Genomic DNA, 288,358 nt, shown 5'->3' with positions numbered 1-288,358 from the left:
AATCCAGTCCCTCATTCTCAACCCCATCTCAGTAGCAAAAGAGCTGCTGTGGCTTCATCCTCTTCTTTGATCCCATCTCCAGCTGATCTAGCAGATCTTTTCTTTCCACCTTCCTCCCACTCATCCTGTTATCCCAGCTCCCAAATTGAGCAAGCATCCTTTGGGAATCCAACAGTGAAGCCTGCCAGAAAAGAAAGCAGGCAGAAAAGCCCATATGCTGGCTTTAGATCTTCCCTCTCCAAGCTCTCCTCCAAGTCCAGTCCCCAGTCACATCCCCAGTGTGTAGCAAACTGCCTGCTGTGCTCTCTCTTCCTGCTCTTCACTCATCTCCAGGGGACTAATCTGGTGGAACACCCTGCTTTTGTCCCTCCCTTGAACCCACTCAGTTCCCTCCTCATAGCTGATCCCAGTTCCTAAGCATTAGTTCTCAATACCTGAAAACACATTTTATCAGGAACCTCAGTGAACATACCTATCAAGGTCCAAGAGAAAATGCCTCCCAGGAAATATGCCTCCCACCACATATATGACAGTTACTCTATTATTACACATTCTATTCATTTATAGACCAGAATCTATTTTTTTCTATTTATCAGTGAAATGTAAAAACGTATTTTAAAAGACAACCTGGTACTGTAGGAATCTTGTGTTCCTACACACAATGATAAAGTATTTCCTACATATAAATTGTTCAATGTCATGAGAGTAACAAAGAACAAAATACTAGAATGTAGCCCTGGATAATGAACAGTGTATACAACAGTTAACTGAAGGAGAAAGAAGGATTAAGAACAGAAAATACTTTACAGAGACAGTAATGCTTGTGGTTATTAGCAGCTAAGTAAAGACAGAAAAAGCACATTCACAGGCTTATGGATGGAGCAGCATGCATAAAGACAAAGAAAGAGAGCCAATCACCAGTAGCCACTCCCACAGACTGATGTCTTGAAGGCTCTGTTCAGTAGTAATGGTACTGTACTTGAGATGCTGGAGACTGTAATTGGTAGGACATGGCTGGAGAAACAAGGTCTCCAGTATCTTGTCATCAGCTCAATTGTCTTTCTGCATCTTGGCCACTATATAGTAAGACATTTGTTCCCTCTGTATTGAACTGTTCTATTTTGTTTCACATCAGCCCAGAAATATCAAACAGCCAAAATTGGTGTGCAACTTCTAAAATCATAAGCCAAAATAAATCCACATTTATTTACTTTTTATTTCAGTGCTGAAAAGCCTATCACAAAAATAATTTCCACTAATTCTTGTCATTAAAATTGTGTTTTGTATAATTGCAATATACAATGATATAAGGTTAAGAATTTTCTTAAGTTCAATGCCCAGGACCCTTGTTTCTTATTTCAAGTAATCACAGCCAAATTACCATAGGCAAATTATCTGAGGGAAAACTGTTCCCATCCTTCAGTCAATACAGGTTTTAATTACATACCACTTATTGTGTGTTCTTTTCCCTATAAATCATGCCCCGTGTTGGGGTCCAGCCTAGATGGGGTTGTACATTCCAGAGGGGCATGTAGATCAGAAATGTTAGACAAAACAGAGATACAAAAAAGAACAGAGGCACAGAATAGAGTCAGGAGGGCAACCCAGTGAATACTGAATTCAACCATGTTTATTTTCCATATGCTTTATATACTCCAATCCAAAAGTGAGGAAGAAGGCAAAAGATTGCTTTACCATGATGCAAAGAACAAACAGAGTAATTACCTCTTCAATATCTGAAACGTCACATTTCACACACTGAGTTAAGTATTCTGTTGTTTAGGTAGGACATGCAGTGACCACACCATAGGCCAAGGATTCTTTAGGCAACCATACCCTGGGTTAAACATCCTGTCATGACTTTGAAGAAGTAAGAAGAGGCCTAAACACTCTGACCTTTGGTCAAGATGGAATGAATCCATTTCTTTAGGCTCTGACAGCCTAGACTATATATAACAAGACTCACGGAGGAGAAAGTTCAAACATATTTAACATAACAACTATATAATTCCATACGTGTAATGTAGAGGAAGGAGTGTGGGAGAAATGAATACTTTTAAGTGGTTGATATCCATATCAACTTATCGTTATACTCCAAAGGTTGGGTGATTTCTTCAGCTCATTGGACAGTATATGGAAACTTGACCTTGTAGCTTATTCTATGTGATTGATAGCTAAGGCTTCTTCTATTTGGTTACTCTGAATGATTAGACATAACACATTATCAGAAATTTGCATCACTAAATATGTGTGTAGTAATATGAGCAGCGGGGCTGCGTCCCCGGCACCCCGGCCGCCCACATGGCTAGCTTTAGCTTATGCCCCGAAATAATTACATGGACACTGTATTCTTTTAAACACTGCTTGGTCCTTTAGCTCTAGCCCTTACTGGCTAATTCTGATATCCCGATCAACCCATCTCTAATAATCTGTAAGCACCAGTCTTACCGGGAAAGATTCACCATGTCTAATCTGGTGGCTTGCTTCATCGCGTGCATCTGCCCAGGAGCCAGGAGCATGGCGTCTCTCTGAGGCGTCTGCTCCCCAGAGGAGAGCTGTCGAGTCTGAGCTCACTTCCTCTTCCTCCCAGCGTTCTGTTCTGTTTACTCCTCCCACCTATCTTCTAACCAATAAAATGGGCCAAGGCAGTTCCTTTATTAGCCAATGACCTTCCTCCATCATATGTGGAATATGAAGGCTGGGACAGGGTATAAGAAAGAAGAGATGGTTATCAACAGGACAGTGAGCTTAGGGACTTGTGGCCTTAATGGCCACAGACTCCATGCTTTGGAATGTATTTACAGAAAAGTCACACAAAGGAACATTAATGGCAGTAAGCAATAAGGACAGAACAATGTACCCACTCTCAGCAGCAATGGAAAGATGTAAATTGGAAACAAATTTACGGTGCAGTTTTGTTGGGAGCCATGCAGCCTAGTTACAGATCAGCATATGACTACCTGTCCAATGGGTTTCCTCAGGGCAAGACACCTCTGGAAATTGACACTCTTTCACATTTTTTTTTTTTTTTGATTTTCGAGACAGGGTTTCTCCTTAGCTTTTGGTTCCTGTCCTGGAACTAGCTCTTGTAGACCAGGCTGGCCTCGAACTCACAGAGATCCGCTTGCCTCTGCCTCCCGAGTGCTGGGATTATAGGCGTGCGCCACCACCGGCCTGCAATTGACACTCTTGTAGCAAGGACTTGTCCAAAGAACAGCATAAGAATTTGCAAAATTTGTGCAGCATGCAGGCTCTTTTCTCTCTCCTTATACTGGTGATCCTTTGGGTGGTTTTTTGTTTTACGTTGTCAGTCACACATGGAATAGCTGTAATTTTCCCTGGAAATCCTTCTTTCTCTAATATTTTCCCCTAAGATTCAACAAGGGACTAATGCTTCTTAAATCTCTTATCCGGAGTTATTAACTACAACTCCTAATCCTGGGAACTTTTCTGGCTAAATAGAGACAGGTCCATATGAGAAAGCAACACCATGTCTCACAGCTCGGAAAGGAGAATATAGCATGCATACACAGACTAGGGGAAACCTCAGGAACACACATAGTGTTAAGTGTTGAGAGTATGTTCCCTGGACACCAAGCATAGAATCATTAGCAGGATCTGGTTTACACCAAGAGATAAAGCTACAATGTAAACTATGGGAATGATAGATCCATCTTTATCATACACAGGAGCTTATATTGGTGGGAGAAGTATGGAATAGTGGGATGGGAAAAGAGTGCCTTATTAAAGTCTGCCTTTACAGAAAGATTGAGTCATGGAGCCCTCTTGTAGAAAAAAAGAACCGAATAAAAATATATCTTGCAGACATGAAAGAAATGTCTGGGTTTCAATATTGTTGTCCTTAAAGCGTTGTAGCCATATCTATTACTTTTTAACTTTGTAACCTCAAGCAGCTGGCAGCTGACATAAGTCCTGTGAGAGCAGAATGTGTCTTGCTCAATATTTAGTTAGGCCTGCAGAAATGCTGAACTCTATGTCTAGAATAAGGTTAGGCAGGGGGTGGGAAGGTGTTTTTGGGGAAGCATAAAGGGGAACAATGAGGACTTTCATATTGATATATTTTTTAAATTGTGACTTCTTATTTCTTAAAGTCACAAATAGAAGTCAATAATAAAATTGTTTATGTAACCCAGTTAAGAAAAACTTTAAGTATGAAAAAAGACAGCCTGAGCTATTTGGGGCCACTTGAGTGCAATCCCCTAGGTGGTCAGAAGATCTCCTTATGCCAATACCCCTTCCCTACCTCAGGACCTGAATGTTAAGTTTTTTTCTGACTGACAAACCTCTCCACTAACACAATAATCCCAATCAGACCGAATTAAAAGATGCCCAGGTTTAATGGCTGACAGCACTCCTGGGTGTCCCCCTGGGAAAACATGGAGAGGGCATAAGGAGAACCAGAACGACCATGGAAAACCAGGAGGCATGTATTCATTCTCTGGGGGGCAGTAGTCTTGATCCTCTCTGGGGAGGGGGGTCACCATTTGGTGAGCTTTCTCAGAGGTGGAGTTTGGACTGAGGCAACTCCCAGGGAAGGTGGCACAAAATGGATGCCAGCGTGCTGAGGTGAAGCCCCCAACTAAACATTTCAGACTCTTTATATAAAGGGATGTTAGGGAGCTAAGGTGAAGCTTTTAACCAAACATTTTAGACTCTTTTGGATAAAGGGCACCGGCTCTAGTCTGACTACTTCCTGCAGGCATGGGTGACATGGGAGAGGGGGAGAGTGGGGCGATGAGAGCTCAGAGTTGGTGGGCTCACACTCAGCAATAGGTGTGACTGCAAAGGAATCTGGTTTACTGCCATCCTGGAGGCCAAAGGCAGTTGTTCCTTGAGAAAGATGAGAGGGCAGGTGGCTAAGAGCAAAAATAAATAGTTTTTATTGGCCCTATGAATGGGGCTAGTCATGGAAAGTGTCGTTAACTACCAGAAAGAAAGGGGAAAGGAAGTACCCTGGTTGTAAAAGAGAGGCATGGGTGAATAAGTGAGACATGAGAGCAGATATGTTCTTTAAAACCAGATTTTAGTTGATTGGTGTCCAGGGGAGTTGGTACCAATGGTGAAGTCCCAGGAGTTGGTGCAGACATTGGCATTGTCTGGAGGGCCCTTTGTAAGTTGGTCTTGGTCCAGATAGCAGAAGTCACCTGTAAAATCTCCTTAATAGGTGGGGTTAAAATAGACTCTGGAGACTATTGGTTTTTATCAGACTAGATGCTTTGATAAAGCAGCAGAACTTTTTAGGAATCTGTAGGTATCTGTAAGACAACTGGAACAGGAACATTTTAGAAGACAACTAAAGGGAATTGAGAACTCTGGATATCAATTAAGATACATCTGAAACCTGTTAATCCTGGACTATGAAGCCTGTGAAAGAGGCACACCTATATAAATTTTTAGCAGGAAACTTAACAAATGAGATAATGAACTACCAGTACCTTAAGTCATCAAATGCCATTAGACAGAGCTGGGAGGGATTAATGAGCAGAAATGAGACAGCTATTTTTTTTTAGCTATGCAGGCAATCCCAAGTTTCTCCTTAGTCTTTGGAGAACACCAGTTTTAGAAGCAGTGCTTTCCATTAACTGCTGAGTCTAAGAGGCCCAAAGACTTTGCTGTGGGTGGAAGAATTTAGTCTACCTGTTTTGGCTGGATGAGAAGAAGATCAATTCCCTGGTGTAGTATCCAGGAAGTTGATGAGGTGAAAGTCTCTCTCTCTCTCTCTCTCTCTCTCTCTCTCTCTCTCTCTCTCACACACACACACACACACACACACACACACACACACACACACAAACGTGGTCCTACCTAACCAACTGCAAACAATAAATGTAGGTCACAGGCTATAGTACACACACCTTGCTCTACTTGCTTCTGACTATCTGCTAATGAGTAAATTTAGACTATAATAAAGGTATTTACAAAGTGTGACCTTTTCATATCACCTGTGACATTCTCATAAAAATTCACCAAAATATAGGCCAAAGCTTATGATTTCACTAAACATACTTTAAAAATAAATACATGACTGACTTTTAAGTTGATTGCATCTTAAGAAGTGTTTGCTGTACACTAAGAATATCCTCAGAAACAAACAAAAAAAAAAACAAGCAACAAAGATTAAAGAAAACTAGAAATCAATGTACTTTTTAAAGTTTATGTAATGAGACAATTTAACTTTTTGGTCCAGGGTAATAATTCCAAAGTCTGTATGTGGAGAATAAGACCATATTCTTTTGGCTATTCTACACAACCTTTTTGATGATTCTACATGGTTACTTTCATGATTGACTGTATCTACATGGCAAATAGCTGTAATGTCGTAGGTGGTATAGGTGGAAGTTATTTTAATCAAATTAATTTGGTGGCTCAAATAGGCAAAATAGGACTTAATAGCAATGATATGTTTTTGCACCTTTTGCTTTACAGGCACATAGAGAGACAGATATTCAATGAATACAAATTTTTCTTATTAATAACAGCTTTTCATAACATAACTGACCCATCATATTAAAGATGGGACAATGTATATAGAAGACTGAGACAGTGAGGTAGCACGTTGGGCACTGAGCACAGAATCAACACTTGGCAGCTAAGAAATAAGTCTGAAAATACTTTCCATGTTTTCTGGAGAATATTTCATGCTTCACCAGTTTACCTATGTGTTGGACTTTTTGGTGACTCATTTTTAAAATCAAGATGGTGATTTTGTCCCGGTCAGAACAAAAGCTTTAGGAAACAGAATGTCTCTGAGTTAATGATTTACACCCCATCGTGCTTTCTGAGAAGCTTTGTGACTAGAGATCAAAGACGAGTATCAACTCTCTGGTGGACACAGTGCCTGATACAAGCCTGGCCCAGCAATTTTGAGAAATGCCTCTGGCCAAACTCCAAGCAGGAGTTGAATGTCACTTCATAACAAGAATCTTTTAAATAGCTTAAATACAGCATTAAAAATTCAAAGTAATATTTATTCGTGGTTGTTACATAGATTTGAAAGACTAAAGATTTGGGGTAGAGTTAATGAGCTCCACTTATCTTCCTCCTGAAAGCCAGCTTTAATGCCTTGCTATCTCTCAGACCTGTATGCCATACTCGATTTATTTACAATTCTGTGGGTGCTGTACAGTTCTCCATGTGTCAGTGTCTTCTCCAGCATCCCCTTTCGCTGGACAAATATTTCCTTGGTATGCATATTAGGTCTCATTCCATCTCGTTTCAATCCATTAAATCTTCTAAGGGCCTAACTGTGGTGGTATTTAACCAGGACAATAGGACTAAACAAAGAAATATGCAAATTCTTTCCAAGTATAAGGTCTTATCTCTATGTTTTTTTTAAACTCTGTAACAAGAGAAACCATGCATCCATTTATCTTTTTTTTCATGCAAATTCATACTGCTGTTCAGCTTTTCATCTTTCTATGCAGCTTACCTTACTTCTTAGCTTCACACAGCTGTGGAGTGGCTCATGCCAGGTTGCCCAATGTTTCTGTGTCATAATTTCTTTTCTAAGCAAAACTTATAGAAATGCATACTGCTGCTGGAAAACATCTGAAGTATTGAAGAAAAAGCAGATGCAAATTCTTAAAACAAATATCAAAAGCTTCTTACCCAAGAAAAGATATCATATAATGCTTTATGATAGACAAAAATGGCCCATGCATTCTTAGAACAGAATGCTTTCTGCTGGAAATAATTTAAAAAGCAATAGAGAAACCAGTCTAAATAATCCAGGTAACATATTACTCATGTAACTAAAGGCCCAGGACAGCAACATTAAGCATAATTTTACCAAAGATAATACTCTATTTATTTATAATTTTGTGGGTCTTATATAGATCTTCCTGCATCAGCTTCATCCTCAGCATCCTTTTCACCTTGACAAATATATCTATGCTATGGATAAACTGTTTCATTCATACTGAAGGCAAAGTAATAACAGGACAAGCTGGATGATGCTCTGTTTGTATTGTCTTGGTACTCGTTTAGTATGAGCCCCTCAAACATCACCTAGCTCTTATTATAAGAGACTGTGTTGTAACAGGCACCTACATACAAACAGGGAATAATACCAATGTTTAAAATGGTATTTTCTGTAACTTCCTCCTCCTGTCCTTGTTGTGTCCAGATCTGATGAAGATGAGTTCATGTCTTCTTTCTCATGTGAGGTGGCACACAACTAGTTATAACCCCAAATCCAGGAGATCTCACACCCTCTTATAGCCTCCATGGGTATCTACACACGTGACACACACACAAACACACACAGACACACAAATGAGTAAATAAATACATAAATAAATCTTTAATAGAAAATGTTTTAAATCTCTATGAAAGAGGTACAAAATATTAAAAATAACCATCCTAATGTATTAGATTAAACTCTGTTACCTGGATTTACATCTCATTTCTATTCCCTGCCCTCTCTGTTACCTGCAGCAAGTTTCTTAAATCTCTTTGAATTTGTTTTGTGAGTAATCAATTCCCCTCTGATTGGGTATGAGCGTTCTCTTCAGGAGATGGAAAGGCAGGGTCAGGAATATTTGGCAATGAAAGTCAAGCTAACAAGCCAGGACTGGGGAGGTCATAGACCCAGGCAAGAATCATATTACTAACATGTAACTAAATTGGCAAAAAACCAGTCTTCTAGTAGCGTCTCCCAAAGCAGATTCCAGGCATAATCAGAACAACCTCTCTGCAGAAAGAAGGGTGGCAGCCGGGCCGTGGTGGCACACTCCTTTAATCCCAGCACTCGGGAGGCAGAGGCAGAGGCAGGCGGATCTCTGTGAGTTTGAGACCAGCGTGGTCTACAAGAGCTAGTTCCAGGATAGGCTCCAAAACCACAGAGAAACCCTTTCTCGAAAAAACAAAACAAAACAAAAAAAAAAAAGGTGGCTTATGCAGAGACTGGTGACTGTCCAAGATGCAGAGTATCAGTATTTATTAGTCTGAGCCCAAAATAAAATCCCTCCAAAGCTCAGGAGATATTTCAGAAGAGGTGGTGAGAATTATTTAATAGACATTAAGGCAAGTCGTTTATGAAATGTAATTCTCTACATTCTGCATAACTGCTGCAGTGATTAACTCAGTACATCTATTATTTACTTGCTTGGCCCACACAAAACCAGTCCTGTCAATAATAAGTCGAGGAAGGATTGGGTATGAGGCCCCCTCCTCTGCTTCTGAGCTACAGGCCAGAGATAGTATCCTGGAGAGGGAGATTCACTGTCTTTGGTTTCCTACCCACTGCTGAGCACACCAGACTCCAATGTACAACTCCAAGCCCATAGTCACAAAGTCAGCCCTGGGTAATATTGATGGGCCACAAAAAACATAATCATGGAACGGGAAAAGGAGATTGTGGGAACAAGAGAGGTCGTCTGGAGCAGTGGGGAGGAGAAAGTGGTCCTTATGTGTTTGTACAGGTATAAAGTTATCTGAAAATAAATCTAGCCAACAAATACTCACAGGTTGATAAGATGGGTCAGCAGGTAAGTGCACTTGCTGCTCTTTTAGATCACCCAAACTTGGTTCCCAGAACTCATGGTGGCAAACAAATGTCTGCTATGATAGTTTAAGAAGCACTGAAGCCCAAGTCCTCTTCTGGCCTCCGTGGTATCACGCATAAAAGTTCTCCTCATATATACATACAAAAAATTGATACACAAAATAAATCTTTTAAAACAAATAAATGTAAGTAAAATGCACTCATGTTCAGTTTTGTCTGATCATCCATGGGTCATATTTTAAAAGCACAAACTTGTAGGCTCCAATAAGCCATAAACTTTCTGTACTTGCCATTGACAGAGTTAAGGAGAGCACAGGACCTGAGTGTCTAAAGAAGCTTGTTAAAGTCCTTCAGTAGAGACTCATCATCCACTGTGACGTAAGGCAATCCGAACCTGGAAACTGTAAAAAAGACACAGAAAAGGGTCAAGTCAACTCAGTGCATGTGAAATCACTACAGGGTTTCTCCTGATGGATCACATTAAAATCCACAGGAGTCCATTTGGGTGGGCTTCAAATGCTTGCCTATGCCATTGACAAAAAAAAAAAAATCCTTTTTGTTTTTGCTCAATGAAAATATGCAAGTCAAAACTCCATTTAGGTAACAACATGATCTATTTAATATTGCATTAAATAATACTAATTTAATTGGCACAGAAATTGTAAACTAAACACACATAAAAATTGCCAGTTTGAGTACCAAGTTCCTACAAGAGCTCAAGTTTTATCTGATTCGGATGGAGATGATAACAGTCCACGCTGGAATGCCCCATTCAAAATCAGTTTTCCATGGCAGCTGTTTCATTGAAAGCTTTATTTGTGCTGATAATGTAATTTAGCTTTGGAATACATGGCAAACACCACAGTACAAGAGGTCAAACTAAGTTTCAATTTCTGTTTTGAAATGAGTCAATAGAGGATCTGAAAGGTTCTGTTTTTCAGGGCCTATTTAAGTTTATTTTCAAAAAACCATGGAAACTTTTTGTTAAAAAATACTATAGACAGCAAGTTCAAATTATCTTAAAAGCAAGAAATTAGTAGACGTCGTATTTTTTAAAAATTCACAGAAGCCGTATATAAGATATAATCTCATATTATTATGAACATCATTATGTATACCATGTACATACATTGTATGTCTCTATCTTGAGTTTTCATATATAAAAATATGGTGTTATTTGTGATATAAGTAATATTGATGTTAAATGAATGTATATTTGTATACTTAATTTGAAAGTTGAAACTTACTGATAAAAATATTTTGTCATCCTAACTGAAGTTGAACTGATGATAAACTGACAAAAATAATGTTCTTAAAAGATCACCAAGGAATAGGCAAATTTGAGGTTTTAAAAACCATCCCCACTGAATAGAAATTAATTTTCCTTATACTTCTCTACTACTTTAATGGCTACTAAAGATGCTAAGTTGTGGAGTGGAGAGTTGAGTGAGAGGTGAAGAACACATTGCTTTTGCAGAGAACCTGGGCTCAGTTGCCAGCCCGTAGCTCTGGTGACTGAGAACTGCCTATAACTCCAATTCCAGGGGGTCTAACATGCTCTTCTAGACTCCGAGGGCAAAGACACTTATGTACACACACACACACACACACACACACACACACACACTTATAGAAAATAAAGTAAATCTTTAAACACGATGTCAAGGTGTAACCAACAGGGCTGTTGAAACGGCTCACCTGGTAAATTGTGCGCAAACATGAGAACCTGAGAATGTGGATCCTCGGTATCTATATAGAAAGCCAGGCACAGTAACACTAATCTGACATCCTATTGCTGGGGATACAGAGATAGGAGTATTGCTTGAGCTCTAGGCCTGCTACCTTGCCAAATCAGTGAGTCCATCATCCAGTGAGAGAACTGTTTAAATAAATAAGTCAGTAGAGAGAGATAAGACACCTGCCAACAACCTCTGACTTCCAACACACATACCCGCTTATACATGTGTACAAACACACAATGCAGCCAATAATATAATCCGTTATATTACTTCTTCTAGCCAGTCCCTTACTTCTTCCAGCCAATTGTGGGGTTAGAATCTCAGCATGTAAAGAAAACACAGATTTTATATTATGTCAGGCTTTCTGTACCTTTCCTAGAACTTGGCTTTGATTATATTTCCTTTTTACACATACACTGAACTCCTATGCTGAACTAACTAGTATCCTGTACCACAAAACCACAGAGTTCAGAGTCCACCACTGCCGTGTTTTCATTTCCACAGTGGTCAATTACTGTATTTACCTATGACCCACCACTAGGGAAACTGTCTGAATGTTGAAATTGGAAACAGGAAATAGAAATGTCCTGAAGTGCCCCTTGCTCTTTTCCAATTTTTGTTCAAAGCATTTACTAAAGAAAACATAAGCACCCCCACTAGTCGCTGCCCCAGGAGGTGGTCAGTAGGCAACTCTTCTGTGGCCAGGTTTCACTACCGTCCTGAGCTGCATCAGAGGGCCCTGGAGGCACAACCCCACCTTTACCCACAGGGACTGGAAGAAGAGGAGAGTGACTGCTGTCCAGGTAGTCTGGGGGTACTTCCTGTGCCTCTCCCCCACCCATTCCTGCCCCAGCAGCCAGTCAGCAGGCAAGTCTCTGTGGCCAGGCTACTCCACCAACATCCCCAGATGCATCCAAGGCCCCTGGAGGCACAACCCTCACCTGCAGCATTTGGAAAAAGAGTCCCACAGTTGATCAGCAGGCAGGACTACTGAAGTCAGACCACTCCAGCCTTAGCCACAGGAGCATCAGAGGCCACCTGAGGCAAAGACTCCACCTTCACCCATTCGAAAAAAAAGGGTTCTCTGAGGCACAGACACTAACTGCAACAATTGCAGAAAGAAACCTCTAATTACCCCAATCCCATATTGAATAAAAGGCAGCATAAGAATACATTCGACAAAATAAAGAGCAAATATGGCACCACTAGAACCTAGTGGTTCTATAAGACCTGAACTTCCCAACATAGATGATGAAGAAAAAGACAACCTTAAAGATAACTTTGTGAAGATAATAGAGGCCCTTAAAGAGACAATGAAAAATTTGCTTAAAGAAAGGGAGGAAAACACAAACAAAAAATGGGAAGAAATCAATAAATCCCATTTTGAAAGCCAAGAAAAAACAACCTAACAGGTGAAGAAAACAGTTCAAGACTTCGAAATTGAAATAGAGGCAAAAAAAAAAAAAATAAAACCTACAAACAAGGAATTCTGGAAATGGAAAATCTGGGTAAATGTACAGGAACCACAGATGCAAGCATAAGCAACAGAATACAAGAGATTGAAGAGAGAATTTCAGGCATTGAAGTACAATAGAGGAAATAGATACATCAGTCAAAGAAAATATCAAATCCAACAAATTTGAACTAACCACAAATCCAGCTTGTTATGAATATTTCTAAAAATGAGCCTCTCTGCTGATGAAAATAATTCCAATCAGACCAAATCATACCAAATTAAAAGATATTCATGTTTAATTGGATATCTGAGTTCTTGGGTGGCCCCATGAGGAAAAGAGAAAGCCTACAGAACCACCGAATACAAACAGGGAAGACCAGGGGTTATTCTCTAGGAGGCAGCTTAACTAGCCTATGGGAGTGATCTTGACCTTTCCTGGGAAGGGATCAAGGTTTGGGCTGAGGCTCAGACAAGGGGCTTCCAAAGATGGGTGCTGGGGGCTAGGATGAGGTCCCCAACGTAATGTTACACAACCCTACAGAAGAAGTAGAAGAAAAATTCCAACTCAAGGAAGTTAGCTACACCCACAAAAATATAGGCAATAGATAAACTCACACCTGCAATTCTCAAAGAAAATAAACACATACACACTGCCACAAAAATAAAATAATAGGAAATAATAATCACTGGTCAATAATATCTCTTAATATCAAAGGACTCAATTTGCCTATAAGAAGTCACAGGCCAACAGAATGGATACAAAAATAGGAGCCAACCTGCTGCACACAAGAAACACACCTCAATTTCAAAGGCAGGCATTACTTTAGATTAAAAGGTTAAGAAAAGACTTTCCAATCAAATAGACCTAAGAAACAAGCTTGTGTAGCTATCCTAATACCAAACAAAAGAAACTTCAAACTAAAATTAATCATAAAAGATAGAGAAGGATATTTAATATTTATCACATGAAAGAATCCATCAAGATAAAGTCTTAATTCTGAACAGTTATGCCCAAAATACAAGGGCACACACATTTATAAAAAAAAAGTTACTAAAGATTAAAACCCACAACAAGCCGCACATAAAAATAGTAGTAGGAGATTTCAACATCCCACTCTCAGCAATGAACAGGTCTTCCAGAAAGAATATTAACAGAGAAATAAGAGAACTAAGAGATACTATGACTGAAATGTACTTAACAGACATATATAGAACATTTCATGCAAACACAAAAGAATATACCTTCTCGGTACCACAGAAAACTTTTTCTAAAATTGACAACATATATGGTCACAAAGCAAATCTCAACAGATACAAAAAAAATTGGAATAACCTCCTGTATCTTATGAAATCAATATAACTTAAAGTTAGAATTCAACAGCGATATGATATACAGAAAGCATACAAATTTATGGAAAGTGAATAATGTTCAACTGAATAACCACTGCGTCAAGGAAGAAATACAGAAAGAAATTAAAGATTTCCTACAAGTCAATGAAAATGAAGGCACAGCATACCCAACTTATGGGACACTAGAAAAGCAGGGCTAAGAGGAAAGTTCATAGCACTAAGTGCCCACATAAAGAATTTGGGGAAATCTCACACCAGCCACTTAACAGCACACCTGAAAGCTCTTGAACAAAAGGAAGCAAACACACTCAGAAGGAGTAGATAATAGGAAATAATCAAACTGAGAGCTAAAATCAATAAAATAGAAACAAAGAAAATAATACAAAGAATCATTGAAACAAAGAGCTGATTCTTTGAGAAAATCAACAAGGTAGACAAACCCTTATCTGAACTAACCAGAAAGCAAAAAGAGAATATGTACATTAACAAAATCAGAAATGAAAAGGGAAATGTAACAACAGATACTGAGGAAATCCAGGGAATCATTAGGTTATACATCAAAAAACTGTACCCCACAAAATTGGAAAATCTAAAAGAAATGAACAATTTTCTGGACAGGTATGACTGAACAAAATAAGATCAAGACCAGATAAACAGTTTAAATAAACCAATAACCCCTAAGGAAATAGAAGCAGTCATTAAAATCTCTCTCAAAAAAAGCCAAGGGCCAGTGCAGAATTCTATCAGAATTTCAAAGAACTAAAACCAATACTCCTAAAATTGTTCTACACAATAGAAACAGAAGGAACATTTCTACACTCTTTTTATGAGACCACAGTCACCTTGTGTAGTGGCACTTCATTTATATTTTATTAAATAAAGCTTGACTGAGGATCAGAAAATTAAAACAAACACCTTGACCAAATTTACAGACTAAGCAGCAAGACACATATCTTTAATCCTAGTAGTCCTACTAGTTTGTCATAGAAACCAGGCAGTAGTGGTGCTTGACCTCAATCCCAGACCTAGAGAGGATTAGAAATGGGAGGAGACAGCTCTCAGTCACAGCCTTATTATGAGATTCCTAGAGGCAGGATCACCATTTTAGACTGAGGTAGAAGTAAGAGCCAATGACTGGCTATTTTGCTTTTCTGACCTTCAGGTTGAACCCCAATTTTTGTCTCTGAGTTTTTACTAATCACACTTCAACCCTGAGTCTCAAACCACAAAAGATGCAACAAAAAAAGAGAATTACAGACCAGTCTCCCTCATGAATTTTGATGCAAAAATAAGCAATAAAATATTGGCAAACTAAATCCAAAAACACATCAAAAAAGCACCCATCAGAGATGCAAGAATGAAGAAAATACAAAAATTTATCAATGTAATTCAACATATAAACAAACTGAAAGAAAAAATATCACATGATCATCTCATTAGATGTTGAAAAAGTCTTCCACAAAAATTTAACACCACTTCATGATAAAGGTCTTCAATAATTCAGGAATACAAGGAACATGTCTAGACATAATAAAGGCAATATAAAACAAGCTGACAGCCAACATCAAACTAAATGGAGAGAAACTCAAAGCAATTCCACTAAAATCAGGAACAAGTCAAGGCTGTCCACTCTTTCCATATCTACTCAAAATAGTACTCAAAGTTCTTGCTAGAACAATGAGACAGCAGAAGGAGATCAACGGAATACAATTTGGAAAAGAAGAAGTAAAACTTTTGCTATATATAGACGATATGATAATATACATAAGTGACCCCAAAATTCTACCAGGAAACTCCTACAACTGATAACTATCTTCCGCAATGATGTGGCAGGATACAAGATTAACTCAAAGGAATTAGTAGCCCTCTTATACATAAATGATAAATGAAAAGTTTTGTGGCCCTATAAATCTCTCCACCTACACAGTAATGGAAATCAGACCAAATCAAACCATTAGAAAATAACTAGGTTTAATGAATGCCAGCACTCCCTGGTGGCCTCCCAGACCCTCAGAGAGGAGATAGATAAGAAGCCTGGGAGACCATGGGTTTGTTGTCTGGAGGGCAGTTTAAATACCCTGTGGGAGTGGTCTTGAGCACCTTTGGGAAGGGGTCACTGTTCAGTGGACTTTTTCAGAGGTGGATTCCTGAGGCAACTCCCAGGGGAGGGGTTTTGGAATGGAACTTTCCACCCAAACAATCCAGATTCTTTGGAAATAGGTGTGCCAGGGGTTGGGGTGCCACTTTCACCCAAACATTCCAGACTCTTTAGGTGTATGGATGCCAGGAGCTGGGCTGACACTTAGAACCAAACATCCTAGATTCTTTGGGTGTAGGGGTACACAGGGCTGAAGTGACATTTCCAACCAAGCATCCCAGACTCTTTGGGTATTCGAGAGCTGGCTCAAGTCTGGCTACTTCCTGTGGGCATGGAGCATTATGGGAGAGGGCAGAGTTGGGAGTTATTTGGCTTATGCTCAACAGGATGTGTGGCTGGAGAGACATCCAGTTAACTGTCATTTTGGAGACCTCAGGCATCTGTTACCTGAGGGAGATGAGAAGGGAGGTGGCTAGGAGAAAAAAGTAAATTGTTGTTATCAGTGCTATGAAGGGAGCTAGCCATGGTAAGGGTCATTAACTGTCAGAAAGAATGGGAGAGAGAAGTGCCCTGGTTGTACAGGAGAGGCAAGGGTGAATAAATGAGACAAGAGAGCAGATATGCCCTTTAAAACCAGATTTCAGTTGTTGGGTAGGTGTCTATTTGAGCCAGGAGAGGTGGTCCCAATGGTGAACTTCCAGGAGCTGGTGCAGGTTCTGGCATTTTCTGAAAGGCCCTCTGTAAGTTTGTCATGGCTCAGACAGCAGGAGTGTTCCGTAAAATATGCTTGAAAATGGGTGGGGTTTAAATAGGCTCTGGAGACTGTTTTTACCAGATTAGATAAAAGAAATTGGAAACTCTGAACCTCTGAAGATACACCTGAAACTACTTAATCTTGGGCTATGAAGTCTGTGAAAGAGGCACACCTGCCTGTATTTTAGCAAGAAACTTAACAAATGAAGTAATGAACTACCACTACCTTAAGTCATCCAATGCCATTAGACAGATCTGAGAGGGATAAATGAGCAGAAATGAGACAGCTATTTTTTGCTACACAGGTAATCCTGAGTCTCTCCGTAGTCTTTGATGAACAACAGTCTAAGAAAGGATACTTGCCTTTAGCTGCTGAGTCCAAGAGGTCCAAAGATTTTCTTGTGAGGGGAGGGTGTAGTCTACTTGTCTTGGCAGGATGAGTAGATCCATCACTCCGTATAATGTCCAGGAAGCTGATGAGGTAGAAGACCACTTTTTGCTGTGTGGATGGCTTTGTCATACCTAAAAGCAAGCCTCCAGGCAGAAGATCGTCTGCAACCATGTGTCTTCTTGGAGGAACTAAAGGATGCTGCAGGAGCTGGCATGTCTCTGTTATAAGGAGCTTTTTTGTTTAATGCATTGCTTTCTGATCTGTGAAGGTACTTGAGAATAAGGGTACCATTGCCTGTCAGGTATATTTAAATTAGATATATAAGTTAAATTTAGACATATAGTTTACCCAGTCAGTTATAGCTTACCAATGCAAGTAGAGGCAAGAAGATTAGAAAGAATAGTTTAGTAAGCTAAAGAATATTGGCGGCAGAATATCTCCTTGGTAGGTCCAGTATATGTGGGTACTATTACCAAAGATGGCACTGAGGTCAAAATGGCAGCTATCCACTTGTTTGCATTTTTCTAGAGCTGTTGTAATCTGGAGTTACAAGTTTTACATATCTTAAAACAAGAACACATATATATACACACAGACATAAAACAAGCATACAATGACCATATTATTTACACATATAAATTAACAGACAGACAAACAAAAGTTTTTAAGAAAGTGTATCAGATGACCAACTTAAGATTCTTATGTACACTGCAGAAGGCAGGCAAGCACACAGGTGTTCCCATTAAGGACCAGACTAGCAGATGCTGTAAGGGAGAAGAGAAACATGAGAGCCCAACATCTATGCAGCTTAGAGCGAGAGGACGGAGGACTGGTTCCTTTGTAGAGAGAATCCCAGTGTGACCAGATTATATGCCAGGGAAGATGTAACAAACAGCAAACAGGTAGAGAAATGGGGAGGGGGCCTGGGAAGGGAGAGCAGGCACACTGCATCCTGAAACCATGGACATATGGGAGGGGATTGTTTAGGTAGTGACAAAAAATTTTAGGTATTAAGGGTTATAAGGTTTTGGACAGCCCTAATTTAAAAGATTTTTTTTTAATGTAGCCCAAGGACATTTGAATATCAGGCCTGGAACTGAAGTGTTTCATTTTTTTTTTTTTTAAATCCATGGCAGGACTCAGGACTCAAACCAGAGCACAATGTGTCCACTGTGATAGAGTTTTGACTCAAAAAACCAGAAGGGTATGGGAAATTCATTGAAAGGACATCTCCTGATAAAGGAACCCCACAGGGGTAAGGCAGGTCTTTGTCCCCACTAAACAAGGCAGGTCCTTGTACTGGTCAGGTCGGGTGCCTGGCATGCCTGTGCCTTTTGCAGATGGCCCGAAAATCACATAAGACCCTGGGCCTCTGAGGAAATGACTTGGAACTCAGAACTTACCCCGACAAAGTCGCTCTGCTGATGCAATAATCCAAATCAGACCAAATCAAATCAAATTAGAAAAAAAAAACCCTGAGGTTTAATGGATGCCAGTGCTCCTAAGTGTCCTTCCAGGCCCTTAGAGAGGAGATTGGGTAGGAAGACCAGGAAACCATGTGTTTGTTCTCTCAGGGGCAGTTTAAATATCCTGTGGGCGTGGTCTTGATTATCTCTGGGTAGGGGGTCACTGTTTGGTGGGCGTTTTTGGAGGTGGAGTCTGGACTGAAGCATCTCACAGGGGAGGGGTCTTGGAATGGAACTTTCCACCCAAACAATCTAGATTCTTTGGATATAGGTGTGCCAGGGGTTGGGGTGACCCTTTCACCCAAACATTCCAGACTCTTTGGGTATATGGATGCCAGGGGCTGGGTGACACTTCCAACCAAACAATAAGCAGGATGAAAAAGAAATCAGCAAAACATTGCTTAGAGCTACAAATAACAAAGTATCTTTGGGGTAACTCTAAACAAGCAAGCGAAAGAACTGTATGACAAAACTTTAAATCTCTGATGAACTAAATTCAAGAAGATATCAGGAAATGGAAATATCTCCTATGCTCTTTTATAGGTAAGATTAACATAGTAAAAATAGCAAGCTTACCAAATCCAATGCAACCCCCATCAAAATCCCAATTCTTCACAGACCTCAAAATAACAATAATCATCTTCATGTAGCAAAACAAAAAACTGAGGATAGCCATAACAATCTTTCACAACATAGAAACCTGTGAAAGCATCACCATCCCTGACTGCAAGCTATACTATCGAACTATAGTTAAAAAAAAAAAGAAGACTGGTATTGACCTAAAACAGACATGTGAATCAATGAAATCAAATCAAAGACTCTGACATTAATCCACATGCTTATGAACACCTGATTTTTGACAAAGGAGCCAAAATTGTACAATGGAAAAAGAAAGACCTTCAACAAATGGTGTTATCATAACTGAATGTCAACATCTAGAAGATTGCAAATAGATCAATATCTATTGCCATGCACAAAACTGAAGTTCAAGTGGGTTGAAGACCTCAACATAAATCCAGTTACACTGAACCTGATAGAAGAGAAAGTTGGGAGTAGCTTTGACTGCAATGCCACAGGACACTAAGACCTAAATATGACACCAGCAGCATAGACACTGAGAGCAACAATTAATAAATGGGACCTACAGAAACCGAGAAGCTTCTGTATGGCAAGGGACACAATCAATAAGACAAAACAGCAGCATATAGAACAGGAAATATTTTTTACCAACCCCACATCTGACAGAGGGCTGATCTCTAAAATATATATAAAGAACTCATGATACAAGACATTAAAATATCAGATAATCCAATTAAAATTGTTTAAAAGATCTAAACAGAGAATTCTCAATAGAAGAACCTCAAATGGCCAAAATAAGTTTAAGAAATTGCTCAACATCTTTCGGCACCAGGAAAATGCAAATCATAATGATCCAGGGATACCATCTTATACCTGTCAGCATGGTTAAGATCAGAACATTGATGACAGCTTATTCTGGAGAGGATATACACCAAGGGGAATACTCCTTCATTGCTGATGGGAATGTAAACTTGTACAGTCACTTTGGAAATCAGTATGACAGTTTCTCAGAAAACTGGGAATCAATTTACCTCATGACCCATCACTACCACTCTTGGGCATACATCCAAAGGATGCACATTCATACTACAAAGTCATTTGCTCAACTATGTTCATAATGGCTAGTATTCATAATAGCCAGAACCTGGAAACAACCTAGAGGTGCCTCAACCAAAGAATGGATAAAGAAAATGTGGTACATTTACACAATAGAGTAATACTTAGTGATAAAAAAAAAACAGTGACATTTTTATATTTGCAGACAAATGGATGAAATTAGAAAAGAATATTTTGAGTGAGGTAACCCAGAAAGACAAACACAGTATGTACTCACTCATAGGTGGATATTAGATCTAAAGAAAAGGATAACCAGGATAAATCTACAACCCCTGAGAAGTTAGGTAACAAGGAGAACCCTAACAAAGACATGTATGAATGCTCCTTGTAAGGGGAAATAGATAACGTTGTCTGAGTAAATTGGGACTTTTTGGGGGAAGGGGGAAGGGGTGAAAAGGAGGAGAACATGAGGGAATGGGATGGCTAAATTGTAGAAGGGACTGAGAAGGAGAACAAAGAAAGAGATATCTTGATAAAGTGAGCCATTGTGGCATTCTGAAGAAACCTAAATTCCTGGGAATTCACAAGGATGACCCTAACTAAAACTCTTAGAAATAGTGGAAAGGGTGCCTGAACTGGCCTTCCTTTATAATCAGATTAGTGACTACCCTAATTGTCATCATAGAACCTACCTCCAGTAACTAAAGGAACTGTTGCAGAGACCCACAACCAAACACTGGGCCTAGCTCTGTGTGTCCAGTTGAAGAGAGGGAGAAGGGATTATATGAACAAAAGATCATGATGGAAAAACCCACAGAGACAGTTGACCCAAGATAGTAGAAGCTCACTGACTCTGAACTGACAGCTGGGGAACCTGCATAGTACCAAACTTGGCCTCTGAATGTGGGTGATAGCTCTGTGCTTTGGGTATTCTGTAGGGCCACTGGTAGTGGGACCAGGATTTATGCCTAGTGCATTAACCTCACTTTTGAAACTCATTCCCTGTGGATAAATACCTTTCTCAGTCCAGATACATTGGGAACAGCAAGAATTATAGTTACAATATTTAGTACATTTACATCTGGCAAATTAAGGAAAATACTATCTAACTTTTATCACAACTAAGGAAAACTATAATTATAACTATCTATGTTTCAACTTCATCAAAGACTTCAGAAGGATATAATATTACCTAAGTTAACAGGACATGCATTGTAAGCAACTTCTAAAACTCTAGAATTGACAGAGTAAACCTTAAAAAAAGAGTAATAGTATAAGAAAAATAATCCACATAAAGATGGAATATACACAGAGAGACTGGATTATGTATATTATTGGGTTTTCTTTGAAGTTTTGACTGTGAATGAGCTAAGCACAGAGAGATATTTCATTGTATGGACTGCTAAACTAAACCAACATATATCTTTTAAAGGTAACTTGACTTCAAAGTTTGGATCTAAGGATTTGTTGCTGTAGAAGAGAGGTTCTTTTGTTTCCACAGAGGATGAGAACCTCTGAACTTCAGACTAATGTGGTTCGATGGACCAAGAAAGGTCACTGTGAACACCCTCCAAAATTACTTCACCCAACAAAAAGCAGGAAGCAGTTTGAAAAGAACTATGCCCAAATTCTCAAATATTGTGATTATTTCAATTCAGGGCAGTTGGGAAACACACGAACAGCCTGCCCCATCAATAAGTATAGCTTATTTTTATGTGCATATCAGTTATAATTAAATATTGCATGATATTCTAAGAGTATCATAAATTATTACAGGTTTTATTAGTATATGTATTTGTTTAGTTACTTCAGATGAATAACCAGAGGTCAAACAGAATTGAAATTTTTATATCCATACATTGTCGGAGTCACATAATTCCATCCTTCAATTACAGGCTATTACAACCAATGAGATTTCTAAAAGATAGGCAGAGTTTCTTGATGTTCCAAATTGAGAGCAACTTGATTGTAGAATTGAGAAACTAGAACACACAGAGGAGAAGAATGGCTTAAGCCTGTCTTTCTCATTCTATTTCTGATTCTAAGCTTACTTCCTTTCTAGAGTAGGGTTCACAGTCAAAAATAAATTGCTCAGTCACTTAATGTCCGAAATGCCAGCCTATCTTAGATAGCAATCCAGCCTTTTATTTCTGTATACATCCCTAACAAAACAGTAATATTCATATTTTCAGAGATGTTAGGAATTTAAGATAATAATTGATGTGATCTTCTTCTATCTATATTACAAAAAGCTTTTGTGACATGCATAATAACTTATGCCACACAAATCACGAGCTAGTGAGTATGGAAACTATATAAAGAGAAAACAAATTACCCCCAAAAGTAACCATTTGTGAGCAATTGCTCCATGGATAAAATTTTTTGTGTTTTTGGATTCCAGTAATTTCTAACTTGTGAAATAACAGCTCTAATAGTATTTTTTTTAAAAAAAATTATATATATTCTTATATGAGTGTTCTGTCTACATGTATGCCTACATGCCAGAAAAGGGCATCAGATCTCACTGTAGATGGTTGTGAGCAACCATGTGGTTGCTGAGAATTGAACTCAGGACCTCTGGAAGAGCAGCCAGTGCTCTTTAACTGCTGAGCCATATCTCCAGCCTCCCAGCTCTAGTAGTCTTTTTTTTCCAGGTTGGCCTCGAACTCACAGTGATCCACCTGCCTCTGCCTCCTGAGTGCTGGGATTAAAAGAATGTGCCATCACTGCCCTATTCTAAAAAAAAAAAATATGGAAAGAATATGGAAAATGACCTGAAGTGGTTTGGATGCAGGAAAAATGCTCTATAGATTTACTGATTATGCCATAGTTTTACTACTAGCATAGATTCAGATATATTGACAACCCAATTGAATAATCACCAACACAAATTTTAGTTCTGTATCCTTGGTCTTTTACCATCTCCAAGTCAACAGTGAAACAAAGCAAAACTCCCCAGAAACTGTGATTCATAAATATTCCTTATTGTAGAAAGGAAACTAAAGCATAAATCTAAATGTGTATTGGCATTTGTTCATATTCTAAGTCTGTCATATCTCTCTATATAGATATAGATATATTTCTATTATAAAGCATTTTATTCTATACTACTTCCCGTTCTTGCTTAAAGAACTATCCTGATGTTGTGTAAAGAATTGTCTTTAATGCTGTTCCTCTTCTCCAGTTTGTAGTGGTACTTAAATCACATTCCTGCATGTGAGGAGGTGAGAAGTGCTTTCTGGACACCATTCCCCCAGGAGTAGTTCTTTTAGTATGCTCTATTTCCTGTTACTCCCTTAATGGATAGTGACTTTTGTCAACTGTCAAACCAAAACACGACTTACCCAACCCTGGTAAAATATGCTGGTGCTCTGTGACTTAAAATCAAGTCCCAGAACACCAAACATTATCTAATTCAATAACTTTGATCTTGTTCTTCAATGTCCCAAGACACTATGAGATGATGCTAGAACACGTGGGACAGACATAGCTTAGTCATAAAACACAAGTTGTACATCAGGCTGGTCCTAATCAAAATTCTTCTTTCTTATCTTCTCTTCAATAAATTCTTACAGCATCTTGGGCAATGTCCTTTGTCATGTGAGAAAGTAAAGCTATATCTAGAAAATTCCATACTGAGTGAATAAAATATTACTGTGTTCTAAATTATTATTTTCCATTATAAACTCACTTAGATTTCTGGGACTCCAGACTGCAGGATTTATTTCAATGAAGGACTGCTGAAACTATTTTTCTCCATTTTGTACTTTCCCCCTAAAATTCATGTTTGCATTCTTTTTCCCACCAACAATTTTTCAGATTTTAATAATTTCTTGTAGTTTATATGGAGCATTCAGCTTATTTTCAAAATGTTGTGAATTGTTCTATGTACACGCGGGGACACAAAACCACAAGAAAACTTCAGCTTGCCCAAATCCGCCAAGTCCCGCGAAAGCTGACAAGGTGACCAACTGCGTCCCATATGTAAAAGCAAAAGCCTTTATTTATGCAAGTTTGCAAACTCAGTCTCCCCGCATGTCCAAAGTATTGGAATAAACGGAGAGCCCTGAGCTCAGTTAGAGTTGGGTTTTTATAGTAGTAAAGGTGGGGGTGAGGGGTTTCTGAGATTCAAGACCCTTGATTTGTCTAGGGTTGTCCAGGTGAGTGTGTAGGCAGGTGATCCTATCTACAGTAGTTGGAATGTTAGGTATTTCTTTTGGATGGTCTGTTCTTGGTTGGTCCTAAGGTAATCTCAGTTTGTGGTTCAATCAGGGTAAGCTACTGAGACTCAGGCCTCTATTAAGCTTATCAATGGGTGAGTCCTACTCTGGCAGGTGATAATGGTTGGAAGAACTTCCTTTGGGAGATCTGTTCATATTTAGCTTATCATGGCTGGCTCCTACAGGAGCTAGGAGATGAGATTTTTTTGTTTGTTTTAATTTTAAGTAGTTTTTTTTTTTGGGGGGGGGGTTCTTTGGGCGGAATGCTGCAGGGATAAGGGGAGTATATAGAGGACTGGGAAGTGAATGCGAATTAGGTGCACAATGCTAAATTTCCAAAGAATCAATAAATAATTATGTGATATAAAAAAAAATTAGTTAAGTTACTCCCTGTTCACAAAATAAATAAATGGCTACAGTTCCTAGAAAAAAAATTCATGATCTGATATACGATGTTAACAATACTTTAACATTTTGTTTGTTCATTCATTTAGTGTGTGAGTGTGTGTGTGTGTGTGTGTGTGTGTGTGTGTGTGTACCTTAAAAAGGGCATGTGGGCCTGGAGATAAAAATCAGTTCGTTAGGCTTGGCAGTGAGTGCCTTTACCTTCTGAGCTGACTTACTGACACGTGTTGATGAGTGTTGGTATTAATTATTTATAGTGTTTGCCACATCCAAAGGAAACTCCAATTCACCCAAACTCCAATATCCAGAAATGAGTTCAACCTAAATTGTAGGAAGATTCCTGGTAGTTAGATGAAGGTCAGCATTCTTCAGGAACTTGGGAAGCCACCTCTCCTGTATGAAGAGAGTCATTTCCTTTATCTGTGGCAGAAGGGGGAGATATATGTCTACCTGTGGTGCCTCCAGGCACCATTCTTATCCCAAGTACCTCTTACACATTCTAAAGTCCATGGTAGCTTTATCGTCCTTCTCACCTCTTCCCCTAACCTAACTCCCTCCTGCTCACAGGCACCACCCCCATCCCTGGCTACTTTTTTTTCTGTTAACACAGTTATTCTTGCTATGTTTTCTCTTTGCTCTGCTCTGCTCCTGCTTCTCTCACTATGATTTCTCTATTCTCTCCCCTGCGATCTATCCTCCCCTCTCTCACAGATAGCCCTGGCCATGTACAGGTTGCTTCTCTCTCTGCCCTGGACTCTTCCAGGTACCTTTGTCTGTTCTCTCTCACATCTGCAATAAAAAAGTATTTTTATCCCCATAACTACAGCATGGATCAATCAGTCATATCTTCTGTTCATACAGGATTGATCTTGAATATTTTTTGAGGAGACAGGACCCTAGGCTCATCTTTAGAGGGATCCCTAGATTACTTTAGCCTCAGTGTGTGCCATTGAAGAAACATATAGATTAGGATTTTATAGTTTGGGTTTATATAGTATTGTTATATGAGGGATTATATGGATTTTGCTTATCTTGAATAACCTTTTAAATGGGACGACCTGGCCACTGTGGGCTGCAGCATTCTAAGGACTATGTTTTATAATGAATAAAAAGAACAAAGTAAGCTGAGCATCAGCATTCCCCTCTTCCTGCTTCTTGACCAAGGATGTGAAACGAGCAGCTGCCTCACTTTCCTGATGGTGCGTTTTCTTCTATGGTGGAGTATACTATCCAGGTGCAAGCCAAAAATTTGTCTCCGTTACAAGTAGAATAGATAATATATAAGGTTTGGGGCAACTGCAAGTTTTGAATTCTGAGAAAGACGTGCTGAAATATATTGTGGTTAAAATGTCACTTTTTGTATTTGAAATGCTGTCACTCATTCCATTTAGCAATGCTATACTGCTGAGCGTGATATTAAACTAAAAGTCGGGAAAATTGAGATGCATGTTTTCATTAGCATATACAAAATATTCATTAAATGCAGAAATCAGAGTATACATAATCATACATTAGGCAGTTTTTCTGAATTCTGCTTATTTTAACCTACATGTTTTCATTAACACATACACAATATTCAATGAGTGTAGAAATTAGAATATAAATGCAATAGTTAAGTAGTTTTACTGAATTCTGCTGATTTTAATCTACACATGAACTATATAATATTTATTTTATACTTTTCAACTTTCACCTTGTACTTTTAGGTTTTCAAAAATAAACAAGTCCTATTTTTGTAATAAGAATAGAACTAAAATAATAATTAGATTAGTATTTTACATTTTTTCCATTTTATTTGTTATGTACATTGGTGTTTTGCCTGCATCCATATCTATGTGAGAATGTCAGATCTCCTGGAAATGCAGTTGCCATGTGGGTGGTAGAAATTGAACCCTTGTCTTTTGGAAGAATAGTCATTTCTCCAGCCTTCTAGTTGAAGATTTATTGAACTTCACTTTTGATTTGACATGATGATGCTGTCTAGCAATGCCAATTTGATCACACTAATAATTACAACTGACAAAGAAGCCTTGACTTAATAACTTTCTTTCCTTCATGAAGAAAAACCTTGAGAATTTACCTTAGCATTAATAGAAAGGGTGATCTCCATCATACACACATAAAACTGATACACCATTGATATATTTGTATTAGCATCAGAAATAATGCACATCAAGCATTTTTAACAAGCTTAATACCTCTTTAAAATGGTAAGATTTCACATAAATTATAAGTAATGTGGATACAGGCTTTAAAAATTAACACCTAACATCCATTTGTTGTCTTCCTCTTCCTTTGCAACACAGGATAAAGAATTTCAACAAATTTTATAGTCTGAAAACAAGTCCCAACATTTATGTGGAATTTCTAATGGTGAAAAACAAAAGTCCCACGGGTCCATAACTAATTATTGCCTGAAAAATGCATTGTGAAAGTCATAAAACTGAGAATAGAACCTGAGTTAGTTTTGAACTCAGTGTCAAAGGTAAAGGCCCACAGTAGTGAAAATGATAAGAACAAGTTTTAGCCAGCAGTAACTATGGCAACAGCAACAGAAGTCCAGAGTGAAGGGATTTCCAACTTGTATGGGGATGCACAAATATTTTAAAGCAGTAGTGAGCCAAAGAAGTAGGTAAGGGGCAAGGGTAAGGTAGAATCAAAAAAAGAAAACCATGGTCTGTTACTCAGACTTAGGGGAGCCCCATCCGCAAACAGATGATCTTTAAATTATCTCCCCACAGAAGCAGGCTAACTAGATGCCATATATGCAAAATTGGCTGGAATAAATGGTAAACCTTTTTATTAAATAAGAGTTTACTATATAAGTAACTATAGAACAGTATCTAAGGTAAGCTAATTGGATAAAGAAAAGAGATACTACAGTTTCCGAGATTAGAGGATGTGCCACTGGTAGGGCTTAGTTTCAGTGCTGAGTTTCTTGCTGGCAGATTTCAGACATAACACTGGACAATATATATATAGCAAGAGATAGGATTCACAAGTGTCTGTATCTGGTTTGTGCCCTTTTCCTTATGAAGCCACCAGACTTAATGATGGGGTATTTCACCTCACCTAGTAGTTCTCTAAAAGATCCCATCTCTAAAATCCACCACAGTTGAATTGAATTTCCACCATTGACTTTGTTACTGTGTGACTCTGGTGGCTCACCTGTGCAAGTTCAGGGCTAAGTCAGTTAAACCACAATGGCAGCCTGGAGATTCTCAGGCAGCTCCTTTAAAAAGAGAAAGGTGACTTTCTTGGGATGTGGCCTTGAGCTAACAGACACTATGCCAGGGTTGTTTTTAAGTCTTTACAGATCAAGGTTGCTGCCTATTCAAGAAGAGGGCTTATAAGAGACTGCTGAGCTTCACCGTGCTAAGCAAACAGAATGAAAAGAAAGACCTCTCAAATTTCAATAATGCTGCCCCTTGTACAGGATGCTTGCTTGAAAAATCTAGAGGGAGCCGCTTCACTAAGGGGACCTGTAGCAAACAGCAGAAAGGAAATACTTTGCCCATGGCCAGCACTGCTCTGGCTGCTTAGTCATGTTTTCCATTGTCCAGACTTTGAACATGTGTTGTCTTGGAATGGAGTTTCTCAAGAGCACTGGAAGTAAATGAAGCAAGAGATTCTCTGTGGAGGGCTGCCAGGAGCCAAGGGCAATCATAAGAGGGTCAGCAGGGATGTAGATCATTCACCAAAGGAACTTAAGAAACAACTCACCAGACTGTCTCAGAAATAATCAGTACTTGCTATCTGCTACCCCAGAGGGTTCCACCTGGTCACGCTACTCATTCAGTGTGAAGTATTGTGTCTCAGCATTCGTTGGCTCAATGCTGACTTCCTCACGCACCCAACTATGAAAGGGTCAGAGGTTACAAAGTAAGGGCAGAAAAGTAGAAGCTAGGGACGGGGAAGTACCCCCCCCCCAAAAAAAACAAAACAAAACAAAAAAAAAACCCAGTATACTCCCTTGGATAAGCATTTTTTGCAACATAACTGAACTGAAGGAAAAAAAATAAAAGATTTAAATCTGTTGAGATTTTGACAGTTTTATATGAAGCTGCAGTTCCTCTAAAAACTGACACCATTCACTAATTCATGAGAATGGCTGGAAAACTGCAACATCTTTGCCCAGGGAGAGAACAACTCGATGGAACACGTCCAAAGGGGCATTTAGAAGGAAAGAATAAAGGTGCTTCAAGGTTATTCCCATTCAAATTTCACTTGTGCAATAAACTGGCCACATAAGCACCCGCTATAAAGAGTAATAAAAGCATTTCAAGTTAAGAAAATGACAAGGAAAAGGAGTTTATCTAGTAAACGATTAGGCTGAAATTATCCCCAAAACTTTTTTTTTTTTGACAAAGGCAATGGAAAATTTTACATGAAAAAACATATTATTTGGGAAAAATACACTGTTATTTACTGATAATACCAGTGTAAGTGGAGAATGCTCATTTATTTGTTCCCTGTTACCCAGACCCAAAATAATCACACAGAAACTATATTAATTGTAACACTGCTGGCCTATTAGCTCAGGCTTTTTATTGACTAATGCTTACATCTTAAATCAACCCATTTCTATTAATCTGTATATCGACATGAGGCTGTGGCTTACTGGGTAATGTTCTGGTATCTGTCTCCTTCGACAGCTACATTGGCATCTCATGACTCTGCCTACTTTCTCTTTCTATCTCTGTTTGGATTTCCTGCCTCAGTTTGTCCTGCCCTGCCATAGATCTAAAGCGTCTTCTTTATTAACCAGTGGTAATAAAACATATTCGCAGACTTCAGAGGGGACTCCCACATCATACCAGTTTTAGTGAACTTATACCTATGTAGCTGTGATGGAAGACAAAGATCATCTATTAAAAATAAAGGCTTTTTTTTACAAGAAGACTACACTTTTCCATGTAAATTAGCCACGACTATATCTGATTTACAAATTCCAGAGGAACTTTATAATAGATGAATAAATATACATATTGTTACTTATTTTCATCTGTAGTTTAAAAGGTGAATTAAGAACAACAAAATTCTTAAAACCTGGGGTATAATTTTGAATTTGGAAGAACATTTCTTCACCTGCCCAAACTGAGATCACATGTTTTCTGAGGTTAAGATGGAGCCTGTGCCTCTGAGGACTCTTCCGTGAAAAGGACAACACACCTAAACTCGAGAGCAGCGAGATGAGTAAACACTTGTCTCTGAAGAGCAGCCTTGGGTCCCATCTGAAAGTCAGGATGGGTGTCTCTGAGTCCTTCCAAGAGAAAAGTGGGTCTGCATTTGAATATGAAACGTGAATAGACTCTCTAGGTAAGACATATAATGCTGACAGCAATAGCAGTGGTAGTAACAAACATTAAATACCTTATTATACACATTCACTTCTCTCAATAGTCTTAAGGGAGATGGGCAGTGTCTCCACTAAATAGATTAGGAACCCATGACTTTGGGAGTATTGCTGTGTGGAAAATTTCAAGTGTTACATGATTATGAATCGAGAAAACATGGACTACGGTTCCTTCCTTCCTTCCTTCCTTCCTTCCTTCCTTCCTTCTTTCCTCCCTCCCTCCCTTCCTTTCTTTGTCTGTCTTACTGTTTTTCTTCTCAGTGCTAGAGAATTGCACTTACAGTCTTACACATGCCCGGCAATCTCTCTACTAGTGACTCATATTATTCCCAGCCCACACTCCTTCTTGCACCACAATTTATATAGATGAATATAAATATTTGTGTGTGTGTATGTGTGTGTGCATGTGTCCATGCATGTGCATCCTTGTTTATGATGATACAAATGCATTCACAGTCATGTGGTAGTCAGAGGATAATTCTTTAGGACTGTCCATCTTGTTTTTTTTTAATTTTTATTTTTTAATTGCTTTTTTTTTTTTTTTTGTCAAACAGGATTTCTCTGTTGCCTATAACTTTCCAAGCAGACTAAACTGAATGAGCAGCAGGACCCATGATCCACCTGGACAAGGAGTATGAGTGTGTGCCACAATGCCCAGATTTTTCATATTGGGTCTGGGAACTGAGCACAGGAAGATCCTCATTCTGGGAAGGCATGTGCTTTACTAACAGAAGCCCCTCTCCCCATGCATGTTGTTTGTACGTTGTGTTAATTACTGCTGCATTCATTCATTTTTTTTATTTAACAAATAAATGCATTAAACATATATAATTTTGTGTGAGTATATCTGTCAGAGAGGGATCAGAAGGAGAATATCTGAGAAAAATAAAATCATAATATAGAATTTTGAACTACACTATTTTATATAGATTCTTAGGAAGGATTCAAAAGGAACTTAAAAACTCCCTGACTTAAAAACTACTTCCTTGTGGTTTAGGTTATTCTAACTTGCACCTATACCACTCCTCAAATGTGCCTTCATAGGATCTCATTCTGCAGTATTTCTTTCTTACGTGGTTCAGAGTGCTTTGGTTTCACCATGGGATTCAGAGAAGCTGCTCAAAGATCATCACTGTAAGACATTTCTCTAGAAAATGGGTGTATGTGGTGATGCTGTGACCCACTAATTTAGGAGTGGTCTGATAAACAGAGCTGGAAGGCAGAGGACGAGGAACAGGGAGTTGCATATTTTGAAAGTCCATGTCGTCTTAAAGCAGAGACAGTAACTGTATACTTGATATAACCAAACCATACTAGGCTCTCTCTAGGTTATCAGTGTTATTCTCAACTTCATAATAAATCGAGGCTTAAAAGGTAAGTTGTTTAGGTTCAACTGATTGGTAAATCAAGGAGCCTGTGTACAAAACCAAGATATTGTCATTATGAAATATTCTATTATGTGAAAGAACACACCTTCCAATTGATTTGTATGGAAGCTTGCCATGCAGAAAGGATCACAGAGAAGATATAAAATTAAGACTCTATTCCTACATTCAAAAATCAACATGGAGTCTAGGAAACATCACAAAAAGGTCAAAAAAGGTCTCCAACCACACAAGGTCCAGTGACACAAACCGAGAACAATGATACATCACATTGTTACTATTACAATTCTTATGGTGTGTGCTAATTATGTATAAAGCTTTATCTCAACAGTAACATCTTGTTTCCTTGTTTTGAGATAGACAGGATCCAAGGTTATGTAGCTGGATAATAATGTTATTTACCTATACTATGCTGCTTTTAGTTTTCTCTGAATCTTCTAAAAATAGAAACAGAGCAGACCAAAAAAACAGAATTCTAAGGCAGCATATGCAGGCAGAGTCTAGTGGGTTCTCAGTGTTCACATCCATGAATCAAAAAGTTGATGACATAATAAACAGGAAACATTTCTTAGATGGTATTGGGGATCAAAGTAGGGTTTTGTGAATGCAAGGCCACCACTCTACTTACTGAACCATAGTCCTAGCTTCAAACAAAATTTTTCATTGATGCATATTGTGCAAAAAATACCTGAATTGAAATAGAGCAAGAAGATTTTTCCAAAATGAATTCTCCCATGAAGGCAACACTCAAGTCAAGAAATTTCAATCAAAACTTCAACTTGGCCTCCTAGTTACGTTATTCTTCATTCATGGCTTCTAACATTGCAGATGAATTGTCCATCTTCAAATGTCTAATTTTGTGTCTGGCTTTTTCCCACTAAGCATTAATTTTTAGAGTATTATCATTACATTGAATCTAGCAACAGTGTACTCTTTTATTGATATTTTATATTTCATTCTTTAATTATACCAAAATTTACCTGGTAATTACAATATAAAGGGTCACCCAGGTTTGTTTGTTTATTTTTTGACAGTATAAACACAAAAGGCACTGCAGCATTCATTCTCCTGTGTGTTTTTAGGGACATTCCTTGAAGAAGATTTGCTGTGTTCTACGATTTTACACATTCAGCTTTAATGGGTCTTTCCAAACAGTTCTCCGAAGTGGACTTGAATCAAGTCCCATGCTGTCAAGATGTGGTTAAAAATTTCAGTTGTCTCACATTGCTACCAATGCTTGAATTTGTTAGCAATTTAAATTTTAACTCTTCTGGTAAGTGTTTCCAGATAAATGCAGTGTGCCTATTTACTTATGAAGTACTAGCGATAAATCTGACGTTCAAAACCAGTATATGTGGCATACCACAAATGAGTCACACTGGTGACACTTTTCTATAGATGGAGGCATTCCACTCTGATTTTAATCTAAATGAACACAATGATTAGTGCTTTGGGGATATTTTTCATAATTATTTGGGCCACTCAAATATCAAATTCTGTGATGTCTTTTTATTTTCTACTTTTCTATGAGGGACCCAGGTTTTCCTTGCTGATTTCTAGAAGTTCTTCAAAATTTTTTATTTATATTCTTTATAAGTTGCAAATGCCTTTCCATAGTCTATCTATTGCTTGTTCAATATTATGATGAGACTGTTTAATGAATAATAATTGTGATATTAGTATTTCTCATAGATAAATGCTTTAACTCTTTTTAAACAGGAACCTCTCACTCCTAGGAACAGAACTTTCTAATCTGAGATGGATTGGATGTTACAGAAGGGTACCTACACAGAGAAGGAAATAAAGACAAAACTTGACTTATTTGACCTTTTTGTAAATTCTTTGACAAGTGCTTGTCAAATAGTTAGAGTCCTTTGGAAATCATTACCTATTGGCATGCTCACAACTAGGCAGCAGAGGAAGAGAGCAAAGTCTACGGTATATACACTGCATGAGAGTGGGGGTTAGCATCAAGAATTATATAGGTAGTCTAATATAATATAATATTTTCTCTCTCTGTCTCTGCCTCTGTACATGATACGTTCACAGCAAAATTAAGTAACCATAGTAGTATAATACATATGAATATAAAAGAGAAAATGTTTTAGACTATTTAAAATATTTGACAATATGCTCCTCTGGGGAATAGACGTGCGTGTAGAGAGCACCATGGGGGAGAAGCCTGCACATGTGCTACTCTGGATAATATAGCTTATCATTTAAGTTAGACCATAGTTAATCTCTGCAAAGCCCTTCATATTTGAGAAAGCTAAAAGATAAATATAATCTTACTCTCTGTTTTTTGCTTAAATGATATCTCAGGGATCAAAGCAGGCTCAGTTGGATTACAAAAAGATTTTACTTTCTAGATAAAATAAGGGCCTGCTTTAGCTTTTCACTACATAAAACAATGCCTGAAATATTCATTTGATAAAGAGAAGAGTTATTTGTAGAACTTCTGGATTTAGAGATTATACTCAAGGCCGAAGGCAACTCAGAACTTTTATACACCTGTATGGGATGTCAGATGGTAATGGCAGGGAGAATATGCACAGACAAAAATGTCTCATCATATGACTGCAAAATTAGAAGAGGAGGAAAGGGTCCTACAAGTCCCTTCAAGAATAAACGCCTTCTAATCTAGAGACCTTTTTTACAGACCCCACCTCTTAAGAGTCTCACCCCTTCCAACAACACCAATATGAGAATCAAGCTTTTGATGAATGGTCTTTTGGGTAACAGTCAACCTTTAAAGTATATAAAGAATCTTACTAGCTCCATGATCTTGGACTTTCTAGCTTCCAGAACTGTGAATCTCAAAGTCTTTGTTCTTTATATATTATCTAGTGATATGGGAGGGTCTTCTGTTTTGTGTTGATTTTATTGCTTAATAAAGAAACTGCCTTGGCCATTTGATAGGCCAGCCCTTAGGTGGGTGGAGTAGACAGAACAGAATGCTAGGGAAGTGATTCAGACCGCCATGGAGCCAGCCACCAGGTCAGACATGCTGAATCTTTTCCAGTAAGCCACCACCTCATGGTGCTACAGAGATTATTAGAAATGGGTTAATCAAGATGTGAGAATTAGCCATTAAGGGGCTGGAACTAATGGGCCAGGCAGTGTCTAAAAGAATACAATTTGCATGTTGTTATTTTGGGTGTAAAGCTAACCATGCGGGAACCGGGTGGGATGAAAAGCAGGCCTGCTCACCTCATCACTACAATCTAGTCTTTGGTATTCTCCTGTAGTGGCACAGACTAAGACAAATGCATAGCATTATGCAAAACCAAAATTTAACAGGAACAAACTGAAAAATTAGAGCGGCAATTGAGGACTTTACTTATTATGACATAGTTAAATATTTTTAATTTAAATGTTAAGAGGGAAAAACAAATGACCTATTGAGATCAAAGGATAAAACTGAATTGGAGGCAGAAAAAGGTCTCTAATCTTTGCTTTCAGTAATTTGGCACAACTGCTTATTCCAGCATTTCTCAAATCATGTTAAAGATATTGTTCATTGTTCTTCAAAGTACACTTGAAAACAAACTCATATAAAATGTGTTTTGATATTATAAAAGCATAAGGGCAATATAAATCAAATTTTCTTTATTCAATGCCAAGTAGTGCTTTGTGGCCTAAGGAGCTATTTCCCTTATCATTGGCTCACACACGTATTGGTTGATTTGGCTTGGTTTCTAGAATTCCTTGGGTTTTATGTGAGGCGCCACAAATCTATTTCCATTAATTGAGCCATACCCCCTTGATCTCCATGAAGCAAAATGTCGTCAGTGGTCAGTTCGGTTAGCTAGAGTTCAAAAAAAATTACAGCTAGTGAAATGCCCAACCAGAAGAGAAAACATTAAGATATGATCAAATTTACAACAGACATCCAAGAGTATTACAAATGTCCTAACTCGATCCAACAGCAAAAATTCTGTAAACAGAAGTGGGGACACGCAGTTCACAGAAGCTTATTGGAACAATTCCTGACTGACCTGTGTTTCTTTGGCCCAAATGCCCCTTGTATTCTCAGCTATAGAGATATAGCACATGTGGGTTACCTTATCCCAGGTATTTGATCCAAAATCTATTTGGCTTACATGTTCCCATCTCTGCCCATCACTAAGGGAAGTCAGGGGAGGAACTAAAGCAGAGACCATGTAGGCAGACTACTTACTGACTTGCTTTCTGTGGTTTGCTCAGCTACAGTCTTCTATTGCTGTGAAGAGACAGCTTGCTGGGGACATCCCCTTGGATACCTGGGAACCCCTCTAGAGCCAAGTCTCTTGACAACCTTAAAATGGCTCCCTTAGTTAAAATATCTTCTTCCCTGCTCCTATGTCCACCCTTCCTCCATCTCAACCATCCCATTCCCCCAATATCTCTTCAATCCTCCCCTTCTCCCATCTCTCTCCTCCTCTCCCTTTCCCCCCATCCCACCCCACCCCCATGCTCCCAACCTTTGCTTAACGATCTTGTCTACTTCCAATTTCCAGGAGCATAAATATATGTTTTTCTTTGGGTTCACCTTATTATTTAGCTTCTCTATGATCATGAACTATAGGCTCAATGTCTTTTGTTTATGGCTAGAATCCACTAATGAGTGAGTACATACCATATTCATCTTTTTGGGTCTGGGTTATCTCACTCAGTAAAGTGTTTTCTATTTCCATCCATTTCCATGCAAAATTCAAGATGTCATTGTTTTTTTACCGCTGAGTAGAACTAGGTCCTTGGGCGGCAGAGGAGAGGGTACCTGAACTGGCCTTCTCCCATAGCCACACTGATGAATATCTTGAATTTCACCATAGAACCTTCATCTGGCGATGGATGGAGATAGAGACAGAGACCCACACTGGAGCACTGGACTGAGCTCCCAAGGTCCAGATGAAGAGAAGAAGGAGGGAGAAGATGAGCAAGGAAATTAGGACTGCGAGGGGCGTGTCCACCTACTGAGACGGTGTGATTGATCTAATGGGAGCTCACCAAGGCCAGCTGGACTTGGACTGAATGAGCATGTGATCAAACTAGACTCTCTGAATGTGGCTGACAATGGGGGCTGACTGAGAAGCCAATGATAATGGCACTGGGATTTGATTCTACTGCAGGCACTGACTTTTTGGGAGACTAGTCTGTTTGGATGCACAGCTTCCTAGACCTGGATGGAGCGGGGAGGGCCTTCAACCTCCCACAGGGCAGGGAACCCTGACTTCTCTTAGGACTGGAGAGGGAGGGAGAGTGGGAGGGAAATGGGAGGAGGGGAGGAGGTGGAAATTTCAAATAAATAAATAAATAAATAAATAAATAAATAAATAAATAAGAGACAGCTTGACCACAGCAACTCTTATAAAGGAAAATATTTAACTGGGGCTGGCTTACAGTTCAGAGGTTTAGTCCATTATCATTATGGAGGGAAGCATGGTGTCATGGAAGCAGATATAGTGCTGAAGATGTAGCTGAGATTTCTACATCTGGTTCCCCAGGCAGTAGGAGGAGACAAGCCACTAGGCCTGATTTGAGCTTCCTAGACCTCAAAGCCCACCCCCTAGTGACACACTTCCTCCAACAAAGCTACACCTACTCCCAAAGGCCACAACTCCTAATAGTGCCTATGGGGTGCATTTTCTTTCAAACCACTACGGCTACCTCTTTTGTACAATCCAGAACTATCTGCTGAAGGGTAGCACCTCCAACAGAGGACTATGCCCTACATCAATCATCAATCAAGAAAATGCACCCTAACCCCCAAAGATGTGTCTACAGACCAATATGACGGAGGTTCCTTCAATTGTGACTCCTTCCTCTCAGGTGACTCTAGTTTGTGTCATGTTGACAGTAGCTAATCGGTACAAGCTGCTTCAAGGTGTTCTTTCACATCCACATATGAGCCGTTGCACGTCATTCCCTTCACACACATATACACAATCTCACAAAATAAACGAAAGCATAATAAAATCATCTTTAAGAATGTTTAAGACGTTCAAGAAAGTTAATGTTTACAAAGAGATTCGGAACTGGGCCTGAAAGTTCTCATTGCTCTATTAAAAGTGAATTTACACAGCGGTATAGTTTTAAGTCACTCAAAAAATAGATGAACTATTTAAGAACAGACACGCCCTTTCATTTTCTTTAAGCAATACTGACTTGATGGTGGAATAAATGTGTTTGTTTCAAGGTTATCCAAGAAACCGCTCAGCCAAAAAAAAAAAAAAAAGATTTCTGGGTTGAAGAGAAAGTTAATGAATAAGCAAACTAAGGAATAAGGAAGAAGTGGTTAATTAGAAAAAATAATGTTCTTAGAAACTATACAAATTAACTTCAAATCATACAAAGATAGAAAGAAATACAACTAGCAACTGAGAAAACTTTGGAAGCCTTGACTCAGTTGTTAACTCACTTTTTAACTCATTGTTAACAAACTCGTGTGAAATATGGGTATTTACTAAAATGTATGTTGCTGCACAAATAGTTTTATTTGAGGGGAAACATAGAAATTACAGCCATTAAAATGCCCACTTTCCATGGTCTCTTAGATTGACCTAAGGGTGGTAAAGGGCCCAAATCAACTTAAAGAACAGAATGTGTAGACCTTTAGAACAGAAGGACTAAGGGGAAAAAAGGTTTTGACTGAGTTCTATGAAGGTTACTGATGAGACAATACAATAGAATCCATCTTACATGTTGAGAAATAGGATATTGCAGAAAGTTAACATGAGTGGTGTGGTTCTCTTGGGCTAATTTCAGCTGGTCCAAATGAATGCACAAAGGAAGCTGTATGTGGACATTAAAATTATAGCATCAAGAAAAGAGAACACAATGAAATATGTTGTGTAATGATAAACAAATAGATGGAATATGTCAAAAAACTAAATTCATAAAATATATGTATAATATTAGAATTGTATGTTGGGGTTAAACTTGTTCCCCAGAGACTATATGAAAGACAGTTTTCATAACATTAAATGACATATATTTAAAGCAACCAACCCTACTCATACAGTTATACAAAGTGTATACAAAAATTGAAACTCAGTCCTATTTTATGAAGGTTAATGTACACATAGGTTTAAATTGTTTAAAGAAATTGTTCAATTGTCAATGATATTTTAAACTTATGTTATTCTTCAGACATTTCAGTGATTCAGTGTTCATAGGAGAGACCAGTTGCCTTCAACAGTCCAAGGGCCATTTGGAGATTGAAAGAGCCTACCACTGTTAAAAAAAAATAATCATGCCAAAATAGCATATTTGGGAGTGTAATACTGTGATCCTTTTGGTGGCAGTAATAACATGAAAAATGCAAATTAAAATCAGAATGATATACTAATACATACCTATTAGACTGGCTAGCATAAATAAACTAATATATAAATAAGCAATATGACTTTCTCATGTGCTGGACACAATACCATGTACCAGTAGGAATTTAAAGTGATGCCACCACTCCAAAAAATTAGGTTTCTGGTTCACTAAGAAGTTAAACGTGCTGACTACTATACAAACCAGCAACTTCTAGATATTTGCCCAAGAGAAAAAAAAGTATAAGTCTCCCCAATATTGATTTTCTTGTGTCCATAATAGCTTTGTTTGTAACAGTTCAAGTGGAATCTAACAAAAATGACCATAGGTCAATGCATTATTAATTGGCGTACAAAGAAATACATGTCACTTGGTAATGAAGAAGTCCCAATTCTGTGTGTGATAACATGAACATATCTCAAAATAAGCATGGTAAATACAGAGGCAAACGTGAAAGGGTGCCCAGAGAATGAATTTTGTTACTATAGCACTAAAACTGAAGCTAATTCATAGTGACAGCCAGCAGGACGGGGTGTGCCTGTTGAGAAACGAGGTAGTACACCAAGGGACTAGGGGAAGGAGAACTCTCCGTGCGTGAAGGACGAGCTTTCTGTCCCGGTCCTGATAATCATTTCACAGGTTTATATACATGTCAAAAATTTATACTGTAACTTTAAACAGTGCAGCAGATTTGTGATACAAGTTGACTAAATCTCAACTGCCAGAAAAAAAAAAAATGGGTAGGATTTCAGGATAGCTCTCCAGATTCTTCTAGGGAGAGGAAACCATTCATTGTGAAATAGTCCCTTTTCTCTAATCCAGAATGTGGAAAAGAAGAAAATACAAACTGAAAATAAAGAGATTTGTATGAGAAATGTCAGTGCATGCCCGTAACCCCAGCTCAAGGCTAATCCAGGGGACTCATGAGTTTAAGGCCAGCCTGGACCACACAATGAATCAGAAGCCCACCAAGGCCATATAGCAGATTCAACCAAACACACACACACACACAAACCCCCAAAAATACATGGGGGAAAGATATTGTGTGGCTAAACACCCAATACATAAATCTTTATCATGACCAAACAAGTCTCTGCTAGTCTCAGAACTCAGAAATTATTGCCTTCGGGATTTAAGAGCTATTGAATTTCAAACAAACTCCAGCGGGCAATTTGTTCCAATTGGCAATGAGAGGTTTATTCTCTCCAGAGAAAAGCCAACTCAGGGAGCCTTTCCAACTCCCAGGCCGAAATCAGGAGGAGCCACATGAGACAAAAGCTGTGCTGACGTCCTCTAAGAAATGAGAACACAGAGGCTATTGGTTTCATGTCTTGGAGCAATAGGGAATGAAGCTCCTTTCTGGGTCTTCAGTGTGAAGTGCATCACACTCTGGATTAATCCTTACCCAATATACAAAAGCTTCTTTCTGTCTCTATTATCTAGGAAAAAGTATTCCATCCTAAAAGAAGATTTCTGTCTTTAATTATGTTTTACTAGTATTAGAGGTATTCATTCATTTCAGTTCGAATTTTAAATTTTAATTAGAATAAAAGCCAATATAGTCCTTATCTAGGATTTTGTCTCCTCAGATGTTATAAAAGAAATTACTATTGTAGGGTTTCCCAGAAGACCATAACCACCAGAGAGTGTATCTATTTATGAAAGGGTAGTAGTGATTATTCAAGCCATTGACACCATTGATGGATATAGATCATGGGTCTATGATCAGACATAAATAGCTCTTATCCACTTAGTGTTGCTCATGTGTATGTGTTTAAGGCTGATCACTTGGGATTGGATAACCTATCAGAGAGCTTGTCTCTGGAAAAGTCTGATCTACTGCACACAACAACCATTAATTTGCCTATAGTTCTTTTTCTATAAGAAATATCTCAGGGTTACACCTCTAGCTGTTTCCATTACCTTTAAAAGTTTCTGTACTAAGTGATCTGTCATGTTGTTTATCAGCTTCTGAGCCCACTCAAAGGAAGCAAGTAATGTTCAAATATAGAAAACTCACCTACGTCTCTTCAAACCAAAATAAAAATGTTTTTAACATTTCCTTAAGTTGTTTTCCTACTCAATGGTAGTGCCATTTATCAGAACTTGACATGTTTTAGAGGAACACCAAAAACGTATAGCTGATCTGCAAAGGCTATGACAGGATGCGTGGCTCCAGTTCTGACATTTTCCAGAAGTCAAACTACAGGAGCTGTAGAGAGAGAGGAAAGCAGGAGAAACACTCAGGATGCAGCTCCACATATCTGAACATGCATGTAAACCAACAATGGTCCTCACACTACACTTCAGGAGTTAATGAAGTCTGACTGCAGGCACATAAATTGTAACAATACATAACAATGGTGCAGACCATTGACAGTAGGCGGAGGGTTTGGGTGGGAAAAGACATAGCAATATTCTCTGTACTCTTGGCCCAGTTTTGCTATGAAACTAGTCTAAATGAATGCGACACTACAAACACTAGAGTTAGAAATTAAAGGACTTAACAATAATGTCATCTCACCATGTAAAACTTCCTTCACCCTTTCCAAGGGCACTTGTTGATTTCCTCTGCACTTACTGTCTGTGAAACCTTTTTAGCAGCTTGTTATCCAACAAGAGTTTCCATTTCCTCACCTGTAACTCATCATGACTTTACCGGGAGGATTATATAGATAGCCTGTAAGTATTTTGACCGGTACTCAGGTGGCTGCTGTTGACTTTGTAATCATCTACTCAAAGATCCATAGGTTGGCAATACCTCAGCAGTAATGCTCATGTCTGGTAATTTTATCCAGTGAGTTAATCGTGGCTTCTTTCGTTCTATATATCCGGACAACCACAGGCTTTTATGAGAAATAAGAGGGTTATAAAAATGCTAACATTTTTTTAAACACAAAGCCTTATTTACATAAAGGTGGGAGGAAAGAAAGTATAACAGAGAAAGACAAGAAGTACCATGAGAAAGAGGAGAAATATTGGGGAAAAAGCTAAAAGTCACATGTCAGATTTGGGGGGGTTGAAAATAAGAAAGGTGTTCTCTGCATTAGTGAATATGGCCTACAGCACAGAAGCATAAATGAAGTTGCCAGTAATTAATTCAGCTCATCTGCAAGCATTTAAGGCCGATTTATTGTCACTGAATCTGAAAGCTGAGAAAGACCTAGAAAATACAATAAAGAATACAAATATAAAACACCAATAACTAAAAGGAAGGATATAGTAATCCATATTAGAATTGTAAATAAAAATTATTTCCAGATCCAATGAAGAGTTATAGTAACATTGAAACATAAACCAATTTATCAACTCCTGACTTCGGAAAGGGAACAACTTCTCACCCCTGTCTCTTGTGGTCTTAATGGTGATTATATTGGCGTGAAAACCAAATGAATTACAGTACCACCGAAGCAGAGCTGAGTCCTTCACTTTTTCTAATTCACTGTAATGCTTACCTTAAGAATATACTGCTTTGTTCATATACAGTCTAACCCTTCCTCAAGTTTTCTTTTTTAGTTTTTTTGGGTTTGCACTTTCCAGTGTAGCTGAACTATTTCTATTTGACGTTTTCATACTTAGCATCAGGTTCACAAGCTACTTAAAGTATTCTCAATAAGGTTCATTGTGGGTGCGTTTTCCCCTTTAATGTTGTATTAGGATTCTCTGGAGGAATAGAGCTGCTAGGATGAATGCAGACTCATTAAAAAGGATTTTTCCAGATTGGCTTACAGATGGTGGTGCAGCTCATGAAACAATGGCTGTCTTCTCAGACGATGGTGCAGCTCATCCAACAACGGCTGTCTCCTCATGAAAAGGCCAAGGATCCAGATATTGTTCAGCCCAGTTTCATTGGTTTCATTGATGTTTCATTGGTTCCTGAGTCTATGCTGGACCCGAAAGAAGAAGTTTATAATTCTTCTGAAGTAATGCTTTGGCAACAGGAGAGATGGATTTGCCAGTGAGAATGAGAACAGTCAGGGAAAGAATAGGCTTCTTCCTCTTATGTGGATTCTCACCATAAGGTATAGGTTAGATTTAGGGTGAGTATTCTCACCTAAAATTATTGAATCAAGATAACTGATAACTGCACTGATATACCCAAATGCTTGGATTATAATTGATTCCAGATGTAGTCAAGATGACAGTCAAGATTTATTATCACATATTCTAAAAGCAGATCACAACATCTACTTAAAATGGCTGATGTTTCCTAATAAAGAAGAAATAAGGGATGTCTACTGTGGTCTAAACTCAGTGTCTGCAGCATAGTGATGTTAAACATTACTCAAGATCCACTGGGAGGAGGTTTGCTAAGAAAATTCCCAACCCAGTCTTGAGAGCAACAGATTAGCTCTGTGGTTCAGATATTCGTGACAATCAAGATCTGACCTGACCTGTGTAGGGGTAATTAAATAACTCAATTTTACTTGTATTCTAATTATTGATTACAGGGTTAAGTGGAGATTTACTAACATAACAATTGCCTTGATAACTCAGGTCTATCTCCTATGTCATCTGACAGCAAATGAGCTCAACAATATACAGTTAGTTATCTGCAGGGGTCGAGGAGCAACTGATTGACTCAAGGACCTTTCACAGATACCAAAATCTGAAGATGATCAAGGTTCTCATATAAAACATAATATTTTTGCTTATCTACTCATGTTTTTCTGAGTATTTTAGTTATATTTAGTTATTTAAAACCAATTCAATATAAATATTTGGCTCATACTTGCTACTGAGTACTGTTAGAGGTGAACAACATGATAGAGTATACTTTACTCAGAAAAAGCACAACCATCATTGTTATAATTGAATTTTCTTTGTTTGTTTTTATTTAAATTTTCATACAATATTTCAGTCATATTCTTTTCTTTGCTACAACACCACCCTAGAACCTCTACACCTCCAAACCCATCCAACATCATGTTCTCTCTCCCTCTCTAAAGATTAAAAATCTAAAATGAAAACAAACAAAACACAAAAATACCACGATAAAACAAAACTAAAAAAATAAATTCCCACAAAAGATAAAAACAAAACAGATCCAAAAAGTCCATTTTGTCCTATCAAAATGTTAGCCAGCATTGAGAATGGGATATGCTTGGTGTGTGGTTGATAAACTCAATGCTGTTTTATTGGAGAAAACTAATTTTCCCTTATCCAGTAGGCATCAGCTGCATATAGCTGCCTGGTTAGGCACTGTGTCTCTCCCTCTCAGTGCTGAATTTAGTCTGGTTTGAATCTGTGTAGGTCCTGTGTGTTAATATGTGTATTGATTCTATTCGGTATGGAAGAATGGTTTTCTTGGAGTCATCTGCCACCTCTAAGACTCTTTCATATAAAGTCCGTAGCATTGAGGAGGTTGGCTTGATACAGACATCTCACTTAAAACAGAGGGCTCCAAAGTCTATCACCCTCTACCATTGTTCAATTGAGGATGTCTGTGTAATTATCATCCACCGAAAGAAGCAGCTTCTCTAATAAAGGCTGAGCAATATACTGATGTATGTGTATAGCCGTATGTCTTTAGGAGTCATTGTATTGATATGGTCATTTAGAGTAATAACAATAGTAAGTTTTTCCCTAGAAACTAAGACTTATCTAGTCACAGATTATTGGCCCCTTTACAGAATCATCTTTGGATTCCAGCTCATGGTGTGGACCTTAAATCCTATCAAAAAGAGGTTGTTTATTCCCATAACATTGATATTACATAATGCTGCATCCATATAAATTACAGGTGGGTGTTTGGGTGGAAGTTTCACCTCAATCCCTGACATCCATATATACAAAGAATTTGGGGTGTTTGGGTGGAAGCTTCATCTCAGTCCCGGTATCCATATATCCAAAGAGTCTGGAATGTTTGGATGGAAGTTCCATCCCAAGTCTCCTACCCTGGGAGTTACCTCAGTCCAGACTCCACCTCAGAGAAAGCCCACCAAACGGTGAGCCCTCCCCAGAGATGCTCAAGAACACTCCCACAAGATATTAAAACTGCACCCGAGAGAATCAACACGTGGTTTTCTGGTCTTCCTTCTTAGTCTCATCTTTGGGTGACTGGAAGGCCACCCAGGAGGGTGGGTATCCATTAAACCTGTTTTTTTTTTCCTAATATGGTTTGATTTGGTCTGATTTGGATTATTGCATCATCGAAGAGGTTTATGGGGTGCAAAAACTGTCCAGTGGGCTATGACTGTAGGTCACAGGACTTGTAGTTAGTTGATTCTGATGATTCCTATTTTCCTCTGGTAGTGTGCAGAGTACTTTCCAGCACTGGGGATGCAAGTCAGTAGGGGAGAATCTTCTAATTGGGCATCAGCTCGATTTCTCAGTGTTTGATGACATAAGTCAGTGGTGTCTTCAGCAATAGAGGATTGCTGTCAGATTGTGGAAGGTAATCAATAGCCTTGACAATGGCCTGCAATTTTTGGGGAGGGGTGCTATAGAATCTCTTTTACTAATGACTCAACAATTTATAACCCATTCCTGGCACTGGAGATTTTACTTGATGACGTAAAATATCTAGTTGGAGCACTGTCATATGGAGACTGGATTTAAATTTCTTTCATAGATACCTACAATTTAGGAAACTTTGACAGTAGTACATTTGCATTAGCTTTTCGAAAGACCATTATTGTATTGTTAGTTTCCTACCCTATATAATCTTTTTACGCTGCCTTTTCACCCCCTCCACATTTAATTCTCCTGTTCTACTTTTCCCTTTATCTCTTTACAACACAATGTCCAGTTTTGAAAGTCCCCTCAGCTGATCTGCCACTGGCTAGATAACCTTATCTTACCTCTGTCAAAATGGCAAGGTCAATGAAAAAAAATGGCAGCACATGCTTACATGGATGCGGGGATAGAGGAACACTTATTCATTACTTGGAGGAGTGTGAATGTGTACAGACACTGTAAAATCCAGTGAAATTTCCACAAAAATGGAAAATTACATACCTCAAGATCCTACCACATATGTGTCCCTGGGCACACACCAAAAGGACTCTACATATTACTACAGATATACTTGCTTATGCATGCTCGTTGCTGCTTTACTCGCAATACCAGAAACTGAAACTAGCCTAGATGTCTATAAACTGATGTGTGGATGATTAAAATACAGCACATCTACACAGTGAAACACCGTTCATCTGTTAAGAAAAAGAAATTTGCAGGTGAGTGGGCGGAGCTAGAGCAATCATCCTGAATGAAATAACCCAGAACCAAAAATATCAAATATTGCATGTTTTCTCTTATATTTGGATTTTAGTTCCCAAGCTTTAGAGGTATGTGTTTCAATCCTTCTAATTAAATCCAGTCATCTTGGGTTGGTTTTATCCAAAGCTGTGGATCTTCTAGATATTTACTTTCTTTTATAGCATCTTATAAAAAGAAATATACACATAAAAGTAAAAAAAAAAGCAAGTAGAAAGAGAAAAGAAAATAACCCAATAAAAATTAGAACAATAGGAAAAATAGTTCAAAGGTTTCATAAAAGTCATTATGAAGACAGGAATAGCAGCTGATTGGGTATTGGTGTTTTCTGCTACTATCTCTGACAACCTAAATCCCCATGACTCACCTGAGAAGAAGTGAACTAACTCTAACAAGTTATCTTCTGACCCTATGTGACACATGGCACATTCACTTCTGTACACCCCCCCACACTAAATATGGAAATTCTTTTGAGATGGCCATACTTTTTTTTAATTCAAACATTTTATTTTATTTTTTTGCTTTATAAATAATACCATTCAAAAATTCCCTCTCCTCCCCTCCTCCAATTTCCCTCCCACTCCCCTACTCACCCTCTTCCTCCCCTAAGAGAGGGCAGAATACCCTGCCCTGTGGGAAGTCCAAGGCCCTCCCCCCTCCATCCAGGTCTAGGAAGTTATGCATCCAAACAGACTAGAATTCCAAAAAGCCAGTACATGCAGTAGAATCAAATCCCAGTGCCATTATCAACAGTTTCTCAGTCAGCCCCCATTGTCAGCCACATTTAGAGAGTCCAGTTTGATTACACGCTTGTTCAGTCCCAGTCCAACTGGCCTTGGTGAGTTCCCCTTAGATTAGTATACCATCTCAGTGGGTGGACAAACCCCTTGAGGTCCTGACTTCCTTGTTGATCTTCTTCCTCTTTCTGCTCTTCAACTGGACCTTGGGAGCTCAGTCCAGTGCTCTGATGTGGGTCTCTGTCTCTATCTCCATCCATCGCCCAATGGAGGTTCTATGGTGATATTCAAGATATTCATCAGTGTGGCTATGGGACAAGGCCAGATCAGGCACCCTCTCCTCTACTGCCCAAGGACCTAGCTGGGGACATCCCCTTGGACACCTGGGAGTCCCTGTAGAGCCAAGTCTCTTGCCAAACCTAAAATGGCTTCCTTAATTAAGATATCTTCTTTCCTGTTCCCATATCCACCCTTTCTCCATCTCAACCATCCCACTTCCCCAAGCTCTCCCCAATCCCCCTTCTCCCTTCTCTCTCCTCCTCTTTCCTGCCCCCACCCCACCCCCATCCCCATTCTCCCAACTTTTGCCCAGTGATTTTGCCTGCTTCCTATTTCTTTTTTTTTTTTCCCTTTGGGTTCACCTTATTATTTAGCTTCTCTAGGATCATGAGCTATACGTTCAATGTCTTTTATTTATGGTTATAATTCACTAACTTTGAATCAAATCAACTAAGCCAGTGATAATTAGCCATCATATCTGAAAGCCGGGGAGGACTCTGAACCAGAACTAAAGGAAATCTTTATGTGCTGAAAGAGAACGGAGGGTATGTGTTTAGGAACTGTGATTACACGTTAACAAGAAGAAAGAGAAAAGAGCCATAACTTGTCCCAAGAACTATCTGTCAGGAACAGGGTTAAGGGCAATGGCATGCAAATGTGAGACTAGGAGAGAAGAATCTCTATCTTGATTGACAGCAGCAAAGGCAGACAAGGTAATAGGAAGGATGCTGGCCTGCCAGTCCAGGTGAGGAAAATGAGAATGATTGCAGGAGAAGTACCTAAACCCCTTCTGTTAGCTCTTTTATACAGTCAGACTTTCTTTCCCTTCAAGTTTTAAAACTGTAATTATGCCTACAGGGGCATAGACGCTTCCAGAGGCATGATTCTGTGATGACATGTGTTACATAAGATAGCACAGTTAATAGGCTTTCAAGGTATGCTTGAGGTGAACACAAAGAAAACTAAGTCTGTCCAACATTCATTCAGTATTTATTTCCTTTCAACTAAGCTTTTATCAGGTTTGGCACAAGCCAACTTCCTTTACCTTTCAGAGCACTAAGATTTTGAGTCACTTCAAACTATGATTCTTCTGGAAACAGTGTCCAGAATTCTAAATAAAAAGAATGGAAGTAATTAATGTATTCCACTTCTAAAGAGCACTAATGTGACTCAGAACAAGAAAGGTGTGCACCATGCAAAACAATCCCAAAGGTCACATGTCAAGTGCTAGAAGCTCTGAAACTCGGCAAGCTGTATTATTGCAGAGGAAACATGATGTTTCCTTCACAATTACACTGAATGCTGTCATCTCTCTCTGTAAGCAAGGTCCTCTACATTTACAGATACTATGCTTTAAAGAGCAAGGGCACAAAATTCTCTTTTAGAACTAATTATGTTGGGTTAGCAAAATTTTTGTGAAGGGTGTATGTCATTAATTAACATGGAAACATTTGACATAAAAATTTGTGCATTGGGTTGGAGAGTTGACACAGAAGCTGAGGTCACTTGTGTTCTCTTGCAGAGGACATGGGTTAGGTTCCTAGCACTCACATAGGGGTTCAGAGCTGTCTCTCGCTCTCATCACATAGCGTAAATACATACATGTATGCAAAACACTGAGACATATAAAATAATGAAATAAATAAATCTAAAGTAATTGTAATTATTAGTAAGAATTCCCTTCACAGCATGGACATTTCCTAATATAATTCCAGCCTTGATTGTGTAGTAACTCCAGCCAGCACTCATATAGGTTACCACTATACCATTCTGTATTTATAAAAATTCCAATGTAACATATAATTATTCAATGAAAACGTGAGATCAAATCACATTAATTTCTGCCATAACATTAAATTGAGTTGCAGTCAGCTATAATACTAAACATATCATTTAAATGGCCTTGATGATACTACTCTAGCACTGAGGCATTAGATGATAACCATATTGCTAAATCATACTGTTTTTTAGTTTTTGAAAATTTTATAAATGTATACAATGTGTCTTTGACCATATATACTCTTCACTCTATACCTCCAATTGGCCACAAGACTCTCCAATACATCTCTTCTGACTTTATGTCTTCTTTTGAATTTATTTATTAATTTATTTTAAAATTTTTAACTCACCATATCTAATTAGTGCCACTATCTACACAGGCCTGGCACTGTTAACAGGAGCATAGGTACCCACCAGTGGCCATAACTCTAAATAAGAAGGGCTCTCCTTCCAGCAGCATCAACTACAAATAGCCCCTCAGCTAGGGCTGAGGCCTCATCCTTACCATTGGGATTTTTTTAAAATACCCTTGAGAATTTTTTTAAGATTTTTTTTATTGAAAAAAAATTTCTGCCTCCTCCCAGCCTCCCATTTCCCTCCCCCTCTTTCCACTCCTCTCCCTCTCCCCCTACTCCTCTCCCCCTCCCTCTCCAGTCCAAAGAGCAGTCATGGTTCCCTGCCCTGTGGAAAGTCCAAGGTCCTCCCCCCTCCATCCAGGTCTAGGAAGGTGAACATACAAACTGGCTAGGCTCCCACAAAGCCAGAACATGAAGTAGGATCAAAACCCCGTGCCATTCATTGTCCTTGGCTTCTCATCAGCCCTCATTGTCTGCCATGTTCAGAGAGTCCGGTTTTATCCCATGCTTTTTCAGTCACAGTCCAGCTGGTCTTGGTGAGCTCCCAATAGATCAGCCCCACTGTCTCAGTGGGTGAGTGCACCCCTCGTGGTCCTGACTTCCTTGCTTATGTTCTCCCTCCTTCTGCTCCTCCTTGGGACCTTGGGAGCTCAGTCCGGTGCTCCAGAGTGGGTCTCTGTCTCTATCTCCATCCATCGCCAGATGAAGGTTCTATGGTGATATGCAAGATATTCATCAGTATGGCTATAGGATAGGGTCATTTCAGGTTCCCTATCCTCAGCTGCCCAAGGAACTAACTGGGGACATCTACCTGGACACCTGGGAGCCACTCTAGGTTCAAGTCTCTTGTCAACCCTAAGATGGCTCCCTTAATTAAGATATGTGCTTCCCTGCTCCCCTATCCAACCTTCCTTTATCCCAATCATCCCGTTTCCCCAAGTTTCCCCGATCCTCCCCTTCTCACTTTTCTCTCCCTATTTCCCCTTACCCCCATCCCACCCCACCCCCAAGGTCCCAAATTTTTGCACGGCAATCTTGTCTACTTCCCATATCAAGGAAGATAACTATTTGTTTCTCTTTGGGTTCACCTTATTATTTAGCTTCTTTAGGATCACAAATTATAAACTCAGTGACCTTTATTTATAGCTAGAAACCAATTATGAGTGAGTACATCCCATGTTCATCTTTTTGGGTCTGGCTTACCTCATTAAGGATAGTGTTTTCTATTTCCATCCATTTGCATGCAAAATTTGAGAAGTCTTTGCTGTTTACCGCAGAGTAGTACTCTAATGTGTATATATTCCACACTTTCTTCATCCATTCTTCCATGGAAGGACATCTAGGTTGTTTCCAGGTTCTGGCTATTACAAATAATGCTGCTATGAACATAGTGGAACAAATGCTTTTGTCATATGTTAGGGCATCTCTTGGGTATATTCCAAAGAGTGGTATTGCTGGGTCCAGGGGTAGGTTGATCTCGAATTTTATGAGAAACTGACACACTGTTTTCCAAAGTGGTTGCACAAGTGTGCATTCCCACCAGCAATGGATGAGGGTACCCCTTCCTCCACAACCTCTCCAGTAAAGGCTATCATTGGTGTTTTTGATTTTAGCCGTTCTGACAGGTATAAGATGATATCTCAAAGTTGTTTTGATTTGCATTTCCCTGATCGCTAAGGAGGTTGAGCATGACCTTAAGTATCTTTTGGCCATTTGAACTTCTTCTATTGAGAATTCTCTGTTCAGTTCAGTGCCCCATTTTTTTAATTGGATTAATTAGCATTTTAAAGTCTAGTTTTTTGAGTTCTTTATATATTTTGGAGATCAGACATTTGTCTGTTGCGGGGTTGGTGAAGATCTTCTCCCAGTCAGTAGGTTGCCTTTTTGTCTTAGTGACAGTGTCCTTTGCTTTACAGAAGCTCCTCAGTTTCAGTAGGTCCCATTTATTCAATGTTGCCCTTAATGTCTGTACTGCTGGGGTTATACATAGGAAGCGATCTTTTGTGCCCATATGTTGTAGGGTACCTCCCATTTTCTCTTTTATCAGGTTCAGTGTGTTCAGATTGATATGGAGGTCTTTGTTCCATTTGGACTTGAGTTTTGTGCATGATGATAGATATGGGTCTATTTTCATTCTTATACAGGTTGACATCCAGTTGGGCCAGCACCATTTGTTGAAGATGCTTTCTTTCTTCCATTGTATGCTTTTAGCTCCTTTATCAAAAATGAGGTGCACATAGGTTTGGTGGTTAAAAACCGGGTCTTCTATACAATTCCATTGGTCGACTTTTCTATATTTATGCCAATACCACGCTGTTTTCATTACTGTAGCTCTGTAATAGAGTTTGAAGTCAGGGATGGTAATGCCTCCAGAAGTTCCTTTATTGTATAAGATTGTTTTGGCTATCCTGGTTTTTTTGATTTTCCATATAAAGTTGATTATTGTCCTCTCAAGATCTGTGAAGAATTTTGATGGGACCTTGATGGGGATTGCATTGAATCTATAAATTGCCTTTGGTAGAATTGCCATTTTTACTATGTTGATCCTCCCAATCCAAGAGCAAGGGAGATCCTTCCATTTTCTGGTATCCTCTTCAATTTCTTTCTTCAATGCCTTAAAGTTCTTGTCAAATAGATCTTTCACTTCCTTGGTCAGAGTTACCCCAAGATATTTTATGCTGTTTGTGGCTGTTGTGAAAGGTGATGCTTCTCTGATTCCCCTTTCTGTTTCTTTATCCTTTGTGAATAGGAGGGCGACTGATTTTTTTGGAGTTGGTCTTGTATCCTGCCACATTACTAAAGGTGTTTATCAGCTGTAGGAGTTCTTTGGTGGAGTTTTTGGGTTTGCTTATGTACACTATCATATCATCTGCAAATAACGAAAGTTAAACTTCTTCCTTTCCAATTCGAATCCCCTTGATCCCCTTATGTTGTCTTATTGCTATTGCTAAAACTTCAAGCACTATATTGAAGAGGTATGGAGATAGAGGACAGCCTTGTCGTATTCCTGATTTTAGTGGGATGGCTTTGAGTTTCTCTCTGTTTAATTTGATGTTGTCTGTCAGCTTGCTGTAAATAACTTTTATTATATTTAGGTATGACCCTTGTATCCCTAATCTCTCCAAGACTTTTATCATAAAGGGATGTTGAATTCTGTCAAATGCTTTTTCAGCATCTAATGAAATGATCATATGGTTTTTTTTCTTTCAGTTTATTTATATGATGGATTACATTGATAGATTTTCATATGTTGAACCAACCCTGCATCTCTGGGATGAAGCCTACTTGATCATAATGGATAATTTTTCTAATGTGTTCTTGGATTCGGTTTGCCAGTATTTTGTTGAGGATTTTTGCGTCGATGTTCATGAGTGAGATTGGCCTGTGATTTTCTTTCTTGGTTGAGTCCTTGTATGGTTTTGGTATCAGAGTAACTGTAGCTTCATAAAAGGAATTTGGCAATGACTCTTCTGTTTATATATTGTGAAATACATTAAGGAGTATAGGTATTAGGTCTTCTTGGAAGTTCTGGTAGAATTCTGCATTGAAACTATCTGGTCCTGGGCTTTTTTTGGTAGGGAGGTTTTTGATAACAGCTTCTAATTCTTTGTGACTAACAGGTCTATTTAGATTGTTCACCTGGTCCTGGTTTAACTTTGGTAAATGGTATTTATCTAAAAAAGCGTCCATTTCTTTTACATTTTCCAGTTTTGTGGCATACAGGCTTGTAGTAAGATCTAATGATTCTCTGAATTTCCTCTGTGTCTGTGGTTATGTCCCCCTTTTCATTTCTGATGTTATTAATTTGCATATTCTCTCTCTGCCGTTTGATTAGTTTGGATAGCGGTTTATCAATCTTGTTGATTTTCTCTAGGAACCAGCTTTTTGTTTCATTGATTCTTTGGATTGTTTTCTGTGTTTCTATTTTGTTGATTTCAGCCCTCAGTTTGATTATTTCCAATCTTCTACTCCTCCTAGGTGAGTCTGCTTCTTTTTTTTCTAGAGCTTTCAGGTGGGCTGTTAAGTCTCCAATGTGAGCTTTCTTTGTTTTCTTTAAGTGGACACTTAGTGCTATGAAATTTCCTCTCAGGACTGCTTTCATAGTGTCCCATAAGTTTGAATATGTTGTTTTTTTATTTTCATTAAATTCAAGGAAGACTTTAATTTCTTTCTTTATTTCTTCCTTAATCCAGGTATGGTTCAGTAGTTGACTGTTCAGTTTCCATGAGTTTATAGGCTTTCTGGGGGTAGCATTGTTGTTGAATTCTAACTTTAATCCATGGTGATCTGATAAGACACAGGTGGTTACTTATACTTTTTTGTAACTATGGAAGTTTGCTTTGTTACCGAGTATGTGGTCAATTTTCGAGAAGGTTCCATGAGCTGCAGAGAAGAAGGTATATTCTTTCCTATTTGGGTGGAACGTTCTATAGATGTCTGTTAAGTCCACTTGATTCATTACCTCCATTAATTCTCCTATTTCTCTGTTAGGTTTCTTTCCGATTGACCTGTCCATTGGTGAGAGAGAAGTGGTGAAGCCTACTACTATTAGTGTGTGCGGTTTGATGGCTGCCTTGAGTTTTAGTAATGTTTCTTTTACGTATGTGGGTGCTTTTATATTAGGGGCATAGATATTCAGGATTGAGACTTCCTCCTGATGAATTGTTCCTGTTATTAGTATAAAATGTCCTTCTCCATCTTTTCTAATTGATTTAAGTTTGAAGTCAACTTTGTAAGAGATTAGTATGGCCACACCTGCTTGTTTCTTAGGTCCATTTGCTTGATAAGCCTTTTCCTAGCCCTTTACTCTGAGTAGGTGCCTGTCTTTGTGGTTGAGGTGTGTTTCTGGTAAACGGCAGAATGTTGGATCCTGTTCTCGTGTCCAATCTCTTAGCCTGTGCCTTTTTATAGGTGAGTTGATTCCATTGACATTAAGTGATATTAATGACCAGTGGTTGTTAACTCCGGTCACTTTTTTAGTAGTAGAGTTTGTGTGTTTCCCTTCTTTGAGTTGCGCTGGTGAAGGGTCTCTAGATGTCTGAGTTATTGTGGGCATTGTTGGACTCCTTGGTTAGTGATTTTCCTTCTATAATTTTCTGTAAGGCTGGATTTGTGGCTACGTATTGTTTAAATTTGTTTTTATCCTGGAAAATTTTGTTTTCTCCATGTATAGTGAACGAAAGCTTGGCTGGGTATAGTAACCTGGGCTTGCATCCATGGTTTCTTAGTTTTTGCAGCACATCTATCCAGGACTTTCTGGCTTTCATGGTTTCCATAGAGAAGTCAGGTGTAAGTCTGATAGGTTTACCTTTTAAGTAACTTGGCCTTTTTCCTTTGCAGCTCTTAATATTCTTTCTTTATTCTGTATGCTTTGTGTTTTGATTATTATATGGCGAGGGGATTTTTTTTTGATCCAGTCTACTCGGTGTTCTGTATGCTTTTTGCACCTTCATAGGTATATTTTTCTTAAGGTTGGGAAAGTTTTCTTCTATAATTTTATTAAATATATTTTCTGGACCATTGAGCTGCACTTCTTCTCCTTCTTCTGCTCCTATTATTCTTAGGTTTGGTCTTTTTATTGCGTCCCATATTTCCTGAATGTTTTGTGATGAGAGTTTGTTGGACTTGCTGTTTTCTTTGATCAGTGCGTTCATTTTCTCTATGCTATCTTTAGAATCTGAGATTCTTTCCTCTATCTCTTGTAATCTGTTGGTTATGTTTGTTTCTGTAGTCTCTATTAGTTTACCTAGATTTTCCATGTCCAGTTGACCCTCTGTTTGTGTTTTCTTCTTTCCCTCCATTTCAGTTTTCAAGTCTTGAACAGTTTCCCTTATCTGTTTGATTGTTTTTCTTTGGTTTCCTAGGGTATCATTCACTGATTTATTCAATTCTTCAAACTTTCTGTTATACTTGTCATCCATTTCTATAAGGACACTTTTTACATGCTGTTTAAGGGCATCAATCACTTTCATAAAGTCAATTTTTTCTACTTCTTCTTGATTAAGGTGTCCATGACCTACTGTTTTGAGGTCGCTGGTTTCTGGTGGTTTCATGTTGTTTTTCAGATTGTTGGGTGAATTCTTGCATTGGCACCTGCCCATCTCTTCCTCTGAATGCTCCCCTATGGATCTTCTTTTACAGGATCAGGTCTCCTTGCCCACTGATGTACCTTCCCAGTGATGGCACTCCCCGGTGATGGCTCTCCTGGTGCTCCAGTGATGGCTCTCCTGGTGCCGAGATCAGATCTCCATGCTGGTTGGGTAGCTCATAAACAAAGTGTCTACCTTGCTTTCTGCGGGCAGGCTATTGAACCAAAGGTACTCCTGTCTGCCCGGTTGCCCTCAGGATTCAGCCATAGCACCCAGACAGGCTGAGCTGGGTGATGTTATGTGCTCAAAGAGAGGAGGGAGGCAGAAGGGGGGGAGGGTTCTGGATACAAGCTGGGTGGGATAGGAAGAGAGAGGCAGTATGCGGGGAGTATAGGCCCTGCAGGAAGACCATGAAGTATAGGGGGGATGATGAACGTCTGAGTTCTGTGTCCCGGGCTGCTGCCATGGGTCAGAAACTCACTCACCCCAATCTCTCTTGGTCCCCCTTGAGAATTTTTTTAATATTTATTTATTTATTTATTATGTATACAATATTCTTCCTGCGTGTATGACTGAAGGCCAGAAGAGGGCACCAGATCTCATAAAAGATGGTTGTGAGCCACCATGTGGTTGCTGGGAATTGAACTCAGGACCTTTGGGAAAAAAAGGCAATTCTCTTAACCACTGAACCATCTCTCCATCTCCCGAGAATTTTTAACTGCAAATTAAAAGATGTCACTGTTAAATTTGCAAACAAGTGGAAGCAACTAGAAAAAAAGCATTCTGAGTGAGATAACCTAGACTCAGAAAGACAAATATAGTATGTACTCCCTCATAAGTGGATAACAGACATAAAGCAAATGATAGCATGCCTGCAATCCCAGAGAAGTTAGAATGCTATTCCAGAAACAAATGGAGACCGATACAGAGATCCACAACTAACAACTAGGCCAAGTTCCAGGTGAAGAGAGGGAAGAGTGATAATATGAACAATGGGGTAAAGACCACGATGGGAAACCCACAGAATTAGCTGACCCAAACTTGAGAATGTTACTTGCTCCTGATTGACAACAGCAGAACTTGCATAGGACCAAATTAGGTCCCCAATATAGGTGACAGGAGTGTGTCTTGGACAGTATATGGGGCCACTGGCAGTGGGACCAGGATCTAACTCAAATGCATGAACTGACTTTGTAGAACCCATTCTCTATGTAGAGATTCCTTGCTCAGCAGAGGCATGTGGGATGGGGACCTTGGTCCTGCCTCAATAGGGGATGGGACAGTCATAGTTGACTTCCCTGGGGAGGCCTTTATAAGTGGATGGGAAGTGGTGTGGCAGGAAGGGGAAAGTGGGAGGAGAGGAGGAAGGGGAAACTTGGATTGGCATGTAAAATAAGTAAATAAATCAATGAATAAAAGAATTTTTAACTGGTTGGCTCTCATGCAGATATTGTTAACCCAGCCAGAGATAATTAGCCTTCAAATTTTACAGCTGTGGAGGACTCTTCAGCAGATATGCTGTGCTTAGAAGAAAGTTTCACAACACCCATTCCCATCTTCCAGATTCATAGTCTTTCCAGTTCTTGTTTCATGATGCTCTCTGAGCCTTGGAAAGGGAGTGTTGAGAGATGCCCATCTCCTGCAGAGCATTCTGTCACCTCTACTGTCCTGTTTGGATTTGAGGCCTGTTCCACAAATTCCATCTCAGACTACGACACCCAGAAAGCCTCTTCTCACAATGCACAGGTAAAGAAAAACATTCCACACTAAAACCAATTTAAGCAGATTTTCCACCAATCAAGGTCTTGGTGGTGTCTTGTGACCACATGGCTGCCAGAATCCTTCCCACCTGAGTGAACATTTTTTTCCACCCAGAGCCAGGATGTCCTCGGCCAGGATGCTGCCAAGAACCATGTCTGGGTCCGTGGTCCAGCCGCAGCTGGTGGTCTTTATTGATGTCTGTGGCCAGTGTCACCTCAGGAAGCTTTAGGAACTATGTGAGATGAAATTAGAGGGCTATGCCATACCGATCTCACCCTTCATTGCCCTGGGAAAGTTGGCCTTGCCTCTGCTGGCCACTACAGCAAGAGATCTGGCCCATGTCCTTGGTAGAGAGGGCCCCCACCTTTCACCATCTACTCTGAGGGCATGGATGTATGGGAGCTGACCCTGCCACTGTACCCAAGGCGGGTGGCTTAAGTGGCTCGTTCTGACCTGCATGGCTAACACCCAGGCCCAAAACTTGGCCTTGGGTTGACCCACCCTAGCATCTATCCGACCTTCTGGACCTACTGGATCTTGTGAAGAGACTGGTCCTATGGAACGATACGGGTAAGATCTTTAAGACTGTGGGCAGCTACAGAATACCCTAGAGGAGCTCTGGTGATCACCCAGTGTTATTGTTTTTGCTTTTGTCTGTTTACTTACCTTGTTTTGTTTTCTTTCATGAAGGGATACAGCAGGGATGATGGGAGGATATGAGGGGACCCAGAGGTGAACAGAATTAGGGTCCATGATGTGAAACCTCCAAAGATTCAATAAAGAAGTTAAAAATAAAAAAGTTGGAGGTGGGGAAGGGACAAGAAAGAACTAGGCAGCTGTCAGAGAAGTAGTGGGTGGTAGTTAGTTCAGGGACACAGTATTATTTAAAGCTTTGGGGGAAAGCTTATTGAATAATTTTAAAGCCAGTTCTCATTTCTATTTCTTGTCTTTGAATCCGTCTCTCCTGGAGCTGAGGCTGAGTCCAAATTCCTAATGTATCCAGGTTGACTCAGAACTTCTGATGTTCTAGCTTCCACTTCCCTAGGGCTAATGTGAACTCACACCTAGTTTGTGTGCTTTGGAGACTGAACTCAGCTTGGTTTATGGTAGGAAGGCATTCAAAGAGCTGAACCACAGCACATGCCTCTAGACATCATTCTCTAAGGACTAAATTGCATCCTCTGATTTAGGCCTCACTGTTCCTCTTTCTCTACCACAGTGCCTCAGAGTTACGTATATGTTAGCAACTGTAAATAAATGCACATTATAAGTAACTCTAGGGATTTTGTGTAATGATCTAACACTCAACTTATATGCTTATTATAAATGGAATCTATCAGCAGTACATGTAGATATTTTTAGTGAAGTAGAAAATGTCAATAATTAATACTTACTTTGCAACTTCTTGTTAATTGAGGATCTTAAAAAATTTCCTTCTTGTATAGAGTTATAGCAGGAATTATTGATACTAATTATTACTTACTATTAAATTATTTCTATTAAAATAATATTATTAATGTTCTAAGAGAAACCAAAATAAATCTGGTTAAAATGATCCTTTACATAGTTTTTCATTGTAACATTTACAATAATTTCACACTTAGTATTTGCCTTGTGGATTAACTATTAAAAAGTTAAAATCCAAACCCAAATTGAAACTTGTTACTCAGAAAAAAACCCATGCTCTGAAATAACAAATAATTTCAGTATTCTATGCCAAGAGTAATTTTCAGCTTATACTGATGGACTGGATTTGATTATGCAGACTTGTGAAATCTGCAAGTATTTCCTTATAATGAACATGAAAGAGAAATTAGGAATGCTTATTATAGCTTTTCATTCGTATTGCTTGTGTTATCAATTACAGAACCATGGTTCAAACTGTCATCAGCTGTGATTAAAGGTGGTCTAAAGCTCCCACATCAGACAGAGGACTAATCTCCAAACTATACAAAGAACTCAAGATATTCAACAGCAAAATTCCACTTAATCCAATTTTTAAAAAATGGGGTACAGAATGCGACAGAGAATTCTCAACAGAAGAATCTCAAATGGCCTAAAAACACTTAAGGAAATGTTCAATATCCTTAGCCATTAGCAAAATGCAAACCAAAACAACTCTGAGATACCATTTTACATCAGTCAGAATGGCTAAGATCAAAAGCACCAATGACAGCTTATGTTGAGAGAATGTGGAGGAGTAAGGGGAACATTTCTCCATTCCTGGTGGGAATGCAAACTTTTACAACTCTGAAAATCAAAATGGTGGCTTCTCAGAAAACTGGGAATTAACCTACCTCAGAACCAAGCAACTACTCTTGGGCATATACCCACAGGATGTTCAATTATTCTAAAGGACATTTGTTCAACTATGTTCATCGCAGCATTATTTGTAATAGCTAGAACCTGGAAACAGCTTAGATATTTCTCACCTGAAGAATGGATAAAAAATGCGATAAAGTTACACAGTGGAGTACTACCCTGTTGAAGGAGGCAACTTGTTGGTCCACAGATGCTCAGACCCAAAATAATCACACAGAAACTATATTATTTAAATCACTGCTTGGCTCATTAGCTCTAGCTTCCTCTTGGCTAACTCTCACATATTAATTTAACCCATCTTCATTAATCTGTGTATTGCCACATGGCAGTGACTTACCGGGTAAAGTTCCAGGGTCTGTCTCCTGGACATGGCTACATGACTTGTCCCTGACTCAACCTCCTTTTTCCCAGCATGCCATTTAGTTTCCCCTGCCTACCTAAATTCTGCCTATCAACAGGCCAAGGAAGTTTCTTTATTAACCAATGGTATTCGCAGCATACAGACGGGAATCCCACATCACTACTCAATGATAAAAAACAATGGCATTTTGGAATTTGCATGCAAATAGGTGAAACTAGAAAAAAAAACATATTGAGTGAGTTAACCCAGACCCAGAAAAATGAACATGAACTTTCTTGCAGCAATTGATGGAAACAGAGGCAGAGATCTGCAGCAGAGCACTGGACTGAGCTCTCAAAGTCCAGTTGAAGAGTGAGAGGAGTGAGAGTATGAGCAAAGAGGTCAAGACCATGATGGGGACACCCACTGAAACAGTTTATCTGAGCTAATGGGAGCTCACCAACTCCAACCAGACAGAGAAAGAAACAGCATAGGATCAAACTAGACCCTCTTAATGTGAGTGACAGCTATGTGACTGGGACAGACTGTGGAACCACTGGCAGTTGTACCAGGATTTATCCCCACTGCCTGTACTGGCTGTTTGGAAATCCATTAGGCTGTGGGAAAATGGTTTGTACCCTGTCAATTGAATTTTATTAAAACGCTGATTGACCAGTGGCCAGGCAGAAAGTAGAGGCAGGGTGATAAGAACAGGAGAATTCTGGGAAGAGGAAAGCTTGGTTCGGAGTCATGACCCAGCCACAGAAGAAGTAAGATGTGACTGCCTCACTGAATAAGGTACCGAGCCATGTGGCTAGCATAGACAAGAATAATAGGCTAATATAAGTTATAAGAGTTAATAAGAAGCCTGAGCTAATGGGCCAATCAGTTTATAACTAATTAGACCTCTGCGTGATTTCTTTGGGACTTAACCATTGTGGGAGCCAGGCAGGACAGAACCCCCCCGACAACACCATTCTCTTTGGTTGGATACCTTGCTCAGCCTAGATATAGTAGGGAGGGTCTTAGAACTTCCCCAAAGCAATGTGTCTTTCCCTCTCTGAGGAATGGATGGGGGGTGGTGTGGGGGAGAAGGTGGAGGGAATGAGAGGAGGAGAGGGAGTGGGAACTGGAATTGGTATGTAAAATGAAAAAAGATAGTTTGTCTTCTTTTTGAAAAAATAAAATAAATGAAAAGAAACAGCCTTGCATATAGAAGAAAGTTAAAGAAGAATAAAGGTGATCCTGCTGAAAAACATGTATGTACTTCCAAGCAAATAGACTTCTCTTCCAACTTTTTAATTAAGTAAACAGCTGGGCTGGGAAAGCCACACGTCTTAGAGATTGCGGATATAGCACTTTCTCTCCGTGGAGCTCTAGAGGCAACAGGAAATGGAAATGAATGGAAGCAAGAATTAACTTCAGCAGGAAAGCGATGCATCCGGATTTTGAGCTGTATGAGTGACAGAGACTGAACAAACATCATTTCAGAGAAGCAGTTTTTTCTTTTTTCTTCTTCTTCTTTTTTCGTTTTTTACTGAAAACAATGCATTATTTTACATCTTTAGTGGTTTAAACAGAAGAGCTGGAAACTCCAAATAAGCTTATTTTGCTCAAAGAAGATTGACTTAGCCTTTAATCACCAGATTGGTATATTTCTGGGAGCTAAGTACCATTTATCCTTCAGAACTGTTATCACATCAAGAAGAGATAAGTTGGTTGACAAATTTTTCTGTGTCTTTTTAAAATGTTCCCATCACTTACAACATTTATGTATATTTTCTTCATCATGTTGGCGGAATCAAGCACATTTGGTTATTATTAATTGTGAAACTTATCATTTCAAAAAAAAAAAAAAGGAAAGCACCCTTCTGAAATTCGAGTTGCAGCTGAACTGCCGCAATAGCAGTAGCAGGTGGTGAAGCCTGGTGGTGGTGGTTTGGCCAGAAGTGTTCTGTCTTTTCCAGTTGCTGAATGTCTTAATTCAAGTAGTGAGTCCTCACCACTGCAATGGACTCCCAAAAAAATCAAGGCATTCAGGACACCTTATTTTGTCTTGAGTACGCTTTTCTATTCTTGTACTATATTACGACTCATCAAGTTTGCTTTCAGATACCAACAGCATTCCTTCGGACTTCCCATCTTCAAGAACTGTGTGCCCAATAAATCTATTTTTGATAAGTTTCAGAGTCTCGGATATCATGCGATGGAGACACCAAGTGAATTCCAGTCAAATCCAAGGAGAGAAGCATCTCAAAAGACTGTGAAGGCAGGTAAGTTTCCCAGAAGAGAATTCTGAGAGCCAGAAGTATTCGTGCATTGCTATGTTGTAGCAAGAAGTAGATTTTAAGGAATAAATAATAAAATTCCAAAATGAAGTAAAAAAATAAACTCTCCAAATATTTCAACAGAGAAAATAGAACAAGAGGAAGTATCTAGAAAAATAAAAACCCTCTCTTCAACTGTAGTGATAGGATCTGTCATACCGCTCATTACTCCACCAGGTACATAGTAGAATTTTGTGTTCAGATCTGACACATTATTTACAGCAAAACAAATCCTGAGGAAGAAATGGCAAAGACAGTAAAGAGATGTGAAACCTTGTGATGGAGATTTTGTCAATATCTGGGCTGAAAAACAAGGCTTTGGGAAAATGCTTCTAAATATTCAAGAAAACACGAGGAAAAGGAACTGTTGTGTGTGTGTGTGTGTGTGTGTGTGTGTGTGTGTGTGTGTGTGTCATCTCAGGGGATAGGATTAGAACAATAGGCATTTTTTTTCTATGTAGGAAATGTTTTATTGTTCAATACCAAGCCTTCATTACATTTGCTTCATGTAACTATGGAGATTTATGTCATGAAAGGATCCAAGGAATCCTAGCTTGCAGTTAGGATGAATGCTGACCAAGGGACCCAAACACAGGCTGACTATAAAATGCCAGCATTAGTGTCATGATGATACTGAGACTCTATCACTCTGCAGACTTAACTACAGCTAGATTTTACTCGCTTTAATTACACAAAAAAAAGTAAATGGGGAAAGGGTTGACTTTGAAGCTTGCATTGCATACTGAATTAGCAAACAGATTAGGTTCTTTACAATCTCCCAAACATAAGTTCTCATGGAGGAATTTGTTTAAAATCTGATCGGAGCATTTTAGTCATCTCAAATAGGTTCTATTATTTATTTTCAGATTTTAAAACAACTTAGCTTGGAAGAGTCAAGATGCAACTTTGTTAATATATTGATTTTTTTTGTCTCTTTGCTATTTTATGAAAAACAGAAGCCGGGATGACTTTGTGCTGGCCTGCACATCTAAAAAGTCATTACTCTGTGTCTGGTTCCCAGTGACCAGGACAGTGGAATCTGAGTTGGTTTACAGCATTTGAATAGTAAGATCAGCTCTGTGATGAATGGTGTGGAATAACTCACAGTAACAAGGACTTTTGTGTGCTCCATAATTTATAGGAGAATTCAAATTGTCTTAATGCCGAAACGATTGTGACTTGCTACTTTATAATGCACTTAAAAAGAATTAGATGTTGTTGCATTGTATGGGTGTGACAATTTATCAAACCAGTAATTTGTAATTATTCCCTTTTCTATTTTGTTAACCTTAATGAAAATTATCTTCTAATTGACATTTCCTAGCTCCTTGGCACTTAGAACGTAACCTAACTGACAACTCGCTGTTCTCTCTCTTCCTGAGCCTCTATCATTTCTTAGCTTCTCCAATAGGATTTTGTTATGTACTTTAGACATAGAAATCATATACAGATTTAGAAATGTCTACACTCTACCTCTGCCACCAGCATTGTGCTGGCCCTTTGTCTGGTACCTTTCCATAAATAACAAATGTAATTTTATTATTTGGGATCGATTTAATCACCAGATTTCTTCTTCATCTTCTCTTTTTGCTTTCTTTCTTTTGCTTCTTCCTCTAGAAGCATCGTTTCATTCTCTTGAAATAGGCTGACCTGGAATGGATTCTCCCTCTGCCTTTGTGTGCTGAGCATAAAGGCTTATACCACTCTACCTATCTTTCTCTGCAGATTCTAATGAGTGTCTACAACAAAACTCCCACTCAAAAACCTTATTTGTCTACATGATCTCATTCTTGAAGATTCAGACTTTATCTATTTTTTTCTTATGTGAGAAAAATCATCAGAAAATGTAGACACATAGAGACTTTCCCTGAATTTCTGAGAGCAATTTACTTTCTCTTTAATAAATTGTGATGGCTTTGTATCTTGACTTTTTCTTTTTCTTCCCTCTCAGTCTATAAACTCCTTGAGAGCATGGCTATCTTTCTGTACTTTATATCCCTAGCACAGAACAGTAGTTGACAGGTAATAATTTGGTAGATGTTTGTCAAACAAATGAGGGAGGAAAAATAAGGTATTCTACAAAATGATGTGCCCATCTGGAGTACAGGCAGATGGCTTATGGCGTTAGATAATTTATACGGTGCTCTTTTAGGTATCCCCACTTTAATAATGTCTTACTGAAGTAATAAATCTCATTGTAGAAAAATTATAAAACATTCAAACAATTAAATTGTTAGACTATGTTATTGAACTAATGAATCTTTTTTTTTTTTTGTTTTTGTTTTTTTGTTTTTTGAGACAGGGTTTCTCTGTGGTTTTGGAGCCTGTCCTGGAACTAGCTCTTGTAGACCAGGCTGGTCTCGAACTCACAGAAATCCGCCTGCCTCTGCCTCCCGAGTGCTGGGATTAAAGGCGTGCGCCACCACCGCACGGCCTGAACTAATGAATCTTATAGAAAATATTAGAACAACAAGAAAGTAAAAATCACTACAGGCTAAGAACATCACTGAGCCCACTGCATTTTGTACCCATTTGTCTTATAAGAAGCATCATTATATATTAATTATAAGTAGTCATCTCTCATCTAGACACAGATAGGATACCTCTCCCTCAGACTCAGATTGGCTGAATGAAGAGCAGTAATGGAAATATACTGTCACTTTTCAGAATAACTCCAGAAAACCAAATTATTGTACACATAAAGTATAATAAATATAAATAATGAGATGTTATGTGTTATATTGTGCCCTCCCTTCCACATACAAATATGTTGAGGACTTTATTTAGAAATACAACTTTACTGAGATGTCAGTTATGCTTAGATCAGTTCATACTCGAGTCAGGTGGGCTCTTGGCTCATCAGTACAGTTGTTTCTGTAAGAAGAGAGCAATAGAAGATAAAACAAGGAAAATGCTGCATGATCAAGATAGTACTGTCTAAGACACAACAGTTGTAAGGCCAGACATGAAAAGGGCTTCCAGCAAAACACCAGAAATCAGATGGAGGCGATCAAGGGATCCATACTGTATTTTAGAACAAATGTGGTCCAACAAACATTTTTGGTTTAGACTCATAACTGACAAAAACGTGAAGCAACAAATTTGGGTGTGATGTATCAACCATTTTATGGACCGTAGTTGCTGTAGCTTTAGCAAATGCATAAAACTGTTACATGTTTTTTACTTAGATCTTGGAAACAAAGGCAGGATTTTTATCAGTCTAAGTGTGTCATATAAGGGATGGAATCAATCAAAACCCTTTACTTTGGCATTCTCCTTTCTTTCTGTGGTTGCTCCAACTCTAGAAGTGCTAACTGTGAACCACAGAAAGTTATGAGTGAGACAACACTTTCATTTATTAACATCTCAACTAAGAAGCCACTTTAAAGGGGAATGAGAAAGAAATTGACCAAGGGATGTTACATTTACTTATTTGTTTATTTATTGCATATTTATAAGTGCAATACTTTGAATATTTGTGATTACCCACACTACTTCTCCTTGAAATAGAAAATTAAGTATCTAGAGAATTTAATACCATGGTCTGGTCTTTCTTGCTTATGTTGGAGCAGAGATGATTTGGAAGGCTTTGGCAGAACATCTGACAGTGGAAACACTTTGTACAAGTTCTATGTCCTCTCTTCTATAACAATGGTTGTTCTGAACATTTACTACAGTATTGGCAAATGTTTCCTGTAATGAGCTGAAAATAGAGAGATTATCCAGATAAAGGGGATTTTATATTCATTATTTCACATAACCATCAGAGCCATAAACAAAGCATGAGTATTTAAACAAGGGCCAGGTGGTTGACGTATCAATAGCATAGAATCAATAGAAACAGGGGCTTGAGCCTCATAGAGAGATTTGGCAGTAGGTTATGCATGGGGGAGGATGACTTACCAAAAACAAAGTTGTCTAATTGTATAGTTCAACTATCTCTGGAAATCTTTAATATCTACTTCCTGAAGAACAAATAAAAGTCGACCTAACATAGGTGATGCCCTCCATTGTTTTCATCAGTGGTTGTTAATCTTTCTGTGTTAATGAGTTTCTGAGATGCTATAGTAGTTTGAATGTAATTGGTCCCCATATCTCATAAGGAGTGGCAATCGTAGAAGGTGTGGGCTTGTTGAAGTAGGTGTGGCCTTTGGTGTGGTGGGATTGGAGGTATATATTGCTCAAGATTTGTTCAGTATGACAGTTTACTTCCTGTTGCTTTCTGATCAAGATGTTACCAGTCTTGTGTCTGTTGCACGCCACTATGCTCCCTGCCATAATAATGGACCAAATTACTGAACTATAATCCTCCACCTCAATTAAATGTTCTCCTTTATCAGAGCTGCCATAATCATAGTGTCTCTTCCCAGCAACAGAAACCCTGATTGAGACAGATATCTACAGGGGAGGCATTAAGGCAGATGTGTTTCTTTTGAAAGAAGTGTTCTTAAATAAGAGAACCATCAAAAGCCTATGACACTCATTTTTTTTTCTGTGATCAACGTGAGAGAGGATGGATTTATTTTGGATCATGGCTTCAGAGGGTTTGTTTCATGGTCAGTCTGAACCCCAAAACTTTGGGTCATTGTCAACTCAAAGTGAAGTTAATATGTGATACGGCAGAGCTTCTTAATCTCAAAGCAGCCAGGAAATAAAGTCAGGAAGAGAGAGAAGTCTGACAAAACAAGACCCAATGACACTCCTCCACTGACCAGTTTAATTAAGCCAGCCTCCTCAAATTCCCATAACCTTCAAGTAATGACTTGGTAGCCATTCTTGTTGCAAGAACAAAGGATGATTAAGAAACAAAGATGCCAAAGAAAGTCAGGCATGCTTTTGATGCTAAGACAGACTCTCTAGCCTAGCACCTCATCAATTCATACATTCTCCCTCCTAGGCCTTCAGATTGGGACGTCTCTCAACCTGCCTAAGGGAAGTTTCTGCTGGCAGTATGTGATGATTACCACAGAGGCCCACGACTGGCCAAGATACAAAGAATGAGACACCATAGGATAATACACAGTTCTAAACAGAAGATGCATATCATGTCTTTCAAAGACACAGGGATCTTAGTATGTGAAGTTCTAACCCTAGCCTAAAGTTACTAGAGATGTTTAGCTGCTGGAGAGCAAAGGTAAGTAGTCTCTAAATGTGTAGCCATTCATGTGTCTTCCAAACCCCAGTGGAACACACACATCCAAGAATATTTGGGTACTACAAATTGGCCTTGGTCAACTAAAGGGAAAAAGGCAGAGTGGGAAGAGATAGAGGAGTGAACCTGGGAAGAGTTGAAGAAGAAGGGTAAATATTATTAAAACCCATTTATGAAATTATTGAAGAACTAACAAATAAAATATGAAGTCATATTGAAGATAAAGCCATATGCTCTTTGTGCATAGAACTGACAGTGTGAGGCAATTAGTAAGACCTAAATAGGACATTGATGTTGCAAGGATCAGAGTAAGGCCTTTCACAGTTCTTGTCTTATTGCTTCTGTTACATTAACTTGAAAAGTCCTCATATACATTTCTTATGTGTTTTTAAAGTATGTCATTTTGGCTTTCAAATAGTAAGTAAAATTTTATTCTGGATCCTCAAATAAAGCAATAGATTACTATATTGTTTTCTAAGCAACAACACCACTATTTACATGAAAACAAAAATGTATTTAATAAATATATTAATAAATAAATATAAGTAAATGTATTTTATATATATGTCATCTATATGTGAAAAAGAATCTTACAGTTTCCATAGGCTCTAAACCAATTAGCCATGTGTGAAATAGTTTTCAGTGAATCTTTAAAACTTGGAATCAATCAACTTAGGAAGAATTAGAATAGCCTCTTAATGGATTAGATTAGCATCCTTCAAAGTCCCATGTGATAAATGCATAAATACTAACGTGAATATGTTGAAAGATTGTGGAAAATTGGGCAAACAGGGACACTGGTAAGTCATTAGGCTACTGAAGGAATGCCCTTAGAAAGGATTGCTATATCCTAGTCTCTTTCCTCCTATACCTCTCCCTCATAAGGCATGACGTTTGCTCAGCTGCACACTCTAGTCATGAAGTGCTGCTTTGCCAGAGACCAGCATGTGAGGCTCCTTCACTATGGACTAGAACTTCCAAACTAGTGAGTGAAAGAAAATCTTTCACTTTTAGGAACTTAATTATCTCAGACATTTCTTTAGAGAAACAAGGCATTGACTAACAAATAGTATCTGAAAGAAAACAAGATTTTTCTCAAAGGACAGTACAAACACCACCATCCTTTCTACATTAGTCGATTTTCTGTTGTTGTGGTAAGCCACCATGACCAAGGCAGCTTATAGAAGAAAGAATTTATATTGGGCTTATGGTTCTAGGCAGTTGCAGTCCAAAAGAGTATGGACGGTAGGTGGCAGATATGGAGTCAGGAGCTGGAAGCTGAGAGCTGAGAACTTGACCACATACTTGGTATTGTAAATCTCTTTAGAAAACCTGTGTTTAGGAAGCTGATAGGCCCCAAGGGTCGGTCTACTGCTATTATTTTCCTAAATAGACATCTAACCTTTAGTTTCATATCTCTGTACCCATAGATTCATATAGCTTTCAGAACTCACCAGAGCAATTTGTTTGTGTAGTGGACAGCAGTAAATGCAGAAATTCACAACTGTTCAAAGTGCACAGAACTAGGACTCCTCTGTGTGCTCAGCCGCATATGGGACATCTGAGTCACACTTCTGCTACGGTGATTGAGAATTATTGGGGAAACCAGGGCAGAAAGATTGCAAGAGCCAAGAAGTCAGAGAGGACAACAGTGAAGCAAGTGTTTTCTAGAGAAGAATGGAGGGCTGCACTCATGGGTTCATAGCCGCTGTGCTTGCCTGTACAAGATCAAGCTAGCGAACATTCTAGCATGGGTGCTGAAGGACTTTTGCTGCAACCCTGAGAAACTATTAACAACTAATATTTGTGGGAGATATGGTGAGATATGGCTCCTGAGAGATCAACCACTCCGTAGTAGATAACCCCTGCTCCCTCACACTTATGAGTGAGTATTCGGACAGCACAAGTTAAAGTTATTGTGTGCAACATAAATAGGACTTAGTGGGCTATAAAGAAAAACAAACAAAGCAAAACAAAATAATCCAAACAAAGAGAGGACATGAAGTTGGGAGGAGTTAGGTGGAACAATTGAATATAGATACAATATATCATATCTATAAGCATGAAATTCTCAAGATTATGAACAAAATTTTTGTGTGAAACAGAAAATGGCACAATGAAACCATCAGTTAGTATAATTGCCATGTTAATGAAAGATAAGATGCTACAGTGCAGCTCCTTCTTCTCAAAAGAATTTGCTCTCTTGAGCTATTGAATGGCACCCAGTATTATTTTCATGTGACAAGGGTTATTCTTAATCCTTCTATTTTTTTTTCCTTCCTGGATTCATTGAAAAATGTCGCTTAGCTAGACTTTTTTTTTTGTTTGTTTGTTTGTTTTATGACACGACTTACAAGTATAGGAGCCAAACTTTGCCATCTTACTTCTAAAGAGCACTTAATTTGCGAACTTCCATTTAGGTTTCTGAACTTAAGTAATGATTTTGTATCCTTAGAGACCCACTTCAAACTAAGCTGAATGTAATTTAAAACCTATTTACAGGATAACACACACACACACACACACACACACACACACACTTTCTCTTTGTCTCCCTCCTTCTTTCTCTCTCATACATACACACACAGCCTGACTAGATTTCTGCAGAAATTATTATTTTTTAACTTGTGAACATTTTCAAGATACAGATCTAATTGTTTTCTTGATTTTGTTGTTGATGCTCTGTCTTTAAGTGATATTATTTTGAAAGCATATTGGTGATTAACCTTGCACTACATATCTGAATAAAGTACATAGAAACATTAGCTCTATTCTTCATTGCTTTCCATGCATTCAAAGTACAAAACCTTGTATAAAACCTATTTTAGAAAATACTGCTTCCATGTGTTCCTGAGAGTAAGACAAAAAAGTGTGCAAATTCTGTACCTCACAACATAGAACTAAATCGAGCTGCACAATATGTTTAATTATATGCAAAGGCACACCATTTTTGTATTTTCCCCTTTTTAGCCATGGATAGTGTCTATCGATTGCACAAGGTTTCCCACATGGGTAATGTATTTGAAAAAGCCACAAGACTAAAAATAGGGACTGACTTACAAGATAATAAAATCCTCATTGCAAACATTTGAAAAATAAATGGCACAGACATAATAAAAAGACGATAAAAACAATCCCACGCACTGTGTGACTTTTATTCCCAATTTAATGGCTTACAGTTATAATTACAAGGTCCTACATTCATTCATTGCAGATCACAGTCCCTGTGAAAGGTAGCTTTGTCTAGATCTTTGACCTGTTCTTTTAAAGTTTAACTGTATGCACTTATGATCTGACTTTGTTACCATGCAGGGGAAATTGAAATTGGTTTCTTTAAGACATGCTCATTAATGATTTACTGGGAGACTTAATCAGGGAAGAGCAAACACAGAGGCAGCAGAACAATAAAAACACACTCATGAAAATGACATTTGAATTAAGCTTCCTGTGCAAATGGCCTTACCATGAAACAGAGACTCCGGGAATATTCATTACATAAATTAAATTTGTATTGTGAAAAATACCATACACTCTCACACAGAAAGAAATAAATTGCTTTTCCTACTTATGGATATAATGCAGGGTTCTTATCAGATGAGAGAAACCTGTATAGCCAAGCTTTTAATTCAGAATAGCATCTAATGCTACCTGAACGTTGAAACTTAATGTCTCAGAACTGTCATTTACAGCCATTTTAATCCGCATGGTTTACAAAGACATTCGTCTGAAAATGTATTTTGAAAAGCTCCACTACTACCAAGAGACTGTTTTCACAGCAGGAATCCTAAGAAAAATACCCCAACTTCTTCATGCAAGAAGACCCTGACTGATGAGCTTCCTATTGGGGAATTAATGACAATCTTTTTGCATATTTAAGCCTGAGACCCAGGGATGTGTACCCACTGGCTACATGTAATGATTTTTGTAAGAGAGGGACTAATGACGAAAATATGTAAAATACCTGACGAGTTCTCCTTTACAACTCTGAAGGTCATTAGAAAAGAGAGGCTCACAGGCTGTCCCAGCCACAAGCTAATGAGACATGACAGCTGAAAGTGCTGTAGTAACTTTGATGGGATCTCGGAACAGAAAAAGAACATTATGTAAAACCTAAAATGTCTGAATAACGTATGGGCTTTATTAAAATAATATGTCAATACTGGGACATTAATTCTAATGTATTATCCTAACATAAGCTATAAACAGCAGGCGATAATGGGTGAAGAATATACGGAAAAATCTCTGTACTGTGGCAGTCTTTCTGTACTTCTAAAATAATTTTATAAATTAATTTTTCCTTTTATTGAAAATAGAATTTTTTCTTACATCATAAATCCTGGTTCCAGTATCTTCTCTGTATTCCTTCCAGCTCCTCCTTACCTCCCATTCCTCTAAATCTGCTGCCTTTCTATCTTTCATTATTTCATTGTCTTTAGTAATGAGATGGCCAACCTATAGTCTTGGCAACAGTCCAGATTATTTAGGAACCACCCCGTGGGACCCCTTTGGCCAACCACTTAATTCAATATAAACCAGTACTGCTACAGGAAGCTGCATTTGGTGACAAGAGATTTATAATTGGGGTTCTATATAATCCATTATCTGGCAATCTCAGTTACATTGCCTTCACATATATATATATATATATATATATATATATATATGTGTGTGTGTGTGTGTGTGTGTGTGTGTGTGTGTGTGTGTGTGTGCGCGCACGCGCACACACACGCACACAAATGCACACAACCTACTGTGTATGTAAGGGAAACCCACATCTATGCATATGTATATGAAGGCAATCTAAATGAGATAAGTGTGTGTAAGGTTCTAATGTATTTGGCTTCCATATGACCCCTCAAATACCCTTTAATTTTAGCTGTCTCTTCCCATATTACCTCCCTTTCCCCCTCTTTTCTTACTAGCCCCACTTAACCTTCATATTACCATCTGCCCATAACTATCTTTTCCCCTTTCCTATGGAGATGTATCTGTCATCCCCTAGTTTCTTACTCTACACTTAACGTCTGTGGTTATATTGCATACAGCTTGGTTATCATTGACTTAACAGCTAGTGTCCACATGTTAAGTAGATACATGACCCATTGGCCTGGGTTACCTCACTCAGAATTTTTTCTAGTTCTATCCATTTTCCTGTGAATTTCATTTTTTAACAGCTGGGTAATATTCCATTGTGCAAATACACCTCATTTTCGTTTCCCATTCTTCTATCGAGGGCCATCTATGTTGTTTCCAACATACATGGCTATTATGAATAGAGCAGCAATGAACACTGGTAAGCAAGTACCTCTGTGGGAGGATGAAGTGCCCTTTGGGTACACGCCCATGAGTGGTATTGCTGGGGCTTTAGATTGATTCCTATCTTCCTGACAAACAGCCACACTGACTTCCATAGTGGCTGTATATGCTTGCACTCCCATGAGCAATAGATGTGGGTTTCCCATACATCCTCACTATCCTAAGTTGTCACTTATTTCATTGATCTTAGCCATCCTGACAGGTGTAAGATAAAAATCTCAAAATACTTTTGATTTTCACTTCTTTGATGGCTAAGGATGTTGAATGTTTTCTGAAGCGTTTCTCAGCTATTTGAATTTCCTCTTAGGAGAATTTTGTTTAGGTCTCTACTCCATTTTTAGTTGGGTTATTTGTTTTCTTGATAGTAATTTATGAATTCTTTCTATATTTTGGAAAATAGCCCTCTATCTGATGTAGAGTTTATAAAAAAAAAAAAATCTTTTCCCGTTCAGTAGACTACAGCTTTGTCCAGATGATGGTGACTTTTGCCACTAGAAGCTTTTCATTTCTGTAAAGTTACAATAATTAATTGTTGATCTTAGTGCTTGTGCTAATGGTTTTATTTTAAAAAAATATCTTTTCCTATGGCAATGAGTTCAAAGCTATTTTCTACTTTCTCCTCCATTAGATTCAGTGTTTTGTGTTGAGGTTTTTGATTCATTTGGAGTTGAGTTTTGTGCAGGGTGATAATCCTATTTGGATTATTTATTTATTTATTTATTTTAGTTTTTTGAGACACAGTTTCTTTGTAGCTTTGGAGCCTGTCTTGGAACTAGCTCTTGTAGATCAGGCTTGCCTCGAACTCACGGAGATCCACCCTCTGCCTCCGGAGTGCTGGGATTAAAAGCTTACACCACCACTGCCTGGCACTATTTGATTTTTTTTTTAACCTGAAGTTATCAGTTTGTAACAGCCTAAATTGTTGAAAATGTTATCTTTTTTTCGCAGTATTCTTTTCCTGGAATCTTTATCAGTAATCTGGTGTCATTGGCTGTGTGAATTTATATCTGAATCTTCAATTTGTATCTATTAATCAATCTGTTTGTTTTGTGCCAAAACCATCTTGTTTTTAATCACTAAGACTCTGTAAAATAATTTGACGTCTGGTATAGCGATTCCTCTAACAACTGTTTTATCACTCAGAATTGTTTTAGCTATCCTGTTTTTTGTTATTGATGGTTTGTTTTTCTGTGTGTGTCTTCCCGTGTATGTTTCCATATTACGCTAAAAATTGTCCTTTCAAGATCTTTGAAGAATTTTGTGGGAATTTAAAAAGGATTGGGTTAAATCTGTAGTTTGCCTTTGGTAGGATAGCCATTTTTGATACATTAATCCTGCGAATCCATGAGCATGGAAAATCTTTTCATGTATCGATATCCTCTTCAATTTCTTTCTTCAGCCTTTTAAAGTTTTCTTCATACATATGTTCCACTTGTTTGGTTAGGTTTACCTTGAAATAGTATATATTATTGGAGGCTATTTTGAAAGGTCTTATTTCCTTGATTTTTTTTCTCAGTCTACTTGTCGTTTATATATAGGAGGCCTACTTGTGTCTGTGAGTTAATATTGCATCTGGCTACTTGCTGAAAGTGTTTATCAGCTGTAGGGGTTTTCTGGTGGAATGTTTAGGGTCACATCATCTGCAAAGAGAGATACTATGCTTTCTCTGGTTCCTGGTGATGTTGGGTACTGAGATAAAATGTGTGTGTGTTGTGGGGAGCAAATTAGAAGAAGAAGATCTGCGTGATCTCTTGGAGATGGAGGCAGAGAAAAGAGGATATACCATGTGATTTGCTACAGAGCAGGGCATTAGACGTGGTGGTTCTGAGGGAGAGGTAAAGATCTGTAGCCAGCCTCTCAGCTTTTCTGGCTGGAGCCAGATTGATGACGTTTTAAATTGGTGATCCTAGTTAAGATGTTGGTAAACACAGATATTTCTAGACATTCATTGATGATGGGAGGATAACCTGACATAGCATTTCTGTTGAATAAGCTGACAGTACTTCAAAACAAAAGTTTGTTTTTATGCAGTAATCCCATTATTAGCAACTTCCCTCTTCCACCTATGTTTCACCACACAGAATTCTTTTAGCTCTGAGCATTACACCTAGGATTTTATGTATGTTAGGCAAGAACTCTGTTAACTTAATTACATTTTCAGTGCCCCCTATCTCCCTTTGGCCCCCAATACTTCCTACTCTGGCTTTGAACTCACAACAATCTTCTGCCTCAACTTTCTCAGTGTCAAAATTATAGGCATGAATAAGCATGAACTACTTAACTTCTTAAGTCCAAGTAAAGAATATATATATTTAGTAGGGTGAATGTTTGTATAAGGATGCTACCAGCTGGGACTGGTGAGATCACTCAGTGGGTAAGGGGCTCATCATCAACCCTAACAACCTGAACTAGATTTTCTGAATTCATACGGTAGAGAGAACTGATGCTTGCTAGTACTCTCTGACTGTGACACACACACACACACACACACACACACACACACACTAAAAAATAACTAAAAATAAATAAGTAAGTAAATATTAAAACTTTATCACCTGGTGAGTATTTATCATTCTTAATTGCTACTCTTTTGGTGCAATCTTTGTAATAATTATTATAGGTTTGGTGGGCGGTGTTTTGTTTCAACTGGGGTTCTTGGATATCTTTTATCACTTTCTCTGAGAGCTGAGAGTTCCTTTATGAGACTTGTCCAGGCCTATGGAAGCTAGTGTGTCAACAGACTAATAAAAGATCTTCCCAGAAGGTTTTCATCTCCTGACCTTCTAGCAAGCAGCTGTTTAGTGACTATTGGGCATGAAAGTTTAAATCCCTGGCTTCCTCACATGGCTGCCATGCCCCCGAGGCGTACTTTTCAGTTCCTTGGTTGCATCAAGTCCAAGGCTGCCTATGGGGAACTCATGCTTGTGACCACGTTTGCTCTTGACTTCCTCCTTTCTCTCTGACTTGCTCTTTCCATTTCTCTACCTACCCTCTCTAAGATTTTTTTCTTGGATAATTTACTCGTTGTCATTTCCACCTCATCGGCTGCTTCTGGGGAACCAGACCTTATCCTCACCTCCTGTGCTATTACCACTCATGTGCTCTTTATTGTTACACTGCTGCTCTTAAAAGACATCACACAAGAAAATAAAAATTTGTCAGCTTACAGGAGTCAGTATACATGGATCTTTATAATAATGTATAAGTTTTATTACCTGGTACAACAAGTTACAGAATTTGACTTTGACTTTGTCAAAAGTAATGCCAAATTCTCATAAATGATGACATGGTAGGACTATTCAAACTAGGATATTGGCTTCTTTTCTCCATTCACTTAGGCAGTGTGCCCAAGGCCAAATCCATGGGGATTTTCCTTGTCTTTTTTGCAGTTCCTTGCCAGATATCATTTGTTTTATATGCCATTGTTCATTCAAACAAGTTTAAAACATTCAGTACCAACAAGTACCAACCAAACCCAACAGATGATAGTGTTCTAGGCTGAGTCCCAGACACTCCCATTTCCTGTCTGTAGGAGATGTTTAAATAACAGGAATCAATTCTGTGAATGACTTTTAAACTGCTTCTGATTCCTCAGTTCCAGTAATTATAACCTGAAAATATGAGATGAGATTAGATCTTAGAGAAGACACTGGTCTATAGCAAGTTTGGTGAACTCAGCTGATGTTGGTTTACCTATTCCAACCAGCTTTGTCATAATGATAGAATGCATGCTAGCACAAGAATGTGCTGCTCATAAAATATGTTTGACACTAGGTCAAATGCATAGTTAATGTATTTCTAGTCCACAGGAAATTTGCCTTCCTTAGAATTTTATTTTTGATGTTTTGTAGTTATGGTACAAACTGACACATGCACAAGTCATACACCATATAATTTATTGATAACTCCTACTTGTTTATTCAAAAGAAATATTTGGAAAATGTAAAACCATTGAAGGTTTACGACTTTTAATAAATCTACAATTACCCTATGAGGAATTAGTCCTGAACATCACCCTTCAACCATGACACTCTTCCTAAGGGCATTCCTCTTCCCAGTTAGAGACAGTGAATATTATGACCTTTACGCACAGATGTTCCTCTATAGAACTGTGTATCAATGGATTCATTTACTACAATATTGTTTTAAGTCTAGCTTTTCCTTAACTTTAATGCTTGGGGGATTCTTCTATGCTATTGAGTGCAACAGAAATTCATTTCTTTTTACTGTTGATGAGTTGTCCAGTGAAATAATATACCAACATTTATTTATGAAATGCCAACGTTCATAAGCATTTGAGTTGTCTATGGGTTTTGGTTCTTGTAAATAAAGCTGATACAAACATTCTTGGGCAAGGGATCATAGATGTATGTTTTCATTTCTCTTGGGCAAGTACGTAGGGGTGCAATTGCTAGGTCATAATGTAAGGGTATGCTTAACTTCATTAGAACTGCCAAATCTTTTAACAAGTGGTTTGTACCGATTTACATTTCAGCCAGCAGTGTGGGAGGCTTTTGATTGCTCTCCAGCGTAAGATTCTGTCTGACATTTGATTTTAGCAACTTTCATCCTTGCATTCACTGTGGTTTTCATTTGCATTTCATTGATAACAAATGAAGCCAAATAAAATGCTTTTTAGCCATGCATATTTTACTTTTGGAATGCAAGTTGTGCATCCCTAATCTGAGAACTCATAATTTAATTTACATAGCAATGTCTGCAGGACAGGAAAGCTGGAAGCAACATATGGTGCATATGTGTGTATTTGACAGCCACTGGATTAATGCAGGGGTGAAAGGACAAATGAACAGCCACACTACAGTTCTTGTAGGGATCCTATTGCGAGGTATACCATTTTCCAGCTTTGGCCTGAAAAGGACATCTCTCTCCAAAAATATCCTTTTCTTGCTTGTAGGAAAATACAGGCCAAATGGTGCTTTCTGAAGTTCTAGTTTCTCGTGTGTCTTCAGATTTAAGTAAGCATTATCCCACTTTGGAACATTTTAGGATGGCACGTCCTTATCACCTTCAAAACCAAACGCCAGATGCAGTCTGCCATGCTGCTTCTGCAGACCCCGTCTCTTCTCTATAAACAAAACCTGCATGTGTGTAGAAGAAGCATTCAAAACCATCTTCTGTCGAAAACCCCATCTTGTTCTGAAGTCCTTGTGTTTCTTTAGCTTTTGATACATTTATTTCATCTAAGATTTTTCTTTAACATGTCAGTAAGTGCCAGTTAATGAATACAAATTGTCTCATAGTATTCACTTTGACCTTCCTGTATATGTGTGGGGGGGGGGGGGGGGGAGGGAAACTCTGTTCCAGCCTTCTTCCATTCACCTTCCCTACTCATCTTCCCTTAAAGTGCTCAGCCAACTGCAGACTTTGGAGTTGGGCTGACTTGGCACTGGGCTCCTTCCTTCTTATCATTGAGTCACACTTTCACTAACTTTTGCTAGTGCCTGTCTTTGTTTCTTGATAACAACTTAGATAACTTGTGGGGAACAATTTACCTTATTTATATTTAAGGGAATTTTTTGCTGGGTGAGGCCACTTGCTCCTTTCCCAAACATGGAGACTACCAAAATAATCACACAGAAATTTGTATCAATTGCAATACTGTTTGTCCAATAGCTTAAGCATATTTCTGGCTAACTCTTACATCCTAAACTAACCCATCTCCATTAATCTGTGTATCGCCATGTGGCTGTGGCTTATCTGGTATAGGGGCCGAGAAATGCAGGCCCATATTCCACATTGCTTGGCGGTCAGAGAATTGGAGCAACTTACAGGCACAATTTGCCCCTTCCACACAGGAGGAGGTCGCCTGGCTCTTTTAAAGTAAAACAAACTTGGTGCCATCCTGAGGTGCCAGGATATGCTAATGTAATTCTGTTCCTTCTATTGGAACTATGAGGACCTTTTGGAAAGAGGTATTTTCAGTCTACGTGACCAAGTGGAAGTAAAATGTTACTTGTGTCACCTCAGCTACCTAGGCAACTTGTTAACAAAGCTTTCTGTTACATTTTCCCCCAGTTTACATTGATATAAAACTGTTTAAAAAAATAAGCATGTGTAATTTGGGAATCTAAATAATCCCTAAAACTCCCTCCTGATATTGTGGTGTAAATTGTGTCTTTATTTTTCCCATGCCTCTACACAGGTAAAAAGGTTTTTTTTGGGGGGGTGGGGCTGATCTCCAACAGCTAGGTAAAATACTGTCCCAGGCACATTTGACTCTTGGTGACTACATGGCTTTTCTTCGACTCTGTCTTCTTTCTCCCAGAAAGCTCTATTCTGCCTTGCACATGTCCAAAACAGCTTCTTTATTAACTAATAAAACATATTTATAGAATACAGAGGGGAATTCCACATCAACTCCCCTTTTCTGTCTAAATAAAAAGAAAGGCTTTAATTTTAACATAGTAAAATTATATATAACAAAACAGCCAACAAGCAAGAATTATTATTACTGTATTTATATCTACTTTATGTTTTATCATAACTAAGGAAAACTGTAACTCTAACTATATATTTTTCAACTCTATTAAAGACTCCATAAGAATGTAATATTACCTAAGAAAACAGGAAGTGCATTATAAACAACTCCCAAAACTCTAGAATTGACAGAGACATCTCACTGTCTGAACAGTCATCCAAAGTTCTTCCATAACGTTGCAGGCACCCATCTTTAGCCTATTGGCCTATAGTATCTGGCAGACTTTTCCATGAAGCAGGAATTTCAAAGACAGTTTCACTTCACCTTTACTAGCAGTTTGTCAGTCATTTTCTTCTGTGTTCTGCATAATGTCTGGCAGACTTTTTCATGGAGTAGGAACCATGAAAGATTATATCACCTTCTTTAGGCAACTTTAGCAGTAATTTGTCTAGGGTTGTGCATATCCATTTCATGCAGCATAGCATCAATCAGTCCAGGAAAAAAAAGCAATTTTTCCAAAATGGCTAACCAATTCCATAAAGAGTCTCTTTGGTGCCCTTCATCCTATTAAAAAAGATTGGTGCTGCCAGGAGCAGATGTGTTTCATTGTCATAAAAAGTCCTAAGTTCTTAAAACATTTTAAATGCCTTATTCTGTTAGTCTTTGAGAGTTTTGAAAAATAACTATTCATCTGAAATGTATCTCTGTACATCTAGAAAACCAACTAACACACACACACACACACACACACACATATATATATATACACACAAATAACAATTTAGCTTAAATTTTTGTCAGTAAACAAAAATCCATACCAGTGTAAAGTATTGATCTTTATATCATATCCCCCTTCAAATGTAACCAAACATTTGTAAACAATATTTGGGAATGTAGGCATAGTTCTCTTCAAACTGCTTCCTGATCTTTGTTGGGCCAAACAAATTTTGGGGGTATTCATGATGACCTTTCAGGGGGTCATGGTTTATCAAACCACATTAGTCTGGAAGGAATCTACAGGTTCTCGTCCTCTTTGGAAACAAAAGAAGAACCTCTTTTTAAAAACAACATATACTTAGACCTAAATTTTGAAGTCAAGATACCTTTAAAATATGGATTAGTTTAGCAGCCCATACAATGAAATGTCTCTCTGTAGCTAGCTCATTCACAGTCAAAAACTTCAAAGGAAACACAATAATAAACATAATCCAGACTTTCTGTGTATTTTCCATCTTTATGTGGCTTATTTTCTTTATTCCTTTAATCTATGATTATCTGTACTCTGTCTCTTAAAAGACTTTATTTTTAAACTATTTACTTCTTTTTATAACTATCTATATATTTTTCTCTCTCTCCCAAGGTTGCGTAGGTTTATTCAATACCATGACCCATTTAGAGGCCTTATTAATCTCTTTATTTTGTATCTGTAATCCTTTACTGACCAGGCCCACTTTTTTTTTTTAATGCTTAATTGGCATGACTAGAAATAACTCTGCAGTCCTGCTTCTTGTTCTTTCTAGTCCAACATGTTGGAGACATGTTCACTGTCACTGAGAGCCATGAACATTGCCCCATTTTAGGCAAACTGTGGGTCTATGTTGCCATTAAGCAATTGTAGCACTCTACTCACAAACCCCATTTAAATACTCTGTAGTTGGACTTCCCAAAAGAGTCAAAGCCATTTGAGCTTGCAATCTAAGTTAATACCGTTTTTGAAGAACTCATGCAGCTTTTATTGCACCTCTCTTAAAGGAGCCACAAGAGCCCACCCCCCAAAAAGTTGTGACTACCAAGAAACTGCTCTAAACTCTGTTTATTTTGTGTCTAGAATTTCTTTTCAAGCTCTCTTCAGTTTTTAAGTGTATTTAGTTGGTCACATTGGAGCCAATTTGTAGGATGAGGCTGCTTGTTCATTTCCTGGCTGCATAGACTCCTGAAATAATCACACAATAATCTGTATCAATTGCAATACTGTTTGGCCAATAGTTTAACCGTATTTCTGGCTTACTCTTATATCCTAAACTAACCTATCTTCTTTAATCTGTATATTACCATGTGGCTTGACTTACTGGGTAAAGTTCTGTCCCTGGCATGTCTGTCTCTAATGGGTGGCTGCATGACTTCTCTTTGACTCCGCTTTTTTTCTCCCAGCATTCAGTTTAGTTTTCCTTGCCTAGATCTATTCTGCCTTGTACAGGCCCAAAGCAGCTTCTTTATTAAACCAATGGTAATAAAACATATTCACAGCAAACAGAGGGGAATCCCACATCAATCTATGAGATCAATTTTAAAGATCTTTGCAAATCTGAAGCACCCGTGGTTAACATAGCTTGAAATGTGGCGTTCTGTTTAGTCAATACCAGTACAATTAAACTTTTAGTTGCCCAGCATTCTGAACAAATGCCTGTAAAGATGCTTTCTGTTCTAGTTAGTAATAACCAGGATTACCAGCAGATTTATTTCATACTAAGTTTTCTATATAACTTTATGTTCTATAAATATTTCTCATTTCTTTAAGGTCTGTTGCTTTGGAATTTCCAATATCCAGGGCATTTGTTATTGTTACAGATCACCTAGATGATTGCTTTGTCTATAGAATTACTTCTAAAGGTAATAAACTTGGAGCAATTTTGACAACACAAACATATTCACTTCTCAGTTTATTTTATTTGATTTTTTTTTGAGAATTTCATGTTTGAGTTCTGTATTTTAATCATTTCTACATCCTCTATTTTGCCTCTCCAACTTCTTTAAAACCTGGCTTCTACAAACTATCTCTACAAATTAATTCAGTTTCAGAATAAGATGTTCTAAGAGCAGAGATACAAATACTGACAAAAATGAAGATATTAATTTTAACCCAAAAAGATCAAGGAAAAGAGCTTATATTTAACCTATGATGTAAAGGAGAGCCAACATTTAAGTCCCAAGTTCAGGAAAAAATAAAATAAAAAAGTAAAATTTTTTTTGTACATTTTCACAGGACACCATGGTTGCTGCTGTCTCTTGTTTTCAGAGTGTGTAGAAATATAGCAAAAGGAAGCATGATTAGGTTATAGTTTATGGAGAGCCCTGACCAAGACTTGTTCATAAGTTAAGATGCTATGCTGTTGTCTTCAGAGAATCAACAGATATCCAGAGGAAAACAAGATTAGTTCTCACTTTTCAGATTACAGTTTTTAAGGGATAAAATTCTATCCTGTTTTCTCAGAATTTTTAGATAGGCCTGAATATTAATTGAGTATAAATAAGATTAATAGAAGAGAGGTGCATAGGTTGTTAAGTGTGTGTGGGAGCTCCACAGGAAGTGAAGTTCTAGAGAAATAATTAGAGTCAAATAGTAATATTTTAATGTGAACTAAGAGCCAGTTCTGAACAAGCAACTGCAATGTTTGGGCAGTCTAATAATAGCATGCTTATTTTCAACTTCACTGGAAATATTCTCAGCCTTGATTCCCTTCCCCACATCTGGTTGAAGAAGTGTTTTTATCTCCTGGTATAGGAAGGATGACACATGAGAGTTTACGGAAGAATTTAATCACCTTCTATTAGTGAAAAAAGGAGGAGGTTTAATTGCCCTTGTATTTCTAACTGTTATTTCATTGTCTTTTGTTCAAAATCATCCTAGCAACAAGTGGCTGTCGAATATCGTGGCCTTTTCTTTTGCCCTGTGATGTTTTCACACGACTTACATTCACAGTTTTTATTTTATTATTCTTAATTTTTTTTTTCAAATCTTAAAAATTTATAGTAAAAGACTCCGTTTTGTGTTTCATAGTGGGTTGTAAAACACTTAAAACCACCCTTAAAATTTTTATTATAAAATGGTACATAGAGTCAAATTTATTTTGGCTATCATGTGTAATGTCAAATCAGAGGAATATTCTGATATTTGAAATGTATTCTTCAACTCTGTACAAGAAAAATCCTTAAGAAAGAGTATTGCTTCGAAGTTTTCAATGACAAAACAAATCCAATTACTGTCAGTAATCATAAATATAAATTATCCTATGATGAAGTCGATATAAGACTTTATCTTTTGCACCAAAAACTTATTTAAATATTAGGGAAATTTTCTTAAAAATCAAATTTGTTAATTAGACTTCCACAATTTTTTTTTAAATCTGGAGTATATGTGTGTGTGTGTGTGTGTGTGTGTGTGTGTGTGTGTGTGTATGTGTGGCATATGTATGTGTGTGGTGTGTTTGTGTTGGTTGTATGTGTGTTGGTTGTGTATGTGTGTGGTGTGTGTATGTATGTGTGTGTAACTGTCAGTGGGATGGCTATCTTGGTCTCTGGGTTTCATCACACCCTGATATTATTTTAGAAACGCTATTTTTGGAGAAACAACATGTGTGGTAAAGATAAGAAATGCTCAAATTTGCCGGGCGGTGGTGGTGCATGCCTTTAATCCCAGCACTTGGGTGGCAGAGGCAGGCGGATCTCTGGGAGTTCGAGGCCAGCCTGGTCTACAAGAACTAGGCACCAAGGCTACAGAGAAACCCTGTCTCAAAAAAAAACAAAAAAAAATGAAAGAAAGAAATTTAACTTTTGCAGTAGAAAGATTAAAATTGTTATTTTAGAAATATTTAACCAACTGTGAAGGGAAATGTAGAACAGGATATTCCAGGTATTCAAGTATGATCCACTGTTTATTCTATCTGCAACAGAAAAATTCATCCAAGAAATTATAAGAAAAAGAAGTCACATGAAGAGATGCCCAAGGTCCCATGAAATTGCCCTTCCAATCAGTGTGATGTTTCTTAAGTACAACTAGATCAGGGAGGGGTAAGGCAGCAAAACAGGTTTTCAATAGTGAGGATGAATAAAGTTTAAAAGGTTTTGCATTGAGATTAAATTAAAACCTGTCTATAAGGAAAACAGATACCTGGAATTACAATAAGATCATCTCTAAGTTATTATTTGAAGACACTGCCTTAGTTAGGATTACTCTTGCTTTGTTGAAACACCATGACCAAAGCAACTTAGGGAAGAAAGGGTTAAGTTGGCTTACACTTCCCTATCACTATTCATTATCAAAGGAAAGCAGGACAGGAAATCAAACAAGGCAGGAACCTGGAGGTAGGAGCTGATGCAGAGGCCATGGAGGTACGCTTTTCATTAACGTGCTTTCCATGAAAGTTCAGCCTGCTTTCTTATAGAACTAGGACCACCTGCACAGGAATGGTACCATCTACAATGGTCTGGGTACTCCCACCTCAATCTTCAATTAATAAAATATTACACAGACTTGTCTACAGCTTTGTTGTAGGGAAGCATATCCTCAATTGAGGCGTCCTCTTATCTGATGACTCTAGTTAGTGTCAAGTTGACATAAAACGAGCCAGGATGATAACATTCCTGAACATTTACAGAGCTGTAAATGTGTAAACCATATGTATGAAGTTTATGTAACTGTAAACACAAATTTGATAATCACAATCTTTTAAATTTTTGCTCTAAAAATTATCACGCTTTATCAAAAGCTAAACATTTAAGACACATTTTCCCCCTTCAACAAAGTTCACCCAATTTGTCATGTGACTTGCTTATCTACTTTTCTGTCTTCTATTTTCTTCCTTCATGGATGTTTTAGTATTAGTTGTATGCTAGAAACTATTTCAAAGGCTATTCCTGTAAAGCGTGGTGATATGAAGATAATTCTAATAAACACATAATCAAATCAGTGTTAAAGGAGGCTGGGGAGATGGCTCGATGGGGAAGAGTGGTTGTTGTGCAAGCATGAAGGCATGAGTTCAAGTCCCCAGCAGTCATAAAATAAAACAGACATAGCTCCATGTGCACAAGAATCTTCATATACTGTGTGTTAGCAAGGGAATGTGGGGACAGGAGAATTCCTGAAGCTTGCTGGTTAATGAGGGACCCTGAGTCAAGAGACTAAGACAGGATGATGAAGCAAGTCTCCTGACCTCTTCCTCTGGTCTTCACATACTCCTACATGGGAATACATATTTTCATACACACAAGTGCTCACATTCCACACCTAAACATACCATGCAAATACATCATACACAATTTAAATTTTATTAAAGGTAAAACAAAACAAAGAGCAGTAGCAAATATTAATAGTATAGAGAAACAATTAAACTCTTGCCTTAAGGGAGATATCTACTATAGATAGGCAAGAAGACCTAATGCCCCGCTATAAACACTAGGAAGAATAATTACAACAGCTGTAGGAATTTGGGGAACTTGTAAAAGAGAAATTTATTCTCTAAAAACAGGCTGCCCTGATTGAGCTGTGTTACATTTGACATTTGGAAAAAGGTGCCCCCACTTGAGCTGAAAGAATTAGATCACACAGACCAACTGAGAGAGGGAGTGAGTTTTCATGAAAGCATACAAATGTAAGGTGACATGATTATGTCAACATCAAACACTGTCAGCATGACTTGATACAGGATGCTGATGGATTATCAGAGTGGAGTTTAGGGAGTCTGAAGGGGAATATAGTAAAGTCACTGCTTCCTGCTGAAACACAGTTTGCTGATTTCTCGTCACACTCAGTGTCCCCATTTCCCAATGTGGCATCTACACATTACAAGTTGTTTTTTAACCATTCTCTGCCTGCCACTGAGATGCCTCTTACTCCCTAGAGCTACCACCTGGTTTCAACCTTCCTGTCTGACTCTTATGCAGTCTACATAATTTTAATATTCTATGGATGTCGAAGGCCACATGTAATAAATTCCTTTTATTTTGTCTTTTTGTTTCTTCATGCTATAATTTCAGTTTTACTTATCTGTGAAGCCCTTTGCATGCATGGGATCATAGTACACAGCACACAACTATATCGTTGACAATTTTCCATGGGTCTTGAGACACAAAACCTGTTTCCAGCTTCCCGCATAACCTGCAGACCCTGAATGAGAATTCACCATAGCAGAGGCATGCCGTTCTCACTAGTCTATTCTGATCTCATTTCCTCATGACACTTCCACAGTTCCCTAGGGGAGAGAAGGGCAGGTTTTCTCTTGTTTCTTACAGCAAAGATTTACTTCAGTAAGATGTCGTAGGAGGGTCGAAACTTCACCTTGATTTTTTGAGGGAAGCAAATGGACTAGGGAATTATGTTGACCAAAGACAAGTAGACAACAAAGCATACAAATTTTATTTAAGTTTGTGTTACACAACTTTTTTCAATAGAGAGGGAAATACCAAAGATGTGACAAAACCCTTAAGGCTTTGTTTTCGAGAGGACAAAGAAGAGCAACTGTGGGAAAACTGATTGCAGAGAGACCAAAGAGTTTGGGATTATTTTAATAAGCTCTGTGGAGAAGTTTCTTCCTGAGACTTTGTTGAGGAGTCTTTCTCTTCCCCTGATACAGGAAAAACATGTTTCACAGGGGAAGCTCTATCTGCCTCTCACAGGGCGAACAAGTGAGATTAAAAAGCCGCTCTTGCATTTGCTACTTTTTAAGTTCCTTCAGCTCAAATTAATCCTTAAACTTGAGTGGTAAGATTGGGGGTGCGGAAGCACATTCTGTCACTTTTTGTGGGTGTTTTTATTTAGCCCTGGATTAGGTGAATCTTAACAGTCAATTTGACCAGATTTGGCCTTTTTTGATTTGGGGAAGTTTAAAGTATTTACAAAATCCTTCTTTTAGTAAAGCCTTTTTTTATCTAAATCTGTAATCTGATTGTAGTATAAAAACATTATCCTATGCTTTAATATGCGGATATTGAGCCTTTCTTTACTTTTATCTTCTTCTGCTCCAGTCCTGACGCAACTCAAGACTAAAGAACACATTTAATAGAAAAGGGACAGGTTTAGAAAAATGAACTACAAAGAAGAAAGCAAGAGTCATGTTGTTCTCACAGTGTCAGCCTGCTGTGCGGACAAGGCTGCAATGAGGGAAGGAATGAAGCTAGGCTTCGGGGTCTTGATCTTGTGACAGCGGAGCTAGAAGTTAGCAGGGAAGGCTGGCATAGCGCTTTAGCAGGGGTCCTGTCAAGACGGGCAAAAGTATGAGTATTACTACTGCAAAATAGAACAAAAAAAAGTCAGTTTCAAAAGGAAACACTGAAGATAACAAAGAGAGCAGTGTAAGGTTACAATATATATATATACTATAGCATGCCAAGGACCAACCTCAAGGCAGCATTTATATGCTGACTTGGCCCCTGCCCGTTTACCCCTCTTTGTTTCTTCTGAGAAATAGGACGCAGGATAGAATTATTAAAAGGAATGGCATTCCTTAACTACATACAGTCGTGTGAAAGGTATGCTTTGGTAACTTGGAGTTCTATTTGTGTGTTTTTTCTTCCGTGAAGAATACATATTTACAAGTTTTAGGTTAGATTTAGACCATACCAAAATAATCACAGAGAATGAGAACAGATCATATACATTTGGAGCTTTTGAGTCTAAAATCCCTCGCAGTTTATCAATGTCAAAAAAATATTAAAGATTCATGTAGAGAAGGTCCAATGATGATCACTAGGTAATGAAACACTGAATTTGATTGTAAGCAGGGCACTTAGGGGATTTTGTTCACATGGAGATTTGTATGTATGTCGATTCTGAATCAGTAGCTGCCCAGGTTATGTTTAATAGCTTGTCTATATATTGTATTTTAACATAGACAGTTATTCATCTTGGCCATTATAGTGGCCATATTTGTTGTTTTTACAAATTTTGTTATTTATCATTTGTTTTAATTCTCCCATATATTGTCATGGGACCCCAGTGTATCATTGACTTTTGCTTTTAGTTCTGTTGGACTTTGTTTGCTGTCCTTTCTCAATGTTACATGGTAGGTAGTTCCTAAAACTTAGGCATTTATTTAGTATCTCGGGAAATTTTCTCAGGCCATCTTCTCTGCCGGATGTCTCTGTTTGCTTACATTATGCATATAACTGTTAGAAACATATTGGAATGCACAGGTCAGCTCCTGGAAGAACTAAGAATTGCAGATTTACACACAGAAGTTTATTAGGTATGTCAGAGCCCAGTCAAGTGAAAAGGCTAGAAACAAAGAGGCAAATATTATCAAAAGTCTAGACTCATGCCGAGAATCTCAGGACAAACAAAACAAAAAGAAAACTGGGTTCAAATGTTCCGGTCTGTTTCTTAGAACAGGTTTTGTGGGATAGTCCTCCCTTTTGTGCATAAGCCACCGTGGGTGTAAGGGGGCATTAGGAGAGATAGTCATCCATCTCAGTAGGAACCGAGAGGAATGAGTCAGGCTGAAGCAGACAGAAAGCTATCTCAATGTTACCAGAGAGAATTCTGCGATTCTTGCGATTTCTTTTCTCTCATTTCTGTCTTTTTGGATGCGTTAATTATTTTACTGCACAACAGGTGCATGTTGGATCAGCCAGGGACCAATGTGATTTCACACTGTCTTCTCCTCTACTGTCCATTTGCACCATTGTCTCTGTTTCTCTTCACTTTTCCTTTTTCTATCTGTTTATCCACGTGCTTTTCTGTTCAGCCTATCCTTAGGTGCTAATTTCAAGTTGTAAAATTTATCCAAGTACAAATTCATCTCCTCCCTTGTGGAACTGGGATAGGTCCATCGTATTCACACCTTGTAGTTAGATCTCAAGGAGAGCAGTGGTCCTCGCTTTGTGGGTATGGTTTCCACCATTTTAATTACCTACGGCGAACCACCAGACATAGAGAATTGAAAAGTTTTAGATATTTCCCTGGTTTTGCTTTTTCATAGCACAACTCACTCTAGGCACAGCAAGATTAGATCTTAGATTCTACTTCAAATTACATGCCATCAGAATCACTCTGTGTCCACCACATCCATGTTGCATGTGCTATGCATCTGTTAGTTACTTATAGACACTTTTGTGGGGTTGACTATTGTGTGCAGTATCACAGCGTTTCTCTTCACGAACTCTTTTATGGTAATTGTAACATCACTGAAGCACACTAATTGTGACAACAGTGATTTGGATTGCCAAGGGGTACAGTAAAGGACCCCCGTTTAAGTGAAAAGGTGGCTGTTCTTCAACTAGCAAAAGAAAAGAATGTAATCTGTTCAAGTTTTTGTATTGTCTGTCATTGAACTTCTAGTAGAGGTCTTGAAACACTCCTTATCTATAAGGGGGACTGCTATATGCATTAATATATTCAAAACCCTACATTTCACTTGAAGTGTTTTTATGAATCTTTTTCATTTGAAGTATTTTATGATTTTTATGAAAGAAAACTATCTTATGCCTAAACCCCAAACATCTAAAGGTCAAAGTTATAGTACTTGAACAACATTTTTTTTATAGTACTGAGCATAAACTTTAATCTTATTTAATTTTAACTTTAATAAATATAATGCATATATATATATATGAACTATTGCTTTCATGAGACTTCTCATGCTGTACAAAATATATCAACTTAAATTTTATTCAGAATCACAATTAATTATACAATACTTTGCCAGCATATATTTTAGATAGTTAACCTTGAAAGCTTGCAGCTCATTGAACACATCTTAATAACAGAATGTCTCATGAAAGTGGAGCAAACATGTATCGCTCGCGGTTGGGTATTGTGAACATAGCATGGCTGACTGATTTCCTAGTTCAGGATGCTGTAACTTACTTCGCATTTGGTCTTAATTCTGTTAGAAAGTTAAACAAAGCTATTTTTGTATTTGTAGCCTCGTTAATACTGAATAAAATTGAAGATGAAAGCGTATGTTAGCAACATGGAAATTTCATTCTCTTCTCTGTGTCCATAGAATGGATTCTGTAATACTGACTGTAAGGTTGAGTTTGGCATTTCATCCTATGTTTTCACCATTTCTCAGGATTGTCAGGGTCTTTCTCTAATATGTTTACTACTTCATCTATTAAATTATTTGCTGAATCTTTACTCACTTTTATATGTTATTTATATGGTTATAAATTTTCAAAACTACAATGGTTTGATTTCATAAGCTCTGTAGTAAATTTGGGGAAATAGTCAAGAGAATAAATAACTGTATGACAGCAACTATAGAAATCTTTTACAAGGGACATTTTGGAAATCAGAAACAAACCGGAGTGAAAAGCTTTGAAACAATCAGTATGTTTTTATTATGTATTACAGTATTTTCTGAAGGGAATAGAGTACTATAGATGGTAACACAGTGTTAGCCACACAAAGTAGGCAGAGAAAACGCGGTGTATAAAGGTCCCCTTGACATATGATAATGTCTGAAAAACTGTAAGTAATGTGGCTCATCTGGATTACGTGTGCCTTTCATGTGAGTCCTCTGACTAGTGCGTCAGTTCCAGATGATGAAAGGCCTAAGGATTTTTTAAACAATGACACTGGATGTTGTTCTCCAAAGATGCATTGTCTGGGGCTAGGCCCTAGGCCTGTACTTAAAACCTGAGATAGGGAAAACAGTTTGGAATCCACGTGTGAAAAGTTGAGTGCTGAGTAGCAGAAATACCAGGAGAGGAACACGCACGATCAATGGAATTCAGCAGCTGATGGAAAAAGTGAGAAGTTTCAAACAGTTGAAAACTACAGCCTTTTCTGGTGTTTTGTCTGACAGAAAAGAAATGTGGAAAATTATGGTTTTAATTATGGCAACTGATTTTAGAAAGGATTTTTCTGTATTTATAAGGGAGCTATGAGGAATTTGGAACATATGTGAATTGGAGTCTTAATACCTAGTGGAAATTTGTTAGAACATGAATAATTGTCAAAGGTTTTGAGAGGGTGAAATTTTCTGACAATAACACATGAAAGAAAGCTAAAATTGAATACAACTGCCATAGAAAGAACCATAAAATTCAAAGCACAGCAATGTCTACTAGGTTTGGCTGTATAACACTTCCTTTGGGAGGTAAGAAGGGAAGTTTAAGGACAAAAATGTTCTGTATAATGATATTATATTGTTTCAAGAACATCATACAAAACCTTTGGTAATTAAATTTTGATCCAAACCTACTTTAAGAAATTAGCAAATTACATGAGAGTAATATGAAAGCAGTATTATTTATTATCATTTTCCATAGTTTTATTATTGTAGTTGGTTTTCTTAAATTTAGCGTGAGTTCATAAGAATTAAGTGTTTAACTTTGGTACCACTAGACTTCCATGTTTACTACTGCTATCAAGAGTTAAGTTCAGTTTGCTTTGTAGTATTTAAATCTTCTATTTTCAAGTATTGTCAGATTCTTACTCTATTATCCATATTTGAAGAGAAAAGTAAAGTACAACCTTTGACAGTTTTCTAAAGTTTTTATACTAAATTTTAAAAGTATAAAAACAAAACTACCATTCTCCAGTAATATACTGTGATTGAATTTTAAAATGTTGCATTTATAATGTTTACATACCAAATTATGAAGTAATGTTAAGACATGATAATTTCAATTTTAAATTGTAGTTATTTGTGGATTTCCATGTTCATATGTCTGAAAATGTTTATGAATATGTGTGTTTATGTGTTTGGAGGCCAGTGCATGACTCTGAGTATTGCAGCTGGCGAGTGAGCTACCTACTTCCATTTTTGAGAATTGGAACTGTGAAGTCTAGGGACTATAACTGGGAAAGCCATGGCAAGTGTCTAAGTGTCTTAGTAATGAAACCATGTACAGAGGCATGAGAATGTGATCATAGTTAGTTACTGCCAGTGTTTGCTGTAAGTCTTGAATGACTTCCCAGTTTCTAGAAAGACCAGCTCTGCAATGAATGCTCTGTTCGCTACTTATCCCATGATGGCTTCTCAAGTGACTGTCGGTCAATGCATATTTGTTGAAGAGGATAAGCTAATGAACCATGGATTTCTCACATTCCTGAAGCTTACACTCTGAAAGCCAAGATCATTTATAATTTTGTCCATATCTTTACAGTAAGCATCACCTTAACTAATCCAAGTGATCCTTTGATCCTGGCAGTCTGAGTGTGGAGTAAAATGTTCTTTTTATTTCATTTTAATAGGCATCATTTTCAGATACTGATGTGGTAAATTTTTTGCAAATACTTATAAAGCCACCTTTCTATTTATTTATTTTTTTGGGAACTGAAAGCCAGTGGTAAAAGATTTCTGAAACAATGGCTGAATAATATTATTATTAGATGTCTTCCATGTATTTCACTTTCTCCAACCTCAGCTCTTTGATTTAGGTGGTGAAGTTTTGAAACTGATGTTCTCAGCATCTTCTCTGGACTACTCTTTGCAACAACAGCCATGGCGAATCCACTTTTCGTTTCTAGTGGTCACATTTATAAGCCCAGGACTCTCTAAGCTACTACTTGTCTTTCACCTCTTCAATAGGACTCCAATGTTCATCATTACAGCAGCATACAGACAAAGAACTGGCTTTGTTACACCTTCGGTTTAACTTCTGCTTGCCTGTGATGCTGGTTGCCGCAGAGTGGAATGATTGGTAGGACAATTACTCCACAGCAATGAGATGTTTGTAGAATTGCATAATGTAGCAGCATATGCTAACCTCATGGTGAGTCATGGTGACTTTCAGAGGAATATGCACATTAACAGGTCTTATTTATGTCATGAGTTATGAGTCATAGGGCTGAATTGATGTCACACATATAGCCTTGGGCCCAAGAGAGATTCTTCTAAAAGAGTACTTATATTGTTATATAATACGGTTGAGAAACTCTTCTATATTACTTTGCCTTTGCCACGCAGTAAATACTGTTCAAGGTAACATTTTTCTATTTTCAGTTGACTGTTTATGTGAAGATTTATTATGTTGTTGAAACTATATACATATTTAGAATCCACATATAATGTTTATCACAGTAGCCACATTGATGCAATATTTGTTATAAGTTTGTTATATATGTCCCATTAAGATGCACTATTATAAAAAGAATTGTAACGTGCAAAATGCGAATGTTGGTAAAGCTTCTTTTGTACATGTCTCACAAATTAAAGAAACTCCAGGGTGACAGAATTAGGAGGAATTGGTATAAACAATTTCAGCCTTGTCATGGCAGCAGTATTTGCAAATTTGAATTTTGACAACAATATGAGCACATTTAGAAGTCAGTTAAAGTCTGCCTTACTATATTTCTTGTCATAAATTAATTTTTATATTTTAGTAATCTTTTAAACCATATTAAATGTTTACTATTTTATTTTGATTTATAGTTTCTTTTCCTCTAAATTTCCCTTTTTAAAGACATGTGTTGGGCTATAACTCTTGAATTTTGAGAGGTATTTGTTATGCACTAATGATTGTCTTCATCTATTAACAATAATAGTGCAACACTCTCTAACATGGAATGTTTTGGGGATCAGGAAATTTAACATGCCACAAACTAGCTTGGTTTTATATTAAGGAAAAAATATTTATAGTTAGTTTAAAACAATGACTAAGAAAGGTAAGCTAAGATCAGCCTGGCATTGTCTCTGTTTTCATAATCACCAGCAATTATTAGCTGAGTAGAGTCCATTGATTTATTTACAAAATGACAATAATTCTTAGTGTTCAAGTTTGAAGAATAATTAATGGTTCTATTAAATAATAAATAGCCCTCCAATGAGAAATGCAGTTTTAATGACTGTATAATGAAAATAAAGAAAATATGTACTGTCATACTAAAAATATAGATAATAGTGAATATGTGAGTTTTCAATTGATCCTGATCTTTGTTCTGAAACCTTTTAATTTCTCCATTGATGGAGACTGTGAAAACCATTAGTCTTTAGCATCCAAGAAATACACATTTTTTTTGCAACTTCTAAATTTTTTTTCCCATTAGAGAAGACTGGGAGAACCAACCTTGTTTAGAGTTGACTAGAGATACTCCCTGAGTTTACATTGCTTTCTGCAGACTCATTGTCTCATTTAGCATGGGATTTTTCTTTGCTTTGCATTTTTGTTGTTCTAGTAGATGTCTCTGGATCAGGGTTCTTGGACCTGATTAGTGTCATCTAAATTTTAAAACCTCGAGATGACAAGGGGGGCAATAAATGTGGAAGGGGCAAAGGAGTAGAACACATTTGGCTGAGCTTTAATTGAACTCTTGTCTTGCTAAATTTATAATAATTCCTAACTTGTCAGGAGCCACGTAAAGACATTTCTGTTCTAAAACTTACACGGCATATTGTAACCATCTCTGTCATTTTGGCTTTTGTGTTTGCTTTTCAGGTTTTGAAAATGACGCCATTTATAAGTTGCAGCAATATTTTAGTAATATTTTGTTAGTAAATATACTTAAACTGAAATTAAAATGGTTTCAACACTGACACTAAATATCAAATAGGCCATAAAATTAATTGCCAGCCTCTTAATGAATAAATGTGTGTTTAAGGAAATACATACATGTTAAAGGGGAACAACTCTAAAATGCTCAAATTAATTTTTAAACACCATTTTATTTAAAATAATTTTCTGACCCTTCTCTTTTTCCAGTAGATGCACCTTAATAAACTAAACATGGATTTTCATGGCTGATGTCAATCCCTATGTTTTCCTATTACGATGATGTTTGAAGGTTATTTATACTTTTTTAAACAACATTTTATGGGATTGAAGAGAAAGCTAAATGGTTAAGAGTACTTGTTAATCTTTCAAAGGACCGGAATTCAATCCCTGGTACCCAGGTCTGGCGACTCACAGTCACTTGTGCTAATAACTCAGGATCTGACACTCTCTTCTGGCCTCTGTGGCAAACTGTACACATGTACACCCACACAAACACACAATGTATACACATACTTGGAACTCTCTACGTAAACCCTGCTGGTCTTGAGTTCATAGAGATCTGCCTGTCTTTGCCTCCTGTGTGTTGGGATTAATTGTGTATGCTACTGCACCTGGCACTTAAGTTTAAGATATTTATGACTTTGAGATGAACATTATATGTGTGGGGAATGTGCATACGTGTTCATGTGCATGAACAAATACATGGAGGCCAGATGTTGATATTGAACGTCATTCTTAATTGTTCTTTGCCTTAGTTTTTGAGACAAAGCCTCCCTTGGAAACTGGATGTCATCAGTTCATCTAGACTGGCTGGCCACCAGGTCATGGAGATTCTTCTGTCTGTTTCCCCATAGCAGTGATTATAAGCACTCACAGCTATGGCTGAGTTTTTAAACAGGTGTCGGGGATCTAAATTCAGTTTTCTATGTATGTGTGAAACTCTTTTATAACTGAGCAATCTCTTTAGCCTTTGGTGGAAGAGATTTTTAAACCATATAACAAAATAAAGCAGATAATATTACAAAGTTAAAATTAATTATTTGATAACATATATTAATATATATATAATTACTTATCAAACATATTTTAGAAACTTGGGTTGCATCTTCTGTAAGATTAGTAGTGAGTTAACTTGTTCAAAGAAATTAGACCAATTAAGTTAATATTTTAAAATGGAAACTTCTAGAACTGGAATGTTGAAGAAACTACACATGAATTATCTTGGTTTATTTTAGTTCTCTTTGTAAATTAAATTAACTAAATCTAACATTTCCAATGTTTTGGCATCATTCAACTTTAGAAAACCATAAACCACAGAGATGTGGAACATGGTTCAATGTTAGGTTACACAAGGTGATAAGATCTTTGCACATTTTGTTGACCATATTATTTACCACACACACACACACACACACACACACACACACACACACACACAGAGAGAGAGAGAGACCTCTACTGTGGCTGGGCTGAAGAGATCAATGTTGTGCCTAGTGCTGATTAAACATTAATTAACACTTAAGGGAACTGAAAACAGAAGCAAAATCAATGGCTTGGCACATTTTCCACTGTACCATTGAGATTTCTTTTCTTTTATAATTTATATTTCTCTGAGCTTTATATTTTTCAATTCATATTTTCTTAGACTTTATTGTAAACCAGTCTCTACAGTTAAATATCAATGTTTTTATTACTTTGTAAAATCTAATTCTTCTTACTACAATGTGAACATCAAGAATACATATTGGCATTAATAGCTAATAACTACTAATATTAATCAAAATTGTTTCATTTCTTTAGGTTTCATGTTGTTATTTGTAAAACAAGATCTATAATTTGTTTACTTCCCAAAACTTGTGGTATTGTTAATATATCAAATTATCTGACTCATTGCATATGTTTATTGCTTTTTTTTTACTTTAATATAGCCCATTATGACAAACCACTGCCATCAATCATCAGTAAAATTGACTTGTTTTTTTTTGAGTGGCGTTTAGAGTTCTCATACCAATGGAAGGGAGCCATCTTGTGGTTTAGGTTCTGTGTAAATTTGCAAGATATTAAAACAGTGTTGTATATTTTTAAATATAGGAACTTTAGGCATATTGTACATGTGATCTAAAATTTCATATTTCAGATCAAAAGTCTATTCCAGATGTGAATAATTGCTTTTCATACACTTTGAATGACTTGCTTGAAGCTAAAGGTGTGAAGGTGTCAGAAAAGCTTATTGTCACCTGCAATCATTGGCTGATGTACTAAATACCTTTCAGTAGGAACCAAGTTGGTCACTGCAATTCTCAGATAAAATGGTGCAGGAGTTATAGCAACTTCTTTTAGGGAGCAGCATATTGGGTAGGTGATGACAATAGAAAACAAAATACCAGCTCTTATTCTTCTTATAGCTCTGAATGATGAGGATCAAATACTTTGATAACATAGGAACTTAAACATGCAATGACAGTATGTGAGATAATAATATTTTATTATGGAAAGAACATAAAATTTACATGGGATGTCCTCTGTATATGTGTTGCTTTTATTGGTTGATGAATAAAGTTGTTTTGATGAATGGCTTAGCAGAGTAGTGAGGCAAGAACTCTGAACAGAGATAAAGTTATAGAGAGTAGACAGAGTCAAACAGATGCCATGTAGCTGTCAAAGGAGAAAGTGTCAGAGCATTACTGGTAAGCCACAGCCTCGTGGAAATACATAGATTGATAGAAATGGGTTAACTTAAGATATAAGAGGTAGCTAAGAATACACCTGAACCATTGGCCAAAAAGTGTTGTAATTAATATAGTTTCTGTGTGATTATTCAGGTCTGGGTGACTGGGAAACAAAAGCACAATCTCTCTTTACAGAAATTGGCTGATAATTGGCTCAGCAAGTAAAGATACTTTCCCCACAAGACTAAGATTATGGATTTAAGACTTGGAAACCATTATGGAAAGAGATACCTAATCCTAAATGTAGAAGTCCGAACATTCATGGTCTATCATATTTCCCCATGCTCTTAAGTGTGTATACACACACATGCACACATACATATACCAATAATAAATTTAATTTAATTAATAGGAACATCGAATACAGTGCATTGAAAAGCATATGTGATTGGTAATAATAGAGCAATTAGCAAAACTATATTAACAACATTAAATATAACCACATGATTAGTGTAACTTTATATTTGATTTCAGAATGTATTGCAATTCTGTTAGGTTAGTTATTTCAATATGATGTTTTTATGCATATTTTTATCACTTAAAATAGCAGCACCTTCATGGATTATTCTAACCTTTCACTATTTAACTTTCACAAAGTAAACAAGCTATCAGTAAGTGAAGAAAAATTTTACTTATACTCAGTTACAGAGACCCTTCTACCACCTCTTACTTCATGCCGTTTTTCTTTGCCTCTGAAAGAAAGAAACACAAATCTAATACTGGACTGGCTTTAGTCAAGGCATCAATTTAAATACCATCATTTTGTAAAGCAATTGGGTCTTGATTAGAGGTTATTGATTACTTGTAAAAAGCACAAGTAGAAAAAGCATATAAAACAAACCTTTGGCTTTTTGTCTTGTTTTTCTGTGTTCTGCAGTTCCTTGAAATGTTATTTTCTTCACCGTGTTGCTCTGAAAGGGGGAGTGGCCTTCCTGTTTCATTGTGGTTTGCGTGGACTAAAGCAATATATATATTATATATATAATATATATATTTATTGTATATATATTATATATTATAAAACATTGAATAAGAAGACAAAGAGGTACCAAGGGATGAAAATAATCTTATCGGTTATGCTTTTAACATTGACCCTGCTATTTATGAAATAAAGTATAACTGAATACAGTTACTTCATTCAGGGGATTTCATCTATTTTTAAGGATCTTTTGACATGTAAAACTTAGGTTTTGAGCTCTTATTTTTGTCTTTGTTAAAAAGTTCGACAATATGAAGACTGTCAGTTTGTTTGGTATTTATCTTTTATCCCATGTTCTTTGATTCTTAATCCCAGAAGGGACATGTTACCATTTTAAGCAACAACTCCCACAGAATATAGATTTCAAGTTAGGTCAATTTGAAAATGAAGAAATATCTCACTCTCTCTGCTTCTCTACTTTGTCTTGCTCTCTTGCCTCTGTGTTATCTATGTGTATAGACATATGTATCTGCATTTGCATTACGTATTTGTTTCTCTGAAATAAAAATGAGATGAAGCCACACAAATAAATTATTAGGTATGGATGAGTATATCTGAGTCAATAATATGCTACCCATTCATTTTGTAGCATGTTATTTGGAATAATTTTATGTTTCTCTCCTTCTAAATAGAAAATCAGCATGCCATTGACATAGAAAATCAATTTATGATGAATGGTTTGAAACAGATTGTGTTTACAAGAGCAAGGCTGCTCATTGGTGGGTATATGATATTTAAGGTTTAGCAGCCCATTATGTGGATAACATTGTTTCAGAGAGATCCCTCATACATATATAATGATCTGATATAAGTTCATTGAAGGACACAAAACTCCTTCCTTGACCAAAGTTTGGTCATTTTCTTCTCTGATCCCTTAGTGAGTACTCCCTAACTTGTTATCTGTCTTTGGACTACATAGTTCAGTCTTAATAAGGATTCTGGCAGGTTACTTATTTTTTAAACCCAAACCACCTTTGATATCTGGTCAAACTTCTTATCCTCACCTATCACATCTTTACCTTCACCTTGCTTTCATCAGGAATGTTGCTGAGTCAGTTTGGCTAGAATCCCTCTGATTCTCACGATATTTTTTTAAGGAATGTTCTACTCACTGACCCATGCCTGTGCAGTGGATCCCCAACTGTCCTTTTCATACTGACGAGTGTTTATTCCCGTTGTAAATCTTCTAGGGTAAAGTTTGCCCTCACTGCTCTAGCTTGCACGTAGGGCTGGTTTTCTCAACAGAACCCTAGCTTAGTTTATTTCAGTGACTTTTCAGATGGTAGTAGAGGAGTTGATAAGCAGCAGCTGGGCAATGCAGCATGCGGTTTCAGACGGAAGACAACACTATAAACTAAACAGGTAAATATTTCTAGCATATCACAGTTCTACAACTCTACTTTCCTTCTAATTTTAGATGCTGTGAATGAGTAATTGGTCACTCCAATTTATATAACATAACGGAGAGGAAACAGATTTCAAAGGTCATTTGATTAAGGAAGGAAGCAGTTGTTGACAGAAGTAAATTGAGAAAAATTATGTGGAGCAAACTAAACATTTGGTGATATTGAAAATGATAAATATAGTCAAAATAATGATGGTAATTTTAAATTATAGTAATAAAATTGATTTGAAAGCTCCTAGTTCTCCAATAAATTTCTCTAAATTGTTAGTATAGTCACAATTAATTTCAATATTTTATTTGCATATTTTGTTGATGCCTCTAGCCCTTATTTTTTGAAATGATTTTATTTAATGCCCTGTTTCAGTCAAGAGATTTTACTGATAGTAAAATGAGAACCATTAAAACAGTTAACAAAGGCCAGCTAATTGGGGAAATATGTAACAATTTAGCAAGGAATTTTCAATCTACAAATTTTACTGAACCTTGTGCAGTAAATCTTTAAGGTTATAGAAAAGGTTGTCACAAATAAATTTACAGTCCTGCAACAATAAAAGACATGTTATAATCCTGTGCCCTGCAATAATAGTTTTAAATTATTTTAAATGTTAAAATTTCTACCATTTATTTTCTACTGCACTACAGGTATATTCAGACTTCATTGTGTGGAGAACAAGATAAGTTTGAAGACTAAAGAAATAAAAACTTAACCAAAAACCCTATCTAGAAATAGTGTCTGTGAAAAAATCAACTAAAAGTCAAATGAACAACTGTTAAGAAATAGGCTCTCGAGCCAAAGTCTCTAGCTGCAAGGTCTATATTCTGTGTTAGTATAAAAGGAAGTACCCTGACAGATATCAATCTTTTTGGGCTTTAAAATCCCAGATGTGCTCCTCATTTGGACCTTCGGAGATCAGTCCAGTGCTCCAATGTGGGTCTCTGTCTCTATCTCCATCCATCGCTAGATGAAGGTTCTATGGTGATATGCAAGATATTCATCAGTATGGCTATAGGATAGGGTCATTTAAGGCTCCCTCTCCTCAGCTGTCCAAGAAACTAGCTGAGGACATCTCCATGGACCCCTGGGAACCCCTCTAGAGTCAAGTCCCTTGCTAACCCTAAAATGGCTCCCTTAATTAAGATATATGCTTCCCTGCTCCCATATCCAACCTTCCATTATCCCAACCATCCCATTCCCCCAAGCTCTTCCCATCCTCCCTTTCTTACTTGTCTCTCCCCTTCTCCCCTTACCCCCATCCTATCCCCACCCCCAAGTTCCCAATTTTTGTCCTGCAATCTTATCTACTTCCAATATCCAGGAGGATAACTATATGTTTTTCTTTGGGTTCACCTTCTTATTTAGCTTCTCTAGGATCACGAATTATAGGCTCAATGTCCTTTATTTATGGCCAGAAACCACTTAAAAGTGGGTACATACCATGTTCATCTTTTTGGGTCTGGGTTACCTCACTCAGGATAATGTTTTCTATTTCCATCCATTTGCACACAAAATTCAAGATGTCATTATTTTTTATTTTATTTTATTATTTTTTTTTACCACTGAGTAGTACTTTAATATGTATATATTCCACACTTTCTTTATCCATTCTTCCATTGAAGGGCATCTAGGTTGTTTTCAGGTTCTGGCTATTACAAATAATGCTGCTATGAACATAGTTGAACAAATGCTTTTGTAGTATGATAGGGCATCTCTTGGGTATATTCCCCAGAGTGGTATTGCTGGATCCTGGGGTAGGTTGCAAGGAAGTCAGGACCGGGAGAGGTGCGCCCACCCACTGAGACGGTGGGGCTGGTGTAATTGGAGCTCACCAATGCCAGCTGGACTGGGACTGAAAAAACACGGGATCAAACTGGACTCTCTGAACGTGGCGGACAATGAGGGCTGCTGCGAAGCCAAGGACTATGGCACTGGGTTTTGATCCTTCTGCATGTACTGGCTTTATGGGAGCCTAGTCTGTTTGCATGCACACCTTTCTAGACCTGGATGGAGCGGGGAGGACCTTGGACTTCCCACAGGGCAGGGAACCCTGACTGTTCTTTGGACTGGAGAGGGAGGGGAAGGGAGATGAAGGGAGGGGGAGGGAAATGGGAGGTGGGGAAGAGGCGGAAATTTTTAATTAAAAAAAATCCCAGATGTGATAGTTTCTAATGGGAGAAGTGGAGTATGATTTTTAAAATAAGATAATGTAATTCTTTGATAAAGTTTCTCTATAAATAATTAGACAAAAAGAGAATCACCATCTTGAAAAAAAATTAATTTTTATTCTATTTCTGATTAAATTATCTGCGGTTACACGAGGAAGACCATATATTATTCACAAGTTAATGATTATTAGAGAATCTGCTAGCTGTAAAATTAAACTAACGGTAATATAACAAACAGCAATTTGATAAAATCGTGCATATCATTTTAATACATTTAAAGCATAATGTTTTGGAAACTGTGACATAAATCTGGACAGAATAAAGTACTCAAATATGCCACTCAGAAAGACACACCTCAGATGTACAGAAAAATAATTAGCATAATAAAATAGCAATACTTTTCTGTGGTATAGTTTTATAGATCATCTTTTCTCATGAATATGAAGTCGCGACACATCATGTAAAGCGATTTCATCGAAAAATATATGACATGGTTTCTTTTTATTTTGGTTCCCACAGTATATTACATAACACCCCCAAAATGTCAAGATGCTTCACTATATTTTCCAAAGTATCATCACTCCTCATACATTTAAGTGTAAGCTTAAAAAAAAGCTTTTGCATAATTCATAAAGATGAAACAGTAAAGAAATGCTAAATTATTCAAACAAGTCCAAGTACAGTTTTTACTTTTGGCATTTAATTCAGAGTTCCTTACTCCTCCAGTATGTTAACAGCTTGGCTAGACACTGTGTGTAGAACTCAAATTCTCTGATGATGTCTTTCCTTAAACACTTTAGAGAAAAATCAAGTATTAAAATAAAACCTAATTAGGACATTATATTTGAATTACACTATTATTCTAAATAAAAAGCATTATGTTTATTTCAGTTTTTTAATTTGTATTTCTTTAAAGATTTTATCTATCTTTATATCTGAAATGCATTTAAAAATATTTAGCTTAAAATAATTGCTGAGTTATAGGAAGAAACTAAGTTATTGTAAATAGTTTACATAGAACTTTTACTAATTCACTTTAATAAATAAACAGTTTTATATTTAACTATTTTGTAAGACTGAATACATCTTAATATTTGACAAAGTGCCCAGTGAATTTCCTAAGTAAATAAAATAATAATAAGGATATTGAATGGTCCAAATAGTGGCAGTGTAGGTAGTGTACAATGAACTCTAAGTGGGACAAAGTGAAATTTCCTTTTTAGGGATCAAACATCCCTTTTGGATAACAGCTAACCTTGGCTTATACAGATCCTCTGTCTCTATATGAGAGCTAGGAGACAGTCTAAACAGTGTATTATTATAGTCAGTAGTGTTGGATTGAACCCTGGGTCTTCTTTGTGCCAGGCAAGCTCTCTCTCCCTTGAGCTGCATTCCTGTAGTTAGTATGTAGTGTTATGGATAGAATTATAAGCCCCCAAAGAAAACACAGCAATGAATTCTGATGGCATCATGGAGAATATGAGTCACTTGCTATATTAAAAATATAAGTATTTTATAGAATTCTAATTTTTGTGGCAGTACTTCATTTTATTTATTATTCACATAAGTTCAACTAAGATTTTCTTGTTAAAATTATTTGAAAGACATTGTGCTTGGGAACTTATTTAGATATTTTGGTGCAGACTAGATAATCTTGGATTCAGTTTTGTAGGACTTGAATTTAGGCATTTAAAATATTGTGCAGTTCTGATGACTAAATTCTTTTCCAAAATGCACAAAATCAGCCATTTACCTCAAGTCTGCAATCTCTTGAAGTCACAGAACTAAAAGGATTAATGCTTCAATAACAGTTCATTGCTCAACTTTGAAGTTAATCGTAGGCAATACAATCAGAATTATCTTGTTAAAAATGAGTACAAGTTAACAGGACAGGAATGTCAGTATTATAACTGTGCTTGGTTGGTAAGCATTAATTAAAGGAGCCTTGCAGTTTCAAAGATGAGATAAAAGATCTTTCAATCACTATTTTAAGAATCTTCCCACTGAAGTAAAGCACGTCCTGTGTTTATGGGTTGTACTTTTGTTGATTATAATTGTCTTTGGTAGATTGTCAAATTAAATTGCTGCATGGTTAGAAATAATTCTAATATGTCCCTAATATCCTGATCACGATTTTTATTGTCGTATAGTCTCTGCCTTTTTAGTATCAGTGAATCCTGACCAATTTGTCTGAGAATACAGAGCATATGATGCTATTTTTAAAGAGTCTGGGATGTTGTTTACACAGTAAAATATGTGAAATTTATTTGGAGTGAATTGAATTGGAGTGCTTCCATTTTCCAACTTTTACTATTCAACATATTTCATATTTTACTTTTCTTACCTCTCATTTTCTCATAGATCAATTCCCTGGAGTGCACACTTTATAAACAAAAGGAAATTTAGTTGCTAACACAATAATCCATTTTTCCCAAGTAACTAGCAGATTAAGGTATATCATGATGAGAAGACTATACTTGCAATAAATGAGACAAAAGTAATTTTAAAACAATCTGAAAGATATGGATAATTATATCCAAATAGTCTATTCAGTTACAAAAATATTAGAGTAGCTAAGAAATCATTATCTTCTGTTAAACACATATTTTTTTCATAATTTTTATTATAACTTCCACTATCTTAAATAGATACTGGACAGTCATAAAATCAATGCATGTGATCATGTATTTATGGGTTATCATGCATTTATAATTGAAAATTTTAAATTAAGTTTATTAGAATATATCCATACAATAAGAATTTATTATGGAATAAGGTTAGAATTCATGATACTCTCTCTATGTTGCAGAGCTGGGAGCTGGATTAGCTTTTGGGGTATGTGTTATGGGAAAACTAAAGAGAATATAGATGGTATTTAAACATTTGTTTCCCATTTCTCCAGTGGTTTTAACATATACTGTAAGTCATAAAGAAAGCTATAACCTTTGCAGTGATTGGGAAATTGTCAGGAGCCATGCAACCTAGTCTCCATCCGTGTATAAATGCCTGTCCATTGGATCTCCACAAGGCAAGACTCGTGGAGATGGTCTCTCAGTTGGCAGGAACCAGGGGGCCACAGACTAGCAGAGGACTTTGCTGACTTTTTGCAGCTTGCAGGCTCTTTTTTCTCTTATATTTTTTATTACTTTGGCAGTTTTTGGTTTTACTTTGTCAGTCACGCATACAAAAGCATTAATTTCTCCTGGAAATTGTGGGTTTTTAAAAAATGTATATTTTCTTTAGAATCAGCAGGGAGCTAAAGCTTTACATTTTTTTTTTAAATCTGGAATTACTAACTACAGCTCCTAATTCTGGGAATTTCTTTGACTTAAAAATTAATGGGTCTTGTTTTTAAAATTTTTTCTAAGTAAAAGGTTGATAAAACTACCTTGTGAGAAAGAGGCTCACAGACCTGTAGTGGCAGGAAGTAATGGGTACATATGAAAAAACAACACTTGGAACATGAACCATGTCTCCCAGCGCTGGAGAGGAGAGTACGGCATGCATACACAGGATTAGGAAAAGGCCTCAGGAATACGCATCGTGCCAACTGTTGAGAGTAAGTTCTCTGGATACCAATCAATGATAACAAATATAATGTAAATTATGGAATGGATAGATCCAACAGGACCTTATATTGGTGGAAGAACTATAGTGCTATGGGATGGAAAAGGGGTACTTTATCAAAGTCTACCTTTTACGGAGAGATTGAGACATGGGACCCTCTTATAGAAAAGGAAACTGTATAAAAACGTATCTTGCAGGCATAAAAGAATTGTTTGGGTTTGAATATTCTTGTCCTTAAAGCAATGTACTGATATCTACTACTCTTTAACTTGGAGCAGCAAGTTTCTGCCAGCTGCCATAAGTGCTGCAAGAGCAGGATGTGTCTGGTCCAATTTTTAGTACACCTGCCAAAGTGCTAGGTAAAGGTTGTGTAGGGGATGGAAAAATGGATTCGGGGAAGCATGAAGGAGAAAAATGGGGCTTTTATAATGATTATGATGCATTCCTAAAATATAGTGTATTTCTTAAAAGTCAAAAATAAAACCTGGGTGGTGGTGGCGCATGCCTTTAATCCCAGCACTCGGGAGGCAGAGGCAGGTGGATCTCGGTGAGTTTGAGGCCAGTCTGGTCTATAAGAGCTAGTTCCAGGACAGGCACCAAAGCTACAGGGAAATCTTGTCTCAAAAAAAGAAAGGAAGAAAGGAAGGAAGGAAGGAAGGAAGGAAGAAAGAAAGACAAAAACAAAAATAGAAACCAATAGTAAAGCTGTTACCCTGGTAAGAAAAACTCTGTTTACATACAAAGATAGCTGGAGCTATTCAGGACCACTAGAGTGCAATCTACTTGGTGGTCAGAATTCTTCTTGTGCTGATGCCCTTTCCCAACCTGGGCCCCGACAGGAAAGAAAGAGAAAGTTGTGCACATCTATACTAATGAGAAAACAGACTACCTAGAAATGCATGTACTGTGGAAACAATATTTCAAGTTAAGATAAATAAATTTTAAAATTAAGTGAAACAAACATCATGCACCCCTCTCCATTGTTTTCCTCATGGCTAATTTAGAATACTCTGGAGCTTTTGCACTGGAACAATAGTTGGTGCAGATGCATATTTAAGTTATATCTTACCATTGATATTTTTCTGATTTTCATTTAAAAGATTCTGATTTTGCCCTCGGGTTGTGGCTTAGCAAGCTTTCCCCTAAAGTTTAGCAGACTCTGGTTCCTATCTCCAGAACTAAGAAAGAAAATCTCATTTGACACAGTTCTATTGAGTCAAATACATAGGATGTTGTTACTATTCCAGTCTTAAAGGTTCTGTAATATCTCATTGGTTCATTAGAGGGTACACATTTCTTTAAGTGCCTTTGATTCAGCTGTGTTTACCTTCTAATGGTTGCCTCAAAAAAAAAAGGCTATTTATACTTTTCGTGTTGAAGGACAGGGTAAGTATAATAGAAAGCAGAATTATTTATAAGGAAAGATAAAGAAAAATGTACTTTTGAGATAGCAACATTTTCATAGAACTAATGTCATTCTTGACAAATTTTGTCAAGGCTCATATATTTCCTTTCAGCTTCAGAGATTAAAAAAACCAGACATGTAATGACCTCAAATATGAAAGCTAGTCACACCTGTGATTTTCTTTAGGGCAGATCTGTGCTTGTGATCGTTGTATTTCTTTTGTTTGCTTCAGGCAGAATTTATTCAATTTAAGTAATGTCAGAATACTTTTGAAATAAGACAAATAAAGTAGAGACAATGTATGCAAGCATTTTGCCAACATTGAAGGGGTGTAGTTCATCATTACTTTAAACCCTCTGGCTAACTCTCAGCATAAACAACATATCTTGTTCTTATATTTAATACATGAATATATTTCGATGGTTTTGGCTCACAGATAACAAAGAATGACACATATGTTTAACCTTTAGGTGTGTACTTTTTCAGCAAAGAAAGCATGCAGTAACAAGTTATTTCACTTGTCGGCTGCATATAATCACAAACACAATGCTCTTATCTTGTAAAAGTAAATTACTCATAAAAGCGATTACTTTGCCTTTTATTAGCAAGCACTGCTTAGCATGGGTTACTTTTTCAAAACTTAGCTTTAAAGTCTATGATTGGGTTTCCCAAACTACAGAAATATTGAAAAGTTTTTCATTTTAAATGGCAGTTTCTGCTTTGACTTTTGAGAGCAGTTAAAGGTCAGAAAATAGTACCATTTGGTTAAAAAACAGTTAATCTTTCTACAACACATTTGAGAGATTTTTAAAATTTTTGATGCTTTCACTTTATATAATCTTAGAATAATCAATAATTAAAACATCTAAAATCACTTTAAATGCTTTTCAAATATAATATTAATGGCAGTAATAGTTAAGAAAAAGAATAGCTGAGTCAGAGCTTGGTTTAATTTTTACCAAGAATTCTATTATAAACCTTGCACTCGTAGCTGCTGTATGACTGAACCGAGACAACTCCACGTCAGTTAAAATAATAGCATGGGCCAAGGATACATCCCAATTAAAATTGTTTTTAAATGCTCACAACTTGTGAATGACTACATTTTGAATATATTAACTTATAAAGATTAAAACAATCTCCATTGATTCATTCTCCTGCTATTTGGAGGTATTTTGGGCTTATGTAACTTAGATGAGAAAATGATTCTTATTAAAAAGAATCCATCTTCCATGAATCCATTTATATTTTTCCTTGAATTTTTATATCAAAATGTAAGTACTTTAGTATATTAATATTTAAATTCTCATTCTAAACTAAGTATAAAAATCTAATTGAATTTGTTTAATTACATAAATCACCAAACATTCAGACAAGCTGCTACTAAATTTAACAATTACTAATGAGCTGATTTTTTTCAGTGTTTGGTACTAATTAAAAATAAATGTAACACTTATTTAAGAACAAAGACTCCCACAACATCTTTATCTTTATTCTTAGAGATTTAAAGATGAATAGATATTTTACAAAGCATGATTGCTTAAGCTGTTGATTTTAAATTTCCACAGAGAGATATTTAATATCCTACATGATGGCCTTTGTTTTGTCTATCGAATTTGATAATTTGTTCCTGTATATGTTGGTTCTACAATGTTCCAATGGTCAGTGTTCTAACTGAAATGAAGTTGCCACTGAACAATCTTGTCACTTTCCTTTTAAAATATACTTTACATCTCAAACTATTACCTTTATTAGTCTCAATATTTTATTATACTTGTTTCATGAATCTTACTGTGCTAGTCTTGATTCCACCTTATTTACTTTAATTGAATTAAAAAAGTCAAGAAACCCCAAAGTGGTTATAATGTCTACTGTATGTGCTAGTATAACATATATAACACCCATTGACACTATGAAGGAAACAGACCATCTTGCAGTAATATGAAACAGGACCTCACAATATGCATTTTGTATCCCTTAAAGGAACAAATCTGTCTCGTTATTTTACAGGGAACATAAAAGTAAATTCTTTCCCGGTACTCTCTTTAATGCATTGACTGTCATTTGCATACCACACGCACATACACACACTCTGATGGAAAGGAAACTTTTTCTGACTGCAGTGTTTTTGTGTGCCTTCAGAGGCTTAATCTTGCTGCTGATGGATGTCTTCATGCCTAAGAATCTTATAGATAACCCAGTAGAAAATGTTAAAAATCAAAAACGCCAGAGGAAAGCAGGCTCGGGAGATGGTGTCAATCTTCTTGGCCCTGTCGATGAAGACCTTCCTCATTTCCTCGGGGCTCTTTGGCATTACCTGGACAGCATGGTTGGGGCCCTTTGGGAGCACGCCATCCTTTGCTTGCAGACATGGCCCCATTCCATAAGTGGTGAAGCTGAACCGACTCTCCCTCACCTCATCTTCCTGTTTATAGAAAACACCAGGAGATGTTTTAGTAAGGAAGCAAGGCATGCCGTGCAGGATTTCAGAATTATGGCTTAACCTTTATCATGACGTATGCTCGCTTTAATATGAAGAACAGATAGCAGAAGCGCATGATGATGAGTTGATGTGAGGTTTTCCTTGCTTTGCTACCTCCTAGAGATATTCTGATCAATATGACACTCCCAATGAGTTATAATGGAGAGATAAAAGTTCTAGGGTGTTTACATGCCACAAAGTAAGTGAGAGAAAGAAAAAAAAGCTGTTGAGAGATTTATTATAAATATGTGTATCTTAGAAGCTTTTGGTTACAAGTTTAAACATACAAATAACTGACAAAAGGGAAATCAACACCAGAATCATTGGCTGAATTTTTATTTCTTGTGGAGACAACCTTTTAATACTCATTTCTTCCAATTCTAGTTACTTCCTTGGAAAGCACAGCTTATTAGAAAATGCTGCTTGCTTTGTGTTACCTATTATGCTGTTTCTCTATTTTATACCATCTTGTTTGTAAGAGTTACAAGATAATAACATGATCTAATTTGTGTATGGCTACTTCACAGATACTGTGGGTTGGTAAATTATGAATATAATTTGAAGGGCTTATTTCAACTGTAAGTAATAAACTTATTATAAGTTAAAATTCATAAATAATGTTTGAAATTATACTATTACTTCTAAATAAAGAGAAATTCCCATCTATTTACATAAACAACTAAAACTGGGGCTTGACAAATGGCTTGGTAGTTAAGAGTTCTTATTGCTCTTGAAGATCTGAGTTTGGATCCCAGCACCCACACAGTGGCTCATAACTGCATAAATCTCTGGCCCTAGGGGATTCACTGCCTTCTTCTGGCTTCTATAGACACTGCAAGCACACAGTACAAATGCACAGACACACATATATGCACATAAAAAGCTTAATTAAAACCTATAAAATTGAATGTAAAATTTATAAATGAAATATCCTCATGATAGAGAAATTTGCTATTAACTAATATATAGTAAAATCGATGAATACATGAAAATGTGAGTTAAATCATTACTGATAACAAGGGTCATTTTTTGCTAGTAAAACCGCAAGTTTCAAGATACATTTTATCAGTATAAAACTGCTATGATAGTTCTTTTTTATATTAGTTTAAGAGATAAAATAATCATTTGGTCCAACTTGAAAACTGCATTAGGTCTATGAATGTAGCTGCTCAATAAACTACATATCATAAAATATGAAAGTTGAAAAATAGGAATAATTATGGATTCTAAAAGTGAGAAAATGAGCAACATTGATTCAATAATGTATTAAGTAGTTTTATAGAATCATGAAGGTGAGGTAATTCCACCTGAAAGACAAAAGCATATAATTACTGGAAACATTTGAACTGTAAGATTCATTAAGCAATTGGATTTGAGTGGAAGCAATTAAAATACAACAATTAAAATCACCTTAAAATAAAGCTTCCATCCAAGTTACCTGTGACTACTGTAATACTGTATTGTAATGTTTCAGAACAAGAAAATGGAAACCATTTTGCTCAGGACTCTTGTAAATGTGATCATTCGTGTGGCCATGTTTTGACTTCCCAAAGCAATTTTATGATAAACATAGTGTATGATTTAAAATTGTCTTTTAAAAAATATATGTGAATTTAATTGTTATTATGTAAATGGTATATTATCATCTTTAAGATTTAACAAATTATGTGGCTTCTTGCATTCCTGAATGGAAACGTAAATTATTTCAGTAATTTTAATTATATATTCAGATCATTTAATTTTGAAATATAATATAATATTTAAATTACACCAACCCACATATTTAAAATACAGCACTGAAAAGGAGAAAATAGCTTTTTCGATGAACATTTGCATGTATTGGTGTATTAGTTGAATTGGAAAGTTCATTATCAAAATACTAATATTTCATGATTTTACAATATACATTTAACAAACCAATTCATTTACTTCTTTTCATCTATTCTGGACTACTTATTTTAAAATCTTTGAGACCACAGCTACTCTTCTCAAGTAGTTTTTCATGGAAAATTAAACATGGAATAAATGAACAATCAACTTTTTTTCTGTTTGCCTTTTATATAACTGACTGTGTGTAGGAGAGTGACATAAGTTCTGAGCTATTGTGACACTCTGAAGATGACCCATGGTTTCTAAGGTATCATTTTCTTGAAAACATAGAATTAAGCTAAATGGGGAATGGAGCCAGCTCCACTTTCTGTAGATAGCTGCACCAGCATGAGAGGTTGAAGAGGACTGTGCACGGGTCTGTTCATCCTCAGCCAGTGTGACTGGCAGTATAAACAACCGCCTTAGAATGAGCTCTTTGACTTCTGTGTGCGAAGGTAATCACATACCCCTTGACTTTTGTGTATGCAGGGGCAATGAAGCGCTGTCCTAGAGAAACAACTCAGATTCCTGTAGGATGATGGTGGGGCTAAACTTAGTTTGAAAGATTGTCTTTGTTTAGAGAGTGTAAGTGACAATTCAATCTGAACTTCAGCAGTGGACACAGAAGACATATTATAGCATAGCTTTTCCTCAATATGCCTAGAAAGTTTTGTTATGCTCTGAGGAGCATTTGGTGCTGATCTGCTCTAGGGTTAACAAGGCCATGTGCAGAAAATTATTGGGTCTGAGTCTTACTACTGTAATATGTATGGCACAGACGTACCCCCCAGGGAAGAAATATGTCGAAGAGCAATGAGATAGAAATTGAAGAGGATGTGCCTCAGGATCCAGTGATGTTTTCTTAATTGACCATCCTCGAGAAGTTGGGGTCAAATGGTAGTAAGGGGAGAAGCACGTGAAGAAAGCAGTTGGTTTTCTGAGATGGCTCAAGGTGAAAACGTGAAAGAGTATTTTGTTTTGTCTTGATTACATCTATAATCCCTTGCAGGCAACACTTCAAAAATAGTATTTATAGTATAATGTGCCCACATATTAAAATATCTGAGCCACATGTTAGCAAGTTACAGGAGGTGGGTAGTTAATTTTAATTAAGAAGCTTGAATTCAGTATGCCCATAGTTTTATTTCACTTGTGCAACATATAAATTGAAAAATTTAACCTTCTTAATACTCTCTCTTTGTGATCTGATGTCTAATTTGTATTTATTTCATCTATAAAGTCAGACTTCATTTCTAGTGTTTGGTAGTAATACATTGTCAGGAGCTACCAAATAGATAATAGTAATTGCAGTATAACCATTTGGATTAATCTTGTGTAGAGTTAGCAGAGCTCTGTGTGGTCCACGCTTTCATGAATCTCTAAGTTAATCAATGTAGGAGGGAATGTTAGACTTTCAGATGATGCAGCATAAAAATGTTTGGTAGAAATGCTGAATTCCAACTTGTAGTGTTCTTATTCATCAATTTCTGGCCTTTGTGATTAAATCACACTCATCTAAACTCTGAAGTACAACCATGGGTAGGGAGGATTTCCTTTACAGAAAGTGGGAGGACTTGTAGATTTGTGGGCACATTTATTCCTACAAAGACCATGCTGAGGTCACTGGTGGGAAGAAAATCTCTCTTGACTATTTAAAATAAAGATCATTAGCACTTCACACATGTCTATTAAGAAACTAAAAGATAATAGTGAAAAATGGTAGGATTCCTATGAGTGACTTCCACGCTGGAAAGACTGGAAATAGGCTTAGTTTTAGAAGTTACCACTCTTAAGGAAGTCTACTAGGTTTATTTACATCAAACATTAGAAGCAATGATGATAGTGGAAAATGGAGATAAAGACACAGATATAAGTTTTTTAAATTTATTTCATCCGTTCAGATAGATCTAATTGGACAAATGAAGTTAAGGCTGTTGACACAAAAAAACTATCTTGAAGGTCAGGATTTTCTTACACAACTCTGAATAGGAATTTAAGATAAAACAATATTTTAAATGGGATGCTGAAGGATGCTGAAAACAGATATTTTAGATACTGAAAATCAGTGGATAATGTATGATACTATTACAAAGGAGCAAGGACGCAGTAAGTTGACAAAAAGAAGCTGGTGGGGCAGTAGAGAGGGAGGCTAGGTGACTGGCTATGGTTGTAGGAATCGGTAGTCAAGAAGATTCTAGGTAGGAAGAAAGAGAGTACAGAAGGTTCTTTGACTCCATGTGCAATTGAAAGAATAGAACACATATTGTTATTTCTGGTCTGAGCCTAATCTTGATTAGCCATTTTTAAGTATAGTTTTAACTGGATGTATTAGAATGGGACCTGTAACAACTATCCAAATCTTCATCTGAAGTAAATACCAAACACTATCAGTTGAATGATGACACTTGGCATTCTCAGCTCTGATTGAGTGAGTGGAGGCAGGGGTGCTAGTTCTAATAAGTGTTGCTAGAGCAGTCTGTCTGGCCTCTGAAAAAAAAAATAGATGGATCTTGGCAGACTGGCTGTTATATGAGTTCAGTAAAGAATTCCTACACTCATCTTCATGTGCTGGATAATGTGAAACTTCTAGAAAGCTTTGTCAGGACAAAGGAAGTAGTTACGATTTGACTGATGATTTGATATTTTCTTTTTAATCTCAGTCTAATAAAAAAGTCAAACACAGTATACATATATGTGGGAGAGATACAGTTATGGTCTCCTTTCCTCTCAGAGAAACTATGTTCTCCAACTTATTGCAGAAAACTGATGAATATTTAATGGAGATCACAGGTAAAGTTAATCAGTTAATGATGAATGATAACTTTTCTCTTCAAGGGAAAGATCAGGAAGGTTTGGAAACTTTGGTAGCACATGTGATAGGACAATAGAAACCAATTCATCCAGACTCCAGGTTTAACATCATTGGTCTCCCTCTAGGATTTACTGAGTCTAAAGCCAATAAATACAATTCACAAGCACTGAAGGAAAAATTGCCATCTCTTCTGGACTCTACTATGAGAGGACCAACATAGAATACTTCTGAACTCTGCTGAGTCTGTTTTGTACTTTTATTGCCCCCTCTGTGTAATGTAACTAGAAGATGAATTGTATTTTAAATGAAAAAGGACAAACTGAGAGATCTGAGGCTCACGGCCTTACGTCTGTGGTTGTGGAGGTATCTATCTAGTATGAAAATGAAGGTAGACTCCAGTTTCTGGGAAATTACAAATAGTGGAATTTCAGAGAGACTGCCAGCGTGTAGAGAAATCAAACTCTCGGTACTGTGAGCAGAGATGATGCATTTAAATGATCTATGGGTGTTCTCATGAACTTTGATAAAAATAGCCACCAAGACATGAAGAACATTGGTTCATAGTTTGTTCTCAGATATTTGTATAATGGGCCATATGAAAAGGGAATTTCAATCAATAGTCCCTTATAAAATAAATACCCTATATTTAGAAGAAATGTTTACTCAGGAATATTCAAAAAGGTAACTTCTTGGGTCGTATGTATCAAATTCATATACAGGCAGTTTATCAGACAATGAGCCCCAAATGGAATCTCCTTCTAACCTGTCAAATGTCTGCTGAACTTTACAGTTTTGTTCCTCTGAGACAGGACAAATTACCTGCTTAATTAGTGGGAAGTTATAGTCTATAAAACATTTCCCAAGAGTTGTCCCATGAATTTTCTAGTACCATAAAATAGTCAAGTGAATCTCTTAAGTGATTTCTTGCAAATTTTCTGAAAAGCTGATCCTAAATAATAAAACAGTGGTGAATCTTCCTTAAAAGGCTACTATCTATTATTAGGTTACTGAATTAGAATATGATGTGATACATTATCTTATCATGAAATCAATTTTAGTTTTGAATAGTTGAAACATAAAATTAGTGTTTGTAAATGGTCAGGTTGGTATTGAAAGTCCTTATTCCAATCACCTCTCAAATATTTATTGAATATAATTTACAATTTGAAATATCTTCAGTGTATATTCTAATGAACTCCATGTCACAAAGGCAAGTAATTAAAAAGCATATGTATATTTGACTGAAAAGTTCTCTATATATTTTCTAATATCTAGTGATCATAAAATTAAGGCATGTTATGACTTTTAAATACAGATTATATAGAATAAAGATTGCAAAGGATGGACTAAAAATAAGCTACAAAACATAACTGCTTAGAAAAGAAAAATTAAAACATTAGTTTAATTTACTTGGAGATAACCCCCCTTATTATTCTTTAAGCCAGCTTCAAAGGAAAACAATGAAAAATTTAAAATGCCACTTAGTTGTATAATTTCCTAATAAGGCTTTAAAAGACATTTTAAATTGGGAACAGAGAAAAATATTTTAGTAGTTATTCTTCAGACCTGCACTGTGAAAATTGAAGTCCTTTTTTTTACAGTGTTTAAAGTATCCTATTGAAGTACTACTCATATGTCTGCCTACTGCAGATTGAAATAGTAGAGGTAGGCTGAAGGTGGTAGACCAGATGTAGTCCTTCAGTGAAATCTCCTCATTCTGTCCTCACAATAATATATCATCATATCCATGAGGTCAGAACAATCAGAATTAACTTTTGGTCTCATTCTAGGTCTTTAGAAAGAGGAATCAAAAATATGAAGTTGGAATATGAATTTGATAAAGGCAGGAAAATTGTCACCGAATGGTCACAAAACACTGAGCATCTAAGACCCCAGGAAGTTGATTATATGAATTATAGTAAGATACAGAAAAATATGGTAAGTTTATAGTTATATCATATATATAATTTCCAGTGCAATGCTTCTATCTTAGTAGATACCTTTTAAAGGTTCTTTATACAGTTTAGATAATGAATAGATAAATGTAAATGCATACTTGCTTCAATAACTTTTACAATTTATTGTCAAATGTTTTTGTGTTGTTTCAAAAAATAAAATGTAAGAAAATACAAGTAGGGTCAATCAAACTGTTTCATAGTTGAAAGTCAAACGTTGATATGAAATTCTTCAAACACCACTTGAAGGAAAGCTTTGCATTGACTAGAGATGACTTAGAGTTCAGTGTATGTTTGATGCATTCAGTGTTGATTCCAAAAATAATTAGGGGCAAACAAGTGGCAAATTTTAAGTTTCTAAAGATGAATGTTCAATATCTAGATGAATTGTGAAAATGGGATATAGATATTTTAAGGGAAAGATAAGATGTCCATAGAATGTTTTTTAAAATGTACCCCATCTTCTGGTGTAGTATACTAAATTCTTTCAGTGAATAGAATTGGGGGTGTGTGGAAAAGCCACATGTTTATTTTAGTTAACTTTGAGATAGAGGCAATTATCACATTTTAATTTCAAATAAGAAGGCCTTATATTACTGATGGGGAAGCTCAGCCAATCACATTTGGCTAGGGTGTGGCCGCCTGGGGCCAGGAAAGAAAACCTGGGTATCCAGGTGCTCTCACTCTCTTCTCTGCCCCGTGTTTGCCAGACCCATTTCGGATATCGGAACTTTTACCCCGGTCGTGTGAGTTTCCCCATTTTCGATTATTAAATTATATCTGTTGTTTTTAGCTGGTCCGGTTAATTCTAGCATACCGGTCGAATATGCCGTCATATTTCTTTGTTTCTTTCCTTTTAATTGCTTATTTGCCTACCAGTTCTGTGTGTTTGTGCATGTGTATGTCAGTGTGCATGTGCCATAGGATGGCATGGGTGTGGAGATTAGAGAACAGTTTGGGGGAATCAGTTTTCTCCTTCCTACCTTGGTTCTGAGATAAGAGCTCGGGTCAGATCCTCATCCATTTTCATAGAAAGTGTCCTTACATACAGAACCTTCTTGCCAGCCCTACATTTCTTTACAGAATATTACTTTTTATGAATAGTATTAAAGCTATATTTACTTGAAAGGAATAATTTGTTTAACATAAATTCTAAATACTTGTTTTCAGAAAACAATCAAAATCTTATCTTTATTTTACTTGAGAAAGTTTCAATGTCTCATAAAAGCGAATCTTTAGAAGATAGTTCTTTTGGTTTTTGAATTATTGAACAACCACTTTTGAAAGGTATACGTAAACATTGTAAGTCTAACCTATTTAAGGAATATGTTCATTCTAGAGTATACCATAAATAAATCTAGATTGGAACACATTAAATGACTTCATGTATGTGGGTACCATATAGTTTCAGCCATGAGGTTTCCCCCTTTCAATCAACACATTGTACATAATTTTTTTATTTGCTTTAAGACTGTAGAACTACAGAATACAAGACAGAAAAATAGTTTACACATCAATCTTAAAAGTTATATTCAGCTCTTCTAAAGTATGACAATAAATACATTTACAACACAAGTCATTTTAATGTATTATACCAATTTTCAAAATGCAGCGAATTGTATCTTCTTTTGTAAAGAAAGCTGTTGGCCTAGCTAAACACACATTTTGGTCATAATTTATTTTATTTGTATATGCGGATGATAGTTAGAAGACATGTTCTAGAATGTTCTCTTAGCAAAGCATTGCATAGTTACTGGAATGTGGAGGAAGCTACATGAAATGCATTGAAGCAGTCCAATGTCACTCAAAGCTCTCAACAGACAATGCATGTTTGGAAACACTAGGGCGTCCTTGTATCTCTCCATACACGACAACAGTGACCTCTAACGAAAATATTTTTATATCATGCATACACCCATACACATTCAGCACTGGAGATAGCATCTATGACGTGGTGCAGTGGGAGTCAGCATACAGCAGGGTTTAACAGTGTGGGGTGGGGAAATTTGTGTACGAGAGCAAAGTTTTACTCTTCTGAATGGACAAAGCATTCTTTTGTACCTCTAATAGAGCAGACGTGAATTTCAAAGATTATGTATCAAGTTCAAGTCAATACTATACTAAATTATAAAAACAACATTTCGAAGAATTTCATCTGCACTGCTGTTAGATCTCTTCTTGCAACAAACTCTCTATAAATTTTCTTTACTTTGACTATCCTTCCTAATTAGCGTATGAAGGAAACTCATGAAAACTGTTGCTCGTGAAAAGAGACACGCTCTATCATTTGGTCTATTGTGATTAAGTGGATTTTAAGACTTAGATTGCTCAGAGCATTATAAAGCAGAACATGCAGTTAAAGAGGATAAAGAATTCGGACAGTCCAGACAGTTTTGAGTTTGAGAAAAATGCCTTACAAAAGTCAAAGTTACCATTTCCAGAATTGTACAATGCTTATCCTACTTGTTAAAAACAGAAAAATCTAACTTTTCTAAAAAAATGTTTACATTACTATACATTTTTCTGTTCAAAATAATTGATTGTGAGATAAGCATAAGATTTCATCAGAAATCTTTATAAAGACATAATTAATAGAATGTGCAATTTTCATTAGTTTCTGAAAACTTTTTAGTTACTAATGATAATTAATAGTTTAGTTTTTAGAGAGAAATTTTACATATACATATATTATTTATTATTATATATGGCATGTATATGAATCCATATTGAACTTACTACATCTTATTCAGATTTCATAAAATGAAAATATTGCTAATTGGATAGTTATAGTTGTTAAATCATATAACATTTTTCATAGATAAAGTCAAGAAATATTAGGATTGGAAAATAACATAGTAAACTGATTAAGTGATTGTAGATTCTAGAACATAATAAGTACTTGCCTTAGTTAGGGTTTCTATTGCTGTAATGAAGCACCATGACCAAAACAAGTTGGGGAGGAAAGAGTTTATTTGGTTTATACTTCCACATCATAGTCTACTGAAGGAAATAAGTACAGAAACTCAGACAGAGCAGGAACCTGGAGGCAGGAGCTAATACAGAGGTCAAGGAGGGATACTGCTTACTGGCTTGTTCCTCATGACTTGCTCAGCCTGCTTCCTTATAGAATTCAGGACAGCCAGTTCAGTGATAGCACTATCCACAATGGGCTTGGCCCTCCTCCATTGATCACTAATTAACAAAATTCCCTAGAACTGGATCTTACGAAGGCATTTTCTCAGTTGAGATTATCTACTTTCGGATGACTCTAGTTTGTGTCAAGTTGACATAAAACAAGTCAGTACAGTGCTTTAGAGTAGTACTGGTTAAAGATAATATGCAATAAAGTTGAGATGGTAAAAATGTTCATTTAATATTATTTTTTCGATAGATTATTAATTGGGGAATGTTAAAAATGAACAGCAGAACGCATCTTGGGAGATACATAAAAATATAATTTACCCCCAAATTTCAGGTTAGTAAACTAGACTATTTGTAATGCAATCTTGAGAATCCAATTCTGGGTTTATACATTTATAAGTCACCCATGGATGAATACTCTACATTTTCCTCCTGGATGCTTATGCGTCATTCACGGATGTGCATCTTTGTGATATCTTTATATATTCTTATTTATAAAATTGAAAATATGAGCTCATTAAAACAGAATTTTTGATTTTTATACATAATCTTTCAATGAACAGTGTCAAAAAATACATAGCTGACACAAAAGCATTTTGAACCTCATTTTTTGGTTGCTTTTACAGCTGCTCTTAGAATTGTGTATATAAATAGTTTCCTATTTATTTCCTTATTTATTGCTATTTATTTATTTATTGAGTCTAATCTCATTTTATAGCACTGGTGGGTCTAGTCCTTGCTGTGTAGGTTAGGCTGGCTCAAACTCAGAGAACTCTGTCTGTTTCTGCCTTCCTAGTGCTGGGATTAAAAGTCTGACCCAACACAACTAGCTCCCATTTGTTTTTAATTTTCTCCAGTTCTATGATTTCCTCCTGTGAGGATCACTACAAGATATAGATGATATTTCTAAAATATATATGCTTAAAATCAGTTTGACCAGTTACATTTAACTGTGTACTAAATGAATCATAACTTAGTCTTTTATTGAGTGAGCAAAGATAAGAGTATAACTCTTAGAAAAGATTATTGTTCCTAGCTGAAGAAAAATGCTGTTTACGTAGCTTTAAGTCCAAACTGGACTGTGTTTCCCCACCAAACACTGGCTCGAGCAGAATATGCTGTCTGCTTTTTATAGATGATCACATTCCTCTACTTAGAGTTAAGAAAGTCAATTTACCGTGTCTGAGAAACGGTAAAACTTCTCCAGTGCAAAAGCTTCTGTCTGTGGGAAGGTAAAGTGGACCAAGAAGGATTGAGAAACCAGAGAATCAAATCAAGCATAATTACACAATTGATTTTAATCACATACACCATTTTAGCATACATTTGTATCAATTCATTGGTGTTCACAGATGCGAAGTATCTATCCAAAAGTATTGAATCAAAAATTAGTGGCTGTGTTTTCCATTACATTTTAATTACCTTTAGTCACATATGCTGCTGAATATTTCAAAAAGTGATGAGAGAACAATAAACCATTATTACTCTTATATTTCTTTTTAACTTTTCCTGGCACATGAGATTCTGAACATACTAATCTTTGCATCTTTGCTGTGAGCTAAAGAGTAATGGACACCAAGTACATCAAATATTTTTATCTCACTCCTACATGTGGTAAAACGGAATATAGAAGTACTTCAGTCAAAAACTTTTCCTTGAAAAGAGGAACTAGAATTGAATATCTAAATTTATGGTCTGGCTCGTTATTCAGTGATGTTTAGTGTGCAGTGACTATGAGACAGCAGCCTTTTCCTATTTGAGAAAATATGTATGATGCTTCTCATATCTAGTCTAGGTAGCCTATGGTTGAAGCTTGCTACAGTAGAAAGGATAGAAGAGGAAAGTGTAAAATCAAATACTAATATATGGAAACTGAGTAGTGCCCCAATTACAGCAAACAAGAATCAGGATAATTTTATCAGTCACCAACAGGAAAGAAAGGCACCTGCTTAAACCATGTGAAGCCTTGGTTCTGTTACAGTGTTTTGGTCAGTTTAAGAAACAGGAGAGAAAGGGTGGCAAAAATCTGTGTGAGAGACGTGATGAGGAGAAAGGGAGAGAAGGAGAGAGGGAGAGGGAGAAGTAGGAAAGGAGGAGGATACAATGGGGTGGTTAAAACGAAGAGGAGAGGGAGGAAATAGGTGGTAGAGGAAGAAGAGCAGGAAGAGGAGGGAGAATAGGAGGGGGAGGAGGGGAAAAGAGTGGAGGAAGAGGGAGAAGAGGAGAAAGGGGAGGACAAAACATAAATGACCAAGGCCAGGGGAAGGTGGAAGGACAATATGAAAGTTATTCTCCTTATCACAATATATTTCAACATATGAATGGTATAGTTTTCTTTTCATAAAAATTTATCAGATGAAAAATCAAGGGTTGTTTTATGTCCAGCAAAATACTGTCTCAGTATTAATGTTCCTTTACTACATTCATTTGTGGATGTTTATAGGGTTTGAGATAAGTTTTAGAAGTCAGTTTCCTTAGAATACATGTAATATTAAGTGTACTTCAGCTGAGAGATTAACATCTTTTGTTTTAAAATGTTTAACAAATATATAAGTACCAAATAATTCACAAATCACTGAGTATTTAAAAATTATTAAAACTTCTTACCATTTAAGCCAGACCATTGTCCTTAAGATTTATGTTTTGCTTAAAGACCTCAGTATATAGAACTGTGGAAATACTTTTATATATGATTCTGAGAGTGTTGTGTCGAGCAAAGATTTTTCTTTAAGTTTTAATTTGGCACATTTACAAGATAATAAGTAAACCATAGATCTACTGTTGAGAGAAACTCTGTTATTATAAAGGAAAGAGGGTTACTCAAAATCATGCTGTCCATAATGAAGGATGCCTTAGCAGATTTTAACAGAGGAGCAAACACATTATACACAACCAAATTCAGCTAGCGTGTTATTTCCACAGCTTTCTATGACTGCCTAATGATGCTTCAAATGCATTTTCTTATGGGTTCATCTTTGATTAGCAAGATAACAATAGCACTTGGTTTATTTACCACAGGGTGTCAGAACAAAAATATTTAAATATGAAAATGCGTATAAGAAGATACTACACTACATAAATTCGTGATTTTAATACTTCCATGATATTTTATGAAAACAACCAATTAGCTCAGATAGCAATTTTTATAATTAAATCTGATGTCTTTATTACATGTTGTCATTTGAAATACTCTAGCATTGCAAGTAGGAGATGGATATTTATCAATTGAAGCATAAACAATGTTGTTCCTGGAAATATATTAATGACCTCAATAAAGCATTTATGTCATCAGATATAATACATATATAGTATAACTCAATACTATAATTATCCCTGAAACAATCTTTACATATCCTTTCAACTGAAAATGAGAGACTATCATTTCACTTAGTTCCCAGTCCAAGTTTTTTTCATGTATATTTGCATTACACACAACAAACCACTACACACTGCAAATTGGTATCCCATTAAACCCAATAAATGTAATTGTTTACCTTATTCTTTCTCTTTCGTCTAAATCTCAGAAGCTCTTTGTGTTGTCTTGATACAAAATTCACTGCTGCATACTCCAGTAGTGCTGAGAACACAAAGAGGAGGCATACTGCCATCCAAATATCAATAGCTTTGACGTATGAAACCTGGCCGGGAGAGAAGAGCAAGCCAAAATATAAAAAAATTGACTTTGGTTGCTATTGCCTTCAAAACCAAAACTGATGTTATTTTCTGATTCTGAACATATATTATAAATCTGTTAGAAAAATAAATGAAAACAATCTATTCATTAATCACTTCCAAGATATTATTATTTGCAATTTTATGCAATAGTCATAATTGTAGGACTTGAGTGTATTTTGCTATTATTTGCAAGGTAAACATAGACTCAAACACAAGAAACAAAGAAAGAAGAAATATTCTATGTCCAAAACATTATCAATAGGAAATAGGAAAGGAAGAAGTCAAATTATCTTTATTTGTGTATAATATGATTTTATATGTAAAAGACCCCAAAACTCCACCAGAAAACTTCTAAATCTGATAAATACTTTCAGTAAAGTACCAGAATACAAAATTAAAGAAGACATCAGATGATGGAAAGATCTACCATGTTCATGGATCAGTAGGATTAATATTGTGAAAATTCCCGTCCAACCAAAAGATATCTACAGATTCAATGTCATTCTCATAAAAATTCAAACACATTTCTTTTGCAAAAATAAAAAAATCTTCATTTTTATATGAAAACAAACAAACTAACTAAAACCAGGAAAGCTTAAATAATCCTGTACAATGAAAGAACTGATGGAGGAATCACCATCCCTGAGCTCAAGTTCTACTACAGAACTATAGTAACAAAAACTAGGTGATATTGGCATAAAAACATATGTTGATTAAAGAAATCAAATTGAAGGCCTAGATCCAACTCCACATACCTAAGGACACCACATTTTTTTCAAAGAAGCTAAAAAATACATACTGGATTTAAATCACCATTTTCACCAAGTGTTGCTAGTCAAACTGGATGTCTACACATGAAACAATGAAAAGATACTCTAGTACCCTGAACAAAACACAACCCCAAATGGTTCAGAGACCTCAACATAAGACTAGGTACCCCAAATCTGACACATTATAATGCTTGAAGTTATGCTTAAATACATAAATAAATAGACATACATATATGCGTGCACAAAACAATGTTAACTTTTAAGTATTATATTTTTGTTTTGTTTATACTTTGCAATGATTTTATTCTACAACTAATTCAGTAAATCTTACTTGTTCTCCAGTTCAAAATCTTTCATAGGCACCCCTTAAGAATAGTAAAAAGAATCCCTTATTTTCTCAGCTGCTGATCTGACTACATTTACCATGATAAGGATCTATGTGTATATATATTCATATATATGAATATGGTTCATATATATGGTAAAAATTATGTCAGTTTCCTTACTATTGAGCTATCTGAATGTAATTTGCTATACCCTCAGCACTCTTAGCAATAGACCCTTATGAAAACTGTTTTCTAATCCTAATGTCCTGATCCCATTTTATCAGTTATCCTAAGAATGACATTTTAATTTTAATTTAATTTAAGTATGCCCTTTTCTTCCAGCCCAGGGTCTATAAAAGGTGACTTGTTTCTCTTTAATTTCAGGTCTCATTAGTGTGCACTCTGGAAGATTTGCTCAATCTTTCCTTGGCTTTGGTGTTAGCAGTAGTTTTAATGAGTCAAGGCTAGCTATTTTACAGAACGTTCTTCATAAATTCTCATTTTGTCTCTTAGTAGTGTCCTATTAAAGTATCGCATCCATTCTTCATTGTGTATTTTAGCAGGGAGCACAAAGTGTTGCTTTTTTGGCTATGGTGAGGTCTTCCAGGTTTCTATATTATAAAGGTACTGATTTTCTCCTGAGTGTAATGTTCTGAAATTATGCTAATACAGCTTTGTTGTAGAACATGTATTTGGTATACGTGAAATCTTGGATTTGATCTCTAGCTCTGAGTTCCCAAAATTTATTCTGAATTTTTGCATTCCTTGATGATTTGGTTTGACCTGGTCTAATTTCATCACTATCAACATTTTTAGTGATCACTCTATTATTATCTACACTTATTATGTCCTTATATATGTATATTTATTATTGAGACCCCTACTGTGAGAAATCTTTTAATTGTAGCACACTTTATTCATTTTGAGGTTCACAATATCACTTTTAACAACTCTCCATTATTGTTTTACCATTTACTTTTTTAATGACAGAAGATGTATTAAGTTTATTTTGACATTTTTCTCTTTTCATCTTTAAGTCAACCTCATTTTTAAGGAATTATTCCTTCTAGCCTTGAAGATTTGTTTTTACTTTTTTGAAAACTATGTGTATGTATGTGTCTGTGTGGTAGTACAGGTACCTGAGGAAAACACAGGCATTAGATATTCCTGACACTGGAGTTGCACTTGGCTGTGCACTGACTGAGGTATGCTAGGAATCAAACTCTGGTCCTCTGCGACAGCAGACTCTACCCTGACCCACTGAGCCATCTCTGCATTCTGTAAGAAATAATTCTTTAGTAAGAAGGACCTTTTAGAAATGAAGGCCAGGGTGTCAATATACTGAGTGTTCAACTTTTCTACAAAATCTTTATCTTATGATCACACCATACACTGCTTTGGTTGATCTGATTTATATACCCCCTCTTTTTTAAATTAACAAAGCTGGGAAATACACAGAGATAGAGTGAGAGAGAGACAGAGAGAATGAATTTGCTATATCTATCTATTTTAATCTATTATCTATCTATCTATCTATCTACCTATCATCTAGCTATTTATCTATTTATATACCTATATATCTATTTGTCTGTCTGTTTGTTTATCTAATTTATCTGCTTGCCTATTTTCTATCTGTCTATAAATCCACTTATCCATCCATCTGTCAAACATGAATACACACTAATATCTCTGGTTCTATTTCAACACCTTAGTCTTTGCTATTTTCTATGTCACATCTTCCTTTAAAAGTGTAGAATTTGGCTCAAATATATTTGATTATGCATCGTATATGTTAATTAATACTGCTGAAAAATACCTCTGCCTGTGCCCTCTATAACCAGCTGTCTCATGTCCCAAGCCTCATCCCTGTAAGTCGCAGTGCTCCTTTAGCATTCTCCGTTGTCTCTGGCAGTCTGGCTATAACCATTGGGCCAGTCAGTCTCTTATTTCCTAATAGCCCTCAACCAGGATCCCACAGGTCTTCTATTCACATTGTCAGAAGGCTTCTACTGGCATTGAATTCCTCAGAACTGGAGTTTCAGTTCTACCACATGGAGCTGCCATGTGGATGCTGAGTATTGAAACAGGTCCTCTGACAGAGCAAGTGTTCTTAACCTCTAAGCTAAATTTTACCTCCAGTCTCACAGAGAATATTTTTGAGATTTTTCTTTAAAAGGGCAAATCTTACTACACTGCCTTCAAGTTAAAACTCCCTACTTTTTCATCACGAATTTAAAAGCTTAAATCTATTTTTAAGGCAAATAAAACACTTTGCTATAAGGCTCTATCATACCTTTCTTACCAAAATCATCTATTATGTTTTTACCACATTCATCCAATATTTATTAAATGCCAATGATTTTAAACTGGTTCTATTTTTTGTATTATAGAAATAGAGATGACTAATGGAACTTATGTTGAAGCAATTAAGTAAGGAATGCAGAAGAAAACTATGTAAGTAATAAGTTAATAAGAGAATTCTCATAAAGTAAATATGAAATGATGGAAGAATGACTGGGCAAAGGAGACTCCTCTGGATAAGGTCCTCTCTGGGCCTGTGTCAATCATTGGCATTTGCCACTTTCTTACTAGGTCATAACTACCATTCCCTTCTTTGAATTTTTGGAAACTGAGAACAGCCAAAAAGTCCGTCCTATCTTTCTGCCTCCGGATCTTTTGACTTGCCTTTACCTTTGTCTGGTAGATTTTCATTGAGTTCTTCCTGTTTATCTTTCAGAAATCAGCAAGAGCTACTTTCTCAGGAAATCTCCTAAAGCTTCATAACAGAATAGTTCTTTGCACTACCTTTTCTCTGCCTTTTTCACAGAAGAGGCAAAGCTCCTTATCGTAGAGGTGGCATGGAGGCCTAGGGAAATGCCTGCTGTATATCACTGAGCTACCAACTGCAAATGTTAAGATTTGAATATAATTAACCTACGTCTGGAGAACAAAAACATGGCTACTATCCTACTACCTTTCTTTTAGACCAATTAAATCATCACTACAAATTAAGAACAACACTGTAAGTTAGAATTCATTTTTTTTTTGTCAAAACTTTTTTCCCTAACAGTTAAAAGTCAAAGCTCTCCCATGTTTGTTTGCTTTGATCTTAAACTCAGACTATATCTTCTACCAGACACTGGGAGAAAGGACTTGGGGTCCAGGTTTTATTAGAGAGAAACAAAATGTCTTTTGATCAGGAGAATCAAAACTTAAAATCAGAGAACTATTTTATCCTTCAAAATACATTGAAGACCCCCCCCTAGATTACATAAAATATAGTAAGGGATTTGAACTACTTAGGATCAAGTAAATCACAGTCTACTGAATTTATATTAATCTAGGGAGGTATTGTCAGCTTGATAACTAATGTTAAGTTGAATGCTTAACCATAAATGGGATATCTGTATTACCAGTCCCCAAGGCTGAGGGCTGATTTCAGATTGTAAGAGGAAAGGCAGGGATCAGGGGAGCAGTATGGAATAGTGCAGGGACACTGCACTTATGAACTCTTAACAATGTGGTTGTCTGCACAAAATCAAGCCAGTCATCATTCTGTTGAGAAGGGGGAATGATTCATGAAACTCTACCCTAATTGTGGCACTATGAATAGCTGAGGGCATCTGGGGAAGTGAGAGTCAGTTTTCATTAAATTGATAGTTGCTGGTAGGCTGACCACACTCCAGTGAATTATCCCACGCCCAAGAGCATGTGAACAGCACAAACTAGTCTCAGTGGATTGTTGAAAAAATGTCACGATGTAGGGTTTAAAACCCTGAAAAAGAGCAAGGAAGGGTATAAGGAGGGGTTAGAGAGAGGGAAGGTAATGGGTCGGACTTGTGAAGAAGGAGACATGGGGGAAATGATGTGATTATATTATAATCTCAAAAAAATAAAAGAAAATTTGAAATAAAGAAAAAAATTGGCATGAAGGTGAATAGGATAGAGTAATAGGGAGAGATGTGGGAGGAGTTAAGGTAATGAATGAGGGGTGAATTTGATCTAAGTACAATGTTTGAAATTCTCAAGGAATTAATAGAAGTATTTTAAACTTTATAATATATGTTCTGTATACTTAAATCCATATTTAAAAAATGCTGTGTATTTCTTATACTGCTAGTGTTGTAATTAGAAAATAGAGACAATTTGCTTTACAATTAGATAAAAACCTATATGGCTGAACTGTATCATTATTGATGAGTTTGTATATCATAAACAAGTCACCTTGGTCTTGGAGAGAAGTCATATTTGGGGATCTTGCCTAAGTACAAATTTCTTTATATTTCAAACTTTAAAAACATAATATAATGGAAGTTGGCTTGAAGGGAATCCACCAATAATGCAATATGTAATATTGCAATAGACAGCATCAAAGTCTCGCTGACTGGAATAACATGTGCCATCTGCATTGTTGTTGAAATGTGGTCCTGGAGGTGTGCTGTCATTATAATTCTTTCTTGTGACACAGTGGTGGAGGAAACGCAGGGCACTTGTAGTTGTCAAGTTAGGTGATTAATGGTACAAGCTTTGGGGGGTATGGGTCATTTTGGTTAAAATTCAGCAACCAGAACTACTCAAAGTCAGTCTCAAAACAAACTGTCAAGCTTTCCAGGTACCTGGAAGGGGAAGAACTTAAAACAAACTGTCAAGCTTTCCAGGTACCTGGAAGGGGAAGCCCTAGGGAGTGACACAACATTACACTAGAGAAAGAAGGAGTCCGAGGAGTGGTCTTAATATGTTTCATTCTGAAACAAATGTCAGAAGCCCTATTAGCTCAGAAGTTATGATATTTTGAATACTTTAGGATGATAATATAAGCGAAGCTTTACTGAAGAGCCAAACACCCTGCCTTCTAGAAAGATGCTAACAATTACGGTGGCTGAAGGGGGGTGGTGCCTGAAAAGGAGCTGAGTTTTCTGAATTCAAACTGTCAGGTAAAGCATAGCAAATCAGTCCTAAGACAGTAAGAAAACTAGAGTCGCAGAATTGCTGCCAGGGAGCACTTCTCAATCAAAGGAACACAATTGTCTAAGGACAGAGAATAAAGGCAGAAGGGCTCCATACTATTTTACCCACGAAATGACTTTGTTTGAGTCATATAGCTTCAGAGAAGAGGATGAGGAAATAGAAGAGAAGAAAAGGAGGAGTAGAGAGGGCGTAGGAGAGAAGGAGGGAAAGAGAAAGAGACAAAGAGAGGAAAGGAGAGAGAGAGGAAGAGAAAGAAGAGCATGTTTAGCATAGACCACTTTTCTATGGTGCTCATCCCTCTTTCAGTGGATCATTTATTTATGTGTTTAGTCTTGAAATCACTTCATTTGTTCTCTCTGATCATGAGTGATAGGTCGTATCTGTCATTGGACAGTAGTTCATAAGTGTGGTATCATTGTGTAAGATTTTAATAATACTGCTCAAAAACATTGTTTTGGGTTTTGTTGTCTGACAAGCACATTGAGAAACTGTGTTGTACATATGGAACCATATGTTAAGGTTGAAAGGCCAGCCTAGACACAGGATTTTACAGTCATATACTAAGATGGTCAAAAGCATTACCATGAGTTCATCAAATTCCTATGCAGAAGCTCACAGACACAATGTATTAATGGATTATAATATATTGGATGCAGCTTGCTAGTTATTATTAGTCAGACTGGTGCTCATCCATAATTTCTACATATAAAAATCTAGATGCATTTAAAAGCTGAAACTTAATAATAGGACATTGATTAAAGCAGAATCCAGCCTAAGTCTGTAGACATCTGTCTATAAGGCAAATTTCCATGTGTCATTTAAGAGTGATTGTTTTGTCAATGTCTTTTCAATCTCAATTTGCTTTACTTAAAAAATAAATATATATTACAGAACATTTCAGTATATGCCTTTGGGTAAGTTAATTTGTTCTTCCTCTAATGGCAATCCATCTTTGTAGATTTCCCCAGTTCTAGAAATGTCAACTGAACCATGATGGGTAAGTTTGACTGTTGAATAAGCATGTGGCTCAGGCACTCAGACAAATAAGTTTCTCAAAACATGCTGGGAGTTTTTCTGCTTGAATATTGCTTTGTTTTCTGGGGTTTTTATTGCTGATCTCTATGAATTTTAATTAATTGTTTTGCTTATTCATTATAATGTCAGAGCCTGCTTTAAAAGTTTACATTTTCTAATGTTTATAAGAGAAATAGTAACCTGAAATGGATTTGAATGTTATCTAATATGAGAGATGAAAGAATTACAAAAATAATAGAAAGAATAAACAGTGCTGTAAAGTCGTAAGGTAAATGGAGTTGGTATTGGAAACACTGGAGGAGAGCACTAGACAGTCGCCAGTGATGACACGGAGATATGTCTGGAATTTGGCAGTCTGGTGTTTTAGCCATCGCCCTGGAGGGTGACTCTCAGGGGTTGCACGATGCTGCTTTCACTCTGATTAGATGCAGGGTAGGAAAGTGCACAATGCTTCTTGTGCAGTATTTGTCAAGCGCATAAAGCTTTTCCCTTTAAGAGCTGCAGTGGAGAAGGCTTTTGTCCCGAGTTGCATTATTTGTAGTGACTAGAGTCATGCTACCAGGAAGCTCAGGAAAGTGCCACCAGAGAAAGACCAAAGGATTGCGAAGGTCACAGCTACCTCTGATTTTACTTTTAGTTATAAGAGCTTTTCTTCATACCTCCTATAGGATGTGACATACATTGTCTGACAGCTACATGAAAACGTAAAATAAATCTAGATGTCACTGGGGATTTTCCTTAGAGGAGGCCATTAGACTTCCTGGCATGCATAACCTATTAAGTTTTGACCTATTCGTTTGAAGAGAAATTAAGCATGTGACTTCCTGCTCTTGTTCTACATGTTGGAGGTTCTGCACACTACCTGTCTACTTATAGTGATGATCTTTCAAGCTCATTCCTTGTGCTCAGGTGTCTAAGAGTGTTATTTATGACTTCAAAGTAGAATCTTGGAGACAGATGATGCCTGTAATGGTTCTTTAAGTACCTAGTTTTGAGTCAAAGTCTTTCAACAAAGGTACAGTTGTCTTTTTTTATCCTTTAGGAAGTTGATAAATATGGTTTTTGGAGTGTGTATGTGTGTGTATATGTGTGTGTGTATGTGTATATAGTGTATGCATACATTTATACGCACACACCCATTATATGTTTTTAGTACAGTATAGAGTAAAGGAGATATTTAGATAAAAAGTAGTCTAAAAATTGCATATGCAGTTTTCGCTTTTTAAATTTGGTTTTATCATGAATCCTTATATAGGGCAGTTATGAAAATACAAACTTTGGAATTCCTCTTATGCTCAGAAAGCTTATGCAAATGTGTATATACATATGCATATATGTATGTAATAGCAATTACTGAAAGAAGGCTATGAAACTGAAAGTGGGGAGCACAGGCACATAGGAGGAAAGACTAGGGGAAAATGCTGTAATTACTATCTCAATAATAAAAAAAAATAAATTGAAAAAATATATAGCAGGTCTGTCTATATGTCAAGTAGAGAGAAAATGTTTATTAAACTGTGAATTTAATTAAGACTCAGTAATTGTAGCAAGATGAAAGGCCAACTGGAAATGACCGTCATTTCATCCTTATAAAACCTATAAATGCTTGTAAATTGTATTCATAAGGTATTTCTCTATTAGCATTAAAACATTTTAGCTTAATATGCATTATATAAAGTGTATTTAATTATTGTGTCTTGGGTAAATGATCTTTTCATTTTTTGTTCAGTTTTCTTTTTTCTCTTTTCAAAAATTAGCATGTATGGAATATTATTTATATTATTAAAGTAAAAAAAATGTAAGTAATGTATTGAGTATTTTGTTTGCATCAAATGGTGTATGATAAAATGGAAATTCAGCTTAGGATATTATGTTAGAATAATAAAGCCAAAATGAACCCACATTTGTCATATTTTTTGCAGACTCGATTAAAGTACTATCAGTTAGCTATATGTTGCATTTAAATAATAAAGACAAAACCTGCTGGCTGGAATAGCTTTCCACTGTTATACTAATAAGAAAGTCTGATTACTGTAATCGCCCCTCAGCATGTTTATATTGCCACAGATATTTAACTTACTATTTAAATCCACTGAGTATTTTTAGACCATTAAGAGTGTCTCGTAATTAATTTTAAGAAACTAAAAGTAAATATACCTTCTTCCACTTTTATCTTTTATCCTTTTAACTTTAACGACCCTCAAATCATCTGTATGCCAACATAACCAAATATTAAGAAAACATAATGCTTCACTTTCAGTTTATATTAGCTATCGTTACTTCTATAATTGGAAATGAATCGATTTTTACATTTTCCAAGGACTACTGTTTTCCTTACACCATAAGGTAGATAAACACAAGCTTTAAATTTTTTTTTCATTAGTTCTGTGGTACTCAGGGGTAAGTCAGAGAGAAGCAGAAGTGCAGTTCAATGCAACTGAATTTTCATCCTATATCAGACAGATGAAAATGGCCCACTCGTTCACTTTTTAAAACCGAGTATTGAGTAAACCATTGAAAAGCTCATGTTGTTTAAATTACATGTGCATGTGGTACTTAGTAGACACACATATGCAATGTTGGGTTCTGAGGATGAAAATGTGTAAAAGATGCTTCATCCTCTCATAAAGCTTCTTCTGGTGGGTGTCAAAAGCAAACTGAACTGAGAGAGAGAGAGAGACAGAGAGAGAGAGAGAGAGAGAGAGAGAGAGAGAGAGAGAGAGAGAAGTTTCTGAAATACTATTTTCAAGGAACTGTCTTGATGGAGGAAGGGAGAGAAAAGTGAGAAGGGTAGGATGGGGAGAACTTGGGGCAATGGGATGATTGGGATAAAGGAAGGTTGGATAGGGGAACAGGGAAGCACATATCTTAATTAAGGGAGTCATCTTAGGGTTGGCAAGAGACTTGGACCTAGAGGTGCTTCCAGGTGCCCAAGGCGAGGTCCCCAGTTAGTTCCTGGGGCAGCTGAGGACAGGGAACCTGAAATGATCCTATCCTATAGCCATACTGATGAATATTTTGTATATCACCATAGAACCTTCATCTGGCGATGGCTGGAGATAGAGACAGAGACCTACACTGGAGCACTGGACTGAGCTCCCAAAGTCCCAATGAGGAACAGAAGGAGGGAGAACATGAGCAAAGAAGTCAGGACCACAAGGGGTATACCCACCCAAGGAAACAGTGGGGCTGATCTATTGGGAGCTCACCAAGGCCAGCTGGACTGTGACTGAAAAAGCATGGGATAAAACCGGACTCTCTGAATATGGCGGACAATGAGGGCTGCTGAGAAGCCAAGGACAATGGCACTGGGTTTTGATCCTACTTCATGTCCTGGCTTTGTGGGAGCCTAGCCAGTTTGGATGTTCTCCTTCCTAGACCAGTATGGAGGGGGGAGGACTTTGGACTTTCCACCTGGCAGGGAACCCTGACTGCTCTTCAGACTGGAGAGGGAGGGGGAGAGGAGTGGGGGAAGGGGAGAGGAGTGAGGGAAGGGGGGAGGATTGGGAGGCTAGGAGGAGGCGGAAATTTTTTTTTCTCAATAAAAAAAATTAAAGCAAAAAATTTTAATAAGAAAAAAAAGAGAAAAAAAATAAAGAAAGAAACTGCTTGGCTGGCCCTCATAGGTTAGAAGACAGGTGGGTGGAGAAAACAGAACAGAATGCTGGGAGGAAGAGGAAGTGAGCTCAGACTCGACAGCTCTCCTCTTGGGAGCAGATGCCTCAGAAGAGACACCATGCCCAGCTCCTGGGCAGACACACGCAATGAAGCTCCGACCCAAGATGGATGTAGGCTAGAATCTTTCCGGTAAGACCGGTGCTCACAGATTATTAGAGATGGGTTGATCTGGATATCAGAATTAGCTAGTAAGGGCTAGAGCTAAAGGGCCAAGTAGTGTTTAAATGAATACAATTTTTGTGTTGTTATTTCGGGGCATAAGCTATCCAGGCGGCCAGGGTGCTGGGGACACAGCCCCGCCGCTCTTATTACTACACTGTCTCTCAACCCTTAAGTAACCTTTAGTCTTGAATTTGCAATCTGTGTGGACCAGAGACTTCTGGGCCTCTGTGATAAATTTAATTAATTAGTTATCATTAGACTTTCAAGTGTTCTTTGTCCTTTTATGTGTAGTCACTTTTTATAAAGAAGATAGCTGTGCGGTAAAGATGTGTGGGAGGGATCCACATAGAAATTCTCCCTGAGAATTTTCCTTCCTTTGTATCTCGATCCCTTCTCATTTTTCATGTCTTTTCCCATGAAATTTCATTTTTGAAATTCCAAATTTGAAATTTCATATTTAAAAGCTTTTCCATATTGGAAAACTGATAACACAATGGTGGTATTTGAATTTGGAAATATTTGGGTAAATGAGTTTTCCATTTTAGCAAATGGAACTAATTTGTACATGGCTGGAGAAGGATGCAGGGAAGCTAAGAAGAATGAAGTCTTTGAATAACTTGATTAAATCTTTAGCTGCAGGAAGAAGACCAATCATAGACTCATTTTGCTTTTTCCCATTTCTATAGTTTACTCTTACAAATCAGAGGCCCAGATTTCCTGGCCAGAAGCTCTGGATCTCTTAGACTTTGGCTGTTCTACGTATCAGCCCAACGAATGCACCAAAGTGAAAAATAAACCTGAAGCTTCTCTCTCCTCCATCATCCTATGCTGGAAACAACTGTCCTGTCACACATCTGTAGTCTACCCTGGACTTCTGCCTTTTTTTGACTCTGCAATGTGTATTCATAAGCACACCTCATTTTACCTCTAAAATTCTCAAACAAGTCTACTTTCCAGATCTATTTACTATCCTAACATCTGCTACTGTAGACCACAATGGAGAGTGGGCTATTCTAAGTGGCTCTGAGTTCTTTCCACTTAGAGTTCGACTCCTCCTTTCTCATGCTCATACAGAGTTAGAGTGATCACTCACATTAAAATTTCTTCAGGTTGATATATCTAATTATTATGAACTATGATGTTGTGCAGGACTTGATCCCTTAATCATTAACATTTTTCTTTTGCTCATTTACAATGATCCCATGGTGCAAAGAAGCACTTATAAAGGTAAACCATCTTGAACCTTTGCTGTCAATAGAATGCACATGACACCTCTTTTGACCAACTGATGTATGTACTGCCAAAGTGAAAAATAGTTCCAAATTCTAATGAATGGATCACATGTGCCTTCTTGTTTTGGGGTATGCTGTGTTTAACTTAGTGTGGCATTACAAAGGCCAATCCAATTGATTTTATCAGAGAGGAATCTCAAGGAACTACCTAAATATAGTCTAAGATTCTTTTCTCTGAGCCTTGATGAATTTCCAAGCTTCTTTTATTTTACTGGAGATGTATTAGCATAGAGCTTATGTCAAATACTAAGCAGTTATCCTAAATTAATGATGTATTTTTCATCCTGCTATTTAATAATCTGCTGCTATTATAAGTCCTAAATTAAATTTGTTTCCAACACAATAACCTATTATTGTTCTTAAAATGATGAACTTCAACATAATAAAGTAATATTAGCTTATCATGAACATTTGATGTTGTACCTGCTACCAGAGGTAAATTATAAAAGTATAATATAAACACAGTCCCTTTAGTGTTTTCTATGAATTAATTCTGGTTATATTAAGTTAAAATGTGTTGGAAATTTAAAGGGATTCTTTAGATCAGCACTTCTTCAGAACTTCTTAACCTTCGGGTAGTAACTCTTTTGGGAGTCTCAGTATTCTGCATATCAGATATTTATATTATGTTCCATAGCAGTAGCAAAATTACAGTTATGGAGTAGTAGCAAAATATCTTTATGTTTGTGGGTGACCAAAACATGAAGAACCATGCGAAAGAGTTGCAGCATTAGGAAGGTTAAAAACCACGACTTTAGTTAATAGGCACTTCTTAGAAATCATCTTATAAGAAGAAAATTTTCTATTTCTATCTGGTTTCATAGATGAAAAAAACCTCACACTTATCTTTTATTTTATCTTATCGGGAGCAGTATCAAAACTTTTATAAACCTTATAAAGCAAATGGCTTCGTTTTGGGTGATTCAAATGCACTCAAATTATAGACTTGGGTAAGCACTCTTTCCTATTGACCTACAGCTGCCTAGGAGTTAGAAGAAAGGGGCACAAGATAATGGGAACCTGGCACTATGGAAATCTGATACAGTTCTTGATGGAGAATAACCACTGTAATGTTTTTCTGGAAGCAATTTGGTAATACATTACCAACACATACAGATATCAATGTCTCAGTTTTTGTTCTAAATATATGTTTAAAATAATATGAAAACGTTACCTATGTGTATAAATGTGAAAATATGTGTGCATTATGTCAACATTTAAAATTGCTATGTATATCAATTTAAATAATTTTACAATATATTTTAAGTGTTTAAAATACAGATACCAAAAATTCCATGATGCGTATGATGAGTGTTGACATTTTAATAATAGGAAACCATTACACACTGTGTGCATAGCAGATATCAGTGATTTATTGAATATTTTACTTCAGTAACTTACTTTGCAAGATTTAGTGTTTTAAAAAACAATGATGAATATATTGAATTTTTTTGAGCAATCTGACAACATTTTTGTTGTTGTTTGTTTTGGTTTTTGGTTTTTCGAGACAGGGTTTCACTGTAGCTATCAAGCCTGTCCTGGAACTAGCTCTTTAGACTAGATTGTCCTCAAGCTCACAGAGATTTACCTGACTGTGCCTCCCGAGTGCTGGGATTAATGGCGTGTGCCACCACTGCCTGGCTGAAAACAGCATTTTTATGTACACATTACATGCATGTGTCCTCAGGACACTTACCTTTGGTAGGGAAGCCCGGGATCCAGAACTCTGTGTGGTCATAGTAAGAACAGTGGTGATGCCCAAAGCTACTCTAGCTGGGGCGGCATCCATGTTAATCCAGAATGAGACCCAAGACAGAATAACAATCAGGAGGCTCGGAATATACATCTGGATCAAGTAGTAGCCCATTTGCCGCTCAAGATGGAATCTCACTTCTATGCATGTAAACTTTCCTAGTGGTTTATAAAACAAATGTAACAATTAAACAAAAGTCAGGTTTTATAATCCCATCAAACACGACTTAATTTTCATAATAATTTTACCATAAGAATTTCCACCAAATTGAAGAGATACATTCGAACTGGGTTTTGTCTTTTAGTTTAGATTTTGTTTCTGTTTTCATCTGAAAGCAATGTGACAAGGGAGTGAACTCTTATCTAGGAAATAGTATGCAATCCTATTTTCATGATCAAATAGCTTTTCATGCTTGTCAAAGTACTCAAAGAGCTGTTTTTTCATATTCTAACACTTGTTCTGAGGTGTATAGAGCAATGCGTGTTTATTATGTAAAGGTTATCTATATTTTGAGTTTCTGGAGCTTTCATATGCTTGTTTCGTCAACTGCTATTTTTCAGAGATCTTTACACTTTATGTGCTAAGTGATAAACACAAAAATAAGTGGATTCATAAATGATACTACAAAAAACTAAATTGTATTATTTTGCATTAATAACTTTTGAGATAAATTTAGAACACATTGAAAAAGTTACGTTCACTGTGTATTGTATGCCCTATGTCCCTGTTATATACCTCTTTCTGAAAATAAATGCAATGAATATTTGAGAGCATCATAGGATTTTGTCTACTTATCCACTGGTTCTAATTCTACTCATTTATTGCTACTGCTTTGTTATAAGTTCTTCAAATAAATGGCCTTTTAAGTGATTCGATTCTTGGTTTTCTTGTCTGTTACTTTGAGCAGGATGATGTCAGAAAGCTCATCTGCTCTTTAAGCATCATTCTCTGATATGACCACGGGGGGAAGATATCAAAGGGCATGACTAGAGCAACTTCTAGTGTGTGTTGAGGAGAGTCTCCTTTGCAGAGCTCCTATTAATGTGGTGGGCACATTAGTAATGGTGGAAATGAGGCAAGGGTACAGCTTTTGGAGGTGAAGGGCAGTGACATCAGAACTTTAAAACCTTAATAGTAGTTTTCAAGTCCCGGGGACAGTGGGGTACACTTTTCAATGTATGGCATTCAGAACCATGTGAAAACCTACATGATTCATCAGTCAAGTTATCAATGGAACTATTAAAGATTATTGCAATATCTGAAAATATTTTGATTTTTAAAGCACTATTAACCATAAAATTTTAATTTTCACTATAAAGAATAATAGAGAAAGAATAATTGAAGTGCTTTTATTATATCAATATTAATCCATTAAGTAACTTCCTGACAAAAGTAGAACTCATTACTTATCATTTGTGTAAGTTCTGTAGGGTTCATGTGGTTCCCATGAAAAACACAAGCTTTCAGTGTGTATTTAAAAACACTTTATAAATATACCTAGGCTGGAAAATGAAGTGATACACATAGGCAAATATTATGATTGTACATAGATGCACAGATAAATAGTCATGTATGTATTATTTCTGTGTTTGTGCACACATGCATAATTTATGAAGTTAAGATGGGAAAAAATTAAATTTGGACCAAAGTGAGGAGAGGAAACAATCACTTACACATAACAAGATGGACATGCTAAGCAAAAGCAGGAGGAAAAAGTAGCTTTTAGAGGAATTCACATAGGATAGATCACAGAACCCTGAAGTAGGTAAACTTGTAGATTTGTGCAATTTAGGCTTTGTTGTTGTGATTGTTGTTGCTTTTGGTTTTGTTTTCTATAATCTCATTATATATACGTGACTGCTGACTGGTCTGGAACTTCCTATTTAAACCAGGTTGCCTCAAACTCATGATGATCATTGTGCCTTTGCCTACCAAGTGCTGGGATTAATAACATGTACCATCACCCCCAAGCACAGCCCAACTATACAATTCATCTATATAGAAATAATTAATAACTTCAATAGATTTATTTCCTTGTAAAACTGGGCATTTATAACTGAGGATGGTTTTCATATTCTTTTTTCTTTTATTTTCAGATTGACTTATGCAGTATATAAACCTACACTAGAAAACAATTAAGATAAGAATCTTGCATGTTGGGGGAATAATATAAGAGAAGTCTAAAGTGTGATACCAGTTAGTCACTATGTGAATGAAGACATTACCAGAAGTTTCTATTTAATTGTGAGCAGTGATACTTTGGACATACTTTCTTCTCTTATATTATCCAAATAATAGACACCCATGTCTTCTAAAAAACTCCTATCCAACTAATTGCGTGAAGTAAACACTCATAAATGTAAGCTAAAATATAAAATTATGTTAATGTACTATCAGCTAAGATGAGTCTCCTGACCTTCTATGCTCAAGTTTCTCTCTGAGATGATGTCTACATGGTTGTCTGTTGTTCTGTGTTGAATGGGTCTTTCCAAAATTCACATCCTCGGAGAATCTGTGAATTTCTTTACCAACAATTGACTTGAAGATATAATCAAGTTAAAATCAAATCTTTATTAATGGGACCCTACTCTAATATCATTGATGCCCTTAGAGGATGAGGAATATTTCGCTACAGAGACACAGATGTATGCAGAGATCAGCATGTGACTATGGAGAAAGAAACTAAAGTGGTGTATTTGTGAGTCAATCAATACCCAGAGTTGTCAGAAATAGGAAACCAAGAAAAGGTTGGGAAAGGAACCTTTGTAAGAGCCTCCAGAGTAAACATAAGTTTTGCTGTTACTTGATTTGTTTTTTGTATTAACTTCTAGAGCTATGAGACAATACAATTCTGCTGCTTTAAATTACCAAATTTATGGTAGTCTGTGAACACTGTCCTAGATAACTAAGGTATTGCTATATACCATGATTAGAGTTCTTTTCAACATATTTTAAAAGAAATTATCAGTTTCTCTGTACTTAGAGAAATGGGCAGAGGCATTGCCATTGACTTGCCTGCTCTTTAGTTTATGCTTAGATGTTATACTTGAACTTGCTCATAAGTCATCCATGAGTCGAAAAGAGTAATTGAAAATTAGATATTGTAAGTCAGTTAAGGAAATAAGGAAGGTTGGGGACTTTATAGGAAGAAAACAAAGCTCACAATTATGGAAAATGTTGAGGTCACAATGAATCATACTTTACCATAATGATATGGTAAGAGTTACAGCTGATGTTAGCATAATAGCATCCAACCATATATGCATCTCATCGGGGGCAAGCTTGACTTGTGGGTAGTTTAATGGCATTTGTAGTTGGGGTAGGCTTATGGGAATAGCCCACAACAGTTAGGAGAAGGGCATAGATTTCATAAGGGCACAAATAACACATTGAGTTTCTTAATCCTTGGTGTTAATTGTTAAAAATGATATCTACTCAAGACATAAGGTTCCTCTATCAGTCCAAAAAGTAACTGAAAATATGAATTCATAACAATATTAAAATAAATAGAAAAATATGTTTTATAATGCATGAAAATATGGAAAATGATGTCATTTATTTAAAGCAAGTCCCTTTGTTAACATATGCAGTGTTTACTTCCAAAATAGTTTAATATTTTTCCATATAAATAAGGAAATATGTTTATAAGCATCACATTACCCACAAATGTGTTGTTCCATAAAAAATTTTCAAGTGTAACTAAGCACCAAGCATATCTTTGGTCTCATACAAATCAAATAAGACAAGAATAAGTAAGTGAAGGCACCCATAAATTTTGAAATTGCCCATTTTATACTCTATAAGCTAAGACTGTTAAAATTAACATGACATTACAATTTTAATAATCTGTATATTGTAAGATCACAAATCACAATCATAGAGGAAAATATTCACTCCCTACCTGTATTGTAGTGTTTAGTGCAGTATCGCAAATCTTTTTCTTCTTTCAATAGGAATTGAGGCAAAGTGAGTCCTTCAGCCACTTGTACTGGTGCCTCATCTTGCCATTCAAAAATGAGATCATTCATTGTGTACCCAACTAGAGAAAAATGTTATAGAAATGTTTATATCAAAGGAAGATATTAAAATAGAAGCAATAAGAACTTTTCTGTATAGTCATCACATGGAATGAGAAGATCATTTAGGTCTAGAGTCTACCTTCTGAATAGTGCATCTCCTGATTCCATTTCACAAAAATCTTTCATCAGTAAAGTAAGAGAATGAAGTAGACTTGGAAGAGCATGCACTACATGGAAGGTAGTATTTATTCTTTCATAGGAATGGAAAGCTCTTGGGTTAATTCAGCAATTTTTGACATTATTCCACTACCTTAATTTCCAGCACTACTAAATAAAGCCAAATAGTCCCTGGTTAGAAAATGAATTAAAGCTTAAATATCTCTGGGAAAAGTATTAATGCCTGATACCTTACTTGCTTTAATCATCTCCGCTTATATAATCTGCTTCTGGGTCCCCAGTCCCAAGATGGACAAAATGATCTGAAAATGCAAGCTTGTTCTATTCGATAAAAAATATGCATGGAGTAGTTTGACATGGTGGTTATGAGTTCAGCATAGACTTACAAATGAGTTTTTCAATAAGTCGTAAGTCTTTATTAAGTTAAAATATCAGATTTCTCTTTGGAGGGGCTTAATATAAGAAGAATTTCCCAGTTGAATGGAAAATTATGGAAATCTATGCTTCTGAGTTATAGTGGTGGAGGAGTTTAAGTGAATGAGAACAGGACTATGATTATTGGGACCAGATAATTCTACAGACTTAGAAAAAGAAAGGAAACATGATGTGGCCCCTGAATTAAGTCAATTGGTTAAACTGGTAAATTATTCCTTTTTATGGAACTGTGTACAGAGGAGTTTGTAGCAACTTTCATGCAGTGATTTGGCACAGCTTTTGTGGATGGGTTAAACAATGGGTAAGAGAGGAGCTCACCATTATCCCTTCTCTTTCAGAATCTTCCAGACAGAATGTAATCTGGTCCAATTGTAGAGGCAACTGGACATGCTTAGTAGAGGAGTATGGGTAGATGAGACGGTAGTGACAACAGTGTCTGTGACCAAATATCCATAGATGGTTTAGGATTTAGCTAACAAGTTGTCGCCGGCACCATCGGTGTTCCATATTTCAGTTCATTATGAAGCTAGAAATATTTGGTAGTGTCTGCAAGGCCATCCAGATTGAAGGCCACCATGTCTGAGTTTTGGTTCAAAAATAGATATGTAACTACAAGATTATTCTCCAGACCAGTGGTTTTCAATCTTCCTAATTCTACAGCCCTTTATTATGGTTCCTCATGTTGTAATGACCTCAACCATAAAATTATTTTCATTGCTACTTTATAACTGTAATTTTGCAACTGAATCATGCTGTTATGAATTGTAATGCATAAATGAAATGCAGGGTATCTGATATGCAACCTCAGAGTTTTCACAACCCACAGGTTGAGAACCACTGCTCTAGACTTAATGATTGGTTTATTTATCCTAGAATATCTGTCAGTGAGACATGAAATTAATAATGATTGGATTGGTAATGACAGAATAATTTGCTCTTATTCATAAATCCTTTAATATGCACATTATAGATCACACTCTTGCTAAAGACAGCACAGATGCATATTTCTAAATGATGATCTAAAAACAGAAAGATAAGCAATAATTTTATCCGCTGCCAGATGAGACATATGTTTTACAAGCCATATAAAGAATCACAGAAAACAAAATATTTGAGATTTTTTTGCACCACTTTAGACAGATGAATGAAAGTATAAGAACAACCTCTTTCAGTTTTGACATAATAAAGGCTTTGTAAAATCTTCTGGAAACAGAACCTAGCAGTCTGAATTTCCATAGTAACTAAGCTCTAATTTTTCTCTCATCCAGTTTATATGAGCACATATAACTTGTTATTGTGGTGGAGAACTATTCACATGAAGTGGTCAATGAATGCACATTTTACAGCCATATTATTGTATTTATAACTCACAGGAGGTTTAAGCTTGAAAGTCAAAGGTAAATAAAGAGATGACCACATGTTTAACGAGCATTTCCTTTATTCTGAGTAACTCAATGGGCAGCAAAGGAAACTTAATGGCATTATTGCCTCAGTACACCTTCAAATACTGTAATAAATTTTCTTCAAAGTTCACTGTTTTAATATTCTATTCTTTTGACTCACACATATTTATAGAAGCTTAAGGATATTAAGAAAAACAGATTGGGTAATGAGAGCAAGGTGATACATCTATTTTTTTGTATTGCATAATAATATCACAATGAAAACATAATTTACATATGGAACAAAGGTATTAACCCCAACTTGACCAATAATTTCATTTGATGATTATGGTGCAGTCTGCAGATGGATATCTCAAATCTTGCTTTTTAACAATATTTATTGAGTATCAACTCTGGGTAGTTCATTCTGCTTCATTTGAGTTGAACCTTGTAAATAGCCAATGGCTCCAAATGAAGAATACAAAAGAAAAAGAACTTCAGGATAAAGTAAAAGCAAATTTATTTGAAATAAACTGAAAATACCCATGGTTTATAGTTGATACTAGTAATAACAGTTTTCATTTAGATCTAGTTCATGTAAAGAAGCATTTGAAATGGACAAATCTATACATGTTTGATTTGGGTTAAATTCTGAGTTGAAAAGTTGACTTTTTAAAAATACCTGTAAGTAAAATTACGAGTTAGTATCTTTTGAGAAATGAAGTGACTTCACAAAATAGTGCTTTATAAACATGACACCTGTCAGACCCTGTCATAAAATTCACAAGGCCCAAAACACTTTCATGGTCACAATGACATAATATTTGTAGTCTTCATTGTTCTAATATTTTCCCCATATTGAAACAGTGGTGTGTAATGCTTTTACAAAATATAGGCAGTAGCACTAGTTTCTGCTGGAAGTGTCTGTGTTTCTAAGTGCCATATTCCTTGGTAAAGAATGTCATTTTAATTTAACTATGCCCGTGTTTGATGAAGTAGTAAATACCTTATGGTATTTACAAAAGTGTTCTTGATCTTTGGATTTGTAACAAGTACTAACCTACTACAGTCTGATCCTTATGTAAATATCTGTGTAATCACTGTGGCAAAGTGGCAAGCCTGTATCCATACAACACTCAACTACATACTGTAACATAAGGTTTCTTTCAAGGAACAGCACTAGTTGATTTAGAGACAAACTGAGCTAGGTTTTATTTTTCTTATTTTGTGTAGTTGTGCATCATTTTTTACTTGAAAAGTAAAATGCTCTACTAATAATATTTCCTAGGTACTTGACTGTCTACTTTTAAAAATATAAACCATATGGGTACACCATGAGAAGGAAACTGGTGATAGTTTTGGTGAATCATATTCTGAAATTTCAAGCCAATATTAGATATTTGTAGAAATTATTTTTTGCAAAGCTGCTTGGAAAATCAAGAGCCTGAGATTAGATAGCCCAGGGACTAGTGTAAAATCAAATACAAAGAACACAGAAAAGAAAAGAAAACTCTGATAAAACATTCTGTTATACTCATAGACCAGTGTCTTTTCCAGCATCTTTAGAGAAGCTTCCTTCTGGGACAGATGTCAATAAAAGGGGGAAAAAATCTAAAGCTGTTGGAGGAGGCTGCTTATTCTTCCCAGATGCCCAGCTAGCTTAGACCCTAAATAATCACACAGAAACCATATTATTTAAATCACTACTTGTCCCATTAGCTCTAGCTTCTTATTGCCTAACTCTTACATATTAGTTAAACCCATCTCCATTAATCTGTGTGTCACCATGTGGCAGTGGCTTACCAGCAAAGTTTCAGCATGTCTGACTCTGGCAGTAACTCCATGGCTTCTCTCTGACTCCGCCCTTCTTTCTCCCAGCATTCAGTTTAGATTTTCCTGTCTACCTAAGTTCTGCCCTGCTATAGGTCCATAGCAGTTTCTTTATTCATTAATGGTAATCACAGCATACAGAGGGAAATTCCACATCACAAAGCATTAAAGGAAGGCTTTTCAATCTTTTAGGATTTCTTTTACTTTTCCTTTTCAAAGTGAAGAAGATGCTATTTTCTTTAATTAAAAAAAATAATAGTTTATCCAGCAGGATCAATAGACAGTGACCACAAGTTCAAATTTATTAAAATATCTTACAACTTCGAATCTAAATCACTAAATGATAGTGATCTAATTTTAACTTTGGAAATTTGGATTTAAAATGGGATTAGAGCTATTTTATTTACCCACTATTATGAAACATTTTAGTTAATAATATTAAATGAGAATAACATCCTAAATGTTTCCTTTGTCTTTCTTTTACTTTTAAAATGTAATCTACATTTGGATGATAAGGTCTTCTTCTAAGAAGAAAAGGATTAAATTCTTTTGCAGATGTGGAGAGCAATAAGCTTCTTGGTTACATCTTTTGTGGCTCTTTTTTTTTTCTAATCTTGCTATAGGATATGTGATCTTCCTTCTATGACGGGGACCTCAATTCCAATAACGTCTGAGATGGGTAAAATTCATGGTCATTTCTATTGGAAATATTGTGCTTTGTCATTCTCATCTGCTGCCATAACAACTGAAAGACCATTTCAGCCATAATCTCTAGGGAGCCCTTATCCACACTGAATTAACCTTCAGTCATTGTTCTAAGATAATTTTTACGAATTCCAAATAACAGGATATGGAAGCTCTTTATTTTAAGCCCCTTGGTGGATGAGTTAAGAATTGAAATTACTAGCTTGGAGTTTATAGGACTCTATGGGACCATCTAGAGTCTAGACTATTTCCAAGGAACACAATAGTAATAAATCAAAACTAAAATTAAAAAAAAAAGTGTTGGCTTGCTTGTCTCTCTGTTTAATCTGTTTTTCCACTCAAAGAATAATCTACCTATATATTTTTCATCTATTTACTTATCTAACTCAACATGACACATCAACATAGGTAGTTTATATGGCTGCCTGTGCTGACTCAGGTCACCTTGCTGGGAGATCTCAGAATCACTCTTAGGAAACCTGAAGAGAAACCTTACACAAATACTTCCACCTCATCAAACTTCCCTCTGATTCCCCTGACCATCATACTGCTTCCGGAGATCTCTAGACAATCCCAGATGACATCTTTCCATATTATTCACTTCTGAACACTTCTCAGTAGACACTAGAAAAATTTCTATTTTCCAATATTATTACTGGGAATTCACTTTCATTACATTTATGGCCTTTTCCCCATTGCTTTAACTGCCACAGACTCTGCACCACTTCTCATTTCTAAAGAAATAAAACAAAAATATTTCCAATGTAGTACCTTGAGTAAGTGAAGATTTTAAATATCACCATATTATTTCGAGTTGACATGAACATGTGCTTATGAAGAAATGTAAAATTGGAATAACGATCAAAAGACAGAAACATACAGTGAAATGTTTTGATATTACTACCAAAATTGACCTATAACTTCAACACAATTAAATGAAAATTTTATAGTGTTCTCCAACTGGTAGTTAACCTGAAGTACAGAAACATGCATCATAGCTTCAGTTGGGAGAACAGTGTAGACCTGCCAGGAAATGAAAATCTTGATGAATAAGGCTGTAGTCTTTCAGTGATTTAGGAATGACTAAATAGAGAAGTGCTACAGAAAATAGAACTCAGAATCAGAACTATGAAGGGAGACTTAAGGTAAAAGTTACTCCTTAAATCACCATGGAAATTTGTAATAAATGATAAGAAAGGAATTTTCTATATTCCTAGAAAATAAGAAAACAATCTAGGTCCAGACAGCAGAGTGAGTAGAGGTAATTGCCATTCCCTGAAGATCTGATTTCAATTCCTGGAACCCAAGGTAAAAGCAAGGAATAGATTTTCAAAAGTTGTCACTGACCTCCAGAATTGTGTCATTGCATTCATGCACCTGAATGAATACTCATGCATGCACACACAGAGACAATAATGATAAATAACAACAATAATAATAATATTCTGGGTTAAAACAATAATATTTTTATATAATTATCATCCATATAACAATGTATTTACAACATTATAGATTTAATTATGTGCGCATTTGAATCACTGTGCTATGAAAATGAAATAAAGTTTTATGGTATTACAAACACTTACAAAATAGGAATATGCTTATTCCCATGGAGACTCTGGCTAAGCATATATTTAATTTCAATTGGAGCTTAGAGTTTAATTGATGAATTATAAATTCACATTTAACATTTAAAGTAATTCAGAAAAGCATTTGGTCTAGCTGTCTCAAAAAAAGAGAGAGGAAAGTTTGACCTAGTTTGCAAATTCTTGTATTCTTAATCAACATCTGAATTTCAAAAAAACAAAGGGAAGAAAATACCCAGTCTTGGCGCAGGCTGATTTTTGCTGGGAGAAATATTACTCAAGTCACTTTTATTGACTTGACAAGGAACAACTGCTATGTCAAAACGCATTTAACTAAATTTTTCTTTTATTATTTGTGCATTTGATTTGAAATCCTTTTCCATAACTCATAGTGTCACATGTGGTTTTATTTAAATTTGTAAGTTTGCTAAATTGAGTATCTTTTACTTTCTCTGAAGCCCTCTGGTAGAACTGAGTTATAACTTATCTTAACAAGTACTTTGAAGACTAAAATTACTTTAGCTTTCTGCTTTCTGTTTGGGATAGCAGTGGAATTATAGAGTTTTAGTCTTCTTAGATGCCAACTTGACTAATCATTTTGTTCACATTTCTCAAGATTTTATAAGATTGATATACATTGAACATACAGTGTTAAAAGTTTTTGTGGGAGATCTCAATTAAAATTGGAAAAAAAAACCTGGCTACGAGCTAGATCATTTTAATGAGAAAAAGGTGGTGTGGTTAGTTGGGTTTTTGCAGTAGGGCAGGTTACAGAAGGACACTGTTTGCCTGCTTCTGTGGAGGAAACTTCACTGTGGTGGGAAAGGAGTACAATGTGACTCCAGAAGATCAGAGCTTCAGAACCATTCAAATTGATGAAAACCTTTGTCTCATAGGCCTCATAGCACATCAGAGAGATCCCCTGTGAACCTAATGAGTGTGTCAGTGCCTAGACGTTCAAAATGTTTGTAGCCAAGACTAGAAAAGACTTATCTTTTTGAGATTTCTTATGTTTGATATTTCATTATGTCACTATTCACTTCTGAAAACCATAACCAAAATAGTTCAAAAGAAGAATGTTTTTTTATTTTTGATGCTAAAAAAAGAATAACCAGATTCTTCATTGAGGAATTGTTTAAAGAGAGTCTTGAAATAGTATTCATTGTCCTATACAATTCAATTTTAAAATGATTGAATAGATTAGAAAATATAAAATAGAATTATAAAAGTTTAATAAAATGACTCTCCAAAGTAGAGCATTATAAAATGTCTAACTTTATAATGTATTCAGAGAAGTCTAAAGAGGGACAATCAGTCTGGTACTGGACAGATTCCAGACACCAAAACTGACATTCACAACATAGTGCAATAAAATCTAGATGTTAGTGGAAATCATTTAGTGTTCTGTAATTTGCCACATTAAAAAAAACCTTCAGATTTAATAGCACTTACAATGAATACTTTCCCATTCTTATTAAAACTCTAACCAACAAAGATTATTGCCAGAGGCAAAACATAGGTGATGACTTCAACCTGAGGCATATACTATCAGTTATTACAAAAGTAAAAAATAACTATTGTGCCACACAATATTAAAGTAATTAGAAGCATAATTATATTTTAGCCCAAGTTATTAAGTTACATGCCAAAATATGCTGTGACTGAAAAAAAATACAGGTTTATTTTTGTCTTTGCTATGTTACTGTGAGAATTACTGAGGCAGTAAAATACTCCTGTGTGTTTTACTGAAATTTAACTGAAAATAGTCACAGGAAGGCTTAGCTGTTAAATCAAATCTTAACTGATTATTACAAATGCAATTGAAGGAGAAGTTGAAAACAGTATTTTAAATTATGCCAGCATTATTTTAGAGAGTTAACACATGCCAAAGAGTTAATACAACTGTTAGTTACCTATCTAATTTTATGGTTGTATAAATCTATATGATATTTGTGCTGTATGTGTGTGTATGTGTGTGTGTGTGTGTGTGTGTGTGTGTGAAAGAGAGAGAGAAAGAGAGAGAGAGAGAGAGTTATCACCCACTAATTGCTAATTATATGATGATTTATAACAGGTAAATGCAAAAACCATATTTTGGGTATAAAGATTTTGTATCAGGGGATACATTATGGTTACATTTTATGAAAAGGATAGAAACAGAAATTGTAGTTACATTAAAGATGGAGTTTAAATATAAATGAGCATGTTAACCACATTGAGGGAAGATTTTATTTTTTCTTGTATCCAGCTTATTCTCATATAAAATTCTTGAGTTCAAAATGACTATGTGAGAGAAAATTATGAGATTCTGAATTAAAAACAATCACTGTACATATACACATATATAATATACATAATATTGTATCATCTACAGATAGTTTATTTTCATTATATTTATATATAAAGACATATTGTAGAAAGTATCTGTGGACTTAAACATTATAATTTTTATGTAAAATCTGTATTTTGTTCAGAGTTCTGATCATCCTAAAATGGCATGGAACACCTTTATACCTGTTAAGGTCTAACAATTGTGGGGTGTTTATTCTTATTGTATTTTTTATCATCTCTGCCCTGCATTTTCTTCTCATGCTTTACCAAGCCCTAGACAAACAATCTAATTGCTAAGGACTAAGTGTTTTGGGTTGGATATATTTTGAAGACGAGGACATTTGGGACTATTAAGAGTACATAAAATTGACCAGTCATTCCTTAAATACTACAGAGGCCCTGAAATCCTCTGGAATGTGAAGATGACTTTGGTTAAATAACTAGAAAGAACCTACTAATGGGACTCTTAGAACATTGTTGCCCAAAGGGACAACGAGATAGCAAGTGGCCAAAGCCTTTGTCATCAGTTTTTACAGCTCCCGTGTGAGAACCTCAGTGGATACTCAAATGCTTCTTAAATGGACCTCATCAACTTAATAAACACATCACTCTTTATTTCATACTTTTGTGTGCCTTTAAAAAGTAGACCATTGCCTCCAAAATTTACTATATTTTCTACTCATTTTCATTTTCTTTTGCTTTTCTGGTTTCCTCTAATCATTACAGACAATTCATAGTGTGTTTGTTTACTAGTTTGTGTTTATTTTATTCTTGATCCATAATGTGAATATTCAACTACTTCCAGATTCTGTTCTTAAGTTGTAACTATCAGTTTCATAATCTTGTATGTGTATGTAAATATTTCATGGAGCCCGAGATTGGAGATGACCTCTGCAGCATTCAATGTAGCTCACTTATATTACAAAAGAGACACACAGCCTCTGAAAAATTAATGAATTTAGAAAAGTCATGTAATTCTTAACAGACTTGTGGGCATATAGTTTTCTTCCCGAATTCATCTAGCAGATGCCAGTGGAGTACTTGGCTTAAGGGGTATTTGTGGTTGTACTGTGGAGTCATCTCTAGGGAGGTTGTTACCCAGGCTTTGAAAGAGGAGGCTGGCATAAGGCTGTTTGTTTTGAGTAGGGATGGGAGAACTGAAGTTATCTGGAGCATTAACTAAAGATGGAATAAATAGCAAACACAAGAATCACAGAAAAAGATGTGAATTACAGATGTAAATTTTGTGGAATTAGCTTTATTTCTGTACCTTTGCATGGGTGGCTGATATTGACCTTTGGTCATCAAGCGTTCACTTTATCTTCTGAATGAGTCATCTCATTGATTCTGTTTCTGTATGATTTTTGACTTGAAAATTACCAGCTCGAAAACTCATGCATAAAGCCACTTGACATTACAGCAATATTGAGAGATAAGCATTTCAAAAATCAACTGAAATCTCTATCCTCATAGGTGGTATTACTACTGCTCTAAGAAGGACATTCAACCTGCCTATGTCTCTTGAGCCTTTTGGTTTTGTACCATGGGAAGACACAGTAAGAAGACCGTGCTGAATATTGATGCCGTGACTTTGGGCTTGGAGACAATATGTTTCTGTCTACTTAAAATTACCCAGTATGCAGTATTCTATTTTACCACAACAATATGAATCAAAGCATAAGCTTTACTTCAATTAAAAACATTTTGTATTTCACAAGCCACCTTTTCTGGATAGCATAGCTACCAACACTCATCAAAGCCTCTCTTTACAGAAAATGGAGATCATTAAAAAAAGTCCCAACTGGATACAATGCAGAAATCAAATGATCTTGGGGAACCTAACCCCAGTGGACACATAAAGCACATATTTATTAAAAAAAAATACTAAAATCATCAAAAGGAAAAGAGAAGTTTGCTGGGGGTGGAGAATGGAGGAAGGCATTTCCGGAGAAGACCTTGGTGCAGCATGACGGGATTGCAAGGAGCACCAGGTAAATAACACAAGTTCACATTTGCCCAGTTTCCTAGGTAACCTGAATAAGGAGGGAAGTGAAACAGTTTGTAGCTTGGTGTTCTTATTTTAAGGAATCTTTGAGTTAAATATGATCTCAATTGGACTCTACTCTGCTGTCCTGTGCAAGATATTTCCTTATTAATGACTGTAAGAAAGGACGTTATCCCAACTTCATGGAGATTTCAGTGACAAACATTGCTGAGCAAGAAAGACAGTCTCCTAACACTTGTGAAAAGGGTTTAGATGGAGGAGGCAGTAAAAATGCAAACATTTCAGATAACATATTGTGAAGTGTAGCAAGTGGATGAGGAGCAGAGAAGTAAATACAGAAAAAGAAAGGGCAGAAGTGACCTTGGAGCAGTATACACATGCGGTCAAGCCTTTTTTTCTCTAGTTCTGAGGAAACAAGCATTCTGAGAAATAGGGATGTCTTACAGGTCAGAGAGAAGGCATGGTGTTGCACCTGAGAAAAGTGAAAAATAGCTGGTGAAAAATACCTGCGCCGAGTTTAGTATGTCTAAGTCTCTCAACACACGGTTGCTGAATCAGTGACAGCAGAGCTAGGTACCAAACCCCAACATTAAAAGAAATTGCAGATGGGAAGGCAAAAAGAAGTGACAACCTAGAGGAGCCTAGTTGGGAAGCATAAGGGTAAAGCCATGTTATAATAACATGACTCCATAGTCTTACTATCAACTCTCCTGGATCACTAATTGACTATAGAGTCAATTTTTTTAGATAGAATTTGTTGTGCTATACCATTCTTAGGATTTCAAGATGATTTGATCAACAGACATTGATGATGGTATAAGAGGCCTTCAGCTGATCAAAATGACATTTTTTTCTCAAGAATAACAAATTAGAACTATCTGTAGTATACTGTTGCCAAGTTTTCTAAGGCTTTTTCTTTGGGAAATGCGTAATGGTGTGTGGTTCATATTGCTGGATGATTAGTCACTTCTGGATAACGGGCTAGCCCAACAACACAATATTTAACTAAAGGAAAGAGTAGTGATTTGGTATTTATTCAAGTAAGCAACACGGACAGATATAGGATGGGAGATATAGAACTTGTTTGTGGTATTTTATTGGTTGAATTGTAGTCCTACTCAAAAGTGGTTTGCTGCTGGCTGATGTTCATAGGACAAATTATTGACTATGCCCCTGGCAGGGAGTGCCTACTTTGAGGTTGAAGCCAATGTTAATGCTCGGTAAAATAGTCAGGAAGAGAGGAAATAGAAAAAAAAAACATAAACCAACTTTTTCTTGCAAGTATTGGGTATCGTTAGCTTGTGGAGAAAACGTATGGCTGTCATAGGGATGATTTACAAATAGAACTCTCCAGATAGACCTAAATGTTACTGATGTTTGCATGTCTTGACAGTTACTAAATCATAAATTGCTCTGTTTATTTCATTGTTCTATGCCATTGGGAAAGACAATATCTTTAGGCTTATCTTTAAGATGGAAATAAACTTATTTGATTAAGTTGTGGTTAGGATTAAAGGAGGTAATATATTTAAAAGGTATAAAATCATAATACTATTTGTGACATAATCACTTTATAAGATGGTGGCTGCATCTCATTTTTATTGTCATATGTTTTAAAGATCTGGTAATAGGAAACTCCAATTTAGAAAGATGTGAAGTAAAGAGGAGGTAAGAGTCATGGTTATTGTGAGGGGTGGGATCATTAAGGTTCAAATTGGAATTTATTTTTTACCAGTAATCCATTCACCTGCCAATACTTTTCTCTTGAGAGAGCTTTTTTCCTCTTCACTCACACTACATCTACAGAGATTGCATAACAAATAGTCTGGAAACAAGAACCATCTGTATCTGAGAAAGCAAACAAAAAGTACAACGCTACCCTGAACCTAATCCAAACTCTTAAATTATGAGAACGTTTGGATAGCGGTAGAAATTACTAGGACATAATTGCAAAAAATACCTCACAAGCTTTATTATTTTTATAACTAAGTAACATAATATCCAGAATAAGCAATCTGTATATCAGACCTGACTATAAAATCAATGTGAAAATGTCAATAATAAACCCTTCCACATTTAGAAGCTCTATCCCAAACCTGCACAAAAGCATAGTCTATTTTTAGACATCTCTATCCCCAAATACTATTAAAGTATATTTCAAAGATTTTCCATTTTCTCTAAATTGTTCCTCAAGCCCTGTCCACCTTTTCACAAATATTTTTTAGTGATTAAGGGCAATGCTTGAGAAAAACTGTATTTCCTTATTCTTTTGCCTGTGTCATTGTTTATTTTTGAGGCTATAATTCAGGTGCAATATTTCTCTCTTCCCTTCCAAGCCCCCCATTTGCATCTCAAATTCCTGGCCTCTTTTTTTCATTAATTGTTGTCACATGCATTTGTGTATTTGTGTGTGTGTGTGTGTGTGTGTGTGTGTGTGTATTACTAGATACAACATGTTGAATCAATATAATGTTACTTTTATCATATATGTATGTTTTTAAGACTGATTGGGGCAACTGGCTTTCTTCAATTTTACTTTTCTGTCACCAGTTGAGATTTATGTAAATATTATTTATCAATCTCTTTTCCTTATGTTGTCTGTGCTATTCTTTAGAAATGAATCACAGAATTAAAGTTTTGCTGCTACAATGATAATTAAGGATGCTGTCATCATTGTCGGACAACTGGCTAATAGGAGAGGCAAATTTACAAATGTTTTCATGATATGAATAAAAAGCTAGAAATCAAATACAGGACCCTTTCTTAGCACTACTGCTGCATATCTCTTTGTAATATAAATTATTTAGGAATAGAACTTAAATCATCATAGATCTTTGTTTGCGGGTCAGTTATCCCATGTCAATACAAAGTAATTTACAAATACATTTCATAGAAAATAATTTTTAAATAAAACTGTATCAATAAAAATGTCTTTTGAAAGGACAGCTTAATGTTTGACAAATTATTTTAAAAGAGATCATATAGTGGAATCTGAAGGCCCATAAACTAATACTGTGTAGACCTGTGCTGTGTATAGCCTATAATTTTAGTACCATGAATACAGACTTTTAGATATATGTGTCATTTCTAGTTTTCTGAAAATATACTTCCTGGATATCTTTTCCTCTCAGGTCCATTCTCTGACAGCCGCCATTTTTGTGCAAGATTCTCACAGCATTTGTTAAAGGAGCTTTAGTAGTAATTCCCTTTGACTATAGATAGAAATAACCCAAACCACAAATATGCTAATATTGCATTTATTAGAAGTCTTATAAATATTTCCTTTCAATATATTCCAGTTGTATTTTACTGTGTGTGATATAATCCTACTTCTATGATTGTTTTAGCTTTGACTCACATACCTAGAACCTTTACCTCCACATCCTTTCCCGTTCACTTTCCTTTGTCTCTTGTTTTAATTTTTCTTCTTTTATTTGTGGGGGAGATTATGGGGGCTTATACCTAGGATGTCTTTGAACATGCTAAGCAAATGCTCTGTCTACCACTAAGTGATGTCATAAGGCCTAAAGAATTCACTAAGTAGCTCAGGATGGCCTAGAACTCATGGTACTCAGTCCTCAGCCTTCAAAATACCTAAAATCACATTCCTGAACCACAATGTCCTGCTTCGTCCCTATTTTCTATTCCTGTTCTTAATGTTATGAAACTTATTGCATAATCCTGGATCCCTGGTAAAACAATCTTTGAGGTAAAGCATTTGATGTCAGTACATGGCTCCATTGTTAAAGTACTTGGTATGCAAAAGCAAAGACCTGATTTTATTACTCAAACCCTCATAAAAATCTGAGTGTGCCTTCAAGCACAGTGCTGAGAGGCAGAGACAGGGATCTCTAAAGTATTTTGGATTCCCAGCAGCCAGGACAGTGAGCTCCTATGTAGAAATAAGTAAGAAATAAAGTAGAGAAACAATTGGAGAAGACACCTGATGTTTCTGGTCTCCACATGTACATACTCACATGTACATGTGCACCTTGACATGTGTGTTTGCACAGGAACAGGAGTGCACAAGCTGTAGGAGCCATCTGTGACAAGCTAAATAGAAACGGACCACCTAAAGGAAGTTCTTTACTTCCAACCATTATCACCTGCTAGAGTAGGACTCAGCCATCAGTAAGTTTAATGGAAGCCTGAGTCTCAGTAGTTTACCCTGAAGCAATACCTGGTTGAAGGAAGAACCACAAACTGAGATTACCCAAACACCACCCCAGAACAGACCATCTAAAGGAAATGCCTTATGGTTCCAACCATTGTAGATAGGATCACCTGCCAGCACACACTCACCAGGACACCTTTGACAAATGTCAGCCAATTAGGGGTCGTAAACCTCAGAAACCCCTCACCCTCACTTTTACTACTATAAAAACCCAACTCTAACTGAGCTCAGGGTTCTCCATTTATTCCAATATGGAGAGATCAAGTTTGCAAACTTGCATAAAATAAAGGCTCTTTGCTTTTATATATGGAATTTGGTCTCCTTGTTGGCTTTTGGGGGACTTCGTGGATTTGGGCGTAACACACGTGTGCAATAAATAAATAAGCAAATCAATCAATAAATACCAAATAATTTCTTTGTTCCTTAAAGTTTGGACAGTTTGTCTCTGTCCTCTGAATAGCAAACAGTAAACATGGCACCAATGAGCTGTTTTGTCCTGTGGCCTGCTTTGCCAATTTATGTGTGTGTGTGTGTGTGTGTGTGTGTGTGTGTGTGCGTGCGCGCATCTGCGTGCATATTGTTTCTCTATGTCCTAACATTGAGCAAGATACACAGCCAAGTGCCCTCAGGTTGATCTTCCTGGTTGTACAGACTCCAAAGAATGTACTGCTAGGCATTTTTCATTATGCGTTGCCCCACTTGTATTAGTGAATGTCTCAATATCCCAATTTCAGATTGCTTTATTTTCCTTTCAACTACTATGGCATTTTATCCATACCTGTGGTTAATATTTAAGAGACACTTACAGAATAAACCACTTAAAATGTAAAGATCAGAGTTATTATCAGAGAAATAGATGTTTAAATGTCCTGAAGAAAAACAGTGCTGGCTGGGGATACAAGGGTTGTGCCATTTTCCCCCATGAGTTTTCTACGCCATCTAGTGACAACTCTACCTCACTACAATTATGCCCGTCAGACCCTGAAGTCTGCAGATAAATTTTCCAATTTCCTTAAGGAAAGATTTTAAATTAGAGTTTTCTTGAAAATATACTACATATACATATAAATAAATTATATGTTTGCTACTAGTTCCCTTTGATTAAATACCGTAAACTGTTTTACTATGTATATAATAATCACTATATACATATTTTTATTCATATACTATTATATATCACATATTATCATAGAAATATTTCCTAAAACATGCACCTGGCATGTTGCTTTATGTTAGCTGACATGCATGTGTCCATTTGGGAGACATTTGGAGGAAATCTAAAAGCTCTGGCGAGTATGATACATTCAAAAGCCCTTTCTTCTGATGTGACGCACACAGCACACTCAGCTAAACTACCAAACACTGATTAATGGAAACCATAAAGCATGGATCCAGGCTGCTAGTTTCCATCAACTCTGACTGTATGCACATTACAACACTTGAAAGTATTATTTTCACTACTGAAAACACGGGGATACTTTGCTTTGTGGCAACTATGAGGGGACACGGAGGAAATGTCTGGGCCTTGGAAGGCTTTCAGCAAATATAGATGACACCTGCTTTCAATGATGTGCCCATTTTACTTTTGTTTATTCAATAAACATGTCCCCGGCAAAGTACAAAATCAATGGCCTGTCTTACCACTAACCCGTCCATCTCCTGCATTTATACAAATGCTCAGGCAAATGCCAGTCACTCATACTCACAGCTTTCCAGCTGCATTATGCAGGTTTGTACATCCATTGGGAAATTCTTGAGATCCATCGGACAGGACAGGGTTAATGTCAATCTGAAAGGATAAAAGGAATTCTGTTAAAGGTCGACTCTTTCCCACTGACACATGAATATTCTATTGCCCAGAGACGACAATTTTTATGTTGAGTGACGAAATCTGTGCAAATGAAATTTTCTTCAGTTTCAGAATGTTATTCATTCTGGCATGGCTATGTATTTATAAATTAATCAGTTCTTTTGGAGGCAGGAAAGATACTGAAGTATCATTGCAAATATAACATTCTGCATGTTTACTTATTTATTTGTTCATTAATTTCCCCCTTAGAGTTGAGTAGAAATGCCTAGAAGACAGGCATTTTTTCCCAAAAGTGGTGCCCAGAACATAAAACTAAATGTGGATTCTGCAGATTACCAAATGTCAAAAGGTGCATTTCATTTAAAATCATATTACTGAAAGTTAAGAGGTCAGTGTATACAGGAAAGTAAAGTTCTAAATGTGGAAAAATGGGGTATGGAGAAATAATCCGATATGACAGTTCTGGTCACTTTCACAGCTCTCTCTGGGAAAGTGGCAGTGCCTGGAGGGGCAGTGAGTATAGAAAATCTGAACAACTTGACTTGTTGGTGAATAGAGTGTCATTGAGCACAGCAAATCTGAAGAGCTTGAATGTTTGTTAGCAGAGTAAGTAGTGTCTCCTGTCTCTGGCTTAGACATCCCCTCAGGTCCCATAGGAGTCAGGAAATAGTTCTATAGTATCATGGCATAGTATTATGCTCACCAAACCATATTCTGGTTTTTATTCACAGGAAGGAAATGTAAAAGGTCTATACTAGCATCCTGCCCTTGCAAAGAGACCTCCTGCACTCCCAGAGACTTAACAAGTATGTTCCATATGAGCCTTACAAATATATGTATTTGTGTGTGTGTACGAACGCATATATGTATATAAACATACATTCCACGTTGTATACATGTTGAAACATGTATGTATATATTGAAACTACATTACTGAGGTATCTCCCATTTTTTTTTCCCAAAATTTGTATCATGTGAAACTGGGAGGGAGAAAAAAAGAGAGGTCCTGATGCATAGTTAATATTCTTCAAAGTTCTTTGTGGGAAATTTTACTCAGCTACTTTGATTAATTTCTTCAACAAAGTCCATTGTACTAGTGAGCATGCCAAGGGGAGAGTTTATGTGAGCTTTGTGATCTAAGGTATATTAGTCTAACCTCCCTCAACAATAGCTTTCTCATCTCTAAAATCATGACAACTATACCTACTGGAAAATTGAAGTGTAGTATCATGAGTTGTTGTGTGGACTTCTCTTAGATAAGTGTTTGACACATAGGAAATTCTGAATATTTATTAAATTTTAATGATTGACTGTTGTCTCCCTCATTTTCCCTTCCTCAAAATTCTAATGCGTGGGTAAAAGATGAATTAATTAAATCATATATGGGAATTATTTATAGTTTAACAAAAATAACTACCAATCTAACAAATATAGCTATAATCTCGAAAACAGCATTTTTATATAGCCTATATTCATGAAGTTATAATGACATATAGTTTCCAGGGACTATCTTGCTGACATAGGTCCAATTAGCAGAGTCTGGGAGACATAAATGGTTAGACAAATAGGGCTGCTGGATTTTTAAAAGTTCCAGAAGGATTATTGGGTAATTCATTTAAGTTAGGGTCCTTAGCAAGCTAAAATAATCAGAAAGCTTGATATTCAAAAGCTGTGCCTTTTCTAGTCTTTTCTAGTTAAGTGATGCTAAGTAATAGAGTGTATTTACACATACTCTCTTCAAAAGGCAGTTTTAGAGCTCGGTGGACAAGATGTTCCCTGCCTTGTGAAAGGGTTTCTCCGGAGAGAATACACATGCACATTCTGAAATTCACGCACACTCATTTTCCAAATATCCAAGGCTCTCGCCAGCCAATTTCTGGCGCTGACTTGCAGACTGCTCTGACCTTTTGTGAGGAAGCAAAAAGTGTTCTCATATTCCTCTCCACACTCTCACCATGCAAGTGTTGTCAAATTTATATCCTGGCTCTTTCTCTGGCTTAAGACAGGAGCCGTTACATAATGCCAATACAGGGGGGAAAAAAGTTCAAAGGAATTATTTGGCAAAGCAAAAAGGTTTCCATAAAACCTGTTGCAAAAACATATCCTATAAAAACCTACTTTTTTGACTTTGCTTTCTTTTATTTAATGTAAAATATTATTGATTAAACAAAACCCAGATTGTCAAACAAGTGCCAGCTGGTTGCAATATTTAATTTGTTTATCAAAATACGACATGCAAATTAAAGATGTGTTCTGACCACATCAAAGTTAAGCTAAGTACAGAGGCAATGACTCATGTTCTGTTTTGGAAATGAATGATTACTTGTTTAAGGAGGACACTAAGTCCTCTTTCTGAGACAAGATACGTAAACAGGATATGCACTTCCTACTGCCCCCCTAAGAAGTCTTGGATTACAGAAATAGTCATTTTCAAAAGGCTGACTCATCTTTGAAAATCATTGGCTTCTTTAACATTTAATTATTATCCATTTTTAAAGCAGCATTGCTTATAGAGAGGTATCTGTCCCAATGCCTGTTTGAAATTAGACATGTTTTCTGACTCCGTATTAACTTTTTAACTCAAAATAAGTATTTTTATGTTTTATTGGTATATAATTTTGTGCATGTGAACATTTTTGTGCTCAAATACATAGTACAATATTTCCCAATATTTTATAATTTGATAACATAAAGAGACAATGTCTCTTGGTCAGTATTGTAAGAAACTTTGAACAAGTTTCTGTAATACCATATTAACACATTCATGGTATTTACTTTGCAGTAGAAAGGAGTCCAGATATTTTGCAGATAATAATCACTGCTCTGTAGTACAAACTCATAAGATAGGTAAATAATATTCACTTTCTTTAAGTGAGAAAACTTAGGAGTTAAAACAACTAGCCTCAAATTATGTAACAAAAATGGACAAGGCAGAACTTGCAACTTGGCAAGGGTGTGTCTAGCCTAGATTCCAAGGTCTTAACCTTTAAGAACGTCACTCAAAAAGAATTGGGTCATTTCACTTTTATATATTTCCATAACACAATAATTGATACAAAGCATATGCTATTAGTTCTTAAATGTGAAGTAAGACATATAAATAATCTTTTAACAGTAATTAGAAAGATGTGATTAGACAGCCAAATTCATAGGAAATTTCTCTAGGGATTTTACATAATTGAGTGGTTTGGTATGTGATTATGAATGATTTCATAGGGAATAAGGAACAAAGAAATGATCCAAGAATAGAAACACCAGGACAGAGATTAGAGACTGTTATTATGAATTAAATCTGGGAGGATTCTTTGTAAACTGATCGTTAAAAAAGAATAAATCTAACCAACCTATTACAACAGCATCTATGATGAGCCCTGTGAGAAGTTGACGTGAATAAATCATGAATCTCAAAAACAGTCCCATTTGTTTATACTCATGCTATATTCCAAAATATCAGCATTTTAAATAGATTTTCTAATGAATGAACAACATCCTAAGAGGTTGATATACGTCACTTTTTTGTTTACATCCATTAGTATCTGTCAGTGTTCAAAAATAAATATTATGCAGGGAAACTTTTTGTTTACACAACTAAATTTTATAGAAATAGAAACTTTATCTGGCTCAAATAAAATTTGAGATTGTGGTCACTGCATTGTACGCAATACCTCTGAATAAAATGTTCTTGTCATTTCATTTTAAAAGGATGAAGCTTCTGTGGTATCAGCAGCAATGCTGCTTGTGTGTTATTAGAACAGTCAGTGTTTAATATTTAACAGGCTCTCATGTGCTTCCATCTTTTCTGAAGAGCATCACCCTTTGGCTGCCTTTGTTTTGTTTTCTCTTTTGAAAAGATAAAATTAAAAGCTTTGGGGCCTACTGTATGCCTGACACCATGCTAAGTGTTTTACATGTATTGTTTTTGGCTTGATTTAGCTGGTAATATTGTTTTTATATATAGAAGGAAAATCAGTTGTTTTAAAAGTAAAGAGCCTTGCCTCAAATACAGCTAGTAACTAGCAGAGTCTAAATCAGGGCTGGCAGAATTAGTCAGTATCCACTGGGCCCCTAGTCCTTCCCACATCTCTTGTTTTTCATACCAAGAGTGAGAACCACACCAGAATTTTACCTGTAAAATGCCTAAGGATTGCAGAATCTGCTAACATTCTGACATGGGATTTCATTGTTCACTCAGAAAAAGAGAAGGCTTGTTTGCCATTTGCTCTAAAAATCGTGTATTCTCCAACCCTGTCTAGCAGAGTGGTCTCATAACTGGCTGCACACTTACATTCATCCAAACCCATTACATTGGTTTTGTGAGACTTGTGGTGATGGCAGAAGTATTCTTGCTGCTTGCTTTCCTCTAATAATAAATTCCATTATTTCTGACTCAGGAATTTTGTGTTTTCAGGAATCATTAAATGGAGACAGGTTAACTTTATAAGCAGCATAAAATGCAATTTGAAACTTAATCTTGAAGCACATGTCTGATTCCAAACCCCTCATCCAAAATGCAAGCTATTTAAACGTTTTTAGTATAATCCATAGGTATGATGTGAAATTTTAAATAGTTCTGTAAGTCATAAAAACCAGTCACACCAAGGCTGGATAGTTGGCTCAGTGATTAGGAAACTTGATGCTCTTTCAGAGGACCTGGTTTTTGTTTCCAGAACCTACATGGTACCTTGTAGCTATCCATAACTCCAGGGGATCTGACACATGCTTATGACTTCTGCAGGTCCTAGTCAGATGTGCTATGCATATACATACATACAGGCAAATACTTATACACTTAAAATAAATAAATCTAAAAATATATTTCTTTAAATTAGCAGCATTTCTTCATCCATTCATACCTCAGTTCTACTTCTTCAGTGTTAGTCTTTCTTCAGCTATTTGTCTCTTATTTCTATTAACTTATCTATGCTATTATAAAACGATTGTATGTGCTATTTAATACTTGAAATTGTCTGTTTAACATTCTATAGGGGAAATGTAACATTTTTTAAAAACCTTATAACATATTCTCTGCATATTTAGCTTCCCACCAAGCCCAAAAGGTCCTTGTAGTTAAGCAAATATCACACAATTACATGTTAGGAGTCTGTGATTAATGTTTGTGTTATGGTTGGTAATTTGCATAATTACTGCTATCGCATAGTGTTTTTGCCTTGGCATTAATTAGTGCCTCATGTTGACTGTCTTTACACTTTTGAATTCTTAGGGCTCCTTCAAATTCTACTAGGTTTCATTGTTCCTTGGTCCTTCTTAGTGGCTGAACACAGCAGGGTATCTGCTTATGCTGCTTCAATGGAAAGTCTGCCTTTCAGTTTGTTCTTCCTTAAAACTCATATTTAAGCATCATTACTGATTTTTACATTCTTCTGCCATCTAAATTGGTTTTCTCTCTCCCTCTTTCTCCTCTTTCTGTGTGTGTGTGTGTGCGTGTGTGTGTGTGTGTGTAAGTATACACGAATGTGCTTTGATTCTACTTTCTTGGATGTTTCCTCTGTTTTACCTAATTTCCCTCACTGCTTCCTCTTTTCTAAAAATGATTTATATTTTATTATATATATAATATTCTGCCTCCATGTATGCCTGCACTCCAGAAGAGAGTGCCAGATCTCATTGCAGATGGTTGTGAACCACGATGTGATTGCTGGGAATTGAACTCAGAACCTCTGGAAGAGCAGCCACTGCTCTTAATCGCTGAACCCTCTCTTCAGCCCTCCCACTGCTTGTTCTTATAGTGTGTTAATGTCTTTAATTTTTCATCCTGGAAGTATTACTTTATACATGCAAATGTATTTGTCCAGAGAATTTTAAATTACTCTATTTTTTTTACCTTTCTTCAGTCATGTTTTTGTTCATTTTTCTTTTTTTTTTGAGTCCATTCTTAAATTATTTTATTAATGAAAGTAAGAATATCAAGAGGGTACCTCGATTTCCTTAGTGTCATTATATCTGGTTCTAATTGTTTTTTTTTTTCAAGTCGAAATGGATTAAAGACCTCAATATCAGTCTGAACACACTGAACCTGATAGAAGAGAAAGTGGGAAATACCCTACAACAGATGGGCACAGGAGACCACTTCTTATGTATAACCCCAGCAGCACAGACATTAAGGACCTCATTGAATAAATGGGACCTCCTGAGACTGAGAAGCTTCTGTAAAGCAAAGGACACTGTTGCTAAGACACAAAGGCAACCCACTAACTGGGAGAAGATCTTCACCAACCCAGCAACTAACAAAGGTCTGATCTCCAAAATATATAAAGATCTCAAGAAACTAGACCGTAAAAGGCTAACCAACCCAATTTTAAAATGGGGCATTGATCTGAACAGAGAATTCTCAACAGAAGAACTTCAAATGGCCAAAAGACACTTAAGGTCATGTTCAACTTCCTTAGCGATCAGGGAAATGCAAATCAAGACAACTTTAAGATACCATCTTACACCTGTCAGAATGGCTAAAATCAAAAACACCAATGATAGCCTTTGTTGGAGAGGTTGTGGAGAAAGGGGTACACTCATCCATTGCTGGTGGGAATGCAAACTTGTGCAACCACTTTGGAAAGCAGTATGGCGGTTTCTCAGGAAATTCGGGATCAACTTACCCCTGGACCCAGCAATACCACTCTTGGGAATATACCCAAGAGAGGCCCTATCATACAACAAAAGTATATGCTCTACGATGTTCATAGCAGCATTGTTTGTAATAGCCAGAACCTGGAAACAACCTAGATGCCCTTCAATGGAAGAATGGATGAAGAAAGTATGGAATATATACATATTAGAGTACTACTCAGCAATAAAAAACAAGGACTTCTTGAATTTTGCATGCAAATGGATGGAAATAGAAAACACTATCCTGAGTGAGGTAAGCCAGACCCAAAAAGAGGAACATGGGATGTACTCACTCATATTTGGTTTTTACTTTTATTTTTGTATTTTTGTTTTCTCTTTCTCTGTATTTATTTCTCTGGTCTCTTGCCATTTAAAAAAATGACAAGATATTTTCAAATGGCTGTTTTTGAGACTGAGAAACTAAAAGTGATTTGGGGTACAACTAAAGAGAGATGCTCATGGAGTAATGTTCATAGCTTTATGATGATACGGTAGTACATCTGCCAGCATCCGTAGCTATAGGATGATATGGCAAAGCAAATGGCAGCATCCGTAGCTATAGGATGATCCAGCAACACATCTGTCAGCATCAATAGCTCAATGAAAACCCTTTTCCCTAGGGAAGCTAAGTTCCACCAGAAATATAATTATCGATAGAAGCGTTTCGTAGTGACTTTTTGAATGTTAGTGTTCATCAAGCTCTGTAACTATTTCCTTTACAATCTCATACATTCTCATGGCCTTGGTTTGATGTCTCTTGAGAATTACAAGAGGATGCTATATCTTTGCTCTTGAAATTCCTGAAAACACCTCTTGTTCTTTTCTATCCTGCTTCTGCCCAGGTCTAAAGACAAAATAAGAAATCCTTGATTGAAGAGTATGGGGTGAGGAACTCAGGGTAGGAAGTTCCCTGTTTTTACTAAAAGTTTAAATCCATTCTCAGTTTTTCATTTTATATCTTCGCTATCCTGCATTTTTATAAAGTTCTACTCACCTAAAATCCCACCAAATTTAAAGATCTTAATTATTTTCTGCCTTCTGCTGTTTTCCACTTGTCTTGTGTTCTACCATCTCTGCCTAAGTCAGTTCTCACATTCATTTCCAAGCTTCCTAGACAATGTTCTTCCCACACGTCTGTTGTTAATTTGTTATCTATTTGTTTCAACTTCCTGTGTACTAATGCCATCTTTCCTCGTTATTCAGTTCAGTTCATGGTTTTAGTGAGACTTAAAGAGGAAATGCAGATGCCTGCTCAAGTTCCCTCAGTTGCACTTGCCAGGACCTCATGCCTTCTTTAAACACGCAGGGAAGTCCAATTTCCCATGAAACAGCCTGGATGCTCTGTTTGCAAACTGGACAAGATCTGTTTTCTAATACAGTTTTTTTTTCTATCAAAGAAACTGAAAATTTGGAGCATTTTAGGATTTCAAAGTTCTGTGAAATATCCAAAATCAACTCACGAAATTGTTTTTTGTTTGATCATTTGATTCAGGATACAGGAATGACTATGAACCAAAGGACCATCTGTTTCATCTAAATTCATACTGAAAGATAAAAGAAAAATTTCTAATCATTTCATAGCCTTTTTCCAAATGTTAAAAGAAATACATGCTACCTGTAAGGGATGGTCCCATTTACAAAAGAAATACATCCATCATCATTCCTCTGTCTTCAGCAAAGTCCTCAGGCATTTACAAGTGACACAATGACAAGGTCTTGAAAATTATGTAGAAATGCTCTTTTAAATAAATGCTGATACCTTTAGCATAATGCATTTTCACTGAAGGAATTGTTTTGCTTTTAAAATTATCTAACAGCTCTGTTTTATTGGATGAATATTCAGAAAGGGCAGACTTAATTGATATAAGCCTTCAAGATATCATATTGCTATGAAAAGTTCCTCCTCCCAAGAAGAACTCCAGTTTATTTTTAATAATGTGGGAATACGTGAGAGCATAGCTCTTATTTCTAATTAACATTTTTAACTTTCAGTGTATTTACTGGGGGAGCTTTCCATGCATGCCATGAAACACATGTGGAAGTCAGACAACAAGTTTTAGGAGTTGGCCTTTTTCTTTCAGCATATGGGTTCTAGGAATCAAACACATGTCATCAGATGTTCCGGAATGTTCCTTAACCCATTGAGCCATCTGTTAGCGCCATAGTTCGTTTCTATATATTGACATTTTCCAGCTCCAATATAATTATATATAAATGCCCATAATCATATTGGATACATTACACACACACACACACACACACACACACACACACACACACTCAGAGATGTGCTGACACACACAGAATATTTCAATTCTGTCAAATGAAATAGTCAACACATTCTCAATTTACAAAAATGATTGTTCCATGGTACGTGGTTTCTGGTGTTATATATAATAAAGAAACATTACTTAAAATTATATTATAATTTAATAATTTGTGCATGTACATGGATGCCCGTGTAAATGAGCATCCCATAGTACACAAATGAAGGGAAACTCACAGGAGTCAATTATCTCCTACCACCTTGGGGACTGAACTCAGGCTGCTAGTGTGGACAGCCAGCATCCTCCCCTGATGAACCGTCTCACCAACTCTGGTGATACGAGGTTTTTTTAATTACCTGTAGATACGTTAGCACATTTAGCAGAAAATAAAATGTTATAGTTGACAAAGTTATGTACATTTTTTGACATGTTGGAGATTGTACTCAGGAGGTTTCACGTACCAAGCTAGCACTCTGCCACGGAACCATATAAACAGAAGCACAAATGCAAGCTTTAAATTAGTAGGGAAGAAGTAAACTTGTTCAATGTATACCTTGTCATATCATCACCATGAGTCCACAACCCAGAAGGGTCAGCAATGTTGATAATGAATTAATGCAATCTATCACATACTATGTAAATTTATTTTCTGAGTAATACATAACTAATTTTTTTTAAAATTTAAAGAACATAAAACTTAATTAAGGTAAAATTGACAGTTCTTCATTGCTGCATAAATCCTACCTTTCATTTTTATCATTGATCACTTTTAATAAATTTATGAGCTCTCTCCAAAGTTCTTGCATAGCTCTATGTACATAGTCATGTGTTGATTAAAATGGAGGTAAATTTGAAGAAAGGTATCATGGACTGATTTTATCATTGTGTAAACATCCCAGAAATTACTTGAATAAGCTTATTAAGAGATGATCCAGTGCAATGCACATCTAGTGTACACAATGCATGTGCTGGACTTCTACACAGCGGGCCGTGCTTTAGACTGTTAACACCACCATTAGCACAAACAAAAGAACAGTGTATTTTGTGGTAATCTTGCAGTGGTTATAATGCCACTTGATGGAAGAAAATTTTGGACTCATTGCTGTAATTTGTTTTAATCATTTAATGTAATTTGTGCACTGATACATGTGTGCGGGCATGTTTGTGAGTGCGTGTGCCCTTGTGAGGATAGCTGTGTGGCGGCCAAAGGACAATACGAGTTGATTGCTTCTCCTAAGCATCAGCTACCATCCCCCCTCACTTCTTCTTTCATTCTCTTCCTTCTTTTCTTTGGGCCTACAAATCACCATGTAGGCTTTGCTAACTAACAACAAGACCACAGACCTGACTGTTTCCATTTTCCAAGCACTAGGAGATATATGTAAAATATTTAATAATATGAACCTATCATTGTGTTCAGCCAAATTCTTTCTTAAAATTTATTTTATTTATTATTTTGTGGCTCTGAATATTTGTCTTCAGGCACTTTTGTGAATCACGTGTGTGTCTGCTGCCCACGGAGGCTAGACAAGGTTGCTGGATCCGATGGAACTGTAGATAAGGGTAATTGTGAGCCACTGTGTTGCTTCTGGGAATTGAACCTGGGACCTCTGGAAGAGCAGTCAGAGGTCTTAACTGCTAAACTATCTTTCCAGCTCCTCAATCATGTCCTTATTAATGAACATATAAGCTACTTTGTGGTTGGTACCATAAGAAGTACATTTGTATGCAAAAGAACATTAATAAGAAAAACAAAACTAATACAGAAAGGGAGTTAATTTTATGCTTAAAGCCTAAATACGAAGTCTAACTTTATTAACATTTAAGAACACGTTACTGTTGATACAACTGTTTCAACACAGCATGTCAGGTTATGTATGACATGTTTCTCTTGTGAAAAAGACAACATGGATTCCGTCCTTGATCTTTTTATTAACCACAGCTAAGAAAATAACTGTAGAATACTGTTTTCAACAGTAATTCACATATTTTGAAAGACTTAAAATGTGAAGCTGATTAAGTATATCTTTGTAAATAGCTATTTTCCTTATTTCCGGACCCTGCTCCTGTTTGATATTTATTGCCTTAGTAAAGTCGAGTGATTTCTAGAGCATAGGCCTTTCAATCGCTTCTGTGAATCCAGCCAATTTGCTTAATAAACATCACTGACTTGTGTAGTTTTTTTTAATTATTCTTGTCTTAGGGGGGCACACTACCCAGCTTCCAAATACACATGGAGACTTATTATTACTTATGAATGTCCAGCCTTAGTTTGGCTTGTTTCTAGCCAGCTTTTCTTAAATTAACCCATCTACCATTTGTCTCTGGGATTTTTCCTTTTCCTACTTCTGTATATCTTACTTTCAGTCTTACTCTGTGCTTGGCTGTGCGACTGTGTGGCTGGCCCCTCAGGTCCTAATTTGTTATTATATTTTGCTTGTCTTCTGATAAATAAAGCTTGACTAGAGATCAGAGGGTGGAGCTAGCCACTAGTTAGCCACAGAGGTCTGAAGGTCTGTACAGACAGAAGGAAGTGATAGGCAGGGTGGAGAGAGGAGCTTGGCCCTTTTTGGTCTGAGGAGTCAGAGAGGTAAGAGGCAACTATGGTTGGTCCTTTATGACTCTGATCTTTCAGCTGTTATCCCGATATCTGACTCCAGGTTTTTATTATTAAGACTAATCAGGATTGGGCTCCACACCTTGCCTTTTCTCTTTCCTTGATCTCTCTCCTCTTTCAGATTTCTCCTATTTATTCTCTTGGCCTGCCATCCCCGCCTCTCTTTTCTCTTGCCTTTCTATTGGTCATTTAGCTGTTTATTAGACCAATCACGTGTTTTAGAGAGGTAAAGTAGCACAGCATAACAGTATTAAAGAAGTACAATATAAAAGAATACAACACATCTTTGCATCATTAAACAAATGTTTCACAACATAAACAAATGTAACATGTCTTAAATTAATATTGCACCACAGCCTTGTTAAGATAGATTTTTGGAATCTGTACTGTTCTGGAGTTAGAGACTTATAAATGTTGTTATTAATTAGATATATTTGGAATATCACATATTAGAACTCAAGTGAAACTGATAAGTTTTCCCCAAATTTCACAACTATGTTAGTATGGATAAACAAAGAAAACAAAAACCAAGCCTAATTTTTCTAAAACTGGCCATTTAAGTTTGTGCTTACCTTATTGAGTAAAGGACGTTTCCATTTTTGAAAATTCTCAGCAGCTTGTTATCTGTGGTGACTTCATGAAAGTTCGCCCCCTTCTCATTAGCAAAGAACAAGTCAGGTTTCCAAATGGAGTCCAACATGGAGGGGTCCAGGTCTAAGGAATCGTCAGGATATTCGCTGTATGCCAGACGAGGGTCATTCCATTTTTGACGAAGAAAAATGTTTACTCTGTAATCCTGAGGGAGAGAGAGGGGAGACGAGAAGAGAAATAAAAAGAGGCTTTAGGAAGTATAGTGAACCAGTGTCTGTCACTGGAGCTTCACCAGTTGTGCATGGAGATCTACGTGGAATCTCTAGATGATGGACAAGAGTGTGAAATTGCAGCGATGTTTTACTGTTTGACTGTGTTTTTGGAGACCCTCAAGTCATCCAAGAAATAAAATGCAGAGAATGATAGTTCATCACATTTTGTTTATCCCTTTAAAATTTTATTTTCTGGTTTGTCATATTAAAATATTAAATAGTAGTTAGACATTTGTCGCCAAACATTTTCTCCATTACTCATATTTTTAGAAACATTTCTTCTAGATATCTAACAAGATTCAGAGTTATATTATTTTCTGAAAGCTTTCTATTATACAAAAATAACAATGTATACTTTTTAGAGTTATAAAACACAATTTTACTTTTGCTTTTGAGGCAAAAGTATGCAGCCTTTGTAGATATGCTTGGAATTTACCATGTAAACCAGGCTGTCCCAGAACACAAAGAGATGTGTCTGTTTCTATCTCCTGAGTTCTAGGATTAAATGTGTATGCCACTATACCTGGCATAAAACAATTGTTTAATATTTAATAATTTTGTTAAATATGACAAGTCCGATAAAATAAGTAATTTAGGAAAACTAAAGATTATATGTGAGAATTAAAAGAGTAATACTGGCTAATTCCAGCAATATTTTAAGTGGGTATTTCTAGGGACATTTTCCAATTCCACTTTTTAAAGATAATTTCAAAAGTAAGGTCAACGTTCTCAATCAAAATTTAGCTTGGTGCATGCGTGAATATGTGTGTGCATGCGCATAATACACAAAATATTGTATAGCACATCTTTTTGTTTTGGCATTTTGAGCCAAGTTGACTTCCCCCTTACTATGCAGCCAAGGGTAATCTTGAACTGATAATTCTCATGCCTCCACTGATCTTGGGAGGAAAAAACATAAATAAAGCTCCAGGAGTTCCTGACCATGCCCCATGATGTGGAGATTTATTATTCATTTTCTCCTTACATTTTTGAAGTGGGTAAATCTATAGACTTCATTATATGTGATTTATACATGTGTTTGAGAAATGTTTCAGTTATGTGGAAAATACTGGAGATATACAGTGGAACTAAAACCCAACAATTATTTCTTTAATGTCAAATATAGTAAGCAAGCCACCAAAAGAGACTTCTGAACTTTTGGACTTTGTCATTTAGGCAAGTCAAGTTCACAATCTGATCGGCATTTGGGCACCAATACTACTTCCCTCCAACTGCAACTAAGCTTACATACTAGACTTTCTCCCCTCTGCCTGCCAGATGTTCCCTGCACCTCGTCTGCCTCTTCTTGTGACTGTATTTGATCATCTCAAAAAAGAATATAAGGACCACTAAATGTTTGACATTTAGCAATAGGAGTCCATAATTTTTTTGAAATTTTACAAAATTTCCGTGGAACATGTTAACCCCCTTTTCCATCTCCCCCAGATTTATCCTCCCTCGATACACATCAGACTTTGCGTCCTCTTTTTATTTTTAAATCCATGAGTTCCATTCGTGCTGCCCGTATGTTCTTAGGTGTTTGGCCTTCCATGGGAGTGTTTCCATTGACCATGAGCTACTTACAGTCCAAAGGAAACATCCCTCTCCCAGTAGCTTCTGAGCTAGGAATGATGGGACTTTGTGTCCATATTCTCCTTCCATTCTGTTATTGGTCTGCCTTGGTATTATGCAGATTTTGTGCTTAGTGACAAGGTAATTTTTAATATGCATATGTATATATATATATATATATTTGTCTTATTTTAAAAATATTTCTGGTATCAATATCAATAGATATATGATTTTAATTAAAAAAGGATATGGGATTTGAATAGAAATTCAAAATTCATAGACAAATTGAAAAATAATCCAGAATTCTTCTTGTCCTAAGGTGTCTTATCCAAAGTTGCTAGCTAAGTTAAAAATGTAACCAGAAAATGAATTTGTCAAAGAAATAAGAATAAATACTACCTCACTCAAATACTCAACTACTTTTCTAGACCTTTGCAATTCTGAAGCACCTTACAGAATAAAAGCTGTGTATGAGTAGAACACTAATACTCAATGGTGGTGTAATTGCTTCTAACATTCTCTGTAATGTCCCCCATGTTGTCTGCACCATCTGCTCCGGAAGCATCCATAGGGAGATTAGTCGTCTGGGACCACTGATTCTGAAATAATGGCTTATTGGCAAAGCCTTGATCATTCATTCCTCAGTTACTAAACCAATAGGGAAGAGAAGCCATTTTATACCAACTATTTGGAGTCTTTGAATGGTTATTTCAAAACTCCTCCTGAGTGTCTCTTCATTATCCATATGTTTATTCTGTTTGAAAAGGTCAGAATAGTTTTTAAATTACCTAAAAAACTATAAAGAAATATAATTTTGTACCAACTTGGAAAACAAAAAAAAATTGATTAGAACATAAGATGTGTTAAACTGACAGAAATGTATTCGTTATACCATTCAGTAACCTCGTAGCGTATTGAAGATAAAAAACCGCAGACAAAGATCACATCTCAATCCTTACACCCTCACATCAGAATTGCTGAAAAGGCAAGCATATTTTCATGAAAACACTTTCAAATTTTAGATGCTTGTTTCAATAAGTTGAGTTCCTTTAATTTGGCCAGTCTTACTTTTGCAGAGAAACACAGTATTTGTAGCTGCTGGATATCAATGAAAAATAATGATTACTGTTGCTCTTTGGTTTCAAGATGAAAGAACCTCTCTTAATGTGTGCCTAGCAGCAATCCACATGTTCTCACTATTTTATTATCTTCTACCACACTTGCCAACTTACACTCCTATTCAGTTCCTTTCTACTTGCACACTTTCCTTCTTTATGATGACCTGGATAAACAGGCAGACTATAGTCTCGCAGCCAGTTATATTAATAGACGGGTGGGTAGGGATTAAAAACATTTCAACTTCCCATACTTTGCTTCTACCCCTCCCCCATTATACTTTATGTTGCACTTAGCAGGAAAACAAGCAAGAGTTCTCCTGGTTTAGTCATCGTAGAAGTAAAAACCCTCCCACTATTACTACTTCCATTCAAAACTGCAAATCTGCATTTGAAATTTTACTGTCTCCAAATTAGAGCAAGTTGTTTTACTTAACTTACTGTTACTTGATGGGAATCACAAATACATGTCAAAAATGAATGGAAGCATCCATTCATGATGTTCATTTGCAATATGTATTTTACATTATGTGAGCATCATCTGCTTGCCATTTTTGGACTTCTGTTTAAAAAAATATCTTCCCCAACCAGAATACATAACTCAAGTCATAGAAGTATTTAAAGATTGGGGGGGGGGCAATGAAGTCTTCAGAGCATAACTTGCTTTCTTTCAGCACTAAAAATGTCCTTCACCATTCTTAGAATTTGGAAAATTCCTTCTAACTAATACTGAGCAACTTTTGAAGAGCCCAAAAGGCACTCGGTACTTTAAAGATGGATAAGATCATCATTGAACATCATTTTGATCACCGTCCAACCAGTGAGTTTTCTGGATTATCTTTGTAAACTGTGATATATAAAATATGTGTTAAAATATATTGTCAGATGCAAATAGGATTAGCCATTGGTGGCATTCCATACTTTAATAATATTGTGTAGCCATAACAACTAATCAGTTATATTATTATTTTGTCACCCAAGAAGGAAAATCTGTACCCACTATGCAGTCTCTTATCCCTGCTCCCAATGACGGATATCCAGTACTCTGCTCTCAAGCTCTGTAGACTCTGTACTGGGTACTTCAGGTCATGGGCGTGATGCTTCTGTGACTCTTGGTGTCTAGGTTCTTTCACTTAGTATAATGTTTATAGAATCTATAATGTGTATTTAGGAATATAGAGATCATGTTTATTTTATTAAAAACTAAAGTACCTTATTGACAGAATTCTACCTGAAGTTGACATACCTTCCAAAGATATGCACGTTTTTATGATTGAATTATATGCACATGTACAGTACATGCTATCACAATGTACACAAACATGTATATGCATGTATATATGTGCATAGATTTGTGCATATATTCCATTATAAACCAAGCAATCATCATAAGGGATTAAAGCAGTATTATTAACTGATGAAGTAAACTTTTTTCAGACCTGAATCTACCAGCTTCATAACATAATCTTGCATAGAAGATTGGGATTCTATTTAAGTATGTAAGAACTACCAGCTTGATCTAACCTGTATCACCCACATAGTTGACGGTAGCAATGTGTAACAGTCATAGTGTTACTATTTATTTTGAAAAATTAGGTTTAATTAATATCATGTGTAATTAAGGTTAGTATTTCACCAGTAACTAACCAAGGAGAATTTCTTTGATTCTATGAAAAATAAAAATTTAGCAAAGATAATTGTGCAAACCAAGCTTCTTTACCTCAAGATATTCTACTTTAAAAGTATTTATCTAGATATAGCGAGCTAGATTAGAGTACTTGCAGGCACAAGCATGAGAACTCGAGTTTTGTCCCCCAAACACACATTGTTTTTTTGTTTTTTGTTTTTTTTTTGGTTTTTCGAGACAGGGTTTCTCTGTGGTTTTGGAGCCTGTCCTGGAACTAGCTCTTGTAGACCAGGCTGGTCTCGAACTCACAGAGATCCGCCTGCCTCTGCCTCCCGAGTGCTGGGATTAAAGGCATGCGCCACCACCGCCTGGCCACACATTGTTTTAAAGGCAGGCTTGTGTCACACACTAGTAAATCCAGTGTTATAGAGCAGACAGGCGATCACTGGTGTTTACTGGCCGGAAGCCTACTCTACTCAGCAGGTTCATTAGAGAATTTGACTCTAAAATCAACATAGACAGCACCTGAGAAATGATTTTCAAATTAATCTCTGGCTTCATACGAACATGTATGTGCACAAACACGCAAACAGTAATCGGGTTTGGTATATGTGCATATTTTCAAAAGGTAATTGATTATTACACTTTCCTTCAATGTTCTCTTAAGATGGCAGCTTTGTGTTTGGGGGGAACACACGGTTTAGTAAGCGTGAAAAAAGGCATAGATATTATTGACACACAGTTTTTGTTACAAATAAAATTTTAGACACATAAGTGAAATATTCTAGTGATTATTTTGAATATTTTCAAGTAGTTTTACCCTCTATGCCTTCTTCACTTATAAAAATACAAACTATAATTTACACTTCTAAATTTGTAGTCAGTTTTTTTGTTCAGGAGAATTTTATAATTAATGAGAACTTAAATGGTAGACAACATTTACTATGCGCTATTATGAGCTGAAGATTAATAAACAAATGTTCCATTTAGCCAAAATTTTAGAGAATTAAACATTGTTTGAGACAAAATTAAACTGTTTTGCACTTGTTTTCTTCTGAGCAATTTGGATAATTCTTTATAAGCCGTGTATTGATTTGGATATTGGCCAAGAAGCTGTGTGGCGGCTGCTCATTGTACCATACAGATGCCAAGGAATTAACTTCTTTTTAGAAACTATTATTGTATGCGGCAGCCTTCTTACATAGTTCTGGAGAATAGCAGATAAAATATTTCGCTGCTTCTGAGTCAAATGATGTGAATGTTTAAAACGTTTTTACAATTTACTGTTGCCTAAACAGTATATAAACAATCTACAAAAATTCAGAATTAAAATGGAAATGAAAGGAATCACTGGATATTGTATTTCCTGAGTACATGACACCATCAGCATTAATAGTTCTATATTTTCTTTATTTGAGACTATGGAGACAATTTTTTTCTTTTTTTTATTGGGAAAAGGAAAAAAAAAAACAAGTTTCTGCCTCCTCCCAGCCTCCCATTGTTTTTTGCAACTTCTAAGAACAGATTTTAAATTATATTAAATAAACTCCTACCTTCAACTTTCAACAAAATCATTTATTTTTTCCAAGATACCCAGAAAGATTGATGATATGTATATAGTCTTAGCATTCTTTGTGAAAACAGTGATTTAAAAAATAATAACAAAGCAATGGTGGAAATACAAGTGTCTCAAAATACAAAATATCTCGACCTTTTTGTTTAAATATTGAAATGAGAAGACAACAATATTCTTTGTGCCGGGTGGTGGTGGCGCACGCCTTTAATCCCAGCACTCGGGAGGCGGAGGCAGGCGGATCTCAGTGAGTTCAAGGCCAGCCTGGTCTAGAAGAGCTAGTTCCAAGACAGGAACCAAAAACTACGGAGAAACCCTGTCTCGAAAAAAAAAAAAAAACCAAAACAAACAAACAAAAAAACAATATTCTTTGTTAGGAAGCTTATAAGCTAAGAGTGAATAAGTGGGTTCAGTGTTATGTGCATACTGACAAGGGGCTTGCTTAATTCATTTGGTGTTAGAAGAATGCATTGTTCTTTGCTTTAATAAGCTATTTTGAGAAATAAGATTTGAAGAGTAAAGGCAATAAAATTCGCTTCAAGGGCTGAATTCTTCAGAATGAATTAAGCTTTAGAACATATTCCTCCACGACCAAGGTACTAAAAATTGTCAAGGGCAAATAATTTAGCCCTGATAAGTAATGAAAAATAGAAGGCCCATAAAGGAAAGAAGATTGAAAAAGCAGATTGCCTGCATTCAGACGCAAACCGTTACTCGGCTTTTGTAGTGGATAATACTTCAAAACCCATGGCCAAATTTAAGAGGAAAAAAATGTTCCTTTCTTTCATATGTTTTCTTTTGCTTTCTTGCTTTGAGTTGAAAGGGACGTAGGCAGAAATTCAGACTTATAATACAAATTAAATAATTCAAATCTTATTTCTCAAAATAGCTTATTAAAACACTGAACAATGCATTCTTCGAACAACAAATTAATTAAGTGAGCCCCTTGTCAATGCAATGAACACTGAGCCCACCGATTCAACCTTAGTTTCTCAGCTTCCTAAGAGTATGGCTGTCTTCCTGTTGGTTTATTGTGAAGTTTCATTTTTTTTTTTTTTTTTTTTTTGGTTTTTCAAGTCAGGGTTTCTCTATGGTTTTGGAGCCTGTCCTGGAACTAGCTCTTGTAGACCAGGCTGGTCTCGAACTCACAGAGATCCGCCTGCCTCTGCCTCCCAAGTGCTGGGATTAAAGGCGTGCGCCACCACCGCCCGGCATGAAGTTTCATTTTTATAGCGCATAGATGATACCTTGTAATGCCTGTCTTACAACATCCCCTTACCTTCCTCAGGAAGACAGAAATAAATGCTTCTGGAACGTGATGTCATCAAAATGAGCTCCAAAATCTTAAAGATAGTAGAACCAATACTGGAGAGATAGAAGTAATGCACTTCCCCACTTTGCATAAAGTTCAATCTTAGGTATCACAAAGGCAAGCAAACTCCTTAACCAGCTCGTGATGGCTGTGCATGCTAGTGCCATGGATAACATTCTGTTGTCTGTAGTGCTGGGTCAAACAAACATGGTTACCATAGGGGAACTGCCTATAAGCTTATAGTGTCTAATGGCAGATGTTTGGTAATAGGGTTAGTAGACTTATATGAAGACTTCGTTATAAAAAAAATTCTACTTGTTTTGAATAACTCAGTTAATATAAGGATCTACAAACAGTAGAGACAGGTCATTATTAAATTGTAAATTTTACTGCTAGGTAGGTTTATCTTCTAATTATTTAAATAACACTTTAAAACATCCCAGGCAAGACATGCATTTCCCAGATCCATCTATGGTTGTTTCTTTGCAAAATTTACAACTTAAAAAAAAACACAAAAGCTAGTGTTCTTAGAATAAACAAAACTATAAAAAGGAGAGTAGTAAATAAAATGTTACAATGGTCCCAAGGCTGGAAGTCCCACCTGCTGCTCATTACCCATGACAAGGAGGTAGCAACATAAGTCAAGTGACCCACTGGCCCTGGCGAGTTCCATATCTGCAGTGACTCTAAATTTTGCGTTTCAGTCCTTTTCAAATAGTGTGGATTCACTAACCAAATGGCCTGCCTTCATCAGCTCCCTGCTGCCCAATTCCACCAGTGGGCATGCATCCAACCTTCTCCCTTTCCACTGCTCTCTTCTGATCTTCCACTTAGTATATACACACCCCTATGTCATGACTAGTTTTCAGCTGCTCAGAGTAGCTCAGTCTTAACCAATAGGTGCCCCTCTCAAGACAGCCCTAAGTTGTAGTTCTCTGAGACATAAGAGATTCGTTTTCTCCATGTCTCATCTGATATGTAGCAGTTGTCAATGTCACATCAAACCATTTGACTGCATTCAAGGTTTTTGAGAACTGGAGAGTAATCGTGTACCTGACTGCTAGACAGTTGTAACTAGAACTGCCTGGATTTCTCTGTGTTTGGGGATCAGTTTCCCCTCTCTAGGGCAGGAGAGGATCTCTTGTTGCCTTTTTTATGACTCTTTGTGAGGTTCTTTTGTTTATCTCTTTAGATTATCATCTCTCCATTAGTACTCCTAGTCTTCTCATTTCTGGAGATACTCTGAGGAAGATTTTAATCCAACTTCTTCCACTGTGGACAGCCGTCAGTGGAGAGATGTGTAACTGATAAAAGTACATTGAATAAGAAACGATGTGCTCAGCTGTGAACACAGCATCTTTATGAATCTCACTTACCACCTCCACTAACAACAAAGCTCAGGGGGTATCCCAGAAAAGGAGATAGAAAAAAAAAATGGTCAGAGCTAGATGATGGGCAGGGGATTGCTGTGAAATGCTGTCTTCTGAGCATGGCGTGACCATCACAGCAACTGTGGTTACCTACGCAAGACAGACAAAATCCTGGCACAGATGGTATAGGTCATATCCAGGATCTACTCCATACTGAAGAATTATTGGCAATGGGTAGTTGCTAGGAGTAGGAGAGCAATTCTTTATAGAAGATAAGGCAGTGGATAAATTTACATGCTCTAGTGCATGGTAGCACACTGATTCACAAACTGGCAACACAAACGAGATTTAGTGAATTATCAAGAAAAAGGAAAAAAAAGCCATGAATTTCAGGGGAGGTCTGATGTGGCTGGAGAGGGAAAGAAGGAAGAGATGGGATTTTATTTCATTGCATACATAAAAGAAATTATCAAAAATTAAAAAAAATTAGAAAATTACTCATACCGATTTTATTGTCATTGGGAAAACAAAGAATAATCTTTGCAAGGAATATTTTGAAAGTAATTTTTCTCAAATATTTAAAAATATGATTTAATAATGCTTACACGAGTGAAATAAAATAATAAGATATCACCCACTATAAATGAAGTAAAACTTTTTTTCTTGCACCAGTATGGGAAAAAGTCTGAAAGTAGTTTGAATGTATCTGTAGTTAATGCAGATGTCAATTTGCTTACATGCAAAGCTTGAAAAATAACATCTGAAAAAGATACATCACTATAATAATAAAACAGAAAATTTAACTTGGCTTTCACCATACATCTACTAATAATTTTGAAAATATATGGAGAAATAACATTATATTACTTCCTTCTCAAAATATTAATTGTCGTTGGTCATCCAATTTACCATGGAACACAGATAGATTAGTTGGTGCTAACTATACTTATGAATACCACACAAATATATATTCTGGAGGCTGGAAATCTAGCAAGGTGATAGAATATTTTCCTAACATTTGTGAGGCCATGATCACAACTACCATCATCAAATCATTACTGTTCAATATTCAATCTCAAGAAATACAATTTATTCTCCAGGGAGCACAAATAAAACTTTTAGTGATTTAGAAAAATCTTCCTTTTAAGAAATACTCATAGTAGATACATAAATATGTGTTGTAAACAAGGCGTTAAAATCTCACGGGGAAGTAAACTAATAGAAAAACCTATGTAAGGGCCTCTGGAGGGAGGCATAATGAAAAAACAGTGCTAGAATCATCATCTTAGGGAAACTAAAGCAAAGCAGAGATGCAAAAAATATCTTTATTAATTTATTTGTTCATGTCTGCTGTTAAGTCTTGATTAATAATTTTAATCTAAGCAGCATTGGATAAAGCATAGCAATTATCTTTATATCTAGTTAAAATGAAATGAAGAGTAAAATATATTTAACGTTGGAGTTTTTAGTCTACTGAAGCTATTTCTTGAAATGCTTATTTAAAACTGATAGACTGTAATTCAGCAAATGATTATTAAAAAAAACTTCAGTGAGTAAAAAGCATGAAAGGAGCTGGTGTGTATAATAAGTAACTGTAAAAGTCAGGTGGAAAAGTGAAAACACAACCTAGGGCTAAAAGAAGAGTTCCACAGGAGAAATGGGTTAAACCTATTTTATTGCCTTCGATGGGGTCTGGTTGGTTTTGCAAACAGCTGTGGTAGAAAGTCCAAAAGCAAAGCTTCTTTGGAAGATCAAAGGTGATCAAAGGAGAGAGAGAAGAAGGGAGGGAAAGAGAGAGAGAGAGAGAGAGAGAGAGAGAGAGAGGGAGAGAGAAATATTTTATTGCTCAAAGGTCTGGAGATAATTTCTAGGTGCATTTGTTGTCTCAGGGATAAAAATAATGTTCCATTCAACTCAACAGACGAAGTAAATGAGGTCACAAATGAAGGTTGTTCAGGATTTATTTGTGAATAATTGATGTATCTATTTAATATTTCTAGACATATGTTAATAAGTTCATTTTTTGTTGGATTGAGCCCTTTAATACTACTTTGTGACAGGATTATTTGTCTTATGATTAAACTACTCTCTGGAGTGTTGGCAATATTCCACAACAACTAAAGAATAATTTAAAAAGGATTGCCCAGATTATAGTACTACTTTACTGCGTTACTGAAACTATTATTTTTCATGTTATCCATAGGGCAAAGGGTTTATTCTTTTAAATCTCCTCAAAGAATTTTGAAGCAAAATGTTTCATTTTCTTTCATTGTAGAACTAATTTCCATGTACTAAGTTCCTTTTAAAGAGATAAAGTAGGGGTGAGGAGGGAGATCCTATCTAGTGGGAATCTCCCATTTTTTATTGGTGTACTTGGCAATGCAGAGTGGTGCAGACCCAGGTTTTTGACACCCTGGCTCGTTTTGAGCCCTTCCGATACCAAGTTAGCAGGAGTTTTGTTTTGTAGCCAATCTAGACAGATACAGTTGGATTACAACTGAAAAAGTTGCCACCAATCAGTGTGATAGTGAGCACTTCAAGGCTTCAGTATTAACTTTCCCTTCTGCATCTGCCAGATTCAGTTGGTAGCAAAGGAACAAGTGATCTTGCTTGTCACATACTTAACATTAACTGCAGTGCAAAGTGACAAGTTTTGACTGTTCCCAATCACTTTAGAGAACGTGATCTCCAATCTTACTTTATCATTGGCAGTCAAAATGATATTTGTAGGGTATTATTTCAGCATAGAACCATCTCTAAGAACACAGAGATGAATTCCAGGAACTGTTCCATGAGATCGTGAGATCCTGTCATTTTTGTGGCATTTGTCCATCAAGAGAAGGTATTTAACTGATCTGGTAGCTAATAGTTATTTGCCAAGTCCCCCTCTAAAGAGATCTACATGGATTCAATACCATCGTTGCAAATTCAGATTAGAGACAAATGACTTATGTGACATGTATCTTTACATTTACACTAAAGAATTCATCACAAAACTTTCAAATCTATAAGTACTATGTAATTAACTTTTTAATCTACAGATCATAAGGAAACTCCAGAAAGACGAAAGTCTAAAAGATAGACATCACAGAGATGAGGATCTGAGGGCACCCTACTCTTTATACTTTTACTGTCTGAGTCATCAGCACCTTTTATCTTTGTCACATTTTTCTCCTATTATTAAAAAAATGCTTTTAAACAATATTTTTGTTTAACAACATTATACTCTCTCTAAACAATTGTGGATCATAATATTCCTTACAGGATATCTAACATAAGAGAAAGATCTTCAGAGAGTTTCCTTTCGAGAAATGATGGTTTATGGAATGTTTTGTGGATGAATATATTGAGCTGAGATTTATTCGTAAACTTGATAAGGGTCACTAAGGTGGGCAACAATCTCATACATCTATTTTCTTCAACTATTCCCATAAATGAACCTATTTCTTGTTGATGCTTAGAAACCACAGTTCAGAACACATTCGTGATGCCTGTCACTGGTTACTCATACATGGAATTAAAAGTACTCCAGACCAAAGCTATTACTATATTTGTAATGGCTTCAGTACTATAAAAGTAATACTGTGAGGTCAAGATGTTAACAGATCCGTTGTTAATATTAAAAGGCTATCCATTTGCTTCTAGGCAACTCCCAAAAGAAGTGAAATGAGTCATTTAATCTGTTAATGTAACATAGGATTGCTCTGTGAATGCTATAACAGCACTCATCAAAAGAGAGAATGCCTTTAAGTGAACCTAACTCATCGGCAATGGATTTGAAGGACCGAGAAGTCATTTCTGGCAAAAGTTACAAAAGAACAGAAAAAGGCTTCTTTTAAATTGAGCACATTTCCTTACCCTTTCCATGAAAAATATGTTATAGTGAACTTAGTAAGTAATTTCTCTTTAATGTCTCACATTTAAAAAAGCATTCTTGTATCACCATTAACCCCACAGAGTCTATTTTCTGAACATATTTATTTCTTCATTGAAAATTATGAAATTATCTTTGCATCAAGTTAGTTAAAAAACAAATTCTTTTTAAGGAAATACTGAATTATACAGGAAGAGAGATGAAAAAAGACAAGTGCATTTAAACATTATTAGCCCACGTTCTATTTATTGTGAAATGAAACATTTAACTCACATTTCAGGGACAACAGAATCGATGTAACACTACCATTGAGACACAGAACTGTTGAAATACAGAAATGACAAACGGAAAATTGTCCTTTATTTACCCATGTCAAGTATATTAAAACAAACTATGTTTTGAGAAAAATAAAATTTTCAGCCTAAATATGAAAATTACCTATCTATATGCAGCACCATGCAATTAGGAAATCCTTCATAATAAGCATTATATTAGCTTATAATGCAAAGAATATAATGATTAGCAAAGAATGTCTCAAAGAAAAGAGATCCTTGCAGATCCTGTAGTCAGAACATTTTAAGAAAAAATTTGGGCAAAATATTATAAAGAAAAATAAAATCACTGAATTCTCACCGAGTAAAGCAATATGATTTCACTAAAGTTTATCTGATAACTTGGGACAAGTAGCATGCACCATCAATAAAACTAATAAAGCAGCACACAAACAATCCTCAATGACTGCAGTTTCATTAATGGCCTTTATAAAGTCACTGAATAAATTTCAGGGAAGGGATATAAAATGCTTTAGCAGGAAATTTTCAGCAATTTATTTGCCAATGCTAATTCTTAAATGTATAACATAAAGGGATGAAAAAAAGTACAAAGAGGTAAAAACCCTTAAAAAGTTTAAGTATAGAGAAAAATTTGTTATTTTTGAAATAACAAATATGCAAAAATTAGCATGATTATTCTTCAGAAAGAATTATTGGGGGCTGGAGAGATGGCTCAATAGTTAATAACATTGACTGCTATGTCAGAGGATATGGGTTCAATGCCCAGAACCAACACAGTGGCTTACAGCCATATATGACTTCTTTTCCAGGGCATCTGATGCCTGCTTTGGCCTCCACAGGGACTTGTCACACATGTGGTGAACAGACATATATGCAGGCAAAACATCCATACAATAAAAATAAATATATAAAATTTAAAAAGATAAATATTAATCCTAAGTTGAGACAGCAGCAAAAACTTCCAGCATAACAATTACAAAAATACTCTTATTTAAACTAAGAGAAAGACCTAAAACACCAAACAACCCATAAGAAAAATATAGAGAAGAGATTACAAAGATCTTGGAATTGAAGGTATTGCTTGACAAAGAAAGCTATGGTTAAGCTAGTGGAATGGAAAATTCTAAACAGGGCTGGAGAGATGCTTCAGCCATTAAAGGCTAGGATCACAATGCAAAAAATAAGGGAAAGTCTAAATAGGCCAACATTGGGTCAAGAAATAGAACTTATTAAATGCTTCCAGACAGATTAAATTGCTGTAACAGACCACGTACTTATGAAAGAAATAATCTTTACATTAAGTGTCTTAACCAATAGAGAAAGAACAAACACTTTTAACTAGTTTGGAAACAAACATTATACTGACATTAAAATCTTTTTCTAAGTACGTGAGATACTAAAATTACAGTTCAGAATTCAAAGTTAAAACTGATAAAAAAAAAGATCCTAAAACTAATTTTAGAAAATTAAATATAGCGATTACAAAAATATAGTAAATTATTAAAGTGAAGGTTATGCACACAATTCAATTATGTTTTGCTCTTTAGAACTCAACCCATAAATTCTATGATATTAACAAAATAAAGGAGAATTCTAACCTTATTTTATTCAATCCTAGGATATCACTGGAGAAAACACAGTGTCAATTACAGCACCACAAAGTGGTTCAGCAGGTTAAGATACTTGTTGCCAGACATGAAAAACTGACTTTGATCCCCAGTTGGGTGGAAAGAGGGAAACTGCTTGTTAGTGGTTCTCTGACCTCCACATAAGTGTCATGCCATGTATTTACACACACACACACACACACACACACACACACACACACACATACACACACACACACAAAATCACACACACATACACATGCATGTGCAAACACAAACACACACACAATAAAATTTTAAAAGGAGACTTAAAAAGCAATAAAAACATTTTTGGTCTGACAAAGGTCACTTACAGGAAATGTAAATTGATATTCTTTTAAGGGTAACTTTCAGACACATGTATACAATATTTTATTACATAGATATACATTACCTAGCCATGGTTTATATAGATATCTTCTTACAAAGTTATCATAGACTTCAACCAAATTAATACCTCTCCATTTTCTTAATCTTCCTTTTTCTGTTGACCCATGCAATTCCCTTGGATAATTTCTCATATATATGTTTGTATACATGTAAATATGGGATACTTATATAAAATAAAGAATCCTCAAATAACAGAATATATACATTATTTTTTACTGAATATGATTTATTACACTTAATATAATAATATCAAGTTGTATCCATTTTTCAGAAAGAACATAATTTCAGTTTTTTATTTGCAGGTGAATGAATCTGCTTACAGATATATACCACACGGCCACTATATATCTGTAGCTAAATCTCTAAGGTCATTCACTAACTTATTATTTGTGTACAGCACTGTAGTGAACACTGATATGTACTCACATCTGTGATATGGTGACCTTGAGTTCTGTTATAGATGCAGAAGTGGTATAGCTTAGTCACAAGGGAGTTCCTGTTTTAGTTTTGTGAGTAACTACCTACTGATTTTGCCTGTACTAATTTGCATTCCCCACAGCTATGTATAAGAGGTCTCATTTCCTTTATTATCCTCACTAGGAGTTTTTTACTTTATATAATTTTTTAATGATAACAATTTTCAATAGAATGAGATGAGCTCTTAATGTAGCTTTAGTATACACACACACATACACACACACGTGCAAACACACGAGTACCTTTACAAATGTTCATTAGTTATTAACTACCCTAAAATAAAAAAAAGGTTTACTGTGGTGTTATCTTGTTTGCACAAATAAAGCATGCCTGAAGATCAGAGGGTGGAGCTAGTCACTAGCTAATCATAGAGGTCTGGAGTCTGTACAGACAGGGAGTGAGAGAGAAGTGATAAGGTGGGAGGAGACAGGAACTCACTCTCTTTACAGCTGGGAAGTTGAGTAGGTAAGGTGGCTGTGGTTTTGCTTCTTTGTCTCTCTGATCTCTGTATTTTCTCCAATATCAACTCTGAGTTTTTATTTTTAAGAGCTATTAGACTTGTGCTAATAGCTACAAGTTTATTAAAGATTTTAATCTTTAGTAAATACATATAAATATTTAGGAATAAACTTAAAATACATGGTGTCTTAGGGTTTCTATTACTGTGAAGAGACATCATGACCAAGGCAACTCATGTAAAGAAAACGTTTCATTGGGATGGCTCGCTTACAGTTTCAAAGGTTCAGTCCATTATCAACGTGGTGGGGACATGTGGGCAGACATGGTACTGGAGAGGTAGCTATTGAAAGATTGCCTAAAAATATTTTTAATATCTTTGTTATATTCTTTTAATCTAGTGGGCAATCATAGTTTAATTAGTATATATATATATATATATATATATATATATATATACACACATATACATACAGAACTGGAATAATGTGAATATATTTAAAAATATGAGTCTGGAAAGCTAGCTTGATGCATAAAGGCAGCAACCTCTAACTCTAACAACCAAAGCTCAGTCCTCACAAGTCGCAGGTTGGAAGGAAAAAAAATCCAAAATCCATAAATTGTCCTCTCACTTCTACATGTGCACTGTGGGGTGCATGTACATGTGTGTGCAAATACACACATGCACACACACAATAAAAACAAATAAATAAAATGCAATAAAAATATTATGTTGGGATATTATTTTGAGGTGTGTGACTTTCGTTTATGCTGCACTTGTTTAACTCTGTAAAGCTGTGATTCTTTGCTGATCTAAAACACCTGATGGTCCTAATAAAGAGCTGAATGGCCAATAGTGAGGCAGGAGCAAGAATAGGTAGGGCTGGCAGGCAGAGAGTATAAATAGAAGGAGAAATCTAGAAGAAGAGAAGTAGCAAGCAACAAGAGAAGATTTGGAGGAAGATGTCATGGGCCAGCTACCCAGCCACCCAGCCAGCCATGGAGGAAGAGTGAAAGTGAAATATACAGAAGTCAGAAAAGGGAAAAGCCCAGAGGCAAAAAGTAGTTAGAATAATTTAGGTTAGAAAAGCTGGAAAGAAACAAGCAAAGCTAAGGCAGGTATTAATAATTAAGAATAAGTCTCCACCTGTGATTTTTTTGGAAGCTGGGGGGGGTGCCCCCGCAAAAGCCAAAAGAGTAAAACTTCACACAAAATATTAACATGCTATTAGCATAAAATTAATGTAAAACATGTTAACATATATTAGCATAAAATTTGTTAAAAAAAATTTTAAACAAATACAGTTACTAAACAGTAGCATGCAATTTATTTGGAGAGTAATGATGGTGGACAGTATGAATAAAATATAGCAATTTAATCAACTAGAAGCAAAATAATTTCTGATACTTCTGATCAAAATATGGTAGCAAGTTTTACTCCCCTCTATTACTTTGAGAGATGGAAACCATATTTCAACTGTAGTAGCCAATAGTATGAAACGTTTAAAATATCTAATCAAAGCATTTGGATGAGAATAATAGTATCATATATTTAGTAAGATGGAAGAATAAAAAAGAAAGACACCAATGTGAAGTTTTAATGAGCAATTAATCTCTGGGGTCTTTATTAATCTTTACTTATACTTACTCATGACTGTCAAAAGAGAGAGACATTTGCTAAAACTGCCTTTAAACTTCAAATTTTTGCTATACTGCAAGAAGGACATAATGTTTGTTATATCTGTATGTTTACTGTATTTCACAATGCAAAATGTTAACAAATTTAGTCAGCAGATTCATATTGTAGCTATGATGGACAGTTTAGTGGCAGGCTAGAGAATTGCTTCATAAATAACAGAATCCTTCAGGAACCTGAAAATCAGAGTTCCTCTATTTCAGTCAAGCCCTGTTGCCTTCCTTCACTAAGACAGCAATTTTTTCCAACTGTTGTTATGGAAGGTATTTTCTGGAAGCAATCTTGCACAGGAGAAATAAAAGGAAATGTATTTCCAAGATTTTAGGATTGTAGTTCGTGTATAGAATAAATTAAAACGGGAGAGCTGCCAGGGGACACAAATATAAACAGAATTACACAGAAAAAAAAGCCTGTTGTTATTTTCTTTTGATGATTTAGATGGAGCATACACATATACAGGAGATGAACTAGCTACCCATTATGACTCCAGAAGATGCTAGTCTGAACCAATTACAGCTACTTTAAAGGTAGATTCTTGACAGCATCACACTTTGCTTCTATAAGAAATTGTATCATTTCCTGTGCTTGCTTTAAAACACATTCTTATGTATTTATATGCTGTGTTAAAGATCATTCTACAAATCTTCATCATCCATTGAAGTTTGAGCCCTATTATTCTTAGTCAATGCTTTTTCCTCTAACTACTGCATTTGGGGGGGACCACGGAGATACGACTTGATGATAAATAGTGCAGCAATTTGATGGAAATGGTGCCTGAAAGATTATCTGTGTTGAGATGAATTCATTTCCATTCTTTTTAAATCCAAAACAATTGACAGCGAAAATAATTTCCCCATTAAATTAGCAAATTTGTGCTTTATTTCATAAGAAATTTCATTATTATCTAAGTTTGAAATATGCAAATGATTGTCATTTTCTTATGACAGATTTGGGAATATTAATTTTTCAAGTATTTTATATGATAGTTTAGTTAAGTCTACCCGGGATAGTAATGCAAATTATCCTTGTTAAGTTTAGAAATACAGTATAATAAGAACCATCACACTTTGTTTTAAATGTTGGCTGCTAGATCATTTTACAGATATTTAGTGGTTCAATAGCATATTTTTGCCTTTTTTATGTCAGCTAAATTTATCGGTTAGTATGACAGATCATACAAGAATGTACAACATAATATTTAATTATTATTAAAAACAAAGTTGGTATATCTATAATGCTCAGCTTTATTTTCTCGTGCCTTATTAACCTAATTGTATGTAGTTCCCTCAGTAAGACAGCATTGTTAGATGAAAATGCACAATAATTATAGTTTGTGTAGATTATTTTAGCTTTGAGTTTCTTTTGATTATAATACTGAGGTCTAAACCTAAGGCTCCACTTCTGGGGAAGCACCTGGTATGAAGCCACAGCTCCCAAATTCACCGTTTTCCCTCCACTTTTTCAGTTTGATAGCATCTAAATTTCCTAGGCTAGCCTGCCATCTACTCTGCAGCCCACACTGCAAATGAACCCGTAATCTTCCTGCCTCAGACTCCTGAGTAGTTGGGATGAGAAACCTGTACCTGTAGGACTATCACTTATTATAAATCTTTCTTATGTTTGGGAAAGTGCTTTATTCACTTGAGAAGGGAATTTAGTAGGATACACAAGAGTACGGTACATGTAGACCATAAGCATGGAGAATAATGAAATATCAAGGTATATACTATTATGCATATGGTGGCTTTGTTGAGTACTGGAAATAAATAATCTGGTAGAGTTTTAATTTTAAATGGAACTCTAACACTATAGTGTTGAATTAGAAAAATCCAATCTTGTTTTTAATGCTTTTTTTGTTCTTTAATAGTTCCTAGATAGACATTATTATCTATAGTTGATAGTAATTTAGTCATTCCACTAAGTTCATTTATTAAAATCTCATATCAAATTAAGCTGTCAATTCCCACTAATGTAATTACAAATTAATCAGGTGTGAAACTTGTTACAAAGTAGAGAGACTTACCATAGTTGTTTCTGCAATGGAGCCAAAGCTGTTTATGAATATGTTGCATGTTACATTAACTGGAGGCCCTGGAAAAAGAGAAGAATATTATAGAGGCTGATGGATGCCTACCTAAAATATGTCCAAGTCATTCTGTGCTTTTCATTATTGTAAAAAAAAAAAAAAACAGGTTTTTTTTTTGTATGTGCACAGATGCACATTCCTGCACTTAGTGAAAACTCTCAAAGTTGGTATGATGTCCTTTGAACATAAATACTGTGTCATATATAAAAATGTATTCTAGTGAATATAAAGACTGCATATTGTGGAGGTCTATTTTCATGCCCTAGAAAGACCAAATGCAACCAATCCTGGTTGATCTCGGACTTCGTACAGGCAAGAAGGAAAGGAGAAGGCAGAGTCAATATTTTAACCTAGAATTAGTAGCTGATTACTGACTGTCTGATGAGGATAGTCACATGATGAAGTTAGTCACATGATGAAGATAGTCACATATGAATCACTTTAGAGAAATTCTTCTGTTCTTTTCCTCAGAATATTTTTCTGTCTCTGCATGTCTTCTAAAACTTTGTTGAAAATTGGAAGCATTACATAAGCTATGGTGATATATATATCTAGACAATGTGTCATGGTACACCTACAATCTCAAACACGCCTTTACCTCCAATTCACAGTTTTTATTGCTTTTAGATTTTATTCTTTGTTGGTCAGCAATTTACAGTGATTTCTAGTCACTGATTTTTCTTTTTTCTGTGAGCTTTAAGGTCAGAATGGTTGGAGAGTGGTTTCTTGAGTTTCTTGAGCCTGTAATTATGTACTCAGTCAGGGAGTTTCATTTTCTTTGAGGAACAGCTTCTACGCTCAGGAAGATATTACTCTCTATCTTACCTTTCTGTTCCTAGCACAGGGCCCAGACTCCGTCAGAACAGTCTTCTCTTCAGTCTCCTCTGGGTGTACACATAGCCCTCAGCCGTGTATAACTTCCACAGTTGTCAGAACATAGGAGAGCTTTTCCAAGTTTCATAAGCTTCTCATACCTCAGGTTTGTTTAGTATACTGAACAGACTCTTACTTGCAGTTGGGAACAATAGAGAGCAAATCCAGCTTCTGATTGTTTTCAACAGATGTCCAGAGAACCATGACTTTCCCCAAATATGGTCTAGGGCAAGGAATTATTATCTTCTGTCATGACAGTATGGAGAGGCCACACAGTGACAACCCTCTCTGGATATTCTATCTAAAGAGCGACCAGCGCTGCCTGTTTTCATAGAAGCTGCTGCAATGGTGCATTTCAGACTACTATAAACCTGGGCATGAAACCAAGTTTAAATACATTCTGGTGTTAAAGAATTCCATCAATTTTCTTGAATAAACACTTCTCAGACTGTTACGAGCATGTGCTTTATATTTAGGATTCTAAAAGCTAATTTTGATGATTCTGCCAATGTTTTATTGAAAGAGAAGATTCCTTGCTTAACCACTATCCAGTCCCTTTTCAATGTCTGATTGCAGTCACCATAAAGTCAAGGAATTTTATTATTAGGTTCAATTACTCACTTCCTCACCAAATTTCTAAAGCCTATGCAGAGCAAATGGAAGATTCACAGAGAGGCACTGATGTACCAGAGCTAGATCTGGGAACAGTTAACTCTTAACTTCTTACCAAGTACAAGATATTATTTACTCCAAGATAATCTAGGAGTGGGCAATATTCTACCATTTGTTCATCAAGATATCCAAGTTATCAAATGCCATGGAAGACATTTTAGGTGCTATAAGTAGCACGGTCAGGTCAAATTTTAAAAATCATATTTTCTTACTCTATGTTCTTTCCCCTAATATTCTTTACATAATATTCTACAAACATTCAATTATCTGGCCCCAAGTTTTGTAATTAGCTGATAATTATGTAAATGAAACATTTTGTTGTATAGGTTAAATTTCTCTGCTTTAAAATTTATTTAAATTAATCATATAAAAATATACAAGTTAACATATGAGAATAATTTATTTTATTTCCTTAGTTAATACATAAGGGTTAATTTATTTTCAAGTTTAGTATAGGAAAATAGCCTCTAGGCCTATCTTTATCTTTCTTTTTATAGAAAAGTAATCATTAACTCTTTAAACAGATTTGTTGGAAACTTGGGGGATGACTGTGTGGGTAAAAGTATGTGCTATGCAAAGATAAGGACCTGAGTTCCAATCCTAAGTACCCAAATAAAATCATCTAGACATACATGCATGTACCTGCAGCCCCAACATTGATGGGTGGAGACTAGTGGGTTTCAAGAACTCTCTGGTCATTATAGCCTAAACAGCAAACTCTCAGTTCAGTGAAAGACTTTCTCTCAAGGCAATAAAGGACAAAATCATATAGAGAGACACTTAATACCCACTTCTGATTTGAGCATATGTCATGTACATCTGCATACAACAACAACAACAACACACACACACACACACACACACACATATCCCAATGATAAGAACAGAAAAGAGAGAGATTCTTTGTGTATTTACCTAAAGTAATCTAAATGAGGTAATTAATGGTGTAGGTATATGTTCTGATGCTCACACAGAAGCTAAAGACTAAATCTTCTCTTCATACCCCAAACACAAAAATATTTTTGATATCTTATTGCCTGCACAGATTTAAATTATCATTTTATGTTATATTCATTTTATAAAATTATTGTAGCAATGAAAATATTCTCCAAGTGTCTTATTAACTTATACACATGTTCTGAGTGTGGTATTACCACCCCTAGTTGATCAGGGGTTTGAATATAAAGGTTTATGTATGTCATAAGGGAACAAATTTGTATTCACAGAAGAGCAATGTTCAGAGGAAAAGTAGGTCAGAATTAGGTCAATTTACAAAGAGTTGGGAAAACAAAGGAAGCCAGAAAAATACCTAATTTAATTTCATTTTTTATAGATCCTTTTTTTCGAAATTGATAATTGTATTGTTTTCCACATAGCTTCCTCCATGTGTGTCATAACCACAGGGTCTGAAATATCTAGATTATCCATCTGTCTATGTATGCAACTCTTTAGATACTATAGCAGTTTCATTTTCCTTGGTCCTATAACCCAATATATTTTTCTTTATAACATAGCAGACAACCTGTTTAAAGTGTGTGTGCTGCCAACAGTGCACTGGGAAATGTTCCCACTGCCTTGTTTCATGGGATTCTCTTCCATGGTGCCCATTTCTTCTTTGGAGGTTCATTTCTTCATTTTAATTGAAGATGTCTTCTGTTAACTTTTGATGGAGTACATAAGACTCTTATGCCTTAAAGCTCCCTTCCCTACAGATGCATTTTTTGTATTGCTCTCATTCTTAATATGTAATTAGGCTTTCTTATAAAAATTGAAAGTGGGAATACTGTTTTGTTTGTAAATTTTGAAGTTCCTCCTCACTTCCCAACACTGCTGTAGAAAATTACAAGATGATGATTCGTGACCTTTGCGAATGACCTAACGTTCTTTCTAAAATAGTGTCAGCAAGGGGACCAATGCCATATTCATGACTTGTGCATGTTCACACTGTTACAATAATTTTAGATAGCAAATGTGGCATAAATCCAAAATTATAACTATGTGAAGGTAATAAGATTTAAAAATAATTTTGTGTTTGGGGTATGGGTGGATGCATAAAAATGATTCAATCTTTATCCTCTGTGTGAGTATAAAAACACATGCCTACAACATTAAATTTTTTGTTTCTGAAACCCACACCAATTGAAGGCTAAGCTTTGGAGCCCAGTCATATTGAGTACATCTGCCAAACACTCTCATACCTTTGGCTCAGGAAATATGCCAAAGAGAAGTTTGAGAGACTGCAAGAGTCAAACACTCAGTGCATTTGCTGTGAGGTCATGATTGCTAGCAATATCAGAAGCAACATACAAAAGTCTCATCACCATGACTCTCCAAATGTGAACTGACTAAACAGGCATTAATGGAATCCCAAGGCAGATAGGAAAAGTTCCATAAATTCTCGACCCTACACAAAAAATAATAAGCAATGTGTAAAGCTGTTAGTGGGAGAGTCATTTCCAGGGAAAAGAACAGTAAATGGCTCTCCAGTGTTAAGCGGTCAGCCCGGAATATATACACCCAATTAATAATATGATAGAACAGTTTCTATTTAGGAATATATGTATATTTATGTTTATATACATATATGTATGCAATTCAATTACTCAATAAAAACATAAATTTGAAGAGCATGAATGGTGTAAGGTAGGAAGGGTTCAGAGGAGGAAAGTAAAACGAGAAATACTTTAATAATATTATAATCTCAAACATAAAATTGAAAATAGAAAAATCAAACAAATGAGCAAAAAATATCTTATTGAGATAAATTGAGGTAAATACCCATAGAACCTGTGGTTAGGAAACCCACAGAGACAGCTGACCAGAGCAAGTGGGAGCTCTCTGGCTGGACTGACAGCTGAGGTACCTGCATAGGATCCAACTAGGCCCTCTGACTGTGGGTCATTTCTGTGGCTTGTCCAGTTTGTGGGGCCACTAGCAGTGGAACCAGGATTTATCCTTAGTTCATGAACTGGCTTTTGGAGATCATTCCCTAGGGAGGAACACCTTGCTCAGCTATGATACAGAAGGGAGGGGGTTGGTCCTGCCTCAATTTGATATACTTGACTTTGTTGACTCCTCATTGGAGGAGGCCTTACCCTTTCTGAGGAGTGGATGAGGGTAAAGGGTGGGAGGAAAACAGTGTTGGGGGGAGGGAGGAGGGGACAGAGGGTAAACTGTTTGGTACGTAAATGAAAATAAAAAACTTTTAAATAAAGGAAGAGAATAGGGAATTTACTCCACCATTTCTTTATATTTCATCAAAAGGAAAGTGTGACATCACAGTTAAGTGTTAGAGGTAAATTTTTCCTTCACTCTATGTAAGTCTAAAGTGAGGGCCTCTGAACATACACACAGGTGGATGGTATCCTTAAAATTTGGAAGGAGTATTTGGCATTTCCAGGCTCCTAAGGTGTGATTCCACCTAAGAATAAACACTGCTATTTTCTCTGGCTAATTACAGCAGGAATACAGGTCTCAGGGTCAGTCTTCACTTTCAGACTAATTATGTCATACCTTCTTGATTTTCCCTTAAACAGAAAAACACGAATTCACTAGTGTTGATTTCATTCACTTTAAAATAAAATGCAGATGGAGATGCAAAATAAGATGCAGATACCAGTACTCTGGGGACCACAGCCTGGGGAGCTGTAAAAGGACTCAGGGCCCCATTCATTTGTTGAAATTGAGATAAAAAAAACAAAAGGAGGTGACTTGCTATCCTTGTTTTTATCAAGAAGGGCCTTTGCTGTAAGACTTTGATTTGCACTAGGCATAGAGTAAATGGTAATTTAATTGTTTCTCTAATTAATTTTCTTAGCATCTTTTACGTGTGATTTTAATTTAAAAAAGTATGAATAGTAGCAGAGGAAATAAAATTAGGACAAAATAATTAAAAAATTTCAACTCTAAAGTATTTTTTTTAATGAACAAATGTCTCAGGGCACATCTTCATTATCCCACAAAGGTTTAAAGAGTAAATATCATATTATGAGGAGAAACCACTGAAATCATTGATTTTTTTTCCCTAAAATATGGTAATGCCACTCTCTGTTGAACAGAGATTTGAATATAAAGGTCAAAGAATGTCCTGAGCAAACTAACATGCTTCTACAAAAGAGCAAGGACAAAAAGAAAGTTAGCCAGTTAAGCTCCACAAATGGCAGCCCGTGCCACTCTGTGATGTCACCAACAAGATGCAGAAGGCCATTAACAAAGTAAATAGTCTTTTTCAAATTTAATGTGAAAATAAAGGAACTTCCGGTGGTCTCGGCTCTAAACTTTATACTTTGTCTTGTCAGATATATATTTTGCCTGTGTGTAATCCACACAAATTCTATTTGATATTCAATCAATTATTTAAGAGTTTATGCATTCTTCCCTATGCAAGAAAGGACAATGAATTCAGCATCAAATTCTAAATACGTTTTTAAAAAGTACAACACATACTCATTCAAAAGACATGTGCATATTTAAATAACATTAACATATTTATATCATATTGAAATGTTAAAGTAAACATCAATTTGGTTATAAAGGTCAATGTTTTAGATCCAGGACTCTTGTTAGGTCAAAGTTTTTGATATATACTTCATGATCCTCTTGGGGCCTTTACAGATGCTTGATAATGTAACTGTAAGAGTGTGTTGATCAAATTTTGTCATTTTCATTTCCAAAGGTGCCTTTAGGAACCTGGTAACATTAATGAGCATGAATTATAGAAGCTTGAATCCATCCATTGCACTCTTTCATCTTATGAATAAAATTGAGACCAAGTGAGGTGGTTGCTTCTCTTCCCTTGATGGAAGAGTTGGCGTAGAGCATAATAAAAGCAGCAGTGTGGTGAATCTTTAAAAAAAAAATAAAAGAAAAGAAAAAAGGAAAAAAATATCATCTTGACACAAGGTAGAGACACCCTGGAAGGGGAAATCTCAACTGAAGAATTGCCTCTATCAGATGGGTCTATGATTTTTATGCCCAAATCTGCAAAGCCCCCCAAAAGCCAACAAGGAGATGAGTAAAAGCAAAGAACCTTTATTTTATGCAACTTTGCAAGCTTGGTCTCTCCGCATATCCAACGGAGTGGAATAAATGGAGAGTCCCAAGCTCAGTTAGAGTTGGGTTTTTATAGTAGTAAAGGTGGGGGATGAGAGGTTTCTGAGGTTTAGGACATCTGATTGGCTGACTTTTGTCTAGGGGTGTCCTGGTAAGTATGTGCTGGCAGGTGATTCTATCTACAGCGGTTGGAATGTTAGACATTTCCTTTGGATGTTCTTTCTATTCTTGGGTAGTGCCCAGGTAATCTTAGTTTATAGTCCTTCCTGCAACAAGGTATTGCTTCAGGGTAAACTACTGAAACTCAGGCCTCCATTAAACTTAACAATGGTTGAGTCTTACTCTGGCAGGTGATAATGGTTAGAAGTAAAGAACTTCCTTTGGATGATCTGTTCATATTTAGCTTATCATGGCTGGCTCCTACATCGGTAAGTCTTTGGCACATTTTTTTTTTTTAATTAATGATTGATATGGGAAGATCAATTGTAGATGATGCCAACCCTGGACAGGTGTCCTATGTTACATAAAAAAGCAAGCTGAACAAGCCAGTAAGTAAGCATCATTCCTGCATGCTCTCTGTTCTGGTTTCTGTCTCCAAGTTCCTGCCTTGGCTTCCCTTTGTTTTGGACTGTTGCCTCTATGCCGTGACCTCTCTCATTGCCACATTGTTTTAATTCTTGATATTTCATCAAAGCAAACCAAAATAACTAGAACGAGGAGGTATCCTTGCACTGTTGAGGAATCCCTAATTTTACTGAGTAATGAAAGCTTTGGAGGATAGGATATAGGAGATTTTTTAATGGTATGAGAGTAATACGAAATGGACCCAGCTGAGGACAGTGGGCATGGAGAATCAAAGGAGATGAATACAGCACTGTCAGGCTTTGAAGAAACTATGTTCTACCCATAAGACGGGAATAGGTCAGAGGAGCCAGCAATTTTGGAGTTTCCTTTTTATCTTAAGTATCTTTTGAAAACTTTTATGGAGTATGAAACTCTGAGAAGATGGTAAATCTACTTGCTATCACTGGCGGCACCTGTTTAACAGCCCTTGGCCAATCTGTTACTTCTCTGTGCCAATGCGAAAGCTGTTATATCCATCCAATACACCCCTATGTTTAGCAACAGAGCAAATAACTGCTACAGCATCCATATGGCCAACTGTGCTTCTAAATTGTTCATTACAGTCCACATCCTTGGCCTGAAAAGCAAATGACAGTAGTTGCAGATGTTTTCAGCGGCAATCTCTCTTTTAAATGTCCCTTAAAGACATAGAACATGGCTTTTAAACTTAGAGATGAAGGAAAAGCAGAATATCAAAGTGCAATTCAGACACTTGGTGGAGATGTTATTTTTAATCACAGTGGAGAAAGCGTTCATTAGTCCAATGTAGAGCAAACAGTCAAACAACTCAAATTTTCATAAGAATGACTCTAAGGAATTTGTAACAGAATTCTGTACCACAGCTTTACCCTTCTTAAAGACAATATAATTGAAGATGAAAAATAACCCAACCTAGAGATTTGTTTTTATTTTAGCTAAATGAATATGCATGTCGCTTGGGAGAACTCTCCTTTTTCTTAAATGAGCAAAATATTCTTGATGACTATAAATACAGACTTATAATTTGTACTTTAGGAATAAAAATAGAAATTCATTTATTCTATTCACAGAAATGCAGTTCCAATTTTTTTCAGATGGCTGTTGTAAGACAGGTTTATATGCCGGCGGTCCCTAGAGTTTTGCAGGAGAGAAGCATTTCTGTAGGGAAAGGCTACAAGACATGGCATGTTAGGTAGAGATCAAGTGGATGTGCATTATACAATGAGAAATATGATGAGGTATAAGATCCAGGAAAGAACAGGGAGTGTGTGCTTTTCTGTTCCTAACCCATAGACATGGAATTTGAAGGACACTCGTCTCAGGGGAATCCAAAAAGAACAATTTCAGACTGCAACCAACGTGGGGAACAAACAAAACAAAGTAGCACCAGAGATTCGTTACACTTTGATCAAATAAATAATTGTATGGAGGGTAATGGGAGTCAAAAACTGAGAAATCGATATAAACTTTAAAGACCTGTAAATATCAATGTAAAACCAAGGTCTTCAGTGATCACCTAAGGAAGTAAATACAAAAATATCTGCAAACATATATGTATGTAATGTTTGTGTATATGTGGTTAGATATATCTCCTATATGTAGATATATCTTAATGGGTAACAATGTGAAAGTTATCAGTAATAATAAATACCAATATGACCTATGTTTAGTAATATTCAACCTATAATAATACAGACAAAATAAACATATTCAGCCAAAATAAACTATAAACAAAATACAGTTGAGGAAATACTTGACAAATGAGAGGTAAGTTATATTCTTCTAAGTAACTGAAAAAAAATACTTTCATGCCAAGGTATTTTTAAATGTCTGTTTGTTTTCTAATTAGAGAGAAAGAATGGGGTATGGATTTGAGCAGGTGGGGAGATTGGGAGGACATGGGAACATTTGAGAGAGTGGAAACTAACGAGAATATAATGTATGAAAAACATACTTTTAATTAAAAAAAATGAAGAGATGTTTCAGACAGTGATTGTAAACTGGATAGCACTATTAAGGAATCATTATTATTTAAATAGTTGATGAAGTATAATTGGGAAATTGGAAGTTAGATGGAAGTGGTATCTTCATGCTATGTTGCTAGTTATAGTGGTCATCAAAGTTAATGGCCTTGCTTCTAGTAACGGATTGAGTGTCATGATTTCAGATCACTAACTTGCAGTGAAGTAGATTAATTTTAAAAGGTGGGTTTTTATTATATTTATTATTTTGATTATTTGAGAATGTTTTCAACTTAAAAGTTAGATAATTACTATATAAATAGTAATTTAAAGGTAAGTCAATGTACTGCAAGGAGCCAACCCCAATCAATATATCTGTATCACAGCTCCTCCATCTAGGAATCAGGGACTATCATAGAAGAAAGGATGAAAGGATGAAAATATCTTAAATATTTTAAGACCCAGAGGATCAACACATCATCTAAAGGAACAGTTTTTCCTAGAATGTTAATGGAAATGATACTGTTAAGGGGAATGCCTTGCTGCCTCACCTTTATGCAAAGACCTAGAGGAAATGAACAACTGTTGGGAGGAGAATCAATTCTCCCTGGAGAGAACACGCTTTTTGGTTGTCAAATGGAGAGTGGTAGGCCCTGGAACATATATACACAATCAACGGTAACAGACTCCACAGAATGTTTTTATAGATTTGTGCATATCTACATGAAACAAGAGTAATTTAAATATTTGTGTGTTTACACATATCTATCTGCAACACAGTAATGAAAAAAGAGGCTATCTTGGCTTCGGAGTGATTAGAGTGGGGGTAACTGTGAGGGGTTGGAAAAATAAAAGGTAACCCAAAAGTGACTCTATTTCAATTAAAACATAGTTTAAAAAATAAAAGTAGAAGAAAACTATAATATACTTTGACCATGTAGACATATATAAACAGTTTTTATTGTCTAGAGATAATTGTATTGCCAAGTAAAAGTGAGAATTAATTAATGTATCAAAGAAGATGTGAGGAAGTTCATAATTAGTTTAATGGCATAAAAAGTAAAAGATTTTAAAGACAACTGACAGATGAGATAAAGTATTATATCAATACAAATGAAAACTGAGTGGAGTAGGACTGAGTAAAAGGACCTCAGAATCATTCTCCTTGCTCATTTCCTATGAAACAAGATTGTTCTTAGTTGGCATTAAGGCAGTTTGAAATATTGTAAATAACTTTGTTGACAATTGGGACAAACATGATACTTTTCGGTACCTCCAGACAAAAGCCTTGCACATCAGGAACATCCCATGTTACTATGGAAGTGTACTGAAACGATGTGAGTAAGGGAAGGAGGCTTTGTGTGGCTCACAGTTTCAGGGTATACAGTCCTTGACAGCAAGAAAAGCTTGGGTTGGACCCTCTTGGTCCAGGTAGCAGAAATTTAAGGCATAGTTTCCTCACAAATCTTCAACAAAGCAGAGAGCTCAGGTCAGGCTAAATTGTTCAATTCCAGCAACCCTGCCTCCAGCTAGACATTACCAGCTAGAAGTTGTAGCACATCCCATAAGCTGGAGAGCAAGTGCTCAAACACCTGTGTCTGTAAGGGGTATTCCTCAGACAGGACATTGTATGCAACAAAATTCAACAAAGAACACCAAGCACAGGTCCAGCTCAGAAAGCCTTTCCTTTCCAATTTAATTTTCAAGAGAGAAAATATTAAAAATGACAGAGTGAAAGGAAAAAGAATTGGGGGAGAAATACAAAAGCTGCAACTATGCCCACAGCAATCAATTTGATTGTTCTGAGCTAAGTGGCATTTTACCACTCACAAGAAATTTGGTGGTTTGATATGAATCAATAATATTTAAAAATCTGATTTTTTTCTATGCACTTTTAACATTTGGAATTTTAGTGCAGCAAAACTATACTTATGATGATGATGTATAAATGATACAAAGATAACATGCTGTTTATAACACTATACTTATGATGATGATGTATAAATGATACAAAGATAACATGCTGTTTATAAAACTATACTTATGATGATGATGTATAAATGATACAAAGATAACATGCTATTTATAAAACTATACTTATGATGATGATGTATAAATGATACAAAGATAACATGCTATTTATAAATTTGTATAGCCTGTGAAAACCGTTCAACACAAAGCTAGAGCTCTAGGGCAAAGTAAGGGCTCTAGTCCATCAATTGTGATAAATTAACTATTTTAATATAAGATGCCAATAGCGAACAAACTATCAGGATGGATGACTATGCATCAAATAACCCATATTCTCTAAAGCATAGACTGTTCTAACAAGTGCCTAAATTTTACAGCAAAGGTTTCTAGGCAAACCAGAGCTCAAAAAATATGTTCATTTAATTCCCATCCTGAAAATTAAAAAGGAATTTATTATTTCTTCTGGTTGCTTCTTGGTTATAGAAATAGAAATAAAATCTGAACTACTGATGCTAAGCTTTTGCTCCAGACAGTGGGATAACAGATAGGCATTAATACATACATACACACACACACACACACACACACACACACACACACACACTCCTCTAGCAAAAAGCTTATATAAGACATATAGGTATTTAGAAGCCAGGCATGGTGGAAAACACCTATAATACTACATTATTGACACTGAGGCAGGAGAATAGCCATGAGCATGACAGTGGCTTTGGCTATATGGAATACACAGCAAGGCCTCGTCTCAGAAAAACCAAAATCAACCAAATAATAAATAACTATTAAGGAAAGAACAGTACTGTTTGTCCACACCAGGCACATAATGCTTTCTCTAAACATGAACACGGCTTTTCTCTTGCAGGCACAGCTCTTATTAATACAGTATTTCAAAGACTATTGGAAATAAGTGCTAGAGTTTCTGGCAGAATCAATTTGAAAACTTCACTTCTTTAAGCACACCACACCCGAGGAAGTACACAGAATAGCTACCTTTGAAGTTAGGCCTGATTCTTGCATCGTACCCTGAGGTCCGCCCCATTAGTTTGTCCAGAAAATCTGAAGGGGACATTGGAGCACTGCGAGGTCTTGCACTGTTCGTTTCCTTTGTGGCGACCAAACTGCAGATGAAAAGAAAATGAGAGACTTTACAAACAGAAGTCAGACACTGCTTCCGAGAAGAGTCAAATGTGAAGTAAGAATATCTTTGGCAAGAACACCAAAGGAAACTTAAATACCACACAGTAAGCATTATGAGACAAATATTTATGAATTTATGATAAATGCTTATTAATAAAATGCCACATATATTCTTTCATTTGTTAGTGGTGGCTTCATGTTGTATTAAATCTAGAGACAATCTATACCAAATTTTTAAGCTTTCAGAATCTGTTTACGCAGAGGTGATGTCAGACTGCCATTTTGGCTAAAGGTATCCTTAGTACTTGAGGTACTAAAAATATGAAAGTGCAGCTGTGATGTGTCATTTTCATTGCTTCTATTGAGACAAGCATTTTAGGTTTTAGGTTTTATACATTTTGCTCACCAGTAACTAAACTACTATAAAATATGTAGATAATATTGTTCTTCATTCAGTTAAAATGCCTCCTCTATTAATAACAATTTGTTCAACTTATTTACAGTTGTATACTGTTTCTATGTTATATATATTTTGTTAACATCTTCCCCCATCAGTGATTGAGGTAGTTGCCAGAGCTGTAACATTTGGAAGAACAGGCTCTTAACCTCATCTGGGCAACACAATCGTGCAAACTCTGTTGGTAGATGTGTGGGTGAGCCAGCCCTGAAGTGGCAAGCATGGGAAAACTGTCCCCACTACTTGTCTGTCAGCGATGGTGTGGGTGGAGGAAAGAAACCCCCCTTTTCTCCCTTCTTTCCCTTACCAGTTGCAGCGCTCAGGAAAGCAGACCTGATCCTCCCTGGTCTCATTATCAGAGTGTAGGTGACACAGCCCCAAAGTTTCAAACAAGGGAGTGATGTCCCCGTTACTCCTCTCACATGTATTGGCACAGGTAGAGGACAGATGCCCCACCCACCCAATCATTAGTTCATGAGACAGATGGAGGACCTGGTCCTGGGCTCAGAAATGTAGCATTGCTCCAGCCCCTCACCTGGCACAGCACTCGGAAGAGCTGACCATGCACCTCACTTGGACAACACAAGTAGTGCTGGCTTGATGGTGCAGGTTGGGGAGAGCCCACCCATAGGACATGTGAGCAGGAGAATTGGACCCACCGCTCCCTCATTGCTGCGAGGGTGACTTAGCCAGGGTAATGCTGGAGAGCTCACTCAAGTGGTGAGGGCAGGGGAGAACTGGTGAGCTGACCAACCCTGTGGCTGCCTAGGTTCAAGCCAGGGTTGCGACTTGGCCTATGGCAACGTCCACCCCATCTGTGTGATATGCTGGACCATGTGAAGGGGCCTGACACACAGAACCAAAGTTGCAGGATCTCCACAACACAGGGCCACAACAGCAGGATATCCAAGAAAAGTCCTAGTGAGGGCCCAGCATCGTAGGTGTTGTAGTAATTAGAGTCAGTGAATCAGACCAATGATTCTTTTTATTTTATTTTTTTAAAAGAAAACTATAGTTTTTTTATCATACATACCAATCCAAGTTCTCACTCCCTTCCTCCCATTCCCTTCACATACCCTGCTACCCCCCCCCACCCCATCCATTCCCCAGAGAGGGTAAAGCACATTGCTTTGGGGAAGGTCCAAGGCCCTCCCTACTATATCTTGGCTGAGCAAAGTATACATCCAAAGAGAATAGGTTCCCAAAAAGCTAGTGCATGCAGTATCAATGAATCCTGGTGCCACCGCCAGTGGCCCCTCCATCTGCCCCAGCCATGCAAATGTCCACTATATTCAGAGGAACTAGTTTGGTCCTATGCTTGTTCCTTCCCAGTCCAGCCGGAGTTGGTGAGCTCCATTAGCTCAGATAGACTGTGTCAGTGGATGAACCATTTATGTCGACCAATGACTCTTTACAATGAACACTCAAACACTTGCAAGTAAAGATATATGGACAAAGGAGTTTTCTGTGTGACTCACTGTGTCACATGGCAGCTTCCATGATGAAATTTTTTACTTTTTTCCTTTTTTTATTTTTTTTTTCTCTTAAATTTGTTTCACTGGGGGTGGGGGTTGCAGGGTCAGAGGGTGGATATGAATAGACAGGAAAATGAATGGGATCAGGATGCATGATGTGAAAAACACACTGAGTAAATAAAAGTAGAAAAAAAAATTCTAGAATATGTCTGTCAATGTAGAAACACCAACCAGAAATTTGGTCTGGGAACTTAGAAGTTAAATGGATAGAATCTTTGTTGAGTAAAGGTAGGACTGTATTTGTGTTTTTAGATCCATTTTGAAACAGGGCTTTATTATCCTACCCTGTGTGACAAAGTATTTAGAATTCTCCTACTTCAGTATACTGAGTACTGGGACTATGGACACGGGCACCACGTCTTGTTCAAACTTTTTCTTTTTCATTTAATTGTTCTTTTCTAGAAACCCATAGTGCGACTGAGCTGCTGCCTTCTCATTTACCTAGCTTGGGTTGGCTAATGGAGCATAAATGATTTCTTAATCCTCAAAACTTCAAGAAAGTTATATTGACCTAGAACACACATGGTGTTTGGACATCAAGTATTCAAGGTGATATTATTTTGCCTTATAGTCTCTCATATAATATATAATATATAGATATTATAGTCTCTCAGCTCTGCCAGACAGTTCAGAATATTGCCGAACTTTGAACCATTTTTAGTCATCACTTGGTCACACAATGAAATTCTTAAATGTCTTATATTTCTCCTGTGAGAACTTCAGTGCATAGTAATGAAGAGCCTTGGGGCACCGCCATCAAGTGTGTACCTGTAGATGTAAGTGATGATTCTCTGTTTAGCTCTAAAATGTAATTGCAGGGACAATGAGGATGGTGTCCACGGAAACACCATCTCACTCGAACATTGTCTATGGTCAACTGTACAGCGTTTCCCCCTTGTTCTGTGGTCACTGGTCTCTTTCCTACTCAGTGAGTTTCATTCCACCATCCTCGCTTTTTGTTTTCTGCAAATGAAGCTTTTCCTTCCCTTTTCTATCCGCTCTAGATTGTGTTATGATCCTAACTCTAATTACCATTTCTCAACCTCACTGCCTGTTTCTGTGACCATGTAGAATTTTTCCTAATATAAAAAACAGCCAAAATAATAAATAAAAAGAGGAAAGCTGCTAATTCTTCAATGTTTCTAGAATTTTGCTCTCTGGTTCTGACTGTTCTTATGTTACAGGATACAACATTTGCTCATCCTGTAGGCATATGAACATAAGTGTAGAAATACAGTGTTGTAACTCTCCATAATTACACATGGCTATATCACTTACCTTTAACAAATTCCCTCCATTTAGGTATAAGAATATCATAACATAATATAAACTTCCAAATTCTCCTACCAGCTAGTTTAACTGGATAAATCAATAATGTTGTTTTGCATTAAATGAAAAAAATAAAGAAAAAGATTTATTTTTTAAAAAAAGAGATAAAAACTTTAAAAAACTAGATGACTGAGCTGAAATCCCTTATATCATCTATGGGTCAAGGAGATAAGATAGGTCATATCTGGGTGCAATAAGTTTCTTCCTAGAAGGGAAGGTGAGATAGACCTCATCTGAGGCAGAGAAACCAAGGTCCTGTGAGAGCGCAGAAGGTATTGAAGTAAAGTACTATTGCCAAGGCTTATGGACCACAGCCAGAAGCCACCGGAAGCAACTCAAGCCAAGGAAGGAAACCAATAATGAGGACCAAACAGCATCTTGTTTTGGAGTCTATAGCAGTACTGTCACAACTGTTTCTCGGAAGGTGAGGTGGCTCTTAGGTGTGTTTTATCGTCATTTGCCATGACATCCAGAGAAAGTGGATGCCAGTTCTCAACGAAGTTCTTCAGTTGTTCTACTTTTTCTATCCTAGAATTTCTCTTACTTAGTTCTTTTCTTTTACAATTACTATTTCTCTGTTAACATTTTTGGTTTGGTTATATTTTTATTTTTGTTCTTGAACAGAGTTTCCTTTTTTTAAAAAAGAATGTGTTTTAAATAACTAATTTAAAGGTTTTACTGAGAAATCCCTGTGAATGATTCCTCCCCAAGTTTCAATTTGTTAGTTTTTGTCTTTGTCTAAGTTATGCTTTTTTTCTGTTTCTTTATGTATTGCATGATTTTGTAAGGAAAAGTAGACAGTGTGACAGTGCTGGGAATAGTTTCTCTCTACCCCCAGACTTTTTAACTGTATTTTGTAAGGCAAAGTTGGCTTGACTAAACCCACAAAACCTATATTAATCAGCATTTGACACCATAGAGTATCTCCTTATTTGGAATGGAAGTGGGGTTTATAAGTTCTTAGATTAAATCTCTAAGTATTATTGCTGGGAGCTATGTTTGTGAGCCAGATAGAGTGGAGGAGGCCTTCTTAGGCCTTTCTTAAGAACTTGTATGTTTGAGATTCTTTGCTGCTAGGCCTGCCATAGAATGGGACTGACAGGGGACTTCAATGCCTGCAATTAATTTTCCCATTTTTCTAAAGACTTGAGCTCTGTGTTGGTTCCTTTTTTCTGGATACTTTTTTTGTTAACTTGACATAAAGCTAGACATATCTGGAAAGGGAGAATCATGAGAAAGTCATGTCTCAAGACTTTCCTATTGGTGAATCTGGGGGTATTTTCTTGTTTAATAAGCAAGCAATGGAACACAAGGCAGTAAACAACACTCTTTCATAGTCTTTCCATCAGTTAATGCTTCTATGTCCCTGCCTCTATGTTCCTGCCTTTATGTTCCTGCCTCTATGTCCCTGCCTCTCTATTCCTGCCTTGAGATCCTGGACTGACTTTTCTGGATGATGACTATAAGTTATAAGTTGAAATAATCTTTCTCCCCAAGCTGGTTTTGTTCATGGTGTTTGTTTTTTTTTATTTAAAACACTGCTTGACCCATTAGCTTTATTTTTATTGGCTAATTTACATATTAATTTAACCCATTTCTATTAATCTGTGTATCATCATGTGCCTGTGGCCTATTGGCTAAAGTTTCAGCATGTCTGTCCCTGTGGTGGCTCCATGGCTGCTTCTTGACTCCATCTTCTTCCTCCCAGCATTCCGTTTAGTTTTCCCCACCTAGTTCTGTTCCCTTATAGCTCTGCTATAGGCCCAAAGCAGTTCCTTTATTAACAAATGATGTTCACAGCATAGAGAGGGGAATCCCACATTATTGATGATTGATAGAGGAGGGCTCAGTCCATTGTGGGTGGTGCCATTCCTGGGCTGGTGGTCTTGGTTTGTCTTGATATCTTAAGAAAGCATACTGAGAAAGTCATGGGGAGTAAGCCAGGAAGCAGCTGCCTTCAATGACCTCATCAGATCCTGCTTCCAGGATCCTACCCTGTTTGAGTTCCTGTCCTGACTTCCCACAGGTCAGGGAACCCTATTGCTGTTCATGGTGTTTTATCACAACAATAAACAGTTAACTAAAATAATTTCCAAATCAAGGAACCAGAAGTGTTGGCTTTCTAAATGGTCTAACCCCTCTTCTTAAATATGGCAACTTCTCTCAATCTCTTCACAGGACCTATGTGTGTTTGTCTTCTTTCTCTCTTAAAAATAACCAGCCATTTTAAAGTGACTTTCAATATAACCTTAATGTACCCTAATTCTTCCATTTGTGATTAAAGTTATGTTTTGAGATACTAGGGTTTATTACATCAATATGAATTTTGGAATAACACAATTTAGTATACAACACATGGTATACTCACAACCCCACACATACGTGTGACCATAGGTGTCTAGGAGGATACAGAAGTTTTCCAAGTCCCTATGAACATGTGCATCCATTGATTTTCCTTTTAAGAATTAATATGTGTCCATTATTTGTTCTCACTGTTATGTATTGCCTCAGGTACTTGTCAAACTAAAAAAGATATCTATAAATAATTTTGATAAATGTCTCCAGGAAAAAAGCATTTTCATTTTCAGTGGGTGAGTTACAAGTTACAGTAAATAAAAGGAACTCTGCCAATACATTTTCCCAGAGAACCTTCAAATGTGAAAAATAACAACAGCTCTCTGAGAATAAGGCATTGAAGGTTGAAACTCCATTCTGCCCCTTGTGATTGACTGCTCTCACTTTATAGTGTTCCCACAGAGCTCAAGAAGGTGGACTAGGAAGCCAGAAAGCCATAATGTCACAAGTTTCACTCTTCTTATAGAGTTAGATATTTTTAATAATTAAGTTGCTTCCTAGGTTGGTGCAAGCCTCTGATTAATTGCCAGAGTTTTGAAAATGTTGGCTTCCAGTTTTCTCCCAGTATTTGTAGAGAAGAGAGTTGATAGAGGTCCATATGACCATACTTTCACCATCCATCCCCACAACATATCTCTGAGACCTCTTGTCATATAGGTCTTTTGTTTTGTTTTGCTTTGAGTTTCTCCCCATTTAACTTGAATTGGCTCACTGCCTAGTGCTTTTTGTTATGTTTAGAGATGTTCGTTGGATTCCTAGTCTCTTTAAGACATTTTAACATGAAGGGACATTCAATTTGTCAAAGTTTTTTTTTCAGCATCTAATGAGTTGATTGTGTTTTTTTCTTTCACTTTGTTTATATGGTGAATTACATTGACAGATTTTCTTTAAGAGATTTATTAATTTCTTCCAATTCTTTTGTCTTTTTATTCATTTCTTTAATGGAATTTTTTGTTTTGTATTTAAGGGTCTCTACCATCTTCATAAAGTTATTTTAAGGTATTTTTCTTCTGCTTCATCTGTGTTGGGATGTTCGGGTCTTCCTGTTGTAGAAACAGCACTTCCTGTTGTTTCTGGTGCTGTCATTTGCACTTTATGTTGTTGAATGTACTCTTTTTTTTCATGTGTTGAGAACCATATCTGCATCTCTGGGATAAAGCCTACTTGATGGTAGGTGATCTATTTTTTTTTTTTAATGTGTTCTTGGATTCGGTTTGCCAGTATTTTATTAAGTGTTTTTGCATTAAGGTTTGGGAGTGAACTTGTCCTATAATTCTTTCTTTGATGGGTCTTTTTGTGGTTTGGGTATTAGGGTAACTGTAACCTCATAGAAACAATTTGGCAATGTTCCTTATCTTTTTATTTTGTGAAATAACTTGAGGAATATTCGTATTAGCTCTTCTTTGAAAGTCTGGAATAATTCTGTGTTTAAACTGTCTAGCCTTGAACTATTTTTGATTGAGAGACTTTTAATGACTGCTTCTAATACAGAATGCAGATACATAGCCTGAACTGGCCATCTCCTGTGACCAAGAAAGACTTCAAGTGGAGGGAGTGGGAAACCAATCCAACCTTTGACCTACATTGTGCTCCGCTAATGGGATGTTCTGGGTTGAGGTTGGCCTAGAGATTGAGGAAGTGGCCAACCAATGGCTGGTCTAGCCTAAAGCCCATTGCAGAAGAGTAAGTCCACCCCTGACACTGCCTGGTTTACCAGAACCCGCAAGCTAGATGACCCAGAGCATGAAGATAGAAACAAACTTGCCTAAAGGAAAAAAAAAAGTCTGTCAATATATTGATGCGTAATGATATTCATAGATTAGAGACTAGCCCAGTTGTCAGCAGAGAGGTTTCATCCAGGAGTTGAAGGAAATGGATGCAGACCCATAGCTAAACTGTAGGAAGAGCTTAGGGAATCCTGCAGAAGAAGGGGATGAAATAATTGTATGGGCCTGAAGAGATCAATGTCACCACAAGAAAACCCATATAATCAACTAACCTGGGCTCACAGGAGTTCACAGAGACTGAATTTATAAGCAGGGAACCTGCATTGGACTGACCTGAGCACTGAGTATATAGTTCCAGTTGTGTAACTTAGTCCTCTCTTGGGACTCCTAACAGTAGAGCAGTTGTTGTCTGTGACACTTTTACTGGCCTGTAGGACCTTACTCATGTTGGGTTAGTCTTACCTAGACTTAATACATGCTTAGTCTTATTACAACTTTCCATGTTTTGTTAATATCTTTAGGAGACCTGTCCTTTCCTGAACAGAAACAGAGGAGGAGTGCATCAATTGGATAGCAATAGAGGGGTGGGAGTAGAGGGAGCTACTGGGAGGAGAGAAGGGAAGGGAGAACAAAAATTGCAAAGCAAGCTTTGAAGATTGATGACTATAAAATATGCAAAACTCCTAGGCAAGGATATACCCTATATTTTATTTCCAGTTAATATGACTTGAGTGTTTGTGTCTTCGTTCAATTTCTCTGTTGGAATTCTCATTCCAAGCTGATGGTTATAGAATATGAAACTTTGGACAGCTAACTAAATCATGGCAGGAAAGGCATTGCAAGATAAGTTCTAGAGGTTGGTTTAGCACTTCCAAATATCAGGTCACAGAGAGAAGACCGTGACATCTGAACCAGCAGACCTTCACCAGACCCATATTTTTGAAGCTTAATCTTGGACTTTTCAGATTGCAGCACTGTGAGAAATAAGTTTCTGTTGTTTATATGATCTCATTTACCTAAAGTTTATTACCATGTTCTAAATGGGCTAATGTAGAGCCACACAATTGAACAGACGTGCTTAGTTTTATTTTGACAAACCTAATTTTGAGAGAAAAGGATTTTTTTTCCTGAAAAAAGAAGTAAATTGTTATCTATGAAATATCTCTTTTTCCTTCTCTAATAAAATAGTGACTTTGCATACAGTTGAGACTGTTTCAACGCTAATTCTTGGTCTTATATGTTCTTAATTTTTTTCTGCTTACACAGTAGTCTGTGAGCTTGGTACCATATTAACATTAGTTATCAGAGAGTTAGAGTCCTCTAAAAGATCTCATAATAAAACATACATATGGCTCTATATAACTAATCCAAAGTGTTCTCTTTTTTTAAAATGTCAACATCATCTGTGAATTTAAATTAAAATATACTTATTTAGTTTTTAAACCTCAAGATAGAAATAGGCAATGAGAAAGTTTGCAGGATTAATTTAAGATAGATCTTCTGAAAATAGACTTTATCATCAAGGCCAGTTTTTTTTTTTTTCAAACCTCTCAGTTTACAACGCTAAGATATTTACAGCAAGTTACTATGACTGTGGGCAAATTATCATGATCAGTACTTTTAAAAGAAGCAAATTTAACTCTTTTATTTATGAATCTTCTCACAAATCTGTACTAATTAGCTTCCCTCCCACTCTTGGCTGCTGCTCGTTTTTATGATATACCAAGAATCTCACTTACTATTAGTGTGGCCTCAAACACATTCCCTTCAAAGATTTTATTTCAAAAAGAACTTAATTACTTTACATATTAATTGTACAAATTAATTGTACAAAGATACAGTAGTTCAGAAAGTCTTTCAATATAATTCTTTGATAATTTTAATATAATATATTTTTTTCATATTCACCCCCAGCTACCCCCACCACTTTTCATATTTGCCATAAGACTTTGAGTCCCACCTCAACTTTGTATCTTCCTCTTTTTATGTAAATACTCTATCAAGTCCAGTCAGTTCTGCCCACACACATATGGGTGTGGAACCATTATCTAAGTCTAGTCAGTATGCAAGGACCCTTAGAGAAAACTGACTCTCCTACCCCAGAAACCCGTCTCCTATCTAAAACTCCTCAGTTAGTTAGGGGGTTCATGAGTTCCTTTCCTTTCATGATAGAATATTGACTGGCTTGAATTTGTGTGTGTCTTATGCAGGCACCCATAGCTTCTGTGACTTTATGGATGTAGTTAATTCTGCTATGTCTGAGTCACCTCTTCATTCTGGTCTGCCGTGCCCCCTAGCTCATATGACCTTTCTATCTTCTCTTCTGAGATAGCCCCAGAACTTTGTGATATAAATGATATAGATATAAATGCTCCATTTGTGAATGAGTATTCCACTGATGCATCCTATATTCTTTTATTATTTGTGTGTTTCTGTTTTAACTATCACCTAATGCACAAAGAAACTTTTTGGATAAGGTCTGAGAGCTGTACTAACCTATGGATATAGAGATATTAATTTACAAGACTGACTGGTAGTATGTCTGTTTGGCAGAATGATGTTAGTGGTTTCCCCAATGGAACCTTTTGAAGGTTAGAAGAAACCATTCACTTAATTAATTTAACTGAACACCAAAATTATCAAGAACTTTGAACAATATAACCAGGGATTTTTGGTGAACATTGTCACAATATAAATGCTTTTAAATGACTTTTCATTCAACTCTCAGCTACATTATCTATCCCTGCTAAGTGAATGTTCATTTCATAAGAGGAAATCTGAAATTTAGAGTGGGGAAAGGTATTGTAGATGTAAGAAAATTCCTCACAAGTGTGAATACACACCTCAATGCATATATTTTTATGAGCCAATTTGCCAAAGTTGACCTGTGAAGAACAAATGAGTGTTTAGATTCTGAGCAGAAACGTGGAGAGCGAAAGGAAGATAGTTCACTGACCCTTCCATGCCTCCATTAGCAAGTCTTGAAAGGCTTTCACTTTTTTTGAATGGAAAGTTCAGTTGTTACTGCTTGGCATTGTCTGAATGACAGTAAATCACACCCCACTTTGAAAGATAAGATCCAGATTGAAGAGCTCAGCATACTACCCATTTCTTTATGTCCCAGTGTAGGAAGAACTAAAGAGAACCTTGTCCATCTTACAGTAAGTGACATTTTGATAATTTTGAACCGAAAATAATACCTTACTGTAGTGAAGACATTTTTAGTAAATATTTCATTTTTATTTTTATGTTAGTCATTAACAATCAAAGTATAAAATCATTAAGGTCCAAAGTGGAAGAATACAAACAGGACCATTTTGAATAGTGAAGGCCTTATTAGTAAATATTTCATTTTTATTTTTATATTAGTCATTAACAATCAAAGTGCAAAATCATTAACGTCCAAAGTGGGAGAATATAAACAGGACCATTTTTTAACACCTCTGCAGGATTGTAAATAAATAAAAATTGTTGGACTACAGGGATTTTGGTTCTTGCTTCTGGGCAATGTGTCAATAAAATATAAGTATTGTTTTTAATGATCTCATTTCTCTCTGCAATCTTATTATGTATGGGGAGTTTTATACTGCCAACAGGAATGACAACTGCCTCCAGGTTTCTTAGGCAGAGAAATTTTGTAATGGGTATTATTACCTGTATATTACAGAAAAAGAAGATCACATATACAAAATGGTTTGCAATGTTCTCTAGACTATTCACACACTAAAACAAGCAGCCTGTATTTTAAATAAAAGAAAACTATCTTTTCCAAAGTACTGGGTAAAAATGGGTAAAAATGTGTGTCTTTTGTTCTTAGTTCATAAAAAAAATACCTTGTGCCTTTTCTCTTTTACCAGCTACACATCTTTATAGCATCATTTCTTTCAGTGTTGAGACCATGCTGTTATTTCTCTTCTCAGCAAAAGGAGAGCAGAAACATTTTCTTGAGGAACAAAAATACACAGTGAAAAATGTTGGAGCACACAGAAGTGGATTGTTCCACCTTGACTGAAGGTCAGAGAGTTCAGTCCTAGTCTTGCTCCTTTATGGTGATTGAAGGGAGACTTAATTTAAGGTGTGGCTACTAACTGGATGCCTTATCCTAGGGTGTGGTTACTTGGTGTTTTGGGTATTAAGATGGTGATCACTTTGTTCTTGTATAATGTAAAAAAGTCTTTTGCTTTATCCCCCTCTTTTGGATTGGGGTATTTAAAGATGATAAGAAATAAACACACACGAGCAATTCAGTATTCATTGGGTCATCACCCTGACTCTATCCTGTCTCTTTATTTCTTTTGTGTCTCTGTTTATTCTGCCTAACATTTCTAATATGCATGTGTCTACCCTGGAATGTACAACCGAAAAGTAAAGGAATTCACAGACATAAAAATGGCATCTAAGTTTGTATTTCCATATGTAAATCAGTAAATCTTAGGCGCAACAACTGATAACAATACAAGTTTTGTATTTTTTATGAGCTTAATGTGACAATTACATCCTAGTCATCACAGGTATAGATAATAAGAACTAAAGTTCTCTGAGAGTTATAACTTTTGATAAAATAAACAAATATACAGAAATTTTAGAAGTATCTAAGGTTTCCTTGGAATCATCTATTTCTGAGATTAGATTGGAACACAACAATTCTAGACACTGGAAACTTACCATTGTAAGTAAAAGCACTTAACAATGTAACAACAATGTAGGGAGAAAGAATGAAGCAACACCCTAGGTCTCCAATCTCCCCCCTCCCCCCGTATGTTATGTATCTGTGTGTCTGGCTATCTATCTATCTCTTATCTATCTATCTATCTATCTATCTATCTATCTATCTGTAGTGGATTAATTAAAAATGTTGCAGGATTCCTGGCAGCTACAGAGGCACAATCACTGCAGGTCTCTGAGTGGAGGCAGCAGGCAGTGGGTCCTGAGAGCAGCCAGTCCCAGAGAGGGACAGCACAGTTCTCTGAGTGGCTGCAACAGGCCATAAAGAGAGACAGATAGATGGGTACGGCACAAGACCACTTTGCAAGTCTCCAAAGGCAGCTGGTCTCAGGTAGGGAGCCAAGCAGTGAGCAAGAGACAGAGACATGGATAGGTATGCCATGCAGAGTAAGGTTGGATATTTATTTAGTAATTTATGGAAGAAAAGGGGTAGAAGAAAAAGAGGAAAGAGAGAGAAAGAAAGAGACAGAGAGAGAGAAAAAGAGAGAGGAAGCTGACTCTTCTAGAGGGAGATGGAAAATGAAGAAACTCAGGCTACAAGCAGGAGGGAAAATCTGTAGTATGAGGTCCTGGGCTGCATCTCGTGGCCCGGCTAGCTTAACACCCAAAATAACCACAAAGAAATTGTATTAATTAAATTACTGCCTTGTTCATTAGCTCTAGCCTCTTATTGGCTAACTCTCACATCTTGATTAACGCATTTCTATTAAATCTGCATATCATCACGTGACTGTGGCTTACCAGCAAGATTCTAACCTACGTCCGTCTCAGGCTGGACATTCATGGTGTCTGCCACACTGCTTTCTTCCTCCCAGAATTCATTTCTGTCTTACCCGCCTACCTGAGTTCCACTCTATCAACTAGGCCAAGGCAGTTTCTTTAATAACCAATGAAAGCAACACAAATACAGAAGGACCTCCTACACCAAAATATCTACCTGACTCAGTGGACAGGGGTCAGGGAGTGAGTGGGTGTGGCTTGCCTTTTAAAGAGACAAGACAGACCATTACATTCCTATCCAATTTTTATAATAAAAAGGCAGGAGGTAGATAGGTAGATAGATAAAAAAAAAAGATGAGAGATAGACAGACAGACAGACACACACACAGTCACATACACAGAGGAATTGGAGACCTAGGATGTTGGTTCATTCTTTCTCCCTACATTGTTGGTACATTATTAAATACTTTTACTTTAACAATGTAGGGAGAAAGAATGAACCAATATCCATGGTCTCTAATTTCTGTGTGTGTGTCTGTGTGTGTGCTCGCGTGTGCATGTGTGCATGTCTGTCTGTCTGTCTATCTTTCTACTTATCATTTATCTACCTACCATCTATTTACATATATCTATCACCTATCTGTATCTATCTATCTATCTATCTATCTATCTATCTATCTATCTGCATATGCATGATGAAGAGAAAGGACTGATAATAAAAATCAGGATAAGAACATAATAAAGAGTCAGATAATAACATTACCATAAGGCTTTCAAAGATTTTCTATTGAACATTTAATTAATTAAAACACAAGGTATAAAATTTCATCAAGGGGTCTACTTTTACTTACCAACCAAATTAAAATGCTACAATTTTAAAGTAAATTAAGTCTAAGAGTTCAGTTGTCTTAACAACAGATTAGGCAAAACTAGTAAGAGAACCAATCATTTGTAAGACAGAATTAAAAAATGCTTAAAAGATAACATGGAAAAATAAAATGACAACTAAATGACAGAGTAAAAATTACTGCAAAAATTGAACAACCATAAAATAGAAAAATAAGGATGACTGAGAAACTCAGACAGAATCAGTAACTGAAGGAATAATTGCTGAAGATACCCTTAAACTAAATATATTTAGCTGCAGAAACACTATGTACTAAGATTTCTAAGGACTTCTTAAAAATAATTGTGATGTATATGCAATGTGCCATAAAATTGGCATGAGAAAGATAACTATAATTTATTACCATTGTTATTATTTATTATGTTAAAGATAAAGTCCAAGGTCTCAAGCATGCTAGAAAAGTATTGTACCAGAGAGCTACAGTATAACAGTATACAGAAATGAACAATATTCATTCTATAAAAATTTATCTTTATCACAGAATCACTCATTTTTACTAAAGCCTTTAATAGTTCTAAGCCTCAAATTCTTGATGACTCCTGTAACTTCCTGAAGACTGATTATCTCATGGGTAATAAATAGAATACTTGGCAGTTTTGGCATGGGCTTATTTCAGCTGCAAGAACCAAAAGGCCATAACACAGCTAATTAAGTCACTAATTTACAGTTTCCTAATGACTTATTTATTTTAAAGAAAACTAATTAAATGTTTCAGAGTACATAGAAATTGCTTAGAATCGGCTTAACAGTTCTTATTATGTATTGAGTGCACAGGGTAATTGAACAGAAGGCCTTGTGGTACAGTGATTAAATGCTCCAGATGCACAGCCAGGAGCCTTCTTTGTGTTCCTTTCCTGTCACTAACTAGTTGTTTGACTTTGGGTAAGCCTGACACTCTTTTATCAGTATGAAAACTGTGACTTAAAAGCAATACACATTTTTTTTTCACAGAAAACAAATGGCACAATGTATAAATATGTTTATTAATACATCCAGAATTTATGACAAAGTTTTCCTTTTGCATTTTACACCATAGCTCTTTGACTGAACTCAAAAGAAATTAACTACAAATAATTCATGTAAAATGTCTTGGGTGCCTATAGTGGCATCTTAGAACCTGAGTAGATAAAATGCAGAGAAACCTCAATAATGAATGAGCAACATAAGCAGAAAAATCATCAAGTTATCTCATCCCTGGTCATGAATACAATTCCTGGTTGAAAGTGTTTCAACAAGAGAGATTTAAGTCACATTAAAATGAGGACTGCCTATGTGGATATTAACTGACATTCTTGTCTACTCACCTTTTTAAAACTCTTGTTCATGATGTTGAATCTGATAAAACTTAATCATTGAATCTATACATAAAAACACCTTTGAGTTGAGACTGAATTTTTTTCAATAGATGGATTTAAATGGGTTTTGCACCTGTAGTATATCTTAAATAATTCAAAGTGAATTTATCTGTATAAAACTCTGAAAATAATTAAGAAGGGTGACTGTAGTTCAGAATTTCAGACAGAAAAATGCTTTAAAGGACAGATGACAAGAAAAAAAAAATTTACTACGCAGTCTAGGTACAAAGGTACATAGGAAATACCAGAGCGTCAAGAAGGTTAGTTAAGTTGGAGTAGAGACAAAGGGTATCAGCACAATGCCAAGAGAGGCTGGAGAACATTATGGGTACCACATTACTCAGAGATAAAGAAGAGAAGAATCTATGAGATTCATAAAGAGTTACAGAAATTAAAACTTATTTCTGCCTTATGTGAAATAGAAAAATTTTGCATTGGTAATTACAATAATTTCAAAAATATGTAACTTTTAACATGTCATTCTTTTTACTTGCTATTCTAATTTGCTCCATCCATTCTAATATTGACTAGACTAGCGGCTGAAGGTTTACCTCTAATATTCTTGTTAAGTAATAAAGTGTATTGTTCCTTTCACCTTACAGAGGGTCCTAGATCACTCTCTCTGGGAAAGCAGGCGATCCTGCTATAAAGACACTAAGTTAGAAGGAAGAAGATGAGAGCTTCTCCCAGTAGACATTAGTAACTCCCAAGCTGAGTTTTTGTCCAGAACCAAGATACCATGGGACTACAGCTGTGATTAATGATTTGATGTAATTTCAAGAGAAATTAAGCTAAGACCCCTGATTAAACTGCTTAGCCATCTTGACCCACAGAATCTATAAGGCTAATGAAATGCATTGCTATTTTAAGCCACTTATATTAAGGGTAAGGGACAATTACCAAGACATTTCTTTGTTAGCACCATATGTTGACAAAGATTGAAAATAAATCTTTAATATATTATATGATTTCCTGTTATATATTGTTTTTTATCAAACAGTCTTTAGGAGAATAGCTGAAATAAAGATAAATTTCTAACAACTATGCTTCTGAAAATGTGATCACGCAACTGCTAAAATTCATACTGTCTCAGAGGCCAATAAAAATATCTGCTATTTGAGTTAGAATATCACCAAACATTTTGAAAAATAGGACAGAAAATCTGAATGTTATGTTATCTTTCCTCTTGAGACTTCTGCTCAAGTTTACTGTCTTGTTCTTATTTCATTTAAACAATTTTGAAGCCATAATTTTTTTGTCTAGAAAGTTTATTGTCTTTAATTAGATTTTACCATAATTAGATTAAAATTTATAAATACAGGCTGAAGATATCAGTGGTAGAGCACATTTATAAAACCTAAAATTACTTTGTTTCAGTCCTCACAATGAAAAACATAAGCCAAAATCAAATTAAAAACTTAAGTCTGTAGCTCTATAAAATATATCATTAAACTAAATGTTTCATGTGTGAATCTATCAGAAAATTATATTTAATACCTTCATACAGGCGAAAATAAATTTTCAAAACTTTTAGACTACACTAAGCATGAACAAATTATTATGAAGAATAGATGCATTGAATGTGAGAACTTGGGAAATGACTAAATCTGTATTTACTGTACTGCGCTAAGACTTGAGTTTGAATCCTGCCATCATAGAAGCCTATAATATCAATAGTGGAGACAGAACTAAGTGGACTCCTTTTGCTTACTGACCAGCTGGCTTCATTGAGCTTCCTGTTTAATGAAAGACCCTATCTCCAAAATGGTAGAGGCCTCAGAAAAGAACTCAGTTGATAATAGTTTTAAGCATGAAATGTTAAGATGTGAGCTTGAATCCCCAGAATCTAAGACAGAGCTAGATGCCATAGAACAAGTAGTCTCTCTTAGTGTCCTCATTGTTGTCTAAGTTCTCTGGGATTGTGGTTTGTAGGCTGTTTTTCTTTGCTTTATGCTTAAAAACCACCTATGAGTGAGTACATGTGATAATTGTCTTTCTGTGTCTGCATTACCTCACTCAAAATAATATTTTATATCTCCATAATTTTTCTGGAAAATTCAAGATGTTATCTTTTTCTGATGTGTAGTACTCCATTTTGTAAATGTACCACATTTTTCTTATCCATTCTTCAGTCGAGGGGCATTTAGGTTGTTTCCAGGTTCTGGCTATGACAAACAATGCTGCTATGAACATAGTTGAGCACATGTCCTTGTGGCATGAATGAGTATCCTTTGGATATGCCAAATAGTGGTATTACTCGGTCTTGAGGAAGGTTGTTTCCTAATTTTCTGAGAAATCACCAGACTGACATCCAAGGGGGCTGTACCAGCTTGCATTACCACCAGCAATGCAAAACTGTTCCCTTTTCCCCATCTCTAGCATAAGTTGTCATCAGCGTTTTTGATCTTTGGTCATTCTTATAGGTGTAAGACAAATATTTAACAAATGGTTCTGGCATAACTGGATATCAACATGTAGAAGAATGAAAATAGACCCATATCTATCACCATGCATAAAACTCAAGTCCAAATGGATCAAAGACTGCAACATAAAGCCAGTCACACTGAACCTTATAGAATAGAAAGTGGGAAGTACACTTGAACACATTGGCTCAGGAAATCACTTACTAAATATAACCCCAGCAGCACAGACACTGAGAGAAACAATTAATAAATTGGACTTCCTGAAACTGAAAAGCTTCTGTAAAGCAAAGGACACGGTCAATAAGACAAAACGACAGCCTGCAGAATGGGAAAATATCTTCATCAACCCCACATCAGACAGAGGTCTGATCTCCAAAATGTACAAAGAACTCAAGAAATTGGTCATCAATAAAAAAATGGAGTACAGACCTAAACACAGAACTCTCAACAGAGGAATCTAAATGGCTGAAAGACATTTAAGGAAATGTTCAACATCCTTAGTCATCAGACAAATGCAAATCAAAACAACTCTGAAATTCCATCTCTCACCTGTAAGAATGGCCAAGATCACAAACAAGTTTTTACTTTGTTTTCCTTTTGTTGGTTTGTATGTTTTGTCTTATTTATTTTGTGTTTTGGTTTGTTTATCCTCCTTTATTTCATTTCATTTTATTATTATTCTTTAGATAACTGATTGTTTTCTAAGAAGAGACAGGGTGTGGATTGGATGGGAAGGGAGGAGGGATCTGGGAGAAATTCGGGGAGGGGAAGCTACAATTAGAATATATTTTATGAAAAAATATTTTCAGTAAGAGAAAATAAATAGAAAATGTATATATAAATGAATTAAAAATCCATGTATTGAATAATTATTCAAGCAAAAATAAATTCTGAAAGAAAAATTCAAAAGACTGAAACAATGTTTTTTTTTTCACCTTTTTAACTATTATTAGTGGATGCTACAAGATAATAAGTCAAATTAATGAAAAATTTTTTTGACCAGTACTTTTATATAAGAATTCTGGACAATTTTTAAAATCAGGTGGAGAACAAATTAAACAGCCAGAACAGAAGCTGTTTGCCTGTTACCTGCACAAAAGCTCCATTTGGAAAAGCCTTGGGATTGCATTAGAACAAACTGAGAAAACAAACCAAGGAAAAGAAGAAGCTTATCTAACTCAGAAAAAGAAATTAGAATTTCCACAGACAGTATCGACTCAAAAAGCCTTACAGAAGATTAAGAAATCACTTGCTAAGGAGTGGGCTGACATAATATATATTTAAAGACAAAATGACGGGTTGGCGCGCAAGAGGAGTACAATATGTACTGAAAGAGCGCTGTCTCTGTTAGAATTTCTATAGCTGTTATGAACACTGTGACAAACAAAGCAAATAGGGAAGGAGGAGATTCATTTCATCTTATGGCTGGTAATGTGCCCAGCAACCAGGGAAGTCAGGGCATAAACTCAAGACAGAAACCTGGAGGCAGGGCCACGGCAGAGGCCATGAAGTGTGCTTCGACTGACTTGCTCCTAGTGGCTTGTGCAGCCTGCTTTCCTAGACCTTTTAGGATTTTCCACACAGGGGCAACGTCACTCCTGTGAAATAAGCCCAACATACCAATTATCAATCAAGAAAATGTACCACAGGTTTGCCCACTGGCCAGTGTCGTGTGGGCCTTTTCATAAATGAGGTTCCTTCTAAAAGAAGAATTCTGGGTATATTGTGTCAAATAGGCATAAAAATCTGCCCGGCATAACCATTCGGTGAGAGTCAATAGAGACAGAAAAATAATTATAAAATTAAAGGCAAAGAAAATGTGAAGCAAATCACAAACAATGTGAAGTTATCATTTAAGTGTATGAAAGTAATCATCAAATTGAAGCAAACATTTGAAAATACTGCTCTCCAGGAACACAAGCATATGGGATGCAGTGCCGAGGAGTGTTATGAAGCTGCTCTTTAAATTGTTTTGATGTTTTAATCCGTGTGCCAATTGTTCTTTGGAAGAATTTCAAAATAAAGGATTAGAAATAGAGCAGCATTTGTAGAAGAGACTTTTACAAACAAGAAAAAAGCGAAAATTCTTAGGAAAAAAGAGCTGTTTAATACCTACACTTATTCATTTTTCCTTTAAAATAATCATAGAAAATATTCAATTTTCTTTGGGGGGCTCTCTGGATGCTACAGTAAACAAAATGGGTCCACACATCTATGTCATAGAATTCACATTGTAGTCAAGCAGAGGATGCTAAACCAGAAACAAATAGCATGCTGGGGATTTAATTTATCAAGGCACTTGCTGGACTCAAGATGTTTACCACATGTTTATTTATTATATCATATTACGTTAGTTTATAAATGTATTTAAAGCCTTGAGACTAAAAGATTAAACAACACAGAACAGAGAAGTGGAAGGCGAGACGTGAAACAGCCCAGCAGGATAAGAAGAATACATGAGGCAGAAGGAGAAGCAGTGTAGCAAGGTGTCATGGAAGCCAGTTAAAACAAAGGCATCAAAGAGGAGGAAGCAATGAGCCTGCCAGTAAAAGCTGTTAACAGTCCAAGTAGATAAAGACTGAAAATTGGCCATTTTATTTTTCAATCAAGAGGTCAGTGTTGCCTGAATGGTACACTGTTTGGAATTTAATGGAAGTCAAAGTGAATGCGCTTGAGAAAATATTGGAGAGCAAACAACACAATGGGCATAGCTGAACTTTAACATCTTTACCGTTGTTTATAATATTAAAAAGTGTATGTTTTTAATAAAGCATTAGGTTCATCAAAAGCAAATTTAGTAGGTCATTTATAAGGTAGATATCTAACAGCACATTAATGTTTGAGCGGTACGAAGGAATTAAAATCATTTAGAAACAATTTCCATGGAAGATAGTGTGGGAGTAAGCAGTGTATACAAAATAGACACATTTACTAGCAATCAGACAGTGTTCATTTCAACAGAGAGCAGATGTCATTAAAAATTGGTAAAAAAAAATTAACATTTAGATTGACAAGTGAGTGGGTGACAGATATTCTTATTGAAATGTATACACTAAAGCACAGGATGGATATAATTGTTAAGGTTGTTTCAAGGGGATAGTTCGTGGTTCATCTGAGGCACCCACACCCCAGTTTGCTACAAAGTTTGTGGGGATAAAAAGGGAGGAAAAAAGCTGAGCTCTGTGTGCTTGGATTCTCCTCTTAAACTGCTCATACAGAAGTCTTTATCTTTACTGTGGTAGAACAGGTTGGGAGAGGGAGTGTGACCAGATCCCTCTCTTCCTCTCTCCCTCTCCTTCCTCCCCCCTCCCCCCCCCCCCCCCGCCAAATCACACAATAGACAAGTAAGAAAGTGCCACGCCCATAATAAATAATTTCCTTGACTTGAAAAATATAAAAATTCCCGACTTATTTACGTTGAGATGCTATTTTATCATTGTGGAATGTGTCCTGAAAAGAAGCTTCATTTGCTTTAGTCACGCTCTCTAAGGAGAGACACAGGCATTACTGGGGAATAGTTTAGATTTATCTGAAGCATTTGGATTTCTGTACTGACAACTGAGCCATGCATTTCCTAATTAATTACTAAAAAAGCAAAATTAAATTCATATAAACACCCTGGGACGGTTTTGAAGTAAATGAGTATGGTGATTGCATGAAAAATTATGAATACATATTCAAGATAGTGACATGACAATTATTGTGTTAGCAGCTACAATTGCAACCCTACAAAATTCTGTATCTTCCCAGCAGGTAAGAGAAATGTGTATCAAAATTAACTTTTCCTTTATAAAGGAAATTCTGCTGGCTTCTTAGGATGAATTGCATATTGTGGAACGTTGTTCATAATTACTATGGCTCTCTTTTCCTTTTAGGAGAGAGTATTTAGTTTTCTTTTCTTTTTGACATACACACACAAAATCTCTCATCTCTTCAGGTTGGTTTTGAAATCTCCTTATTTTGTTTGCATTCACTTATCACACAAAAGCACGTGTGCACACATACAGAATTCCACACTATACCAAAGTTTTCATCATCTCCATGAATATTACATCTTTAAAAGGAGCCGAGGATGTGCTATGCATCTGGAAGATAGACTATGGACAAGGCCCACTGAAGTCAAAACAGCAACTCCTCACAATCCAGAGTGTGTCCTTGCTGTAGGAATTTGTACAGCCCTTAAGTTACTCGCCCACTGGGGCATGGCCTCTGTTCTCTTTTCTGGCTGCAAGATTCAGTTGCTGTTCTCCCTTCCAGCAGAGAATATTGATTTGTGAGTCTACCCCTAAATAAATAGCCCTCTATTATTCTCAATTCTGAGCTAGTGTGGGATTTCTTTTAAGTGTCCATCTTTATGTCCTGATCACTGGGAACTAGGTTATGAAATTTCCTTGCTAGAATCTTATCAATTATTTTGCTTAAATGTCATACTACTTCACATTTTCTTTGCTTAGTTGAGCCAGAAGGACCCCTCCTTGACCCACCACTTACAGAACACAGCTTGTGCAGTGTGTGGAACTCTACTTTTCACTGGTGTTCATTATTGAGATGTAATACAGTACATCACTATACTCTCTGCAAGACTGGAAACTTCAGTGCTGAGGGCAGGACCTGCATCTTTCTTCAGGGGAATGAGTTGAACAAAGAGCACCAATATACTATTTGCTTTAGAGTCTAAAAATCTTCTAGTGTTTGGTTTGATAAAGGGCAGACTGTTCAAGAGGCAGTTCAAGAGAACACTGTTCTTTAACACACATCGAATAGTTTTTTTTTACAAAACAAAATCTTTAAGGATGGTTTCAATAATATTTTGGATGATTAACGTCAAAAATGCTATATAAAATCAACAGTGAGCAGTTGTCTAAGAACGATGTCTTTGTTCTGAATTTTATCTAAAAAAGTACCTCCTGTACTTTAAAATCACACAGTTTGTTTAAAAAGAAATGTAAATTTCTTTTTAATATGACTCAAATAAATCACATATAAAATGCACAAAAACTATAGAAAAAGGAAAGGAAACTGTTCTTAACCTTACCAATCTGTAGTGACTGAGACTATCTGAAATGACCTTTCACACACACACACACACACACACACACACACACACACACACACATTGTTTCTCAAGACAGGGTTTCTCTGTTGCTATGGAGCCAGTCCTGGAACTTGCTCCATAGACCAAGTTGGCCTCAAACTCACAGAGATCTGCCTGCCTCTGCCTCCTAAGTTCTGGGACTAAAGGCATGTGTCACCACTGCCCAGCCCTTCACTTATATTTTAACAGTTAATGAAATGCCCCAAAGAAGTATACACAGCAGAACTAATATTAATTCATTTTAAACTTACTGATTGCTATTTCAACTAAACTTATACCAAGGTATATTCTTAAAATACACTTAAAAATAAATTCTTAGTGAGGTAAAATTCAAGATATAAATCTTGAATATATAAAGCAAATCCCCCAAATATATAATGTAGGAAAAAGATGTGAAGAGAATTTAAAATAAAATCATACTAAAAACGTGTTTCATAAATGGCACTGAGTCAATAGAACACTGGTACTCAGATTTTCATGTATCTTCCCATTTGTGCGACTATGAATGTTTATGTGAATGGCGCAGTGCAGTGGAAGGTGTATATCTAGTGTATTTAAGACAGACTGGAGATATTTCTTCCTGTGGTTCAGAAAGTCTTACATCTACCTCATTAACACGTTCTTTGAAGGAGGAAAAATGACACAAAACAAACTGTTAATCAAGTAATACAACAAAAAATTTATAGTTAAAAATGCTAAACACATATTTGTAGCAATGGATATGGTATTGTGAGTATTTTCTTTTTTCTTTCTTTTCCTTTTCTATTTGTTTTTTAAAAAGAAAAAAAACTATCTTTTTTTCATTATAAATACCAAACCAAGTTCTCACTCCCTCCCCTCCTCCCATTCCCTCCACATACCTTCTCCCCACCCCCATCCAATACTCAGAGAAGGTAAGGCACATTGCTTTGGGGAAGGTCCAAGGCCCTCCCTGCAATATCTAGGCTGAGAAAGGTATCCATCCAAAGAGAATTGTTTCCCCCAAAGCCAGGACATGCTGTAGGGATAAAACCTGGTACCACTGCCAGAGGCCTTTCAGTCTGCTCCAGCCATGCAACTGTCAACCACAATCAGAGGGACTAGTTTGGTCCTATGCTTGTTCTTTCCCAGTCCAGCTGTAGTTGATGAGCTCCCATTAGCTTAGGTAAACTCTTTCAGATGGTGAACCCTTCATAGTCTTGACCTCTTTGCTCATATTTTCATTCCTTCCACTCTTCAACTGGACCTTGGGAGCTCAGTCCATCGTTCTGATGTGGGTATCTGCCCGTTTCCATCAGTTGCTGGATGAAGTTTTTATGGTGATATTTAAAATATTCATCAGTCTGACTATAGGGCAAGTCAAGAATGGGCCCCCTCTCTTCTATTTCTTTGGATCTTAGCTAGGGTCATCTTGTGGATTACTGGGAATTTCTCTAGAGTCAGGTTTCTTGCTAACCCTATAGTGGCTCCCTCAATCAAGATATCTCTTTCCTTGCTCTCATCTCTGTCATTTCTCCATCTCAACTTTCCCATTCCCTCAAGTTCTCCCCATACTTTCCTTTCTCTCCTCCTCTTCCCCATTCCACCCTCCTTTCTCTACCACTCCCATGCTCCCAATTACGTCAGGATATCTTGTCTGCTTCCAATTTCCAGGAGGATCTATATATGTTTTCCTTGGGGTTCACCTTATTACTTAGCTTCTCTAAGATCATGAACTATAGGCTGAATATCCTTTGTTTATAGCTAGTATCCACTTATGAATGAGTACATACTATATTCATATTTTTTGGTCTGGGTTACCTTACTCAGGATAGTATTTTCTAATTCCATCCATCTGCATGCAAAATTAAAAATGTCGTTGCTTTTTACAGCTGAGTAGTACTCCAATGTGTAAGAGTGCCAAATTTTCTTTATCCATTCTTTAGTTGAGGGGCATCAAGGTAATTTCCAGGTCAATGTTATTACAAATAATGCTGCTATGAATATAGTTGAGAAAATGCCTTTGTAGTATGATTGAGCATCTTTAAGGTATGTGCCCAAGGGTAGTATTGCTAGATTCTGAGGTAAGGTTGATTCCCAATTTTCTGAGAAATTGCCATACTGATTTTCAAAGTGGTTGTACAAGTTTGCATTCCCATCAGCAGTGGAAGAGTTAGCATAAGCTATTATTGTTTTTGATCTTAGTCATTCTGACAGGTGTAAGATACCATCTCAGAGTTGTTTTGATTTGTATTTCCATGATGGCTAAGCGTGTTGAACATTTTTTTAAGTATATTTTAGCCATTTGAGATTCTGCTGTTGAGAATTCTTTGTTTAGTTCTGTACCCCATTTTTAATTGGATTATTTGGAATATTGATGTCTAATTTCTTGAGTTCTTTATATATTCTGGAGATCAGTCCTTTGTCTGATGTGGCAACCCCACATTTTTCCCATTCAGTAGGCTGCCTTTTTGTCTTATTGACTGTGTCCTTTACTTTACAGAAGCTTCTCAGTTTCAAGAGGCCCCATTTTTTATTGTTGATCTCAGTGTCTGTGCTGTTTGGGGTTATATTTAGGTAGTGGTCTCCTGTGCCCATGCATTGAAAGCTATTTCCCACTTTCTCTTCTGTCAGTTCAGTGTGGTTGAATTTATATCGAGGTCTTTAATCCATCTGGACTTGAGTTTTGTACATGGGGGTAGATATGGATCTTTTTCATTCTTCTACAGGTTGACATCCAGTTGTGTTACCACCATTTGTTGATGATATTTTATTTCATTATATAATTTTAGCTTCTTTGTCAACAATCAGGAGCTCATAGGTGTGTGAATTAATATCCAGGTCTTTGATTTGATTTCATAGGTCAACCTTCCTGTTTTTTACGCAAGTACTAAGTTGTTTTAATTACTGTATCTCTGTAACAGAGCTTAATGTCAGGGATGGTGATTCCTCTGGAAGTTCCCTTATTGTACAGGATTGTTTTGGCTATTCTGCTTTTTTTTGACTTTTTTATGTGAAGGTAAGTATTGTTTTTTCAAAGTCTGTGAAGAATTGTGTTGAGATTTTGATGAGGATTTCATTGAATCTATAGATTGCTTTTGGTAGAATTGCCATTTTTACTATGTTGATCCTACCTATCCAAGAGCATGGGAAATCTTTCGACTTTCTGCTCTCTACTTTATTTCTTTCTTCAAAGACTTAAAGTTCTTGTCAAATAGGTCTTTCACTTCTTTGGTTAATGTTATTCCAAGATATTATATGTTATTTGTGGCTATTGTGAAACGTGATGTTTCTCTGATTCCCGTCTCAGCTTCTTTATCATTTGTATATAGGAGGGCTACTGATTTTTTTTTTTTTAGCTGTTCTTGGGTCCTGCCACTTTATTGAACGTATTTATCAGCTATAGGAGTTCTCTAGTGGAGATTTTGGAGTCACTTATTAGCGACTCCATATCATCTGCAAATAATGAAACTTTGACTTCTTCCTTTCCAATTTGATTTCCTTGATCTCCTTTTGCTGTCTTATTTCTATAGCCAGAACTTCAAGAACTGCGTTGAAGAGATATAGAGAGAGTAGACATCCTTGTCTTGTTCCTGATTTTAGTGGCATTGTTTTGCTTTTCTCTCCATTTAATTTGATGTTGGCTTGCTGTATATTGCATTTATTATGTTTAGAAATGTTTCTTGTATCCCTGAGCTCTCCAAGACCTTTATTATGAAGGGGTGTTGGATTTGTCGAATGCTTTTTCATCATCTAATGAAATGGTCATATGATTTTTGTCTTTCAGTTTATTTAAATGATGGATTACATTGACAGAGTTCCATATGTTGAACCAGCCCTGCATCTCTGGGATGAAGCTGACTTGATTATGGTGCATGATTTTTTTGATGTGTTCTTAGATTCGGTTTGCAGTATTTTATTGAGTATTTTTGCATTCTTGTTTATGAGTAAAATTGGTCTGTAATACTCTTTATTACTTGATTCTTGATTCTTTGTTTGGTTTTGGTATCGGGGTATCTGTAGCCTCATAAAAAGTTTGGCAATATTACTTCTGTTTTATTATGTGGAACACTTGAGGAGTATATGTATTAGCTCTACTTATTACGAGTGTTTTCAACAGTTAAATTATAAACTAGACTGCAAGACTTTCATTGCACGGCATTCATTTTTAGAATTAAAAGTGAAATAAAAAAGTCACAATCAAGGATGCTCACATTATACTACAAGCTAATACTTAAGCTGGCATACAATATGAATAACAAACTTCCACATCCCCCCACCTCCTTTTTTCACAGGCCCTCACCTACACCTCTGCCTTCACCCTTATCCTCTTTTTATCCTTTGACCTATATGCATATCTTTTGTGTTGTGATATAAAAGTATTTAGCCCTTTATTACAGAAGTTATCTACCTTAGCATTAAAAGACTTTGTTTTTATTTAATACAGCATGTCATAACACTGTTTTATGACAATGGGCTGATCATGTCAACACACAAACAAACAAACAGACAAAACTAAATAAAAAACTAAATACAGCTGCAGATTTCAAGCTTTCATGCAGTCATGAAATAGTGTAACAGAAGTAAAGAGGTTGAAGTTGAAGTTGGTTATTATTTTTATCAGTAGAAAGATTAGTCAAAAATCTTGTTTCTAATTAACTCTGTCATATTTTAAGCCCCTCCTTTTAAATTTGTTTTGATGTTGATTTTGTTTTTTATTTGTGAATTAATCTTATTTTACACTCCAGGATGACCTTTAATTGCAGCTAACCTTCTGCCAGTCTCCCAAATTCTATTATTAGAGGTGTGCTGCACAGCCGGTCTGCCTATCACCTTTGTAAGAGTGAAGATTTGTCTTTTGTTGTTGTTGTCCTTCAATAGAGCAGCCTTATATGACATTCTTTCGGAAAAATAAGCAGTTGGTGTTAATGAGGTTGCATGAGTTCCACTCATGACTTTGTCATCCAAATTAATATGGCCTAATAAAGACCTTACCCTCTGATCCTCAGCCTCCTCCTTCATAATTGCCATCTGCTGCAGCAATGCTAGTCTGGGTCTTTGCTGATGTCCATAGCAGTTCCTAATTGCAGTGATACAGAGTGAACAGAGCTGCTTTTATAATTAGTTGAGTGGCCATACCCAGTCTGCTTTACTGTTCATCTTCATCTTTGTTGATTGTAGTAATATTTCTTTTTTTTTTAACAAATAAAGCTTACCTGAAGTTCAGAGAGTAAAACCTCCACAGACAGTAACACACACCTTCAATTCCAATAGCCACACCTTTAATCCCAGCAATAGAGAGGAATATGAAACAGGAAAAGACAGCTCTCACACCGTCTCATTCTGATAATTCTTGGAGGCAGGATCACCATTTCGGTCTGAAGTAGAAGTAAAAGAAAGTGACTGGCTGTTTTGCTTTTCTGACCTACATATTGAACCCCAATTTCTTTCTCTGGGTTTTTATTAATCATGCTACAGTAGACAACATGGCCTCTTATTTCAAAAGAATAATTTGCCATTCAATTGTCTTAATTATAAAACTAGAACCTCTCCTATCTCAACAGCCTATGATGCACCTAGGCTACCATTCATTTTTAGTGGCAAAGACTTTGACCTCATGTGTTTCAAAATTTACCTTTCAGCTATTGTCTTACAACCCTTCTTCACCTTTGTCTGAGTCTTTGTTCACCTTTTCTGCTGACTTTCTAAATGCAAAGCATTTCTTAATTCATGGACATGTTTTCTACAGACAACAAACTCAAACTGCCAATTTTTTTATATAGTAAGTAGTTCTTATAGGTTCTATCCAGTTTTAGGTAGGTACATGACAAAACAGAAGAAAGGTTCTAAGTGGTTGCATAGATTTCCTGCCACGAACAAGTCCTCTCTATTAAAAAATAGTCAAATAAATAGAAATTAAAAGTAAAACAAAGCTAACAAGAGCTCTGTCTTGGCTCTTTAATTTTTTCTCCTCATCAGCTTGTCATAATGTATTGCAGGTATTTTCTGCCAATCCCTATAGTTCAGTCCCCAGGGTATGTGATGCTATATGGGACTAGAAAGAGTCTACGAGCCAGCGGTCTACATGGACCACCAGGCTTTTCATTATAACAATTGAATGCTTGCTGTTAAGTATGAGAAGCTCTGCACAGAATAATAGGTATCCAATCATGCAAATTTCCATTTCTTATAAATCACTTCTGAAGTTCTTCACTAACTGGGAGAGTAATGGATATTACATCTTTTTCTCAGTTTCCTTATGTATGTGCATATGTGTGTGTGTAGTGTGTGTAGTGTGCTTAGTAACTTAATTCACAAGTCTTCTCTACACAACTCTTACTTTTCTTTATATGTTATTTTTGCCCAGGTGCTATCATTTATTCTTGTTAAGTGTGTGCATGTGTGTGTGTTTATGATCATTATGTTATGTTACTCTCTGTTTTCCACATGCAATTAGTTGTAAAATCTTTTCCTCCTTGTGTGTGTGTGGTCCTGTCTTTAATTTTAGAATATTTATGCTATAATTTCTGTATAATACAGAATACCTCTCTCAATGATGAAATTATTTTCTTCCCAATTTGCTTTAGTTATGTGTTTTTTTTTCTGAGAGACATACCTAAATCTCAATCTGATAATCTTTCTTCTTATTGATCCATAAATCATTCTTTATCTAGCTAAAGTCTGAGTTCCACAAAGTAAAATCTCTAGCCCTGATAATAAGGTACTTCCAAATATAATCTAACTCTGCAATTTCTGTATTGAGTGTACAGGTGGGAAATGGGAAACTTTACAGCTTTGGGATTGTTATAAAATTGAGCTTCCTCTTCTGTTTTGCTTTATCCTACACCTCAAGGAAGCAATTCCATGTCAAGAACAGCAAAAGGAAAGGATAAAAGGTTTGTAAACTACCAAGCAAAACTTCGTGTTCATGCTTCTTCTATTTCTGCCTTTTTATTTATTTTTAACTATTTCACAAGTATATTTTGATAATATTCCTTGCCCTCCTCATACTCTTAGGTTTTTTTCTTTAAAAATTTTGAAAGAAAGTTGGGTGTGGTGGTGTATACCTTTAATTCCAGCACTTGGCAGGCCGAGACAGGTGGGTCTCTATAAGCGTTAAGGTGTCCTGCTCTGCATTCAGAGTTCTAGACCATGGGTTCCTAAATGTATTCTGTCTTAAAAAGTGACAGAAATACAACTTCCATAAATTGATATTATTAAGCACCTTGAATTCCTCACAAATGAATGCCATCTGACCTTAATGATAATTTTTGTTATAATTAAATAGCTCTTATATGTATGACTATAGTGGATATTTGTTATAAAATATATTTTAAAATACAGGCCATATATATCAAATAAATAAGGAGTTATCACTGCAATGCTCAGTATATATTTCTGCTAAAGAAAGACGCTCACATTTCGATCATGTCAGTCAAAAAAATGTATTCTGTAGATGCGTACAGTTGTATACATTATACTTTAAAAGTAGCATAGCTAAAACAATCACTTCCTCCTTAGAAAGGTCATTGAGCCTATCAAAACGAGAAATGAAGTTTGACCTGGAGTATTGTCTCCAAGTTTCTTATTTAGATGTGTACTCACAAATGAATTCAGGAGCAGAAAAAATGTAAGACGTGCTATTTTAGAAAAAAGAATCTAGAATAAGCTAACTGTTTCTTACGAAGGCTTATACTTTTACATTGCACTCAGAGCCTAGATCTTTGTTTTCTCTAGCTCTTTGATATATTTTATACCCATGAAACTTTTCCAATACAGATTCAACTCTGTGTTAATATATATGGAAAACACGGTGCAGAGAAAATGATAAGAACTTTGAATTTTTGAAGTAAAGCAAAATTTGAGTTTTCTATGATGTTAGTTAAAGAGAAATATTCAGGATAAAAATAAGATTCAACTCTACTATAGTCTTGAAGACATCAGCAGAGAGTTGTAGAATCACTGTCTTTGATTTAACTCACTGTTTAAGATTTTTAGGAAGAAAGAGATATCCTTAATCCCAAGGGTTTAAGGCAGAAAAAAGAGATTCAAAAGTCTTTTCAAGTATTTTAAGATCCTTACAAAGCAACAACTTGAAGAAGAGTAAGATGCACAATAGTCTAATCTAGATAATCCTTGATGCTTCTATTTTTCCCAGTACATAAAATAAGAGGCAAAAAGGAAACAAATAAGTTTTACTTGTATTAGATTGCATGATGTGCTGTACATAGAAAGGTATTTTTAGTATGTCAGTGGACTAAAGAAAAATCTTTTATTAGAGGATCATTGAATAAGTTATAGATATAGCATTCAATGCATCTGAGAGTTATTATTAGCAAGTAAGTAGTTTATAAAGAAACCCTGTTTAAAAGTCCTCAGAATTGGGGTTACCTGACATATCTTCATTTGTAAAAACTCTGGTCAAGAAAAAAAAAATCACATTTTTAGCATTATAAGAATTCATAAATTTATGTGTAATTGTGTGTGTGCTCATGTGTGTGCACGTGTGTATGTGTGTGGTATGTGTCATAAATCTGTTTGTATGCAGGATCCTATGGGTTTGGATGTGTGTACATGTGTATGCTTGCCTGCCAATGCCAGGGGAAAATGTTGCACATTGCCCTCAGATGCCATATGTATTTTTGACACAGGCTTATCACTGGGATGTGGATCTCATCAATCTAGCTAGACTTTTTGGCCGATTAATCCTTGGGATCATGTGTCTCTTCCTCTCTAGGGCTGGGATTGCAATCGTGCAATAGCACATGGTTTTCAAAAGTTCTAGAGCTTTTCGGAATATGATCTTCCCTTATGCTCAAGGGAAAGCAAACAAAGCATTTTGTAATAGAGAAAACATGTTTTTAAAAAGCACTTGTTGATATCCTACAGATTTTCTAGGAGAGGGTAGTCCAAAAATAGCATAATGTATGCATTTATTTAAAAAATATGTGGGCCTCTGTGGTAGAAATGACGCTATGAAGCTAACTATACCCTCTAATTTTTGTTTTGTTTTGTTTTTGAAGTGTTGTCCATGCTAATGAAACAGCTTCCACTTGAAATAGTACTCCCTCTTTTCTTCCTTCTCAGGTCCCATCTAGAGCTCTGTGTACATTTAAATTTTCTTCTTCCTTAGGAAGATGTTTTTGTTTGTTTCCAGACCTGAACGTGTCTTGCTTTTTTCACTGTTTATAACTGTTACTACTTTTGGCAGTTTTCTATGGTTACATTTCCAGTGATTATTGGCAATAAATAAATAAATAGTATCTTGGACCTAAATCTATATATATATAGATATATATATATATTTACAGAGAGAGAGACAAAGAGAGAGAGAGATTAAAAGAAGAAACAAATATCCTATGCTGTCATCATTTCTCCCTTTATCTAGGGACCAGGAAGCATGCCAGTGACTCTGATGAGAGCTGTAACAGACTTGAGAGAAATTTAAGAGTGACCTTCAATATGTTAATTAACAATTGATTAATATCTTCCTCGGGTTCAGGGTGGTCTCCCAGTTGTGTTTCTTCTTTCTCATTCAGATGCATTATCAGGAGTAAATGTGGGGTTTGGGCAATAGCATAGTCAGTAAAGCATGTGATACCCAAATAAGAAGATCTGAATCTGAAACTCTAGAATTCTTGTAAAAAGGCCAGGTGTGGTACTAGACATCTGCATTCTTAGCACCTTAGAAAGCTAATGTAACCATTATTCTACACACTTTAACAAAAACCAAAGAAGTATCCAGGTATAATTTTCGAAGCAATATTAGCCTGCGATGTTTGAGCTTCATGTATGGAACAACAGACTGAAAACTGTTCGTGATTTAAATCATGGTTTAGATATAGCAGGAATTTCATCTAAAATGTAAAAAATAGTAAAAAATAAATAAAACCTAAACTCAGGTTCTAATATTTACATATGCATATGTAGGGAAACCAAGCTTAGTTTGGATAGGAGAAAGAATAACATTTTAATTTATATTATTAAAGCATTTTTATTATTAAAATTATGAAACAAATACATATTATTATTTCCAAATTAAAAAAAAAAGCCTCAATGTGGAGAATTTTTAAATCTTCAGGACTGTCTCTCCATTGTAAATGCTTCTAAGATGTTCTCATAGTTAGGTAAGAGTTAGATGGCCCAGCTATCCGCAAGCCGTGCCTAAATCATAACACATTAGTAAGTTTTTAAAATGGTCAGAACTATCTCCAGGTTTGCTATATTTGATGTAGAAAATGTGTGTGGTTGCATGCCTTGACCAATTGCCTTTGAAATTCTTCCATCCATTGGCACTCTAACAGTCCTAATAAATTTAGCCTTTATGTCTTTTTAACTTCACCCCAAATATAAAGAAAAACATTCGGGAAAGAGTTAGAGTGGAGCTTGGTAGGAGAAGCAGTGAGGATCCATTGTGCATGTCACAAAGTGTAAGAGTTCTGATCAGAATGCTTTTTTTTTTTTTTTTTTTTTTTTTTTTTTTTTGTGAGACAGGGTTTCTCTGTAGCTTTGGAGCCTGTCCTGAAACTAGCTCTTGTAGACAACAATGGCCTCGAACTCACAGAGATCCTCATGTCTCTGCCTCCAGAGTGCTATGATTAAAGGCGTGTGCCACCACCGCCTGGCTGCAAAACACTTCTTAACTTCGCTGGTCTCTGTGTTCCGACCTCATTGAACATTTATGTATTTTCTTTCTCATGTCTATTTTTTAGTTTATTTTCTCTCATACATTAAATCTTGACTGCAGTTTCCCCTCCCTTCATGCCCCCAGTTCTTCCTGACATCTTCCCTCTAACCCAGAGCAGCTTCTCCATTTCTCTTCAGAAAAGGGCAGTCCTAGCAAGGATATCAAGTGGGATTCTAATATTTTAGGCAAATTTTTGAAGAAAAAATAATGTAGTTTCTTAAATATAAAGCAAATGTCCATTTAAATACTTTTTTCTAGCAAAAAAGTTATGTCCGTATTTGCATCTTTTTGACTTTTTAAATTTCTGTACTGCATATTAAAGTACCTGTGCTTACTATGCAAGTGTTCTACTATTAAACTATATCACAGCTTTATTTTACTTATTTATTTTAAATTTATTTATTTTAGTTTTAATACAGAGTCAACTTCTGTAGCCCAGAAAAATTTTGACTTTCCAGTTTTTCTTTCTTAGACCTCCCGAGTAACTCAATTACTGGATTTTATCACCAAGATAGACTAGTTCATATTATCAACTTTAGGATTACCTGCTTGCTTTTACACTGAATTTTGTTATGTTAATTTGGCTAACCAGGAAATTCTTTTGGTTCAAGTAACTCTCCTATCTATCTCAGACTCTTGAGTGGCTCAGGCCACAAAGATGACACTACATCCAATCATTGCTTATAAATTTGAAGGAAACTCTGTCTCTGGAGGAGAGAAATACATACCTATTTTGATCCAAGTTCTAATCTAATATGCCTACAATAGCAACTGAGTTATGTCAATTTATTCTAATTTTATTCATATTTAATTCTACTGTATTACCTCCCTGTCAGATAGAATTTATTATAATTCAATTTATTTACTTGTGTGTGTCTATGTTCCTTTAAGTATTTGTATATTGGAACACATGTGTGGAGGTCAGAGGAGGTTTAGGAGTTTGTTCTCCCTTTTTACCCTGTTGATTCTAGGATTATGACCTGGACCATATGGTCTAGCAACAAGCACCTTGATCCAAGCCATTTCTCCATCCGTGACATTTTATTATGTCAGCCATGTTAATAATTATAACAAGAAGAATTTGATCATAAATTATAAACTGTGTTTTCTTCTAGTAACTTTGTCAATCACCATTCCTTAAACATACATTGTATAATACAATTTACCTATTGTTCAAAAATATTCTTTTCGGTTCACTGAGTGTATATTTGACACAATCTAAATCAACCATCAAGCCTATCAATAGCTTGCCACCTCATGTTCCAGAAAACAGAGTTTGCCCATTTCGTGACCCTTGATGCTCTCCACCTCACACTCTCTTCTGTGCTCCAAGTCTTATGCTTCAACGCAACAGCTCCCCAAATGAGCATAACTAGCCATGTTTGGCACACAACCACATGTATAGAATGTGGTGAATGAATCCTACTGAAATTCTTAACATTATACATGAGAACACAATTGTTGATTGGCATACCTTGGTATGGAATCGTGTGAATAAAAAAGAATAAAGTGTATAGAAGAATAGAGTATCTGCTCTGTTACATGCAACACAGATAGGACAGAGTGCTGGGCTATGATTCATCTCTATATAATTTATATATAAGCAGAATAATTATTATTGAAGTATAATTCATTAAAACTATAAAAATTATTGAGTCTATATAGCCCATGTAATAAAACATAAGTTTATGCTCTAAAAATATGTTGTTTTTCAGTATGTTATATAAGAAAACAGGTCTCCCCAGAAAGACCACTTCAAAGGATTGTTCTCATCTTCTGGACTATAATAAAAAGAAAAACCAAAATTTTTAAATGAGAAAATATTTTGAAGTAATGCATTAAGACATATTTTCTTCTCATTGGCATTGATCTCTGAAGTTTACACAGGTAGGTTTAGCCAGAAAATGTAATAATTTATTCAAGTAGCAAGACTCTGTTGGTCCTCTATAAAGAAAAGAAATTAAATGGTGTAATCAGTGGTTCACTACGTTAAAGAAAATTTTGTTTGAGGTTTTCTGCTTTTGGCTTTTATTCTGCAAGCCCTTCTTAATCATCACCAATCTGCATTTCAAAGAGAACTGAACAGTGACATTTTGTTCCTGATTTATATTAAGATGAAAACTAAAATCCCTAGAGAAGTATTTAATAAAACAACAATATTTTAGCAAAACTAGAAAACTTTAACACCTTCAACACTTAGAAATTAATATTCTATGTCTATATAAGTTTGAAACATAAACTTATTTAAAGAGCCATCTTTTAAAAAATATCCCAAACCTGACTTGCCTTCCTCATAGATAATTGTGATTATATTGTGGTAATAAATATTTTATTATCATAACTTTGACTGATTTTATTAAACTTAATTACTAAGCATAAAAAAATCTATAGTCTTTCAATAGTCATATAGGAAAACACTAAACATTTGTATAATGTCTTAGTATTAATCTAGTTATGTATTAGTAAACAAGAGGAACTCAGACATTACGTATAGGAATAGAATTAGGTACAAGTGCTTTGGGAAGATGACAGCATCTACCAAACTTTACTATGCTCATCTAACTACACTCATGCCTGCCTTGTGACCCAGCAATTCTTCTAGAGAAAATATCAGGGCATACACAGTACTCACATACATGCACACACACGTGCGCATATGTGCACACACACACTCACACGCAAACACAAGATCTTCAAGGATAATCACCATAGAATTACATTAGCCCATACCAGTCCTTAAATATAATTCATGAATTCATTAAGAGAGCAATGGATAAGTTGATTGTCTTGTGATCATACAAGTACACCATACTTTAATGAGAATAAGTTCATGCTACTTTCAGGCCTCTGGATAATCATACAAGCATAGTGTTCTGAAAAATGAATCAGATACAAGTTATTATTTATTTATAATGTACAAAAGAAAAATATATTTGTGGCATAAAATAGGATAGCAATTACCTTTGGGCAAGGTGATGATGGAAATGGTGGTTCGGATGGGCACCTCTGTGTTATTGATAATTCTGGGTCTGGATCTCTTCACAAGGGTATGTTTCCTTTCTGAAAACCTTATCTAAATTTTATGTATATGCCTATTTTAGAAATGTATATACTATTTAAAGAAAACTTTTATAATCTTAAAAAAATCCTGTGTAAGTGATTTGAATCAGACCATTATAAATGATTTGGTATTTGATTGTTACACTTGCTTCTATATTGCCTGCAAAGAGGTTGCTAAGACATCATTAAAATATGTGAAGGTAATGATTTCGCTGCTCAATGGGACTGTAGCCTGACTATAGCTAACAGTAACGAAGTACATATTTCTTTTTTTACTAATACATCTCAAGTAGATATAGCTCACAAAGAATAACTTCCATGACTACATCATGTTCAGTAAGGTGAGTTTTCATACCTATAGAAATCCTCTTTTAAGAACCACCACTGGGAGTGAAAATATTTTTCATATGGTATTAAAGTTTGCAAAGAACAATGACCTACTTTCATCTGATTTCAGTTTTGGATAAAGTTTTTCCTCTCTTTTCAAAGAAAGAAAATTGGCGAAGAATTTAAGTATGAAATAAACTCTTCATTGGAGGAGTCCTTTGCTAAAGATTTATGATTGGATTGTTCTTTAAATTTTTAATTTTTTAATGTTATTGAAGATAAATTGTAATTATTTAATTGATTTTTGCAAATTTCAGTGATAATATCATAAATCTGAACACCCAATGATGAAGACATCATATCTAGTTACAATAATAAGATTATAATGAATTGTCATTACACAGATTTTACTTCATTGACTAATATGTCTTAATTACCAACTATCAATTTACATCTAATAAGCACTATTGCTTTTTAAAAAATTCATAGTATCACCTTTGTTATAAACATTATGAAGGACTATAGTGGAAAATATCATGAAAAAATGATCAGTTTATTATAATCTGAACCTTGTGCCACTTTCCATAGTATTTTCATATATGTGAAAGCCCTACGTACTTTTGATTTGCTCACAATATATAATGTCTACCAACTAAGTGTTACAGAAATTTATAAAATCATATTAAAGAGCTTTTCATTGAATATACTGTCATCTGGAATGTTTTAATTCCCTCAGTATAGAAGGCTGTCAACATTTGGTCAAAATGCAGTTTTCTTCTTAATCATTCACATATTACATACAGGCATTCCATAACTGTATGACTTTTGTAAGGCAACTCACGCGAGTTATACATTTTAAGGTCTCCATAAGATTAAAACTTGATTTACTGTCACAAGGAAGAATTCTTACGCCAGATAGAAACCAGTATATTCTTAACCAGTTCACTTGTTCCAAATATTTAAATTTGGCATTATTGAAAAGTGAAAATTCCACAGTAATTATATGACAATAGTAACTTAAAATTAATGTTGCTAGTTTAAAAATCTATGTGAACAATTGTGTTTTTAAACAGTATTTGACTAAAAATGGGGTCTCAGTTATCTGAACTCCCAGCTAGCATCCCTTAGTCTCGTCTAAGTAATTGTAAAGAAGAAAGCCTTGCTAAAATGATTGGAGCATAGCAAAAACTGTCATATCACAATAATTTTGCAAGTTGATAGGCCCTTTATGCTGCTTGCTTCCAAAAGACAACTTTAGGCACAGGACATATTTGATGGTTTATTAATGATTTTGCCTTCATGTATTGAATTAGGTCATTGCAAAGTAGTACCTTTAAGTCCCCCTTTTAACTCAGTCTCTGCACCTATTAAAAATGACATTTCTCTGATCAGTAAGTGCCTATGTTCTATATTTTTCTTTCTAATTTAACAATGCCCCAATTGCAAATTCTTAATGTTTCATAACTTTTTAAAAGAAATTAATATTCAGAACACACAATTAACCATTGCAAAGAATAATATAATAGAAATATGTGAGAAGGAAAAATACCTATGTTTTTGAAATCTTTAGGTTTTAAACAGTACCGTGGGGAGATTTCAGTGAAAATAACAGGAAATTACATGTTTCTAGGGGTCTCAATAGAGAGATTACTAGGCTCCTTTAAACAGAAAAGTATGATTTAAAGGATAGCTTCGGTAAGTCAGTGCACAATCACACATTTCTCAGCTTCCTCATTAACAAGTGGTTGCAGATTAATGCACTGGTGTATTGAGCTTTTAATGAAATTGTTAATGCATGAGGACTTACCTCAGTAACAGTGCAGCTTCCCAGAAGTAAAATCCAGAAACTAGTGTCCGAAAGTGTCTCACGTGGGCCATGATACGGAGCGATATTCACGAACCTGGAAAGAGTCTTATCTGAGGCATGAGGGACCAGAAAAGCAGAAATGAAAATGTGCCATCTAACCCTTAGGGCTGGCGGAGACAAACGCGTGGAAGGTTTCAGCACCTCAGACAGCTCCCGCAGCGTTCTCTCTTTGGAACACTTGATGTTTTCCTGGACCCCTCCTCTGAGCCCTGAGAAGAGGGATTCACAGAGCTGCAAACATGCAAGTGATTTCACAGTGAAGCCATAGAAGGAAGTGAGATCGATATGATGCGTCAGGAGTGCCTAGGTCCTGAGCAACAGTTCCCCCAAGCTTTTTCAGCAAGAAAAGACTCGGCTTTTCTTGGCTCTGACTCACTGGTCGAGGAAGAACAGCAGTCAAAATTGGAAATGCTGCTCCACCGAGTCCAAGCGCCGGAATCACGGCTCTCCACCTTTGCAAAAAACCCACGGAGCGCGGCAAAGACAGTCGGGGGTGGGGCCAGAGGACTTGTCCTTCCCGCCAATCACAGCTGCACAGCGGGACAGAGTGACAGGCCACTTTCACGCATGGAAGTGTTCAGCCTTTCGCCACTTTAAACAGGAAGGGACAGCGTAGAATTGGTGCAGAGCCTACTAAGATCCTGGAGGGAGGGGAGCAGAAATCCTCCCAGCTGAAAAGGGGATATTCAGCGGTTTCCAGGATTAGGGGGAAGAACTACGCAGGGATGCTCCCTCTCTCACGGGAATGCACAGTTTAGTAAAGAAAGCTATGCCCAAATGCCGGAGTGAACCCACATCCTTGAAAGGGGCTTGGGAAGCTGGGTATGCGTCGCACATACAGAGCAGAATCTGTTTCTTCTAGAAAGATCTCACGAGCATGGCCAGCTTGCAGTCAGTTAATTGACTTCAGTGCTAATAAGTCCTCTGAAAAGACTGGATGAAGTCTCCTGCTAGAGACATCATTTAGACCACTCCCGCCAACCCCAGATTTCCAAGGTTCACTGTGATTTTATGGGAGGAACTTGCATATAGTACTAATTGGTTTATCTTCTTTTTCATCATTCCAGAGCTCAGTCCCTCTGTTTCCTCAGTGTTCCATTCTTGCTCCTTCTTTCTTCTTCCCTTTCAACTAGTGTGTGTGTGTGTGTGTGTGTGTGTGCGCGCGCGCGCGCGCATGTGTAATAGAAAAATATTTATTTGCAGTTGGCCAGTATCAAAATGTTTATTTCTTCTGTTTCTTTTTTTCAATAATCTATTGTGAATTTTTTCTGAAAGCTCTACTTTGAACTCTTTACTTTTTCAACAATGAAGCTGCATATTAAGAATGTATTCATAACTGCCTCACAATATTTTTCATAGTTGAATTCAAAGTGTAATTCACAATTTAGGTACCTTTGCAATATTCCATTTAATTGGGCAAGTGCAAAGCACCACGTGAAAAGCTGCTAAGAGAAGTTGGACTCCATGTTCTCCTCCTTTTTGCTCTTATTTAGTAGATCACATAATTCTCACAAATAATAGTTTTCTGAATCTATTTTTCTGTATTTCAGAATAGATTTTCATGTGACTGTTTTTAGTATTTAAATCATAAGCAAGCAGAAGACTCACATGTTCATACCACTCTCTTTTGTACCTATGTATACAAATGTAATCATTTGTACATGTGTGTACGTGTACACTTATATGTATGCATGGGCATGCTTATGCTATGTTTGCAGGTTATAAGATGACCTGTAGAGACACAATCCTGTCACGTCACCTTATGAGTTCAAGATCACACTTGGCCAGGTAGCCTGGCAGCAAATGCCTTTACCTGCTGAGGCATCTCGCTGTCTCTGAGAAGATACCATTTTCAATGACCTCAATAATGCTTTAATGAATGTGTTGAAAGCTTTCGTGACACAAAAGCTATTCAGTTAGTTATTCTTTTGTTAACAATCACAGCTTTGAAAACACACATAAAAAGAGATATCTGCATTATGATTTTTCTTAATTTAGCTATTATAAAAGAAAACAATTCTTCAAGCCCTAACGTAGTTCATCACTGAGACTGATGTAATCTCATGAACCATGGAAGAAAGTTGCTTACTTGCTTTCTTTCTCATACTACCTAAACCACATGCCCAGAGGTGGTACTGCCAGCCACAGAGGTCTCAGCTCTCACACATCAATCATTAATAAAGAAAATGTCTCCCAAACTTGCACCAGATCATTCTCCTGGAGGCAACTCCTAAATTGAGATAACCAATATGTTTAGGTTTGTGTCAAGTAGACAAAAGGCAATCAGTGCAATATTTATACAATTAATGATAGTCAATTTTATTTGTAATTAGGGGTTAAAACTCAAGTCATGGAGTGCAATATTAGAGTGATCTGCCTGGCTTCTGGATCTGAGCTCTACAGTGCCCTGCTGCATTTCTGAAAATTTCCTTGAAAAGAAGATCTATTACTTAGGGAAGAGCCAAACATTCTAGACTCATGAAGCATATATTTCCAAACATGGAGAATGAAGAAGAGAATGACTTCAACTGTTAATTAAACAAGTGAGATGAACTTTTTCCATCCTGAAACATGTTCAAGATGACTATCCTAGCAGTTTGGTATAATTATTTTTAGAATGGTTGTTTTGTTTGTGAACTGACAGTGGTTCCCTTCTCATTACACCTCAAATTCATGACTTCATTATAAGTATTAGTATTAGTATATTTTATTATTAAATTCATGTTATATATACACACATATAAATATGTAGATAAAACCTACTGCACACGCTTAGTTTTCTTGTGTGTATTCTTCTTTTTAGTTTATAATATAATTGCATGGTTTCCCTTTTCCTTTTCCTCATTCCAAACCCTCCCTTGCTCTGTAGTCAATCCAGGAATGCTGAGAGTGGGAGAAATTATCTCCCCTAAGAAAAGAACACAAATTGGTTATCGAATACCAAATGGTCAGCCCTGAAAACATGCATACAGTTAACATTATACATATAGAGCAGATTGTATTTACGTATTTACTTTGTACATATGTAACAACAATTTAAAATAAATGAGTTCACATAAATTCTTCAACCCTGAGAGACATTTGACTAGAAAGGAACTGGACTAGGTCCTAGATCCTAAAGTCAAGAATATAACTTAAGAGAAAAAAAGGGGCTTTATCCTGACACCCTGCAGGGGCTGGCAGCTCACCTGCTCCTGCCCCATCAACACTATTTTGCAGAAACTAGATTTGCTTTGCTTATTTACTCCTACAGTCAAACTGAAGGTTAATAAAGAAATAACAGACATCCAAAGAGATCAGTCTGTGCAAACAGACCTCATGCTAGCAAAATACATTTGTTTTTTGAAACAGTATTTGAAAAATAATACAAACTCAAAAAAAGCTGAGTGCATTGTAATTCTACATGCCTTCTCAATTTATAAGTGCTGAATTGTCAAATAATTACTTTAGAAGGCAAATTAGAGGCCAGCTTAATAATAAACTCAAGTCAATTTAGTGATAGAGAAGACACAATAGAAGAAACCTTTCATAGCACAGCAATTCAACTTCTAAAAGATAAACAAGCAACCAGAAACTTAAGAGTAGATGAAATAAAACAATGAAATTAGACTGGGATAAGAAAGAAATGACAGAAGTTTGAGAAGTAGGAAGTATATAATATATGATAAAAATAACTGAGTGAATTGCAGAATTAAAATTACTGAAGTGATGTGTCTTACTAGGTCATAGGAAGTGTTGAAGTAAATATATATATAATCAAATCCTCCTATAATTACAGGTTTACAAATAATAATGTTAAACTTACTTCCAGATATTTTAATTCAATAATCTGGAAAATAAACATTAGGTAAAAGAATTTAGCAACTCATCATAGGAGAAAGGTAGTTTATTGCCAAGTAGATATTTTATTAAAGAGACAGGTATTCAATATAATGAAAGCTGCAGCCAGGTGGTGGTGTGCACGCCTTTAATCCCAGTACTTGGGAGGCAGAGACAGGTGGATCTCTGCGAGTTTGAGGGCAGCCAGATCTACAAAGTGAGTTCCAGGACAGCCAGGAAACCCTGTATTTAAAAAAAAAAAGGGGGAAAAAAAGAAAGAAAAAGATAAAAGAAAAGGAAGGGAAGGGAAGGAAGGAAAGAAGAAAGAAAGAAAGAAAGAAAGAAAGAGAAAGAAAGAAAGAGCAAACTCTGACATGGTGTATACCTGGACTCCAAGAAATTGAAAGACAGAGGAAAAAGAAAGAGAAACAAACTTTGTCTACGGAGACCTAGTCCACCCAATCTGAATACAGACATACTGTATTAAATGAAAAAGAAGAAAAAATTTAAAAAATAAATCTACATACAGTATAAGTTATCCAAAAGTAAGATACTAAACACAGGATTATTTATTCAGTTTGGTAAGCACATAAAAATTTAAAATTCCAGATGAACTAGGCAAATGCAATTTTGCATGCAATAAATACTAATTACAGAATAGAATATTATGCCTAAATTAAAATTCTAAGCATTTCAATCAAATGTGTTAATTTATTATTAATATTGCTGTGTCTTATAGATTGTAGGAAAGATATAAGGCATAGAAAATAATGAAAAAATCCTTTGTCTATTTTAAAATAAAGTAAAATAAAATATCATCAAAGAATGAGCATATTCTCAGTGTTTTGACTAATTTCAAAGAAAGATGGTTTTATAGCAAATATAAAGTAGAACAATTTTACACTGGAGAGATGGGAATAAAGAATACACTCAAGTGAAATAAACAATATGCCTTAATACCTTATTAATATGTTTAATATTAAGATCACATTTGTGTACTTGTAAAATAAGATTATATATTGGTATAAATGTAACTTAAAAATGTATGTGTTGACAACAATTTTCAGTGTTTGGAAATTTTATCACCTATGTTTTCCAAATGGCCACTTATAATTGCAACTTAATTTTATTGCTTTTGGGCAAATTTTCTTCTCAGGTATTATGAGAGATTTATGATTACTTTCTTCCAGTTATGGAAGAAAAGTAGAAATCAACAATTCAGGGAAGGGTTGTGCAATACAGAATTTTGTCAGAGGTTTTGACCCTCATGTTTATTGGTGTCTGAAAAGCTTAACACACTCTGTGCAATGGAAAACAGAAAATAATTATTATATAATTCTCGAGGCTGGAAATCTATTTTATTTTCTTATGTTGCTATTAGAAATTTTCTTTTCTTTAGTTTTTTGTTTGTTTATTTGTTTTGTTTTGATTTTTTCGAGACAAGATTTCTTTGTCTGTAGCTTTGATGCCTGTCCTGGAACTAGCTCTTGTAGACCAGGCTGGATTTGAACTCACAGAGATCTGCCTGCCTCTGTTTCCCAAATGCTGGGATTAAAAACATGAACCACCACCGCCTTGCTGCTATTAGAAAGTTTCAACATTTGTAAGTTTTGACTTGTTTCCTCAAAATTGAAACATTTCTTCTTGGTGGGAGGTTCATTAAGACTCAGAAAGTAAAGAGAAAGCTTCAAAAATACTGGAGCTCCTAAAGCTTACAAGGTTCATGATATTCCTTTGCAAGGAATATATAGAGAGGCAATAATAGATATTGGCATGAAAAGATTCCAACTTTCAATAAAGTGCACAAAAATTCACTTTAATAAAAATTTCCAAAAATAGCTATTTAATTGCTTTGTTTAAAGATAGTTTATAAAATCCCCAAATCTTTACTCATTACATACAACCCATGTGGTTTCAGTAGTGTGTGCTGGCTCTGGCCACTGTGCACTTCCCAGAAAGGATAGAATGCTTGATGATAAGCTGCTCACTTTTACGGAAGTGGAGAATTTAAAATAATGCTCTCTTTTGTTTGATATAAGTATATAATTTGTTGTGACAATAAAGATTTGTGTACATAGAAAAGGAGGAAGAGGAGGAGGAGGATGAGTAGGCGGAGGAGGAGGAGGAGGAGGAGGAGGAGGAGGAGGAGGAGGAAAAAAGACAAAAAGAAGGAAGAAAGAGGAGTAGAGGAGGAAAAACAAGAGGAAGAAGAAGAGGGGGATGAGAAGAAGAAAATGATGATGGCAACCATGACAAAGACAATTAAGACAATGAAGGCAACTACTGCAATGTCTACAAAAACAACAACTGCTACCTCAAACCTGCAAGTATCCTACTCATACAGGGAGCTCCAAGGATTCAGTTTTTCTGAATTCTCACTCATGGTGGGCTGGACTTTCTCTTAATTCAGAGATATTCATACTTTCTAGATATCCGTGCTCCTGAAGGAAACTCCAATCAACTCATTGGTTCACTCAACTAGACTTGGTGGAATCATTTCCGTGTTCTGTCAGTGTTCTATATGGGTAAATAGGCTTGCTTCATATTTCTCCAGGGAAAATCACACAATGTTACTAAATCTCATTCTGTGTAAATACATAAGACAATGGAAAATTCCCAATAGTTTAAAGATTCTAATTATTCAAGTAGAGCATTTTTATTCTTGTAGGTAAAACATGGAGTTACATAATATACTTTTCCTACATTTAAATTATATTAAAATATTTTATAATTAGCCTTTGTAACACCAATTTAAAACAGATACTCTTACTTAAAGATGCAATGAAAATACCATTTAAGTATGTTTCACAACTTCCCATGAAATACCTTTTTAATATTTAAAATATATTTGTGAATTTTATGCAGGTGTATGGTATTAAACCACTTAACCCCCTCCTGCTTATGACTCTTCCTGTGTCACCCATTCAGTCTCAATTTTATGATGCTTTTCTTCCATTGTTATTGTAACATATCTCTATAAATACAATCTGCTGTGTTTGTTTAGCTAAATTTTCCCTCTTATTACATTACGCATCATTTATCCTTGTATGTTTTAATATATTTTCTTTTAGATAAAATATACAATGCCTTTCCTGAAAAGTATTTTTAGTCAGATATTATAGTAACTTTTAATTTTTTTTATGTTTTGCAATAGAATTTTTCTATGCATTTCTTTTTTAGTGTTCTATTTCTTATTCTCCCCCACTGCATATGTGTGTGTATGTGTGTTTGTGTGTGTGTGTGTGTGTGTGTGTGTGTATGTGTGTATGAGCATATGCTACAACATGCCTGTGGAGATTCAAGAGCAATTTTCTAGGATTCTTTTCATCTACCTTGCTGGAGACAGGGTCTTTCTTGTTTTTGCCATTCTCTTGAATATTTGGCCAGCTGGACCATGAACGTCTGGGCAATACTTCTGTTTCCACTTCCCATCTTTCTGTAGGAGGGTTGAGAATGTAGATGAAAATCACAGCTGAATTAGAGAACAAACCAAAAGCAAAAAAGAACAAACAAATGTAAAAACCTAACTTCACCTACACTTAATTTGTCCTTCTCATGAAACATCCAGCCATTGTGTTTTCGGACATTTTATTATACAGTAGAAGCTAAAAGGTAAACTAATGATTATTTTAAGCTTTGATTATTTTTCTACCTCCCAGATGTTTATATCCACTTATAATTGCTCTACAGGGGCCTATAGAAAAATCATTTTAGAAATTTTGAAGATACAGATTTCAGAACTAACCCATCTGAATTTTAATGCTTATCCTTCCCTTTATTTGAAATTTAAAAAAATCATGCCATCTACAGTTTAGTTTCTTCATCTTAAAAAAAAATCTCTGACAAAGACAAGAACTTTACTCAACTTTACATGTTATGTTATTTTGAAGCAGGATTAATAAAAACTCAAAAACAGTTATTAAGGTTCAACCTGAAGACCAGAAAAGCAAAACAGCCAGCCACTGACTGTTACCTTGACCTCAGTCTGAAAATGGTGATCCTGTCTCCAGGAATCTCAGAATGAGAGTGTTACTGAGAGCTGTCTCCTCCTGTTTTATAATCCTCTCTAGTTCTGGGTTTAAGGGCATGCACCACTAACACCTGGTTTCTATGGCAAGCTAGTATTGCTACTGGGATTAAAAGTGTGTATCATTGCTGCCTGGTCTGTAAGACTGGCCAGTGTGACTGTTTTACTTTTCTGACCTTCAGGCGAGCTTTATTTATTAAAATACAAATGAAATGCCACTACATTATGTAGATGTTTAATCCTTTAGATACATTATTTTGATGCTTAATTTATTAACTAATTATATCATAGCAATAGGTTATTTCTTTATATCAGATTTATACAATGATGGTCTTGATCACATCTGACTTTTCATTTGTGTCTGGGGATGGAACTCAATTTATTAGGCTTATGTGGTGTTTTTACTTGCTCGACCATCTCCATGGGTCCTGTTATTAATCATTTAAAAGATGCTTGTTAATATGTTAATTAAAAACTGCTATGGTATCAAACCCTCAAATGATTCTCAAACTGTTTTATCTCAAGGATATTATAACTACTTAAACAACTTCAATGCATGCTATTGTATGTGATCATATTTTATAAAATGATACCAATTTCATTTTGGCATGTTCAATACGCATGTAGTTCTGAACGGTAATTGCTTTTTTCTAAAGTATGAACATGTTGCAGTGTAAACAATAACAATTTGTTATTGTAAATAAAGAAGGTGAATTCTAAATCATTGTGATACAGCACATGTATCTACTTATTCAACGGTTTAGAATACCTTTCTGTAGACTGTATATCACAGAATTTATCAAAGATATTAGAGATTTTAATTTATATTTTATTCTTCTGCCTAGGCCAGATATTCACTTTTTAAAAAAAGTATACTTACTTGTGGTAGAACACATGTGTCTGAGTTTTCCTCTGGAGTCAATTCTCACTTATAAATCATTTGAATTCAAGCTTGCCTGCTCAGTCTGCATCCTTGAGAACTGGGAGAAAATTCTGATTAAGCCCATAAGAAAGAGCATTTTTGCCCAGATGGAAGAGCATATTATCTACTAAGATTTGGGCTGGTGTATGGCACATCCAGTTAGAGCTAGTAGCTGCTTGCTGCTATCTGAATTCTTGTGAGAGACAATGCACCTGCTTGGCTTCTTCCCAAGGAGAGTGCAGGGAGGCAGTTAGCTGACTGTATTGGTCTTTGTTCTGCCTTCTCCCTTTAATCTGCATAAAAGCAAGTTATGAAATAATTTCGGGACTGATGGTATTTACCTTCAGTTTTCCAGTCTTTCCTGTGTTTTCTGTCTCTGTTTCTCTTAATCTTCTATCTTCTTTAATCTTGCATCTTCTCCCAGATAGCCCCTGCTCATTCCTGCCAGAGTGAGGTTCCAACACTTTCTAAGTGTATATTATAGGCTTCAAACTTATTGGAGGACTTACCAGAGGATATAAGATAAATAAACGCCAGGTGAGAATAAATAATTGTGAAGGTTCAGTAACATTTACTGGCTTACCTTTTGCCATCAGTTGCAAGTTCTACTTGGGATGATTGATTTGCCTGCACACAGTAATGATAAAGGTGATAAATGGCCTGCGTATTAATTCAGCCTGTTTTGATAACAAGGGATATTTTTCATATTCAACATAAACCACTGGTCCAGATGTTCCTGAACGGGCTGCAAAGCACATCTCTCAGGATCCTGATTCCTCATTGCAGAAACAGGTAAATCACAATGGCAGCTAGAAATTTATGATCACATGCCCTTCAATGGAAGAATGGATGAAGAAAGTATGGAATATATACATATTAGAGTAATACTCAGCAGTAAAAAACAAGGACTTCTTGAATTTTGCATACAAATGGATGGAAATAGAAAACACTATCCTGAGTGAGGTAAGCCAGACCCAAAAAGAGGAACATGGGATGTACTCACTCGTATTTGGTTTCTAGCCATAAATAAAGGACATTGAACCTAGAGAAGTTAAATAAGAAGGTGAACCTAAAAAAAAAATATAGGCTGCCTCCTGAATATTAACCTTCATCAGGCGATGAAAGGAGACAGAGACAGAGACCCACATTGGAGCACCGGACTGAAATCTCAAGGCCCAAATCAGGAGCAGATGGAGAGAGAGCACGAGCAAGGAAATCAGGACCGCGAGGGGTGCACCCACACACTGAGACAATGGGGATGTTCTATTGGGAACTCACCAAGGCCAGCTGGCCCGGGTCTGAAAAATCATGGGGTAAAACCGGACTCGCTGAACATAGCGGACAATGAGGTCTACTGAGAACTCAAGAACAATGGCAATGGGTTTCTGATCCTACTGCACGTACTGGCTTTGGGGGAGCCTAGGCAGTTTGGATGCTCACCTTACTAGACCTGGATGGAGGTGGGTGTTCCTTGGACTTCCCACAGGGCAGGGAACCCTGATTGCTCTTTGGGATGATGAGGAAGGGGGACTTGATCGTGGGAGGGGGAGGGAAATGGGAGGCTGTGGCGGGGAGGAGGCAGAAATCTTTAATAAATAAATAAGAATTAAATTTAAATTGTTCCCAGAGTATTATTATAAGTAGTATTCTGAATGCTTTTGAGAAATAATCAAAGTATTTTCAGACAATCTGAAAAATATTAAGAAATATGAAAGAAACTAACCACATTTTCATGGTTCTATTTATAGGAAATATGTAGAATAGGCTAACTTAAGGAAGCAAATAGTAACCTAGAATATATAATTCCATTTTCTGCTTATTGTGGGGGCTAATGAAGAAAAAAAATGTTAGAAGCGTCAGTTTTTAAGAGGATATTTTACATTATTTATTTGTGCCTAGTAGTAACACTATGAAAATGATATTTATTTTCTGAGCTATCTGGGCTTTTAGTAGTACTTTAAGAGCCGTCAGCAGATTTGCAGGACTGCCTGCTCTTGCTTGAGTTCAACTCCCAATACCGGTGCTTGCTTTCCTGTTAGCTTGTTCAAAACTGTGTTTTTGCTGAGCTTCAATGTCATATCTGTAAAATTATTCACTTATTTTATATTCATTTTCATGTAGTTCCTATGCTTCTCATTTCCATTAAAATTTTGTCTCTGTAGAAATACTTAAATTTTCATTACTATCAACTTTTATCTTTCAGTTTATCTATGAAAAGGAACAACAATGAAAATGTTTTTGTCATTGATGCAATTTTTAAAATAACAGCTTTACTAAGAAATAAGATATATTTTGTACCATTAGTTACTCTTTGGTATATTCAATTCAGCAGCTCTCAAGTATTTCCATATAATTTTGCTAGTGAAGACGGAGCATTTAAACTCTTTAACAATGAGCCTCACACTCTCTGACACTCATTTTAATTTCCTTCTAGCTCTGGCCTCTGACAAGACCTAAGCTATTTTTGCTTCCATAAATTGGCCTATTCTGCATATTTCCTATAAATAGAACAATGAAAATGTGGTCAGTTTCTTTCATATATCTTAATTTTTTCCCAATTGTCTGGAAATACTTTGATTATTTTTCAAATGGTATGCAATAAAACATTTATGGGTCGTGTGTGTGTGTGTGTGTGTACGTGTGTGCCAAGGCAAGTATGTATGCTTGTGCCAAGGTAAGTATGTATGCTTGTGCAGATGCTTTTGCATTTCAGATTTACTTTGCTTTTTGAAACTGGATCATGGGTTCATGAATTGGGCTTGGCTGGCTGACCAGTCATCACCACTTCGATCTTGTCTTTACCTACCCAGCACTGGAATTGCAAGGGTACATAAATTTAGACACTTTATATTTATGCATGCTGGGGATTGAACTCAAGTCTTTATCTATCTCACTTTCTGTCTATCCAATCTATGTCTCACACACACACACACACACACACACACACACACACACACACCACACTTGGGGCTTTCTGTCCAGTCAGTCTACATGTCATATTCAGAAAGAGAGCAAGGTTGAGAATAATAGAGAAAGGCACATTAACCTTAAGCCTCCATACCCCACACAAATATGTGTAAGTGCACCTACATACATGTGTACACATATAAGCATAAACACACACATAATTGAGGTTTGAAATGGTCATTAGTGTCATACAGTTAAATTTCCACCTAATACTACAAGTTAGTTTGTTTCATTTGTTCTTTGTTCCTGTCTTTGTCTTCTTTTGTATTTTAACTTTCAGAGATTTTCATAAAAATTTTGTTTGATTCAATCCTTTTCAAATTTGAAGAAAATTGGTTATACTTATTTATTTTTATGTTTATACTTTTCCATGTCTGCTTAAGAGTTGACACTGATATTTACAGTGAATCAAATTCTGCTTCAAATGATAATATTCCTATTTATGGACCATTTTAATGTCTCAGAATGATAATGTATTCCAATTTCTTTCTCCTATAACTTATATAATTTGTTTTAAATTTACTTTTATATAATCATGTTTAAGCCTATATTTATATTATTTACTTAATTAGGATGAATTAAGAATAGTAATACTAAACTTTCTATTTTGCCCTAATTTACTCTGATGCTCTTCCAATATTAATATCATAAAATATAAAACAAAGTGCCCTTTGTCGTGTTTCTTTCGAAAACTCTTCTTTCAAGGTAGCTCCCCACAGACAATCTTTCTTTCTGTCACTTGAGAAATCTGTTTTCAGCTACATTTGAAGTGAAGTTTCCTGAGAAGTGAAGAATTTGGATGTTTAACTTCTTTCTCTCAAACCTTAATGTTTCATTGCACTCTATCACACATGGATTCTGAGCAGTCAGATGTATTTTCTGTTTTGCTCCTGTGTACTATGCTTTAACTATGACTACTTTCAGGATGTTTTTCTTTGTTTTTGATTTTCTGCATTTGAATAATATGTGCCTGGGTATAATTGTTTTGGCATTTGTACTGTTTGGTGTTCTCTGAGCTTCCTGAATCTGTTGTTTAGTGTCTGATATTGATTTTGGAAAATCCAGGTCATTATTCTTTCAAATATTTCTACCATGTTTTAACTCCCTTAATCCCATTGCTCAAAAGTGAGAAAGATGCAGATGATGGTAAATTCAAGGCTAGCTTGGTATATGTAGTAAGTTCTAGATCAGTCAGTAAAACATAGTTAGATTTTGTCTCAAAATAAAAATAATAATAACAAAAAATAAAAATAACTAATTTTCCTTTCTTTTATACTTATATTACATATTTTCCATATATTCTAATTAATCTATTATAACCCTCACCATATTAATCATTTTACATAGCCACTTTGATAATTTCTGTCATATATGAGTCTGATTTCTATTGTTCTTGAAACTGTTTTATCATATTATGTTCATTGTTATTACTTCTATTAATTGAAAGACTTGACACGAAGATTAAATGAAATTTCTATAAACAGGTTTGAGTGTTGATGTGATACATTGTGGGACTAGGGAAAGGTTATATTCTCATGATTAGGCTTTAGTATTTTTTAAGTTTGTGTCCTGAACCATGAACTTCACAAACACTTCTGATCGGTGCTGTACTGGAGAGTAATCTTCTTTTTTTCTTTTCTTTATTTTTCTGTTTATTTTTTTTTTTAGTTGTTGAAAAAAAAATTCCGCCTCCTCCCCATTTCCCATTTCTCTCCCCCTCCTCCCACACATTGCCCCTCCCCCCACTCCCCTCCCACTCTCCTCCTTCCCCCTACTCCATTCTCCCTCCCTCTCAAGAATGAAGAGCAGTCCAGATTCCCTGCCCTGCAGGAAGTCCAAGGTCCACTTCTATCCAGGTCCAGGAGGGTGAGCATCCAAACAGGTTAGGCTCCCACAAAGCCAGTTCATGTATTAGGATCGAAACCTAGTGCCATTGTTCTTGGCTTCTCATGAGCCTTCATTGTCTGCCATGTTCAGAAAGTTCGGTTTCAACCCATGCTTATTCAGTCCCAGTCCTGCTGGCCTTGGTGAGCTCCCAATAGATCAGTTCCACTGTCACAGTGGGTGGGTGCACCCTTTGTGGTCCTGACTTCCTTGCTCCTGTTCTCCCTCCTTCTGCTCCTCATATACCCAAGAGATGCCCTATCATATGACAAAAGCATTTGTTCAACTATGTTCATAGCAGCATTATTTGTAATAGCCAGAACCTGGAAACAACCTAGATGCCCTTCAATAGAAGAATGGATAAAGAAAGTGTGGAATAAATACATATTAGAATACTACTCAGCGGTAAAAGCAATGACTACGCGAATTTTGCATGCAAATGGATGGAAATAGAAAACACTATCCTGAGTGAGGTATCCCAGGCCCAAAAAGATGAACATGTGATGTACTCACTCATAATTGATTTCTAACCATAAATAAAGGACATTGAGCATATAATTTGTGATCCTAGAGAAGCTAAATAAGAAGGTGAACCCAAAGAAAAACATATAGTCATCTGCCTGGATATGGGAAGTAGACAAGATTGCCGGGCAAAAACTGGGAACTTGGGGGTGAGTTGGCATGGGGCTAAGGGGTATTCGGGTGAGAAAAGTGAGAAGGGGAGGATTGGGGGAGCTTGGGGGAATGGGATAGTTGGGATAAAGGAAGGGTGGACACGGGAGCAGAGAAATATATATCCTTAATTAAGGGAGCCACCTTAGGGTTGGCAAGAGACTTGACTCTAGAGGGGCTTGCAGGTGTCCAGGGAGATGTCCCCAGCTAGTACCTTGGGCAACTGAGGAGAGGGAACCTAAAATGACCCTATCCTATAGCCATACTGATGAATATCTTGCATATCATCTTAGAACCTTCATCTGGTGATGGATCGAGATAGAGATAGAGACCCAAATAGGAGCACCGGACTGAGCTCTTAAGATCCAAACGTGGAGAGTAATCTTCTAATACATGAGCTTTCTATGAACAATTCATACCAAAAGGATAGCAGTTAGACTCTGGTAAAATCCCATTGTGTTTAGACTTGGCTAGGTATCAGTACTGAGGACAGGGAGCATGTTATGGATTGTAGAAAATAGTCTCTTTTCCCCTTGCCTCTTATAAATATGGGGACTTTGCTCCACTCATCACTGTGGCGACTTGTTAGTGTTCCAGGAGCTAAACACATGGGAAGGACTCAAATGACCGAATTTCCCTGTGCTGGTTAAGCTCTCAGACTTGTCCACGTCTGTCTATTCTCTGGCAATTTCTCCTAAATCTTTCCAACCAGGTGATGCATCCCATTGCAGATTCCATCTCCAAGCTCTCTCTCCAATCTTGATGTGTGACTGATCTGTTTGTCAGATTTGGGGTGCACTGTGCTCTGACCTGTTTTGTTGTTTTTCAGTGTGTTCAGTGTTCCAGTTGCTGCTGGAACAAAATGGTTTCCAAACCATATATTGCTTTATGCAAGCTGGAAGCTACTAATTATTCTATTTATTGGGAACTCATTTATTATTTAAGGTATTTTAAAACAGTAAGGTGATAATGGACATTTTGGCTATCTTTGGGGATTTTTCTTGTAAAATTTCTGCTTAAACTATATTAATTTTAAACTTTAAGCATGTTTTAAGGCATTTATAGAAGAAAAAGTGGTCCATGCTTATGGATCAGTGAAAATTAAAAATTATTCAAGAGTTAATTTGTGTACATTAATGATAAATCAGTTTCTTCTTCAAAGTTCTTCAAAATTACTTAGCTAACTTTCTTTAGACATTTGCAATTGTGCTTTTCTCTATCCATGATATTTAACAATCTGAAAGGACAATTCCTCCCCTTTCTACTCATTGGGCTTAAACCATCCTGATAGCAGCTATTCTTGGGCTTCATCTACAAAGTGCACACTTTCTTCTACTTTCTATCAGATCATTCATTCACTTAGCTCCTGAGTAATGACCTATGTTGACTTATTTTCTGCCCCACTTCTAAGCTCCATGAGCTAGGTTCCTCTCCCTCTTTGTCAGCTAAGTACCCCTTTGCATTTTCTGTTGCTTATAATATCAGAGCATATGTATTACCAATTAATACATTTAATACAAATGTATTAAAATAATACCTGAATTCAAATAGAAAGATTTTCAACTAACTTAAAATAAAGTCATCAGTATTTCTAGGTAGAACCATGGGTCTATGGATACAGCTCAGTGGCAAAATGTTTGTTTGCTTAATTTAGATTTAGCCTTGGGGCTAATTTCAAATGCTTCAAATAGTAAAAGTAATAATATTTAAGACTGGTGATATAGCTAGTTGGTAGAGTGTCTTCCTTGCATATATCTATGTCTATCTATCTATCTATCTATCTATCTATCTATCTATTGCTTATCATTTATCTATTTATATCTATAATATATATATATGGATATTGGAAATAATTTATGGTTGATATTAATTTCCTTTTACTTGCAATTCCTGAATATGAGAGAGACAGAGGCAGAGAGAAAGAGGTGAGAGCATTTTCTATAATATACATTTGAGAACATAGAGCAGAGGTATCGTTGTGCTGATTGATGGAGATAAGCCCAGTGATTTGGCAGCAGTCCTGACATAGTCAGTGGGGTCCTCAACATTGGTAATAAATAATAATTGTTGCAGACATTATCACCAAGGTCAGCCTTAGGGACAGACATTGAATCTGTGGCAGTGGCAGCTGCAGTTATGTTTCCAGTGGGTGTTGGTAGCCTAGTTGACATTTCTGAGAAGCAATATACTGAGATATTCAGTAAACAAAAGAAGACAGAAATGTCCTAAAAAAATCATGCTGTAACCATGGAAACAGCTAACTCTGGGGTCCATCAGGCAAGATACTTTCACAGTCCTCTCAGTATCTTCTATTAAGAAATGGAAGGTGGCTTGATTTCCTGAAAAATGAATAGTTATATGTTGAGTTATAAGAAATAAACATATTCTTACAAATTAGTCTTATTTATATGTCATTTAAGGAATAACTTAAGAAGGGCTGTAGATAGCACAGTAACATGTCCTGAATTTTCAATAGGACCCAAGCTCTGTTCCCAGCACCCATATCAGACAGCTCATAACTTCTGCATCTCAGTTCAAGGGCGTCTGTAGCCTCCAGCCTCCAAGAGGACCAAAACAAAAACACATGCACACTCAGCACTCAGGCGTGAACACACACACATACTTAAAAGTAAATTATTTTAAAAAGAAGAGAAACTGTGAAATAAGATCAAAACCAAAATGACCCCAAAAGATTTTCTGTGCCCATGAAAATACAAATATCTAAACCAAGTATTTCCCAAATTGAGAATACAGAAAAACATCTTTGTCTAGGGCACCTAAGTTCTTTCTCCCCTTATATATTTTTTAAGACAATTTTTTTTATTTTGTATACTAATACCAGTTTCCCTTCCCTCCCCTCCCTTTGGTATTCCCCACCTTCTCCCCACCTCGCCCCCCCCCATACATTCCTCAGAGAGGGTAAGACCTCCTATGGAGAGTCAACAAAAAAATCACTTTAGGCAGGACCACCCCCCCCCCCATTTCATCTAGGCACAACAAGGTATTCCTCCATAGGGAATGGGCTCCAGAAAGCCAGTTCCAGCACTAGGAATACTGATCCCACTTCCAGTGTCCCCACAAACTGCCCAAGTCACACAATTGTTGTTCTTATTCAGAGGGTCTAGTTCAGTCCTATGCAGGTTTCCCAGCTGTCAGTCTGGAGTCAGTGGGCTCTTACTAGCTCAGGTCAGCTGCTTCCGGGTATCATCATCACAGTTTGACCCCTTTGCTCATATATTGCTCCTCCTTCTCTTTGACTGTACTCTGGGAGCTTGGCTCAGTGCTTACCTATGGATCTCTGCATCTGATTCCATCAGTTACTGGATGGAGGTTCTATGATGACAATTAAGGTGTTATCAACCTGATTACAAGAGAAAGCTAAGGTAGCTAAGTTTCTTCTCCAAGTTCCCTGAATTGAAAGTCAAGTTATCTGTGGTTTAACAAAAAAATAAAAAATAAAAAAAAAACCTATAAGAAATATTAACATCGGCCTGGCGGTGGTGGAGCATGCCTTTAATCCCAGCACTCGGGAGGCAGAGGCAGGCGGATCTCTGTGAGTTTGAGACCAGCCTGGTCTACAAGAGCTAGTTCCAGGACAGGCTCCAAAACCACAGAGAAACCCTGTCTCGAAAAACCAAAAAAAAAAAGAAAAGAAATATTAACCTCCATATTTTTAAATACTCTCGTGGGCTACATAATTTCCCCTCTATATAAAGCATATTCACATACCTATTTCTTAGACATTTTATAATATAATGTAAAATGTAAAGCAATTATAATTCATTTATGGCTAACTGAATGTTGGCAATGTCTCACCAGGGCTGCCAGTGTTTATTCATGTTCCCTGCTCTATTTTATCAAGAGAAAGGTTCCATCTTAAAAACAGTCTTTTACAAGTCCTTAGAAAGTCAGTCTTGGGCATTGCTTTGTTTTATTTTTTTCTTGATGTTGTGTAGATGCCTTGGTGAATGGCAATGAGAAGGATTCTTATATGCCTTTTCCTAATTTAGAGCATAGGGAAGTGTTGTGGGATTCCTATCTGGATGCTGTGATTACCATTAAAACATAAAGAAACTGCCTTGGCCTGTTGATAGGACAGAACTTAGCTAGGCAGAAAAAACTAAACTGAATGCTGGGAGAAAGAGAGGTGGAGTCAGGAGACGCAATGGAGCCATTGCCAGAGACAGATGCTCTGAAACTTTGCTGGTAAGCCACAGCCACATTGCAATACACAAATAAATGGAGATGGGTTAAATTAATATGTAAGAGTTAGCCAATAAGAAGCTAGAGCTAATTAGCCAAGCAGGGCTGAGGGGCCAGGAACTAACTAATGATCTTCCCACAATAGCGAAGACACTTTACTTCACAATCTCTTTAAGGTAGTTAGTATGACCTACCACTTCAGTCTACAGAAAACTGCTGGTACAGTGGTCAATGTGTACATTCACTTTTGAGACCTAGAATCCCAGGCATAGTTTTAATTTTTCATCTGCTCACATACCATGGATCTACATTGTATTCAAATAGATATTTATCCTCAGAATACTTAGCAGCTGAAAAAACCTTAAAGTAGCTTTAAATAAAATTACAATTTTATATTTAAAAGCAGATTTGACATTAAACAGTGACCTTTGAGAGGAAATTCAATTCATAAAAATTTCAAGAGCATTTGTGAAATTAAATATTAAATTTGATGGTTGGTGGTTTTAGTCATTTTATTTTAACTGTTCTAAGAGTGTGTACACATCTGTGTCTGTGTCTTTGTGTGTGTTTAACTACACCATAGCTATTGCATTCTCTTCTACCTATGATATTATAAATTTACTATTTCATAAAATGTAAAAATTATACATTTTACTTAACTAGAAAATGACAATATCTATAAACCTATAAAGAATGATACATAGGATACTATTTATCATTTATAAGATTTTGTAAATAATTGATTACTTGCTTTCAATTACATTCATATTAAAATATAAATTTTTAACCTTCTTTGTCTTTTTTCACAAAGTCTATGGTATAGGAAATTAATATATAAAGTTTCATAAAAATTAGGACAAGTGTAGTAACAGTATTATAAGAACAATATCATATATGTATCAAATAAAATGTGTGAATTAATATTTATATGTATTACCATTTATTTAATAATAATACAACATCACAATATAAATTTAAATGTAATTTCATGTAACATTTTGGAATTGTTAGACATGGAGACTATGTTATATTATCAACCACAAGTACAACCACTCCTTAACAATGTAAATAAAGTGTTACACCTCTCTCTTCAGCCAATTAAAGGGATGGGCTAGAGAGATCTACATAATACAGACTGGCAGACAGTCATTAGGACTTGACCCTGGGAGTAAGAAACTGGAAGAAACTATAGTTTAATAAGATTATAAGAATATTTAACTTCCAAATTTTCAGGGCATCTATCCAACCCTTGAATTAAAATGAATAGTGAATGGAAGCAAGAGCCCCTTCCTCATGGTCCCTTGCTTATAAAAGTCTGTCATTACCATGGACATTGAGATCAATTTAGCTCTGAAATATTTCATATAAACAAAGGACTTTAGTTGTATTTGGCCCCTCAAAAGACTTAAGTGTTGAAGACTTGGTTTATAGCTCATGGAATATTATAAATGATGAATAATTGGGGCTCTGACTTGTTCAGTTCACCAATTCACTAAATACATTGATAGAATCAACATTTTTACAATTCATTGGAGTAGGCGAAAGCTAGGTTGCAGGCCTAACTGGACAGATCATGTCAATGGGGCACCCATTACAGAAGGTATACTTTGTGTCCTGCATGTTTTGTTTATCAATTTGCTTCTCAGCCACTTCTTTCTCTGTCTCATACTTCCATCACCGTCATATTCTATACTGTCACAGGCACATAGTCCTGGAGCCAGCCAACTATGGGTTGAAAGTTCTGGGACCATGAACAACAACAACAACCTAAACAAACAAGAAACTTAAATGTGTTTATGTCTGTTATATATCTCAGTGACATGATTTAACTAACACAATCAATTTGCAAATTCTTGCACTATCAGTTTGACAACAGACTGATCAAACTCTATAGATCAGTGGTAGACAACTACCCTAGTATGTGCCAGGCCCTGGGTTCCAATTCTGAGTATTCAACATACAAGTACAAAAGATGATGAAATTCATATATCATATCTGAAATTCTGGCACTGGAAAAAAAAAAGACCAATATGTGACTGTGTTAATTTTTGTTAGATAGCACAAAAAGCCCCAAAGGCTGGAGTGTTCAAGAGCACAAAGGCCCTTTGAATCATCTAAAATTGGCCTCCCTGATCTTCTTAATTAAACTATAGAATTCTGGATTTCTTCAGGCCATTGACCCTCATCTCTCTCAGCGGAAGACAGAGAGAAGAGGTTAGTGTGAAAGAATCTGCTAAAGTGGATTTTGCCAAATGGAATAAGCTTCACTGAAAGCCGTGAAAGATCTATAAAAGTTTGGATAAACTGCTAAAAATAAGAAAGAAAATACTGATAATTGGACTGAAAGTGACAGCAACTGTGCAAAGTAGAAGGAAGTTGTCAGATGTCTAAAACTCTACTAGAAGAGGCAGGCAAAGAAATTTGTCAGCCTTCCGCACAAAGGAAAACTGTCGAGAATGAAGCTGGCTGTCCGTGGAAGTTATTCCCAGAGTGCGAAAAGTAATCAAGCAACACCAAACATTTGATCATGTGAGTTTGCAATCTGTCTACCCAGCAACTCCTCTGGATCTCTCATTTTACTTGGTTTTCAACCAGTCCTGCTTATATCTATTAGTCTATGCTCATCTCACTGTTTTATATTGCTGGCCTGGGAATTGATAATATGCCCTTTTAGTTTCTCTGTCTACAGATGGAGAATTATGTTCTACAAACTACCATTGACAGATTAGGAATAGAAGCCACAACTGGAACTGAATCTAGTTTAGAATCGGAGATTTGGAGCTTTGGGATTGATATTGTAATAAATGAGACCCTTGACAGCTTTGAGAGATTGTGAGTGCATTGTTCTTATAAAGGATATGAGTCTGAATGCAAAAAGGCAGACTGTGGATAAAAGGAGGGTCTGCCTGAGTCCTTCTTAGTATATACCCTTTTATCATCTGTTTTCAATGATTGTGAATAGGACTCATAGTTTGCTTGTAATAACGTAATTCAGCAAAAGTGACGAGATGCCAATTGTGTTGCAATCCTTAGCATTCCAGCACATCACTGCAGGGCCTTTCTCTGGGAAGACACACTTGAAGCAAGATACTACATGATGAAGAAGGGTGGCCTCAGGAACTATGGATGGTCCCAATGATTGGGACGCAGAGGCAGGTGGATCTCTTAGTTTGAGGCCAGCCTGGTCTATAGAGTGAGTTTCAGGACAGCCAGGGCTATACAGAGAAACCCTGTCTCTCAAAAAGAACATCATCATAATAATAATTGTAATTATAACTTCAGGGACAGTGGTAGCATATTTTCTTTTCTTCCATGGAATCTTCCGATGAGATCACCACAATATCTAATGCCTGAACTGTAGCCTTGTTTATCTATCCCCAAGCAGAAAAATGGTCAAGCCATTCTGACTCCTGATGTGTATTCGTATATAAAAATATAAAAATTATTTTAAAGATGAAAATGGTTAGTAATCTGTTATACAAGAGAGAAATACTACAGCAAGTGCTAGAAGGTAGACAGCCTCAATAAAAGAAAAAGAGAACACTGCAGTCTAAGATTATGCGGGAAGGGAGGAATGCCAGGGTTCTCTTTGATTATCCACTTAAGCTTTCTCATAGAAATGATATTGATCTAATGCAAACATGATACATACCTTATGCTCGCTTCCTTTGAAACCGAGCTCCTCACCTGTCCCTCCATCCCTCATGTTAGCCTTCTTTCCTAACCTGAACTCTTTTGTTTCCTCAGAAATGCCTAGTGTCAGTGTTTATACTTCTCATAGACTCAGAAATTTTGTGATAGTTAATATGTTCTTAATTTTTTTTTTGCTTGAGAAACGTGGATTGTTTTGTTGGTGGTGAAGTTGTAGCTGCCCTTTCTCTGCCCCGTCTCTGTTCTTCCTCCTTTTCATACAGTTCTACTCCATCTTTCCTGGGTCCTGAACTAGAACATACACCTGAGATTAGTTACGTTACTGAGTTTTATTTTAAATTGCGTCACTGATTCCTGTCGGTCCTGTAACAAGCTTAAAACTTTATCAAGGCATTGAGTGGTCTTGTGAGAAGTTGGTTTACTCGTATTTCCTGTCTACTGTGTAAAGACTTGAAACAAAAGAAAGGATTCTTCATATTTCCAATCTTAATGCAGGTGCCACATTCTCTTTGACATTCAGTGAGCTCCTCATGTGAGCTGAACTGTATGCTTTCCAATCTCTATATGATTTCTATCTGCTAACCCTTAATGTTTACTACTCTTGCAAGCTTCCTGGCTGTTTTTTTTCCAGTAGATAAGGAGTTCACTGACACCAGAATTTGCTTTATGTACCTTCTGATCCCTTTTGCTTATCAGATTTATAGTAAATGATAATGAAAATGTACAGGTAAAATTCTCATTAAGGCTTAAATTTAATTTACCACTGAAGAATCTTCTGATTCTGAGGCTACAAATACAGCTAATATCGTTACATGAAGATTAGATGAATCTTTTAACAGTTTCCTATATACAATATATTGTGATCATATTCCCCTCTGCCGTTTCCTGTTTCCTTCTCTTGTCCTTTTCCCACTCCAGATGATGTCTGTCTTCTTCCAACTCCAAATTTAACGCATCTGTTTTGTGGGACAAGATTTGCAGGTGTTCAGATTACTGTGTGTTTATGACTGCAACAGCCATGATATATTCACAGTAATGGTTGATACACTTCCCAAGTCTTCCAGTCCTTAACAGTCTTCCTATATTTGCTTCCACAATGTCCTCTGGGTCTCAGAGTTTGTGGTGTCCATACTCCATTAAAGATTGAGCCCTTACCAGTCCGTTTTTGTCAGCGGGAGATACAAGTCATTACATTTCTCTGACTCAAGCTGAGCTTTTTTATTTACCTGTCTACAAGTATAAACGTAAGTACTTACAAGCAGTTTAACTATTTTTAGTAAACTACACTTATCAAAATGCAGATAGTAGATTCCCTTAGAGTTCATGACCTGCCTAACCATATGCAGATTTGCAGTACCAGGCAAGTATTTCTTTCTATGCTGAACATTAGGAAGCAGTTAATTCCTCCAAATAGTCATGTGACCATCTCATATGTAAGCATATAATGATGGCTATGTATGGAGTCTATAGATAGGCAGCAAGAACTAACACTGCCCTTTGATCCGGGACTGCGAATTCCTCCAGACAAACAATCCTTCACTTTGTTCACCACTGTGAATATACTACTTGGAAACAGATGAGCCTTATCTCAACACAAGCTTTACGGTGTTTGATGTGCTTAGGGAGACAGTGAAGTCCGTCCCACATGACATCATATATTGGATTTTAATCTCTATCAACCTGGAGAAAACTTAAAGTGCCTATGTTATTTGGATGTGTAGACGCCAGGAACTGATCAGGATTGTGTACAGTCACTGAGTTGGAATACCCTTGACCGATGAGGGGCTTTGTAAGGAGAAACCATATAGAAACAGATTTTTTGAAGTGTGTAAATTCACTGACTCTCATCATGACTTGGGACTCTGCCATCCAGAAAGTCACCCAAAACTAGGCATGTTCCCATAGCCATTGACTAAAATTGTGTTCCCAAATAAACTTCTTTTCATCGTAATCTGTGTTGTTAGTGTGGAATTAGTAACATAAAATAGACTAGTATCTGTTGCTGTAACAAAAACGTGATAGGTAAACAAACAAAAATCCTTATTTCTCATCAATCTGAAAGCTGACTGTCTGAGATAAAGGTGTTAGCAAGACATTGGTAAGGATGCTCTTTCTGGATCAGATAAAGATGGAGAGAAACCTAAGAAACCTGAGTTTTACATAATTCATCTTCTGTAATTCTCTCTTTATGTTTCCTTTTGAAATACTTATGGCAACTGAAAATACATTTCATTTGATTTGCATTTGCTCAATATCTGCTTCATTTATTATAGGATACTCCAAATATTCATATTATACCAAATTAATATTCAAGAAGAGATTTAAAAATACAAACAAGAAAGGCAGGAATCAGTAACAGGTAAATAACATATTAGTAAGCAGCCTTTTCTCTTTATGCCTTGAGTTAGCCAGATTTGCATTATTGTGACACAATAAACATTGTAATGAAGAAAAAAGGCTTATTATGACTGTCTGATACAGAGTTTTCTTCGTGGGAGCTTGGCCAAATTACATTTGGACAAAAAGCACTCTATCACAGTGTGTGGTAGAATGCCGCTCATCTCCCAGTGCCAGGAAGCAAAGAGAAAGAGAGCTTGCTCTTAGAACAGCATCCCTGAAGATCATTCATCTGCGATTCAGTTGATAGGGTAATGCACCTATAAGACCGGAGATACCAGAGTCCAATCACTTCCCTAAGATACCATCTGCATTGAGAGATGCTGCTGCTCCCGTGCTATTGCTGTGTGCTAAAACTCTATTGTGAAAAAGCCTCTGACGCATGTCATCTTATGGGGGTAAGCATTTAATATCCAGATGATAACAATTCCTCTTCCACCTTCTAGAGCAGGGCTTCTAAATTTTCTTTTCTACTTATGAGATCTTTTCATCTGAGATATCTTATAGGACCCTCCAGATAAGTGTATAAATATATAAAACATTAATATACACATACGCAAAGTCAAATATTTACTGATAACAAACCTTTGAAAATTGTTTTAAGCCAATACTTTATGAGAATTTTGATTGTATTCTACCTCTCCTAAAAGATGAAAGCAAATTTTCTTGCTAATGAGATGGATATACTTGTTTATTTTTACATAGATAATTAAATCTAAATTTTGGCTGAATATTTAATACCGCAGAACATCAAATGTTTTCAACATTTTTCAGAGTCCATATATGCTTTGATTTTATAATTTTCAATATTGAGAATGCCTAGTCACATCAGTACACAATCTAAAATGTCAAAATGTCAAAAGTATGTTCCAGGCTATTTCCAAAATTACTTTTTTTTTAAAATAAAGCTCAAGTGAGAAACTAAAACAGGGATTTTAAGACAAAATGTTCTGGCACAGCACAACCTGAAGATATATTAATTTGATATTTATATCCTGGAGACTGAACATACTGAAAGACATTTTTTTCTGCATTTAAACTTTTATGTTTCTGTAAAGGCAGAGAACATTGCACACATATATACACAACAGTTCATAATATACAGCAGGCTTGCTTCTTACAGAGGTAGTTAGGTAGGCAGCCCTATTTCAGGGCATGCTCAGAGAACAAACTGTGTGTTTATATTAAAGGCTACTTTGAAACCAGGTACTATAGCTTCAGGCTTTTTGGAAACACCTAGGATTTATTGCATTTTTGAGTAGGAATTCATTTCTTCTTGCTGTGTGTTCAGGAAATGTTTCCTGTTTTAAAGTTTTCCACAGTCCCCATCTTTAGTTACTCAACCCAATACTGAGTCAAGAACAAAGTGTTTAGGTTTGCTCTTCCTCTCTAAGTTCATATGAGATTTTGCTAAATTTCAGAGAAAACATTTAAGATTCTCCAGTAACAAAAGATTAAGGATACAAAGTTGTGCTTTATACCTTGGAAAGGCAAGGAAACTAATAGTGAATGTGTATTATGGACAAGTAGCAAAGCATTAGACCACCCTCCCCCCACCCATCCAAAGAAACTGCCTAAGTTTCCACATAGGTCAGGCGTGGAATTGGCAAAAGTCTTCATTTGGCCCAAGCGGGTATATTGACAGAGTACATATGATTGGTTGGTCAGTGTGTGAAAAAGTAGCAACTGTAGCTTCTTCCTCCTGCATGTTTATAGCATGGGTCTGCTCACCTATAGACTCGGCCTACTAAGATTAGCTAACCCCTTTACTCTGTGCCGTACCAAGCGAACACACTGAAGTTGTTATAGTTGGTGTCACTCCTCTATCAGAGTACATAAAACCCACCTGAGCACTACTTTTCTGTGTGGATGTGTCTCTGAGTCTGTCCCCTCTTTGTTCCTTTGTCATGCTGCCACTAATCAGGTTTCCATGGCCAAACCATGCTGGGCCCTGCATAGTTTGTTCCATTAGATTCCATATATTAGATTTTTAATTTCTTAAGCCTCTACTCTTGAGCTCTTCAAGTAATTGGTAGGTTAATATTTTCAAGAGGCCACAATGATGCTTACGTTGAAATTTGCTAGAGAAGCTAGTGAGACGGTATATTGCTTACCAGTTTCTTTTTTTTTTTTAATTTATTTATTTATTAAGGATTTCTGCCTCGTCCCCACAACCGCTTCCCATTTCCCTCCCCCTCCCCCGATCAAGTCCCCCTCCCTCATCTGCTCGAAGAGCAATCAGGGTTCCCTGACCTGTGGGAAGCCCAAGGACTGCCCACCTCTATCCAGGTCTCCTAAGGTGAGCATCCAAACTGCCCAGGCTCCCACAAAGCCAGTACGTGCAGTAGGATCAAAAACCCACTGCAATTGTTCTTGAATTCTCAGTATTCCTCATTGTCCGCTATGTTCAGCTAGTCCGGATTTATCCCATGCTTTTTCAGACCTAGGCCAGCTGGCCTTGGTGAGATCCCAATAGAACATCCCCATTGTCTTAGTGTGTGGGTGCACCCCTCGTGGTCCTGAGTTCCTTGCTCGTGCTCCGTCTCCTTCTGCTCCTGATTAAGGGAACATTTTCCTTCACTGTTGTCTTGCATATTGATAATTCTTGAAGTGTATCAGAAAATCTTTCTTTGAAACTGACTGAAGTTCTCTTCTGTCCTTTTCCTCCCACTACTCATCATTCTCCCCCAGTTTCCTCCATTTTCTTCTTCTATAAAGTGGCCGCGAGAGCTAGCGCTCGTCGCCTCCCCGTCGATCCTGCAACGCAGGACCCCGGAATCCCCACCCAGCCCCTCCCGGCTCGCCTACCGCCATGGCTGACAAGGAAGCTGCCTTTGACGACGCGGTGGAAGAACGTGTGATCAACGAGGAGTACAAAATATGGAAGAAAAACACCCCTTTTCTTTATGATTTGGTGATGACCCATGCCCTGGAGTGGCCCAGTTTAACTGCCCAGTGGCTTCCAGATGTTACCAGGCCTGAGGGGAAAGATTTCAGCATTCATCGACTTGTCCTGGGAACACACACATCGGATGAACAAAACCACCTGGTGATAGCCAGTGTGCAGCTCCCTAATGATGATGCTCAGTTTGATGCCTCACACTATGACAGTGAGAAAGGAGAATTTGGAGGTTTTGGCTCTGTCAGTGGGAAAATTGAAATAGAAATCAAGATCAACCATGAAGGAGAAGTAAACAGGGCTCGGTACATGCCTCAGAACACTTGCATCGTTGCAACAAAGACTCCATCCAGTGATGTGCTTGTTTTTGACTACACTAAGCATCCTTCTAAACCAGACCCTTCTGGAGAGTGCAACCCAGATTTGCGTCTCCGCGGACATCAGAAGGAAGGTTATGGTCTTTCTTGGAATCCAAATCTCAGCGGGCACTTACTCAGTGCTTCAGATGACCATACCATCTGCCTATGGGACATCAGTGCAGTTCCAAAGGAAGGAAAAGTGGTGGATGCAAAGACCATCTTCACGGGGCATACAGCAGTAGTAGAGGACGTTTCCTGGCATTTGCTCCACGAGTCTCTGTTTGGGTCAGTTGCTGATGACCAGAAACTTATGATTTGGGATACTCGTTCAAACAATACTTCCAAGCCAAGCCACTCAGTCGATGCTCACACTGCTGAAGTGAACTGCCTGTCTTTCAATCCTTACAGTGAGTTCATTCTTGCCACAGGATCAGCTGACAAGACTGTTGCCTTGTGGGATCTCAGAAATCTGAAACTCAAGTTGCATTCCTTTGAATCACATAAGGATGAAATATTCCAAGTTCAGTGGTCACCTCACAATGAGACTATTTTGGCTTCTAGCGGTACTGATCGTAGGTTGAATGTGTGGGATTTAAGTAAAATTGGAGAAGAACAGTCCCCAGAAGATGCAGAAGATGGCCCACCAGAGTTGCTGTTTATTCATGGTGGTCACACTGCCAAGATATCTGATTTCTCCTGGAATCCCAATGAACCTTGGGTGATTTGTTCTGTATCAGAAGACAATATCATGCAAGTGTGGCAGATGGCAGAGAACATTTACAATGATGAAGACCCTGAAGGAAGTGTGGATCCAGAAGGACAAGGATCCTAGACATGTCTGCACTTGTGATTTAGACTCCCCTTGTTTTCTTCTGAACCCTGAGATGGATTTAACACTGGTTTGAGACACAGACTTTGTTCAGCTATCCGGCTACAATAGGTGCCACCAACAGTACTATTAGCCCAAACCATGGGTGTTTTCTAAATCTTTAACTGGGGGGCTTAATTCAACAAAGCCACAGACTTATATTTAAATTTTTCTTCAGGAATTTTCTAGTAACAAACCCAGGTCTAGGGTGGCTTCAGAAATGGGGCGTTGTGTGTGATTATTTTCTATGAATATTGTAAGATGACAGCTTGCAATATTTATACTCCTGGCTTGAACACCTACTTCACTTATTTCTTATCCACTCTAGTCACTTTCTTGAGAATATGAAAAATTTGGGATATAGCTTAAGAAGAAAAATAATCATACATAATATGCCTCATTTCTGAAGCTACTTTGGACCTGGGTTTGTTACTGGAAAATTCCTGAGGAAAAATTTATAAATTTATAAAAATTAATAAATTTTATTCAGGAATAAAAATGACATCTTGCAATATTTATACTCCTGGCTCAGACACCTACTTCACTTGGCTTTTGTTGTGCGGTTTTTTTGTTTTTGTTTTTTAAACTTGGGACCACCAAGTTGTGAGATGTATGTTTTTAACTGACAGACCACTGGTGAACTGTCAAGTTGAGAAAGAGTGAATTGCTAGTTTGTATTTGTTTTTAAAATTAAATTAATCCTTGATAAGAGTTGCTTTTTTAGGAGTTAGTCCTTGACCACTATAGTTTGAAGCCATCTCCATTTTGGTTGACCTGTCTCACCATCAGGCCTGTTACTACTCTCCATGACTAACTGTGTAAGTGCTTATAATGGAATAAATTGCTTTTTTATAAAAAAAAAAAGTGGCCGCAAGAACCTCATATAAGGCAAGATATATTATTTTTTGTTGTTTTTCCTTTGTTTGTTTTTGTTTATTATTTTTTTAAAAAAAGAAAAACAAACTATCTTTTTTGTTTCATTTTACATACCAATCCAAGTTCCCACTCTCTTCCCTCCCATTTTCTCCACTTATCCCTGCAACCCTACCGTTCCAGCCACTCCTCAGAGAGGGTAAGGCACATTGCTTTGGGGAAGGTCCAAGGCCCTCCCTACTATATCTAGGTTGAGCAAAGTATCCATCTAAAGAGAATAGGTTCCCAAAAAGCCAGTACAACCATTAGGCATAAGTTTTGGAGCCATTGCCAGTGGTCCCTTAGTCTGCCCCAGCCATACAACTGTCAACTACATTCAGAGGTTCTAGTTTGGTCCTATGCTTGTTCCTTCCCAGTTCAGCTGTTGTTATTGAGCTCCCATTAGCTCAGGTAGACTGTATCAGTGGGTGTACCCATTATGGTTTTGACCTCTTTGCTCATATTTTATTCTTCCCACTCTTCAACTGGACTTCGGGAGTTCAATCCAGTGCTCTGCTGTGGGTCTCTGCCTCTGTTTCATCAGTTGATGGATATTTAAGTCCTATGGTGATATTTAAGATAATCACCAGTCTGACTACATGCAAGTGCCAGTATTCTATCTAGATTTGCTTGGGTTTGTTCTCACATATGCCATCTTCGATTTCTGCTGGTTTATTATTTATTGTTATGACTTGATGTGTCTGCTAATGACTAGTCATTTCATTCCATAGGAGCAGTTTTTACCATGTCTCCAAATTTAGATTGTATTACAAGATAGAAATATGTCATCCCAAAACACAATTGACCTATAGCTTAACTCATTTATATGATTTTTTTCAAAGATGTGACATATAATATTATTTTTCTATATCGGGGGTGAGTATAATGTGGCCGGTAGCAATATACGACTCTAGGCCATTTTGTAAAGTTCTATAGGGATACAATCATCCTACCTTGATGATAATTTTTATTTATTGCATTTTTATTTATCCTTCAAGAATTCCACCTATGAGCATAATGTGTTATTATCATATCCACCTTGTATTTTCCCCATAGAGCTCTTCCTGGATCCCTCTAGCACATCTCTTTCCTAACTTTGTCTTTCTTCTTTTAAAAATAATATATCCCAGTAAACTTAATTATGCTTCCCAGATGGATGGGAAATTATCAATTGGAACATGACCAACCTAACATTAGTCACAACTGCAAAGAAAGATGACTATCTGCCCTCAATTTTTCATCAGCTACCAATAGCTCCTCAGCTACAAATGAACCTCATGAGTTTTTCCCCATCCTTGTGGGAATTTGTCCAGCCTGAATAGGTCTTTTATATGTACCACAGTTCTGAAAGTTCATGAATACAACAAGTTTGACATGCTCTAAAGATGACACTTTACAGCAATCTTCCCTGCTTTCCATTTCTTAGTCTTCTTGCCTCCTCTTCTATGATCTTATCTGCACACAGGGGGTTGATGTGGGTGTACTATTTATGGCTGAGAACTCTCAACCACTTACTTCCGCTCAGCAATTTTACCAGTTATGAGTTCGTACATTAACCATGGCCCACTGCAAAAGAGAAGCTTCTCCGAATAAAGCTGACAGCAGCTCAAATCTAAGGCTACAAAAATAAATATTGAGAAGTCAATTTGACATCACTATCACCTGGCAAAAAGCATAAAAACAGGGCTGCATTTACATTCCCATGTTATGGTGGTAGAATTTTATAGTGTGGTATGCCAAAAGCATTTGATAATGACAACAGAGGCTCTCAAAGCCTAAAATACTCACTTGTCAATCATTTCCAGAAGAGACTTGCTGATTTCAGCTCAACAGTATCTGTAGATCAATAGCATCTTTTGATCTACAGCTAAAGTGATTTAAATAACACAGCAGATAGAAACCACTGGGCTGGCTACCTTGTGTTCTGGGACTTGATGTAAATGGCCAGATTTATGTCACTCCATATATGAATCCCTAGATTTGGTACATATATTTTTTCAGCAATATAAGGTATCCTTTAAGCACTGACCTCATTTTAGTGGCAAGGAGTTCTCATGTCCCAGAAAATACTAGATGTTTAGCTCATTAAAAATTCCATCAAAGGTTTATGGTAATGCATAACTGTATACCAATAGTTTGAAGACTGAAGCAGGAAATTGCAAGACTGCCTCTCAAAAAGCAGAAATAAAGCAAGCAAACAAAATCCAAACAGCAAAATATCATGTGTTGTAGTGTCTTTGCATTAGGAAATATTCCAACAACATATACAGAGTATTAGCTAATTTTTGCTTATCAAGGACTCCACAGAACGTCAGAAAAGATGGTCCACAAAATAGCAAAACAATCTGAATCCTTTCTAACATACCGTGATAGAATTGGGCAGACTAGATTTGTACCTGGGGCAAGATCATGTGCTGTGTATTTCCACTTCAATGATTTTTTTTTTGATTTTCAATCCTGATGGTCCATGAAATGAAATTCACATACTAGGTTAATAGCTACTATATTAATTTTTGCCCTGTTGGTGTGGCTAATTACTACAAAGTTAGTAACAGCATAAATTTGTCATCCTACAGTCTAATGTACATCTCACAATAATAAGATAAGAAATTAACAGGGTATATTCTTTTCTGTATGTTCTTGGGGAGAGTGGTTTAGTTCTTCGTTTCCAGCTTTTTTGACTACCCACATTACTTGGCTAGCAATGGTGATCTATCTTCTTCTCACAGTGTCCTTCTGTGTGTCCTTCAGGTTCATATTTCCATGGTGAAATTCAACAGTTCAGGATAAACCATAGTAGTTACCCTGTATTAATAAGATTCCTAATTGGTGACTTTGTCTTTTCTCTAATTTTATGAATGCACTGGATTCATTACTCAGGGAATGGACTTCTTCATGAGGTCATTATTGTGGCCACCAAAGATAATTGTGTTGCTTTCTTTCAGGAAAATATATTGTGGTCAAGTATAAGCAGATATGCTACCTAGTTAAGACTATAATGTACACTGTCATATGTCACAGTTTGCTGAAATTTGTTTTAGATGCAACTATTGGTGAATTAATTAAAATTATGAATTGGAATGAAAATGAAATTTTAATTCTTTCAGTCTGGTTTCAATTTGAACCAACTGACACAGAATATAGCATTGTGAAATTCTATTCTGGCTATGGAGAAAAGTCCGCATTGGAGACTTCTGTTTATTCTTTCCTACAATAGTGTTCTCATTCCACAATAGAGAGGTAATTCCTTGCTTCTGTCAGCAGCTGGGTAAATTACCGTGCACACAATTGGGGACTTTAAAAATAATAAAGAAGCTGCATTAAATATATGGGATTTGTAAAGATAGATGGTATATGAATCTCACACACAGCATCTACATCCTAAATCCAGGGGTTAGTTTGTTATGGTGTTTCTTGTTCTATGCTAAGTCTAATTCAGACTGTACTTCCCACAGCTCAAGACAGATTGCAATTCCCTCTTTTCAAAATAAACAATTACTTTGAGTAATTTTCCTGTATATATTTGTGGTAGCATTATAATCCTTCAAACAAAAGCCCGGTTTAACTTTTAACTTTCTTTTTTATTTATTCATTAAGTCTTTCATTGCATGCATCTTGATTCCATTCATTTCCTATCCCTTCGTATCTGCCCTCTGCCTTTGCATTCTGACCCCTCCTGAATAAAATTTAAGAAAAAGAATAAAGGGAAAAAAAATCTCATCATAGAAGCTGTAGGCTGTAGAGTGACACAGTGAGTCACACAATAAAGCCTTTTGTATATATATATATATATATATATATTTGCAAGTATTCATTGCAAAGACTCACTGGCCTGGTAATTTTTTTTTACCTGCTAGTGTAAAAAAAAGTTATATCTGTCAAGGGAGATGTTTCCCTGCATGGATACATAGATACCAATAACTATGCACGGTATAGTAGGTATAGTTCTGATTTGACTTTAAGGTACCTTCCCCTGGTAATGTCCTTGTTCTTAATCCCTTCTCTTGAATAGGGAAAGTATTTATAAATATGATTTCACACTTGAAATTAGATTATCAGTCACTTGACTTAGAGCTAATCAAAAGGCACATTGTCTTGGTGGGGGTGTTTCATTCAAACCATTCTCTAAAATGTACCCACCCACTGAGACAGTGGAGCTGATCTATTGGGAGCTCACCAAGACCAGCTGGACTGTGACTGAAAAAGCATGGGATAAAACTGGACTCTCTGAACATGGCGAACAATGAGGGCTGATGAGACGCAAAGGACAATGGCACGGGGTTTTGATCCTACGTAATGTGATGGCTTTGTGGGAGCCTAGCCAGTTTGGATGTTCACCTACCTAGATATGGACGGAGGGGGGAGGTCCTAGGTCTTACCACAGGGCAGAAAACCCTGACTGCTCTTTGGACTGGAGAGGGAGGGGGAAAGGAGTGGGGGGAGGGGGAGAAGGGTGGGAGGAGGGGGAGGGAAATGGGAGGCTGGGAGGAGGTGGAAACTTTTTTTTTTCTCCTTTTCTCAATAAAAAAAAAAATGTATTTGGGCCTTCCTGAGATCTGAGAAGTTGGAAGTTCAGAAAGATGTCCAACATAGGGGAAGGTTGGCAAGGACCTCATTTTAGGCTGTGTTCTAAGAGCAGCTCTTGACTTCCACCACACACACACACACACACAGAGAGAGAGAGAGAGAGAGAGAGAGAGAGAGAGAGAGAGAAGGGGGGTGAGAGAGAGGAGACAGAACGCTCAGCTCTATTACTTTAAAGAATAAAATTCTGCTAACACCGGAGTGAGTCTGGAAGAAGAGCTGTATAATCAATTGCTAAATCAGTCCTGGGGAACACTTTACTTTAAATCGGATGAGACTCTTGGCACAAGCCCAAAATAACTTGTATAAAACTTTCATCCTGCAGAAAGAAAATGTGGGGCTTGTGTTGTTTTAAAATACAAAGGTTTTAGTAATTAGTGAGACAAAAATACAAATACAAAAAATATTATTATCAAGGATTTATAAGAATTTTTAGTGTTTTAACTAAAGGGAGCAGGCAAAAGCACTTTGGCCTGAGTATTGCCATTTTGACTTCAGACTCCGTTTTACCTGTAGGGTGAAATAAAGTTCAGTTTCCCAAGCCCTAGGGGAGCTGAGGACTTTCCATGACGATAAACCTTCTCGCTAAGCCATAGAAATAGTCTTTATGCATCTTTAGTTCTGTAGAAGCTTCATGACTGCTCCTAACAACAGAAGGAACAAGTGAACCTGATTGGTGAGACTGAAAGCCTGCATTGTCTATTAATGGACCATGATGGAACATTCAAGGAAGCCTCTAATCTCTAAATTCTGATTGGTGAAAATTTTAACTGTAACTTGTTTTGTTTTTTTTAGATGTCCTTTGAGTATACATAATATTTTCCCGTTTTGTATTTTTATGGTATTCCTACATGTAAGAATGTGTGTTTCTTGAGCTTTTTCTTGGTTTCTTTATTTTTTCTGTTATACCCTATTATGCTATTTCCCTTTGTTTGCTTTAATTTCATATTTATTTATTTGTTTATATGTTTTTTAGTTAGTTATTTTGTGATACTTGTTTTGTAATGAGAGGGAAAGTAAGAAAGAGTATGGATTTGGGTGGTTGCGGAGGTGAGGAGGAATAGGGGAAGGGAAACCATAATAAGATTATGTTGTATGGAAAAAACACTCATGTTCATTTAAAAAACAATACAATTTCTACCACATATGTACAAGAAGTGGCTTATAGCCCTGCTTCCCAGAAAATACCAGAACCTAATTGTGAGCAGTAAAGTAGAGAAAATATTAACCTATGTATTTCTGTATTTTTTTTGTTGTTGTTTTTTGTTTGTTTGTTTTTTGAGGTTTTTTTGTTTGTTTGGTTTTTTTTTTTTTTTTTGGTTTTCTTTGTTTGTTTGTTTTTGAGACAGGATTTCTCTGCAGCTTTGGAGCCTGTCCTGGAACTAGCTCTTGTAGACCAGGCTGTCCTCGAACCCACAGAGATCCACATGCCTCTGCCTCCCAAGTGCTGGGATTAAAGGCGTGTGCCACCACTGCTCGGCTGTATTTCTGAATTTTGAGGGATAAAAACACAATGACTTTGTTTTGATGACTTGTAAAAATAAATTTGTGATTGACGTATTTCTCATTATTGAAAAAAGAACCACTGCTCCAAATAAACAAAATGACTCTTGTACTCTGTATGACTTCAAATAGACCAATCATTTCATTAAATAAAAGCTGCTATGTGTTTGGTGTTATATCACAGTGAGCATTTCAGTGTTGATAAGTGCGTGGTTTTTTAACTTCTTTCGATTCACAGGAAATTTATTTGATTATGTTGGCCCTTATGAATACAATTACAGCAACTCTTTGTGATGGCATTTAAGAGCATATGAGATGTTTGTTTTCCATTTTGTATATTTCATTACAAATCATATTTATCTGAAGTAGTGTTTTATGATATATTTTTCCTTCATGATTAGCATAATGTTTTGGTAGAAGCCTAAGACTAAAAATGATGCCTATTTCTTGTTTCAAGCCAAATATTTTCTCTTCTTAATTATTATAGGTACTATTGAGACAAAAATGAACAATTGTATTCTTTGTCCTGTTCTCAGCAGATATACAGCATTCTGATTATATCAATCTTAACATACAGTTTTACATTACATCTTGTCTGTGTGTAGCTGTTGTCACTTTAATTTGCTTAATTTTACATAAATTGATGCTTTTAAACCGTTTATTTTTATCTTTCTATATTTTTTAGCCACTACTATGAAAAAAAAACATTAGACGCGCCCATTGTATTTATTGACTTCATATCTTAAATTTTCCTTCTGGCTACAATTTCATTAATTACTAAGAAAGATAACCTATCACTATAACATATTAAGTAAGCATGGAATAAATTCTTTCAGCACAATACATGACTTTTATACTGTATTGATGACTTCTATTTCCCTTATTTTTAAAATGTAAAGGTGTTTATAAAAATAAGACCGATGACAGTGAAAAAAAAAACAAGTTATTTTCCCTGAAAACTGGCATGCTAAACAGAGAAATATCCACAGAAATAGCAAACAAAAAAAGACAAATGGAGAATTTTGAGTGTTGAGGTGAAGTCAATCATTCAGATTATAAAAAAAAAATTGAGGTATTCTAAAAACATTAAATGTTTATTTTATGCATTAACCTTTATAGTCTCTGTTTCATCAGTCTGCTCACCAGTTACATGCCCATCGTTCTTTATCCATAGTAGAGTTAGTGTTCTTAATTCTGCAGAATAGGACCAAAGAGAAATCCAAACAAAAGAAAGAAATTTACATATAAATTAGGTCTTGTTTACCTTAATGTTGTTCCTGTGTGTCTGCTTTTACTGCTTAGCATTTTGTATTGCATAGCCACTGTAGGCTAATTTTGGAAAAGACTGACTCTCCCTCTCTCGGCTCCCCATTAATTGTGGATAGCACTTCATCTAGGGGTGGGGTCTTGTGAAACTGCCCTCGTCTATGTTGGCAAGTCAACTGGTAATCACTGGTTAGGTCTAGTTTAGGTAGCCTTCCTTTTGAGATCTTCTGGGTGGAACTTCCTGTCCTCTAAAGAGGACAGTCTCAACAGGAGTCATGCTAGTCCTCTGGCTCTTAAAATCTATCCTCCCTCTCTCTCCAAGATGTTCCTGAGCATTTAGGCATACATGTTGTGTTGTAGATGTATTAATTGGGAGGAGCCAATGCACAGCAAGTTGTTCTCTGAATTGTGAACTGTTGCAGGTTTCTGTAATGGTCTCTGTCTACTTCAAAAAGAGGCTTCTTTGACGAGAGATGAGAGCAACACTTGTCTGTGGGTATTAGAATGCAGTTATATGTTATACTGGTTTAAGAAAATGGCTGTAGTGGGCTCTCCTCTGTTCTGTGCTCTCAGTAGTCCTGGGTAGTAGACTATTGATTGTGTCATGAATGAATTCCCTTCTACCGAGTGTGCCTTAAATCTAAGTAGAAGGCTGCTAGTTATCCCCAAATTGTAAGTGCAACTCTTGAGTCTCTGGGACTCTTGTGGCATGCTGGTCATTGTAGTCTGTAGGCTTCACAGTTGGGTAGGGCTATTGATAGCTTTATCCCTTGGCACCTTGGATATGAGCCTCCTAAAAGAGTTCCTGGCTGAGATTATTCTTATGTCAAGATGCCAACAGACAGAAGTGAACAAAATGAGAGGGAAAATATTCACAATGGCATAGAATTCATTCTTGAGTGTTATAGAGGGATTAACAGATCAGTATAGAAAAAGCTTATCAATGGTGTAAGAAAGATCAAGGATTGAAGCTAAGACAGATCAAGTTCTTAAATCAAAAATATGTGCATAAAGATGGAAAATGTTTCCATTTAAAATAATCCCCCAAATTAACAAAGTGGAGATTATCATTCTAATCCTTGAACAAGAAGTTGTTTGCTAGAAAATAAAAATATTTTTAAATTAGCTAAAATCATTCAGTAAAAAAAAAATATTTTCTCTTGTTATTCATTTTTTATCCTTATCCTAGCTCTCTCATTTTACTGGATGTCTCAAACCAAACTGAGGTTAATACTGTGTGGATGATGAGAGTGGATTGTGGGGGCTGGGTGTGGCTGTGGCTTCATACCAGGTTCTGAATGCAGCAAATCAGTGCTTATGATCATGGTCTCTAGTGTTAATTACCATATTTTCCAGCTTTCATGCAAAAACCCATTCATTTCTGATCTGAGAAGCTGTGAAATGTGGGTCATAGATTCTACCTAAAGGTGTTTTATGATGCAACATCAAATAAGATCATGCTTTCAAGGCAGGTAAATAGTATGTTGTACATATTAAGATCAATTCAAGTTTGTATTAAATGAGAACATATCATATAGATTTGTTCATTTTATATTTCACATGTTTCATGGAATAGTAATGATTTATCAACTTTCCAGAAAGGGAAAGATATGTCTCTCTGCTTTCAGAGCTCATAGCATTTGCAATACCTCAGAATGATATCTTACAAATTTGGAAACTATGTTGTAATCACCATAGACATTGGGAAATTTTAATTCAAGTAGATACTATAAACAATAAAGTAAACTGTTAACAGTATAGCCTGGTAGTAATAGTCAGATTTACCACAATTTTGTTTTCTCTTGAAAATCTACCAATTTAGTCAGTGATAAAGACAATATATGATTCATATTGGTTGAAAAATATAGAATAACTCTATATAACTGACAAAAATAAAAGCTCATAAAAGAGGGTACTTGTATGTTTATTTGATCATATCCTATACACAACTAAGTTTAAAAATTATGTCACATTATTGACAAAGTAGACGATGTCCTGAAAGCTTATGGGTATTTTAAAGCTAATAGTTTCTGGCAGGTGTTTCTATTATGTAATAATAATATGACCTCAACATTAAGCTAAACTCAGTGCAAAATATTTAATTACAGCTCAAAACTAGTATCTTAATTAGCATTACACTAACGAGGAGTTGCTAAGGCAATAGTTCATTCTGAAACAAGGGAAGCTAATTTCCATGTAATCATATTTAAATGCTAATTTAAATGCATTCAAGTATATTCTGTAAGCATAAACTGAATTATTATCATTATTGTAGTGTATTACTAGTGTCATTTAGTTAGTAGTCATGGTATATTGTGCTTAGAAAATATAATGCCCTTAGTTTTAGGGATTTCTAGTGTATTTTTTTTTCTATAACAGAAAGTACATTATATAACACTTTCTCGGGCTAACTTGTGAATGTCAGCATGTATGTGGCCACAGCTTTCTCAAAGAAATGCTATTTGGGAGCAACCTGAGTGGAGGAGGCACAATGTGTGCTGAATATTTCTCTGAAGTAATATAGTAGTGTTCACTCCATGGCATCACCCTGAGATCTGTCCCTGTGAGTGCCATAGGTATCCATGATGCTATTGATAATAAAGGAATAAAAAAAAAATGTTCCTGTTGTTTCAAAACTGCTCCTGGCTAGAAACATAATGTGACAGAATTGATGAGTTTATTGCCCTTTTTATTGGATGTTCCACACAGATCAGTGCATCTGTCCCACATTTTTCTCCCTCACATACTCTAGCTGAGAGGTACTTGTCCATTTTTATGTTAGTTTTGTGTTATTTTGTGTATGAGGCTAACCTCATCAGGCATCTGTGTTCACACACCTTGCTGGAAGTGAATATTTTTGTGATGTAAAATGTGTGTATTTGATTAGTCTTTCTAATATTAACGTTTTTCTACTTTCATCTGATTAAATAATATGTATGTTTACTATTTTAATCAAGACCCTATTTTGAATGCCATTGGGTAGTAAAAACCAAGAAATGAATGTTAAATATGATACAGAGCAGGATAGACCAGTATAACATTTTTAAAGGTGCCTTTTGGAACATATAAAAACATACAGAAAGAACTCTGATTATGAAATCTCATTCATCCTGTCTTAAGATTTTTCAACTTCCAGGTATACTAAATATTGAATAGTTCATAAATAACAATAGGCTCTAAAGCATAAGAAAATAAAATTCTGTCAGACCTATTAAAATCATAGCCACCTAAATAACTACTAATATCAACATAAAATTCCTCATATTTTTTATTTGAAATGTCTTTAAAAGAATATAAATCTCATCTTGCATGAAATTTGGTGGCATATGATATAAACACACATTGAAGTTTCTGTCTAGGGGATAGAGGATATATGGCATTATTTATTGTTTAACATTGCTTTTTAATACTTTTAATTAATTTAATACTATTAATTAATACTTTTAATTAATATAATGACATCGTTTCCTTCTTCTCTTTCCTATCTCCAAATTCATGATTTTTCTTTGTTTTGTATACATATAGATACCTACTCAGTCCATTTAAAGTTACTTGTGTGTATATATATATATATATATATATATATATATATATATATATATATTGTTTTAGAACTGGCTGACCACTTGGCATGGGATAACTAATTTGGGACTTTTCCTGGGTTAAGACTATTTTTCCAATTTAATTTTCTTTACTTACACTTATGTATATGAATAGAAAGAGGTTGGCATAAAACTTTAGAAAAAGAATTTTCATATAAAATGAGTTTTATATGAAACTAATTAGAGTTTCAAAATGAAGTACTTTATTATACTACTTCCCTATTTATGATGTAATATATTGCAACTTAATTATTTTGAAATACACATTTATTATCTTATTATTCTGGAAGCAATAAGACTGCAATGAATTCTTCATTGCTAAAATATGATTAATACAGTTTTGATTGATTTATTTCTCCCATCCTAGCAGATTAAATGGTAATTCTTCAAAAATATATTTATATTCTAATTCCTGGAATCATGAATGTTGCCTTCCATGTAAACTCTCGTCTGAAGATTTAGTTAAAGGTATTGAGATATGGAGTTTGCACTGCATATTGTACAGGAAAAGAGGGTGCAGCTGTAGGAGAAGGACAATCTATAGAAAATGGGCAAGGAAAGACACAACTCTTCCATGGAGCCCTGATGATGCATAAGATCCTGTCAACCAATGTATCCAGAGTTTGAGCTTCTAGAAATAAGAGAGAATAAATTCATATTTATTTCTGGAGGTGACAGAAGCTGTGCAAGATAGGGTCTAATGGGGTTTAATTTGTTAGAGGAAGTCTCTTCGAGATGATTGTGGTACTCTTTGTCATTTCTGTTTCTGCCCTTGAGGTGAGCGGATTTGTTAGACCCTCTACTTCCAGCTTGCTGTGCAGTCCTGTCACCAGCCTAGAAGCAACAGAACCAACTGATTAATACCTGAAATTTTAGAACTAGGAGTCAAAATAAATACCCTTTCTCTTCAGACAGCTATATCAGGTATTTCTTATAATGGTGGAATGTTACCTCAGAAAGATCCAAAAACCAAATCAATCTTCTACTTAGTTTTCTTTGACGCTTTTTCATGATTTAACTGAGATGATGTGAAACATCCAAGCTTTCGTTTTTCCTTTTCCAGGATATTACTAATGTTGGCAAGGAAGTGGCTTGCGTTTCTTTTTTAAGCATTTTGGTTTGTCAATCTTTCTATAGAAATCAACAACTTTTCCTTCACCTCCTCCCCCCATGATCTGATGAATATTTCTTCTCTTCCATATCCTTTGAAATTAGACCTTTGAAGAGACAAGATACTTTTTAGAGCCCCATTTTTCATCAAGCATAAGTGTCCCTTAGACAGATCGAGGTCCAACTGATTTTCGGTTTAATTACCATATACCGAATATTATTTGTTTATTTGCTTTCATCTTGTTCTCTTGTAAACATATGTTAATATTTGAAAATCTTCTGTCCTTGATGGAAGTCTCTCTCATTACTAAGACACTACTCTCTTTCTGTTCCATTGTTTTTGTCCTGTGTCTCTCACAAATATTTAAGAACAAATTTCAATGGGAAGTAAAAACGCAGGCAATACACTGGCTCAAGTAATATATATTATATATTAATATAATTTGTTTTAGATGCAACTAAATATATATAATAAATATAAATATATTATATATATTACTTGAGCCAGTCTAAGGGTGTTTTTTAATTCCTTTCCCTACAAGAATGTTTCAAATAAACCTTCCAATTAGCAGATCAACTCCCTGCTCAATAGCTGAAAAAGTCTTTTGACAAAGAATATGTTTCATTGTATATTGATGCCTCAAAGATAATGTGACCTTGTAGTCTCATCTAAGAAACTAAACAGCGCAATCCCTTCAAAAGTACACGTTTTCCACAAGGACATGAATAGGAGCTGGAAAACTAATTACAATGTTGTAATTAATAAATACATTTGAATATAAAAGATTCAGATCATTACAGATAGGTTCTGTAATCAAGTTTCTGTAATGAAAAATTAAGTGCCCAAGATTTCATTAAATTGTAAAGGTATATTTGTCTACACAGAAAAAAACGTTTCCATAATTGTGGTGCTATTTTTCCTAGACTCTGAAACTTTTAGCCAATTTTATCATGATAGCCAGAGCTTTTACTGCTCCAGGATAACTGTGATGGTAAACTATTTATCATTTCTGGTGACCCATAACTGCCAGCCTCAGACCTTTACTTGCGGAATATTGTTTTTTTTTTTCTTTTATGACATCACATGTACTAAGGGCATGGAACTCTCTAAGGATCCAGTGTACCATAGAAACTCACCTTCTGGTCTGTTCCTGGACATCTCAGAGGACACCTTTCATCATAAGCAGGCCTAACATAACACGCACACGACTGTATTGTTAGCACATACAAAAGGTAAAAGAAAGAAGCATTTTTTCTGGGGATATGTCCTGCAATATTCCCTGGGATTAAGTTATTAATCTCAAACTATGCCTTGAAAAACATCCAGAAGATGGCCAAATAATTTGTATAAATTTCTGGTATCTAGAGCTAGCTCAACTACTTCTCTGTAGTACTAAATTTAAATACACTTTTATCTTTAGCATATAGTGAAGATGCTTATTTTTGAGATATAAATTTGTCTTGCTTCTTTTCGTGTGTTTTTTAGCTAAAAGAGTTGTCTTCCTTCTCAAGGAAAAATAGATGGTACTCATAATTGTGATTCTAAGTTTTATTGAAACACTATGATTTTTAAAGGAAACTTCAACCAGAACCGCTTGCACCTTAAACTTTTATATACTCTATTACACAATGAATGGACTGTTATTTTGAATTTGTTAATTTATAGCCAAGTCTAAGACTGACATGCTTTATCTACTTATATCCAATTTCTGTAAATTTTCTGAAAAGAAGGAAAATTGTAAAATTAAAGGGCATTATTGGTAATAGTTTATCACATGAAGGTAAATTTTTCTACCCGGATAACCTGTTATTATGAGGAGATAAATTCCTCGCAATTTAGAAGATTATAACCAGAAGTAGTCGTAACCAGATAGCTCTTAGATACAATTTCTTGAGTGACACTGGCTGTACCAGATGATAGGTTCCCAAATGCATCGATTTTCTAATGTTGCATAGAAAATTAGCATGAAGATGAGAGCAGGTGAGAATAAATATTACAGTTTCTTTGTAAGGTGAGGAGGCAAGTCAAGACATAGATGGGTTCTCTGTTTGATCTCACAAGTCAAAATCAAGGTGTAACCACTTTACAACAGTTCCTACTGGCACTTTCTGTTGATTACAGTCTTGCTAATATTGAGAGAATTTAGCTCTTTGTGGTTACAGCACAGGAATTTCTCAGCAACACCTCCATACTGTTATTTTCAATAGGGTCTCTTGTGTCTCTTTGACATCACCTTGATATTCTCTTGCGTTTATGACTTTCACATGATTAAGTAAGTCTCACTCAAAATAATGTGTCTTGTAAATAATTTGAAGTCTACCAATTTTAATCAAGTTTTACATAATTAAACCACCAACATGTAACATGATCTGACCATTTCAAGTAAAAAACTTTGCCTACAAGGGAAAGGAGGAATTAGAAAAAGCATTCACACCATGGAATTCTAACGGTCTAGTTTAGTTAGCATCATTTTCAGAAACTGATACATGTCACTTAGAAAGTCTTTGGTAAACCACTCTCTTGCCTGTGAATTTAAGGCTTTTTTCTTTTCAATTTAAGTGTTTCTCTTTTTAAATTGTTTTTATGTGTAGGTTTGGATATTAGAGTGATTGGAATTAGATTGGAATTGGTCGGGGATGATCTGAACTGTGACCTCCTATCCTCTACAAGAACAATGTATGTTCTTAACTCCCCAACTTAGCATTATGCTCTTCAAACTTAGCTCAACAAACTGTGATGTGTTCTTTCTTTCTAAATCCTGTTACCCATTCACATGGAAGAAATCAAAACAAGCCAAATAGGTATTGTAACTCCTTTATAAAACCACTACAGAACAATATCATGAAAATGATTTCTTTCAGCGTAAGTCAAAATCCTTCTGTGTAAAAGACAGTAGAGACAGCCAAAAGAAGCATCAATTAATATGACTGGCATGATAATCTGCTCCAACTGGTGCTAACATTCACTTCAGTGCTTCCAAAGCAAAATGTCAACTTTTGCTGGTTCCTTTTCCCTATTTTCCACTCATCATTCCATTATTTTCATATTGCTACTCTTCATTCATTGGGATAGGGAAGTTCACATCATCCTAACTGCTATTCTTTAAGTGTATTAATGAAAATACACCAATCAATATATTAGAACATGCACAGAAAAATGTATTTTATCTGTTATGTTTATAGATCATATATTCTAAAAAAAAATCCACAAACAAATGCCAAACAAAGTATTAACAACATTTGACAATCTATCAGGGCACTTTTACACAAACCAGATTGTTGGGTGGTATCTATTAACCAATTTCAAGAAATCATGTCCTATTAATATGATTTAAGTTGCCACTAACATATGACACCTTTTAAGAGGGTAAAAAAAAAGAAAACAACCAATTTTAATGTGGCAGAATCCATTGTGTTTCTAGAAGCTTGTCATTTTCACTTGGGCACAGTGGCCGCACCTTAACTTAATGCTATTTCAGTCAGTAATTGCAACTCAGCAGTTACCAACCTGATTCTCTGGCACCAGCCTGGCTGCTCAGGCTGCAGTTTGGCTGGAATTCTGTTTCCACAGGCACAGGCCCTGTTGCTGCCAGTAAGGTAGCTTTAACTAAATCTCTATTGCTCTATTTATAAATAAAACTGGAGATTCAAAGGCTGGAGTGAAAATCTGCATGCTCAGGGAGCTGGGGTAGCAACTAGCTAACTCTATCTCCTTTGCTGGCTTCTCTGAAAAGACCCTTGCTTCACCTCCACCAAACCAGAAAAAGCTGCTCACTCCAAATCCCTCCCTTCTGCTTCCTGTGTCTCTCTAGCTTTCCTGAATGCCTTCTGATGCTCTATGATTCCTTTCTGTCAACTAGTTGCTAACTCAGGCCTCCTGACAAGAGGTTAATTTTATTTAATCAGTGCAAATTTAAACTAAAAGTTCACAGTGTGATTAAATATCCCCCATGATGGTCTCTACATCTTTTAGTTCACCTAAGAGCATGAAATAAGGAGCACATGTAAAAGTCACTAATAATAATCAAAGTTTCTCTAAAGAGTTAAAATTTTATTTTAAACTTGTAGTTTTCTTTTTCTTGTTACCACTATGTTGATAGTATTTCTGTACAACAATAGAATAAATAGAATCACTATAAGAAATCAGATTTCAGGTGAGGATGATTTTCCTAGAAAAGCCTAAGAAAAGAAAAGAGGGAGAAAATAAGAATGGTAGAGTAATTAAAGAATCTGTGCAGTCATAACCAAAGTAAACACAATTTGACTCCATGCATAAAGATAAATGTATATTGCTAAGTGAAAGAACCCAGTCTAAACACACTGCATGGTGTATAATTTTATATGAGATTCTAGGAAAGGCAGTAAAAAAAGAGGAAAAAAAAAAGTGCATGTTCAAAGTTTGTCAGGGCAGGGCGGGGAGTACAATTCTCCAATCTCCTCAGAGTGAGCCATGTACAGTCACACCCGTACAGAGAGCACAGCATGGAAAAACTATAATTTTACAGGGGAGAATTTGAAGAAACATTATCAAGTTTAGAGGCTCAACCTCAAGTAGTGCTAGCCATATTGAAAGTTTAGATACAGTTACTATTCAGGCTTGTGGCCTTTCTTCCAAAAACTCATATCTCAGTGAAATTATGAAATAAATTAAAATCAGAAAAGCAGCAATTGAAAGACCTTCTTACTAACCGTTCATGCTGAGATCGTCAAAATTCTCAGTATTATCAAAAGCAAGGGAGAAAGGAGCCAAAGGAGTCTGGAAAGAGTAAATAACTCATTGGAACGTGGTGTGCTGTGCCTTCGGACCACAAACCAGGCATTGTGTAAAACTTAAGGAAATCTGATAGTATTTTATTTAGTTCATAAGAGTATTGCTCCTTTAATTTTGTCAAAATGATAACCATGAGGTAGAAGAGCTGTTCTGATTGAGTATTTTCAATAAATCTAAACTGTTGATAAACATAGTTAAACATAATTATTTAATAGTCACAGCAATTCTTTAAGAAAGCTGGGTTAAAGTGTGTTTTCTAAGAGAGAAGGCAGGAAGTGTCTCACAATAATATAGTGTGTGTGTGAGAGAGAGACAGAGACACAGAGAGAGCAAGAGTCAGAGAGAGTAACCTATGCAGTGTTCTCTTTTAGAACTGTCCAATTCAAATGATCACTAACAGAATTCATTTTACATGATTAAATCTGCACGAATTTTCATACCTCTTTTTCTTGAGCCAAAATCAAGATGCCAGGAAAAAGTATCCATTTCAAAGGAAAAGGGAAGTGGCTACGCAGATGGTTACATAAAGACCCCCGCTTCTGAGAAACAGAGAGCAAATGAAGTAGAAAACAAAATATTAGATGAAAACTAGGAGCAATATTGCTTTAAAAGGCTTAAGGAATATCTAGGTGCTCAGAAGGTATACACAGTCTCTCCTGTTTATCTTGGGCTGTCATCTAGGCACATCTGAGAACTATCTGAGGGGCACCCAATTGGGAGATTGCTTTGATAGAATTGGCCTGTGGGCACGTCTGTGGGGCATTTTTCTTGGTTGTTATTTAACGTAGGAAGGCACAGCCCACTGCAGGCAGACCCACTACTGGATAGGTGAATCTAGCCCGTATAAGAAAATTACCAGGCTGAAAGGACTCTAGTCAGCTCCAGTGTGGCGAGCATGGCTCTGGCGGGCCTTGTCCTTCCCTAGGACTCCCCTGCTTTGCTAATAACTGTTGTTACATTCCTAAAGCTAAACTCCAAGGTCTATTCCCATATTTGGCCAATCTGTCTTCCTGAGGCTGACTACCAACGTCCAGTTATCAAAGTATTGAAGTCTATCAAAACAAAACAAAACAAAAACATTTGTTACACCTTATTAACACTCCCAATTAAACACCATGACCTAACATGGGGATTCCCCTTTACCTTTATAAACCATTTGCCTATAGGTAACATCTGTCTCCTTTCTATCCAGAGGCAGTCATTTGTCTGCCCTCCTGGCTTGGAAAGATACCTCTTTCCCCTCTCTCTTATTCCCATCTCCCTCATCCTCTATCTCCAGTCTTTGTCTCTTATTCCCTGTTCTCTGTCCCTCTAGGGCAAATAAATCTGCTTTGTTCTGAGAACATGGTCTTGGCGGTCCTGAGCCAATACTTTTTCTTTCCATGTCCATGAGAAAAGGAGCAAGCCAGTAAGCAGCTGTATTGCATGATTCTGGGCTTCACGCTTTTTTTTTTTTTAATTTCCAGTTTTGATTTGCTCAATGATGGGTGACAATATATAAGTTAAATTAAACCCTTCCCTCCAAAACTTGCTTTTTTTCTTTTTCTTTTTTTTCGAGACAGGGTTTCTCTGTAGCTTTGGTGCCTGTCCCGGAACCAGCTATTATAGACCAGGCTGGCCTCGAACTCCCAGAGATCCGCCTGCCTCTGCCTCCCGAGTGCTGGGATTAAAGGCGTGCGATACCACCGCCCAGCCAAAAGTTACTTTTAATCTGTTTTATCACAGAAGCAGAGGGCAGAATACTGTCCTTCCAGATTACTGAAAGAGAAATCAAGTCACAGTATCATGTATAAGGAATATAAAATGACAATAGGAAAGCTTCACACACTTTTTAATGAAAATCAACTTTCAGATCCACTTGTTGAGAAAATTATTTACTCTTTCTTGCAAATATGCCAAGGTACTTTGACTCAAGTTTGGCAGGGCATGAGAGAATAATTCATGAATAGTCAAAAAGAGCTGTGAATTTGAAAGCATGTTTGTTCTCTCAATAAGTTTTTTTCACATACATTGATATAACATTCATTGTACTAAATATTCAATATAGGTTTTCTTGTTTCATTATCAAACCATCTGCCTCAATTCTGTTGCTGCTGTAAAATATTCCAACCAAAGCAACTGAAAGGTGAAGAGGATTTTTAACTGGTAGCATCAGGTTACGTCACATTGTTGCAGAAAAGTAATGATTTCAGGAGCTTTAGAGAACTGTTCACAATGTATCATCATCAATGAGCAAAGACGAATGAATTATTGCATGCATACTTGCCATCTTAGCGAGGGTTTCTATTGCTGTGAAGAGA

The 288,358-nt window shown here is 36.3% G+C and overlaps 2 protein-coding genes across 2 annotated transcripts; one reads left to right on the top strand and one right to left on the bottom strand.

The window, feature by feature from the left end:
- Positions 1 to 101,736: 101,736 nt before the first annotated feature.
- Positions 101,737 to 240,072, bottom strand: Glra3 (glycine receptor alpha 3). Its single transcript, XM_041673841.1, has 10 exons — positions 239,583 to 240,072; positions 200,969 to 201,096; positions 188,769 to 188,836; positions 169,054 to 169,277; positions 156,870 to 156,952; positions 140,421 to 140,558; positions 136,463 to 136,677; positions 122,355 to 122,498; positions 120,038 to 120,082; positions 101,737 to 109,026 (listed from the first exon to the last, which is right to left on the bottom strand). The coding sequence occupies exons 1-10, from the start codon at positions 239,651 to 239,653 to the stop codon at positions 108,748 to 108,750; spliced, it is 1,395 nt and encodes a 464-aa protein (XP_041529775.1). The 5' UTR covers positions 239,654 to 240,072; the 3' UTR covers positions 101,737 to 108,747.
- A 26,880-nt stretch (positions 240,073 to 266,952) lies between these two features.
- On the top strand, positions 266,953 to 269,167 carry LOC121462107 (histone-binding protein RBBP4-like). The gene has a single exon (XM_041673495.1). It carries the CDS (start codon positions 266,997 to 266,999, stop codon positions 268,272 to 268,274), a length of 1,278 nt encoding a protein of 425 aa, XP_041529429.1. The 5' UTR covers positions 266,953 to 266,996; the 3' UTR covers positions 268,275 to 269,167.
- Positions 269,168 to 288,358: the final 19,191 nt, after the last annotated feature.

The sequence above is a fragment of the Microtus oregoni genome, unplaced genomic scaffold (assembly GCF_018167655.1).
Source record: "Microtus oregoni isolate MIOR12 unplaced genomic scaffold, Mior012 000024F_ref0000369, whole genome shotgun sequence".
In the NCBI taxonomy this organism is placed as follows: Eukaryota; Metazoa; Chordata; class Mammalia; order Rodentia; family Cricetidae; genus Microtus; species Microtus oregoni.
Note: the sequence above shows the minus strand (reverse complement) of the source record. Positions and strands in the feature narration are given on the sequence as shown.

What these genes read in the sequence shown, in the direction of transcription:
- Glra3 (XM_041673841.1), bottom strand. Translation starts at nt 239,653, where the DNA reads ATGGCCCACGTGAGACACTTTCGGACACTAGTTTCTGGATTTTACTTC. An exon ending in CCATTGCAGAAACAACTATG is followed by an intron (nt 169,278 to 188,768) that starts GTAAGTCTCTCT and finishes TCTCTCCCTCAG; the next exon opens with GATTACAGAGTAAACATTTT. An exon ending in AACGTCCTTTACTCAATAAG is followed by an intron (nt 156,953 to 169,053) that starts GTAAGCACAAAC and finishes TTATCCTTTCAG; the next exon opens with ATTGACATTAACCCTGTCCT.
- LOC121462107 (XM_041673495.1), top strand. Translation starts at nt 266,997, where the DNA reads ATGGCTGACAAGGAAGCTGCCTTTGACGACGCGGTGGAAGAACGTGTG.